Below are 288,358 nucleotides of genomic sequence, written 5' to 3'. Positions count from 1 at the left end.
AAATGTAAATATAGAAAAACGTTGAAACAAGTGTGTCACAGTCATAGTATACTGTGACCGACCAAGCGTTAGCGAAGGTATCTGTTTCAGCTTGGGCAAAAATTCTTTCGACGAAACGAGTAAGTATATATTCCTACTTATGTAAAAATTGCCTATTTTATTACATTAGCACCCTGTATAGGGCGTGTTCTGTTTAACCTGTACTCATAAAATTATACAAAATAACCGATCGCCGAAATTATAAAATGGAACCGTTGGATTGAACGCGCACATTATAAGTTATATTATAACTGTAAGTATAAGAATTTAATATCCTTTATCTTTTCGGTAGCCATTTTTCGGAAGCCATTTAAAAAAACCGGGCAAGTGCGAGTTGGACTCGCGCACGAAGGGTTCCGTACCATAATGCAAAAAAGGCAAAGAAAAAAACGGTCACCCATCCAAGTACTGACCCCGCCCGACGTTGCTTAACTTCGGTCAAAATTCACGTTTGTTGTACGGGAGCCCCACTTAAATCTTCATTTTATTCTGTTTTTAGTATTTGTTGTTATAGCGGCAACAGAAATACATCATCTGTGAAAATTTCAACTGTCTAGCTATCACGGTTCGTGAGATACAGCCTGGTGACAGACGGACGGACGGACGGACGGACAGCAGAGTCTTAGTAATAGGGTCCCGTTTTACCCTTTGGGTACGGAACCCTAAAAATACATATTTGGTTCCGTAGGTTATTTTAAACTTTAAGAAATATCTTCACCTTCCTTAGTTTTGATTAATGACACTGTTGTTTCTTTATTTAATACTAGCGACCCGCCCCGGCTTCGCACGGGTTAACAAATTATACACAAACCTTCCACAAGAATCACTCTATTGATAGGTGAAAACCGCATGAAAATCCGTCCAGTAGTTTCCCCAGGCATACTTAAGTTAAGTACCTACTCATTCTAATTTAATTTTCTCCCTTCAGTGCATTTTTTTAACTAAATAAAACTAATATTATTACTACAAGTTATAAAGCTTCCTGCGATCGTGTACTTTTAATACGTTATACGCCCTTATCGATATGTGTCGTTCCACGGGTAAAGGTGCCTCATGGCGGTTGGCACTAGTTTACGCTATTAAGGGGCCCACTGATTAACCGGCCACCGGACGGTATCGGTCTGTCAGTTAGAACAAAATTTTGACAGTTCCGAACAACTGACAGGCCGATACCGTCTGGCGGACTGTTAATCAGTGGGCCCCTTTAATAACGACGCTCAAATACTATCGGGATGCTACGTGACGTAAGCGTCGACCGCCCTAAGGTACCTTTTTCCGTAGAACGTCACATATAACATCAGCGACTATTTTAGACCAAAAAATACAAAATACAAGAAAATTATTATTTTACACTTATACTTTTACTCCAAGCGGTACCCTAACCGCGAACTTGCGATATCTGGGTTACGGCCACTTACGGCATTACACGCCTTACGTAACAACCAGTTCGGATGTCCAGAAGGGTGACCATGGACACGGTGCAATGAAAGGATATCCCTTTTTTGTCCTGTTTGATTTTTTACTTATTACTATAAAAAAAATCACTTTAAAGTAAAGATGCCACGAATATTCGGCAACTATTCGGTATTCGGCCTATTCGGCCACTTTGCCGAATATTCGGTATTCGGCCGAATGTTGCCTACTATTCGACCGAATACCGAATATCTGTTGCACCTACCTAAAAAGAAAAAAATCACAAAACGTGTTTTTAGTATTTGTTGTTATAGCGACCACAGAAATACATCGTCTGTGAAAATTTCAACTGTCTAGCTATCACGGTTCGTGAGATACAGCCTGGTGACAGACGGACAGGCGGACGGACGGACGGACGGACAGCAGAGTCTTAGTAATAGGGTCCCGTTTTACCTTTGGGTACGGAACCCTAAAAAACAATTATGGCGGGAAAAGTGAAAGCGCGCTGAACAAACTGAACAATTACTGAACGAAACAAAAGATGGCCGCCTAATTACTTTGAAAACTGAGTTAACCAATAATGGACCTTATGTTAATGTACTAAGGTTGTGACTTGTCAGTTGACAGTGCGGACGATGGTACAAAGTGCACAAACTTATTTATGCGGCCAACTGAAAGGCTATCGTTCATGATTATGTGCCAATGAATGTGTTCAATAATTGTACAAAAAACAATAAGGGCCCCCCCACATCTGGCGTCTTTCGAGCGTCGGCGTCTACAATTCTATGGCCGACGTCGACGTAACGTCGACGCGGCGTCGACGCAACTGCGCAGCGACGTCATTTTCCATAGCGCTGGACCGACGCCGACAGACGCCGACGCTCGAAAGACGCCAGATGTGGGGGGGCCCTAAGGTGTCCTTTTTGTGGTATTAACGTATGAAAAATCAAGTATAATTATTAATAACTATACATAATATTATAGAGGAATTGTAGCGTAAACCCTGAAAGCCAATTTGTTGGTAGTGTCAGTGGGGAGACACTCCTGACTTCGGGCAAACTCGGCTCCATTCGGCTCAGCATTGCTCCGAGCAATTATTAGGGTTGGCACCACTTGACGTCCATTTATGTCATGTGTCATGTCAAACTTCGGTTTTGTAGGAAGTGTCCTGTACAGTCATAGACATAATACCTATATATATAGACGGTGTCTCAGCGAGCTGTCACTGTTGCCACTTTTGTTTAGTGTACGATTAACAATGAGGCCCACGTTGCTGTAGCCATGTCGATAAAGTCATATCGATAAACTATGACATTTCTTGCAATTTTAATTTTACTTCAAAGGCTTAACGATACCTAAAATGACCAAAAACGCTTTTATTCTTTATTGTGGTTATCAGATCACAATTTTATAGTCACGCCCCAGCAGGGAACCAAGGGAAAGTTCAGATATTTAATTAAAATACATAAATACCTCCTAAAATAGGTGTTCCGCAATAATTGAATTATATTATTATATTATAATATATTCATTATCCATTAGCATTTCAATTATGTTTATGTTTAACGAAGATATTGAAGCTTCAATTAATCGCTTTTTCGTTCCGCTGTGTAGCGTTTATCGATATATAACATGATTAAAATCGACTTTTCACATCCCTAAAAGAGCACACATATACGCTTTTACGCAAACATACACAGCCTGGGCGCATCAAGAAAGGCAACACTTGATTTGAAGTCCACCTTGTCAGCAGTATGGTTGTCCTTTTTTGACAAACGGCATTTTAAAAGAGCGAGGAGAGAGAAATGATACTAGTTGCTGCGTCGTGAAAGAGAACAGAAAAGGTTGGGCCCTTGTGTACAGTAGTACTATTATTTATTCTGTGGTAGGGCCCCCCCACATCTGGCGTCTTTCGAGCGTCGGCGTCTGTCGGCGTCTGGTCAGCGCTATGGAAAATGACGTCGCTGCGCAGTAGCGTCGACGTTGCGTCGAGCAGCGGCCATAGAATTGTAGACGCCGACGCTCGAAAGACGCCAGATGTGGGGGGGCCCGTAGAGTTGCAAATTTCAAGCGCCAACAAGGCGCCGATTATAATTTTCGCGTCTTTTGTACTGACATATTGGTTTGGCATTTTCTCCGATTGCAATTAGCCCTACTTTCATCCTTCCTTAATTTGAATAGGGTATTTATGATTTTCCAAATATACACCGTGTTTTTATTGAATTCCGTTAACTTCGGGGTATGGTTAAGTACGTTTAAGAGTACTAAATGACATAGTTAATTTAAAAAAAAAAAATTTTTTTTCGATTTTTTGAAAATAAAATTAAGTTTAAAAAGTAATTAAATGTAGCATATAGCGTTGTTGTAACACGGGCATTACATTTAACTCAACCAAACAATTGAAATCTGTGACATATCAATGTCATTTCGAACATCGATCGACCGAGATTGTACTTAAGTTTAGTAGCAAATGCATGAACTCATTCTAAACACTAATCAATATGTAAACGGCCCTTAGGCAAGTGTACACGCACGAAAAAAATAAATTGATTATCTCCGAAATGGAGTTAATTAGAATATCGGTGTCTTTGAGAAAGTTACTTGATTTAAGCTCAGAAATGCACCCCTGAAATTAACGGAAATCAAAAAAAAACACGGTGTATTATGTAATAGTGTCAAAATATCACAATAATAATGAATAAAATTGTGCATTGTAATATTTTCTTGCACGCAAAGCTAACTTTGTATTGCTAATTTTAGCACTCTTTTGTTAAATCCGTGTGCTTTGCGTGTTGCCATAACAATTATGTAATTGTTTTTGTTGTGCTTAATTATTTGTTTGTGGTTACGCAAATTGGATACTTTGTATGTATACCCGGGTGTGGCCTGTAACACGAACAAATACTTAAAACATAGATTGTACGAGTACTCCTCAAATGGTGACACTTTTGTTCAACAACTTTTAAAATTTATGAAGTATTTAGACTCTCTATTTTTCATACAAAATAAATATTATCTTCAATGGACGCCATCGCCACGCCATATCATTGTGATTGACGTTGCTTGTCACTTCTTAAACATAACAAAATTTGCGATACTTACATTGCGTCTTAGAATAAACTTTAAAGTGTATAAAAAATCAAACCATAAGTTATTTTTAAAATTCGCTGAACAAATGTTGGTCAGTATGAGGAGTACAGCCTACAGTTCAATTTTTTGCTCATATTACAGGCCACACCACACGTTGTCCAAATAAAAAAAACTTACAACCGAATTGATAACCTCCTTCTTTGAGATTTGGAAGTCGGTTAAAAATAAGTGCATTCCCGTTGCCAGGGAGGTTTTGGGATTATACTGAGCAACTTTTACTTTGGGACCAACCACGATATCCCGAAAAAAATTTGGCTTTTTCATTTTCCATAGAAAGTTTAATTTTTTTTTTCGCGATTTCGGGGTTGGTCCCATAGTAAAAGTTACTAATAATTCCTAAAAGTTCCTATTAGCTAATCCTGATCAAGCAAATCTTGCCTATAGAAAAGGCGCGAAATTAAAATTTTCTATGAGACGATATCCCTTTGCGCCTACATTTTTCAAAGCCGCCTTTTTCTACTGACAAGATCTACTTGACCAAGTATAATTACCAATGTAAAAATATTTTCCATAATGTAAAAATAAGGACTAACTTACTACTTACTTACTTTGAATGAAGAAGTACGCCTTTGTTTCCCCGTTTTACTCATTTGGCTGAATGCGCCAGGAGCGCGATGCCATTAAAAAAAAAAGTACGCCTTTCCTCTTAAATCAACATTATGTCATTCTTTTTTTTTTTTTTTTTTCTCTCTTTATTTTTAGAGCTTGTCACCGAGGTGAACATGTCGCTCCATAAAAAACCACAAATTAATATATTCTTACAACTAACTTATTCTACATACTAAAGCTTTTCGCACAAGCTGCAATAGCGCCATGGCGGCGTCCGACAGAGGAGCAGCCAGGACGCTATTGCAGCCCCCAACATCAAACATATTATTATGGCTTGAAAAAGCCAGTTGTATCCGAGCAGCTTCATTCCGGACACATTCCATTATAACATGGTACACGTCTTCTAATACATCACATTCATCACAATTAGGAGAAGGAACTTTCTTCATTAAATAACCGAATTTATTCAATGGGATATGTCCAGAACGTAGTCTCATCATCAATACAATGTCACGTCTATTAAGCAAACAATCAATCCACGGTGTCATTAAAGGATGAGGTTGGATCGTCTTGTACCAAATACCCTTCTCTGTTGATCTCTTATCAAAGTATTCTTTCCATAAAGTATAGGTTCTCTGTTTGGCTAAAATTATACAATCCGTATAAAAAGGCAAGGTATTACATTCTACTCCACCATGACAAGCCAGCCTGGCTATGGAATCCACTACTTCATTACCGGCTATACCTACATGAGATGGAATCCATTGCAGAATTATGGTCTTATCTTGCGATTGTAATTTATCAATGATATTTAAAATGGAATAGGCAACCGGGAGACATCGATTTTTCGTGGTACACCGAGCAATATGCTGCAGAGCACTTTTAGAATCTGACAGAATGACTATATGATTGCAATCTAGGGATTGAATGTAGTATAAGGCCTCAGCAATGGCAACCAACTCGGCGTGCATTATTGACATATCATATTTTATATGTAATTTAACCGATACTTTCGATTGAGGGTCATAAATCGCAGCACCTAATGAGTTTTTTTCCTTAGAACCGTCGGTATATATGCAATAAAATCCAGAGTAATTGGTACGTAAAAAATTGTTAACAAAAGTTCTTAGGGAAATTGTGTCATACTCGCGCTTAGATTTGTTAATAGAAGTAATGTTTAACTTAATAGATATAGAAATATCTATATGATTTACCCATTGGTCCAAAGTAAACATTTCTAATACCTTACTGGAATACATATGTAGTTGTTAACTTATACATATTATGAATGCTAAGAAGAAGAGGTTTTTTATTTCGCAAAGTGTCTCGAACTTGTAAGTCATTATTTAATCCATCTAAGAGTTTGATAGTTGTGTTATCTTCAAAAGATCTAGATTTTAGCCAAAACTTGGATGCCAAATAGATGCGACGAATGTACAACGGCTGTACACACAATTCGCATTCCATTGCGTGTATAGGAGTAGACTTAATAAAACCGCCGATAGTCCTCAATGACTGATTTTGAATTTTATCGAGTTTGTACAAATGAGAATCGCAACTATCGTCGTAAAGAAAAGACGCATAATCTATTCGACTACGAATTACAGCAAAGTATAATCTTCGGAGATGTTTTGGATGGACACCCCATCCCGGTCCAACTAGAACTTTTAAAACATTGGAATATTTCTGAATCTTTTGAGCTAATTCGTTAATATGTTTTTCCCACCTAAGAGATCGATCCAACCACATTCCTAGATACTTAACACACTCGACTAACTCTATTTTTTATCATTAATTTTGATGCTTACAGGTTTTCAATTAATACCTTTTTTAAATACACATAACTTAGTTTTAGATATAGATATTTCAAGACCGAGATTATTCAGACATTTGTTAAAAATATTAAGGGACTTTTGTAATACATCCTCGGCCTCCTCTATAGATTTCTTTGTAACATATAAAATATAATCATCTGCATACTGTGAAAAGTAAACATTTGAAATTGATTTTTGAATATGCAAAGTATAAACATTAAAAAGCAATGGCGAAGTAGGATCTCCCTGAGCCAACCCGCGACCAGTTGATCTTCTTAACATAGATGCATCAGTTTGTATTGTGAGGTATCTTTCCTTTAAGAAATTCCATAGATATCGACAAATATGATGTCCGACTCGTAGCCTGTCAAGTATTTCAATTAAAATGGGAACACTTACATTATTATATGCATTCTCAATATCTATGAAACACCCCAAAGTGATCATATTTTTTGAAAATCCGGTCTGAATCCGACTAACTAAGCTACTTAAATTATCCAAAGATGATCGACACTTTCTAAAACCAACAGTTTCTTCGGCAAACATACATCTTTTTTCTATGAACCATTCCACCCTCCTATTTATCATAGAATGAAATATTTTACACACACATGAAATTAAAGAGATTGGTCGAAGAGCAGAGTCAGAGGAGGGGTCTCTTCCGGGTTTAGGTATCGGGACTACACTAATTTCTCTCCATTGAGTAGGGACAAAACCTATGGAGTAGAAATTATTGTACAATGATAATAGTAAGAGTTTTCCTTTCTCAGGAAGATTTTTAATCATAGAAAAAGCTATCCCATCAAGACCCGGAGCAGTATCCTTTGGTTTAATGCAAGAATCTAGTTCATGTAATGTAAATGGTTCGTCTATAACCGTGCCACCCGACTCAATCACTGGCGTCGGCGGTGTTACATAATCTGGCGTGAGAGAACAAAGAAGATTATGAGCTTTTTCTGCACTAACATGAGGCCGAGAAGACCTATAGCCCTTTACCCATTTCATCCGAGACCAAACTTCAGAGGCTGATGAGGACTCGCTTATGGAGTTGCAAAATTGTTGCCAACTTTCATTTCTACGCGTTCTAATAAGTCTCTGAGTGTCTCTTATCTTAGCCTGAAGTTCCTCAAGATTTTGTGGTGTAGGATTTCGTCTGAACAATGAGAGAGCTAAACGTCTTTCGGCAACGGCTTTGGATAAATCCTGGTTCCAGTATGGTTTTGGTTGGAATTTTTTTGCTGGATTATTGTTAATTTTAATATATGGTATGAAAAGATCAGCAGCTTTATTTATAATACTTAAAAAACAATTATATGATTCTTGAGGAGCTTCAGGCAAAGACAAATCAGCAAACTTATTTTCTAAATACATTCTGTACTCATTCCATTGAGCCTCTTTATAGTTTCTCTTTGGTACAGCAGAGTTAACACAAGAATTTAAATATGTAGAAATCTTTATAATTAGGTGATCGCTTCCTAGTGATTCTTTCATAACGTTCCAATTAAATGCAAAATAAAGATCAGTAGATACTATAGAAATATCTGGAGACGACTCCTGTAACATTCCATTCACTAGGCGCACTCTTGTGTGGCTGTGATCATTAAGAGAAACTAAATTACAGTCCACAAGAGAATCATATATTTGAGTGCCGCGAGTATCCGTTTTATATGACCAGTTGGTGTGATGGCCATTAAAGTCACCCATGATAATCACGTTATGTTGCACGATTGAAAAAATAAAATCCCAATCACTCTGCTGAGTCACTACAGAAGACGGACAGTAAACTGAAATCACGTTTTTAATTTGATCACAATTAAACACTTTAACGTAAACAACTTCTACACCAGGATTAGGGTGTTGAACACGACAATGCTCAGACTTAATCGATTTATGCGTAAGGATTGCAACACCACCATATCCATCCGATCTGTCCGCCCTATATATATTATAATTACTAATGCGAAAATAACAGTCGGAATCTAACCATGTTTCACTAAGTGCCGCTATATGGATCTTCTCCAGAATAAGTAGATTTTCAAACGATACTAACTTTGGTCTAATACTTTGTGCGTTCCATTGCATTATGTCATTCTTACCTGCCAAGGAAAAGCTCCATACGGCGTTTCAGTACCACCAACAATTTTCGCCATTCTTCTGGGATTAAAATCTACAGTCCTAGTACCACACTGCACCTTATTCACCTTACTAGGCCTTTGCAACAAATTCTGATTAAAATAACTATTGGAAAAACTAGAAAACGCCTTCGAAGGCCGCGTCCTATTCTTATAAAACTCCATGTGATTAACACTATTCGAAAAATAATCCGCATTCGAAATACTAGCGTAAATTAAAAAAAATACTACTGGCAACATTTTCACTGTTTAAAATTTTTTAATTTAAAAGTAAAGTTTTGGCGCGCTTTGGAGATGTTTACATTCTTATTTTCGAACGTGCGCGCCTCGCGACTTTCAAATTCGGAATGAAGGATGATTTAATCAAACTCTATAGCTTTTTTTACAGATCTGTGTCACTGGTGCGGCCATTGTGTGATTTAAAAAAAACTATTGTCAACGCTAACGATCTAATTTGAAACGATGGTTCTGAAAAAGGAATCCGATTTCTTTTTATCTGTGTCGTGTCATTGGATAAATAAAGTAAGAGTTGGAAAGTGGATGTAAACATTGAACTTTTGAGTTAGATAAAGAAAATAGGTTAAAAAAGCGGCCAAGTGCGAGTCGGACTCGCCCATGAAGGGTTCCGTAGCAGCAAGTGACATAATAAAATTGTGGTTTACGATTTATGACGTATTAAAAAAAACTACTTACTAGATCTCGTTCAAACCAATTTTCGGTGGAAGTTTGCATGGTAATGTACATCATATATTTTTTTTAGTTTTATCATTCTCGTATTTTAGAAGTTACACACATTTTACCACTTTGGAAGTGTCTCTCGCGCAAACTATTCAGTTTAGAAAAAAAAATATGTTAGAAACCTCAATATCATTTTTGAAGAGCTATATATCCATAGATACCCCACACGTATGGGTTTGATGAAAAAAAAATTTGAGTTTCAGTTCTAAGTATGGGGAACCCCCAAAATTTATTGTTTTTTTTTCTATTTTTGTGTGAATATCTTAATACAGTTCACCGAATACATCTACTTACCAAATTTCAACAGTATAGTTCTTATAGTTTCGGAAAAAAGTGGCTGTGACATACACGGACAGACAGACTGTCTGTCTGACAGACGGACAGACATGACGAATCCATAAGGGTTCCGTTTTTTGCCATTTGGCTACGGAACCCTAAAAACTTGTGCATACGTCTGAACTACAGTAATTATAAATTTTACTGTAAATAATTTTATCTACAAATAAATAATAATGAGAGTTTCATTTTCAAACTAAGGTCTGGCAAATCAATTTATCAGGTAGAAAATTTCGATAAGATATAGATGTTCAAGCGAACCTTGTCAGTAGAAAAGGGCGCGAAATTCAAATTTTCTATGAGACGATATCCCGTCGCGCCTACATTTTTGAAATTTGCCGCCGTTTTCTACTGACAAGATCTGCTTGACCAACTTATCGAAATATATATGTCGTAGTCAGATCGTATAATCCGCCGTATTACATTACGGCTAGCCGTTTTCAAAAACAGGGGCGTTTTGAAATGCGGCGGTACGACGATTAGCCGGATTGTCACTGCGATACGTTCTTCAATAAGGCGGCCCACGTTTAGCCGCATCGTACATTGTAGAGTGACCAGTTCTTTCGGTCGCCTACGTAACCGGAGTTTGACAATGTTTGCAATTTAATTTATTTCTACCATGGTCCCACCGCACTACATGTGTTTCTTTTCCAAAACATTTCCTTCACAACTTAAATAGACGGAGCCCCGCAAGCGGGGCTCCTATTTCTGGGCGGTTTGCCCTTCGGGCATCTGAAGTTACCTAACGAACCTAACCTAATTACCTACCTACGCTTTTTTCCCCAAAGTGTAATGTTTTCACGGACGTCTCACTTAATCAATAGGTAGGTAGGTTAGGTTCGTTAGGTAGCTTCAGATGCCCGAAGGGCAAACCGCTCAGAAATAGGAGCCCCGCGAAGCGGGGCTCCGTCTAGTTAAGTTGCGAAGGAATTTTTTTTTTGAAAAGATACAGTCCGACAAACTCAATTTGATGGACACCCCAGCGTTTGTCAGGCAGCGCCACGAGTGTTAAAAATGGGAACTAAAAACTGTCAAAGCGGCGGCTAATGACTCGCTGTATTACATTACGGCTAGCCGTGTTGAAGAACGTATGGCGCCGAATACATTCCGGCGGATTCTCATTCAGCCGCATTCAATACGGCTAATCGTTAAACCGCCGCATTTCAAAACGCCCCTGTTTTTGAAAACGGCTAGCCGTAATGTAATACGGCGGATTATACGATCCGACTGCGACATATATATATCTATATTTAATTTTATCGAAATTTTGAATTTTGCGCCTATTCCTAATGACAGATTTGTTTGTCAGACTATAGTACCTATATTTAAAGCATTTTTTTTTATTTCGATGCAGGAAGTATTATTTTTGCCATCATGAAGAAAATCAGTGTAGGTTTTTTTTTCTTGAAATTTTTCCAAAATAGGTAAATCATCGAAATGAATGATACCAATTTCGTTATATTTAAACAACCTTGGATGTACTTTTCATTTAAATTCATGTCACGTACCATTGAAAATTTCCATACATACAATTATAAACAATACAATAGGCGCATCAAATGGGCCTTAACATTATAAATACGTTCAATTTCGTTGAACAATGAGTGTGAAAGTGTTATTTTTTTGCTGAAAGGTCATCTAGTTAGATCCTTATGTTTTTGACTATTTCGAGGGTCCTACTGATTTGTTAGAATTGTTAGCAAACGAAAATTTAGTGTTTTAAAAATTAATATAATTATAGTTATGCCGGCATTTTGCCACGGTTAGTAATAGAAAAAGGCGGGAAATTGAAAAATTTTGGCGCGAAGGGATATCCTGTCATAGAAAATTTGAATTTCGCGCCTTTTTCTACTGACAAGATTTGCTTGACCATCTATCTATACTTATAATTTTAATAAAACTAGTTCCTACGTCAATTCTTGAGATTAGTTGTCAAGCGGAGCCTAAGCTCCCGTGAGCCGTGGCAAAATGCCGGGATAACGTGAGGAAGAAGAAGGTAAGATGATGATGATGATGAGGTGATGATGATGATGATGATGAGGTGGGTGTCAAGATAGCTGTACCGTTATTAGAAATAAATAATTAATTAATAAATGATATTCATACCTAATCTTATCACACATAGCTAATTGGGGACTCTGTTCCCAATTAAAACATTTTTATAAGGTCCGCCATATTTTTTTTGCGGGAAAGGGGCCTTTCCATAAATTACGTCATCGGCAATTTGACCTCCCCCCACTAAAATCATCCAAAAAATCATGCTTCGAATGACCCCGTTTCCTCCTACGTCATGCTACCATTATCCTATGTCCAGACCCCCCCCCCCCCTAATTTTAAATGACGTAATTTATGAATAGCCCCAAAGACCGTCCAAACGCAAGGTTTAAAGGCGACCAAAGAGCATGATGTAGACGGTCTTCTCCATATTGACCTTAGTTTTTTTTTTAATTAGAATAATATTGTAAAGATAAAAGGTCACTGCATTTAATTTAATTAATTAAAAATTCAATTGGCAATATTTCCGAAAGTATTCCTTTTTGTATTTTCTGAAAATATTGCCTAATAAATATTAAATATTTTTGAAAACAACTAGTTTCCTAATAGTATTGAATGTTTTGATCAATCAAAGTTGTATCTTTGTAGTGTTTGTTGGAACAACCTTAGAGCTACCTCACCCCTTACCTTAACCTTAACCTTAACTTAACTTTAACCTTAACTTGAACCTTAGGGCTTAGAGCTTAGAGCTTTTGTTTGGGGCTGTTTGGCCCCAAACAGCCCTAGCCATAGGGCCACCCATAGTCCCATAGTCTAATAAAACATGGTCTTCTCCTCCCAGAGTGACACAAGCCTACGTCACAATAACATGGCCGCTATATATAGCGCTATCGCATATTATCATATAGCGCTGTCGCATGATGACGTAGGCTTGTGTCAGTCAGGTGACCTAGAAAAGACGGGAATAGAGTACCAGGCGGTGTATATTGTTATACCATAGGGCCACCTTACCTAACAACCATAGGGCTAACCTAACAAGGGTTTAATTTTTCAAAAGCTTTCTAACCTAAATAATCTTCAAATTGCATCATCTGACGTATTTTCAAGGAAAAAGAAACAGAATTATCTAGATATCTGTAAATTTATCACTAGAATGGAATATTTGAGATTAAGGCAACATAAACATATCACGAGGCGTTAGCTATTTTGCATAGATATGTCGCATTGATTTTTAGAGTTACGTAGGGGTATTACTAGAGTCAGACCGTAAAAAGTCCGCAGCGATTTTGATAGCCCACGCAGTGCAAGTGTCATTTTAAACGTCAAACTTCTGTGAATTTATGACGTATACATAACACTTACACTGCGTAGGCTATCAAATCCGCTGCAGACTTTTATTGGTGCGACTATACAATGTGACCGCCAGACTGCAGCACTAGGTACCGCCTAAGATAGTAAACCATAGAGTAACTTACACATACGGTGCCCTAAACTGTTTTATGACAAGTTTTCACAGACTATAAAATATGACATTGATGCATCAAGGCTGTTTGTTTACAAAGGGCCTACCGGGAAACACGAAAAGCGAAATTTAGTTATCTGCCTCTTTATCGCACGAATGGGCAAGAGTGATAGAGAGGATAGATAACGAAATTTCGATTTTCTTGTTTCGCAGTAGACCCCCAGATTGTGATGGATTGTGGTAGTGGCGCCTCCTACGCAGAGTTTCGCGTAATATTCCCTATTTTGTGATACTGCATGCTTAGATAGGCTAGTAAGTAAAAATAATGTTATTAAATTTCTATACAGAACCACGTTTATAACTTGCAATTATTTTTAACACTTCTAATTCCTTCATAACTCATATCCTTCTTATTAAGGGCAATAACGTAAAATCCTCCGCTATGGAAATATTGCCAAGTTTGCCGATAATTAACACAAAACATCCAAACTACGCCCCCATTGTCATAACTACTTAATCAAGTGTTTCTGCGCATTTGTGAAATCCAGTTCAATCCAGTCTCATTACCTAAAAACTATGGGTATCATTTGGATTTACATATTATTCCGCGTGCGGGCCCTGATTTTTTTATGTTTAGGAAATCGATATTTATTTATTTTTTAAATATTCTGTTCCCTACAGTAAGCTCAATAAGGGTTGTGTTGTGGATACTAGACAAATAGAAAAAAAAAAGATCATAATTTTATAGATGTTAAATAAAGATAATTGATAATAGATAACGATATATTTAATAGATAGATGTAGATAAATACTTAAATATTTACATAGAAAACATCCATAACGTAAACCAAATAAATGCCTGTACGAGTATCTGAACCCGGGACCTCCTGCTTCGTAGGCAGGATCACTACCGACTAGGCTAGGAAACCATTAAATAAAATATTTTTAAACTATTTTTACAGTTGAACCTAAGACAATAGTGTATGTAACTATTAAAAAAATATCTAAAGTTTGTCATTACGTCTATAACATAAAAATCATAATATATACAATGCTGATACATGATATACATACAAACAAATATATAAATATAGTATTAAAACAGCTAGGAATCGATGCCCGCTTAAGCCTGCCCCAGTTTTGTTGCCATATTTACAGCATTAGCATAATAATCTACACGTAACTTTGACCCACAATATAGAGGCCATGTAAGTACCATCTGCAAAACAATTGTATTGTATACCATGTCTAAATAATAATTTAAATTACGGAACTATTTTACACTTCTTAGAACGTCTAATTTAGTATTTTCATTTGAGTAATATTCTTATTTATTTTTTATTGTTCTTTTAATAAATTGACGAGTGTATAGTTTAGGTTGCATTCGTTGTAGGTGTTTGTGTTTATTTATTTTTATGTTTTTGACATGTACGTTTACACCATAATGAATTATCTGAATCTTTTACTTCAATATTCCCATTCCCGGAAATATTGCCATTTTTTCAATGAAATAGGTAAAGTATTTTATCTTGAATTTTTCTTTCTGGATAATCAGCTGTATATCCCGCTTTTGCCTCGGGGGTTGAAAAACGGCATATCCTTTCCGTTCTAAACATGAGACTTTCAATTAAGAATTTTAACACCTCACAGTTATAAAAATACCCAAATGCCGGGTGCGCTTTAGCCCATGAAATAAAATTGATGTAATAAAAAATATTACTCATACTTTGAGTGTAATGCGCTAACAGGGGTTACTGAAACTATAAAAAGTAAACAAGTGCACAATAACGGCTTTTATTTTGGGTTCCGTAAGAAATAAGCACAAAAAGAATTCATTGATGTGAATCTTAACTATTTGCGATAATGATTTAAATTTTGAAATACTTAGTCATAAAAAAAGGCTAAAATAAATAAATTAGTAGTCGCCATCAGATATATCGGAGCGGCCAAGGTGTTCACAATATCTGAACACGCGCTCTAACGCCCTGACAATAGAGGCGTGTTCAGATATTTGTGAGCACCTTGGCCGCTCCGATATATCTGATGGCGACTGTACAAAAGAAAACTTATCCCTTTAAAGGATCTCTTCCAGTTAACTTTTAACTAACTTTAACTTTATCAGTCACTATCTATGCTATTTTCCTCACCCTACAAACAAATATGGCTTAGAATGAAAATTTGTTAATAATGGTGTTATTAGTTTCCCGCAACAGATATTTTATAGTACTTATAGAACTATAGATTATTTTCTGCGCAGCCCATCGACACCCCATACTTTGATAAATTAAGAACGTACTTGTTACCAACATTGAGGTATAGAAATAATCTTATCGAATTAAAATTACTGCTGTTGCATTTTGGTGGCACATACCATACTTGCTTTTAACATAGACGTATTATACTTACTTTTTTTTAGGTGGGTATGATTGGTAGTAAAACGTCAAACGTCATTTGAACTGTCGTGAACGTGGAAATACGTGGTTATTTTTTATTGTAATTGGAAAAATAACTTTAGCTGTTATTTAAATGGGGGCCAAATCTTTAAGGAAATGTGAAGTTTGTAGTGGGTGTGTAAGAAGACTAACTACTGACGCTTTTTGGCCAAATTTCCACTTGATCCGAACGTCGGTAAACTGAGGTTTGTATGCAATATTTTCATTTTTTACTTTGAGTCGTTAACAGTTACTAATTTAATTAGTTTTAGTCGTGTACAATCCATGATTAAAACGAAAATATTTTGTGAATAAAGTATTTTTAAGTAAAAAACTAAGTAACCTATGACACGAATAGTGTACGACCAATTTATCGATAATCTCTTTATTTCAGATGTCGATTATGGGCAAAGCTGAGGAAAAGGAAATGAGGATTTGGCGTATTTATTTACCTATTCAAAAACTGAATGGAAACAAGTTCATTTGTGGAAATCATCAAATCGCGCGAATTCAGCTTATTGTAATATGCCTACTTGAATAATAAACTATGTTATTTTTATCATGTAAAATAAAATTGTTTATATACATAATGTTCTTTTATTTTATTAATCCACGTGATTCTCAAAATGTACTGTTACAGTAGTACAGTAGGTAAATACAACAGCACGTATCGCACATTTATCGATATCGATAAACAGTAGGTACTGGAAGTGTCGAGCCCTAGCGTTGTTTTTTTTTGTGTTGGTAGTATTGTGTGTGATTTTTTTTTTAACAATTATGGCCTGGATGCGAGATCTTTAAGCCTGTATTTGGTGTGTTGGGATATGTACGTTCATAATTCGGTTCGAGGATTGTTCGAGAGTGCCGACTCTTAAAACGTAGTGATTATATGCTCTTTGTTTCTGCGCAGTAACATTGCTCAGAGCTAAGGTGCAAAAGGAAAAAAATATGTTAAGAGTCACACGATTTCTTCGACTTACTAATCAAACAATTACTTCTCCGTGTCAAGAACTAAATCTGTAGTCAAGGTTACTACCCTTATGTTCTATTAATAAATTACTATGTATTTGCAAGGTTGTGGCGCCATTCATCCATTATTTACCAATTTTCTACTTACCTACCCTCTATATAATCTAAAACAATATTGATTTTGTTTGGAAGACTGGTAAATACAGTTTAAGTAGATATGGCTCATAATTTCAATTTTATTTTTCTTTCTGCGGTTATTATGTATGTTAACATTATATACCTACTCATTAATGAACCTCCAGGTCTGTTTCTTAAGTATGTTAAGTACACTACATTGTACTAAAATCCATTTGTATTATGTGACTGTTTGTGTTCTAAATAAAAAAATATATATATTTCCATTCATGCGATTCATCAAATCAAAAAAGGCCCTATTTTTATTTTATTTGTTTATGGTATTTGTTCCATACAAAAATACCGATATAATTAATTCTTTTTCGTTATTTGATTTATTATTTCATTTTTAATTGGACAATCTTAGAATGTAAAGTCGTTAGTCAAATATATGATTCAGTCTTACGTAATGCGCATAAAAAAATCAAAATATTGGACTATTCCGGAGTTTTATACAAATACCGGTTCCGAGCCTTGGCGCCTGGCATTCGTCCGCATAGCTCGTTGGGTGAACGATATTCAGAAGATCGCGGAGCACTTCTGGATGAGACTAGCCTAGGACCTGGATAAGTGGCGTATACGAAAAGAGGCCTATGCTCTGCAAAGGGTCACAGGGGGCGAAAAGGATGATGAATTTTGACCCTATTTGTGACTACACACTGAAAAGGGTCACATAAACACAAACTGGAATGCGTCGACACACTTTCTTACTGATTCATACGAAGTGACATTTAGTGGGTGTAACTGTACTGAGATCGCATCTCGTTGCATACAATACTACAGCGGCAGGGGTTGGCAACTGGTGTCATTAAAAAAAAGATACGAATAATATTAGAGTCAACCCGAGATAAGTCTTTATCATTTATTTATTAGGTATATTTGATTACTTCTTTTGTTATGCTTTTTTTGACAATAAGATTTTATTCTAGAAATTGTAGACTAGTATATTTTTTTTTATGTTTGACGATCTTCTTGTGAAATTCTTAGTGTTAAATTTGATCTGTATAATAATCCAATGTTATTATGGAATAATATTAACATCAATAAATTGATCTGACAATTAGATTAAGATAACTTATAACTATTCGTAAGTGCTTGTTCCTCGGCCTCATGAATAAAGTATATTTTATTTTAACTTTGACTTAATACATAATTATATATTAAGTCACCACGATATTTATTGCTATATCAGGTGCAATCGCGGCTAAAACTCACTATCATATTTAATTGCTAAGAATAGGGTGACAATATCCGAATAATAAATAAATATAATATGGTATCGGTTAGAAAAAGGTGGTGAATTTTAAAATGTAGGTGCAAGGGGTTGTCTTCCCATAGAAAATTTAAATTTCGCGCCTTTTTCCACTGACAAACTGGGTTTATATTTGAACTTTTGAACATATACCCATTAAAAGGTTGTCAACCTCTGATCGGAGCAGTTTTCCTGCCAGCTTCATTACTTATTTTTTATGTAACCGATCCGAATCAAACGATTGGCCCGACTCGATTCTCGGAACTGTCCGATCATTGTCAGAATTTGGTGCAATGCTTGTAACTTCTTATCATCACCATCAGAATAATGAATAAATATGTCACAAATGTCACAATTCACATGCCTCCTAATATTTGGAACGATGGCAAAATTTTAAAGTGAATTGCATTATTTTGTAATACTGGAAATATTGCCACGTATAATTTTAAGTCTTTAGGTAGTTTATCCCTAGGTACCTCTTAATATTGGGAACAATGGCAACATTATAAAACAAATTGCAATTTTGAATACTGGAAATATTGCCAATTATATTCTTAAGTATTCTTGGAATAGGGGAAATATTGCTTAAATACATATCCGAAATAATTGGGGAATCTTGAAAATATTGCCGGGAATATACCGGTATATAATATAAATTTAAATTGAAAATCTTTATTTTAATTCTGTCAGCCCATATTCTGTTAGTATACCTACCTACACTGTACTTAAAATATGTTAGTTGAGTACCTTCATAAATTGTAAAATCAATAAATTAAATTACATTAAAAACTATAAATCAATTAATACGTTCGCGGACGCTCAGTCACACCAGTTGGACACCTAAATTTTGTATGGAAATATTGGGACTGTTATAGCATTCCTGTCACTACAAATATATCTTTTAGGTTTGTATATGACGCGTAATGCTATGCAAGGCGAATGCTATGCAATCCGCGTCAATATGAAGTATATTTTTTATACGCTATGTGACAACAAATGCTATACAATTCGGATGCATAAGCATGTCTGTCACATGACGTAGTCAAGATGGGATTTTATATGACATCGCATGTTATAGCATTCATACATCGTGCTCGATGGACTTGATGGCTGAGACTTCTGACTTCCTAAGGGCGCAATTTTTGCTCTAAAGACTCATTTGCTGACCTCTTCAAACAATTTTCTTCTTCTGTTTTGTTCCCTCTTTGCTTATCATTGTAATATTGAGTCCATCTCATACATGCCCCATGCCAAGCACGTTCGCTGTTCATTCGACCTCAAATTATGTGATACTACCTACAAATTATGCGTTGGAGACCGGCTCTAATCTAAAGGCCCAGTCATGGGTCTCATAGCATGTTGTAGAGAGCCGAGTTGCAATGTTGAGCTCTCTTAACACGTTCGCGGACGCGGATTGCATAGCATCCGTTTTTGTACTCCTCCTGGTGACGCGCCTGCTATTGCATCCGTTATTCTTTTTAAATTTCTTCGTTGAAATGCTTATCAATCCGCTTAACCACAGTATAATATTATTCATCAACTTTTCCTCTACCAGTCACCAGAGTCAAATAATGCGTACTGCCATATTACATAGTTTTATCGAAGTTAAAAATTATCCTGTGACGTCTCCAAATTGGCCCCCCTTTCTGTGACGCGGATGCTATAGCATTCGTCTTTGTATGGCAGCTCCCTTAGTAGCCCGGCAGGTGCGTCTGGGAGTGGACACATGTAATTTGGGTCAATTTCGTGCGCGATAGCGATTTTCACGTATTTTTATAAAATCGTAATTAATGTTTTTCTTACAATTTCTTTAAGTTTTTCATTGTGTTTTAATAAACAAACGTGTTTACTTGCTGTTAATTATACTACAGTAAAATTTTGATAACGATTAATGTGAAAAAGTGAGGCATGAATGTGTATACCTATTATTGAAATAATTACGTTACTAGTCATAGTTTTGGTCATATAATTGTGAATTATAGCCTGTTGGCGCTCGATGATCACCTCCCACAAGGTAAGCACCTTATGACACGCATTTGTGGTATCATTCTGTGTATATTTCATGCCTTGTATTTGGTTCAGATGCATCCGAAAAAGAATATAAAGTCGGGTGAATCATCGCTTGGCAGGAAAAGTGGTGGACGCTTTACGTCCAGAACTTAACGCGGCGGTGCGTTACAGGGAACTGAAAAAGTGTAATGCGGTACATATTGACACTTTTGAGAAGTAGTGTTGGCGTAAAATGCTGCGTATACCTTGGACAGCTAGAAGAACAAACCTCTCATTTTAAGAGAGCTCAACATTGCAACTCGGCTCTCTACAACATGCTATGAGACCCATGACTGGGCCTTTAGATTAGAGCCGGTCTCCAACGCATAATTTGTAGGTAGTATCACATAATTTGAGGTCGAATGAACAGCGAACGTGCTTGGCATGGGGCATGTATGAGATGGACTCAATATTACAATGATAAGCAAAGAGGGAACAAAACAGAAGAAGAAAATTGTTTGAAGAGGTCAGCAAATGAGTCTTTAGAGCAAAAATCGCGCCCTTAGGAAGTCAGAAGTCTCAGCCATCAAGTCCATCGAGCACGATGTATGAATGCTATAACATGCGATGTCATATAAAATCCCATCTTGACTACGTCATGTGACAGACATGCTTATGCATCCGAATTGTATAGCATTTGTTGTCACATAGCGTATAAAAAATATACTTCATATTGACGCGGATTGCATAGCATTCGCCTTGCATAGCATTACGCGTCATATACAAACCTAAAAGATATATTTGTAGTGACAGGAATGCTATAACAGTCCCAATATTTCCATACAAAATTTAGGTGTCCAACTGGTGTGACTGAGCGTCCGCGAACGTGTTAAAATGAGAGGTTTGTTCTTCTAGCTGTCCAAGGTATACGCAGCATTTTACGCCAACACTACTTCTCAAAAGTGTCAATATGTACCGCATTACACTTTTTCAGTTCCCTGTAACGCACCGCCGCGTTAAGTTCTGGACGTAAAGCGTCCACCACTTTTCCTGCCAAGCGATGATTCACCCAACTTTATATTCTTTTTCGGATGCATCTGCACCAAATACAAGGCATGAAATATACACAGAATGATACCACAAATGCGTGTCATAAGGTGCTTACCTTGTGGGAGGTGATCACCGAGCGCCAACAGGCTATAATTCACAATTATATGACCAAAACTATGACTAGTAACGTAATTATTTCAATAATAGGTATACACATTCATGCCTCACTTTTTCACATTAATCGTTATCAAAATTTTACTGTAGTGTAATTAACAGCAAGTAAACACGTTTGTTTATTAAAACACAACGAAAAACTTAAAGAAATTGTAAGAAAAACATTAATTACGATTTTATAAAAATACGTCAAAATCGCTATCGCGCACGAAATTGACCCAAATTACATGTGTCCACTCCCAGACGCACCTGCCGGGCTACTAAGGGAGCTGCCATACAAAGACGAATGCTATAGCATCTGCGTCACAGAAAGGGGGACCAATTTGGAGACGTCACAGGATAATTTTTAACTTCGATAAAACTATGTAATATGGCAGTACGCATTATTTGACTCTGGTGACTGGTAGAGGAAAAGTTGATGAATAATATTATACTGTGGTTAAGCGGATTGATAAGCATTTCAACGAAGAAATTTAAAAAGAATAACGGATGCAATAGCAGGCGCGTCACCAGGAGGAGTACAAAAACGGATGCTATGCAATCCGCGTCCGCGAACGTGATCCCTAGGTACCTCTTAATATTGGGAACAATGGCAACATTATAAAACGCATTGCAATTTTGAATACTGGAAATATTGCCAATTATATTCTTAAGTATTCTTGGAATAGGGGAAATATTGCTTAAATACATATCAGAAATAATCGGGGAATCTTGAAAATATTGCCGGGAATATACCGGTATATAATATAAATTTAAATTTAAAATCTTTATTTTAATTCTGTCGGCCCATATTCTGTTAGTATACCTACCTGTACCTGTACTTAAAATATGTTAGTTGAGTACCTTCATAAATTGTAAAATCAATAAATTAAATTACATTAAAAACTATAAATCAATTAATTTCAATTATAATATATTTAAAAATATAAAATAATAACACAAATCATTTTACTTGACATATTGCCAAACCGATTTGACTTACCCAACCCAGTAATTTTGAATTGGACAGTCGAATCTGCCTGCAATCAATTTCAGGATGCTGTTGTGACTATTTCTTATACCATCTTTCTTATGTCAATAGCGGGCATTTTTCTCTGTCACTCTACTTACGTCTCATTGAGAGTAAAAGAGAAAGATCCCCGCAATTCGCGAATTTCGGTTTTCGCGGTAGGCCCCCGGGACACTCCCTAACCTTAAATCTAACGTCGGATCGTTCCAAATCTTGATGAATCATGTCAACACAATCATCATTGTACGATAGGAAATGTCAGTGGGTTAGTAATATCAGTCACAAACTCACGAGACAATTTTTTTCAGGGTTCCGTGACGTAAGACGAAACTATAGTCTGTATCTTTTAACAAAATCTACCCTCTATCACCCTCTTCATCTACCCTCAACTGGCTTAAGGAGCCATTTGAGGGTAGATGGAAACATTACACAATCAAATAATGCAGGTTAAAGTAGCGAGAGCGCGAATCTTATGTCTGTAGGTTAAAGTCAGGTCGTTCAGTGACAGATCCAGGCGGTTTAGTATTTGGTTGGTTAATGACACATTTATGTCTCGCCAGGCGTGGCTCACTCCGCGATTTCGTCGCGTTGCTACAGGTATTAGCCACCAATTTTGGTGGCTAGCCATAAGCCGCGCTGTCGCCACCTAGTGGCCGTATCTGTCCTGATCGTAACAGACGCATTTTGTTAGAGAGTGAGTCTTCTGTACCTACCTAGTACTATTATTTATTCTGTGGTCTCACGCCAAAAATCTAACGGCTCTTATGCTACCCCCTATAGTTCATGCATGGGGCCTATACAGAACCCTTGTTAGCAAGTTTACGTTCCAATAACAGGCGGCCATATTGAAATGTCTTAAGTGCCATCGGTCAATGGTACTACGGTTTGCGTGGGCGCAGTGTAACACATGTTTATTTTGGTACTTGCAACAATAGGTGTTATGGTGTCACTTAGGGTTGCCAGATGGTCGGGATTTGGCGGGATTCTCCCGATTTTTAGCATGTGTTCCCGATTCCCGACAAAATGAAAACTGTCCCGAAAAACAGCTTCACGTTCGTTATAAAACAATAACTTCAAGTTCCGAAATGTCGTCGAGCGAGCGAGCGATCCACGTCGAGCGTAGTGCCAATAATGTAGACATCGTTGTTTTTATATAATTACTTTAATTTGAATATTTATTTTTTCCCGACTTAAGTCCTAAAATCCCGAAAAAATGATATTTTTTCCTGATAATAGCGCCTTTCGATCTGGCAACCCTCGTGTCACTCGATCGATCACCAAGTATCGGCTTACAAATTGTCTATGGGAAGACAAGTACCTAAGTACATTGTCAGGGCTTTGCGTAAAAATATATTTCATTAGAAAAATATATAACGTAAAACCACAGAATAAATAATAGTACTAAGTAAAGACTCACTCTCTAACAAAACGCGTCTGTCACGATCAGCACAGATATGGCCGCTAGGTGGCGACAGCGCCACGCGCGGCTTATGGCAAAATCCAAAATTGGGGCCGAACGGATGTACTTTTAGCTACCTGTAGCAAAGCGACGAAATCGCGGAGTGAGCCACGCCTGGTAAAACGTAAAATAACGTATAAATTACACTTGCACTGCGTTTGCTAGCAAAATCGTTGCAGACTTTTCTTGGTCTAACTCTACAGAAGTTGTGGTGGCTGAGTGGTTCTGACGTCCTACTTTCAATCCGGAGGTCGTGGGTTCAAATCCCGGCTCGTACCAATGAGTTTTTCAGAACTTATTTACGGAATATCATCTGATATTTGCTGATGTATACCATTAGTTTTTCGGTGAAGAAAAACATCGTGTGGAAACCTACTGCATACGTCCGCGAAGAAATTCAAAGGTGTATGTGAAGTCCCCAACCCGCATTGGGCTAGCGTGGATACTATAGCCTAAACCCTCTTGTGCTTGAGAGGCCTGTGCCCAGCAGTGGGACGTATATAGGCTGAATTATTTATTTTATTTTAACTGTACATTTACTGCCGCTAGCGAGATTCACGGGCGTATGATAACGAAAAAACATCGTTTTGACAAATTAATTAAATGTTCGAATAGACCGCCAAGCACACCAACTAAACCAAACCAAAAAAAAAAACCGGGCAAGTGCGAGTCGGACTCGCGCACGAAGGGTTCCGTGCCATAATGCAAAAAAAGGCAAAAAAAACGGTCACCCATCCAAGTACTGACCCCACCCGACGTTGCTTAACTTCGGTCAAAAATCAAGTTTGTTGTATGGGAGCCCCATTTAAATCTTTATTTTATTCTGTTTTTTTGCTTTATGGTACGGAACCCTTCGTGCGCGAGTCCGACTCGCACTTGCCCGGTTTTTTAGTATTTGTTGTTATAGCGGCAACAGAAATACATCATCTGTGAAAATTCCAACTGTCTTAGCTATCATGGTTCGTGAGATACAGCCTGGTGACAGACGGACGGACGGACGGACGGACGGACGGATGGACGGATGGACGGACGGACAGCGAAGTCTTAGTAATAGGGTCCCGTTTTACCCTTTGGGTACGGAACCCTAAAAACAACCAAAGTAGGTAGGTACCAAAAGGGTACCTACTTCTTTTGATTGAAATTTCACAATAATTCGTCCAAAACTAGGTTATAAAGCAACACGTCGGTAAATCAGCATCATTTGTCATTAAATGATAATCTATTTACATAAGCGCGATCATACAGCGATGATCATGTTAATGTCATTAGTGATTGATCTATCAATTCGGCCAACGGTAATAAAGATGTTGATGCAGATTAATGAAATGGTGACGAAATTTAATGATAACTGACACAATCTGCATTTTAGACCATCGTCTGTATTTGCCCCCCACTGAGTAAAGCAGGCCACTGACGAGCCTTCCAAATGGATGCCGTTACAATGGATTCATCCAAATGGACGGCATCCTAATATTAAATTGTACGTTTTTGACATTCACGGACCGATTTTGGATTACAGCCACGCTATTTGGACTGTTGGAAGGCTCGTCAGTGGCCACCGGCCATTAATTGTGCCCCAACAGTTTTTATAGACCTATAAAGGGGCCCACTGATTAACAGTCCGCCGGACGGTATCGGCCTGTCAGTTAGAACAAAGTTTTGACAGTTCCGAACTAATGACAGGCCGATACCGTCCGGCGGACTATTAAGGGCTTGTGCACAAATCACGCGAGGTTCGATGGGGGGAGGGGGGTCACGAAAAACTCACGGTAGATCACGTTGGGGGTGGGGGGTATAAGAAAACCTCACGTGTATTTTTCTACAGTAAACGAAACTAAGAAAATAAAACCTACCACATGAGTAGATACTTTTTCTCAGTTTCGTTAAACATAAATTTCTGCACTTCAAAATAGCAAGTCTATTTAACGAAAATAGAAAAATAAACAACATTTTCTATACCTCGTTTTTTTTAGCATTAGAAATAAGGTAAACAATCTTGATGTGTCTTTTAATTGGAAAACACATTTTAAAAATATGTTACGGCAAATATGTAACAATTATGAATCTAATACGATCATTTATATTCTTCTGCTTTCATAAGTAATAGTTTTTGGTTTTTAAAAAGCGTTTTTCAATTAAAAGACATGTCAAGATCGCTTACCTTCTTGCAAGTTCTTTCTTATGCTAAAAAAAACGAACTATAAATACAACACTATTTATCTTAAAATTAGGTCGAATGAAAAAAACCGGGCAAGTGCGAGTCGGACTCGCGCACGAAGGGTTCCGTACCATAATGCAAAAAAAAAAACAAAAAAAAAAGCAAAAAGAAACGGTCACCCATCCAAGTACTGACCACTCCCGACGTTGCTTAACTTTGGTCAAAAATCACGTCCCTGCAATTACCGACCAATCGCCATTACCTCCATGCTCTGTAAAGTCATGGAAAGGGTACTTAACGGCAAACTGCTGGCATACCTCGAAGCAAATGATCTGCTCAGTGACCGTCAATATGGCTTTCGCATAGGTCGGTCTACTGGGGATCTTTTAGCGTATGTCACGCACTACTGCGGCGAGGCCATCGAGAGGAACGGTGAAGCGCTTGCTGTTTCACTGGACATCTCGAAGGCCTTTGACAGGGTTTGGCACGCAAGTCTCCTTAGCAAGCTTCCTGCTTACGGCATCCCTGCTGATTTTTGTAGCTGGCTATCTGATTTCTTGAGTGAACGGTCGATCAGAGTAGTTATTGATGGCTGCTCTTCGGACCTCATGGCCATTGACGCCGGTGTTCCTCAGGGGTCTGTTCTCTCCGCAACCCTTTTCCTGCTCCACATTAACGACATGCTGCAACCCAGCATTGTAGGTTATGCAGATGACAGTACGGTTGTTGAGAGATATTTGGCTAGTGCAGGGGACAGCAGGGAGGATATACGTTCACAGAGAGAGGCCATGGTTGAGCGAATGAACTTGACCCTTAGTCTCGTTTCCCAGTGGGGTGATGACAATCTGGTCACGTTCAATGCCTCCAAAACGCAGGCGTGTCTATTTTCCGCTAAACGGAGTCCATTCGACCTGACTCCTTCTTTCCGGGGTGCATCTGTACCTATTGCCGACAGCCTGGAACTCCTCGGCATGGAGCTGAGTTCAGTCCTCGGCTTCGGCAGCTTCATTGAGTCTAAAGCACAAACTGCGGCCAGAAAGCTGGGCGTCCTAAATAAGGTGAAGCGATACTTCACACCTGGACAGCTTCTAACACTTTACAAAGCTCAAGTCCGGTCGTGTATGGAGTATTGCAGCCACCTGTGGGATGGCTCAGCTAAATACCAACTCGCTGCTTTGGACTCAGTGGAGCGCAGAGCCAGGAGGATGATTGGCGATAAGAAGCTAACGGCTAAGCTTCAGACTTTGGCCCATCGGCGGAAAGTCGCCAGCCTGTCGGTATTCTACAGGTTGCACTTCGGGGAGTGTGCCCAAGAGCTACACGAGCTCATTCCACCGTCCCCATTCTACCATCGGACTTTTAGACGCACGGCCGGTTTCCATCCTTACTTGGTAGATATTCCGCCAATTCGCACTAAGCGCTTTGCTTCTACTTTCCTTATGCGCACTGCCAAGGAATGGAATTCCTTGCCGGCGTCTATATTTCCGTGCTCTTATAACCCGGCAACCTTCAAATCAAGAGTGAACAGGCACCTTCTGGGCGAGCTCGCACCATCGTAGGCCACGTCTACGCCTCGGCTAGTCTGTGGCCATGAGTAAACCCATGCATAATAAAAAAAAAAAAAAAAAAAAAACGTTTGTTGTATGGGAGCCCCATTTAAATCTTAATTTTATTCTGTTTTTAGTATTTGTTGTTATAGCGGCAACAGAAATACATTATCTGTGAAAATTTCAACTGTCTAGCTATCACGGTTCGTGAGATACAGCCTGGTGACAGACAGACGGACAGACGGACGGACAGCGAAGTCTTAGTAATAGGGTCCCGTTTTACCCGTTGGGTACGGAACCCTAAAAATACACGTGAGGTTGCGTGGGGGGAGGTGGGTAGCCAAAAACCTCACCAGATATCACCAAGGGGGAGGGGGGGTCAAACAGTAGCCGAAAATACCCTTAAACGGCACAATCTACAACACTTGGTAAACTTGTATGTATATATTTCGAGGATCTCGGAAACTTCTGTTGTTCCAATAAATAAAGTAAATCTACATTTTAGACCACTGTAAAATCGCAGAAAACCTCGGGTAGGCCTTAACAAATTATAAACTTGAAACTCCTCAAGTATATTCCCTTTGGGTTGTGCACAAATCACGCGAGGTGTTTTCGGCTATTTTTTGCCCCAATCCCTTGGCTATATTTGTACATTGTGCAACATGGGGTGTAAGTTAAATATTGCAAACGAGAGTAAGTTAAATCGCGACGGCTTGGCTTGCATTTATAGACTCGAGTTTGCAATATTATTACGCCCCGAGTTACACACAATGTGTTTCATCACACTTGCGATACAAAAAATAAGTTTAAAGACAAAGAACTGTTTATTATGGCATTAAAAACTTCATAATTCCCTAGGGAAAACGATTTTTCTATAACTCCCGCTACGCCCGCGTGCAATTCCACATTTACTGAGCGAGTGTGATGAAAAAAATTTAAAGGACCACATGTACTGTAAAACGTTGTACAATACACGTGCGAAAAGGTAATTCGCAACTCGTGTCGATTTAAAACACTCCGGTCGTGTTTCAATTTATCGGCACTCGTTGCGAATTTCCTACTTTTCTCACTTGTATCGTAATGTTACTATTGTAGTAGAATAAGTATGCTTTGCCGTTATATCTCTCGCTAATATAAGTACATGTAGTACTGAGAACCACCCACGGATTATTGTAACAATGCTGTGGAGACGATTATGATGTAGATTTACATTACAAAAAACTATGGAGACGACTTACTTATTTTTTTTTATAAGGCACATAGACAACATTCAAACATGATTACCAGAGGGAGTTCTTGTTTATCGACTTCCGATTTATATGTACATATATAGATAAATACAGAATACAATATGTAAAATATGATTACGAGCATTCCGGGCTCTGAATATTACAATAAGATAAAAGTGGTAAAGCCTATTTTTAGGGTTCCGTACCCAAAGGGTAAAACGGGACCCTATTACTAAGACTTCGCTGTCCGTCCGTCCGTCCGTCCGTCCGTCCGTCCGTCCGTCTGTCACCAGGCTGTATCTCACGAACCGTGATAGCTAGACAGTTGAAATTTACACAGATGATGTATTTCTGTTGCCGCTATAACAACAAATACTAAAAACAGAATAAAATAAAGATTTAAATGGGGCTCCCATACAACAAACGTGATTTTTGACCAAAGTTAAGCAACGTCGGGAGTGGTCAGTACTTGGATGGGTGACCGTTGTTTTTTTTTGCATTATGGTACGGAACCCTTCGTGCGCGAGTCTGACTCGCACTTGCCCGGTTTTTTTATTCGGTAGACTAAAATGACATTTCATACTATGAAATGACATTGTATGTTCATACTAGGAAATGTTATTTTAGTCTACGGAATAAAAAAATAGACTTTAGGCTTTATACAGGGTGGCTAAAAAATAACTGCATTCCCGTTGCCAGGACGGTTTGTGATTATACTGAGCAACTTTTACTGCTCACGGATCAACCCCGAAAAGGCAAACAAAAAAAGTTCTAGCTTTCCAAATATATATCATTAGAGATGCTGACTGTAGGTAAAATAAATTATTTGCAATACGATATTTTTTACATCTAAAAACAGAAGATATATCAGGCGGCAGTTCTCTGTCTCAAGCATACTGTCCTATACTACACGGACAGGAAAACTCCCGTTTACGGGTGTTTTCTTGATCTAAGCAAGGCCTTCGATTTGGTGTCCTATGAAAAGTTATGGCAAACACTGCATAAGGACACAACATTGCCCAGTCAGCTGATTGAAATGTTCAAGTACTGGTATGGTCATCAATATAATGTTGTCAAGTGGGCAGATTCATTGTCTGATGCTTACAGGTTGGAGTGCGGGGTGAGGCAGGGGGGGCTCACGTCACCTAAGCTCTTCAGCTTGTATATAGATCGCCTGATTGGTGAGCTCAGCAATGCCATGGTCGGATGCTCAGTGGGCGGTAAATTTATAAATAACATAAGCTACGCAGACGACATGGTGTTGCTGAGTCCATCAATCAGTGGCATACAAGACCTGTTGACGATATGTGAGCGGTATGCGGATTCTCATGGCCTCAGGTACAATGCCTCGAAGAGTGAGTTGTTAGTTTTTAAAGCGGGTACTAAGAGCTACCCGCGTACCCCTCAGGTTAAACTTGGCAACACTCCTCTCAAGATAGTCGAAGAATTTAAATACCTGGGGCACTGGGTTACGTCATCCCTCACAGACAACAAGGACATCGAAAGGGAACGCAGGGCGCTGGCGGTGAGGAGTAACATGTTGATCCGTAGATTTGCTAGGTGTAACAGAAACGTTAAAATTACCCTATTTAGGGCATACTGTCAGTCATTTTACACCTGCAGTCTATGGATCAACTATACTCAAAAAACCTACAACGCCCTGCGCGTCCAATATAACAACGCTTTCAGGATGCTGTTGGGGCTCCCGCGGCATTGCAGTGCGTCAGGCATGTTCGTGGAGGCGCGCACGGATGGCTTTCACGCGATAATGCGAAAACGTGTCGCGTCCCTGCTGAGACGTATCGCCGGGAGCCCCAACAGTCTCCTGGAAACAGTGGCAGGACGGGAAGATAGTCCCTTCCATTACTCCTGGAACAAGATGCACATGTTGTCCACCTAGTTTTTAAGTGTAGTTTGTAAATGTATATAGAGTTTAAGTTTTTTTTTTTAATTGTACTTATATGGAATAATTTAATTCTGAAATAAATGATATATTATATATTATTATTATATTATATCAAATAAAAAAAAACGAAAAAATAGTTTTTTTTTTCAATCCTACTAAATAATTAGCAGGAAAATGTGTTAAGCATTGTATTTTCCAATCTGAGTGCAAAAAAAGATTTACAGACGCAACTCCACAGATTTCGGTGTCTCGTAGAGACTGTATGGCACAGTGACCAATATATGCCGGTCGATGGATTACTAACCAATACAATATTACCATACCACGATGATTCGTCACTAATAAATGTGTCAGATACTGTTGTTTATAGTGTGTACTGCCCTTTGGCACAGAATAAATAATAGTACTAGGACTACTAGGTACAGAAGACTCACTCTCTAACAAAACACGTATGTTACGATCAGCACAGATATGGCCGCTAGGTGGCGACAGCGCCACGCGCGGCTTATGGCATTCCCCAAAACTGGGGTCGAACGGATGTACTTTTAGCTACCTGTAGCAAAGCGACGAAATCGCGGAGTGAGCCACGCCTGCCTTTGGGCAGAATATTCTAGCCAAATTTCACTTCCAAAAAAACTTATCGTAGTAGTTTCATTTCCCAAAAAAAATTAAAAGCCGCTCGCGTAATTAATGGACGGCCCCTTATTATACACTGTATCTTTAGGTATTTAAATAAAAGTAAACAAAATCTACCCTCGAATGGCTCCTTAAGTCAGTTGAGGGTAGATGAAAACATTACACGATCAAATAATCAGCTCGATTCGGAAAATGAATTAGAGACTCACTAGATATGAAATAGTAAAGCTATGTGACGTTCCACGGAAAAAGGTACCTTATGGCGGCTAGCGCTTACGTCGCATAGCGCCGCAATAATATTGGAGCGACGTTAATAATAGCGTAAGCGCCAACCGCCATAGGTACCTTTACCCCTGGGACATCACATATCTTTACTATATCGTATCTAGTAAAGTTAATCTCTAATTCATTTCCCGAATGGCGCCGAATGGAGGTTAAAGTCAGATCGTTCAGTGACTGATCCAGGCGGTTTTGTAATTGGAATTTGGTTGGTTAAACAATAAATTTTATAACTACCCGAAAATATACAAATTGTTTGTTTACTTTTATTTAAATACCTTTATATACAGACTATACAGTGTAGGTAGGTACTGCCGTCGGGGTAAAATTATTTTCGCTAAATTTCACTTTAAATAAATCTTGCTTCATTTTCCAAAAAATCCCCAAAACCCCTCGCTTAAATATTTTTTTTTTTATTATTATGAATGGGCTAACTCATGGCCACAGACTAGCCGAGGCGCAGACGCCCCCAATAATGACGATGAATGATGTAGAGAATAATGGACGCCCCCTTACTATAGTTCGTTTTTTTTAGCATCAGAAAGAATTTCAAAGAAGGTAAGCGATCTTGGCATGTCTTTTAATTGAAAAACGCTTTTTAAAAATCAATAACTATTACTTATGAAAGCAGGAGAATATAAATGATCGTATTAGATTCATTATTGTTACGTATTTGTCGTAACTTATTTTTAAAATGTGTTTTTCAATTAAAAGACACATCAAGATTGTTTGCCTAATTTCTAATGCTAAAAAAACGAAGTATAGAGATGGGTCTCAAGGTTGCTATTTGACAGACAGACGGACAGACAAACAGACAGACAGACGTACAGTGGAGTTTTAGTGATAGGGTCCCAGTGTAGTGATGTCCAAATTGTCCAACGGTTTTTACCTTTCGGGTACGGAACCATAATAAAATAATAAGATTCATTAGTAATATTTTTTATTAACAATAAATAAGCACAACCAGTTGACTATAACATTTGTAGTTAAAAATAAAAATATACAAAATTGAATCGTTCCAGTGTACTAAGCAATTATTTACATTTCAAAATTTTTTATAAAAAATTTTTGTACATAGAAAAAAAGGTAAAATTTTGTCATATACCTGAGTTATTATAATGTACTTTAATGTGTTGTACATTAATCATCTTTTACACAATAAATAACTGATTACTAATTAAAAAAATAAATTTAAAAAAATCATGTCATATTAGCCATGGACATATATATTACTTCGTAAGGACGCGGCTAACGAGCACTAAAAAGGGGGCCGCTACATGGGTGTGATATTTGCATTTATCACACCCCGGCGCTCAGTCGTGTGGCGAATTGCGCAGTAGAAAGTTGTCACGCAGCATAACACAAAAATGCCTTATTGCGTTGTAAAAGGGTGCAAAAACCATTATAGGAAGTATAAGAAAAAAAATGGGATCTCATATCATCGGTAAGTAATTTCCAATTAGGTTTATTTATTGCTTAAAACCAATTTTAAACGATAATTTTATTTCATTCTCACGAGCAACTAATGTTCGCTCGTACGTCATAGCGCTAATGCATTAACCTTGTAAGGACGTCATTTCTCTTTGGAAGTTATTATGAAGTAGAAATGCATACTGCGTGATTTGTATAGGTAAATTTACTTAAATATGATTAGTTGATTACCTACCGGATATAATTACCGAAATTAAAGTACCTATTGTCTGTCTTACAGAGTTTGTTCCCGTTTCTTTTACATAATTATTAAAAACATTCGAAATAACAAGATCAAGTATTTGTTATTGTTTTATTCGTTGACTTAGGTACCTAGTATATTAATTCTTGTCAGGTTAAAGTTTTTAATTAACTGTAGGTAAAACTCAAAAAAAATTAACAGGTGAGCGCTAGAAACAAAGCGCGCATTTTCAAACACCGATTAATTCACATCGCTGTATTTAATACTTTCCATTACCTACTTATATTTTTGCATCATATTTGTGGACAGGTGGCACGCTCTCGTTTCGGAGGCCAAGATTCTCTTTGGATCACTGAGCCAAAATAGTTAGTTTGTATTGCTGTTTCCTTCTTTTTTACTCTACCTGTTTTGCAAGCAAGAAACTAACAGAAATAGTTGTTCGCCGCATTTTACTCGCGAAAGCTCGGGAGGTACTTATCGAACTGTACTGCTGTAGCTAGTAGCTCGGCCAACTTGTCGACCTTGACAGAGCCGGCTTACACAGGGCGGCACACCGCACTGCGCGAATGTTTAAAATATTGCATTGCCACCTGAGACGATAATGACATCACGAAATAACGTAGAAGAACGGAAACTTATAAGGATAAGTTCGCCCATTTTAATACAATAAATATGTTAACTAAAGCATTTATTACGAGAATCATAAGTAATACATAGGCAAAGGGTTAGGTTAAGACATATGTAGGTAGGGTAGAAAAGGGGTTTCAGTCGATGTGTGGAAGGGCGGCACCGTCGTCGAACCCAAGCCACCAGGCGGGGGACTTAAACCGGTGGCGTGTGCCTCGGATGCACATGGTGGTGGCACGTATAACGGCGTTACTGATCCTGCATCTCAGCCAGCCCAGTACAGTACTTAGAGATCGGTTCCAACGTTGAGATATGGTTTCTGCCATATGTTTTATAACGGAGGACATTTGGGGTGCATAGACGCTGTCAACAGATGTTACAAGTGGTGTGAAAGTTGCATGTCGCATTTCACAGGCCGTGGAATATTTTCTCTGTTTTTCGTCTTCAGCTGATTTTAGTACAGATGTCACGGGTCTTGAGAGGTAAGAAGGAGCGTCAGTGTCGACGACACGGATATCAAACAACGCCAACAAATACAACAAATAATTTTGATTAACCATAAACTTAATCGACGCTCTTCTGATATAAACCGCGAATAAACTTAACAAGCCTTGTACGCCCGTACAAAGTTATCGCGAGAGTCGAGCTCATGTAGTTGTACGCAGTGTGTAACAGATGGCGCTTTTTTGCTGATATGAAGATCGCAACGGGCAATTCATATGCATGCGCTCATCCATAGTTTATATCTATGATATTAGCTATGTGCGTGACGATGACGGCTTGTCTTGTGTCAGTTTGACAGTTGACAAGTGTCATTTGACACCCCCACCACATAGCCAATAGACTCCGTCTAAGCTAACTCTGCACCGATTTTGACAGAAGTACAAGTTGCTGAGTTTCCATGTAATGTGCTTATTATAACACAGGGTGTCGTAATGGAGCACCAGATGTACTGTAAAATCATTTTTTAGCCTATTAGTGGGAGACACACCTCTCAGACCACTCAGGCCTCAAAATAAATTAATAAATAATAAATATGGGGTCACTTCCAAGTCTGTACAGAGTTAGCTTCATCATCATCATCATTTACTTGACAACTTTAAACAGGGCCTTGGCGATGGTACCAGCCCTCATGTCGTCCAGGGCCTTCTGGTACTCAGACAGCTTATAGGTCTTGATGCCAAGGTTCTCGTAGTTCAAGTATCTGAAAAGAAGAAAACGTTTTAAACTCTCGCGTTTTCCACACATTGTAATTGTAATTTATTGTAATTGTAATTGTAATTTATTGTGTAATAGATTAAAGCTAAGTATGTACAGCACATTAAGTTCATTAATAACTTATATAACTAAAATCTTACCTTTTCAGGCATTTACACATTACATAAAACTAATACTAACAAAACAATTAATCCCATTCAAATAAACAGTGCTATTACATATTATTAGTATATACTACAAAATCCAATGAATTTAATAAAAATAAATTAATAATAATTAGGTAAGTCGAAGTACATTTCATAGTCATGCATATCATCAAAAATTTATTAGAGTTCATTTATTTCACACACATACACATACATTACACACACATACACATCACATACATTTAAATACACCAACGAGTCTACCGCGATAAATTTTTCATTGATTCTACCTTGAATTTGAAACACAAATGCCAGTTTTGTGACGCATTTTCACGTGTACCTACATTTTGTGTGGACCGTCACAAAACTGACACCCAAAATTTGTATAAAAACTGATGGGGGTACTTTTTTTCTTTGTCTCATTCAATGGTACTCGTGATTCTGAGTCTAAATAACACAAAAGTTGATGTATGTCGAAATATGTAAAAGGTAACATTTTTTTTAAAACCCTACCACGGAATAAATAATAGTACTAGGTACAGAAGACTCACTCTCTAACAAAATGCGTCTGTCACGATCAACACAGCTATGGCTGCTAGGTGGCGACAGCGCCACGCGCCGCTTATGGCAAACCCCAACATTGGTGTCGAACGGATGTACTTTTAGCTACCTGTAGCAAAGCGACGAAATCGCGGAGTGAGCCACGCATGACCCTACTATGCGTTAGTAATAATAGTCCAAATGTTAGCTTACCTGTCTCCCATGGCCCTGAGCCACCCAATGGTCTTAGGGAAGGTGTACGGGTTAATCTTAATGCCAACAACGGTGATTTCCTTCCTGTAGATCTCGAACGGGTTAATCCTGAGGAAAAACAATGAATTGATCAATCAAGTCGGTAAGGTTCATGTATAATTTGTTGGGGTCATCCATTAATTACATCACATGTTTAGGGGGCGGGAGGGGGTCAAGAAAATGTGACATATTGTGACATGGGGGAGGGGGGAGACACAAACTTTGTGACGTCACTTTAACTTCATCAGTAACCGAAAATTTATTTAAATTATTTTATTCGCTGTACATTTAAATGACAAGGTTTTAAAACTATAATCATTTTTATTCGTTTAATTTTCTTTCCTAAGCAGTTTTAGGTTATAAAATTACTAATATTTATATCGTCAAAAATATTTTGATAAAATATTAATAATACTTAGGTACTTACTTAATTCGATTTGGCGATTTCGGTGAAAAAATGTGACGTCACACTAGGGGGGAGGCGTTTGCCAAATGTGACCAAGTGTGACAAGGAGGGGGGGAGGGATCAAAAAACCTAAAAATTCGTGTGACGTAATTAATGGACCCCTAACCCGTGCAAAGCCGGGGCGGGTCACTAGTAAAAATATAATTTAAGTGCATAACTCACGTGGCAGTGTGTGTGGGGGGACAGCAACCGAAAAGCACGTATTTACCACCATGGTTCAGATAGTTGAAGTTTATTTCCATCACTTTGCCGACACCTGTGGACATTTTACGTTAATAATACACTGCCGTATTCGAACTTCAAGATATTCACAAGAGCAGTGGCGGATTTGCCCTAAGGCACAGTAGGCCCGGGCCTAGGGCGGCAAGATATTTAGGGGCGGCAAATTGTGACAAAAAATCCGCTGATGGTAACAAGAAATAACTCAAAATGTAGTAAATATTATGGGTGCCTTGAAAGGGGCGGCTACAGGGCCTGGGGCCTATAGTTCGTTTTTTTTAGCATTAGAAAGAACTTGGAAGAAGGTAAGCGATTTTGGCATGTCTTTTAATTGAAAAACGCTTATTAAAAATCAGTAACTATCATTTATTAAAGCAGAAGAATGTAAATGATTGTATTAGATTCATAATTGTTACATATTTGCCGTAACTGATTTTTTAAAATATGTTTTTCAATTAAAAGACACATCAAGATTGTTTACCTTATTTCTAATGCTAAAAAAAAACTAACTATAGACCCCAGGCCCTGTAGCTGCCCTTTTATCAGCACCCATCATATTTACTAAATTTTGAGTTATTTCTTGTTATCATCAGCGACTTTTATGTCACAATTTGCGCCCCGAAAAACTTGCCGCTCTAGGCAAATCCGTCACTGAGCATGACTAACACGAGTAAGAACGTCTCCGAAAAAATACGATGGAAAACAATTAGGTATGCAGTACATCTGTAACTATTATTACTTATTATTAGGGGCCCGATTCGGATTATGAAATAGACATCTATTAGACATCTTTTAGACATCACCTAGATACGATAACGATATGTTTAAGATCTAAGCTGTCAAATTTGACATTTGCGCGATTCGATTCTGGAGATACTCTTGAACGATTTCCACAGGATATGACTTAGAGATCTAATTCATATCTAATAGATATCTTACTCTATTTAACGTAAAAGTGACATTGGTTGCCCGAATTGCACTGCAAAAGAGAACTAGTTGATAATGGATCTAGTACGTCTCATCTCTTGTGAACATCTTGAAATTCGAATACGGCAGTAGGTAGAACGTTACCTGTGCAATCAACGATGATGTCATACAGTTTGTCTTCTTTAGCGAGCACATCAGGGGAGATCAGCCGGAATCCAGTGTCTGAAAATATAAAAAAAACCTCCTGGTGAATTGCTTCAAAATCGATATTAAACTCTCGTGTGACATATTTTAAACCGTTTAAGCAGGCCACTGACGACCCTTCCAAATGGATGCCGTTACAATGGATTCATCCAAATGGACGGCATCCTAATATTAAACATTGTACGTTTTTGACATTCACGGACCGATGTTGGATTGCAGCCACGCTATTTGGACTGTTGGAAGGCTCGTCAGTGGCCCAGCCATACAAATGAAAAATCCCGAATTCGCCACTGAAATTTGAACCTTTAGTGCAGGGAATAGAGTTAAGATTTTGATTTTGTTTGAGAATTGAACGAAACAAAACAAATGCGACTTTGTTCCAATGGAATATGATTGAAATTTCATCGAACTGAATAAAGGCACAGAATAAATAATAGTACTAGGTACAGAAGACTCACTCTCTAACAAAACGCGTCTGTCACGATCAGCACAGATATGGCCGCTAGGTGGCGACAGCGTCACGCGCGGCTTATAGCAAACCCCAAAATTGGGGTCGAACGGATGTACTTTTAGCTACCTGTAGCAAAGCGACGAAATCACGGAGTGAGACACGCCTGCTATGGGTAGGACCTTTGAATATGATTAAAATTTCATCGAACTGAATAAGTATCTTTTGGTCCGACATACATCAGTGCCTCAAGACGAAAGTCTTTAATCAATGTGTGTTGCCAGTGATGACTTACGGCTCCGAAACGTGGTCTTTCATCACTATCGGCCTCATCTCAAAATTCAAAGTCGCTCAACGAGCTATGGAGAGGGCTATGCTCGGAGTTTCTCTGCGTGATCGAATCAGAAATGAGGAGATCCGTAGACGAACTAAAGTCACCGACATAGCCCACTGGATTAGCAAGCTGAAGTGGCAATGGGCAGGCCACATTGCGCGCAGAGAAGATGGCCGATGCGGTCGAAAAGTGCTCGAGTGGAGACCACGGACTAGCAAACGCAGCGTAGGACGTCCACCCACAAGATGGACGGACGACCTTGTTAGGGGCGCCGGAAGACGCTAGATGCGGATCGCTTTCAACCGGTACGAGTGGAGGTCCAAGGGGGAGGCCTATGTTCAGCAGTGGACGTCTTATGGCTGAGATGATGATGATGATGATGAATAAGTAGGTACTATAGGTAGGACCTCGGGCCTTAGTAGGAATATGTAAGTATACATACTCAGTTTCTTGACGATATCCAGCCTGGTTTGGTTCATCTCTGAGACTGTGACCTCCCGGTGACCCTGATGATGGAGCGCAGCCACCCACAAGTTGCCTGGAATACATTATACAGGTGTCATAATCGAATTTAACCGATTCGTTGCGTGTTCCATTTTCGAAAACTTGTGGCGCGGAACAATCATTTCATGACACGGCAGCCATGCCATGCGCCATAGAATATGATGACACGCCTGCCGTAAAAAACATTGATGACACGGCAGGCGTGTCATCAGCACCGAATCGGTTAAACTGCCGTAAGCTTCGAGTGGCCTAGCGGCACAGAATAAATAATAGTACTAGGTACAGAAGATTCACTGTCTAACGCGTCTGTTACGATCAGAACAGATATGGCCGCTAGGTGGCGACATTGCCACGCGGGACTTATGGCTAGCCACCGAAATTGGTGTGTACTTTTAGCTACCTGTTGCAAAGCGACGAAATCGCGAAGTGAGCTACGCCTGGCAATACACTTTGTGTCAGTCGCGACACACATGACATCTAGTGTCGAGTAGCAGTACTGGCCGCGTAGCCAACATGCCAATCGCTTACGCTCCGTAGCGATCGAAACGCAAGTATCCCTGTCGCACTATTAATAGACAAGAGTGAAAGAGAGGAAAAGCGTTTCGTTGTCGTAGCGATAGCGATTGTCACCTTGGCTAGGCCGGCAGATATTTCCGCTACTTGACGCTAGATGTCGACTACAAAAATAATAGACGTTTTGGTAACAAAACTAATGTATGCAGTGAGCACTCTATGCTTATTTATTTCTCTGTTGTTGTTGTTGTGTATTGTTGTTGTTGTCGTTGTTGTTTATTGTTGTTGTTGTGTCTTGTTGTTGTATTGTTATTTGTTTCTCTATTGTTGTTGTTATTGTGTATTGTTGTTGTTGTCGTTGTTGTTGTTGTGTGTTGTTGTTGTATTGTTATTTGTTTCCCTATTGTTGTTGTTATTGTGTATTGTTGTCGTTGTTGTTGTTGTGTGTTGTTGTTGTATTGTTATTTGTTTCCCTATTGTTGTTGTTATTGTGTATTGTTGTTGTCGTTGTTGTTTGTTGCTGTTGTTGTTATTGTTGTTGTTATATTTGTTGTTGTGTTAGTATAATTACCAATGATGCCAGCTCCGACTACCAGTATCTTTTCGCCAATCTGCAGAGGGGCCGCTCGGTCAAATCCATGGGCGACGCATGAGTAGGGCTCGCAAAGACCTCCTGAAAATAAAAATAAAATAATGTGTTATTACTTTTTCGAAGACAAATGTAACTCCGTATAAGATGAATAAAGTGTAAGGAAAAAACGTGTCTCGGAAATCAAGAAAACGTCATTGTAGGATAGATGGCGCCACACCTTTGGCCTATACTCGGCTAGATGGCGTTGACACCGTTTGATATTAAACAAAACACATTGAAAGATCATGGGCCAAAATCATATAAAAATGCATATATCATTTTTATATTATGAAAAAAAGAAGTAACTTCTAAGTATTGGGATTATATCTTTAATTTGTAAACGTAGATCAAGTGAGTGCTTTTAATCTGGATGGAATTATATTAGTTTAGTTTCCTTTAAATTAATAATTAAATTTATTACAGTAAAACAACATTAGAATTAAGTAATTTTAAATTAAATAAAGTAGTACCCATACCATAGTCTGTATCTTAAGGTATTTAAATAAAAGTAAACAAAATCTACCCTTAAATGGCTCCTTAAACCAGTTGAGGGTAGATAAAAATATTACATGATTAAATAATATAGGTTAAAATCATCGTTCAGTGACAGATCCAGGTTTTGTATTTGGTTGATTAACCAAACACAAAACCTGTGTATGTATGTACCTATGTATGTGTGTGTTTGTTATAAGTACCCTAAAATATACAAATTATTTGGTTTACTTTTATTTAAAGACCTAAAGATACAGAGTTATAATAATACAATATAAAAGTAGTAATTAAATTATGAACATTGTCATAACATTGTGATCAGAAAGCCAATCAATTAATTAATGCATGTGTGTCTTATCTGTGCTTGTTATTGCAGAGATAAACTGTATTTATGACTAGTTTTTAAAGAGATAAGGTAAGTAAGAACATTCCTTCTGTTATCTTGAGTGTATTATGTAATACTTATATTAATGTTATTTGTTAAATCCAATAATATTTGATAAGACATATGTGGCAAAGAAAATAATTTTATATCATGATATTAAGGTGTATTTAAGTAAAACTGAAAAGAAATCACCAAGGGCGCCAAGGGCGATTTTTTAGTATTTGTTGTTATAGCGGCAACGGAAATACATCATCTGTGAAAATTTCAACTAGCTATCACGGTTCATGAGATACAGCCTTGTGACAGACAGACGGACGGACAGTGGAGTCTTAATAATAGGGTCCCGTTTTTTACCCTTTGGGTACGGAGCCCTAAAAAAACACTAAGAAAGTGGCATATTAGTCAGAAAAGGGACTCTTACTACAACGGAATATGAGTGGATATTGATTGAAGTGGTTTTTGTCTGAAATGATTTCCGGGATTACCCAAATTTCCGAAATTACCCGAAGACCTTACCTTACATAACATTGATAAACGAATACCTAGTTAAGTACAATGTAATACAAAAAGTCAGCCCGAATTTTACTATATGACTAAGCTAATATTTTATTGCAAAATTGTAGTATTAGTCATTTTCATGTCTAAATTATCTATTTAAAATTACTGTCTTGGGTGAGACTCGAAACTTGAGGTCAAGAGGCTGTGAGTTCAAGTCTCACCCACGACAGTAATTATTCCACTTTTAAATTTATTCTAAGCTTAATACGTGGGCCATACTTGAAGTTTCTGCACGGCTACCATCTTTGGCATTGACATAAACGCTATCGTGAACGTAATTTACTTTCGATAGGTAATTTACCGTTTACTCGTACTAATTAAATAATAATTCTTGATCTTTTTTTTAATATAGTTAGAAAGGGACAGTATCGTTTGGAGTGGAGTGAATTTAGGAAATAATATACTAAACGCGTCGGTGTTATTGTCAATTTCCATAGTAAAATGAACAGTAGTGCAGCTGTCGTTGGAAATGGACTGTCAATTAATAGAGAGTTGTACGGAGGCCGATTTTAATAACATTTTGTTATTGTTTTGACTTTGATATGATACGACCTTGTCGAGGCTCGCAGTGCATCGAACGCGTACGATAAAGTAACATCAAAACAGTAGGGATGTAAGATGGGATTTTACTAGAAATAGAAATATAAATATTTATAATTGCGTAAAAAAACTAGTGCCTATGCCAATTCAAGCTTGGGATTAGTTGTCAAGCGGCTGTGGCTCCCATGAGCTGTGGCAAAATGCCGGGAAACGCGAGCAAGAAGAAGATGGTAATTGCGTACAGATGTCAAAAGTCAAATTAATTTAGTAAGTATCACATGTTTAGCTTAGCCAAAATATGACATGCAAACTATCTATGGCATATTTAAATTTTAATACCGTTACATATTTCACTATTATAACTACCATGAGTACCGTAAACTCGGGTTACTTTGACCCAATGGAGGGTAACTTTGGCCCACGTGAAAATCTCATTTAAAAGGGTCTTATAGAAACAAAAAAAATGTCATAGGTTAGGCAAAATCAACCTGGCATCCATAGTTACCCTCCAGTGCTAAAGTAATTTGCTTTAAAATTTGTGCCTGATTGATTAAAATACCATGTCAGTTACCAACCTGATGGATTAGACTACTTATTTACTTTTAACCTCCTGAGTCCCAGTGACAGTTGTTTCTTTTTTTTAATTTGGAACCCTGAGTATTACACAATAATAGAACGGGAATATAGAATAGGATAAGGTACAAAAGGGTCTGGCCGCAATCCTATAGTGAAACTGCCCCTGGCTGAAGTGTATACCTTTCTTAGACGCGTTTCTTGGATGTAATATCGTTTTACCAAATTCCAAGCCTAGAATCCTTCTCTTAGTTATTTAATGTAGAATATAATATGGGAAAATTGTAAACTCTAGCAAGAAGGAGCGACATATTATTATCTAAAGCCACTCACATCCCTATAGACAATAAGCCAATTGAGAGACATAAAAAAGACTGACATCACAAAGCTACAAATAGTCTACGTAAACATGCGCACTATCATACTGTGTGCGCTCGCGCTGCGCCTTGCGAGCGCCTGTCACGGACCGGGGGTGACCATCTCTGGAACCGCAGGTGACAATCAAAGTAAATTACAAGATGTAGAAGGTGACAATTTCAATTCCCTTAATGCTAAATATGGGGATGATGTGACCATATTATGTAGTGGAATCGACTCCAAAAACTTAAACATCAAATTTGAAGCTACTGGAAAGAAAGAAAGCGTAGAGTCGACAGAAATAGTTAACGATACTACGATAAAGCTGACAACGAAGAAGCCTAATATAGATGTCTTTTACATGTACAAATGCGTAGATGTGAAAACTAATTGTACAGCGAAGCTATCAGTGAGTGTAATACCAGCAATAACTATAACATCAGCTAATTTACGTCATAAACAGACTGAGAATAAAGTCACATATTTTGTGCCGATTGGCGAAGATTATGAAGTAATATGCTCGGGAAATGCTAAACTTAACATGTATAAAACAACATACAGCGTACAAACTATACAGCTAAATGAAAATACTATTGTTTATAAAGATAACGAAAAAACTACTTCTTCTTTTTATTATATATGCAAACATGAGCCTGAGTTTGGACAAGCTAGTTTAGATGTTTATATCGACCATTCTCCGGCTGCTAATGATTTCTGGTGCATTCAAGACGATCTTCAAATCAATTGCTATTGGGACGTGCTGAGTAAGTATACAAATTTCACGATGTACTACGTAGACCCAGATCAGAAATCAATACGTATCTATGAGGATCGTATTGTGGATAAGAAAAATAGAAGCAGTGAATGGAATATAACCGAAATATGGTACAAATTGCCGTTAAATGTTACCTTCGTGATGCAGTCTTGCAATTTCATATATTGTTCAAATGAGACTTATTATATCAACAGAGATCATATTACGAAAACTAGGTCCCCCGATAATTTGAAATTTGTCAGAGAAAACTCGCAAAGCGTTGTTTTATTGGCTTGGAAAGAACTTGACACTAGAACTAGAAGCAGTTCGTTGCTGCCGTCTTTTGTGTATAAAGTGACATATCAGCTGCCAGGAATGCCTCATCGAGACCTGAACCATTCATCTTTACGAGTGACTTGTATGGACAGCCTTAGAGCTGGTTATGGATATTGCAAAGGGCTGATTCAATTTCCCTGCCCCAATAAACATTACGAAATTAAACTTTACAGTAAATCTAAACTTACCCCTAATAGAAGCGAATACTGGTCAGAACCTGCCAGTATTACTTTACGTACCCAGCCAGCTAACAGCACATCGCCAGACCCTGATTGCGAAGATACCAAAGTAGACCAAATTCGAAAAGAACTGGAATCTATAGAGCGCAAAGTTAACTTTATTTGGAAAACGTGTCGAGAAGAAAAGCTAGACATTTGTGACATGTTGTCAACAATTTGTTATTCAAACAAAAATTTTGGAGATTTCGAAAGAAGCTGGTTGCATGGCAAAGAATGGCTACGTTTGTTTCATCTTGCGCTACGGCATCATGAATTGGGGAAAGTTAATAAAGAAGAAGGCGAAGGAGAAGGCAAAATCAGAGGAAATATATCTGAGGAAAATGCGAAGAAACTTTCAAAGTCAATGAAATAACGACAAAATATTAATCGTACCCTCAATTTCTTAAGAAAAGTCTATAACCGAGGTCTATAAGGAAAAATATCTGTAAATTTTGTCATCAGTTCACTTATTTAGTTATTTTGCTTGAGTTTTGTATAATAAAGTTGATAAAGTAAATATTCGTTTCCTGTTGTTGTTATTGGCGGTGTTGTTGGTGTTGTGGATTGTACAAGCTTTGCTTAGTCGAGGGCTAGGTTGATGTCCCTTAATATTTATTTATTCAGTTTATTCATTAACTGCCAGGCTCAAATGGGCCTGGGCCGACCACATCTTTCGCATGTATCCGGGTAGGTGAACTAACATAGCCTACAAGTGGATGCCGATAGAAAAGCGTGGGCAGAGTAGGCCCAGAAGGAGATGGCGAGACGACCTTGACACCTTCCTTTACAACTGGGGCCTATTTCTCGAAAGATATTAGTCTAATATTTTTGTGTTGTCATGCCAACCCATACGATTTGACTGTTCGTGGACTATATTAGTCTAATATCGTTCGTATCGGAGCAAGCACAAGATTGGGAGTTATGGAGAACCAGGGGAGAGGCCTTTGCACTCAAATAGGCTAATAAATCTTTCTCTCTTTGGTCGGTCCCTTATGTCCGAGGATCGTGGTCAGTATCAGGGTTGCATCTGGAGCGGATGATCTGCCTCCACCTGCCTGAGGCTAATAAATAAAATAAGTTTATTCATACCTTGTTCAGTAGTGATTTCGTCCGGGAGCGCGTAGACGTTAGTGTCCGGGCAACGCACGTACTCAGCCCAGCCGCCATCTCGCCAGATTCCGATGGTGTTGTTGATACCGGCGGTCAGGCAGTAGTGGTAGTTGCCTGTGCGGCAGAAATCGCACCTGTTGCAAGCGCTGTAACAAAAGTTATTTGTTTCACAATCATCATCATCATCATCTCAGCCATAAGACGTCCACTGCTGAACATAGGCCTCCCCCTTGGACCTCCATTCGTACCGGTTGGAAGCCACCCGCATCCAGCGTCTTCCGGCGGCTTTAACAAGGTCGTCCGTCCATCTTGTGGGTGGACGTCCTACGCTGCGTTTGCTAGTCCGTGGTCTCCACTCGAGCACTTTTCGACCTCATCGGCCATCTTCTCTGCGCGCAATGTGGCCTGCCCATTGCCACTTCAGCTTGCTAATCCGGTGAGCTATGTCGGTGACTTTAGTTCGTCTAGTTGGATTCGGCGGTTGACCTCCTTCTCGAAGTTGGACCTACCTAATTGGACTACTTGTCCTAGGTAGATGTACGAGTCAACAACTTCGAGTACCGAGTTCCCAACAGAGACTGGGATGGGCACAACATTGGCATTTGACATAAGTTTCGTCTTGTCCATGTTCATTTTCAAGCCCACCCGTTGTGAAACTCGGTTGAGGTCATCGAGCATCATGCTGAGTTTCTACATCGACTTTGCCATGACTACGATATCGTCGGCAAACCGAAGGTGAGTGATGTATTCGCCGTTGATGTTGATGCCAAGTCCTTGCCATTCCAGGAGCTTGAAGGTGTCTTCCATTACGGCAGTAAACAGTTTCGGAGAGATAACGTCTCCCTGCCTTACGCCTCTTTGCAATGGAATCGCCTTCGTGCTCTGCTCCTGTACTCGGACCGACATGGTGGCGTTACTATACAAACACTTCAACACTTCGATGTACCGATAGTCAATATGGCATCGCTGAAGAGACTCAAGCACCGCCCATGTTTCCACCGAATCGAAGGCTTTCTCATAGTCCACAAACGCTAAGCGTAAGTTATACTCTTCGGTCTTCTGTATAACTTGCCGCAGCGTATGGATGTGGTCTATGGTACTATAGCCTTTTCGAAACCCGGCTTGTTCGGGAGGCTGGAAGTCATCAAGTCTGTGTTCGAGACGGTTCGTGATGACCCTTGAAAACAGCTTATAGACATGGCTCAGAAGCGTGATGGGTCTGTAGTTTTTCAATAGGCTGTTATCACCTTTTTTGAAAAACAGCACCACCTCGCCTCTATTCCATGTTTCAGGCGTTTTTCCCTCGCACAAGACGGAATTAAAGAGCTTCTGGAGGACTTTAAGTACCGGTGTTCCACCCGCTCTCAGAATCTCTGAAGTGATTCCGTCTTTGCCCGGCGCCTTGTTGTTCTTAAGCTGCTTCAGGGCCATCCTAATCTCGTACAGACTGATTTCCGGGATATCTTCGGTATAATGTCGGGACAGCTTGGCTCTTGGATCTCCTACCAAGCTGTCGACGGGCTTTGCGATCGAAGTGTATAACTGTCCATAGAACCTCTCGATCTCGCCTAAAACCTCCGCTTTGCTCGACGCTATGCTGCCATCTTCCCGTTTCAGCTTCGTCAGCTGGCTTTGCCCAATAGACTTGTCCTTTGCGAACACTTTGGAGCCTTGGTTTCGCTCAATAGTCTCTTTAATACGGTTAGTAGCCTATATGACTTCGCGTCATCGGGAGACTGCAACTGTAGCGAGCGTCGTTCAGCCATGAGGTTTAAGGTTTGCTCGGTCAATTTCTGAGGTCTATCTTTACGGCGGGGTCTAAAAAACTTAGACCCTACTGTGTGGACAGTTTCCACTAGCCCGTCGTTGATTTCGTCCACTGAAGCCAAGTTCTCTAGGCAAGCAAAGCGGTTAGAGAGCTCGAGTTGAAAGCTTTCGTGGTTTTGAACATGGGCTCGAGTAGGTCGGAGCGTAGACTTCATCAGGCTGGACCTTTCAAGTTTAATATTGATATTCAGTGAGCCTCTTACGATTCGGTGATCACTACCGGTCTTTACCCTGTTGATCACAGAGACATCGCTGAATATCCGTTTCTTGTCGGTCATGATGAAGTCTATCTCGTTTCTCGTGGAACCGTCAGGACTCATCCAGGTCCATTTCCTGTGAGGCGGCTTCTGGAAGAAAGAGTTCATCACGAAGAGTTCCTCTCTCTCCAGAAAGTCGGCCAGCCTCTGACCCCTAGGGTTCCGTTGCCCATACCCAAATTGCCCCACTCTCAACTCATCACCGCTTCTCTTGCCCAACTTTGCGTTGAAGTCCCCCATAACAACAGTAAAGTAGGTTTTAGAAGTATGTATGGCCCTAGTTACGTCCTCATACATAGCCTCTACTGCATCATCGGAGTGTGACGAGGTCGGTGCGTATACCTGAATGACCTTCAGCGAATATCTTTTGGATATTCTGAGTATTAGGTATACGACCCTGCTCGACACACTGTCGATGGTTATTATGTTGTTTATGAGGGACTTGTGAACGAGAAACCCGACACCACCTTGGGACTGTTGGTCGCCCTCCCGGTGGTACAAGCGCGAGCGTCCGTTTTGTAGCGGTGCGCGGCAACCTTTACTGCTAGACAGAAAATTTGGTGTGGGCCGCATGTACTTATAGCGACAAAACGAAATCGTGGAGTGAGCCACGCCTGTAGTGGGCAAAGTTTTTGTGTATAAAATACGGTAAGCAAGCGAAATATTCTATAATGGGTTCGAAAAGTGGAATCATGAGCATTGAAATGAAAGAAATGACCGCTTTACGGCTCGACCGCTACATTACGCGACTGACGACGGCGACAGCGACAACCATAGGTTCGAACAAAAGGTCCGATCACTGTGACTCGCCAACATATGGTTATCGCTGCCGCAGTAGCAAGTCGCTGAATATCGTGGCCGAGTGCTTAGAGCCACCCCACACTAGCGACTTTTAAACGTCGGCGTCTAGTCAGCACCAAGAAAAATGGCGTCGCTACGCAGTCAAGCAGCAGCCATAGAGTTGAATAGACGCTGACACTCTAGAGACGCTAGCGTGGGATGGCCCTTAAGGGGCCCACTGATTACCAGTCCGCCGAACGATATCGGCCTGTCAGTTAAACGCAAAATTTGACAGCTGCGAACAACTGACAGGCTGATATTAAAGTTTCTTTCGCTAATGAAGGTGGATGAATTTCCAACGACAGCTGCATTACTGTTCATTTTACTATGGAAATTGACAATGACAGCGACGCGTTCAGTACCGGTAGTGCAGCTGCGGTTAGAAATGGAATGTTACCATGATGCTGAACTCAGGTTCGCGGGAGGTCCTTGGGACGAACTAAGCCCGAAGGTTACCTGTTAGGGTCCACGACGACCTTCTGGCCCACTTTAAAGTTGGCACTGGCAGCCTTTCCGACCTCCGTGACAACGCCGCTGAACTCATGACCCATGGCCACGGGATAGTCCTTACGTGCGGGGAACTCGCCCTGGAAAAGAAATAATTTGGCTACCTACTCATATTCAATTAAAACTGCAAGCCATGCGCTTGCGCTTGGCGGGGAATAGAGCCCTATGGAGGAACCTGGTCTTCAACAGAAGGATATGATATCACATATGATAGCATTTTTCCCCATCACAAAAAGAGCACAGCGCCGCTAAAGAAGTGTTCACTTCAAAAAATTATTATAATTTGACCATTCACCTTGATAATGTGCAGATCAGTACCGCATATTCCCGCGTAATGCACCTTCACGATGACATCAGTGTCCTCGATGACCTTGGGGACCGGGTACTTGGTCTCATACTTTAAGGTGAGGTTGGCACCGTTGAATACTACAGCTTCCATTTTTAAAGCTGCAACAAATTATGTCAAAATAAGTAGAGGTAGCGTAAACTCGGGTTACTGTGACCCACATGAAAATCTCGTTTTAATCACACTCGCTCAGTAAATGTGGAATTGCGCGCAGGCTTAGCGGGAGTAATAGAAAGTGTTTTCCCTAGGCAGTAATAAAGTTTCTAGTACCATAATTAATAGTTTTTTGTCTTTATACTTCATTTTAGTATCGCAAGTGTGATGAAAAACATTGTGTGTAAATCGAGGCGTAATAATTATTGCAAACTCGAGTCTATAAAATCGCTCCGGCAAGCCATCGCGATTTAACTTACTCTCGTTTGCAATATTTAACTTGCATGTTGCACAATGTACTATTAAAAGGGTCTAAAGGGTTAGCTAAGCCAACCTCATAGCATAATTTCCATAATCACAGTGCAATAATATAACCATGGCCAAAGTTACCCTCCAGGGCTAAAGTAACCCGACTAGTACCTAATCAAAAGAAAGTAATTTTTGAGGGATAATATAAATATATCATTACGCATAGATCAGGCCAGCACACTGATAAGATAACCACACGAATACAAACGAATCATGTAGTCCAAAGTTCAAATATACTTTATTCATGTAGGCCCAGCAACAAGCATTTATGAATAGTAAGCAAGTAGGTATTATTACATAATATATTATCTTAAGCTAATTATCAGAATAATTTATTAATGTTAATATTATTCCGCGCGCGTGATGCCAATCAACCAATCGCGTCGAGGCATTCCACTGGTGCTTGTCAAACGAGTATGTTTGGTTCGAATTAAGAATGACTCACGCTAAACCGGGCCGTGACCGGGCCGAGGCGTCCACGTCATTTTCTATGACGGCTGATCGGTGATCACGTGGTGCTTTCCATAGAAAACGAAGCTCCGGCCCGACCCTGGCCCGGTCCAAGGTTAATCATCCTTTATAAGGTTAATGATCCTTCTTCACTTTTGAAATTATTACTCTCTGTAATACCTACTGTATAGTCGGATGGTTTTAAAATGTCGGGATCGGGATCCACTTGAGAAACAATGCAAACAAAATCAACTTTATTCTGTAAATTTAGGTTTTTATTTGATCGTTCTTATGGCATTATATATGTGGGTATTGTGGGTATAGTCCTACGGTATTAAAATGTCGGTATAATCGTACGGTTTTAAAATGTCTGTATAGTAGAGATGCCACGAATATTCGGCAACTATTCGGTATTCGGCCTATTCGGCCACTTTGCTGAATATTCGGTATTCGGCCGAATATTGCGTACTGTTCGGCCGAATACCGAATATCTGTTGCACCTACCTAAAAAGATAAATTACACCAAAAAATAAACAAAAACAAGGTATATTTAAAATTTTAAATGTATTCTTGAAAAGTAGTTAAATACGAAGGCACGTTTTTGAGCATTTGTTGATTACATTGACTCTAACTACATTCTTTAATTCTGTTCAACATAAAAATATATTTTAACAAACGTTAGTAGTAGTAGTAGTAAACACTTTATTGCACAAAACAAGTACATAACACAGAGAGAATACAATAAATGTGTACAAAGGCGAACTTATCCCGTTAAGGGATAACCAGCTAACCTTTAAGTAACTGAGAGATACATATGAAATGCTTGAAACGTTGTGCTTTGTTGGCGAACAGTTTTCATAATAATTATGACTCAAAATGTTTGCATGTCATGCCGAATACTCGGTCGCCTAATATTCGGTATTCGGCCGAGAGAGGGGCCGAATATTCGTTATTCGGTATTCGGCCAAATTCACTATTAGGGGCATCTCTACTGTATAGTCGGATGGTTTTAAAATGTCGGGATCCACTTGGGAGACTACCTGACGATGAATAGCATTGTTATCTTTTGTTAAACCAAACCGCTAATTACCTGTGCAAAATGAAATGCAATAACAAAAAAAAATCTAAACTGCAGATAACATCTTTACCACCTAAGGAGTTAAATTACAATAGCAAGTACTCGATATAGAACCTTTAGGAAATTAAACATAATAAACATAAACTAACACTAAATTAAATTAAACTAAATTCCAAAAAGGTCCTAAGGTATCGAATACCTGCTATTGTAATTCTAACTCTATTTTTTAAGGTGTAAAGTTGTTATCTGTATGGAATCTTTTGTTGTTATTCCTTTTTATTTTGCACACGTTATGCCATTCACCGGCAGGTAATCCCTCAAGTGGATTCCGACATTTTAAAACCGTACGACTATACCGACATTTTAAAACCGTACGACTATACCAACATTTTAAAACCGTAGGTACGACTATACCGATATTTTAAAACCGTACGAGTATACCTAAATATAATAATATGCCATCGGAACGATCACATAAAAATCTAAATCAGAAATAAGTAGATTTAGAATGCAGTTTTTTTACCAACACGCAAATTAAAGAACCACGATAAAAAAAATTTTGTAAAAAGTATAATTTCCAAATTTTATAGCATAGCGGTGTATTCTTTTTTATCTGCTTACGAGTATTCAGTTAATTTAATTAATAAAGTAAGTAGTGTGGTGGTAATCTTATTAATTATCTCCATGTACTGTCGTCTTATCTAATCTGTAAATTTCCTCCCAATGGAATATTACTAAATGATTTATTTTTTTACAAATAACTTACCTTCGGTCGTCTGTTGCGCTCGCGAACGAAATAACAACTGTCAGATATCGTACACAAAGTAATCTTATATAGCTGTTGATATACAGAGTGTTATGTAAATAAATACCTATACCTATACCTATTATAGGACATTCTTACACAAATTGACAAAGTCCCACAGTAAGCTCAAGAAGGCTTGTGTTGTGGGTACTCAGACAACGATATATATAATATACAAATACTTAAATACATAGAAAACACCCATGACTCAGGAACAAATATCTGTAAAATGTAATCTTAAATTATTGTCATACAGAGTGTTATGTAAATTGTATAAACATAAACAAATGAGGAGCGTAGGGAAGGCCGGGTTATCACGAACGCTGGGCACAGAATAAATAATAGTACTAGGTACAGAAGACTCACTCTCTAACAAAACGCGTCTGTCACGATCAGCACAGATATGGCCGCTAGGTGGCGACAGCGCCACGCGCGGCTTATGGCAAACCCCAAAATTGGGGTCGAAAGGATGTACTTTTAGCTACCTGTAGCAAAGCGACGAAATTGCGCAGTGAGACACGCCTGCGCTGGGTAATAAGCTGAGGGCGTACCGCGAAACACGTCCGACGTGTTGCCTCCCTGTCACACTTACGTACGAAATTACAAGTGCGACAGAGAGACAACACGTCGAACATGGTTCGCGGTAGACCCTCTGTTTCAGTATGATGTTAGAGAGATAACATGTCGCTCATCGCCATTTTAGAAATCACTCCATCGCTATTTGAAATACTATTTTAAAGAAAATTTGAAATAGAGGCATCGTCAAAATAAATTATGTAGCCACAGTAAATACCGGGTGTGGCCTGTAATATGAGCAAAAAATTAAACTGTAGGCTTTACTCCTAATACTAACCAACATTTGTTCAGCGACTTTTAAAAATAACTTGTGGTTTGATTTTTAATACACTTTAAAGTTTATTCTAAGTCGCAATGTATTGCGAATTTTGTTATGCTTAAGGCGTGACAAGCAACGTCAATCGCAATGATATGACGTGGTGATGGCGTCCATTGAAGATAATATTTATTTTGTGTGAAAAATAGGGAGTCTAAATAATTCATAATTTTTAAAAGTTGTTGAGCAAAAGTGTCACCGTTTGAGGAGTACAATCTATGTTTTAATTGTTTGCTTGTGTTACAGGCCACACCCGGTATACTCCCATTTTTCGACAGAAGATTAAAACTGTTAGAACGCCATTTGAATCTGATCCTTATATTTCACTGATATGTGTTAAATATTGACGCCATATACTCGACACTAGGCCAAAGGTATGGTACCTACAATCTTTTCGAGCGATGGCGCCATAACCTTCAGCCTACTGTCGAGTAGATGGCGTTAATTTTAATATTTAACAAATTAACACATATCAGTGAAAGAATAAGGAGCAAAGTCAAATGGCGTTCTAACAGTTTTAATCCTCTGTCGAACGATGGCAGTAAATGTACTGTGGCTACATTATTTACCATGACTGTCAACTCTCTTTACACTCTATTATCTCTGATATTGCCAAGTGACTAGCAGAGTGCTACAGGTGCACACAGGAATCACAGGATTCAAGTTAATACTGGAATGCTTCTTAATAATGGACCTAATGGAAAAGCTTCTTAATACCCGACTGTTAGGCTTCTTAAATAAATATAACCTACTATCAGGTGCTCAATTCGGTTTCAGGCGCGGTATGTCCACGGAAGACGCAATAACTGCCCTCACATCTCTTGTAGTTGAAAACTTGGATAGGCAAAATAAGTCCTTAGCCGTCTTTCTGGATCTGAAAAAAGCCTTCGACACTGTCTCTATTCCTATTCTCTTATGCAAACTTCAGAAAATCGGTGTTAGGGGAACGCCACTCTCTTTGTTCAAAAACTATCTAACAGAAAGGAAGCAGCGGGTAAAACTCACACAACACACCAGTGAGGAAGAGGAAGTCTCTTACGGTGTGCCGCAGGGAAGCGTTTTGGGTCCTACGTTATTCCTGGTCTATATTAATGACCTATGTAACATGAGTATCCCTAATGCAAATCTGTTCTCTTATGCTGATGATACTGCGATTGTCTTCACAGGTAGTTCGTGGGAGCATGTCAGAAACAGCACCGAACTTGGAATGGCTGATATCTCGAAATGGTTACAAATGAACCTACTGACGCTTAACACCAGTAAAACTAAATTTATGTGTTTTAGTATCACGAGTTGTACTCAACCCACTGGTAATATGGACTTAAAAATACACGATTCTCAACCTTGTGATATAACTCATTGTGTTTGCCCATCTATTGAAAAAACTTCCCAAATAAAGTACCTAGGAGTTCAATTAGATGAGCATTTAAATTGGTACTCACATATTGATCGGGTCATCAGTAGAATTCGAAAGCTGCTCTGGATATTTAGGACACTGAGACACATTGTGCCAAGGACGATAATAACAACACAAACAAAGTCTCGTAATATACTCAATGAAATATATACATCTCTGGCACAGTCTGTCTTAGTGTACTGCATATCCGTTTGGGGAGGTGCAGCAAAAAGCCGTTTTATAGACTTAGAACGAGCACAAAGGGCATTAGTTAAAGTAATGTATTTTAAAAAGATTACTTTTCCTACTGATTTACTGTACCAAATCAGTGGACTTATGTCGGTCCGGAAACTATATATTCTGCATACAACCTTAAAAAAGCACAAGATTCTGCCATATAACCCGAACTATAAAAAAAAAAGAAGACTAATACCGAACATAGCCATGCTACCTAAAACTATTAGAACCAAATTTGCTAGCTCACAATACCAGATACAAGCCTCACATCTCTATAATAAAATAAATAAACTACTAGATATTCACTCAAAACCACATCATGAGTGTAAAAAGCTCATAATAAACTGGCTAAAAACAAAAACATACGATGAGACAGAGAATGTAATTCGGTGATCCTTCAGACACACGCGTGATCAGACACACACACACACACACACACACACACACACACACACACACACACACACACACACACACGCACACACACGTACACACACACACACACACACACACACACACAGATACAGACAGAATATCTCTAAGGTGGTTCTTTGTTAGTAGAGTAAGGCACTTTGTTTATTTATTTATGCCGAAAAGGTATTATCGCTTACTTTAGTTAGTTAAGTTTAGTTGAATAGTTTACCATGTAGTTGTAGTTAGTTACCTATGTAAGGAAGAGCGGTGTCTCCCAACACAAGCATTTATTTTGCTTACAGGGAGGCTCCATCCCTTTGATCATTTGTACATGTTTTTATCGAATAAAAAGAATTTTGAATTTTGAATTTTGAATACTAAGTAATTCAAATATTTGCTTACTTTCGTTGCAATTTTCCCATAAATAAAACACATTGTAACTTTTAAAGTAATAATAGTCTTAACACGACATTCATTTGCATAAATAATTAGTAGTCGAGAATTTAAATTAAACATAAACTAAAATTACAAATGTTTTTTGTTTTCGGCTGAGAAATGGCGGCGCAAGCATACAGGATTTAGGGCCACCAGCTAGAGAATGCTCCCGGTACTGAGTTTGTATGGCGAGAACCGGGAATTCCCGGTTCCGGTACTGTATTTGTATCGAAAACCAGTACCGGGAGCACTCCCCACCACACTCGTCTTTTGAGCGTCGTCATCCAGTCAGCGCTATGGTAAATGGTGTCGCTGCGCAGTGGCGCCACCGTTGCGTCGAGCAGCAGCCATAGCGTTAACCTTAGACACCAACGCTCGGCAGACGCTATAGTTCGTTTCTTTAGCATTAGAAAGAAGGTATTACATATTGAATGAAATTTATTAAAACAGATATTAAATAACAAAATAAATAAATCATAAATCTAGCCCTAAATTAGTCTGAGGCATTGTTCCCAGGACGCTGGCCGCGTTCCCCCTCTGCACAGCGAGGCTGAGTTTTTGTGCAAAAAAGGGGCCGCTCGTAGGTCGCCAGACACCCAGACTAGTTTGGTAGAAATTTCTTTTACTAGTTTTTTGGTGTCTGACGACCAAGGACCGAGAGTTTCAATTGCAAGTGCCGCAAATACATAATTCGTCATTACATATTTCCATTAAAAGACACATCAAGATGGTTTACGAAAACGGAAAACGAACTAGTGTGGGGGAGCCCTAAGGCTCTCCTAATGATTAATCACTGAATCATCAACGCAGAGCCGAAATTATAAATAATAGACAGTAGGTATGCAAATAGTTGGGATTTTTCACCACTCTGTATACAGATAAGAATGTTATTGTCGTATAATATACTCCAATGATAACCCAGGTTTACATAATCATAGGTACTTATAGATTACAATTATACAGCAGTATTGGGGGCCGCAAGAATCGCCACCTACGTTATTTTGTTACCTACCTACTGAGATAAGTTTGTTTCCCAATAAAATATAATTAAAAAACCGGGCAAGTGCGAGTCGGACTCGCGCACGAAGGGTTCCGTACCATAATGCAAAAAAAAACAAAAAAAAAATAAAAAAAAAAACGGTCACCCATCCAAGTACTGACCACTCCCGACGTTGCTTAACTTTGGTCAAAAATCACGTTTGTTGTATGGGAGCCCCATTTAAATCTTTATTTTATTCTGTTTTTACTATTTGTTGTTATAGCGGCAACAGAAATACATCATCTGTGAAAATTTCAACTGTCTAGCTATCACGGTTCGTGAGATACAGCCTGGTGACAGACGGACGGACGGACGGACGGACGGACGGACGGACGGACGGACGGACGGACGGACGGACAGCGAAGTCTTAGTAATAGGGTCCCGTTTTACCCTTTGGGTACGGAACCCTAAAAACACACATTCAATTAAAAACCGGACAAGTGCGAGTCGGACTCGCGCACCGAGGGCTCCGTAGGTATTGAAAAGTACCTGCATTTGTTGTTGCAGCGGCAACGATAATACTGAATCTATGAAGATTTCAACTGTCTAGCTATCAGCGGTTCATGAGATACAGCCTGGTGACAGACAGACAGATGGACAGTGGTCTTAGTAATAGCATATAGGGTCCCGTTTTTACCCTTTGGGTACGGAGCCCTAAAAAGCGGCAAATTAAAAAGAATCCCATAGAAGAAGTCCCATAGAAACTTTGTATTTATTTCACGCCTTTTTCTACTGACAAAGTTGTTTGTCCGGCTAATATTTCAATTAATAATCTATATTTTTTATTTTACTTTATTAGGAACACTAAACAGATATCGTATAATATCATGGGTAACATACAATTGCACATTATGGCTTAAATCTAGCACGAGATCCAGAACAAGTGTAGGTACACAGCATGCACCATCACGGTTCAACAGATACAGCTTGGTGACAGACAAACAGACGGACAGTGGAGTCTTAGTAATAGCATATAGGGTTCCGTTTTTACCCTTTGGGTACGGAACCCTAATAAATGTTCTTCCCCACGAGTCCGTCATGTACGAGATCGCGCTGCCAACTGCCGCTAGACTAATCTACTTACTCGAGAAACTAAAAACGGTGGAATATAGAGATACTACAGCTAAAAATACGTGTGATAGGTACCTGATTAGATTCGTCATGATGCCTAGACAAATGTATTCGAAGCGTACAAAGAATATCAAAAGCTATAAACAAAAAAGGGGGAAAAGTAGATATTTTTTATTTCCCCAATATCTCAAAAAGTATTAATATTTATGAAACCAAAATTAATATTGTAAAAGAGGAGGATATTTCCAATAAAACATTCCGTACGTACAGTTCTCGTGCGTGCATTGCTATACATGCAGCTGTATCTCCATTATTTATACTTTTTATTCAACGCTGAACACAGCCCTCCGCGCCTCATTCTCGGGAAGTTTTCACCTCACCTTTTCAGTTTCTCGACTAGTCCACAGCGCTCCCGTCGCCGTAGCCGATTCAAGTGCGGGAAATAGTTAGGAAACTCGTAAAAGTTTTAATATTAATTTAAAACACCACCGTATGCTGTAAATTGACACGAGTTGCGAATTACCTATTCGCACTTGTATCGTACGTTTCACAGTACAAATTGGCCCTTTAAATTTTCAACATAGTTACGTAATCTTCTAATTACCGCTCTAGTAAAGTAGCACCATAAGTAGGTACTGTAATAATACCTACATTTTGATACAAATGCGCTACATTGGTCATTAAACACGTGGCGATATTGTGCGCGCGATCTGCAAGCAAGATATTAATGATATCATTAATTACCTAACAAAGTGATATAATATAATGACAAAGCACGCGTGTTTCATATCTAGGATTATGAGCCTAAATATTATAAGTAGTGTAGTGAATGAAGCAAGTTGTTGTATGGAGACCCATGCATTAATTTCTCAGTCGATGAAATTTTGCTTGGTTATTGTATAGATATTTTTTTTTATATTTCATATATTGTTGCAATACGTTACATGAATATGTCCGGAGAAAAAAGTTTAAACGGAACATTTTTCCGTAAAAAGATATTAACGATTTAAGACTTTAGGTATTTACTTAAATCCTATTTTGGAATTCACGGGCCTACAAATCCCGGTCTTTTGATAGGCTTGCGTGGGGATATAGATCCAACACGTAGAGGCCCCTTGGAGAGCTTTAATGTCATGTAGAACGCCTGCTGGAACCCGTTCACAGGCGCAACAATAAACACCCATGAACCGGTCGCAGCAGGCATTGGGACTATTGCAGAAAAAGTGAATAGTATACCGGTCTATGGATTGAAGTTTGGATGGACAATGAGACTGGGCTATGGTAGAGAAGTCCGGACACCTGCCATAACAATGCTAAAACACGTTATCGAGGCAGGTGGTGACTCGCCGCTGACTAGATGGGCCCCTGAAACTGCCGTCGCGAAGACGACCAAATCCTATTATTATTATTCTTTCGAAATTTATAAAATACCTTTTATTTATTGATACTTTATCATACTGTAAAGTTTTTTCTGGCTGAGGAATTACTGCGGGGTCCACTACCTAATTAGCCGGGTTGGTGGGCTAGTATAGCCACCAAGTGGATGCCGCAAAATAAGCGCGGACGTGACAGGCCCAGACGGAGATGGCGGGACGACTTAGGCCCACTTGCACCATTCCACTAACCCGGGGTTAAGCGGTTAAACCGCAAATCCAGTGTCAAATTGTACTGGTAACCAATGGCAACTCCAGGTTTAACCGGTTAACCCCGGGTTTGTAGAATGGTGCAAGTGGGCCTTAGAGTACTTAGACACCTTCATAAATAACTGGCCGGAAAAAGCTCAACAACGGGAGTCATGGAAATCAAGCGGAGAGGCCCAGCAGTGGGACACTATAACAGGGTATTTAAAAAACCGGGCAAGTGCGAGTCGGACTCACGCACGAAGGGTTCCGTACCATAATGCAAAAAAAAACAAAAAAAAATAAAAAAAAAAACGGTCACCCATCCAAGTACTGACCACTCCCGACGTTGCTTAACTTTGGTCAAAAATCACGTTTGTTGTATGGGAGCCCCATTTAAATCTTTATTTTATTCTGTTTTTACTATTTGTTGTTATAGCGGCAACAGAAATACATCATCTGTGAAAATTTCAACTGTCTAGCTATCACGGTTCGTGAGATACAGCCTGGTGACAGACGGACGGACGGACGGACGGACGGACGGACGGACGGACAGCGAAGTCTTAGTAATAGGGTCCCGTTTTACCCTTTGGGTACGGAACCCTAAAAACACACATTCAATTAAAAACCGGACAAGTGCGAGTCGGACTCGCGCACCGAGGGCTCCGTAGGTATTGAAAAGTACCTGCATTTGTTGTTGCAGCGGCAACGATAATACTGAATCTATGAAGATTTCAACTGTCTAGCTATCAGCGGTTCATGAGATACAGCCTGGTGACAGACAGACAGATGGACAGTGGTCTTAGTAATAGCATATAGGGTCCCGTTTTTACCCTTTGGGTACGGAGCCCTAAAAAGCGGCAAATTAAAAAGAATCCCATAGAAGAAGTCCCATAGAAACTTTGTATTTATTTCACGCCTTTTTCTACTGACAAAGTTGTTTGTCCGGCTAATATTTCAATTAATAATCTATATTTTTTATTTTACTTTATTAGGAACACTAAACAGATATCGTATAATATCATGGGTAACATACAATTGCACATTATGGCTTAAATCTAGCACGAGATCCAGAACAAGTGTAGGTACACAGCATGCACCATCACGGTTCAACAGATACAGCTTGGTGACAGACAAACAGACGGACAGTGGAGTCTTAGTAATAGCATATAGGGTTCCGTTTTTACCCTTTGGGTACGGAACCCTAATAAATGTTCTTCCCCACGAGTCCGTCATGTACGAGATCGCGCTGCCAACTGCCGCTAGACTAATCTACTTACTCGAGAAACTAAAAACGGTGGAATATAGAGATACTACAGCTAAAAATACGTGTGATAGGTACCTGATTAGATTCGTCATGATGCCTAGACAAATGTATTCGAAGCGTACAAAGAATATCAAAAGCTATAAACAAAAAAGGGGGAAAAGTAGATATTTTTTATTTCCCCAATATCTCAAAAAGTATTAATATTTATGAAACCAAAATTAATATTGTAAAAGAGGAGGATATTTCCAATAAAACATTCCGTACGTACAGTTCTCGTGCGTGCATTGCTATACATGCAGCTGTATCTCCATTATTTATACTTTTTATTCAACGCTGAACACAGCCCTCCGCGCCTCATTCTCGGGAAGTTTTCACCTCACCTTTTCAGTTTCTCGACTAGTCCACAGCGCTCCCGTCGCCGTAGCCGATTCAAGTGCGGGAAATAGTTAGGAAACTCGTAAAAGTTTTAATATTAATTTAAAACACCACCGTATGCTGTAAATTGACACGAGTTGCGAATTACCTATTCGCACTTGTATCGTACGTTTCACAGTACAAATTGGCCCTTTAAATTTTCAACATAGTTACGTAATCTTCTAATTACCGCTCTAGTAAAGTAGCACCATAAGTAGGTACTGTAATAATACCTACATTTTGATACAAATGCGCTACATTGGTCATTAAACACGTGGCGATATTGTGCGCGCGATCTGCAAGCAAGATATTAATGATATCATTAATTACCTAACAAAGTGATATAATATAATGACAAAGCACGCGTGTTTCATATCTAGGATTATGAGCCTAAATATTATAAGTAGTGTAGTGAATGAAGCAAGTTGTTGTATGGAGACCCATGCATTAATTTCTCAGTCGATGAAATTTTGCTTGGTTATTGTATAGATATTTTTTTTTATATTTCATATATTGTTGCAATACGTTACATGAATATGTCCGGAGAAAAAAGTTTAAACGGAACATTTTTCCGTAAAAAGATATTAACGATTTAAGACTTTAGGTATTTACTTAAATCCTATTTTGGAATTCACGGGCCTACAAATCCCGGTCTTTTGATAGGCTTGCGTGGGGATATAGATCCAACACGTAGAGGCCCCTTGGAGAGCTTTAATGTCATGTAGAACGCCTGCTGGAACCCGTTCACAGGCGCAACAATAAACACCCATGAACCGGTCGCAGCAGGCATTGGGACTATTGCAGAAAAAGTGAATAGTATACCGGTCTATGGATTGAAGTTTGGATGGACAATGAGACTGGGCTATGGTAGAGAAGTCCGGACACCTGCCATAACAATGCTAAAACACGTTATCGAGGCAGGTGGTGACTCGCCGCTGACTAGATGGGCCCCTGAAACTGCCGTCGCGAAGACGACCAAATCCTATTATTATTATTCTTTCGAAATTTATAAAATACCTTTTATTTATTGATACTTTATCATACTGTAAAGTTTTTTCTGGCTGAGGAATTACTGCGGGGTCCACTACCTAATTAGCCGGGTTGGTGGGCTAGTATAGCCACCAAGTGGATGCCGCAAAATAAGCGCGGACGTGACAGGCCCAGACGGAGATGGCGGGACGACTTAGGCCCACTTGCACCATTCCACTAACCCGGGGTTAAGCGGTTAAACCGCAAATCCAGTGTCAAATTGTACTGGTAACCAATGGCAACTCCAGGTTTAACCGGTTAACCCCGGGTTTGTAGAATGGTGCAAGTGGGCCTTAGAGTACTTAGACACCTTCATAAATAACTGGCCGGAAAAAGCTCAACAACGGGAGTCATGGAAATCAAGCGGAGAGGCCCAGCAGTGGGACACTATAACAGGGTATTTAAAAAACCGGGCAAGTGCGAGTCGGACTCACGCACGAAGGGTTCCGTACCATAATGCAAAAAAAAAAACAAAAAAAAGCAAAAAAAACGGTCACCCATCCAAGTACTGACCACTCCCGACGTTGCTTAACTTTGGTCAAAAATCACGTTTGTTGTATGGGAGCCCCATTTAAATCTTTATTTTATTCTGTTTTTAGTATTTGTTGTTATAGCGGCAACAGAAATACATCATCTGTGAAAATTCGTGAGATACAGCCTGGTGACAGACAGACGGACGGACGGACGGACGGACGGACGGACGGACGGACAGACGGACGGACGGACAGCGAGGTCTTAGTAATAGGGTCCTGTTTTACCCTTTGGGTACGGAACCCTAAAAAAATGAGTTTAAAAGCGGTTCAATAACTTCCACGTTACGAGCAAGTGTGTTGAAAAATGTATTAGGTCAATCAAATTAGATTATTTCTAAGAATTAATTCCCAGTAAGCTGGAAAAGCGTCGTTTCTAGCGCAGAATCAGCGCTATCTATGTCAGCGACACATATACCTAATATCAAATCGGGCCCTTGATTTTTAGGGTTCCGTACCCAAAGGGTAAACGGGCCCCTTTTACTAAGACTTCGCTGTCCGTCCGTCCGTCCGTCCGTCTGTCACCAGGCTGTATCTCACGAACCGTGATAGCTAATATAGACAGTTGAAATTTTCACAGATGATGTACCTATTTCTGTTGCCGCTATAACAACAAATACTAAAAAATAAGTTCAAAAACTAAAACCCGACTACTGCAAATCGCGCTCTAAAAAGTATGAAACAAGATAGAATTCTTATCTAAAAATTATCGAACAGGGAATATTATAAATGTTACCATTTTTTCAATAAAAAAATACAACCTAATATAATTTACTATTTTTTATATATTTACAGAGATTCAGAGGATCGCCGTGGTCGTATGCCACGATTATAAACTTTAAGGTAAAGTGGCATACGACCACGGCTATCCTCTGAATCTCTGTAAATACATATATAAAAAAAAATAGTAAATTATATTACGTTGTATTTTTTTATTTAAAAAATGGTAACATTTATAATATTCCCTGTTCGATAATTTTTAGATAAGAATTCTATCTTGTTTCATACTTTTTAGAGCGCGATTTGCAGTAGTCGGGTTTTAGTTTTTGAACTTATTTTTTATTTAATTAATTTTGGGGTCATGATTTCGTTACTAACTATTTGAAGTCACTTGATATTGCTTTTGCGAGGGCGTCCGCAGTACAGAAATGCATGCAGAGAGCCGCATATATCGGGCTACGCACGACTCCTTTGGTATGAGGGCGCCGAAGGCTCCCGTCTTTGGAACGCGTACGTCGGGCTACGCCCGACTATTTTAGTATGAGGGCGCCGTCGGCGCCCTGCTTTGGAACGAGTACAGCGAGCCTAGTATGTCGAGCTGCGCCCGACATTTTTAGTATGAGGGTGCCTTCGGCGCCCGGCTTTGGAACGCGTACGTCGGGCTACGCCCGACTCTTTTAGTATGAGGGCGCCAAAGGCGCCCGCCTTTGGAACGCGTACAGCGAGCCTCGTACGTCGGGCTGCGCCCGACTGTTTTAGTATGAGGGCGCTTTCGGCGCCCGGCTCTGGAACGCGTACGTCGGGCTACGCCCGACTCTTTTAGTGTCAGGGCGCCGAAGGCGCCCGGCTTTGGAACGCGTACGTCGGGCTACGCCCGACTCTTTTAGTATGGGGGCGCCTTCGGCGCCCGACTTTTGAACGCGTACGTCGGGCTACGCCCGACTCTTTTAGTATGAGGGCGCCCGGGGCGCCCGGCTTTAGAACGCGTACAGCGAACCTCGTACGTCGGGCTGCGCCCGACTCTTTTAGTGTGAGGGCGCCTTTGGCGCCCGGCTTTGGAACGCGTTCGTCGGGCTACGCCCGACTCTCAGTATGAGGGTGCCAAAGGCGCCCGGAATTGGAACGCGTACGTCGGGCTGCGCCCAACTCTTTTAGTATTAATTGGGTAATACGCGGATAGAATTCAGAGCGCTTATAGATTCGTAGTTCGAATTACCTACCCGATAAATTAATGTTTTATCGGGTTCATGTAAGCAAAGCCGGGTGCAAAAGCTAACAATATGTATATATTTGAAATGTGCTAATTGAGCTCTTTCAAATGATATACAACACGCCATCATTACTTATTTTTATTTTTTTGGTTCGTGCCTTTATGACCTCTAGAGGGCGCCGTGTTCCTTTTTTTGTGACGTCATATAGCCTATAACCAGCGGACGCTTAAGACGATTCGAATGACATATCGTTTGTCAAATTATAATGCGTACTTTAGGAGTTCTGAGGGAACAAATGAACATACATACATACATACCCACATACATACCGGTCAAAATCATAACCCTCCTTTTGCGTTGCCGTAGTCGGGTAAAAACAGAATAAAATAAAGATTTAACTGGGGCTCCCATACAACAAACGTGATTATTGACCAAAGTTAAGCAACGTCGGGAGTGGTCAGTACTTGGATGGGTGACCGTTTTTTTTGCTTTGTTTTTTTGTTTTTATAGAATTTCTAACGCTCGATCTCGTGTAATAGGCATTTCGTTCAGCACTATCTCCACTACTAGGCATTATATAAATTTTTACTAATAGAATTGAAAACGAGTGGTCAATACCACTAGATTACCAATTTCTGTCGCTCGTATTTCAAAATAGGATTTCGCCGTTTTCCACAGATTTTCGAGTGACGAAATCGAGCGCTCGATATTCAAAAATCGAACCGAGTTCAGAGTAATGGCTATCTTTCCTCTATACCTGATATCAAAACTCTATACACATACGAGTAGGTGTTATAGTTACAGAGATATAAGCCACCGCGCCACAGCACTTTTCGTTACCTACACCATCCTACACATACCTACTTATCTAGTTTTTGATCAGACCTTCCGACCCCCTCTACGTGTTTTTAGGGTTCCGTACCCAAAGGGTAAAACGGGACCCTATTACTAAGACTTCGCTGTCCGTCCGTCCGTCCGTCCGTCCGTCCGTCTGTCACCAGGCTGTATCTCACGAACCGTGATAGCTAAACAGTTGAAATTTTTACAGATGATGTATTTCTGTTGCCGCTATAACAACAAATACTAAGAACAGAATAAAATAAAGATTTAAATGGGGCTCCCATACAACAAACGTGATTTTTGACCAAAGTTAAGCAACGTCGGGAGTGGTCAGTACCTACTTGGATGGGTGACAGTTTTTTTTTTGCTTTTTTTTTGTTTTTTTTGCATTATGGTACGGAACCCTTCGTGCGCTTCGTTTTTTGTTTACGTTAAAAGTATACGTTAAATGCCCACTTAAATATTGTTTTTACATATTATTATTATCTTAAAAGGGTTCAGCGGCAAAACGTCAGAGATAACGTGTTAATAATCGTGTGATAGTCGATATCAGATGTTAATATTTTGCAATGAATAATACTAATAATGGATAATAATGTACCTTAACATTAGCATTATTGAAACAACCCGTTAATAATCGACCAGTGTGGCTACCAAATCTATGGATACCACTGTAGTTCGTTTCTTTTTAGCATTAGAAAGAACTTGCAAGAAGGTAAGCGACCTTGACATGTCTTTGCCTTTTTAAAATCAGTAACTATTACTTACTTATGAAAGAAGAATATAAAATGATCGTATTAGATTCATAATTGTTACATATTTGCCGTAACTTATTTTTAAAATGTGTTTTTCAATTAAAAGACACAGCAAAATTGTTTACAAGTGAATCTAGGATGATTGAGACTTCGATGGTGGCGTGAGCGTATGTGTATTTCCGTCTCATCGAATACCACCCTAACACATGCACCATTCGCTAGGTGGATGGGTCACGGATGGTCACGGTCAATTGATAAATTTACTATACCTACTGCAACGCCCCATTCTTGTGTTTAACGCAATCTAGTAGTGAATAGAGGAACTAACACATTTAAACTTAGCGCCATCTACCGTTGAATAGGGAACTAATAATAAACGAATGAAAGAATGCATCTGCTTTACCCACAGAGCATTTGTGAATGATTCTCAGGATTTGATAGCCGAATGTTGCTAGTTATAATCATGAATCCGAAATTCTGGAAATAATATAAAGTAAGTAATACAATTATCAATTAACTAACATGGTTATGGTTATGTATGTAGGTATAGTCAGGCGTGTCTCACTCCGCGATTTCATCGCTTTGCTACAGGTAGCTAAAAGTACATCCGTTCCGCCCAAATTTTGGGGTTTGCCATAAGCCGCGCGTGGCGCTGTCGCCACTTAGCGGCCATATCTGTGTTGACCGTAACAGACGCGTTTTGTTAGAGAGTGAGTCTTCTGTACTTAGTACTATTATTTATTCTGTGGTATAGTTGGTAACATAACCAGTAGGTTACTTACTTTTTTAAATTTTGAAAATATACTTGGTCAAGCAGATCTTGTCAGTAGAAAAAGGCGGCAAATTTGAAAAATGTAGGCGCGAAGGGTTATCGTCTCATATTTAATTTGAATTTCGCGCCTTTTTCTACTGACAAGATTTGCTTGACCGTCTATATATATCAGACGGAACCTATTTGAAATATTCTTGGACAATTTTTGTTAAATGTAATACGGTTATAATTGAGAAAGCTAAAATAAATCAAATATTACATCAGTGCAGACGTTAAGAGTGCTATTACATTTCGGGGTTGAGCGAGTTTAGGTATTTTACGCGCTGCGGCAGGCCGTGCGAGCTCAGTATTCCGATCCCTTCTACCACACTCGCACTACAATGATGGATTAAACATTCTTGATCCTTCGCGAAGCATATTGAAATCAACCATAACAACACTAACTGTACTTAACTTATAAAGTCCTAAAACTGTTATTTGGTAAGTACGAAAATACTAAATGCAGTGCAAATGTACATAGGGGCTGTTCATAAATTACGTCATCTATTTTTGACCCCCCCATCCCTCAAATCATCCAAAAATCATGCTTCGGATGACTCTGTTTCCTCCTACGTCATGCTACCATCATCCGATGTCCAGACCCCCCCCCCCCCTCCTCCCATTTGAAACGACGTAATTTATGAATAGCCCCATACTCGTACTTATGAACGTATATTACTCGAAAGAAATTATAGGTACTCGCTTATTTACAAGAAACAAGTTACAAGAAACTGAAGATACACAGGGTCTGATGATGGAGCTGGAAGGTGGCCACGGGTACCAGTCTATCATGTAACTAAACCACTTCGTGTTTGGGCTCGTTTGATTCGTCTCAACAAGATCTTTGACACTGAAGATACACAGGGTCTGATGATGGAGCTGGAAGGAGGCCACGGGTACCAGTCTCTCATGTAACTAGGCAATTTCGTGTTTGGGCTCGTTTGATTCGTCTCAACAAGATCTTAGACACAAGACAGTACTCAGGGTCTGTTGTTGGTTGATTGGTAATGGTGACCACCTTCCAGCTCCATCATCAGACCCTGAGTACTATCTTAAGTCAAAGATCTTGTTGAGCCGAATCAAACGTGCCCAAACACGAAGTGGTTTAGTTGCATGGTTGATTGGTACCGGTGACCACCTTCCGGCTCCATCATCAGACCCTGAGTACTATCTTGTGTCAAAGATCTTGTTAAGACGAATAAAACGAGCCTAAACACGAAGTGGTTTAGTTGCATGGTTGATTGGTACCGGTGACCACCTTCCGGCTCCATCATCAGACCCTGAGTACTATCTTGTGTCAAAGATCTTGTTGAGACGAATCAAACGAGCCCAAACACGAAGTAGTTTAGTTGCATGGTTGATTGGTACCGGTGACCACCTTCCGGCTCCATCATCAGACCCTGAGTACTATCTTGTGTCAAAGATCTTGTTGAGACGAATAAAACGAGCCTAAACACGAAGTGGTTTAGTTGCATGGTTGACTGGTACTGGTGACCACCTTCCGGCTCCATCATCAGACCCTGAGTACTATCTTAAGTCAAAGATCTTGTTGAGCCGAATCAAACGTGCCCAAACACGAAGTGGTTTAGTTGCATGGTTGATTGGTACCGGTGACCACCTTCCGGCTCCATCATCAGACCCTGAGTACTATCTTGTGTCAAAGATCTTGTTGAGATGAATAAAACGAGCCTAAACACGAAGTGGTTTAGTTGCATGGTTGATTGGTACCGGTGACCACCTTCCGGCTCCATCATCAGACCCTGAGTACTATCTTGAGTCAAATAAATACATATAGAATGTCAGGTCGTTTCAGATATTTTTAATCCTGTCCGGTAGTTTATTAAACTGTACCATTATAAATTATAATACTATAAAAACAGTGCTAGGATCAAAGTCTCTCGTTGCGGTTTACACGCACACAGTATAGCGTTTTACACGGCGCCCGCCGCACACAATGATAAAAAACCTCGTCGTCGCCGTTGAAAATGTGCGCAGCCGACCGACACACGTCCTACCTGTACAAGCTCTGCCGCGGCACTGAGCTGGCGAGCGCGCGTCATCGGTAATATAGAGTAGTTTTCAAAAAATTGCCAAAAAATTATAGTAGAATTTCATAAACACTAATGTATACCAACAGTATAAGCAAACGTTGCAGATTGCTTGAGTATGAAAATTACTTCGATATTAAGTAGATTTTCGTAGAAATTGACACTTGTTTCGGAGAGAAAATTGAGTTCGTTTTACTTTGATTTTCTCTTTCTCAAAGGTATGTAGGAAAAATATCGTTTGATATGCCTAAAGTACAGGGTATTAGTAATACAAAATAGCCAGGTTTAGCAGAGTAAACTTCTCAACATTTCCAAATAAGAGCTTGCCGTTCAGTGCTTCACGGGGTTTTTCGGAAACGACCATCAGAAAAAAATTCATTACTAATTTAATAAGTCCTTTTTCTAATATTTACAACGATATTTAAAAAGATAAGAAGACGCTTTTACTGGAACAAGTACTCATTGTTTCTAATAATGAGCACAAAGTCCTGAATTTCGTCGACTAGAATCATCAATTTTGCATTATTTCGACTTTTCTTGTAAGAGCGCTCTTAACATCAGACCGGAAAGAGGTTGGGGATAATATGGAAGTATTGTGTCAATTTTGTTACGTCTTTTTGGTGTATCGAGATGATTTTTGAGGACCTACTAGTCAACATCTTCAATCGTCCGTTGGTTAGTTGCCACTTTATTTCTTAATTTATACAAAAGGCCCGTGTTCTGCGTAGAACTTTTTACGTTTTAATGGTAAGACTATTATTTTAAAACATAACCAACCATTCCTTTTGGTTTTGCTATATTTCCCGGGAATTTCATTCTTTAAACTAGCAACCCCAGCGTACGCCACTTACTTCCATTCGTTCACGTGATCCATTCATTTGAATTTCGTTCGTTTTAACGTAGCAGGGAGCGGAGCGGCATAACGCCTATAGCGGCTAAGAAAGTTTTGGTTGTGCGGTGTGGTGTAACGTTCAGTGAAATGGCATCTTATGAATTTATTACGTTATTACTGTGTTTAACAACGAAAGGTAAGTTAAAACTACAATGAAACATATCTAAAAGTATGCATTTAATGTTAAAAAACAGTCTTAAAACCGGTATGTAATTGTATCGTACACAAAGGTGTTCGCGTACTCAATTGTTTTGGTTCCATGCACGTAATACGTTTACAGACACACCCTTTTAGCACGTTTCTTAAGAAAACACCATGTAAACAACCTAATTTATGCTTAAAAAGTTACGAAATTAATAAAATCAAGTTAGAATTCACATTATATTAACTTATGAATCATCTACGTACAGTTGATACATCGTATAACGGACTTTTCGAACGTTAAAACTCTTTAATCTAGTTACGAATTAAATTTAGGGCCTAATAATAGGTTTACCACTCAAAATTGATGTTGTAAATAGCGTTTTTGGATCGCGACCGGCCACCCTTCGTCTATCGATTAATTTTGCCGCTCCATTGGGTAAAAACAGGATACTAGGGGTGATCCGAAGCGCGATAAAGGGTGTAATAAATTAGGAGTTGTAAGCTTTTAAATCAACCATTTGTTAAATAATAGTGACAATTAGGGTGTCAATGCTTTAGTGATTTTTTGATGGTATCACTGGAGCTTTTATTCAATTATCCTTTGTTGAAATATTTTTTTTAATGAAAAAATGTGTGCAACTTGTGTAAGATGTCCTTTTTCACATGCCTTTACCTTATTTAACAGTTTTAGGCAAATTTACCTTATTGTTGGAAGATAGTGTTGAAAAAATTTGTTGTTAAAGTTGAGTTCCAATTCAAAACAAAGTAATAGAGTCAGACCAAGAAAAGTCTGCGCGGATTTGACAGCCCATGCAGTGCGAGTGTTATTTTAAACATCAAACTTCTATGAAATTATGACATATAAATCCATACACGGCGGGAAGAAGTTGATATCTGGCGGGAAAAAATTGAAGAAATTTGAACCTTATGTCATTTCATTTTACGAGGGTAGTCCCAGAAGTGACCGACCTGACAAAGAAAACAAAAGAAAATCTAAACTTTTTTTTATTATTTTTCTACATAATCTCCTTTTAGTTCCATGCACTTAGCCCAGCGATGTTCGAGAGCTTCAACACCTTGTTTGTAGTGAGATTTGTCGAGGTCTTCAAAATACCCATCAACCGCAGCCTCCACTTCATCATTGCTGGCAAATCTTTTACCACCAAGCCATTTTTTAAAATTAGGAAACAAAAAATAATCGGAAGGGGCCAAATCAGGCGAATAGGGTGCATGAGGAAGTAATTCGAACTTTAACTCGCGGATTTTGGTCATGGCCTTGGCACACGTGTGTACTGGTGCATTGTCTTGGTGAAACAAAATTTTTTTTTTCGCCAGATGTGGTCGTTTTTGACAGATTTTTTCACTCAATTGATGCAAAAGGTTGGCATAATACTCGCCATTGATAGTCTTTCCTTTCTGAAGATAATCTATGAAGATTATCCCACGGCAATCCCAAAAAACGGAGGCCATGACCTTTCCTGCTGATGGAACTGTTTTAGCCTTCTTTGGGGCCGGTTCTCCTCTTCGAGTCCATTGCTTCGACTGTTCTTTCGTCTCTGGTGTGAAATAATGCACCCACGTTTCATCCATAGTAATATAACGCCGCAAAAACTCCGCTTTATTGTTGTGAAATTTTGCCAAACACTCGGTCGAAATATCTTCGCGATGTATTTTTTGTTCGTCTGTGAGCAATCGCGGCACCCACCTTGCGCACATCTTTTTCATATCCAAATTTTCAGTTAATATGCGATGTACAGCACTTTTTGAAATACCTGCCATGTCTGCTAGCTCGCGTACTTTCAATCGACGGTCATCTAATACCATTTTCTGGATTTTTTTTACAGTTTCTGGCGTAGTCACTTCATTTGGTCGACCACATCGATGTTCATCTTCACAACTAGAGCGACCTCGTTTAAACTCTGCCACCCAATATTTTACTGTTGTAAACGATGGAGCAGACTCCCCCAAAGTAGAATCTAGCTCCGTTTTAATACTAGTTGGACTAAAACCTTTCAAATGAAAGTATTGTATCACATAACGATGGCCAATTTTCTCCATGTCGGAAAATTTGTTCACAGCGTTCACTATTGATGGCTACTAAACAAAAGACAAACGACGCTATGTGTTCGGATTTCAAATTTAAACTTTATAAAGAGGTATTCTGTTTTAAAAAAGTATTTACTCAAAATAAAAACCTCTTTAAGTGTGTCAGGTCGGTCACTTCTGGGACCACCCTCGTAAGTTCAAATTCCTGCAGTAAAATATCTCGAGTTATCATGTGAATATTTCGGAACTTAAGTATGATAATCAACTGGCGCTTTTTGTGATGGAAAACATAGTGAGGAAACCGACTAATCCCAATAAGTCCTTGCATCCCCTTTTAATACAGTCATTATATGTTTTCAGACAAACAAATTAATATAGTTTTCAAACCTGTGTGACGTGATACGTCTAGGTGTACTGTTTAAAATGCACCACTCTCCCCCCCCCCCTCCACCTGACGCTCGACCCCCCCCCCACCTTGAAATGTGTCCCCGTTGGTAGTTTTTTGGCATTCTCACGAAAACTATAATAGATATCAAAAAAGTGTCAAGGACAGAATTAATCCTCATTAAATTTAGAACAAAAATGGTCTTATGTGTTTTATTATAAGTTGGACGGTATTCAAGCTATAAGTACTTGTATAACCTTAAAATAACAAAATAACCATACTAGTATGACGAAATGCAGAATATCTTCAAAACGGCTAGACCGATTTTAATAAAATATACCTAAAAAATCACCGCAGTGAAGCCAGCTATCAAACAAAAGAAACTACATCAAAATCGGTTCATCCGTTTCGGCGTTACGAAGTCACAGGTAAACACAGAAATACAAATTTTTTTCAACTGCACCCAATAATTTTGTAAACCGATTAATTTTGATCAATTATTTTAATGGGATCATGTCCCTTGAAGTTTTAGCTTTACGAAAAGTTAAAAAACATGGAAAACGGCCCAGTATTTTTCAAATTATCGGCATTTTCCCGATTTGTGAGTGGTTTCGTGTTATCACGCGCACGAGTTGCCCTTGACCCCTATAAAACGGGGGGTAGGGGAGGGGTTGTTATCAGTCACTTATCAGAAATTGACCGGTACACATTTCTGCATATTTTCCCGTAAAGAAGACCTGTGAAAAATGGAAACCACTGAAGCTGAAGTCCGCCAAGTCGTCCAGCTCAGCTCCTGCAAGAGGGGCGTAGCCAACGTTCAGTAGCTGCCACGCTGAATTTAAGTCAATCTACAGTTTGCAGAGTTTACCAGAGGTTCCAACGGACTGGATCCTTTACTTCAAGACCAAGAAGCGGCCGCAAAAAGTGTACATCAGAGAGGGACGACCGCTTCATTGTCACAACATCTCTCCGAGATCGACACCTGACAAGCGTTGCCATCCAGCAGCGTCTGCGTGAGATACGAGGAGTGGCTGCCAGTGAGTGGACAATAAGAAGACTTAAGAAAGCGAACTTGACACCCAGGAGGCCTGCAACGGGGCCCAGATTGCTGGCGCGACACCGTACAGCCCGAAGAGAGTTTGCAGAAAATCATATGGACTGGACCATTGAGCAATGGACCCCAGTTCTCTTCTCGGACGTGTGCAGAATATGCTTGAATGGATGTGACCGAAGAGGAAGAGTCTACAGAAGGCCAGAAGAACGGTTCGCCCAATGTTGCTTCTCCGAAAGGGTCGCCTATGGCGGTGGATCCGTGATGTTCTGGGACGACGTTTCCTACGACGCGCGAACAGAGCTGGTTTTCGTGCCTGGCGGGGGCCGTGGCGCGACCCTCCTGGGTGTCAAGTTCGCTTTCTTAAGTCTTCTTCTTATTGTCCACTCACTGGCAGCCACTCCTCGTATCTCACGCAGACGCTGCTGGATGGCAACGCTTGTCAGGTGTCGATCTCGGAGAGATGTTGTGACAATGAAGCGGTCGTCCCTCTCTGATGTACACTTTTTGCGGCCGCTTCTTGGTCTTGAAGTAAAGGATCCAGTCCGTTGGAACCTCTGGTAAACTCTGCAAACTGTAGATTGACTTAAATTCAGCGTGGCAGCTACTGAACTTTGGCTACGCCCCTCTTGCAGGAGCTGAGCTGGACGACTTGGCGGACTTCAGCTTCAGTGGTTTCCATTTTTCACAGGTCTTCTTTACGGGAAAATATGCGGATATGTGTACCGGTCAACTTCTGATAAGTGACTGATAACAACCCCTCCCCTACCCCCCGTTTTATAGGGGTCAAGGGCAACTCGTGCGCGTGATAACACGAAACCACTCACAAATCGGGAAAATGCCGATAATTTGAAAAATACTGGGCCGTTTTCCATGTTTTTTAACTTTTCGTAAAGCTAAAACTTCAAGGGACATGATCCCATTAAAATAATTGATCAAAATTAATCGGTTTACAAAATTATTGGGTGCAGTTGAAAAAAATTTGTATTTCTGTGTTTACCTGTGACTTCGTAACGCCGAAACGGATGAACCGATTTTGATGTAGTTTCTTTTGTTTGATAGCTGGCTTCACTGCGGTGATTTTTTAGGTATATTTTATTAAAATCGGTCTAGCCGTTTTGAAGATATTCTGCATTTCGTCATACTAGTATGGTTATTTTGTTATTTTAAGGTTATACAAGTACTTATAGCTTGAATACCGTCCAACTTATAATAAAACACATAAGACCATTTTTGTTCTAAATTTAATGAGGATTAATTCTGTCCTTGACACTTTTTTGATATCTATTATAGTTTTCGTGAGAATGCCAAAAAACTACCAACGGGGACACATTTCAAGGTGGGGGGGGGTCGAGCGTCAGGTGGAGGGGGGGGAGAGTGGTGAATTTTAAACAGTACACCTAGATGTATCACGTCACACAGGTTTGAAAACTATATTAATTTGTTTCATTTTCCCATACATTGATTACATAGAATGACTCAATTATTTGGGTTAGAAGGTCAGATGGCAGTTGCTTTTCGTAAAAACGACTAGTTTGACCCATCTGATGCCAATTCTCAGAATATGCTACAAATTTGTAATTTCACTTGAACACCCTACAATGAAAGAATTATTGTAGTTGTAATTTTTTTTCAGCATGGGGTCAACGGACACCGACAATCTCTCACATAACTCAAGAGCAAATCAGAGACATCGGCAGCCAGGTGGAGTTAGAATGTTCCGTTCACTACGCACAAGAATATCCAGTGCTATGGGTAAGATTCAAACTAGATCTAACTAACTATAGACGACCAGCCTGGCCCAGTGCTGCCCTCCTAAGCTAAAAAGCGGTATTTGAATAAAATTTTCATTGAAAATACGTCCTTTTAAACCGTCTTTTCAATAAAAATGTTATGCAAATACCGCTTTTTAGCTTAGAAGGGCAGAGTGGGTAGCAACCCTGCCTATGAAGCCGATGGTTCTAGGTTCGAATCTCGGTATGGGCATTTATTTGTGTGTTTATCATGAATAATTTGTTCCTGAGTTGTAGATGTTATACATAATTATATGTAGGTATATGAGTATGTAATTAGAATAGAATAAAATATTATTATTCGTAAATACACAGACAATAGACATAAATAAAGAACCGGGCAAGTGCGAGTCGGACTCGCGCACGAAGGGTTCCGTACCATAATGCAAAAAAAAACACAAAAAAAAAGCAAAAAAAAACGGTCACCCATCCAATTACTGACCACTCCCGACGTTGCTTAACTTTGGTCAAAAATCACGTTTGTTGTATGGGAGCCCCATTTAAATCTTTATTTTATTCTGTTTTTAGTATTTGTTGTTATAGCGGCAACAGAAATACATCACCTGTGAAAATTTCAACTGTCTAGCTATCACGGTTCGTGAGATACAGCCTGGTGACAGACGGACGGACGGACAGCGAAGTCTTAGTAATAGGGTCCCGTTTTACCCTTTGGGTACGGAACCCTAAAAAGAACAGAGTTAAAATAAAGTGTCACGAAATGGCCCCATCTCAGCATGTTGCTGGTTGCTGACGACTTCCAGCGCTGATCTTCAGATGAGACCATCTTATAAGTACAGTCAGCAGCAGAAGTTGCTAAGCGGGCGAGGTGTTCAAAATTACCTTGACACGCTCTTGTTCTCTTAACAATAAAGTCGCGTCGAGATCATTTTGAACACCTGACTCGCTTAGCAACTTCTGCTGCTGACTGTATGTATATCATCGCATAGTCTACTACCCTTAGTACAGATGTAGTGCATAATTGTTTTCCATCGTATTTTCTCGGAAACGTTCGTATTTGTCATGCTACGTCAGTCAACCTCAGTACTTTTTGTATAGAGACTGACTGACATAGCAAGACGCGTTTGCACATTTCCGTGAAAATACGAAAGAAAAAAGATGCCCTTAGGGCCCCCCCACATCTAGCGTCTTTCGAGCGTCGGCGTCTACACTACAACTCTATGGCCGCTGCTCGACGCAACGTCGACGCAACTGCGCAGCGACGTCATTTTCCATAGCGCTGACCAGACGCCGACGCTCGAAAGACGCTAGATGTGGGGGGGGGGGGGGGGCTAACATTTTAAACTCTCGCGTTTTGTACACATATTTAATTACACAAATGGGTCTACCGCGATATAACTTCATTGTTGCTGTTTCGTTGCTGTTGTTTGCTGAAAAGTCGGAATTAAAGGTAAAAACAATGAAATTATATCGCGGTAGACCCGTTTGTGTAGTTAAATATTTCTGTAAGATTGTCCCCAAATATTTATTATTCACTAGTCTAGACACATAAACTGATTGCAATATCTCTAAATGACGTTTGTTATTTGGACTGTGTGTTTATTATTATATACAAAGGTCAAACAACAAAGTCGGTCAATTATTAAGGGTTATCTCATCCGTGTTCCGAAATCCTTGTTTATTTTGTGGTAAGATAAAGAGAGGCGTAATAGAGAATACTCTCTCCAGGCGTTATGCCTGGGGACCGAAGTCCACCAAGAGTTAGAAGCAGTAGCGGATTTGCAGTCTGCCGCCCTAGGCCCCAGGCCCTGTAGCCGCCCCTTTCAAGGCACCCATAATATTGACTGCATTTTGAGTTATTTCTTGTTACCATCAGCGGATTTTTTGTCACAATTTGCCGCCCCTAAATATCTTGCCGCCCTAGGCCCGGGCCTCCTGTGCCTCAGGGCAAATTCGCCCCTGCCGGGCTAGCACATGATTGGCGCGACAGTATCTCGCGGCGACATAGACTACCCGTCCCTCTTTTGTTAACATAGTTTGTAAAAGACGGGTAGTCTATGTCGCCGCGAGATACTGTCGCGCCAATCATGTGCTTGGGGTGCTGGTTAAAAGAATAGATACAATGTTTTAATCTTTGGATTTCATTAAGCTGCACCATAGAGAAATATAAGTAAAGAAAGAGTGGTAACACCATACATCAGTTTTCTTGCCAAAACGCGAGTTGTTTCGTAGTGGACATCTAGCGTCAAGAAGTGGAATTTTCAGTACCGCTAGTTGACACCGATGTCACAAGTGACTGGCGAAACATGTACCTACTGCCAAAGACATATGTAACTTCGTATAAGACGAATAAAGTCTAAGGAAAAAACGTGCCTCGGAATTCAAGAAATAGTCATTCTCGAATAGATGCCGCACACACCTTTAGCCTATACTCGGCTAGATGGCGTGACGACACCGATTCATAATTAACAATTTTAACACATAGATATCAGTGAATGATCATGGATCAAAATGATATAAAAATAATAAAATACTAAATAAAATAGATATATAAATATAAAAATAATAAATTTTATACTTATCATTTTTTGTTTTTGCATTATGGTACGGAACCCTTCATGCGCGAGTCCGAGTCGCACTTGCCCGGTTTTTTTTCTCTATGGCTGTAGGTACATTCTAACGTACTGAACTCCTCCATTAAAACACACTTAAGTCACTCCTTAACGTACCCCCATGCTCAATTCGAAGACAAGCACACAATCAAGAATTTATTGTATCTCAAACATTGTCAATGACTAGGGTCACAGTCAACGCATGACTGCTTTGTATAGGGGGCCACATCCACCATTCAATTTTGATCATACCCCCCTTAGTACCACAAGGTCTTATGTGTGAAGAATTGGTACGCATTTGGGACCTTTTCTATGGAAAGGAAGTAGTGGTATTTTTATTACGTTACGCTTGAATTGTGATATTAAAATGACATTTGGTTGGGCTTTTAATACTTTTAATAGACAGTATTTTATCACAGTACAAGAACAGTAGTGAATCTTCATATAAATGTGCCGCTGCCGGCTTGAATGTGTGCGTGCGCGCCGGACGCCGTGTACGCACGCGCTGCCACGCACACATTAGCATAAAATACGGGGGAATACGGTGGCGGCAGTGTGGGCTGTACCGCGACTTTGATCGCGTGCATTCGAGTACGCTGCCACCCGCTCGCATTTGTCTGCTCTCGGTAGGCCTCAGTACAGCTCGCCGCGGTCTTATTGTATTGTAGGAACAATTGCATCATAAGTCAGAAACGCACATGTGACACCCTTAATTTAGGAACATCCATTGCCTACGAATACCGCTTAGCGTTACTTATTAGTCTCCATAGGCTACGGAGGCTAAAATCGAGAAAAAAACTCTTTAAAAATTGAATTTAGCGCTACACAAGTACCAGGGCCTCATGAGTTACGAGAAGGTGTCGTTGACCAACCCGCCGCGGGGCGCGGGCGCGGCGGCGGGGTCGGGTATCAGTATGAAGGTACAATAAAAGTGACAACCCTAAGCGCCAACGCAAGAGTAGGCAAATAACTTGCCGAGCGGCCTTAGATTCACTACTGTTCTTAGTGTAGTGTGCTTTTATGAAGGACGTCGGTTAAACTAAACAGAATAACGATTCATCCAAAATCAAGTGAGAAGTTTAGACGAAGCTAAGTTGGCAGCGATTTAGATAGTCCAGGTGCAAGTGTTATTTTAAACTACTTACCTTAATTCGGTTTTTATTTACTATTAGTTTATTTACAAAAAAAAAATGACGAAGCCTGTTGCGGATATCATCATTGGTTTGTTTTGGACGAAGCATGTTGCGGATTTGCATTTGTAGCCACCTGACGAAGCCTGCGTTGTGGATATCCTAATTAAAAATTTGATCATAATATGTGACGTTATCTATGAAAAGGGACATTATTGTCGATGGCGCTTAAGCCATTATTAACGATGCTCCGATATAAATACAATGCCGCGCGACGCTGTGCGGCGTAAGCGCCATTGACAATAAGGTCCCTTTTCATAGATAATGCCCCATATTATAGATGTTAAATAAAGATGATTTTCTTAGTTTATTTACGTATTGGATATATATAGAGATATTACAGTAACTGTCTAAATACTAAACTAAATAAATAACTAGCTTAAATCTAAAAGGGGTCATTCTATTTGCATTGTTTTGATTTGTTATGTGTTATGTACTAATTTTATTTTATTTTATATTTTGATGTTCGATTCTAATTCTTATTATTATTCTAAAAAAACGATCATCATACGACAAGTAGTACAAGCTGAAATGTATGTATATTTTACCTGTATGAAAATTGTATATTGTGATAAATAAACTAAACTAAACATTAACCTTTTAACCGCCATAGAATATTTCATCGAGCATGCTCGTGTCGACGGCGGAACGAAGTTTGTCTTATTTTCTTATTTATCAGACCGCGGCGAAAAGAGTCCAATTTTGTTTGTCTTATACCGGGTGTGGCCTGTAACACGAGCAAATAATTAAAACATAGATTGAACTCCTCAAACGGTGACACTTTTGTTCAACGACTTTTTAAAATGATTAAGTATTTAGACTCCCTATTTTTCATACAAAATAAATATTATCTTCAATGGACGCCATCGCCACGCCATATCATTGTGATTGACGTTGCTTGTCACGCCTTAAACATAACAAAATTCGCAATATATTGCGTTTCAGAATAAACTTTAAAGTGTATTAAAAATCAAACCACAACTTATTTTTAAAAGTCGCTGAACTAATGTGGGTCAGTATGAGGAGTACAGCCTACAGTAAAAATTTTTGCTGATATTACAAGCCACATCCGGTATATCAGTCTAAGGCGGTTAAAAGGTTGATTATGTCACACGAATTTCTAGGTATTTTGATCCCTCCTTGTCACATTTGCCTTGCAATACCCCAACCCCCTGGTGTGACGTCACATTTTTAGCAATTTTGTTTCCAACGAAATCGGCAATTCGAATTAGGTATTATTAATATTTTTCTCCAAATATTGTAATTTAGTTTAGTATTTGTGTTGTAGTACAGTCGAGTGCATAAATATGTATACATTTCTTCACCTTAATCCATTGCAATGAGGTGAAAAAATGTATAAATATTTATGCACTCGACTGTACCTCTGTATATTTAATTATGTAAATAAATAGTTTTACTCACCTTAAACTTTATTGTTTCCAGTTAAGATTCGACCGGATAAAGACCACCGAAGCTCTGCCCCTGTCATACAACTCTGGTCTCATCATACGAGACTCTAGGTTCTCGCTACGGTATGACGCGGCCTCCGCCACTTACACACTGTCGGTACGTATCAGATCACTTACAAGATGGAGACCTTATTACAAAAGGCATAAGGTCCACCGATGTACAGTAAATAGTTTTGACAGTTTTAAAAAAGAAGCCGATTTGACTAGTAGGAAAGTAGTCCAATATTTGGTTTTTAGGGTTCTGTACCCAAAGGGTAAAAACGGGACCCTATTACTAAGACTCCACTGTCTTGTATGTCATGAACCGTGATAGCTAGACTGTTGAAATTTACACATATGATGTATTTCTGTTGCCACAACAACAAATACTAAAAAGCACGCAACCCCCGGTGGGCGAGTCCCACTCGCACTTGTCCGGTTTTTTCGTAACCAATTTGCCATGTTTCGTCAGGTCAAAGATATCCAGGAGACGGACGCCGGCTGGTACCAATGCCAGGTCATCATATCAGCCTCGAACAAGATCACGGCGGAAGTGGAGCTGCAGGTCCGCACACCGCCCATCATATCTGATAACTCCACGAGGAATCTCGTCGCTAGCGAAGGAGAAAGTAAGTACAACCATAGAGTAATATATGTAAAGAAAGTGTGGTATAGTGTGTAGCTTTCAAACAGAGCTCGATGGCTAATCCCATTGTCCACTAGTTTTTACGAAAGCGACTGCCATCTGAGCTTCCAACCCAGAGGGTAAACTATGCCTTATTGGGATTAGTCCGGTTTCCTCACGATGTTTTCCTTCACCGAAAAGCGACTGGTAAATATCAAATGATATTTCGTACATAAGATCCGAAAAACTCATTGGTACGAGCCAGGGTTTGAACCCGCGGCCTCCAGATTGCAAGTCGCACGCTCTTACCGCTAGGCCACCAGCGCTTTTCAATTAAAAGGCACATTAAGATTGTTTACCTTATTGAATTCTAAAAAAACGAACTTATAGATTGTGCCTGACTGTGGTGGTGGCGCCCCCTACGCAGAGTTTCACGTAATATTCCCTATTAATTAAATTATATTATTCAAGGCGCTGTGATGGAATGTTACGCGGGTGGCTTCCCGCCGGCGAAGATCTCGTGGCGTCGCGAGAACAACGCCATCTTGCCGACTGGAGGATCCATTTACAGGTAAATAAATAAATTATTAGAGATGCCACGAATATTCGGCAACTATTCGGTATTCGGCACAGCTATTAAGGCACAGTATGTGTTAATCTATGAATTTACTGAGTCGGTAGTGCTGCACTCTGGCGGCAGAACATTGCAGTAATATCCTATTATTATTTTAGTTTATAATTTGTATGTTTAATCTATTGTAATGTAAATGTTTATAATAAATATTGGTATCCCCTATTTAACGTATTATTATTTTCAGGGGCAACACGTTCAAAATCGCCGCCGTGCACAAAGAAGACCGCGGCACTTACTATTGCGTGGCCGAGAATGGCGTCGGAAAAGGGGCTCGGCGTAATATCAACTTGGAGGTCGAGTTCGCGCCCGTCATCACCGTGCCCAGGCCCAGGCTAGGACAGGTTAGTAAGAAGAAATAAGTTTTTGGCAAAAAATTCATTTTTAGTACAAGCTTTTATCGCTGACTGTACTTTTCTTTCAATTCAATTCAATTACTCCTAAAACAGTCGTTAAAAACCCCTAACACAAATAGGTTTCATTGTTTTATCACATAGTACCTATGGAGTTGTACCAATGAGTTTTTCGGAACTTATGTACGAAATATCATTTGATATTCACCACTAGCTTTTCGGTGAAGGACGTTGGAAGGAAACGTTGTGAGGAAACCTGCATACATCCGCGAAGAAATTTAAAAGTGTATGTGAAGTCCCCAATCCGCACTGGGCCAGCGTGGGGACTATAGCCTAAACCCTCTCATATTTGAGAGGCCTGTGCCCAGCAGTGGGACGTATATAGGCTGAATTATTGTTACTGAAGTGAAAACTTCTTTAGCGGCGCTGTGCACTTTTTGAGGTGGGGAAAAAATGTTAAACTCGAGACAGCGTAACGCGTAAGGCGCTTGCGTGACGTCATGTCAATGTTTTTGATTTAAATGCCATCTAGTGAGTTTCCCTCAAACTGGTATTAATATAACTGTAGTAAGTCATGTAAGTCATACATAGTGCTGCAGATATTTTGTACTAGATGGCGCTGTTATTAATATTTTGAGTTACAATGTCGTTGAGTTTTCACTTCTGCCGGCCTCCATTGTTATTATTATTGCCAAATATTTATTCAGTGGTACCATATTCCAGGCGCTGCAATACGACATGGACCTGGAGTGTCACGTGGAGGCGTACCCTCCCCCAGCCATCGTCTGGCTCAAGGGCGAGTTCCAGCTGGCCAACAACCAGCACTACAGGTATACAGGGTGGCCCATTTATACAGTGGTACCATATTCCAGGCGCTGCAATACGACATGGACCTGGAGTGTCACGTGAAGGCGTATCCTCCCCCAGCCATCGTCTGGCTCAAGGGCGAGTTCCAGCTGGCCAACAAGCAGCACTACAGGTATACAGGGTGGCCCGTTTATACAGTGGTACCATATTCCAGGCCCTGCAATACGACATGGACCTGGAGTGTCACGTGAAGGCGTATCCTCCCCCCGCCATCGTCTGGCTCAAGGGCGAGTTCCAGCTGGCCAACAACAAGCACTACAGGTATACAGGGTGGCCCATTTATACAGTGGTACCATATTCCAGGCGCTGCAATACGACATGGACCTGGAGTGCCACGTGGAGGCGTACCCTCCCCCAGCCATCGTCTGGCTCAAGGGCGAGTTCCAGCTGGCCAACAAGCAGCACTACAGGTATACAGGGTGGCCCGTTTATACAGTGGTACCATATTCCAGGCCCTGCAATACGACATGGACCTGGAGTGTCACGTGAAGGCGTATCCTCCCCCCGCCATCGTCTGGCTCAAGGGCGAGTTCCAGCTGGCCAACAACCAGCACTACAGGTATACAGGGTGGCCCGTTTATACAGTGGTACCATATTCCAGGCGCTGCAATACGACATGGACCTGGAGTGTCACGTGAAGGCGTATCTTCCCCCCGCCATCGTCTGGCTCAAGGGCGAGTTCCAGCTGGCCAACAACCAGCACTACAGGTATACAGGGTGGCCCGTTTATACAGTGGTACCATATTCCAGGCCCTGCAATACGACATGGACCTGGAGTGGGACGTGACACGCAGCATATTTAAACCTACTTGGTTCGTATGAATTAGTGACACAATTAAAAAAAGCTATAACTCACTATAAGAATGACTCACGTTAGACCGGGCCGTGTCCGAGCCGGAGCTTCCGGCGCTTCGTTTTCTATGGAAAGCCCCACGTGATCACCGATCAGTATAAGTATAAGTATTTATTTGCAAAGAATAAGTAGGTACAATAGTGTCTTTGGTGGTAAGTGACAATTGGTTTCTTATTCTGCTATTTGTACTATACAAGTTGTACTAGCATGCAAAAATCTTAAAACTACTCCTAATCTGGCTGTATATCTTCAGAGAGGAAATCTTTTACACTGTAATAGCTTTTATCAGTCAATAGCTTCATCAATTTATTTCTAAATCTATGTACAGGTAGTTCTCTTAACGTTTTTGGTAGTTTGTTAAAAAGTTTCATGCACATAACAAAACAGTGATTAGAATATAGTGCTGTCCTGGGAACACAGTTATGAACCAGCCTTCCAGGATCCCGTTGATTTCTAGTAGAGGCGCTTTCAGCTGTTGTAAATAAATACATATGCTTTTTTACAAACATGCAGATTTCCAAAATGTATAAACATGGCAGCGGTAAGATTCCAAGTTTTTTGAAGGATGGTTTGCATGTTTTGAATGGGGCTATATTACAAATAGCACGTACACATTTTTTCTGTGCTACGAATGGAATATTAAAATTCGTGCAATTTCCCCACAAAATAAGCCCATATCTTAACACTGAACTAATATATCCATGATACGCTGCTAACGCTGTATGTAGGCCTGATGAGCGTCTTAACTTACGTAGTACATATACAAATCTATTTAGTTTACAACGAATATTTCCTATTTGTGCTTGCCAATCCAAATGTTTATCTAAAATTAGTCCTTAAAAACTTACACTTTCCATTTCTTGAATTGTCTCATTTCCGTAATGTATATTAATCTTAACATCTTCGCCAAGTTTGGAGTTAAATTGTATATAATTGGTTTTACTAATATTAATTTGCAAATTATGTATTTCCAGCCATTTTATAACATTACTTAAGGTCTCATTAACTTTACATTCATGTTCTTCAATATTTTCATTCTTTTTTGATGTAACAATAAAGGATACGTCATCAGCAAACATAACAGATTTATATGGAATTATATCTGGTAATTCGTTTATATAGGCAATAAATAATAAAGGTCCAAGTACACTACCTTGCGGTACACCAAAATCGTTACATTTGAGCTCCGATCTGAAGCCGGTTTCTACATTAAGATCGTTGAGTTTTACAATTTCTACACATTGTTTCCGATTTTTTAAATAGGTTCTTAACCAGTTGAGTGCAAGACCTCTTATACCATAACTTTCTACTTTGTCTAAAAGTAACGAATGGTCTACAAAGTCAAAAGCTTTTGACATGTCTAGAAAAATAGCTGTAGCATGTTGTTTTTCGTCTAAGCATTTGACGATGTGGTGAATTAGGTTGAAACCAGCAAGTGTCGTTGATTTATGTTTTTGAAAGCCATTTTGCTCTAGTTTTATTATGTCAAATTTATTAAAGAAGCTACTTAATCTTTTGTGCATGCACTTTTCAAAAATTTTTGCAAATATTGGTATAAGAGTAATGGGCCGGTAGTTTCCCATATCCTTTTTTTCTTTTTTTTTAAACAGGGGCTTTACTATTGACAATTTGAGTAATTCTGGAAATGTGCCGCTTTCGAATGAAAAATTAACTAAATGTGTGATAATTGCACTAAGTTGAGATTTACATTGTTTAATGACATTTGTACAAATACCGTCAAATCCTACCGCATGCGAATTATTTAATGAAGTAATGATACTCATTATTTCTTTTTCTGTATATGGAATTAAAAACATACTATTATGGTTATAATTTGAATTTTTAGGAGACTCTCTATTCCTTTGGCTATCTAGTTTTTTGTCTTTAACGTCCGATAATCCAATAAAATAGTTATTAAAACAAGATGCTATTTCTTGAGGTTCCATAATTTCTTTATCGCTTAGACATATTTTTTCTATATACTGCTGAATGTTTTTGTTTTCCGTTTCTCTTTTTATTATATCCCAAGAGGCTTTACATTTATTTTTACTATTAGCTATGTACTTACTGTTACTAATCTTTTGCGCCTTATTTATACATTTCTTCAGCAGTTTTGTGTATGTGTAATATTCACTTTTCTTTTGCTCAGTTTTTCCCTCTTTATAATATTGGTATCTAAGTGACCTTTTAGTTTTACAACTTATTTTGATACCATTTGTTATCCATCTTGGTTTCTTAAGAAGTCCACACGTGACTTTTAGGCGTTGAAACGGAAAACAAAGATTATAAAAGAGTAAAAATCAGCCGTCATAGATAATGACATCTCGGACGCCTCGGCCCGGGCACGGCCCGGTCTAGCGTGACTCATCCCTTAAGGCTTGGCCACACACAGAGCGCGACGCAGCGCCGCGTCCGCGCCGCGTGATGCCGACGCGAAGCCTGGTCAAACAGGGCGCGCGCCGATCGCGCCGGCCTCACGCTCTCAACACGCCCTCAAGGCGCGCGTGAACGCGGCGCGGCCGCGCGGGAACGCGGCGCACCGCTCGCTGCCTAACGTCCGATCCTACTGATGTGACCTTGCGCGACGCGGCGGGCCGCCGCGTTCGCTCGGCGCAGCGCTGCGCACGCGCCGCGCGGACGCAAGGAGCCGCGCGGCGCGGGGCGCGACAGAAGCGGGGCGTGATACCGGCGGGACGCAGTCTGTTTGACGTCGGTAACCTGTTAGCATGTGCCGCGGTCGCGCGGCGTGGACGCGGCGCGGACGCGGCGCTGCGTCGCGCTCTGTATGTGGCCAAGCCTTTATGTTATAATTTTTATTTTCAGAATTCAGAACTCAAGCGGGAACAATATAGGCCTTTTTTAGGGTTCCGTACCCAAAGGGTAAAACGGGACCCTATTACTAAGACTTCGCTGTCCGTCCGTCCGTCTGTCACCAGGCTGTATCTCACGAACCGTGATAGCTAGACATTTGAAATTTTCACAGATGATGTATTTCTGTTGCCGCTATAACAACAAATACTAAAAACAGAATAAAATAAAGATTTAAATGGGGCTCCCATACAACAAACGTGATTTTTGACCAAAGTTAAGCAACGTCGGGAGTGGTCAGTACTTGGATGGGTGACCGTTTTTTTTTGCTTTTTTTTTTCGTTTTTTTTTTCAGTATGGTACGGAACCCTTCGTGCGCGAGTCCGACTCGCACTTGCCCGGTTTTCATTTAATACACCTGCATGAAATAAGTTGTGTGATGAGTAAACATTCCGTTTGATGATTGATCTTCCTTCCAGCATCTCCCACTTCGCAACGGCCGACGAGTTCACCGACACGACACTCCGCGTCATCACCATAGAGAAGCGGCAGTACGGGCTGTTCACCTGCAAGGCCACCAACAAGCTGGGGACTGACGAGGGCCACGTGGAATTATTCGGTGTGTATTCTATAGAATATATAAAATATACGCTTCTGAGTTCACCGACACGACACTCCGCGTCATCACCATAGAGAAGCGACAGTACGGGATGTTCACCTGCAAGGCCACCAACAAGCTGGGGACTGACGAGGGCCACGTGGAATTATTCGGTGTGTATTACATAGAATATATATAATATACGCAATATTCTGAGTTCACCGACACGACACTCCGCGTCATCACCATAGAGAAGCGGCAGTACGGGATGTTCACCTGCAAGGCCACCAACAAGCTGGGGACTGACGAGGGCCACGTGGAATTATTCGGTGTGTATTCTATAGAATATATATAATATACTAAAAATTCTGAGTTCACCGACACGACACTCTGCGTCATCACCATAGATAAGCGACAGTACGGGATGTTCACCTGCAAGGCCACCAACAAGCTGGGGACTGACGAGGGCCACGTCGAATTATTCGGTGTGTATTCTATAGAATATATATAATATACGCAAAATTCTGAGTTTACCGACACGACACTCCACACACAACACAACAACAACCACAGAAAACAACACAGCTCAACAGCAGCAGCAGCTCAGCAACAGGTGGTGAACAGGGCTCTGCAAACCCCGGCCCGCCGACAGCGTTCCAATCCGGTTCACACGATATGCCTAGGAATTTCTTGATCTGGCGGATTTTACGATCGGTCGCCGACATGTACTCATAACTACCCTGGGGTAGTTTTTTTTTTTTCAAATGCGATGTATCAATGCTTGTGATGTAAACCCGTGATTTCATTATGAACTTCCCTTTGTACAGTCGCCGTCAGATATATCGGAGCGGCCAAGGTGTTCACAATATCTGAGCACGCGCTCTAACTCCCTGACAATAGAGGCGTGTTCAGATATTTGTGAGCACCTTGGCCGCTCCGATATATCTGGTGGCGACTGTAGGTCTGGACCTATCCTCATATTTTTGTTCGGATTCAGTACTTAGACTAGTCAATACAGCTTTTATTCTATTTTATTTTTTGATTAGGTATTTAATGTTGCTAGAGTTAGACCAAGGAAAGTCTGCAGCGATGCTAGCCCACGCACTGCAAGTGTCATTTTGAACGTCAAACGTCTATGAAATGATGACGTATAAATAACACTTGCACTGCGTGTTACTTATACGTGCACAGCAGTCAAAATCGCTGCAGACTTTTTTTGGTCTAACTTGCTTATGAAAATGAAACCATATTTCTTTGTCATTTCTTTTAAATGCGATGTGTCAATGCTTGTGATGTAAACCCGAGATTTCATTATGAACTTCCCTTTGTTTTGAAGTATATTAAGACACTAGATAGAGTCGGACTAAGAAAAGTCTGCAGCGGATTTGATAGCCCACGCAAGTGTTATTAATACGTCATTATTTCATAGAAGTTTGACGTTTAAAATAACACTTGCCCTGCGTGGGCTATCAAATCCGCTGCAGACTTTTCTTGGTCCGACTCCATTTTACAGACATTTCTGCTTCGTAATGTTCCAATATAACAGTGTTATTTTAGCATGTTTTTTGTCAGCCGACTTCCAAAAGTTCTCTTTTGACTTTGTATTTAACGTGTTTATTATTTTATCCTCCTAAGGCCCAAGGTCCTACCTATAGTACAAATTCAGTGCAATAAAATTTAAATCATATTCGATTGGAACAGAGTTGATTTTGCTTTGTTTCGTTCATTTTTTGATCAACGCAATATCAACTCTATTTCCTACAGTAAAGGTTCAAGTTTCTGTGGCAAATATTGCATTTTTCATTTGTATGGCTGGGCCTTAGGAGGATATTACTGAGGCTCATTGAGTCATAATAATATGTGATGTTATCTATGAAAAGGGACCTTATTGTCGATGGCGCTTACGCCATTATTAACGATGCTCCGATATAAATGCAATGCCGCGCGACGCTGTGCGGCGTAAGCGCCATCGATAATAAGGTCCCTTTTCATAGATAATGCCCCATATGTAGTACCAATATCTATGTATGTATACTGCAAAACGTAATTCAAGACCCAAAAAAGTAAGAAAATGTTGCCACTTTTTACCAGCGCGTCTTGTATTTATATAAAAATAAGTAAATAAAAGTACCTAGGTACTTTTTTAAATCGTAGGAGTAAAATTACTAATCCCAATCCCAATAAGGCCTAGTTTCCCCTCTGGGTTGGAAGGTCAGATGGCAGTCGCTTTCGTAAAAACTAGCGCCTACGTCAAATCATGGGATTAGTTGTCGAGCGGACCCCAGGCTCCTATGTGAGCCGTGGCAAAATGCCGGGATAACGCGAGGAAGAAGAAGAGGAGTAAAATTACTAATAAATAAATTATCTTAGCGTGATTATTTATCAATATGAATTTACTATTTTACAAACAAATTATTGCAGTGGCAACATTATCTTAATTTTTTTGGTCTTAAATTACGTTTTGAAGTTTAAGTGCACGCAGTGCAAGTGTTATTTTAAACACCAAACTTCTACGAAATTATGACGTATAAATAACACTAGCACTGCGTGGGCTATCAAAATCGCTGCAGACTTTTGTTGGTCTAACTTTAACACCTTTTTAATTATGCATTTTGGAAGTCGGTTGTATTTTTTTTTACAAGCTTTTATTTAGTTTCATCTGACCGTTGTCTGTAATCAAATCTTGCAAGTTAAATTTGATCCACTTCCCGGTTTCCGATTGAGCGAAATTTTGCATACATACGTATGTCGGGTGACAATGCGATATTATGGTGTCATCGAGCTGATCTGATGATGCAGACCAGAGGTGGCCATAGGAACTATGTGATAAAACAACCAAACTTAATTCTGTTTGGGGTTTTCATAATTGTCTCGATGAGTATTAATTGCCTGTGGAAAGAAAAGTACAGTCGGCGATAAAAGCTTGTACCAAAAATGAAATTTTTGCCAAAAACTTGTTTGCCCTCAGTAGCCATTTTGAGTATTTTGACAGTAGTTATTGTGGCATGTTTGTAGAAACCATAATCCCGGTGTGTCCGCCGGCCTGCGGCCAGACGCGGTACGCTGGTGGCGCCACCTCGGTCGCTCCTTCAGCCCTGCTCATGTGTGGGTTATACGCTACACACGTTCTAAGGAGGTATGTGTAGTTATTATGTGTGTTAATGTGTTGACATGTAAAATACTTATATTTTATCAATAAAAGTTTGATCGGGCTTTTCGGGTCGGGAATGATTTACACTAGCCAAATAACAGGTAAAAAACCGGCCAAGTGCCAGTCGGACTCGCGTTCCAAGGGTTCCGTATATTACACAATTTTTAATAATGTATTTTTTATGTGAAACGTGAGTGAAATCTCTTTAAAAAATCCGTAGGGGTCGGAACAAAAACTGTAATTAAGTCCGACTCACGCTTGACTGTACATTTTTAATAGGTTTTTCTGTCATCTATAGGTATAGACCTATTTTATGTATTTTTTTTCAAAATTTTAGACCTAGTAGTTTCGGAGATAAAGGGGGGGAATGGTCATTTTTTGCCTATTTTCTTGAATAACTTCTAAACTATTTATTCGAAAATTGTAAAAAAAATATATTTGAGATCCTTACAATAAGCTCTTTCATTTGATATGTAATATGATATAGTTTGAAAATTTTTATTTTTTAATTTTTTCATTTACCCCCCAAAAGTGGCCTCCATGTTTAAAATTCATTTGTTTACGTTACATGTCCGTATTTGGGTCACAAACTTACATATGTGTACCAAATTTCAACTTGATTGGTCCAGTAGTTCCGGAGAAAATCGGCTGTGACAGACGGACAGACAGACAGAGGCACGAGTGATCCTATAAGGGTACCGTTTTTTCCTTTTGAGGTACGGAACCCTAAAAAACTGTAAAAAACGTTACTAATTTAACATTTCTAAGCACATTTGGACCTTACTACCTACGTTTAATTCATAGTTTTGGTAATTATTTTACAATAAACAAAGTTATAAATACACGAAGTCATTCCCGACCCGAAAATCCCGATGTATGTTTTTGATTATATAGCACTGATGTTCATAGCACGATTTTTGACTACGAACGTTTAGTTTTGTGGATTATGGTGGGCGGAATGTTACCTGACTTCGTTTTATTAGATCTGTGGACTTTGGTGGGCGGAATGTTCACTTAATTCGTTCGCGGAGAAGGTATGTATATTTAATATGGATCAAGTCATCAACAGACGACATACATGGTTATACATAATATTTACTATAGTAGTCACCCTTACCATGTAGAAATTGAAGATTTACACGTATCAGTAAAATTTAGTGTTTGCATGTTTTGGAATTTGTTTTATTGGTAATTATACTTCGTTTCTTTTTAGCATTAGAAAGAACTTGCAAGAAGGTAAGCGACATCTTGACATGACTTTTAATTGAGAAACGCCTTTTAAAAATCAAAAACTATTACATACTTATGAAAGCAGAAGAATATAAATGATCGTATTAGATTCATAATTGTTACATATTTGCCGTAACTTATTTTTAAAATGTGTTTTTCAATTAAAAGACACATCAAGATTGTTTACCTTATTTCTAATGCTAAAAAACCGAACTATAGACTCTATTATCATATTTAAATACACCCGACGTTTTTTCGTTTTTTTGTGATAGCGAGTTTAAGCCAAGACTCCTATAAAGAAAAGTATAGTCTGCAATAAACTTTACTTACTTACTAGAAGCACCGCCCACAATCTCTGCTTTGTCTTAAGGTTGACTGGTAGAGAATGTTTTTAGGCATTAAGTCCGCCTTTTGTACCATAAGTTTGCTTTTGATTTTTGGTATTTATTTAAATACTTTTTTTTTCTTCAGAATCGCCAATCCCAGATATTAACTATCCGGGCCTGCGTCCGGATCCGCTCTACTACGGCAGATACAGCGGAGCGACGGACAAACACACAAACATACACATATCGTTAGTACTGTTCCACTTGTTTAAAATGGCGGCTAAGTTTATACTTTAATAACTGTATTAGACACAAAAATCACCAATCGGCTCGTACAAATGAGTTTTTCGGATGTACGAAATATCATTTGATATTCACCAGTCGCTTTTCCTTGAAGGAAAACATCGTGAGGAAACCGGACTAATACCAATAAGGCCTAGTTTACGCTCTGGGTCGGAAGGTCAGATGGCAGTCGCTTTCGTTAAAACTAGTGCCTACGCCAATTCTTGGGATTAGTTGCCAAGCGGACCCCAGGCTCCCGTGAGCCGTGGCAAAATGCCGGGACAAAGCGAGACAAATGATAACATTAAATCTTGTGTGTGACCCAATTCTTAAGGCCGGTACAGACTGACAGTTTTTTCCATACAAGCTGCAGTCGGGTTGCAGTCCATCTGTATCGGAACTTAGTCCCTAAAGCAGCGGTCGGCAAAAAGCAGCCCGCGGGCCACATGCGGCCCGCGAACCTCCCTGGCTATTTTGTATGTAATATTGATTAACAGAAATGTCTGATTAAGTCATAAATATTAACAAAGTGCGGCCCGCGTCAACTTCGGTAACTACTATTTGGCCCTTGGCTGCTAAAAGGTTGCCGACCGCTGCCCTAAAGTGTAGGAATGTAGTGATATTAATTATTTTCTTATAGAATCTCAAATGCAATATGAATCGCTATATTATTAAGAATAACGATACATCACAATTGGTAGCTAATTTAAATTTAATAATAAACTCATTATCTATTCATAAATTGCGTCATTTCAAATTGGGAGGGGGGGGGGTCGGATGATGGTAACATGACTTAGGAGGAAACGGGGTCATTCGAAGCATGATTTTTGGATGATTTTAGGAGGGGGGTCAAAAATCATCAAAAATAGAAGACGTAATTTATGAACAGCCCTTTATCGTAAAAAAAAAACAAAATAATATACCAAATGCAAATAGGTTTTATCTATGGACCATGTACAGTCTGCAATAAATATTCTAACCGGCCGAGGTGGTCAAAATAATCTTAGCAGACCTTTCTTAAGAGAAAAACCGTGTGGAGATCTTTTCGGACACCTCGTCTCACTTAAATCGTTTTTAAAAGTGGCATTTGCAAATTTTTTACTGACGATTTCAGTGTCATAACTGGGTTGTCATTTTGACAAATGTCAAATGTCGTTTTAAGTGTCTTATGTGTGCACATAAACACCAATAACTGTGCCATTTACAGAGAAATTAATATACAAATTATTAAATCTGCTTTCTATTCTATGGCAAAAACTAGAGAATAAATCTTAAGCTTTTCTGGAAAAAGATATAATTTTTTTTTACTACTTGCAAAGTGGGGTGGGCCAAAAGTTTTTGCACTTTTGATTATTAAGAGAAATAAAACTATACAAGATTTTGTTAAAAATACAACGATAATTTGTTAAAAAATAAATAACATTGAATTGTTGTTAGGCAAAAAAAAATTAAAAAGAGAATAACAATTACAGTATTATTTTTAATGAATTTTTAAAAAGTGCAAATATTTACTGCCCACCTGTTTAAGAACCAGTAGTTAAAAAAAATACGTAAACCAGAATTTATATACGATTTGTATTTTTTTTTATTGCACCATATACAAGTCTAGATGTAATAATGGTTGTGTATTTTGTATTTGAACAGTGATCACAAATTTATGAAATTAATAAATTTAAACCTCAGTTATAAGTTGTGCACTAATCACGCGAGGTTCGATGGGGGGAGGGGGTCACAAAAAATCACGATAGATCACGTTGGGGGAGGGGGGTAGAAGGAAACCTCGCGTGTATTTTCCTACAGTGAACGAAACTAAGAAAAATAAACCTACCACATGAGTAGGTTTATTTTCTGTTTCGTTAAATATAAATCTTCACTCTGCACTTCAAAATAGGCAGTCTTTTTAACGAAAATAGAAAAAACAAGATTTTCTATATACAATACTATTTATCTTAAAATTAGGTCGAATGAAAAAAACCGGGCAAGTGCGAGTCGGACTCGCGCACGAAGGGTTCCGTACCATAATGCAATAAAAAAAAAAGCAAAAAGAAAACGGTCACCCATCCAAGTACTGACCCCTCCCGACGTTGCTTAACTTCGGTCAAAAATCACGTTTGTTGTATGGGAGCCCCATTTAAATCTTTATTTTATTCTGTTTTTAGTATTTGTTGTTATAGCGGCAACAGAAATACTGTGAAATCTGTGAAAATTTCAACTGTCTAGCTATCACGGTTCGTGAGATACAGCCTGGTGACAGACGGACGGACGGACGGACGGACGGACAGCGAAGTCTTAGTAATAGGGTCCCGTTTTACCCTTTGGGTACGGAACCCTAAAAAATAAAAAAAAATACATGTGAGGTAGGGGGGGTAGCCAAAAACCTAACCAAATATCACCAAGGGGGAAGGGGGGGGGGGTCAAAAAGTAGCTGAAAACACATCGCGTGATTTGTGCACAACCCCTAATGTCATTAGACACAATTTGGTTTTATGTTTGTACTATTATAGTTCGTTTTTTTAGCATTAGAAAGAATTCCACAGAAGCAAGCGTGCAGTTTTTATCAGGCTCTTTAATTGTTAATAATTATTGAATTATCTAATGTAGCATGGTCAATACATATAATTTACTTCAAATTATTACCGCTAAAACTGCCGGATTTGGAACCACAAGCTTACTTCTGCGAAGTTCTTTCTAATGCTAAAAAAAACGAACTATAAGTCTAGTTGACTTGCCTATAGCATTTGACTTACATGTAGTATACACGCATTTATATACAAGCTTATAATAGATACATATACCTCTAACGTTTAGTATAGTCCGACCAAGCTAACTCTGCACCAGTGACGTGACCGAGTGTGGCAGTGTTACCATAAGGTCATGTGGGGTAACACTAACAGTTTATTTTGCTCGGGACAAGACAAAAACTCAGTTGCAGAGGCTTCAGAATGCCTGTGCCAGATTCTGTTTTCCGATTCCACCAAGAACACATGTAACACCGTTTTTAAATAGTGGCAATATGCTTAAGATGGAGGCCCGTAGAAAATTACATTTTGCTTCACTCTTGTTCGGGATTATGCTGACCAAACAACCAACTTACCTCTACGAAAGACTAACGTTCTCCCGTAAACACATAAGGCAAGCCCCCCGCCTCATCTGTCCAAGGCACAGGTCGGCTAGTTTCCGTGGCAGCTTCCGGTACGCAGCCACGCGGTGCTGGAACAATCTCCCACCACCAATAAGAAATGCCAGCTCACTATACGTGTTTAAATCCAAACTGAAACTGCACCTACTCAAGGAACAAACGATCTCCACCTAGCCGACCTATACCTACACCCACCTGTATTTGTACCGACTACTGTGCTATAGAGTCTATATATTTATTTATGTATTATGTAAGCATTTATAACATGTCTCAGTTTTCTTATATTGTGAATAAATTACCGTGTCAATCGCACATTCTGTTGTATTCTGCTTCGGTTTTGTTTTTATGTTCTGTGTTGTTTTGTGTTTGTTTTACGTGTCAATGGGTACACTGAAAATCAGCGTCGTAACACTACTCATGTGCTGCGACACATGCTGAGTGTTATCCTTTTTGGAACCTCTCGCAACACTGTAACTTCAAATTTACCTAGATTTAAGCCTATTTTAATGTTGTTGTGTATGTGTGTTTCCAATAAAAGTATCATTCATTCATTCATTCATTCAAATAGTATGAGGATTCCTTACAAATGTTTGTTTTACCCCATCTCACTTTAAATACGAAATTTCTATGAAAAATTACGCTATACCACAGAATACATAATAGTACTACCGTACAGAAAGGACACTTCCTATACCTCGTTTTTTTTAGCATTAGAAAAAAGGTAAACAATCTTGATGTGTCTTTTAATTGAAAAACACATTTTAAAAATAAGTTACGACAAATATGTAACAATTATGAATTTAATACGATCATTTATATTCTTCTGCTTTCATAAGTAATAGTTTTTGATTTTTAAATAGCGTTTTTCAATTAAAAAACATGTCAAGATTGCTTACCTTCTTGCAAGTTCTTTCTAATGCTAAAAAAAACGAACTATAGTTCCTACAAAACCGAAGTTTGACAGCGATTCGGGGACGAATCATACTATCCTTTTCCAATGTACGGCACTATCCCTTTCGGCTATTTCAGGTTATCAAAATTCAAGTCATTATCTAATCTGTGGTCGTGCACGCAAAAGAACGTCAAGTGGTGCCAACCCTAAAAATTGCTCGGAGCAATGCTGAGCCGAACGGAGCCGAGAATGCCCGGAAGGAGGAGTGTCTCCCCACTGGCTATACTGACAACCCCTGACTTACCTTATACACGGGCAGGCGTGGCTCACTCCGCGATTTCGTGGCGTCGCTACAAGTACATGCGGCCCACACCAATTTTGGTGTCTAGCTGTAGTGGTTGCCGCGCACCGCTACGGAACGGACGCCTGCTCGCGCTTGCGCCACCTGGCGGTCATATCTGTCGTAATAGACGCGTTTTGTTAGAGAGTGAACCTTCTGTGTTACTATTATTCATTCTGTGTTATAGTGACAATCCAGACTTGCCTTACACCAACAGATGTAGCTAAGTCGGGCTCTGAAAAACTTTGTTTTTATTTCAAAATGAAAGTAAAATAATATGATAGGTATAATGACGGCTTTAAGTACTATTTTTATACTATGACATGATGGTAAAAATGTAATGTCGTGTGTCAATGTAGTAATAGTTATTTACGATACAAGTGGTGAAAAATTTCCTATTCGCACGTGTATTGTACAACGGTTTACAGTACATATACAGTACTTGGTGTGACGTGTATAAATGTATTTTCTTTTCTTACATATGGCCCTTTAAATCGATGTAGTTACGTAATATGCTTATTATAGCACCCGGTATCGAAATGTAGCACCAGATGTACTGTAAATTTTACTGGATATTTTTTTGTAGTCGTGTTAATTTCCTATTTTTCGCACTTGTATCGTACATAACTAATCACAAATCACCTTCGTTTTTTAATAATTTAAAAGTCAGTTTTAAAATCGTTATACTTACCGCACGACGGATAAAATGATTTTTCTTATGGCACTATTATAGTATAAAAAGAATTTTAGGCAAGAACACGATGTACTAGGAATAATTAATAATTCTATACTCTGTATCTTAAGGTATTTAAATAAAAGTAAAGAAACAATTTGTAAATTTTCGGGTAGTTATAACATTTATTGGTTAACCGACCAAATACAAAACCGCCTGGATCTGTCACTGAACGACCTGACTTTAACCTACATTATTTGATCGTGTAATGTTTTCATCTACCCTCAACTGGCTTAAGGAGCCATTTGAGGGTAGATTTTGTTTACTTTTATTTAAATACCTAAAGATACAGAATATAAAGAAGAATATTCTCTGAAATTATTAATTATACTTATAGATTTAGTATAAGTAATAAGTGAATAGTAGTTTTTTGTACAACGGAGTGAAATATTCAATTATTGTTCAGTAAGAATGTATGTGATTTTTGTACTACCAAAATTATTTTAGTAACTTGTATTTAATATTTTTTGCCACTAATATTTTGCGTATACACGTTGGCTAAAAAATAACTGCATTCCCTTTGCCAGGAAGGTTTTGTAATACTGAGCAACTTTTACTATGAGACCAATCACGAAAGCTCGAAAAAAAAATTACCCTCCCATAGAAAATGGACTAGCCAAAATGTATGAAACAGGCAATTTTTAAGGTTCCGGGACCCTATTACTAAGACTCTGCTGTCCGTCTGTCTGTCTGTCACCAGGCTGTATCGCACGAACCGTGTTAGCTAGACAGTTGAAATTTTCACAGATGATGTATTTCTGTTGCCGCTATAACAACAAATACTAAAAACCGGGCAAGTGCGAGTCGGACTCGCGCATGAAGGGTTCCGTACCATAAAGCAAAAAAAAAACGGAAAAAATGCAAAAAGAAAACGGTCACCCATCCAAGTACTGACCACGCCCGACGTTGCTTAACTTTGGCCAAAAATCACGTTTGCTGTATGGGAGCCCCTCTTCAATTTTTATTTTATTCTGTTTTTAGTATTTGTTGTTATAGCGGCAACAGAAATACATCATCTGTGAAAATTTCAACTGTCTAGCTATCACGGTTCGTGAGATACAGCCTGGTGACAGACGGACGGACGGACGGACAGCGAAGTCTTAGTAATAGGGTCCCGTTTTACCCTTTGGGTACGGAACCCTAAAAAGTACGGAACCCTCGGTGGGCGAGTCCGACTTGCACTTGTCCGGTTTTTTTTTTTGCTGTTACGGGGTTGGTCCCATAGTAAAAGTTGCTCAATATAATCCCAAAACCTCCCTGGCAACGGGAATGCAGTTATTTATTAGCTATCCTGTAGATAATTATCTTATCGTAGATATGAAATATGTACCGATTCTTCCAAAATATCATTCCTGTTTTGATTTATAAAATGAATACAAACATTGTTCTTTATATATTGTATATTTCGTAACTTAGTTATTTAGATGAGGGAGATTCTCGATTTTGTATTATTTTTATAAAATATGTGGCTTTAGATTTACATATTTTTGACTGTATTTTGATTGATTCCATCCAATAAAAAGACTTTTTATGGCAAACAGAGAAAAATACATCTTTATATTATATTGAGCGACGACTTTGCATTATGACTAGATTTTTTAAAGAAAATGTGTAATTTGTGTTAAGCCGAAAAAAAGAAAGTGAAAGTGAAAAGTGGAAGAATTGACTGTCTTGGGTGAGACTCGAACTCACCACACTGGATCGAGACTTCACTCGATGACAGCGAATATTTCCACGATACCACTAATTTGCGCCTTAGGGAGGCCTATCGAATCCAGAGTCCCGAGTTCGTGTCTTGCCAGTCAGTTACATTTGGATAATTTCCAAATTTTACTGCATCAAAGGAATAGAGTGGGGCCAAGCCAAGCCAAGTCTGCACAGACTTTACCACGACGTTTTGAGATAATTTGAGAGTCTCAAAACATAATTGAGAGCTACGATTGTCTGTGGCATCAACATGACATGACATGACATATACAGGGTGTCCCAGAATTCGACGTCAAGCCGTAAACGGATGATAGACCAAGTCATAACAGTTATCATAAAAATACAAAAAAAAATCCAACTCATGTTCTTTAAAAATTATGGCCACTTTAAAAATTCACGAAAAAATCCACACCCTGTAATTATTCAAGATTACACAATAATAAAAAAATTAGAATAAATTATGGAATTTGTAGTAACAAGATTTAAAGAACCATTACAAGGTGTGGATTTTTTAGTGAATTTTTAAAGTGACCATAATTTTTTAAAAACATGAGCTGGATTTTTTTTTTTATGATAACTGTTATGACTTGGTCTATCATCCGTTTACGGCTTGACGTCGAATTCTGGGACACCCTGTATAACACCCCTCTTTGCGTCGGGGGTTAAAAATTAACCATAGCCGCCCAGAGACCTATAAAAAGGTCTCCGGTTCCATTCCAATTTGAACTTTGAGTTGACAAGATAAAATTTCATTTTGCTTGGCAAGGTTTAACGTATGGGCGGCTAGAGATTAAGAATATTAAGATGACTTTTCTCTATTTGTCAAATGTTAGTTTTAGTTTTTTAACGACGTTTTTAAGACTTTTGTAAGTATTTCAGTAACATTAATGAATCTCTATAGTCTGGTATTATAATTATACTTATCTTGCATAGTTTTGACAACTTTTGTGGAGTCTCATATGCACATAGATTTTTCTACGCTTCTTTCGAGTGATTTACGCTTTATATAATTAAAATTATAGTCTGACAAAAAAGAGTAGAAATTAAAAAGTGGCAATACTGTAGTGTAGTCCCTTTCAAATCAATCTAAGAAAACGGGACGACACTACAGTATTGCCATCTTTAATATCTACTTTTTTTTTGTCAGGCTGTAGCTATTTTTTTTTTTCATTATTGTTTTAAGTGAATATATTTTTGTAGCAGTTTCTCACAATTTTGTAAGTTTTTGTAACTAATTTATTATCTATCTGTGTATTTTGTATCGATTCTAAATGTATTTTCAGCCTTGTATGTTTAGTGAAAATTTTTGTTTTTTAATAAAAAAAATGTATCACAATATCGTGTTTTATTTTCACTTAATTATTTTCTACTACTATAGTCTGTATCTTTAGGTATTTAAATAAAAGTAAACGAACAATTTGTACATTTTCGGGTAGTTATAACATTTATTGGTTAACCGACCAAATACAAACCCGCCTGGATCAGTCACTGAACGACTTGACAATAACCTACATTATTTGATCGTGTAATGTTTTCATCTACCCTCAACTGGCTTAAGGAGCCATTTAAGCCAGCCAGCCAAAACTGAAATTGAACCTTACGCATATGCACGTAGGTCTATGTTGGTCTTTGACAGATTAAGAGCCAACAGGAGTGGTCATTTCTCCATACAAACGTACTCGACTGTTACCTCCGTGGATTTTGATGCTAGAGTAATGATTTTTTCAACACAGATTAATATTGTCAATATCTGTGTCGGACCGTTTTGCTTTTTTTTGATATTTTTGTTTTTTAAGGCGATATAGCCCTTTTAAAATGGCCTAATTGACTATGCCGCAATGAGAGGCGTAGTATTCAAAACTGATATCAATTAGCTAAAAAAAGCAAAAGGTCCGACACATAATTTCATAATCATTTAGATTTCCTAGTTTGGTTAGGATTGGTTAAGTTTTGGAGGAGGAAACAGTCGAGTACGAAACCTCGATTTTTGAGATTTTTACGCAGGATTTTTCGCCTTGTCCTTATCGCACTATATTTAGGAGCCGCTTCCGTTAGCGAGACGGGTATGTTTACCTAAAATATTTAAAACTCAGCTCCTGTTGCGTCTTAATTCGTCTTTGGCGTGGACCTGATGTTCGGATATATCCGTCGTTGGCGTCGAATAGGTTGAATAATAAATCATTCCAGCGGTTAAACAAAAAACACATTTTGGCATTAACAAGTTTATTTATATATTTAACCCTTTATATTATATGTATATTTTAATTGTAACTTAATCAAATACTGTATTTTATAAAATAATAAAAACATATCTTCACTACTTTGAAAAAATCTTGTATCTCGCACTGCTACTCAAAGTTAAAACGCAGTAACTCTGTATGCATCCCATACATAGTTACCACATTTTTATTTTTATTGACAGAATAAGTTACGAGTTTTTTTCAAAGTAGTCACGATATGTACCTCCTACCTACTCTTAACTATATTTACAAAATCGGACTTTATATCAGCTGCTATAAAATTTAAAATTGCTTGACTTAATCACATTTTTTATCTAAATAGCTTTAACATTAGGTACAAAATAATAACTAATATACTTATTAAAATAATCTATACAATTTTCATAAAATAATTTTTTTTTTGATACAAATATTGTCTCTGTACATGTGCCTAGTAATATTTTCTTTATTTCTATAGAGTCTATCAATAGTCAAAGTATAAAGTTTGAGAAAAAATGTACCCGTATTCGACAGCTGAAGTAGATGGCGCTGTATGGCGTAAGAAAAATGTATGGGGAAAACCTTAATATTTACTTTGGCTGTCAAACTCGGGGCCACAATATTTTCTCACACTACATCATTACTAAAGTAAGGACGCCAAGCACCAGGAATTTCGTACATTGACCCGCTTATTCCCATCTCTATCGCACGCGCGTAATTATATAGCTGTCCTGCTCGCACTGTGGTATTAACCACCGGCGCGTCGAGACAGCAATATAAATTATGTGAGTGCGATAGGAACAGGCGGTTCAAATTATTAGTACTTAGAGCCACCCCGCACTAGCGTCTTCCGAGCGTCCTCCAGACTGAGCATAGTCGCGCTACCCCCTCTGCCACGCATACGGTAATTTTACTCCATGTTCGAGTCGAAAGTGTCTTTGCGTGACGTCCGTGTCTTTGAACGGACCAATCACGGCACGGGAGTTCGCTCACCTCACCTCGTCCCGCGCACCCCCGCGTTTTTGCCATAATCGGTTGCATGAAATAATTGCTCTAAACTCGGTCTAGAGGATTCCTAGTCAATGGCGTCTAGTTAACTCTATGCCTGCTGCTCGACGTTACCTACTGCGGAGCGACGCCATTTTCCATAGCGCTCACTAAACGCCGACGCTCAAAAGACGCTAGTCCCTAGTGGCCCTTATGCTCTGGCTTCCTAGGATAGCGGTGCCGTCACATAGCGGCCGTCTCCATACAAATACTAAAGATCGGTTTTCCTAAGATAGCGGTGCCGTCATATAGCGGCCGTCTCCATACTAAATAATACGGCTAAATATTGATGTCGCAGTATTTGTATGGAGACGGCCGCTATATGACGGCACCGCTAACCTAGGAAACTAGAGCATAAGACATCCATATTTGTGACGTCCCACGGGTAAAGGTACCTTATGGCGGTTGGCGCTTACGCTATGATGAACGCCGCTCCAATATTATTGCGGCACTATGCGACCTGCCGCCATAAGGTACCTTTTGCCGTAGAAAGTCACATTTAGCCTTATTATTTAGTATGGAGACGGCCGCTATATGACGGCACCGCTATCCTAGGAAAAGCGAGCTTTAGCGTCCTTAATTTGAAAAACAACAACTCTTTGGTTCTAAAATAGTGTAGTTAATATGGACCATAGAGCGTAGAGGGCTAAAGCGGAGAAGATTAGCCTTACTAACTGGTGTAGGTAGTATAGTCTGAAAAAAACGAAAAACAGTATTACAATAATGTTTGGTATATAGATCTCCTAGTGAGTATTATATTCTTTGATATAGATGGTCAAGCAAATCTTGTCAATAGAAAAAGGCGCGAAATTCAAATTTTCTATGAGACGATATCCCTTCGCGTCGACATGTTTCAAATTTGCCGCCTTTTTCTACTGACAAGATCTGCTTGACCAACTATATCTAATTTCTGTTCTAAAAAGTTGAGATTTTCACAGATGAATTCTGTTGCCGCTATAACAACAAATACTAAAAACAATAAAAGAAATATTTAAGTGGGGCTCCCATACAACAAACGTGTTGTTTTTGAAGTGAAAACTTCTTTAGCGGCGCTGTGCACTTTTTGTGATGGGGAAAAAATGTTAAACTCGCGACAGCGTAAGAGGTAAGACGCCTTGGTACGAGGGACACGTGACCTGATCGAAAAACTGTTACAATGTCATTCAGTTTTCACTTCTGCCGGCACTCCCGGAGTGCAACTTCTTTCTATTTTTTTTAATTTTTTGCGTAATGGTACAGAACCCTTCGTGCGCGAGTCCGATTCTCACTTGTCCGGTTTTTTTTATTAATACACTACTACAGTCAATTTCAGTACAAAAAGATCGCAAGTTCGAGTGCCCTCTGGGCCTGATCAATGTATTTTTAATCATATTTCATATTATATTATTATTTTATATCATATTTTAGGTTTCCGTACCTTAAAAGGAAAAAATGGATCCCTTATAGGATCACTCGTGCGTCTGTCTGTCCGTCCGACCATCCCCCCCCCCTTTATCTCCGAAACTACTGGGTCTAAAATTTTGAAAAAAATACACAAAATAGTTCGTTACCTATTATGACAGGAAAACCTATTAGAAATGTGCAGTCAAGCGTGAGTCGAAGCTTGAAACGCGAGTCCGACTCGCACTTGGCCGGTTTTTTTAGAACTGATTAAATATACCTTCTCCACTTGATCCTCGCTTGCGGCAACGTATCATCGCTCTCCTTAAACAAGTATCGCCTGATTCCGATGAGGTACTGCTGGAAATACTCCTCCCAGCTCACTTCAGTCATACTGAATGGGAATAACTGAAAAAAAAAATCAAAATATTAACATTATTTAAGCACTTGCAAAGGGGCAGACGGAAGGGGGCCCTAAACTAATATAAATATACACCCCCCCCCCCTTTCCATGCGAGGAAGGATCAAAGTGGTACTTTTCTGTTAAATATTAGGACACATTTTTTTCTTCACAATCTACTTTTTTAGGGTTCCGTAGCCAAATGGCAAGAAAGGGAACCCTTATAGATTCGTCATGTCTATCTGTCTGTCTGTCCGTCCGTATGTCACAGGCACTTTTTTCCGAAACTATAAGAACTATACTGTTGAAACTTGGTAAATAGATGTATTCTGTGAACCGCATTAAGATTTTCACACAAAAATAGAAAAAAAATTTTTTGGGGGTCCCCCATACTTAGAACTGAAGGGCATTTCTCAGGAGGGCCATTTTTACGTGTCCGGGGCAATAAATGATTGAATTTACTGTTCAATAAATCTGAATTAATTTAGGCATGATCTTCAGCCTATATTCTGTCTGGGACTATCAAATTATTTATTTATTATTTATATAATACAAGAAAAAAAAATTTAAATGCCGAAAATGATGTTCGGTGGACGTGTCCCGCACCCAGATTTTATGAAACAAAAAATTATTACTCAAGATGGGGCATTAGATCGGAGTTATTATGGGTATTCACGCATAAGGTATTAGTTAGCTTATCATATTCTTTATATCAAAATAATGTGTCTGCTCAACACATTGAATAATCCCAAATTTACGATGTGTCCCGGGCTAGTGACTGATATCGGTGTAATTTGCAAAACATGTCGGTACTCCTTCAAAGTTATAGACCAGGAACTCAGTGTCTCAAACATAGTATGATTTAGTTGTGCCTTAACCGTTGAATAACGTAGAGGTACAGTCACAGTAGAATAAAGTAATTTTTTAAACGTTTCTCCGTCCTTCGGTGGGTTTGGTCCTATGTTTTTTTGAGATCGGTGGTGCAATTTACTCCGAAAGTTTTAGTGCAATTATCGTTATGCAAGTGATTAAGAAATCCTCGGAAGTACGTAAATCCATCATTATTACATCTCCTCTGCATCATTCATGCTATTTCTGTAATTGTTAAAAAACGATTAAATTTGATATCGCTGGTGTTGATTTCCTTGGTTTCGGTGGATTTTTTGACCACTGATATCAATAAAGTGATCACTGAATTCAAATCCTGCTTTGTTAACTAGTTTGTTGTACTAATTTATCACATCTAAAAAGTGAAATATACGTTGTATAAACATAAAATTATGGTTGTAAGTAAATTAAGTCATAGTAGATACACAAAATCACTAGTTTACTATGAGTAGTTTTTTTAAACCAGACGTGTAGACCCATCCCACCCAGACAGCAGGTCAGTTTTTCTTCGGGTGACCCCTCGTGTTCTGCTGAGGCTGTTGCGGATGTGATTCGGCAGGGAATGGAATATTTCATTCCGTTCTCCGACCTATCGCTCGATCACAAGAATCCGAATTGTACCATGCTCGGGTACAATTCGAACTGTGCTCGAGCCGAGGCCCTTAAGCAGTCTGCATACCAGGCTTGGGTATTAGCCCGCGATACCAAAGCTGGAGCACAGGGGGTTCGCGCGAGGAAAAAAGCCTTTAACTCAGCTGCCAAGTCCTGCAAACGGGTGCTTCGAAAGGCTCGATTCGACCACGTCAGTCGAATAGGGGCCAAACTCGCCTCCTACCCTCCTGGTAGCAAGCGGTTCTGGTCCCTGTCGAAAGCGGTCGAATCCAACTTCTGCCGACCCACATTGCCACCTCTGCAGAAACCTGATGGGACACTGGCCCACTCCGCGACAGAGAAAGCTAACTTGTTTGCTTCTCTGTTTGCAAGCAATTCACGTCTAGACGCAGGCTCAAAACTTCCACCTACGCTACCTCAATGCAGTTCCTCTATGCAGAGAATTGCTATTCATCAAAAAGAGGTACGCCGAGCTCTGCAGAATCTTGACGTGAATAAGGCCAATGGACCAGACGGTATACCTGCACGTGTACTAAAGCAGTGTGCGCCTGAGTTGTCTTCTGTACTGACACGCCTGTACCGCCTCTCTCTCCAAACAAGAACGGTGCCGAAATCCTGGAAGCTTGCAAACGTGCAGCCAGTACCCAAGAAGGGTAATTGTGCTGATCCCTGCAATTACCGACCAATCGCCATTACCTCCATGCTCTGTAAAGTCATGGAAAGGGTACTTAACGGCAAGCTGCTGGCATACCTCGAAGCAAATGATTTGCGCAGTGACCGTCAATATGGCTTTCGCCGAGGTCGGTCTACTGGGGATCTTTTAGCGTATGTTACGCACTGCTGCGGCGAGGCCATCGAGAGGAACGGTGAAGCGCTTGCTGTTTCACTGGACATCTCGAAGGCCTTTGACAGGGTTTGGCACGCAAGTCTCCTTAGCAAGCTTCCTGCATACGGCATCCCTGCTGACTTTTGTAGCTGGCTATCTGATTTCTTGAGTGAACGGTCGATCAGAGTAGTTATTGATGGCTGCTCTTCGGATCTCATGGCCATTGACGCCGGTGTTCCTCAGGGGTCTGTTCTCTCCGCAACCCTTTTCCTGCTCCACATTAACGACATGCTGCAACCCAGCATTGTAGGTTATGCAGATGACAGTACGGTTGTTGAGAGATATTTGGCTAGTGCAAGGGACAGCAGGGAGGATATACGTTCACAGAGAGAGGCCATGGTTGAGCGAATGAACTTGACCCTTAGTCTCGTTTCCCAGTGGGATGATGACAATCTGGTCACGTTCAATGCCTCCAAAACGCAGACGTGTCTATTTTCCGCAAAACGGAGTCCATTCGACCTGACTCCTTCTTTCCGGGGTGCATCTGTACCTATTACCGATAGCCTGGAGCTCCTCGGCATGGAGCTGAGTTCAGTCCTCGGCTTCGGCAGCTTCATTGAGTCTAAAGCACAAACTGCGGCCAGAAAGCTGGGCGTCCTAAATAAGGTGAAGCGATACTTCACACCTGGACAGCTTCTAACACTTTACAAAGCTCAAGTCCGGTCGTGTATGGAGTATTGCAGCCACCTATGGGATGGCTCAGCTAAATACCAACTCGCCGCTTTGGACTCAGTGGAGCGCAGAGCCAGGAGGATGATTGGCGACAAGAAGCTAACGGCTAAGCTTCAGTCTTTGGCCCATCGGCGGAAAGTCGCCAGCCTGTCGGTATTCTACAGGTTGCACTTCGGGGAGTGTGCCCAAGAGCTACACCATCGGACTTTTAGACGCACGGCCGGTTTCCATCCTTACTTGGTAGATATTCCACCAATTCGCACGAAGCGCTTTGCTTCTACTTTCCTTATGCGCGCTGCCAAGGAATGGAATTCCTTGCCGGCGTCTATATTTCCGTGTTCTTATAACCCGGCAACCTTCAAATCAAGAGTGAACAGGCACCTTCTGGGCGAGCTCGCTCCATCGTAGGCCACGTCTACGCCTCGGCTAGTCTGTGGCCATGAGTAAGCCCATTCATAATAATAATAAAAAATACTTGTTTTCCGTATTGCATCACATTGCTTTATAAGTAGTTAAGTACACTAAATATTTTTTGAGCATTGAATACCACTCAAAAGTGTATTGTTTATCGGGTGCAGGTAACATAAGTTTCTTTTTGATGCGTGTGCGGTCGGATTGCGTGAAACAAACATCTTCTCCTTCATGGCTATAATAATGCAATGAATATTTGATTATAATGTGCGAATTTGTGGTCGACATGTCTGAAACTCGTTCCAGGACCATACATCACCCTGTTATATCTGGACAGTCATATAGTGTGGGATATCTTCTAGACATGTTAATTTACAAGCCGTAATTTGGTTATTTTAAAATCTTAAGTCTATATCTAGTGAATTTATGTAAGCTTTCGAGATCATTAGCCTTGTTACATCGCTTATCATCGAATAGGAGTGAAAAATATGATTAAAATGTAATATAATTGAGATATAAAATTGAAATGTGATTTTTGTGTAAGCATTATTGAATTCGGTGACGTAAATTGATTTCAGTGCCTGCACATGATTTCGGTGTTTTTCAAATCTCAAATATCTTAAAAACTATAAGGTTCTAATGGTGGCCTCCACTACCAATATTTTTTATATTAAGGGTAGATTTTAGGAAATAAAGTCGCATATCATATAAGTTTAAAAAAAAATTTGGCACCTAAGTCAGGCACCGAAGGTCATCTCTGAGAATCGCCCTGAAACTAAATTTTTTTTTTAATCGTCATAAATCGTAAACCGCAATTTTATTATGTTACTTGCTGTTACGGAACCCTTCATGGGCGAGTCCGACTCGCACTTGGCCGCTTTTTTTACCTGTTTATCGTCGTCTGGCGTGCTGTTCCACATATTCCTTATATTCCGGTTGCAGAAATGTATCTCCCGCGTACAGAAGTAGGAGAGAACAGAAGAGAACTTGTGGATCTTGCGGTACACTTTCAACATCCTGCAAGAAAAATAAGTTCGTTTATCTCGCACACCGAGGGTTCCGTACATTCATAATGCTCTTCAATTTTCAGCTAATATTATAACCTGATTAACTGGAAGACTATTTTCAACTCTCTGCTTATAATATAGTTGTAAATTGTTTTAGTAGAGTCGGGCCAAAAAGAGTCTGCAGCGGATTTGATAGCCCACGCAGTACAAGAGTCATTCATACGTCATAATTTCATAGAAGTTTGACGTTTAAAGTAACAATTTCACTGCGTGGGCTATCAAATCCGCTGCAGACTATTCTTGGTCTGACTTTAGTACATTTTTGGTCAGTAGCGACACTTGTGACATCTGGTGTCATGTAGCGGTACTGATAGTTCCACTACTTGACGTTAGATGTCGACCACGAAATAACTCGCGTTTTGATAAGGAAACTGATGTCCATACATACATAGCCTCCTAAGGCCTAGCCATACAAATGAAAAATTCAGAATTTGCCACTGAAATTTAAACCTTTAGTGCAGGGAATAGAGTTGATTTTGGTTTTGTTTGAAAATTGAACGAAACAAAACAAATGCGACTCTATTCCAATTGAATATGATTAAAATTTCATCGAATTGAATAAGTACTATAGGAAGGACCTTGGGCCTTAGGAGGATAGAGAAATATAGTAAGACAAGAGTGCTCTCTCCATACATCAGTTTTGTTTTTCGTACTAAAAAGACCATTATTGTCATAGTCAACATCCAGCATCGAGTGATAATAGATGTAGCACCGACCGGAAAGTGTAATGTTCAACAACATAAGACTTTCCAGTCGGTGCTACATCTATTGTCACTTGACAGTACTACTACGATAATTCCGCTACTCGATGCTAGATGTCGACTATGAAATAAATAGTCTTTTTCGTACCAAAACTGATGTATGGAGTGAGCAATCTATGTATTTTTTTCGGGATCCTATCTCATCGCATAATAATTGATTGTCATAATGTAATGTTACGCATAAATATTTTTTCTCCAGCTGAAAATGAAAGTATTATCTAAAATATTTTGCATAGGTTGTGTAGAATAGGGTAGGTTAGGTTAGGTTTGTGTTATAATTTTTCAGAAATGTTAATATTTCCAGCACAATAACAATTATGCGAAATGAGTTTTATGCGTAACATTACATTAGGACAATCAATTATTATGCAATCCCATTTTTTTCTCTATGTCCACCGATAAAACATAAATGTGTAGTACAAAGGCGATATTTTAGTGCCTCACTTTGGTTTCCTTCCAAGACACACAGCCAACATATAGTTTGTATATTTAGGTATTTAAATAAAAGTAAACAAAATCTACCCTCAAATGGCTCCTTAAGTAAGTTGAGGGTAGATGAAAACATTACATGATCAAATAAAGTAGGTTAAAGTCAGTGTCGTTCTGTGACAGATCCAGACGGTTTTGTATTTGGTTGGTTAACCAATAAATGTTATAACTACCCGAAAATGTACAACTTATTGTTTACTTTTATTTAAATAGCTAAAGATACAGAGTATAGGGTTAGGTACTGTAGGTACATATACAATTTGTAGTATAGAGTATAGGTAGCTATAGTTTGTAGGTTTCTAATAGCGCCCGACGGCTAATCGTATTGTCTATTGTTAAGTAAAACCGCTCGTGCACGTGCCACATCAGCCACCTGCATAAAAAATACGTACTTCAGTTACTCAGTGCCGGCGAGTCGAACGCTACAGAACCAGTCTAAAATGTGTCATCGAGATGCGTAACAAAGGCGCGATATCGGAGAGCGCACCTACACTGGTTTTTTGAGCGTTGGACTAGCCCGCGCCCAGTGCCAAATAGAATAATTAAGTAGCCGTCGGGCTCTATTAGAAACCTACAAACTATACCTACATAGTAGTGACTTACTTTGGTTTCCTTCCAAGGCACACAGCCAACGCGTCGACCAGCGCTCCTGGCAGCAGATGCAAGAAGATAATATACAGCTGGTTCACGAACGCGGACCGGTGCAGCGTGAGCGACACGTACCTAGAAATTAAGATTAATTATTCTTCTTCTTCTTCTTCCTGGCGTTATCCCGTCATTTTGCCACGGCTCATGGGAGCCTGGGGTCCGCTTGACAACTAATCCCATGATTTGACGTAGGCACTAGTTTTTACGAAAGCGACTGCCATCTGACCTTCCAACCCAGAGGGGAAACTAGGCCTTATTGGGATTAGTCCGGTTTTCTCACGATGTTTTCCTTCACCGAAAAGCGACTGGCAAATATCAAATGATATTTCGTACATAAGTTCCGAAAAACTCATTGGTACGAGCCGGGGTTTGAACCCGCGACCTCCGGATTGAAAGTCGCACGCTCTTACCGCTAGGCCACCAGCGCTTAAATTAAGATTAATTATTATGGAGTTCTATTTTAACAGTCTAGAGCATGGTTCTAGAGATGCAACGGATAGTTGTTTGGCCGGATACTGGATATTCGGCCTAAACATCGGCGGGATATCCGGTATCCGGCCGCCGTATATTCGGCCAGCGGAACTATACCTACACTTCGGTTTTACAGGTGCGCATTCTGCAGGTTTGACCTGTTTCTTAGGGTTCCCCTAGATATGTCGACGCGGAATCGGCAAAATACGATAGGAAAAAGCTTTATGTCCGCGCAATAAGAGCGAAAAAGTCGTCGTTTGGCTCGGCTCGCGACGGCCGACGACGCCGGACGCGTCGACCGGTTTTTCGTTCTTATTGCGCAAAGCTTTTTCCTATCGGCTTTTGCCGAATGCGCGTCGATATATTTGGGGAGACCCTTAGTGAACGTTCGCGCGGACTCATTTCTAGGTTCGAAATGAGTGCGCGTGCAAGTCAGTGGAATAATTAAATTGTTTTAAAATAATAAACAAGTATACGATTATGACCGTGTCTGTTTCTTAAATCCAATTTGTTTATTCCGAAATCAAGCAATGTTATTATCCGGCTTCTGGGCGGATAGTAAGACACTATCCAGTATCCGGTGGGATAGTAAAATAATGGCCGGATAGGCCGGATACCGGATAGTAACCGGATATTCGGTGCATCTCTAGTGCATCTTACCACACAGCGTTTGAGAAGGGGTTCTTGTCTATGTATATGCTTGAGGTTGTAGGTCATGAACTCGCCCCACTGAAGTTTCCAGTTTTATGTCATAAATGATGAGAAGGGGTTCTTGTCTAGGTATATGCTTGTGGTCGTGCGTCATAAACTCGCTCCACGTATGTTCTCCACTGAGTTTTCATTTGTAGGTCATAAATGATGTTATTATTTTATTATCTTATCTTATTACGTTTTTTATCATCTTATTTCTTGTTCTTATCCTATTATTATCTTATCTTATGTTATTATCTTACCACACAGCGTTCGAGAAGGGGTTCTTGTCTATATGCTTGAGGTTGTGCGTCATAAACTCGCCCCAGGTGATCCGGTTCTCCACGGAGCTGACGTAGTTGAAGATCGGGGGCTCGGGGGGCGGTGACCTGGACAAGAATTAATGAATTAGACATTTATTTATTTAAATAAAAAATTAGGTACTCTATTAACGAAATGGCTAAAATGTAGAAGTTACCATGATATTGAAAAATTAATTCATAATATTATTGAAATCTAAACACATACATACACACACACACACACACACACACACACACATGCACACACGGACTGATAAGTTCATTCTCTTTTTAATTTAAGTTTAAAATAACTGTTCTAGTTATTATCTTACCAACTTTGTTATTTCATTGAGACGTTAATTTTATTTCTTTTTATTCTATTTAATATTGTAACAAATTATTTTTGTTTGGTTCTATTACTGACTAAGGAAGAGCGGTGCCTCTTAATACAGGTATTTGATACTTAAAAAGAGGCACCAACTTTGTACAATGTAAACGAATGCTTAAAATGAATAAACAATCTATTTACTAAGTACACCACTGGTGCTGCCCTCATTTTGTGGGCGGCCCGTCTCTCACGAGACTACTCCCAAGCGATTTGTGTTTCGTACGCGTATCCTACGCGTCGCTTAGTACCCGCCATATTTATCTTACTCACCATATAAAAAAAATATACATATAATAAATAAATATAATAAATATATTTTTATATAAAAAATGAGTTTGTGGTGAAATGACAAAACACGTCCCCATTCTTTATTCATGTTCTCCAACATATAACGAAACCAGTAATTAATTATCAATTTTTTTTTAAAAAGCTTTTCATACAAATTAGAAGGTTTGGTCAATTTTCAGTACTTTGAAGGCCATTTTCTCCTAACAGGTTGAGTTTGGGCAGCTAAAAAAAATACGTGTCCGTTATTTTAGACTACTCTATAACATATTATATCAAAATAAATCAAATCGGAGTCGGACAGTTGGGTACCCTTCTTTGTTAGTCTGACTCTAGATACCTTTTGTAAGTTTTGTGTACGTTAGCAGCGGCCACCATGAGACAGTTGACAGTCATGTCGACTGGCACGATGTCCGCTGTGACTTTCTCGTCGCATTGCAGGGTTCGGAGGATACCCGTTACTGAAACAAGATAAGATAATCCAGTAACTTACTGTTAGCAGTGGGGAGTCACTCCTGACTTCGGTTGAACTCGGCTCCGTCAGGCGTGGCTCACTCCGCGATTTCGTCGCTTTGCTACAGGTAGCTAAAAGTACATCCGTACGACCCCAATTTTGGGGTTTGCCATAAGCCGCGCGTGGCGCTGCCGCCACCTAGCGGTCATATCTGTGCTGATCGTGACAGACGCGTTTTGTTAGAGAGTGAGTCTTCTGTACCTAGTACTATTATTTATTCTGTGGCTCCGCTCGGCTCAGCATTGCTCCGAGCAATTATTAGAGTTGGCACCACTTGACTTCCTTTTGCGTGCACGACCACAGATACGATAATCACTTGAATTTTGACAACCCTAAATAGCCGAAAGGGATAGTGCCATATAGTAGAAAGGGATAGCATGATTCGACCCTGAACCGCTATCAAACTTCGGATTTGTAGGAAGTGTCCTTTCTGTACGTTAAGTCAGGTCTTCAGTGACAGATTCAGGTGGTTTTGTATTTGGTTGGTTAGCCGTCAAATGTTATAACTACCCGAAAATTTACAAATCATTTGTTTACTTTTATTTAAATACCTAAAGATACAGAGTATAGGTACCTACGGAACCCTAATAAAAGGAGTGATCTGATACTCACCAGTGCCGATGGCGACTCCCGTGGGCCCGTACATGTTGTCCAGCCAGCATACTAGCGGCTCTTTCGCAGTTGATGTCACTGTAAAATATAATAAACATAAATAAATAAATATTATAGGACATTTTTGCACAAATTGCCCTAAGCCCCACGGTAAGCTCAAGAAGGCTTGTGTTGTGGGTACTCAGACAACGATATATATAATATATAAATACTTACATTTGTATATAGAAAACACCCATGACTCGGGAACAAATATCTGTATCATCATACAAATAAATGCCCTTACCAGGATTCGAACCCGGGACCATCGGCTTCAAAGGCAGGTTCACTAGCCTTTAGGCCAGACTGCAAGCCTATTCAGGGATGCCAACTTAGTGGTTTTACCACTAGATTTAGGGGGAAATAAACCAGCTAGGGGTTTTTTAGGGGCTAAATATTTTTAGTGGTTTTTTTAGGGTAGAAAAAGGCGACAAATTTGAAAGATGTAGGCGCGAAGGGATATCGTCTCATAGAAAATTTGAATTTCGCGCCTTTTTCTACTGACAAAATTTGCTTGACCATCTATAACGATCGTATGTATGTATAATCAGAAAAATGTCGAACCGGTTGAAAATCATAATAATGTACTGAATTCTGGAAAATGTATAAATAAAGAATTGATTACACGTGTAATTTCTTTTATTTTTTATTTAGTGGGTTTTCCAAAATCTTCCTTCTTTACTAAATCACAGCAACACCTTATTACCTACAAAAGTGGAGGAAACCATACACAAATAGATTTCATCTTGACCAATCGCTCTTGCCTTAAAAGGTGTAGAGACTGCAAGGTAATCCCCGGGGAACCCTTGACCACACAGCACCGAATCCTAGTCGCAGAATTTGTCATGCTAAAGTCTGTGAAAGTAAAGAAGGACAAGACATCAAGAATTCGCTGGCACAGATTATACCGTCAGGAGGGAACACAACTGTGCAATGACATCATAAGCCACTGCCGAGAAATGAAGACCGATGGCAATTCTAACACCATATGGCAACAGTTCCATACCTTTTGCGACCAAAAAGCCACCACGCTACTCGGAATATCAAAAGGACCACTATGTGGAGACAAAGACCCGAAATGGTGGCAGGAGGACGTAAAAGAGAAAGTAGAACACAAAAAACTCCTTTTCAAGCTGTGGCAGCAAACAAATGATGATGGGGACAAAACAGCCTACAAAGAGGCGAAGAAAGACGCAAAGAGAACGGTGGCACAAGCAAAGGCCAGCTCGGAAAACAACATCTACGCCAAACTCGAAGCAGCCAAAAACGACCGAGAAATCTTCAAAATAGCAAAATGCAGAAACAATAACACCAAAGATGTAAAGACCATAAAGTACATCAAAAATGAAAGCGGCCAACTACTCACAGATAACAAGCAAATCCAGGATAGATGGAGGGAATATTACTCACAGTTGCTTAATGAAACATATCCTAGCTTAGACCCCCCCAAACCGCCGTTACCGATCGCGGGACCAATACCCTGTATAACACCAGAAGAGACACAAATCGCTATTCGAGCAATGGCTAATAACAAAGCGACCGGTCCAGACAGTATACCCACTGAATTATGGAAGAAATTGGGGGCGGATGGAGTAGTATTCCTGACAAACCTCTTCAACAAAATTCTGACTGATGGAATGCCGGACGAATGGAGGAACAGTCTTTTGGTTCCATTCTATAAAAATAAAGGGGATGTTAGACTCTGTGGAAACTACAGGGCAATAAAACTAATCCCACATACCCTGAAGATATGGGAACGCATCATATGTAATCGATTACTCCAACTGGCAGAAGTAACAGAAAACCAGTGTGGCTTCGTCGCAGGTAAATCGACCACCGACGCCATCCACACAGTCAGAATTTTAATGGAACAGTATAGGGACAACAAGACTGACCTACATATGGTTTTCATCGATCTGGAAAAGGCGTTCGACCGAGTTCCACGGAAGTTAATTTGGCAAGCCATGCAAGCGCACAACATACCAGAGCATTACGTGAATGTTGTGAGAGACATGTACTTAAACGTCAAAACAAAAGTGCGCTGCGCAGCCGGAACGAGCGAAGAATTTGAAGTCCAGGTCGGCGTTCATCAAGGCTCAGTATTGAGTCCCTTCTTGTTTAACCTGGTTATGAACCATCTAACAGCCAGCTTGCAGCAAGCACCGCCGTGGAACCTACTATACGCAGACGACATCGTTTTGATCAGCGAAAACGCAAACAACCTAGAAGTAATTCTAAAAAATTGGAGGACAGCACTGGAATCAGCTGGGCTACGTATCAGTAGACCAAAGACTGAATACCTTCACTGTAACTTTAGCGGCGTTAGTAGCCTTGACACCATTAAACTACAGCACACCCCACTAAAAAAGGTAGACAGCTTTAAATATCTTGGCTCAGTTATTAGCAGCGATGGATCTATAGATGCTGACATAACCCACCGAATAAACACAGGATGGATGAAGTGGAAGGAGCTGTCGGGTGTGCTGTGTGACAAAAGAATGCCGGTGCACATCAAGGGTAAAGTGTACAAGGCTGCAGTGCGTCCAGCTATGTTATATGGGGCGGAGTGTTGGCCTTTAAAGAAACAACAGGAAAATAAGCTGCACACTGCGGAAATGAGAATGCTGCGTTGGGCAGGTGGTGTGACATTACTGGATCGCGTACGAAACTTACACATACGAGGCAGTTTCAGAGTAAAACCTATCCCTGACAAACTGGAAGAAACTCGACTCAGATGGTATGGTCACGTCATGCGGCGACCACCTGACCACATGACACAGAAAGTGCTGCACATTTACCCACCGCCGTCGACGAGGCGAGGAAGACCCCGACAAACATGGATGGTCACTATAAATAGGGACTTAAATAAATCAAAAATACCAGCCCAGACGACCCGGGACAGACAGTCCTGGCGAAGAATTACTAGGAGAGCCGACCCCAAATGATGGGATTAAGGCTAGGAAGAAGAAGAAGAAGTGGGTTTTCCAAAATAATAGTACAGTTTTAGGGGTTTTTAAGTTGAGCTCTAGGGGTAAAAAAAAATTGGAGTTGGCAACCCTGAGCCTATTATGGATCGCTTTATCCACATTTATCCACGTGATAAAACAACTGTCACTTTTTAACTCTGCGGGATAGAAAGGGACGGACATTGTTTTATCACGCTGTCACGTAGACAAATACGACCATCATATCCGTACTGCGGGCGCAGCACGGTTCCATTTTTTACCCGACTACGGCAACGCAAAAGGAGGGTTATGATTTTGACCGGTATGTATGTGGGTATGTATGTATGTATGTATGTATGTATGTATGTTCATCTGTTCCCTCATAACTTCTAAAGTACTTATTATAATTTAACAAACGATATGTCATTCGAATCGTCTTAATCGTCCGCTGGTTATAGGCTGTATGGCGTCACAAAAAAATTAACACTGCGCCCTCTAGAGGTCATAAAGTCACGAACCAAAAAACTAAAATTAAGTAATGATGATGTGTTATACATCATTGGAAAGAGCTCGATTAGCACATTTCAAATATATAAATATTGTTAGCTTTTGCACCCGGCTTTGCTTGCATACGCCAGATAAAACATTAATTTATCGGTTAGGTGATTCGAACTATGAATCTACAAACGCTCTGGATTATATCCGCGTGTTACGCGACTACGGCGATACAAGAAGGTTTTTGCAAAAGAAATTTGTTTGGCCGCTATACATGGTGTTTTTTTAATGACCTGCAATATTTTATTTATAACGTGAATAGGTATAGAAGTCTAGATCAGCTAAAAGGTATGAAACAGCCATACAAGAGACGGACGAGGCACGCTGTCCGTACGAAGCTGGCTGTACGCGTTCCAAAGCCGGGCGCCTTCGGCGCCCTCATATTAAAAAAGTCGGGCGGAGCCCGACGTACGCGTTACGAAGCCGGGCGCCTTCGGCGCCCTCATACTAAAAGTATCGGGCGTAGCCCGACGTACGCGTTCCAAATCCGGGCGTCTTCGGCGTCCTCATACTGAACGAGTCGGGCGTAGCCCGACGTACGCGTTCCAAAGACGGCCGCCATCGGCGCCCTCATACTAAAAGAGTCAGGCGGAGCCCGACGTACGCGTTCCAAAGCCGGGCGCCTTCGGCGCCCTCATACTAAAAGTGTCGGGTGTAGCCCGACGTACGCGTTCCAAAGCCGGGCGCCTTCGGCGCCCTCATACTAAAAGAGTCGGGCGGAGTCCGAGGTACGAGTTCCAAAGCCGGGCGCCTTCGGCGCCCTCATACTAAAAGAGTCGGGCGTAGCCCGACGTACCTACGCGTTCGAAAGCCGGGCGCCTTCGGCGCCCTCATACTAAAAGAGTCGGGCGTAGCCCGGCATACGCGTTCCAAAGCCGGGCGCCTTCGGCGCCCTCATACTAAAAGTGTCGGGCGTAGCCCGATGTACGCGTTCCAAAGCCGGGCGCCTTTGGCGCCTTCATACTAAAAGAGTCGGGCGGAGCCCGACGTACGCGTTGCAAAGCCGGGCGCCTTCGGCGCCCTCATACTAAAAGAGACGGGCGTAGCCCGACGTACGCGTTCGAAAGCCGGGCGCCTTCGGGGCCCTCATACTAAAAAAGTCGGGCGTAGCTCGACGTACGCGTTCGAAAGCCGGGCGCCTTCGGCGCCCTCATACTAAAAGTGTCGGGTGTAGCCCGACGTACGCGTTCCAAAGCCGGGCGCCTTCGGTGCCCTCATACTAAAAGAGTCGGGCGGAGCCCGACGTACGCGTTGCAAAGCCGGGCGCCTTCGGCGCCCTCATACTAAAAGAGACGGGCGTAGCCCGACGTACGCGTTCGAAAGCCGGGCGCCTTCGGGGCCCTCATACTAAAAAAGTCGGGCGTAGCTCGACGTACGCGTTCGAAAGCCGGGCGCCTTCGGCGGCCTCATACTAAAAGTGTCGGGTGTAGCCCGACGTACGCGTTCCAAAGCCGGGCGCCTTCGGCGCCCTCATACTAAAAGAGTCGGGCGTAGCCCGACGTACCTACGCGTTCGAAAGCCGGGCGCCTTCGGCGCCCTCATACTAAAAGAGTCGGGCGTAGCCCGGCATACGCGTTCCAAAGCCGGGCGCCTTCGGCGCCCTCATACTAAAAGTGTCGGGCGTAGCCCGATGTACGCGTTCCAAAGCCGGGCGCCTTTGGCGCCTTCATACTAAAAGAGTCGGGCGGAGCCCGACGTACGCGTTGCAAAGCCGGGCGCCTTCGGCGCCCTCATACTAAAAGAGACGGGCGTAGCCCGACGTACGCGTTCGAAAGCCGGGCGCCTTCGGGGCCCTCATACTAAAAAAGTCGGGCGTAGCTCGACGTACGCGTTCGAAAGCCGGGCGCCTTCGGCGCCCTCATACTAAAAGTGTCGGGTGTAGCCCGACGTACGCGTTCCAAAGCCGGGCGCCTTCGGCGCCCTCATACTAAAAGAGTCGGGCGGAGTCCGAGGTACGCGTTCCAAAGCCGGGCGCCTTCGGCGCCCTCATACTAAAAGAGTCGGGTGTAGCCCGACATACGCGTTGCAAAGCCGGGCGCCTTCGGCGCCCTCATACTAAAAGTGTCGGGCGTAGCCCGACGTACCTACGCGTTCGAAAGCCGGGCGCCTTCGGCGCCCTCATACTAGAAGAGTCGGGCGTAGCCCGACATACGCGTTCCAAAGCCGGGCGCCTTCGGCGCCCTCATACTAAAAGTGTCGGGCGTAGCCCGATGTACGCGTTCCAAAGCCGGGCGCCTTTGGCGCCTTCATACTAAAAGAGTCGGGCGGAGCCCGACGTACGCGTTCGAAAGCCGGGCGCCTTCGGCGCCCTCATACTAAAAGTGTCGGGCGTAGCCCGACGTACGCGTTCGAAAGCCTCATACTAAAAGAGACGGGCGTAGCCCGACGTACGCGTTCGAAAGCCGGGCGCCTTCGGGGCCCTCATACTAAAAAAGTCGGGCGTAGCCCGACGTACGCGTTCGAAAGCCGGGCGCCTTCGGCGCCCTCATACTAAACTTGTCGAGCGTAACCCGACGTACGCGTTCCAAAGCCAGGGCGCCGAATCGGTGCCCTCATACTAAAAGAGTCGGGCGTAGCCCGACGTACGCGTTCCAAAACCGGGCGCCTTCGGCGCCCTCATACTAAAAGTGTCGAGCGTAACCCGACGTACGCGTTCCAAAGACGGCCGCCATCGGCGCCCTCATACTCACTAAAGGAGTCGGGCGTAGCCCGATATAGGCGGCGCTCTGCGTGCATTTCTGTACTGAGAACGCCCTCGCAAAAGTAATATAAAGTGACTTCAAAAAGTTAGTAACGAAATCATGACCCCAAAATTAATAATAAAAATACAACGTAATAATAATTTACTGAATTTTTTATATATTTACAGAGATTCAGAGGATCGCCGTGGTCGTATGCCACATTACTTTTAAGTTTATAATCGTGGCATACGACCACGGCGATCCTCTGAATCTCTGTAAATATATAAAAAATTCAGTAAATTATTATTACGTTGTATTTTTATATAAAAAAAAATGGTAACATTTATAATACTTCCTGCTTGATAATTTTAGATAAGAATTCTATCTTGTTTCATACTTTTTAGAGCGCGATTTGCAGTAGTCGGGTTTTAGTTTTTGAACTTATTTTTTATCAACTATCACTATGCGCACCTTTCGCACTTACTTGTTAGAACGTGACAGGCATGGTGACAAGGGATAAAAACGCGACCGTGCTAGGCCGCCTGGTCGTCAAAATATAAATATACAGTCAGGTCATATGGCAGTCATTTTCGTAAAAACTAGTGCCTACGCTAATTCTTGGGAATAGTTGCCAAGCGGACCCCGGGCCATGAGGCCTGGACAACGCGAGGAAGATAATAAATATATACCACAATATAAAGTAAATAGTACGGTAATTAATGTGCCTACTTTGCCCTAAAATTCAATTTTTTTTTAAATTATTATACCGTGGTAGGTATGTTGATATAAGTAGACCATCACTACTATAGTCTGTTCGGTAAGCGAAGAGTCCTGGAATGTAATAGCCCACATTACATTTCACGACCTTTTTTCTATGGTTTAAACATTTTTTGGTATTAGCATGGAGACAACCGACACCATAGAAAAAAAATTGCTTAATAGTTATTTGTTTTACAAGGGGGCAAAGTTGTTGATTAACCGCTCATGCTTATATTGATACCCGAGCAAGCGAAAGATTCCAAAATTGAACCACGAGCGTAGCGAGTGGTTCGAAAAATGGAATCTTGAGCGTTGCGAGGGTTTCAAAGCATGAGGGTTAAACAAAATTTGCCCCCGAGTGAAACACAACATTTTTCACCACACCAACCCGAAGTAAATATTAAATGTAAAATATCAAACAAACTCAAACCAAATCAAATCCAAATAAATGTTATTAAATATTTATCATCCAAAATCATCATTTAAAAGTCAATTCTACCAGCAAACATAAGAAAACAACTCAAAATTTGCATTTGATTACTTTGCCTCACATGTGAATAAAATGCAACTTTGCTATCAGTTTTTGAAGTGCAAAGTAAGCCTTTCCGAGCTGGTGTGGTGAAAAAAATATGTGTTTCTCCCTGTATAAAGGATGACACGCTAGACCGAGCCGGGGCGTCCGACATTTCATTTTCTATGACGGCTGACCGGTGATCTCCTGGTGCTTTCCATAGAAAACGAAGCTCCGGTAGCTCCGTGCCGGCCACGGCCCGGTCTAACGTGAGTCATCCTTAACCTCCTAAGGCCCAGCCATACAAATGAAAAATTCAGGATTTGCCACTGAAATTTGAACCATTAGTGCAGAGAATAGAGTTGATTTTGATTTTGTTTGAAAATTGAACGAACCAAAACAAATATGACTCTGTTCCAATTGAATATATGATTTAAATTTCATTGAACTTAATAAGTACTATAGGTAGGACCTTGGGCCTTTGGAAGTTAATCCTGCTACTCACCTATGGCCGGCCTGAAGATACCCAGGGGAAGGTCTCCAGCGTTTTTCCTCAACTCTTTCTCAGCTAGTGCTTTGGTGAATGTGTAGGTATTCGGCCACGGACCTAGGATGCTGGAATATTATTAGAATATGTTAATATGTAGTAGGTATTATGTAGGTATATATTGTTAAGACGAAGGGTACAACTGCTTAAGCTACGATATTATCATTTAACCTTACAAGTTGGTAAAGACTATCACCGTCTCCAGGCCGCAGCTGGCCTCGCAGGGGTAGAACCTCTCCTCAACCGCTTCCAGGTGGGAGTTGATAAAGAGGAGGTGCGAGGACTTACATGGGCAGCATCTGGTCGATCTGTTCATCTGTCAGTTTGTCTATCACCGTCTCCAGGTCGCAGCTGGCTCCTCAAGGGTAGAACCTCTCCTCAACCGCTATCAGGTGGGAGTTGATAAAGAGGAGGAGGGAGGAGGAGACTTACGTGGGCAGCATCTGGTCGATCTGTTCATCTGTCAGTTTGTCTATCACCGTCTCCAGATGGTCGCAGCTGGCCGCGCAAGGGTAGAACCACTCCTCAACCGCTGTCAGATGGGAGTTGATAAAGAGGAGGAGGAAAGGACTTACGTGGGTAACATCTGGTCGATCTGTTCATCTGTCAGTTTGTCTATCACCGTCTCCAGGTGGTCACAGCTGGCTGCGCAGGGGTAGAACCTCTCCTCAACCGCTACCAGATGGGGTTGGTCTATCACCGCCTCCAGGTGGTCACAGCTGGCTCCGCAAGGGTAGAACCTCTCCTGAACCGCTTCCAGGTGGGAGTTGATAAAGAGGAGGAGGGATGAGAGGACTTACGTGGGCAGCATCTGGTTGATCTGTTCGTCTGTCAGTTTGTCTATCACCCGAGCGTACTCCCATCTTAAAGGCCGGCAACGCGCGTCCATGGGCGGCGGTAATCGCTTACCATCAGGTGATCCCTCTGCTCGTTTGCCTCCTATATCATAAAAAAAAACTGTCTTCAGATGGTCGCAGCTGACCTCGCAGGGGTAGAACCTCTCCTCAACCGCTATCAGGTGGGAGTTAATAAAGAGGAGGAGAGAGGACTTACGTGGGCAGCATCTGGTCGATCTGCTCATCTGTCAGTTTGTCTATCACCGCCTCCAGGTGGTCACAGCTGGCTGCGCAAGGGTAGAACTACCTCTCCTCAACCGCTATCAGGTGGGAGTTGATAAAGAGGAGGAGAGAGGACTTACGTGGGCAGCATCTGGTCGATCTGCTCATCTGTCAGTTTGTCTATCACCGCCTCCAGGTGGTCACAGCTGGCTGCGCAAGGGTAGAACCTCTCCTCAACCGCTATCAGGTGGGAGTTGATAAAGAGGAGGAGGGGAGGACTTACGTGGGCAGCATCTGGTCGATCTGTTCATCTGTCAGTTTGTCTATCACCGTCTCCAGGTGGTCACAGCTGGCTGCGCAAGGGTAGAACCTCTCCTCAACCGCTATCAGGTGGGAGTTGATAAAGAGGAGGAGGGGAGGACTTACGTGGGCAGCATCTGGTCGATCTGCTCATCTGTCAGTTTGTCTATCACCGCCTCCAGGTGGTCACAGCTGGCTGCGCAAGGGTAGAACCTCTCCTCAACCGCTATCAGGTGGGAGTTGATAAAGAGGAGGAGGGGAGGACTTACGTGGGCAGCATCTGGTCGATCTGCTCATCTGTCAGTTTGTCTATCACCGTCTCCAGGTGGTCACAGCTGGCTGCGCAAGGGTAGAACCTCTCCTCAACCGCTATCAGGTGGGAGTTGATAAAGAGGAGGAGGGGAGGACTTACGTGGGCAGCATCTGGTCGATCTGCTCATCTGTCAGTTTGTCTATCACCGCCTCCAGGTGGTCACAGCTGGCTGCGCAAGGGTAGAACCTCTCCTCAACCGCTATCAGGTGGGAGTTGATAAAGAGAAGGAGGGGAGGACTTACGTGGGCAGCATCTGGTCGATCTGTTCATCTGTCAGTTTGTCTATCACCGTCTCCAGGTCGCAGCTGGCTCCTCAAGGGTAGAACCTTTCCTCAACCGCTATCAGGTGGGAGTTGATAAAGAGGAGGAGGGAGGACTTACGTGGGCAGCATCTGGTCGATCTGTTCGTCTGTCAGTGTGTCTATCACCGTCTCCAGGTGTTCGCAGCTGGCTGCGCAGGGGTAGAACCTCTCCTGAACCGCTATCAGATAGGGTTGGTAAAGAGGAGAAGGGAGAGGAGAGGACTTACGTGGGCAGCATCTGGTCGATCTGCTCATCTGTCAGTTTGTCTATCACCGTCTCCAGGTGGTCGCAGCTGGCTCCGCAAGGGTAGAACCTCTCCTGAACCGCCTCCAGGTGGGAGTTGGAGTATGCTGTTGAAACGTGCATGAAGACCTGGAAATTATTAATTAAGAATTACAGTTATATATTGCTTGGTTATTCATATATTGTTGCGCTTAATCTTTAACCTTAATGCGTAATCTTTTTCTTCCTCGCGTTATCCCGGCATTTTGCGACGGATCATGGGAGCTTGGGGTCCGCTTGACAACTAATCCCATGATTTGACGTAGGCACTAGTTTTTACGAAAGCGACTGCCATCTGACCTTCCAACCCAAAGGGCGAAACTAGACCTTATGGGGATTAGTCCGGTTTCCTCACGATGTTTTCCTTCATCATAAAAGCAACTGGTAAATAAATATTAAATGATTATTTCGTACATAAGTTCCGAAAAACTCATTGGTACGAGCTGGAGTTTGAACCGGCGACCTCCGGATTGAAAGTCGCACGCTCTTACCGCTAGGCCACCAGCGCTATTGCAATACTTAATAAAGAATAGAAAAAATGAAAAATAGTTGTTTAAAAAAAATGTCATAAACTTACGCTTAAGTCTTTCATATCTCTGGCGAGTCTGAGTAGGTGTAGTGGCGCGCGAACATTCGTGGCGAGCGCCGCTCGGAGGTGCTCGCCACTTCACCGTGACTTCATAAATATACTCACGCTCAAGTCTTTCATATCTCTGGCGAGTCTGAGCAGGTGTAGTGGCGCGAACATTCGTGGCGAGCGCCGCTCGGAGGTTATCGCCACTTCACCGTGACTTCATAAATATACTCACGCTCAAGTCTTTCATATCTCTGGCGAGTCTGAGCAGGTGTAGTGGCGCGCGAACATTCGTGGCGAGCGCCGCTCGGAGGTTATCGCCACTTCACCGTGACTTCATAAATATACTCACGCTCAAGTCTTTCATATCTCTGGCGAGTCTGAGTAGGTGTAGTGGCGCGCAAACATTCGTGGCGAGCGCCGCTCGGAGGTGCTCGTCACTTCACCGTGACTTCATAAAATATACTCACACTCAAGTCTTTCATATCTCTGGCGAGTCTGAGTAGGTGTAGTGGCGCGCGAACATTCGTGGCGAGCGCCGCTCGGAGGTGCTCGCCACTTCACCGTGACTTCATAAAATATACTCACACTCAAGTCTTTCATATCTCTGGCGAGTCTGAGTAGGTGTAGTGGTGCGCGAACATTCGTGGCGAGCGCCGCTCGGAGGTGCTCGCCACTTCACCGTGACTTCATAAATATACTCACGCTCAAGTCTTTCATATCTCTGGCGAGTCTGAGTAGGTGTAGTGGCGCGCGAACATTCGTGGCGAGCGCCGCTCGGAGGTGCTTGCCACTTCACCGTGACTTCATAAAATATACTCACACTCAAGTCTTTCATATCTCTGGCGAGTCTGAGTAGGTGTAGTGGCACGCGAACATTCGTGGCGAGCGCCGCTCGGAGGTGCTCGCCACTTCACCGTGACTTCATAAAATATACTCACACTCAAGTCTTTCATATCTCTGGCGAGTCTGAGTAGGTGTAGTGGCACGCGAACATTCGTGGCGAGCGCCGCTCGGAGGTGCTCGCCACTTCACCGTGACTTCATAAATATACTCACGCTCAAGTCTTTCATATCTCTGGCGAGTCTGAGCAGGTGTAGTGGCGCGAACATTCGTGGCGAGCGCCGCTCGGAGGTTATCGCCACTTCACCGTGACTTCATAAATATACTCACACTCAAGTCTTTCATATCTCTGGCGAGTCTGAGTAGGTGTAGTGGCGCGCGAACATTCGTGGCGAGCGCCGCTCGGAGGTGCTCGCCACTTCACCGTGACTTCATAAAATATACTCACACTCAAGTCTTTCATATCTCTGGCGAGTCTGAGTAGGTGTAGTGGCGCGCGAACATTCGTGGCGAGCGCCGCTCGGAGGTGCTCGCCACTTCACCGTGACTTCATAAATATACTCACGCTCAAGTCTTTCATATCTCTGGCGAGTCTGAGTAGGTGTAGTGGCGCGCGAACATTCGTGGCGAACGCCGCTCGGAGGTGCTTGCCACTTCACCGTGACTTCATAAAATATACTCACACTCAAGTCTTTCATATCTCTGGCGAGTCTGAGTAGGTGTAGTGGCGCGCGAACATTCGTGGCGAGCGCCGCTCGGAGGTGCTCGCCACTTCACCGTGACTTCATAAAATATACTCACACTCAAGTCTTTCATATCTCTGGCGAGTCTGAGTAGGTGTAGTGGCGCGCGAACATTCGTGGCGAGCGCCGCTCGGAGGTGCTCGCCACTTCACCGTGACTTCATAAATATACTCACGCTCAAGTCTTTCATATCTCTGGCGAGTCTGAGTAGGTGTAGTGGCGCGCGAACATTCGTGGCGAGCGCCGCTCGGAGGTGCTCGCCACTTCACCGTGACTTCATAAATATACTCACGCTCAAGTCTTTCATATCTCTGGCTAGTCTGAGTAGGTGTAGTGGCGCGCGAACATTCGTGGCGAGCGCCGCTCGGAGGTGCTCGCCACTTCACCGTGACTTCATAAAATATACTCACACTCAAGTCTTTCATATCTCTGGCGAGTCTGAGTAGGTGTAGCGGCGCGCGAACATTCGTGGCGAGCGCCGCTCGGAGGTGCTCGCCACTTCACCGTGACTTCATAAAATATACTCACACTCAAGTCTTTTATATCTCTGGCGAGTCTGAGTAGGTGTAGTGGCGCGCGAACATTCGTGGCGAGCGCCGCTCGGAGGTGCTCGCCACTTCACCGTGACTTCATAAAATATACTCACACTCAAGTCTTTCATATCTCTGGCGAGTCTGAGTAGGTGTAGCGGCGCGCGAACATTCGTGGCGAGCGCCGCTCGGAGGTGCTCGCCACTTCACCGTGACTTCATAATATACTCACGCTCAAGTCTTTCATATCTCTGGCGAGTCTGAGTAGGTGTAGTGGCGCGCGAACATTCGTGGCGAGCGCCGCTCGGAGGTGCTCGCCACTTCACCGTGACTTCATAAATATACTCACGCTCAAGTCTTTCATATCTCTGGCGAGTCTGAGTAGGTGTAGCGGCGCGCGAACATTCGTGGCGAGCGCCGCTCGGAGGTGCTCGTCACTTCACCGTGGCTTCATAAAATATACTCACACTCAAGTCTTTCATATCTCTGGCGAGTCTAAGTAGGTGTAGTGGCGCGCGAACATTCGTGGCGAGCGCCGCTCGGAGGTGCTCGTCACTTCATAAAATATACTCACGCTTAAATCCTTCATATCTCTCGCGAGCCTCAGCAGATGTAGAGGCGCGCGAACATTCGTGGCGAGCGCCGCTCGGAGGTGCTCGTCACTTCATAAAATATACTCACGCTTAAATCCTTCATATCTCTCGCGAGCCTCAGCAGATGTAGAGGCGCGCGAACATTCGTGGCGAGCGCCGCTCGGAGGTGCTCGTCACTTCATAAAATATACTCACGCTTAAATCCTTCATATCTCTGGCGAGTCTGAGTAGGTGTAGTGGCGCGCGAACATTCGTGGCGAGCGCCGCTCGGAGGTGCTCGTCAAACTTCACCGTCGCCGCCGAATGGAACACCACGTTTACCTGGAACAGGGTAGGCAGCGTTAGACCAAGTTAAGTTGGCAGCGATTTTGATAGCCTAGGCTGTGCAAGTGTTATTTAATCATAATTTCATAGATTGATGCCATTCTTCTAAAGCCCCCTCCAGACTATGCGCGTGAATCGCGGGCGAAGCCGCGAACGCAAGTGTGGCGTCGATTTCGCAGATTGTTCACGCCTTCGCGCCTTGTTCTCCGTTTTTTGTCGGTATTTCGGCCCGCGTCAAAGGAGATGCGAAGCGCGAACTTGCAAGGCTCCACATTACACAATATTTTGGCTCCTCTGTGGCAAGATAAATATGAATTATATTATGATTATATTATATTCAATCAATCAAACAATAATCATTTATTTCAAATAACAAAGATTCATAATACATAGTAATACATGGTTAGTAACACAATAAACTTATTATCTAGGTTAGTATTCTTATATTATATTATATTAAGCAGCTATATTTTACGGTTTTACGATAAAACAAAATGGAAAAACAGCTAAATCACGTATGATGCCATAGATAACTAACAGTTAAACTCGATCAGCTGATGCTTTTCCGCCATATTGACGCAAACCAAACTGCGAAATCGCCATGAAGTGTGCGAGTGTGGAGTCATACGTCAACTTCGCGTATGATCGCTCCGCGACGTCGCGCCGCGATTCACGCACATAGTCTGGAGGGGGCTTAATTGATAGCCCATCAAATGAAAACCAAAAACTGCCACATAGGGAAAAATGAGGGAAAACGATTCCTGTAGAGCAGCGGTCGGCAACAGGGGCCTGCGAGTCTCCATGGCTATTTTGTATAATATTGATAAAATAACAATGTGTGTAAGCGTAAATTTTTTGAGTTGACATCTTATTGCAAAATGAATGTGGGTTGACACATTATTGCGTATCAGCATGCAGGATGGTGTTTGGCAAAAAAGTGTCAACCCACATTCATTTTACAATATGTCAACTCAAAAAATTGACGCTTAAAATAGACATTTTATTGCAAAATTAATGTGGGTTTGACACATTTTTGCTAAACACCATTTGTTCTATGCTTTAAACAAAAATCTCACCTTCTCTGTAAGTATTTGTCTGTCAGACAGAGACAGACCGAGCCCCACCGCCTCGCAGTCTCCCGGCATCACCACCACCTTGTGTCGAAACTTTGGCACGTCTTGTTTAAGCCTGTCGAATACCTGGGAACAATCAATCAATCAATCAAAATATTTATTGTTGGTCATGAGTTACAGAGATGTTATTATAATGTACGTACAACGGTCTTCATGTCCTGCCTCTGTGAGGCGTACAATATGGGAACTTAATTCTAAATGAGATCATTTATGTAAATATAGTAACTTATGCTACACGAAATAATGGAATTTTAAAATGAGTGTACATATTGTTTTATATTATTCTGTTAAAAAATCGGAGATGCTGTAAAAACATTTCTCTACAAGCCAGTGAAAAAGTTTTCTTTTAAATTCCATAGGCGTCAACTTCTTTAGATGGATTGGTAGTTTGTTATATATTTTTGGACACATAACCATAACACTCTTTGAGAAAAATGCCGAATTTGACCCAGGATATCCAATATCATAACCATACTTAGATTGAAGACGTGGTCTTGGATTTCTACCTTCAAACATATTCGGATTATTTTTTACAAACAGACTGATTTCAAATATGTAAAGGGCTGGAAAAGTTAGAATTTTATTTTCGAGAAACAGTGGACGACATGACTCAGCTTGATTAAGACCATATATAGCACGGAGGCATCTTTTTTGCAATCTAAAGACTTGGTCTTTATTCCCAACATTACCCCATAAAATAATTCCATAGCGTAGATTTGACATGACATAGGCGTGGAAAGCTAGAAGAGCTGTATTTTCTGTTGATATTTGTCTAAGTCGTTTTAATGCATAGGCAAATCTTCTTAATTTTGACAGTATGTGTTCTGAGTGGTTAAGCCACAATGAACACACTTCAATATTTTCACCACACCTCAGCTCGGAACTCGGAAGCCTTACTTTGCACTTCGAAAACGAATAGCAAAGTTGCATTTTATCCACATGTGAGGCATAATCAAATGTAAATTTTGAGTTGTTTTCTTATGTTTGCTGGTAGAATTGACTTTTAAATGATGATTTTGGATGATAAATATTTAATAACATTCATTTGGATTTGATTTGGTTTGATTTTGTTTGATATATTACATTTAATATTTGCTTCGGGTTGGTGTGGTGAAAAATATTGTGTTTCACTCGGGGGCAAATTTTGTTTAACCCTCATGCTTTGAAACCCTCGCAACGCTCAAGATTCCATTTTTCGAACCACTTGCTACGCTCGTGGTTCAATTTTGGAATCTTTCGCTTGCTCGGGTATCAATATTAGCACGAGCGGTTAAACAACAACTTTGCCCTCGAGTGAAATAATTAACTACCTATTTGCTCTTGAGTTATCGATGTTTATAACTCATGCTAACTCGGGGCACGAATGTATACCGTAAACTCGGGTTACTTTAACCCAATGGAGGGTAACTTTGACCCACTCATTGACCCACATAAAAACCTAATTTAAAAAGGTTAATAAAAAACATAAACAAACAAATGAATTGAAAACGCATAGACTTACAATATATAGAGACGGGGTCTCAGCGAGCTGTCACTGTTGCCACTTTTGTTTAGTGTACGATTAACAATTTAACACCACCTTGCTGTAGCCATGTCGATAAAGTCATATCGATAAACTATCGACATTTCTTACAATTTTAATTTTACTTCAAAGGTTTGACGATATCTAAAACGAACAAAAACGCTTTTATTCTTTATTGTGGTTATCAGATCACAATTTTATCGTCACGCCCCAGCAGGGAACCAAGGGAAAGTTCACATATTTAATTAAAATACATAAACACCTACTAAGATATGTGTTCCGCAATAATTGAAATATTTTATTATATTATTTAATATATTTATTATTCATTAGCATTTCAATTATGTATATGTTTAACGAAGATATTGAAGCTTCAATTAATTGCTATTTCGCTTTCGTTCCACTGTGTAGCATTTATCAATATATAACATGATTAAAATCGACTTTTCACATCCCTAAAAGAGCACACATACACGTTTTTACGCACACATACACAGCCTGGATGCATCAAAAAAGGCAACACTTGATTTGAAGTTCACCTTGTCAACAGTATGGTTGTCCTTTTTTGACAAATGGCATTTTAAAAGAGCGAGGAGAGAGAAATGATACTAGTTGCTGCGCCGTCAAAGAGAACAGAAAAGGTAGGGGCCTTGTGAAAACGTCAAGGTTAAGCCAGGCTGAAACCAACCTCATGGCATATATTTATTATAGTGCAATAATATAACCTGGACCGAGTAAATCTCAATGGCCAAAGTTACCCTCCCGGGCTAAAGTAACCCGACTTTACTGTATGCATTTGCTTATTGCTTAAAAGCGTGTCCAGACGAGGACAATTTTTCGCCAATCTGATTGAATTATCCCATCAAATCAGGCCGTGCGGTCGCCAATGGTATCAGTTTGGTTGACTGTACCTTTTACCTAGAAGGAAAACCCACATTACCTTGACATATTTACTGACACTCAACCTTAAACATGACAACAGCATGTCAAAGAAAACACTTGTGCTTGTGTCAACGTCGTCAAGGGCCCAAAGGTCAAATTGACACATATTGATTCTGTTGGAGTGCAGTAAACTGAGTAAACAAATATGGTCCAATGCCAGTGATGCAAACAGATGCAAATTAAAATATAATAATATTGATGTTGTTCAAGTCGCATTTAAATGACACAAGGTAATGTCCAACATGATATATATTTGACTGTATTGAAAATAAATTATTTTCAAAATCATAATCAAAAAATAAATGTCTTTATTGCAAGATTATGGTACATTTACAGTAGTAAATATGTTACAATGTTTATCAGAACACATAATCTACCCGTCAGAGCATGCAATAGGTTCATCTCCTTCATCTCATCAGTACTGAATAATACCTATAATTAGGGTTCCGTACCCAAAGGGTAAAACGGGACCCTATTACTAAGACTTCGCTGTCCGTCCGTCCGTCCGTCCGTCCGTCCGTCCGTCCGTCCGTCCATCCGTCCATCCGTCCGTCCGTCCGTCTGTCACCAGGCTGTATCTCACGAACCGTGATAGCTAGACAGTTGAAATTTTCACAGATGATGTATTTCTGTTGCCGCTATAACAACAAATACTAAAAACAGAATAAAATGAAGATTTAAATGGGGCTCCCATACAACAAACGTGATTTTTGACCAAAGTTAAGCAACGTCGGGTGTGGTCAGTACTTGGATGGGTGACCGTTTTTTTTTGCTTTTTTTGTTTTTTTTTTGCATTATGGTACGGAACCCTTCGTGCGCGAGTCCGACTCGCACTTGCCCGGTTTTAATATCTAACACCATGCATGAAATAAGGCACCAGAAGATTAATAGAAAAGCGTAGACATCAGTTATATTTATACACAATTTCTATTTTAAAACCCGTATAAAACTATAAAGAGTAGGTAATTTGATTGTGACGTCACACGCTAGTGTTTCATATAAATTCCATAGTAGCAAAATCGTTTTGACAGTTCGAAAAAAGAAACTGACTTGACTAGTAGTCAATTGGCTACTTTCCTACTAGTCAAATCAGTTTCTTTTTTAGAACTGTCAAAACGATTTGCTAATACGAAATTTATATGAAAACGTGTGTAGTGGCGTCACAGACAACTCACCTACTTTTTATACTTCCATCCTATTTATTAAATATAAATTGTGTTTATGAATAACTGCTATCTATGTTTTTCTAATAATGATCAGGGGACCGATTTTTGAAATTCGACCACTCGATTTCGTGTATTTCGTTAAATGATATCTCCGCTACTAGGCGTTTAAATTCTACTAATAGAATTGAAATCGAGTGGTCAATACAACTAGATTCCAAATTTCGATCGCTCGTATTTCAAAAATTTCAATTTCGCCGTTTTCCACTGATTTTCGAATGACGAAATCGAGCGATCGAAATTCAAAAATCGGCCCCCTGGTGCTTTATTTCGTGCACGGTGTGAAATAATTTATTTTAAGTAGAGGAAAGTACCCAATACCCTATTGTTTATTTAATTTATTTTTGGTTTTCTAACACTAATAGTACCCTGCCTGTGCTTCGCTGGGCTCAATATTAAATAATACTTTCAATGTGTCTAGGTTATTGTTGCTTACGATTATTCCCAATTTTGACATCGATAGCTTCAGTAGTTCTCGAGATATTTAGGAATGTGAGAATGTGACAGACAGATGGACGGACGGACAGACTCGCGCCATAAGGATTTCTTATGTACCTTTTTGGGCACGGAACCCTAAAAATATACAAACATTAATGCCGGCCAATATGACGGCAGGTATGAGTAAGTGACCCTGCCTATGAAGCCGATGGTCCTTGGTTCGAAACCTGGTAAGGGCATTTATTTGTGTGTTGAGCACAGATATTTGTTCCTGAGTCATGGGTTTTTTCTATGTGTTTAAGTACCTACATATATGTATATTATAGGTACACTAGCGACCCACCCCGGCTTCGCACTAGTTATTTACTCGAAACCGTAAAAAAATATATATTCACCTAGGCCTTCCTCAAGAATCACTCTATTGATAGGTGAAAACCGCATCAAAATCCATTCAGTAGTTTTTGAGTTTATCGCGAACATACATACACAAATTCTCTCTCGGAAGGGTTTCCACGGAAGACCAGCGTCGAGATCCTTAGGTGGTATCTCGACATTAAGCTGAGTGGAGACCTTTTCATTGACACTTAATGATAAGTTGGTTCTCTATGTCTCATGTAATACTTAAGTTAAATTTAAGCGTTTATGAATAAATTTCTTCTATTATATTCTATTCACAAACAGACAGACGCGGCGGGGATTTTTTTTTATAAGGTGTAGTCATATCGTTGTCTGAGTACCCACAACACAAGCCTTGAGCTTACTGCTGAAGCTAGTCAATTTGTGTAACAATGCCCTATAATATTTGTTATTATTTATTTATAAAAGGTATAGGGTTCAAGCCTCTCTTTACAATAGGTACCTAATCGTTTTGAAGGTAGTCTGAAACACGATTTACCACGATGATTGTGGTAAACCTCACCTCAGATTAAGGGACCTCAAGGTTATGGAAATAGACAGGCTGGCTTTCAAAATCTAGGTTTTCTTGTGGTTACAATTACAGTTCTGATTAATTTATACCTAACTAGTAAAAAAGCACTAAGTGGCCTAGCGGTAAGAGCGTGCAACTTTCAATCCGGAGGTCGCGGATTCAAACCCCGGCTCGTACCAATGAGTTTTTCGGAACTTACCTATGTACGAAATATCATTTCATATTTTACCAGTCGCTTTTTGATAAAGGAATTTTTCACCTCAGCAGCTCGAACAAGGGTACTTTGCTTCTTAAGAACAGTGAGCAAAATGCGATTTTGCTCACTGATTCATTTTGTCACACTCAGTGAGCAAAATCGCATTTTGCTCACTGAGTTAGACAAAATGAGTGAGCAAAATCGCATTTTGCTCACTGAGTGAGACAAAATGTACATAATTCAAGTGACCTTTATAATCAAATGTCATTTCAACATGCGGGGTCTAATACAAGTTCGATATACTTGGGTTCTATTATCTCTGTCCCTCTAGGTATGTTCTCACTGCTTAGGGTGAAAATTTTTGTGTACTACACGAGATCAAAGTTATTTACATCTCGTGCGCTACGCTCGTGAATCTATTATAGAATCTTTCGCATGCACGGGACTCAAAATAGGCACTCGAAGAAATATCAAACTTTGATCTCTTGTTGTACAAATAACTATTATATTGACACGGAACGTTCGCGAATTTTCCACACCTATGATTGAGTATAAATGCAATGCGCCTACACAGTGCATTCGTATGGCCACCACGTACCGTTGTGACATCCGAGCTGCAAGAATATATGAAATGTGTTGCAGGCCCATTCAAAACAAATGAATGAGCAATCGCACAAATGCGCGTTTACATTTAGGCCGTCTTTGCGAAATTTGTAACTTTAATTATAGCCCCCTCTGCAGAGCATGCATGGAGGCAGAGGAGACAGCCGCCCACGTCATTCTCGAATGCCCAGGGGCACAAAATAAATAATAGTACTAAGTACAGAAGACTCACTCTCTAACAAAACGCGTCTGTTACGATCAGCACAGATATGGCCGCTAGGTGGCGACAGCGCCACGCGCGGCTTATGGCAAACCCCAAAATTGGGGCCGACGGATGCACTTTTAGCTACCTGTAGCAAAGCGACGAAATCGCGGAGTGAGCCACGCCTGCCAGGGGTGGCAGAGTACCGGGCACAACATCTCGGCTCACCGGGGTCTCTCCCAGAAGTCGTCGGCAACGTCAAGTGTCTGCTAGGCTTCTTGGTAGAGTTGGGCTGGCAGGAATAGTGTCGCCAACCCCCACTCAAAATTGGCGCAATAATATGAGGTCGAGTTACGGAAACCAAACCCGCGAAAACCTACCTATAGGCCCGTCCAGACGGGACAATTTTCGTCCTATCTGATTAAAAAGGCCCGATCGAATCAGAGGGCGTACCGCGAACCCCGTTCGACGTGTGTTGCCTCCCTGTCACACATACGTACGAATTCGTTCGGATTTGCACTATATCTATTTTTGTATGAGATTTTGAACAGCGCGCCAAGCAGGACGTTGTGGTAACTCAAAATCCCATACAAAATGTCACTTAACGCAAACGCGTACATCGCGTCACGCTATCGAATGAAATTTACACTAGGGGCGTAAAGTCAGGAAATTAGAACGGAAAAAAAATGGCGCGCCGTTCGAGACTGCGAAGGTAGAAGCCTGGAGAGCTCGGAGAAGAATGGAGAAGCTTCTCCACGAGAAAGCCTGGAGAAGGGAGAACTTACAGTATCGTCGAAAATCTCTTCTTTCCTCGTGTAGATGTCCTTCCCCCGTTTCTGCCGCACCAGCAGGTGGATGTTCTCCACGCCGGGGCACGAGCGGAGAAGCTTCTCCACAAGGAAGCCTGGAGAAGAATGGAGAACTTACAGGATCGTCGAAAATCTCTTCTATCCTCGTGTAGATGTCCTTCCCCCGTTTCTGCCGCACCAGCAGGTAAATATTCTCCACGCCGGGGCACGAGCGGAGAAGTTTCTCCATGAGTACTTTGCCGAGGAAGCCTGGAGAAGAATGGAGAAGTTTAGTCAGTGCTGTGGGTATGCGATTATTGTTCGTTTATTTTTTTATATCAGGCCCAGCGAAACTGTAGGGTACCTAATGCCAGCAAACCTACAGTTAAATAAATGTTAATTGGTACAGTTACCACATATTTTGTTACAAAAAAAAACCGGCTATCAAAAACTAAGTAACAAAGTCCGACTCACGTTTTTTTTCCTGTCATCTATAGGTAAAGAACTATCTATTGTGTATTTTTTTTGAGAATTGCGTTTGTGATATCGATCGCATAATCCAAAGAAAGCACCAGAAGATTTATAGAGAAACGTAGACAGCAGTTATTTTTAGACACACTTCAATTTTAAACCCCGTATAAAACTATAAAGAGTAGGTAATTTGATTGTGACGTCACATGCTAGTGTTTCATTTATATTCCATACTAGCATAATCGATTTGACAGTTCGAAAAAAGAAACTGATTTGACTAAGTGGTCAAATATCCTATTCATTATTTGTCTGGGTCCGCTTGGCAATGAATCCCACGAATTGGCATAGGACTAGTTTTTACGAATGCGACTGCCATCTGACCTTCCAACCCAGAGGGGAAACTAGGCTTATTGGAATAAGTCCGATTGTGTTGCAATTATGTAACATTATGATGATCACATCCTGTGATCATATGATCGATTAAACATGATTACATATACAAAGTATCTATTTATATAAAAAAATTGGGACGAGGATAGAGAAAATACAAGAAGGTCGAGTTTCAGTTGTTTTCAATAGTGTCTAGAGTTGGACCAAGATAAGTCTGCAACGATTTTCATAGCACCCGCAGTGCAAGTGTCATTTTAAACGTCAAACTTCTATAAAATTATGTTGTATAAATAACACTGGCACTGCTTGTGTTATCAAAATCGTTGCAGACTTGCCATGGTCTAACTCTAGCTAAACGGCCTGGGGAGTGGGGGCCTACCGCGAAAACTAAAATGCCTAAATTGCGGGGAAAAGAAGTTTGACGTTTAAAATAACACTTGCACTGCGTGGGCTATAAAAATCGTTACAGACTTATTTTGGTCTAACTCTAGTGCTTTATTTTGTAAAACCATCAAACTTATCTTGGTCATATGCTAAACTTTGTAAAACCATCTTCAAATATTTGACAGGCAGGAAAACCCAAAATTTATGTGATTACCACGTCTGGACGCTTGAACTCTCGGCTTGAACTACATACGTACTGCCACAGAATAAATAATAGTACTAGGTACAGAAGACTCGCTCTCTAACAAAACGCGTCTGTCACGATCAGCACTAGGGTTTCTGCTCGAGAATTCCCGAGGCGAGAAATCTCGAGAAATTTGTCCTAAGTCGAGACGGGAAAAAAATATTCAATGCCTCGAGAACTCGAGAAATAAATCTCTTGTGATAAGTAAAAAGAAAACACGCGTATAACACATGATATAATGTCTATAATGTATTTCTTTAGGTAGTTAAATAAATATGAACAATGTTTTTTTTTACAATTTCAGGTAGGAACCAACTTAAAACATTTATTACCAACCAAATAAAAAAACCGGGCAAGTGCGAGTCGGACTCGCGCACGAAGGGTTCGTCACCCATCCAAGTACTGACCCCGCCCGACGTTGCTTAACTTCGGTCAAAAATCACGTTTGTTGTATGGGAGCCCCACTTAAATCTTTATTTTATTCTATTTTTAGTATTTGTTGTTATAGCGGCAACAGAAGTACATCATCTGTGAAAATTTCAACTGTCTAGCTATCACGGTTCGTGAGATACAGCCTGGTGACAGACAGACGGACGGACGGACGGACGGACGGACGGACAGCGAAGTCTTAGTAATAGGGTCCCGTTTTACCCTTTGGGTACGGAACCCTAAAAAAACTACCTTGATCCGTCCCCTATCGTTCTAGCTTTAACCGATTTTCATGTTTTGAAACTTTTGAACTATCATGATTGATGACATTCATGTTGTGTATTTTTATTGAAAAACGCTTTAAATTTTTTTTTATCGAATTATAGGACCATGTAAGAAGTGTAATAACAAATATTACACAATTAAATTACTATTGATAATTCAAATCATCCCGATTATATTCCTATTAGCAAAATATTACAATTTTAGCAGCTTTATTGTTAGGTTGAGTAAGTACGAGTAATTAATATTACGTAGTAAAACTTTTGTAAGTTTTGTCACATCGAGTTAAATTTATTGACTTGATATTGCTGCCTAATATAATACCATATTCTGGTTTGTTTACATTTTGTTGAATACCTAAAGAAATACACTACTTATAGCATAATATGTTATGTTATCGCCGATGCGCACGCCTGCACCTATAGTTTTTTTTGTTATTGTATTTTTGATTATTAAGTGCAATTTATGGTGACTAAAAATGTACCATATGTTTGATTATTGTTCTCACCTACGATTCCTACGAGTCTGATTTGTAAAAATGCAAAAAAAAAAATACATGGTGTTTTTTGGAGCCTTCAAAATTTCTCGAGATACTCGAGAAACTCGAGAAATCTTGGTCGAGAATTCCCGTGCCTCGAGAAATTAAAAACGTCGAGAAACCAGAAACCCTAATCAGCACAGATATGGCCGCTAGGTGGCGACAGCGCCACGCGCGACTTATGGCGAACCCCAAAATTGGGGTCGAAACCTTTAGCAAAGCGACGAAATCGCGGAGTGAGCCACGCCTGGTATTGCGATGAATTATGAAGATTTAAAGTAATGGGGTCGAGGTCACAGACTATATTGAACACGTAGACCACGTTTCGGCTTTTTAAAATTCTATCAATCCTGTCACTATTTAGGGTTCCGTGCCAAAAGGGTAAAAACGGGACCCTATAACTAAGACTCCACTGTTGGTCCATATCCACCGTCAGTCTGTCTCTCACCAGGTTGTATCTCACGAACCGTGATAGCTATACAGTTGAAATTTTCACAGATGATGTATTTCTGTTGCCACTATAACAAAAAATACTAAAAAGTACGGAACCCTCGGCGGGCGAGACCGGTTCGCACTTGTCCAGTTTTTTTAACGACATTGGCCAGTACGTTTCTTTAACATTGGTTCTCAATCAGTGATGAACTAATAGAAATGCATAGAAATGTGTATGCAAAGGTGCTAGGATAATTGTATTGCTGACTGTATAATACCGTATTTGACTGTATTTAAAATAAATTATTTTACACCATGCAAGAAATAAAACACCAGACGATTAATTAGAAAAACGTGGACAGCAGTTATTTTTAGACACAATTTATATTTTAAAACCCGTATAAAACTATAAAGAGTAGGTAATTTGATCGTGACGTCACATGCTAGTGTTTCATATAAATTCCTTAGTAGCAAAATCGTTTTGACAGTTCTAAAAAAGAAACTGATTTGACTAGTAGTCAAATATCCTATAGTGAACATATTAATATACCTACTTATGTTAGTGTTGCAACGAAAACAAATAAGCATATTCTTTGAATACCTGTTAAAAAGTAAAAAAGTTTGTATTTTTTATCGGCTACAGAAACGCTACCTACTTTAATTAAAAAAAAAATATGTGGGTACGTTTTGATTCCGTTGTAGAGTCATATATGTGGAAGCTTGTAATTTGCATATATAGATGGTCAAGCAAATCTTATCAGTAGAAAAAGGCGCGAAATTCAAACTTTCTATGGGACGATATCTTTTCGCGCCTACATTTTTCAAATTTGCCGCCTTTTTCTACTGACAAGATCTGCTTGACCCAGTATAGTAAATAAGTCTATCAACCTATGTAGGTATATTAGGCAGTAAGCATCCCGAATAAAAAAAATAAAACTAAATATTAAGCCGATTTTGACAATAACGGGAAAAAAACATAAGTATCATTTTTTTATCTACATATTTAAAAGAAGCTTTTATCAATGAGACAAGTCGGCTCCGTTGGGCCTCTACATTCAGAGTTTCAATTTCAATTCATAATGTATAAACATTTTATATCAATGATATAAACAAAACGAAAATCATTTATTTACAAACAAGATAGTGTTACTAAAAGAATATACTTATAAATAAAATATCTAAGATCAAAATTAAAAACTAAATTTTATTTCTTGTTGCAGCAGGGATCTGTCTAGATTTAAGCTCTGTACTATGTATTAATAAATAAGTAAATAAATAACAAAACGTTAATAACCTTGAACTTACGAGGTCAAGGTCACCCAATTGGTGTAAGTAAATTTAAAACTTTTTGGCCAAGTTTTTTTTTGTATTCTCTTAATAGTAGGTAGAGAATCCGCTCTATTGATCTGGTTAAAAAAGACTTATATAGGTAGGTATATTTTTATGTGGAATATTGAGTTTTCGGTGCGTCGTATCTACATACAAATAAGTATAAAATGTACCTGTATAGGTACATTCTATACTTATTTGTATATAGGTACATTTTATACTAGTATGAACGTGACGATCCGGAAAATAATATTTTTATAGCTCAAAATTCTGGATTGAAAACGCTAATGAATTTAATTAAAACAAAGATAAATGTAAGATTAGAAAATTCAAAACAGAGGACAAATTGTTGTCATAAAAATATCCTTCTTAGAAAAAACACGGATTCAACTCACCTGTCGCACCGGTGATCATAATATTCTTCCCATCATAAAACTTTTGTATCTCTGTCAATTTCTTCTCATCTTTCCTACACTCCAAACACTCGTCAATCTTTTTACTGCTCAAATTATTTAAAATCTCCAAATTCCTGTTTTCCTGTTCCATGTTTCCATTTATTTCTTGATTCCTGTCGATTTCCTCCAAATTCCTGTTATCCTGTTCCATGTTTCCATTTATTTCTTGATTCCTGTCGATTTCCTCCAAATTCCTATTTTCCTGTTCCATGTTTCCATTTATCTCTTGATTCCTGTCGATTTTGAGTTGAATTAGATTATTCTCCTTCTTATTTCCTGTTTTCACCGTTTGTCTCTCCTGTTTTAAGTTCCTGCTCCTGTCCGCGCTTTCCTGTGCGTTCCTGTTCTCTATTTTCATGTCCAGTGTTTCGATTATGTTACTATTGGTGTCGAGAGTCGCCATTGTGATTTCAGCACATTCTGTGAACAATAAAACGTAGATTTAATTATAAGATTCAAAACGAAAGGGTTATGAAATGATGCCCATTTTAGAGCAAGTTTTGACAACATTTCATAAAAATAATAATACCTAGAAAATACCTAAGTATTTTCATACAGTAAGATATATTTTACTTTATAATAATTAAAATAGGCCCTTGAATCATTGTACCAAGGATGCTGGCGGCATTTCCTCGCTGATTCGCAACGCTGATACGTTGTGCGAGGTAGCCGCCAGCTCTTCGGTCACCAGTTACGTCAACCAGACGCTTCGCGATTTCTGCGAACAACTTGTGCGCGTTGGGACCCCATGGACCTCTAGAGTCTCTAGTCCAGTTTCAACTCCAAAAGGTACAAAATGGTACTCTCTAACCAAGGCTCTTATTTATTTATACTTAACGTTTCAAAATTTCGGTATTTAAAAACAGTATTTTTGAAAAACTTTTACGTACGGACGTTCTAACACAATCTGAAGTTAAATTAGAACTAGGAGAAGTCACGGCAGTGTGAGTTGTTTTTATATGTGCAGTAGCAGTACCTATACTATACCTACTCGTATTTTACTATGTATTTAATATTTATGTATTATGTGCAGACATAGTAAATTTTATAGCATTTTTGGTGGCGCGGAGTGGTGTTAACGGAATAGGTATAGATTTTTCAAACTGAAATGGTTTATGGTTTTAATTAAGGTTAATATTAACGTAATTAACGCTAATTAATTAACGGAGCCGACATGTCTCATGCGCGAGAGGGCTTGGGCTATAGTCCCCACGCTAGCCTAATGCGGATTGGGGACTTCACATACACCTTCGAATTTCTTCGCAGATGTGTCGGCCTAAATCGCAAACCTCGTAACTCCTCCGGGGGAGTTACGAGGTTTGCGAATATAAGTATTGTTGTCCAAGGTAGCAATTACTAATTTCCTTGAAATGGAGTTACGAGGTTTGCGATTTAGGCCGACGGTCTGCAGATTTCCTCACGATGTTTTCCTTCTTTTAAATATGTAGTAAAAAAAACGCTAATTAATCATTAGGGTTGAAATTGTTTAGGTATACCGATTCCTTTAACACCACTCCGCTGCAACCAAAATGCTATAAAATTTATTGTTTGTTTATTTCTGACCATATTTTTAGTGTATAGTTCGTTTTTGACGTGAAACGTAGGTAAACGTCTTTAAAAACCCGTAGAGGGGCTCGGATCAAAAACCGATGTAACGAAAAAGTGTTATGGCGCGGCGGCTTATATCTCCGAAACTATAATACCTATAAACATAGTTTTGATACAGATGTGTAGAAGAAAGTAGCCATTACTCGGAACAGCACGTGCCGCTGACATAGATGGCGCTGATTCTGCGCTAGATACGACGTATTCGGAGCAAAAATGACCCCTATTTTCAGTGTTCATTTAGTAATGACTCATCAGCCCATTAACCGATTTCGGTAAAATTCATGTCATTTGATAGATCTTACTTTATTTTAATGAAATATGAGTAAAATAAAGTACGTGGAATTATAATAAGCTGTTAAAAAATAAAAATGTGACAGTTTTTACAGAATTTTTATCACTGCTCTTGTTTGAGGCCACCGTGTGCGATAAAAAGGGTGCAAAACTGACAAAATATACCTGAAATAGTAAGATAAAGCAATAACGGTTCTTTTAATACCACATTCACCATAGTAATACATGCTCATCTCCTAAAATAATGCATTAGCATCATGGCGGCGCGAGTTACTTTGATAGAACACATATAACGTATGACGGCTGCTTGACAATCCCGAGTTCCTAATGCTAGTAAGTATATAATAATCTTAGTTAGGTACTTTCTGATGTAATGGGTAAAACATAATTTAGAAAAGGTCACTTCTGTGGACAATAGGTACTATAAAAGGTAACGACTGTGGTTCATATATATCCGGTTTGTCTCATTTGAGTCTCAAGTATTGAATGAAATATTCTGCCTGTAAAGGTGCTGCGTAAAAAATTGCTTTTAGATTCCCTTAAATGCGATGGCTACAGGAAAAACACGAACGAGTTTGCTATAAAACGTGTATTACCCGTATAAAATATCTATTCTCGTAATTTTGGTGTGTTATTTACAAAAAAATTGTACCTAATCGTTACATTCATTACTCCAAAATGAATTGATCATTTAATTATTTAAATAAGTGTGACGCTGTAATTAATTATTTTAAAATTACCCATCAAATGCTGTATTCAAGTTCATCTAGATACAGTGAATCATTATGACCCCAAATAATCTTTACAGATAAAATTTAGATATTACTCAAAATTATTATAATACATCACGCATTCGCGAGATGTGCGACTTCGGTATTCAAACACAAAGCAATAGTACAAGAGTCTAACTAAATGCGAAGGTCGAAGGCTGCGCTCTACGTAAGGCCGAAGGCAAGAAGCGTCCAGGATGTCAGTGCTTTAACACAGAACAATATTACAAGTGTCTAAATGCGAAGGCCGAAGGCCGAGCTCCGCGTAGGGCCGAAGGCCCGAAGTGTCCAGTCTGTCAGTTCTGTGTTTAACCACTGACACCCTGGACGCTTCGGCCTTCGCATTCTTCGCAGCGTCTACACTTGTACTATTGTTCTGTGTTATAGCATTTAAATCCTGGACGCTTCGGGCCTTCGGCCCTACGCGGAGCTCGGCCTTCGGCCTTCGCATTTAGACACTTGTACTATTGATCTGTGTTAAAGCACTAACATTCTGGACGCTTCGAGCCTTCGGCCCTACGCGGAGCTCGGCCTTCGGCCTTCGCATTTAGACACTTGTACTATTTTTCTGTGCTAAAACACTGATGTCCTGCACGCTTCGGGCTTTCGGTCCTACGCGGAGCTCGGCCTTCGCATTTAGACACTTGTACTATTGTTCTGTGTTATAGCATTTAAATCCTGGACGCTTCGGGCTTTCGGACCTACGCGGAGCTCGGCCTTCAGCCTTCGCATTTAGACACTTGTACTATTGTTCTGTGTAAAAGCACTAACATCCTGGACGCTTCGGGCCTTCGGCCCTACGCGGAGCTCGGCCTTCGGCCTTAGCATTTAGACACTTGTATTATTGTTCTGTGCTAAAACACTGATGTCCTGGACGCTTCGGGCCTTCGGCCCTACGCGGAGCTCGGCCTTCGGCCTTCGCATTTAGACACTTGTACTATTGTTCTATGTTAAAGCACTAACATTCTGGACGCTTCGGGCCTTCGGCCCTACGCGGAGCTCGGCCTTCGGCCTTCGCATTTAGACACTTTTACTATTTTTCTGTGCTAAAGCACTGACATCTTGGACGCTTCGGGCCTTCGGCCCTACGCGGAGCTCGGCCTTCGGCCTTCGCATTTAGACACTTTTACTATTGTTCTGTGTTATAGCACTTAAATCCTGGACGCTTCGGGCCTTCGGCCCTACGCGGAGCTCGGCCTTCGGCCTTCGCATTTAGACACTTGTACTATTGTTCTGTGTTAAAGCACTAACATTCTGGACGCTTCGGGCCTTCGGCCCTACGCGGAGCTCGGCCTTCGACCTTCGCATTTAGACACTGGTAATATTGTTATGTGTTTAAGCACTGACATCTTGGACGCTTCGGGCCTTCGGCCCTACGCGGAGCTCGGCCTTCGGCCTTCGCATTTAGACACTTGTACTATTGTTCTGTGTTATAGCACTTAAATCCTGGACGCTTCGGGCCTTCGGCCCTACGCGGAGCTCGGCCTTCGCATTTAGACACTTGTACTATTGTTCTGTGTTATAGCACTTAAATCCTGGACGCTTCGGGCCTTCGGCCCTACGCGGAGCTCGGCCTTCGCATTTAGACACTTGTACTATTGTTCTGTGTTATAGCACTTAAATCCTGGACGCTTCGGGCCTTCGGCCCTACGCGGAGCTCGGCCTTCGGCCTTCGCATTTAGACACTTTTACTATTGTTCTATGTTAAAGCACTTAAATCCTGGACGCTTCGGTCCTTCGGCCCTACGCGGAGCTCGCCCTTCGGCCTTCGCATTGGTGGTCCACACCACGTTTCACGTCAGCCATAGCGGCTGTGTCCCTGATACAGCCTCTCTCATTTTTTTGCATTAGAAAGAACTTGAAAGAAGGTAAGCGACCTTCACATGTCTTTTAAATGAAAAACGCTTTTTAAAAATCAATAACTATTACTTATGAAAGCAGAAGAATATGAATGATCGTATTAGATTCATAATTGTTACATATTTGCCGTAACTTATTTTTAAAATGTGTTTATCAATTAAAAGACACATCAAGATTGTTTACCTTATTTCTAATGCTAAAACAACGAACTATAGGTAGGTGTAAAACCTACGATTCTTAACACGTGAGTTAAGTAATGTTATTCTGTACAGTCAGGCGTGGCTCACTCCGCGATTTCGTCGCTTTGCTACAGGTAGCTAAAAGTACATCCGTTCCACCCCAATTTTGGGTTTTGCCATAAGCCGCGCGTGGCGCTGTCGCCACCTAGCGGCCATATCTATGCTGATCGTGATAGACGCGTTTTGTTAGAGAGTGAGTCTTCTGTACCTAGTACTATTATTTATTCTGTGGTACAGTCAAACCGGCCGACAATGTCTATGCCGTTTACGTTTTGCACGTAAACACAAAAACGTGCCTTATTCAGGTCAAGTGCACAACAATGCAAAACATTCAGATGAAGAGATCGAACTGTCAAAATGATTTTGTTACTATGAAATTTATATAAAACACTAGCATGTGACGTCACAATCAAATTACCTACTCTTTATAGTTTTATACGAGTTTAAAAATACAAATTGTGTTAAAATATAACTGATGTCTACGTTTTCTATTAATCTTTTGGTGCTTTATTTCATGCATGGTGTAAAATAATTAATTTTAAATACAGTCAAATATCCTATTAGGGGTCATCCATTAATTACATCACACGTTTAGGGGGAGGGAGGGGTCAAGAAAATGTGACATATTGTGACATGGGGGAGGGGGGAGACACAAACCTTGTGACGTCACTTTAACTTCATCAGTAACCGAAAATTGATTTAAATCATTTTATTCGCTGTAAATTTAAATAACAAGTTTTTAAAACGATAATCGTTTTTATTAGTTTAATTTTCTTTCCTAAGCAGTTTTGGGTTATAAAATTACTAATATTTATATCGTCAAAAATATTAATAATACTCAGGTACTTACTTAATTCGATTTGGCGATTTCGTAGAAAAAATGTAACGTCACACTAGGGGGGAAGGGTTTGCCAAATGTGACCAAGTGTGACAAGGGGGGGAGGGGTCAAAAAACCTAGAAATTGGTGTGACGTAATTAATGGATGACCCCTTAAATTACCTACAAACGCGTTCGTCACATCACGCTATCGAATGAAATTTACGCTAGTATTGTAGATAGCATAGAGAAATAATGGTACCTAGATATATAGATATCTAGTATGGAATTATACTTAGCTGCTTACACCTATGGTGTAACGTTGCGCTTGGCCGCTCGACCGAAAAGATGCTTTAATTATACCGGTATTTAGATGTTGCACTACTTTTCTATTTCTTCACTTTGCTGAATCAGGTTTTCATCATTTACGATACCAGCTGACCAGTGGACGTTCCGTACCCAAAGGGTAATAACGGGACCCTCTTACTAAGACACCGCGGTCCGTCTGTCCGTCTGTCTGTCACCAGGCTGTATCTCATGAACCATGATAGCTAGGCAATTGAAATTTTCACAGATAATGTATTGCTATTGCCGCTATAACAACAAAGTCTATGGACTCATTTTGTGGCGACTGGCGGGAGCATGCACAAAGCCGTGACGAGTGGCGAAAGACAGGGGAGGCCTTTGCCCAGCAGTGGGACACAATATAGGCTATTATTCAATAAAATAGTACTACAATGAACTGTATGTATGTTATACAATGGTAACTGGAGTTCCGTAAGTGAAATTTCGCACACGTCTATTGTGACCTAGTTTTAAGTGACCTTAACTTACTTACTCATCGCTAATCGAATATCTAATTAAATAAAGTTATTTAACATAGGATATAATCGTGATACATATATAGTCGCACCAATAAAAGTCTGCAGCAGATTTGATAGCCCAGCATGCAGCGTAAATATTATTCATAGGTACGTCATAATTTGTCATAAAATGACACTTGCACTGCGTGGGCTATCGAAATCGCTGCAAACTTTTTACGTTCTAACTTCTATTAACAAACAATTAAAAAAACTCTGTCACGTTTCGGAATACAAAAAAAGCGATCAATTAAGAATTTATATGTAAGGTATATTGAGCTTCAAACTTCTATGAAATTATGACGTATAAATAACACTTGCACTGCGTGGGCTATAAAAATCGCCACAAACATTTCTTGGTCTAACTCTAGTACTATAATAATATGTCTATATAGTAATATGTAAGATTAACTCATTTATTGTATAATAAGTGTTATAAAATGAATATAAAACTAAAATTAACTACAATTAAGATAACTAAAGCTAAAAATACCTATCAAAATTTTGCGCCCTTGGTAAGGTGGCTATCACGCAGGCGGCGTTCCCGTTCCCAAATATGTAAGTATTTTCATAAATCTTTTAAGTCCACTTCTTATAAAAAGCTTGAAAGTCGGAACCGCGCTGATGTACCCACATTATATACGCAGGTCACGCAACAAGTTGTGTTATGTCATAAAGTCATATGTAATCCGCCAACGGGCCAAGGTCTCGCCGGTTGGATCTAACAACATTATTATATTGTTACTATCATCGAGATGATATATTATTATACTAGATGAAACTCGTGAAGCAAAGCTCGCCGGGCTTTGCTTCACGAGTTTCATCTACATGGTGTGTCTGAGCATGGGGCTTTAAATCCAGGGATTTTACTCGCTAAACTAAGCTACTTTTACTATGGGACCAACCCTCAAATCGGGGATTTTTTTTTGGCTTTTCCATAGAAAACGTCGACATCTGATCAGCCAAAATGTATAAAAAAGTAAAAAAAAAATCGGGATTTCGGGGTTGGTGCCATAGTAAAAGTAGCTCAGTTTAGCGAGTAGAATCGAGCCCTGGATTTAAAGCCCCATGGTCAGACACCAGTGGCGTAGCTAGAGGATATGGCGCCCGGGGCAGGCACCAAATTTGCGCCCCTCCCCTCCCAAACGAAATGAACTAACAAAAGGGTTACTTTTTTACTTATTAAAGTTTACTTTTAATTGAGACAAATAAGTGTTTTTTTAGTACATCGGTGGCTAACAAGCTTACGACCCACCTGATAGTAAGCGGTCACCGCATCCTATGGACGTCTATATACACTCCAGAGGCGTTACATGCGCATTGCCGACCATTTTAAAACTTATACACTTATTTTTTGGAGATCTCCTTAGACTTAAAGGTTCAATATCGCTTGTGAGTTTGGGATCGTAGACTATTCATAGGTACAGCGCACCTTTGAACTGATTTGAAGGGTCCAAGGTGGCATCCAGATGCTCCTGCCCAAAGGTGACAGCAGTACTCAATAAATGGGATCTGTTTACCCCAGAGTAAAGTATCGCCTCCCTTTATTGAGCACACCGAGTTTTTTGGGATACGAGCGCAGCCTACCCAGGCAAGGTGGCTGCGAAATCATTGGACGTCACTGATGGAGATGTCAAACACCGAGGCTCCCAATACTCCCTGACATGGGAAGGCTTGTGCCTTGAAAAATTAGGTTTTCTTAGCGCTAAACGCGCAAAATTGAGTCTTGGTGGGATTGAATTGGACTAAATTGTCCCGATCCCACACCGAAACTCTGGATATAATGCTCTCAATACCTGACACAGGTTTTTCACGACATTCTAGTATCACAGAACGAGCGATGTTAGCACGGCATGTCTTATACAGGGTGGCCCAAACCTTGACGTTCATAATTTTTTTAAATTTCTCACGCTGTGGGCTATCAGAATAAGTATGTATGTTAGCCGACGTTTCGTAGTTTTCGAATTATGATTTTTATTACTTTTAACTTTTGTTAAGAAATTCCAGGGTGAAAATTTAATCCTCACTTCGCTGAGTTGGGAAAAAAAGACAAACTTTTACGTTCAAGCATGTCAAGCTTAGATATTGCCCTTACCTAAATAAATAAAAAATACAAGCGATTTCAAGGACTTTTTGTTATTTTAGAAACAGCTAGACCCTAAGTTTTTTAAAAGGTCAAAAAAATGATACTTAAATTGTCCAAATTCTTGAGAGTCGCCGGTCAAAGGAACTGAGGTGGAAAGCTTCCAAATTAGTAACTCTTTAAAAAAAGTCCTCTTTGTGGGGTCACTTCCCCATCGCTATTTCATGTTATCAGTGCAAATACCACGAACAATTATTAGAAGACATAAAAGCAAAGCAAAGTTGCACCCAGGAATTTCTTAACAAACTCGTAAACTACGAAAAATCGGCTAACATACATGGGGTATACGGGGTGTCCCAAGACTATGGGACATCAAGGGAAAGTACCTTAAATATCGTAGATAGGATATTTTGCCGAAAGAAGACTTTATTTTAATTTAAAAAACAATTTAAACTGCATGAATCCTTTCGATCGGTATAATAAAACTACAGGCTGATTTCTTTTTCTCGTGTAGCGGGTTCGATTCCCGGTTCAACCATGTAATTATTTAAAAATCTATGAATGCAGTTTAAATTGTTTTTTAAATTAAAATAAAGTCTTCTTTCAGCAAAATATCCTATCTACGATATTTAAAGTACTTTCCCTTGATGTCCTATAGTCTTGGGACGCCCTGTATTCCGATAAACCCACGACGATGATTCTAAAAAAAATTATTGGAGGTCAAGGTTTGGACCAGCCTGTATACAGGTTGGCCAAAAATAACTGCATTTCCGTTGCCAGGGAAAGTCGTGAAAAAAAATTTGGCTGTGTCCTACATTTTGGCTGGTCCATTTTCTATGGGAGGTATTTTGCCCATTTTGGCGCCCCCCCCTTGGACGGCGCCCGGGGCACGTGCCCCCTCCAACCCCCCCCTAGTTACGCCTCTGTCAGACACACACTATATACAAGTATAGACGGTCAAGCAAATCTTGTCAGTAGAAAAAGGCGCGAAATTCAAATTTTCTATGAGATGATATCCCCTCGCGCCTACAATTTTCAAATTTGCCGCCTTTTTCTACTGACAAGATCTGCTTGACCAAGTATATCAGTCTATGTTTTTTTTGCAAAGTCTTAATTTTGTCTTTCATAAGAACCTTCTCCTGGCAATAACAAACACAACAAAAAAACAATAGGGTGTTTGACTACGAGTCAAATCAGCTTCTTTTTAGGGTTCCGTACCCAAAGGGTAAAACGGGACCCTATTACTAAGACTTCGCTGTCCGTCCGTCCGTCCGTCCGTCCGTCTGTCACCAGGCTGTATCTCACGAACCGTGATAGCTAGACAGTTGAAATTTTCACAGATGATGTATTTCTGTTGCCGCTATAACAACAAATACTAAAAACAGAATAAAATAAAGATTTGAATAAAGATTTAAATGGGGCTCCCATACAACAAACGTGATTTTTGACCAAATTTAAGCAACGTCGGGAGTGGTCAGTACTTGGATGGGTGACCGTTTTGTTTGCATTTTTTTGTTTTTTTTTTTTTGCATTATGGTACGGAACCCTTCGTGCGCGAGTCCGACTCGCACTTGCCCGGTTTTTTTTGTAAAAAGTGTCAAAATGATTTTGCTACTATGGAATTTATATGAAACACTAGCATGTGACGTCACTATCAAATTACCTACTCTTTATAGTTTTATACGGGTTTTAAATATAAATTGAGTCTAAAAATAACTGCTGTTTGTGTTTAACTTCTTTATTAATCTTCTGGTGCTTTGTTTCATGCATGGAGTAATTAGTTATTTGTATTACAAGGGGGCAAAGTTATTGTTTAACCGCTCGTGCTAATATTGATACCCGAGCAAGCGAAACATCCTAAAAATGGAATCATGAGCGTTGCGAGGGTTTCAAAGCTCGAGGGTTGAACAAATTTTGCCTGCGAGTGAAACACAAAAATTTTCACCACACCAACCCGAAGAAAATATTAACTGTTAAGATATCAAACAAAATCAAACCAAATCAAATCCAAATGAATGTTATTAAATAGGTATTCATCATTCAAAATCGTACTTTAAAAGTCAATCCAACCAGCAAACATAAGAAAACATCTCAGAATTTGCATTTGATTACTTTGCCTCACACGTGAATAAAATGCAACTTTGCTATCGGTTTTTGAACAATCAAGAGAGCCTTTACCAGTTGGTGTGGTGAAAAATTAATTAATATTTATCATATCATGATTACCCCACTATCTGTGAAGCAATTGTCGTTTCTCGATACGTGATCGAATCAGTGTCGCAACGCGGAGAGCAGAGAATCGGGAAATAACACGTTTTCATGTAGATAGGCACGTTTTTAACCGGCTGGCTAAATATCAATCAAAAGTAGAAAAAAAAATTGGTTTTGTTTAATTTAAATTGTTTTTTTTTTTTATTCATAAGCCATAAATTGTATGTGTACATGTTGATGTTAGGCAATACAGTGAGAATCAATACAATTTTACCCAGTGGGTGTAGCTACATATTTACTTACATACCTACTTATTAACTAACTAATGTACTACTACTTTGCTCCAAAATTGGTCCTAAATTTTGTAATATGATTTAAATATTGAAGTATGTTGTATGTATATTGTATGTATGTTGTTGTACAAGTATGTTGGTATATAATACATACATATATACCTACCTATATGTGCTTAAGTTTTCAAAGAGCTGCAAACAGTGACTCAGTGACAGTTACTCCATAGGCACCCATAGGTATTTATCTATAATAAAAAACCTTATATATATATCTCGGGGATCTCGGAAACGGCTCTAACGATTTCGATGAAATTTGCTATATGGGGGTTTTCGGGGGTGATAAATCGATCTAGCTAGGCTTATCTCTGGAAAAAAGCGCATTTTTAAATTTTTATGTTTCTAGAGCAAAGCTCGGTGTCCCAGACATTATACTCGTAAAAGACTGTACCCCTAGCCTAAATTTCATTCGATAGCGTGACGAGCGTTCACGTTTGAGTTATGTCTATTTTGTATGGGATTTGGAAAAGCGCGCCAAGCGGGACGTTTTGGAAACTCAAAATCCCATGCAAAATCACGCTATCAAATAAAATTTAGTCTAGGGGTACTTGACTAGCCTTATGTCGTATGTTTATTGCTACAGATGTAGTGCATAATTGTTTTCCATCGTATTTTCTCGGAAACGTTCGTATTTGTCATGCTGCTTCAGCCAGCCTCGGGACCTACTACTTCTACCAAGACTGACTGAAATAGCAAGACACGTTCGTACGTTTCCGTGAAAATACGATGGAAAATAATTATGCATTATCATCCCTAGTATTCTACATTTAAAAGAGCCACTATGTTGGTTCAGCGACCGCTGATCAATTTTCATAAGCGGTGTCTTGTGTGTGGTCGTCTATGCAGAATTGACAAAAATGAGGACACCTTTTAGGGTTCCGTACCCCAAGGGTATAAACGGGACCCTATTACAAGACTCCGCTGTCCGTCTGTCCGTCCGTCTGTTTGTTACCAGGCTAGCTGTGATAGCTGCCTAGCAGCTGAAATTTTCACAGATGACATTCTGAATTCTGTTGTAACAAATACTATGACAACAAATACTAAAAACATAATGTAACTACAGTTCGTTTTTTTTAGCATTAGAAAGAACTTGCAAGAAGGTAAGCGATCTTGACGTGTCTTTTAATTGAAAAACGCTTTATAAAAATATAAAACTATTACTTATGAAAGCAGAAGAATATAAATGATCGTATTAGATTCATAATTGTTACATATTTGCCGTAACTTATTTTTAAAATGTGTTTTTCAATTAAAAGACACATCAAGATTGTTTACCTAATTTCTAATGCTAAAAAAAACGAAGTATAATATTGAAGTAGGGCTCCCATACAATAAACGTGATTTTATTGCAGTTTTTTTGCGTAATGATACGACGGAACACTTCGTGCGCGATTCCAACTCGCATTTGGCCGGTTTTATATGATAATATGATAAAGGAGGCAAACGAGCATACGAACGAGCAGACGAATCGCCTGACGGCAGCGATTACCGCCGCCCATGGACACCCGTAACACCAGAGGGCTTGTAAGTGCGTTGCCGGCCTTTAAGATGGGAATACACGCTTTTCTTGTGTTTCTCCTCTTTTGTTATTCTATATCATTTTCTTTTTTTTTTCAATCTAATGTTGGCATTTTATTCTACGCAGAAACAACCCAAAATATTCAAAACTAACGAAAAAATTAAAGCTACAGGTATTTCTAAAACCGTTCTTAGAATCGATTAGGTATTTTCAATCAATCTTTTCATCTTAAATAAGAACGCTATCGATATTTCAAAATAGTTGAATGTCAAAGCAATCAAGACCGCGAAAGCGAGCCGAGAAAAATTGGGCAATATACTATGTAATTTCACGTTACGATATCACAGCATACATACCTACATATGCTTAATAAAAAACGGTGGCACATTTCCGTACCGTTGACTTTCACATACGCAGAAAAAAAAAACACAACCAGGTTAGCCACAACGGCGGGAAACTTACTTTTTATAAAATCCAAAGTCACTGCACTAAAATGTCACTGGCACAAATTCAAATTTCGAACACTGAACTGTCAACGAGAAAGCGCGCGAGCGTGTGCTACCATGGCGACGGACTGATCGCAACCCGCCAAATTATGAGGTCAAAATGATTGTTGCATAACAATTTATTACATCGTATTACATAAAAATGGCCGCTGGGCACTATTATGCAAAGTCAGAATCTCACGGTTTTTCTAGGTTACAACTCCGTTTCGCGCGTTTAATTTTTAAGAGAGGCGGGTATGTTGTGGCGGTTATGATATTACAGATGGCTATTGTGATCTCTTGATGTCCACCCCCCACTTCTGGCGGCGAAAGTGAGGGGGGGGTCATCCGTGGTGGTAAGAATGTAGTATGCATATTAATTTTATTGTTGATGCAATCATTATGATTTGCGTGACTTTGCGACTGCCGATCGGTGAATGACACACTCGAGTTTTCACGTGTGCATTCTGCCAGTATCAGTAAAATAAGCATTTCTTTTATTTTTTGCCAGTTTTATGGGCATTTCACTTAATTGAACACCTTTAACGGCTGGTTAGCAATCGTTACAAAACTGACGGTTAATGTCAAATCCCATACATTCTGTCAGGAATGTAACGGTTAGACGTTACTGAAACACGATTTAAGTCGCGCTTAACTTGTACAAGTTAAATGAAAATGCCCATATAGTGACCTTTTTTGCCACTTTTGTGTTATGTTGTTTCTACTCAGAATCAGGAGCTCTTTCAATCCTAATGGGATAAAAAAATCAAAAAAATGTTTCAGAGTTTGTTTCTTATTGTGTTACCATTTCCCCATATACAGGGTGATTCAGGAGACGTGAGCAAGACTAACACTGCGCATTTTGTAAATTATAAGCAACTGTTTCGTATCAGTATTAGTGAGATTGACGTAAATTTTCTACAAGTGTTGAAAAATTTTTTTTTCAATTTATTTACGACATGCATGGTCGCCCTAAAATTAGAATACTAAACTACAGATATTCTGTGTCAAATTCAATGTCATCACTGTCATCACTGTCATCACGCTCTGGTTACTTTTAAAAACTCATATCTCACTAAGGTTTGACATTTTATTTCCTTCGTAAAAGAGGTTTTATGTTTATTAATTAGGTCTTGTAGGGTGACCATGATTGTAGAGAATTAAAATTGCCCTCACCAAAAAGTTGAAAAATAGGAAAAAGTGTAGTTGTTTTACCTAAATACGACGGAGATCGATCAATTATCAGTTACTGAGTGTGCAGGATTAGTCCTGCTCACGTCTCATGAATCACCCTGTATATACCTACCTACTTTGTATGGCAGTAACAAAAAGGAAAATTTGAAAATTGTATGGAAATTATAGGACACTTTTCTCCGTCTTCTATAAGGATGAAAAGGGCTCGCGATCTTGACTAGAAATAACACAAAAGTGGCAAAAAAGGTCACATTATATTTATTTATTAAAAATGGCAAAAAATGAAATAAACGCTTAAATAATCATCGACAAACCGTCTTATTGGTACGTGGATATCGCAGCCTATGGACGCTTGCAACTCCGACCAATCGTTGCTTTAGCACGTTTTTGGCCTCTCCGGATGACAATACAATTTATAATTGGATGTTTCATACATTTTGCTGGTCTGATGTTGAAATTTCCTATGGGAGAGTAAATTTTTTTTCACCACACCAGCTCGGAAAGGCTAACTTTGCACTTCAAAAACTAATAGCAAAGTTGTAATTTATTCACATGTGAGGCAAAGTAATCAAATGCAAATTTTGAGTTGTTTTCTTATGTTTGCTGGTAGAATTGACTTTTAAATGATGATTTTGGATGATATATATTTAATAACATTCATTTGGATTTGATTTGGTTTGATTTTGTTTGATATTTTACATTTAATATTTGCTTAGGGTTGGTATGGTGAAAAATTTTGTGTTTCACTCGGGGGCAAATTTTGTTTAACCCTCGTGCTTTGAAACCCTCGCAACGCTCAAGATTCCATTTTTCACAATCTTTCGCTTGCTCGGGCACGAGCGGTTATACAACAACTTTGCCCCCTTGTAAAACAAATAACTATTTCCGCGTTTTCGAGGTTGGTCCCATATTAAAAGTGGCTCAGTATGACCTGAACATTAATGGGTCTCTTTCTTTGCCTTTCGTTCTGATACATACGTTACATATATTGAAATGATAAAAAAGACAAATATCAAATCATTTATTTGCAAGAATACACTCAAGTGGATGTTGTCAAGTACATTCTACAATTTTACAAGCCTTCAAATTGTATATAAGTACAAGCTTTTATCGCTGACTGTACTTTTCTTTCCACTGGCAACTAATACTCATCGAGACAATTGGATTACATTTAAGCACCCTTGACGCATTCCTAGTATTACTGCTTTTCGTCTCTTCTACAACCGCCACTCATTTTAACTGTCATATTAACTGTAATTTTAGTTTTATTATATAATATTATAGTCATAATGTGTTCTTTTATAATTTAGACGTAATAGTCCATGGCCCCGACGGAAGACCAGCGCTAGCCTTTAGGCTAGCACCTGCTGAGTCGGGACCATTTCGTGACCATGGTAGTATTACCTGTTGTTTTATCTATAAGTTTTGTCACGAATAAAAACATTCTATTCTATTCTATTCTATTCTAACCACCCCAAACACAATTAGTTTGCGTTGTTTTATCACAGAGTTCCCATGACAACCTCTCTCTCATCAGATCAGCTCCGTGTCATCATAATATTGCATTGTCTTCCCATTTACATGTGTATGCAAAATTTCAGGTCAATCGGAAATCGGCAAGTGGGTCAATTAATTTAGCTTTCAAGCCCACACTAACTTATACTTACCAAAGAGAATTTAGAATATAGCGTATTGTCAAAGTAAATTTTGTAGTCACAGTAAATTTACTGCCATCTTTCGACACAGGATTAAAACGCCATTTTAGAATGCCATTTGACTTTGATCCTTGATCTTATAGTGTCTCCATATCAGTGGATATGTGTTAAATTTGTTAAATATTTTGATATTCGCGGTGTCGCCATCTACACAAGTATAGGCCAAAGGTATGGCGTATACGGCGATACTTACATACTAACAGGGCAAGAAATAAAAGCTTGTAGCGGCCGCTAACGGTCGAAAAGTAACGTTAGCGGACTGGAAAATACGAAACGCTGTGAGGAGATGCAGTGGGAGACTACCTATATCTTGGAATATATATACTGTCACAAAAGCAAATAATTTACGTAATCACATACTCGTATTATTTCTGAATTTAATATTTCCAATGACAATGGTGGTGGTAGGTGACTGCTTACCATCAGGCGGGCCGTATGCTTTTTTGCCACCGACGTGCTATAAAAAATGTTCCAGCGCCGGCGAGATTTTTTGAATAACGCCTTTGGATTATTTTGCTATTCAAAATTATCAGGCGTTAAAAGAAAAGAAACAGCCTAATATACTTACTAGAGTATGGAGTGTAGAAGTAAAGGAGAGCTATCTTTTATGATAAGACGGTTGTAAAAGTGTCCAGCTGTCAGTATAAAGAATAGTTCGAAATCTCTCCGGTGGCGCTAGTAGGTAGCACCGGGAACTAACATGAATTTAGACCTTATTGACTGAGTGAAGTGCGCTGTCAGTTTTTTGAAATTTTATTAAAAATTTTCATAAAGTGATTTATTTAATTTAGGATTTCCTTGTGCAGTAAAACTAGCCGTCCCTGTCTCAGTACGCATCATATAGACTGCCACCTCTGTTATCTAGCCACCTCGGGCCTGGGCTTACCAGGCCTTAAGCCCCACATTCACACTCCTACCTTGTAGGCCGCCTCGTAGTCCGCCTCGTTGGGTAGGATTGTGTATGGGGGTTGCGGACTACGAGCCGTCCTACAAACGGCTAAACGGTAGGACGACTCGTAGTCCGCAACCCCCATACACAATCCTACCCAACGACGTGGACTACGAGGCGGCCTACAAGGTAGGAGTGTGAATGTGGGGCTTTAGGGCAAATCCACCGCTATAGGATATATTTTCTATAGTAAAAATGGGAAAAGTTTGCATCGTAAACAGTTGCCAAAGTGGGCGTAAGAGGAAAAAACAGAAAAATGTTACGAAATCCGTATCTTTTTTCCAACCAACGGTAAGTATGTAATTTTCACTACACCTTATAAAACAAAGTCCCCCGCCGCGACTGTCTGTTCGTGGGTTTGAATGTATCTTTGCGATAAACAAACTACTGGACGGTTTCAGTTCGATTTTCATGTATCAATAGAGTGATTCTTGAGGAAGGTTTACGTATATAATTTGTTGACTATAGTTCGTTTTTTTTAGCATTAGAAAGAACTTGCAAGAAGGTAAGCGATTTTGACATGTCTTTTAATTGAAAAACGCTTTTTAAAATTCAAAAACTATTACTGATGAAAGCAGAAGAATATAAATGATCGTATTAGATTCATAATTGTTACATATTTGCCGTAACTTATTTTTAAAATGTGTTTTTCAATTAAAAGACACATCAAGATTGTTTACCTAATTTCTAATGCTAAAAAAAACGAACTATAGTGCGAAGCCGGTCGCTAGTTATTTAATAAAATATTATATTGTGATTTTTATATTTTTCTTATAAAATTCACAATTTCACTTTAACAATTCTTCATTTTTCTATTAATTCTCAGACTCCGGCACGGTTAGAAAGTTGGAAAAAGTCGTTAGGAATTGCATTAAAAGCAAATGATTATATTTGCCATCTTCATTTTAAAGAAGAAAATATAAATATGTACGAAAAGTTAACTATTAAAGGAGAGCTCAAATATATTCCTACACAAAGAAAAACGCTTAAGGAAGAAGCTGTGCCCACGATTGAGCATCAGTTTATTCCCATTCCCGAACATGAACTCCAAGCCAATACTATTCACATAGAGGAATCTTTCGAACCATACCCCAATCAACCTAAGGACGAGCAGCAACAACAAATCAATGCCGAGCAACAGGAATTATCAGAAGATCAAAATGATTCTAATAATTTAATGGATTATGAAATGATACAACAGGACTTTGCGGAACCATTGTTTAGTCAATATCAGGATACTAATGTAACAATTAATCCAATAGAGAATTTTAAAAGTAAGTTTCGGGCATTTTCGTTGTTGCCGCCTTTTTGGCTACATGCAGAAAATCCTAATGGGCTGGAATTTATGCGAATGGATCCAAAAACTCAGAAGATTAAACATCATATACGTTTAAACGATGATCTAACTGTCACTGTAAGTGTTTATTAATGTAACAATAAAATTCGGTTGGCATGATTTGAATTTGTAACGAAACATAATTGCTATTTAATTGCAGGTAATTTTTCCCAATAATGAACAATTGCCACTAAAGGAGAAAATTAATTCATATGACAACACCTACGATTACTTAAAATCGGTTGAAAGATGGCTTTTGTGCGTTGGTACTCAGATTGACGACAATAAGTAAGTTTTGGTAGATTGTTAACCAAGGGATGAACGCAGTGAGAGTATAGTCCGAGGCTAAAATGATGCCATTCACCCGAGTTAAACACTCTACTTTTCATTTCGAATACGAGGAACCTAGCCCCAAAGCTTGTACTATGGGTGTAGGCGATAATACAACAGTTTGCAGTCGTCTTATGAATATATATACCATAATGTAACAGTTGTATTTAAAATAAAAGGATAACTCGTAAGCCTAATAACTTTGATTTTATTTAACATTTTTGTCATTAAAAATATTGTATGTAACGGTACATTAAATAGGTCTTAATTCTTGAACCTATCCTATTAAAACTCGACTTTTATGTGTATTTTAAGAACCCTTATTATGTAGGTACCTGTAGATTAAAGCACTATTTATACATAAACAATGGTACAGGAGAATAATAAAAGATAAAAACGAATTTATCTAATATATAATTACATCAATTTTCAGATTTTGTAAAGGTGTGATTATTGGTGATGATACTTACGAAAGAAATCAACAGTACCCAAGATGTAAATCTTGTCGAATATTACGAAATCGTTTGCAGAACCGTAATTCCACTTCAACTCTATTACAAAAAATGGCAGAAGCTAAACGGCGCGCTTCAAATCTTGTACATAAATGCAAGCGTCTGAAGAGGACGGTAAGTCTTATGCCGGCTACATACGTAACGATAAATCGTTGCGATAAAACTGTGCAGTCCGACTGTGCAGATAAATCGAACCGTGTGTATGACAAATCGTTACGATAATCGACAATCGGACTGCACAGTTTTATCGCAACGATTTATCGTTACGTATGTAGCCGGCATTAAAGCCGTAACAGACTACCGCACCGCGCCACGACCTTGATGGTGCGGTTAAAATATCTCTTTCACGCTCCAAATTATAGCTACATCCTTAGCCCCCTCCAGACTATGCGCGTGAATCGCGGGCGAAGCCGCGAACGCGAGTGTGGAGTCGATTTCGCAGGTCTGCGTTCTGGACTCCACACTCGCGTTCGCGGCTTCGCCCGCGATTCACGCGCATAGTCTGGAGGGGGCTCTTAACGCACGTACGGCGACCACCTTACGACTATCGATACGTGCGCCGCACCGCACTAAAGTCGCGGTATGGTGCGGTAGTCTGTTACGGCTTTTTATCAAAAACATATTAAATAAATAAATATTAGGGAACATCTAAAGGCCCCTGTACACAATGGGCCAGCGCCGGCCAGGCCAAGGGACGCTGCCATGCGGTAGAATGAGGTAGCAATATCACTTGCTCCCTCTAACGCATAAATGCGTCCCCCAGACTGGCCCACGCTGGCCCATTGTGTACTGGCCTTTACACAGGTCAACCTAGCCCCAAACTAAGCAAAAGTTGTACTATGCGTACTAGGCGACGCTATAATATACTGTATTTGTATAATTGAAGACGTAAAATAATACAAAAAGAAACTTGAGCAAGAAGTTTTCATACATATTTTTCGAAATCATTTCGAAGTCCCTTAAGGCGTATCCAGATTAGTAAATTTTTCGCCAATCTGATTCAATTGCCCGATCGAATCAGGATCGAAGTGCGGATGCAAATACCAATTTGGCTCGCCGAATTCAACCGCCGATAATGACCGATATTACCGATAAAATGAAGTGCAGATGCAAGAATACCAATTTGTGAGGCCAGTCTGGATACCATTTCTGGATTTTTTCAATGTCTCTTTCAAATCTAAAATTAGAGATTGACGCCAATTTCATTTCTGATAAAATCAACCGATTTGATCAGTCCCGTCTGGATACCACTTTACTTAGCTGTTGTTTTTTATTCGCACACCCGCTTATAGACCAACAAGAAATTGTAGAAATTAAAAAGTGGCAACATCGTAGTGTCGTCCCTTTCAAATCAATCTAAGAAAACGGGACGACACTACGATGTTGCCACATTTTAATTACTACAATATCTTGTCGGCTTATAACTTTATACATTGTACCTACTTGAGTAACGAATTTCATATCGACCGTTCATATAATTGCAGAATATCCAATTAAGAGAGAAAATTTCCTTGGCTAAGGCGCAGTGTGCAAAAAGAAATCGGATACCGTAGTACAAGCATCTATTTCAAAACTACCTGAAGAATTTCAAAATGCCGTGAGATCATGTTTTGAAGCCGCGAAAAAAAATAATACAAAAGGTCGTCGATATACGTTAGAATGGATTTATGAGTGCATGTTGATACGTATAAAAAGCAGGAATACGTATGAATTTATACGTAAAAGAAATATTTTACCCCTTCCTTCTGTACAAACTTTAAATAAGTATCTCTGCAAAATCAGCTGTTCTGCATATGGATTCCAATCCTCTACTTTCTTTAGTTTAAAAGAAAGATGTGAGGCGATGAAGAAGGAGGAGAAACGAAACATTAATAACATTACATTTAAATATAATCTACTAAAATTAACAATAAAATTTAAAAATTTACAAATCACATTAAAGAATAATGATATACAATATATACACAAAAACACAACAATACATACAAAACTAACCTACACCTGTCCTTACATGCCTGTTGCAACAGTGCACAATATAAGGACAGTCAAGCCGATCTGCGATCATCGCCAGGACAGTGTTGGCGCTGGCCCGCACGCGCCGCACCAGCGCAGCTGCGCGCACGCGCATGGTGGCGTGGAAACAGGCCGTGTGGGCCCCCGCGAACATGCCCAAAGCGCTACAGTAGCGGGGCAGCCCCAACACCGCCCTGAATGCGTTATTGTACTGGACGCGGAGCGCGTTGTACGCTCTTTGCGTGTAGTCCGCCCACAGGCCACACGTGTACAGCGACGTGCAGTACGCTTTGAAAAGTACGTACTACAACGAGCAAACCTGCGAGCCAACATGTTCGCCCTTACGCACAACGCCCTCCGCTCCCGCTCCATATCCACATCATCCTTGAGGTCCGCAGTAACAATATGCAGTAGGTACTTGAAACTCTGTACTCTGTCTAAGAGAGCTCCGTTAAGCATGACAGGTGGCACATATTTTTTTAGGATACAGTTCCTACCTAGTCCATATACTTAATGTACCCATCAATATATTTCTGCCTGGTGTTTTTGGGTTTAATTCTTTTGAAATGAGGCGTAACTTTGGGCTGTGGACGTTTTTTATCGCTTACCTTCTTTCTAATGCTAAAAAAACGAACATAGCCATACAAATATTAGTACTATTATAAATGCAAAAGTGTGTCTGTTACCTCTTCACGCTTAAACCGCTGAACCAATTTAGATAAAATTATGGAGATAGTTTGAGACCCGAGGTCCTATATTTTTTATTGAATAATAATTTTGACTTGTTTTCAGAGATTTTTCTCCGTCATGAGATATTCGTGTGGAGGAAACGATCACCCTGATCCCAAAATGTTTGCACAAGTTTACCGATTGGCGTCTTGTTTTTCCCTAATACGCCCTCCGAAAGGTTGTAACGTTTCCGGCAAAGATTTGCTGAAGAACTTACTAGGAGCAAAGGATATGGTAACTGGTTCAAACGAGGCTAAGCAAGCATGGCTGGAAAGCCTCGACCATATACTAGATAATGGTGAACCATTGATTGATGGTTATGAAGACCATGACTACAACGAGGCTGTCACCAGTGACGCGGTGCAGTCTTACATTGCTGGGTACATCGTCCGCAAATTGCGAAAAATCGTAAAATGCAATAATTGTTTGAAACTCATACAAATGAGTCCCAATGAGGGAAAAATGTTAATGAGAAACGACGTAATCGATAAAATGGATTTATACGGCGGGTTAATTTATGCTAGTGACGATCTATTCAATCTGACCAAAATGATAGAGAAATGTGTGTTAAGAGCAATAAGCAAAGCTTTAACCAATATGGAGACGATCAGTGAAATTACGCAAGAATTACAAAAAGAAACATTGATAAAAGTTGGATGTGCCGACCATTCCAAACAAGTATCAAAAAAATTATCGATATGTACGTAGTTATGCGAGCCCACTTTCTGGCAAAATATGAAAATAAACGTTACGACGCAGCCAAAACCAAAACTAAAATGAACAGGAAAAATGCCAAGTTATTGTCTTAATTACTAGTAGTTCGCCCCGAACTAAGAACTCGTATTCGCTGAAAACTACTGCGCACACTCAGGTTTTGATTTCCAACTCAATCTCACTAGTGATACCTACTAATACTTTATATACGAGATTACCGCCACGTGGGATGTTGACTCGACGATCATTGTTGCGATAGTCGTCTCGGATTTTTTTCCGTCATGAGATATTCGTGTGGAGGAAACGATCACCCTGATCCCAAAATTTTTGCACAAGTTTACCGATTGGCGTCTCGTTTTTCCCTAATACGCCCGGTTGTAATGTTTCCGGCAAGGATTTGCTGAAGAACTTACTAGGAGCGAAGGATCTGGTAACCATTGATTCATGGTTATGAAGACCATGATTACAACGAGGCTGTAAACCAGTGACGCGGTTTAGTCTTACATTGCTGGGTACATCGTCCGCAAATTGCGAAAAATCGTAAAATGCAATAATTGTTTAAAACTCATACAAATGAGTCCTAATGAGGGAAAACTGTTAGTGAGAAACGACGTAATCGATAAAATGGATTTATACGGCGGGTTAATTTATGCTAGTGACGATCTATTCAATCTGACCAAAATGATAGAGAAATGTATGTTAAGAGTAATAAGCAAAGCTTTAACCAATATGGAGACGATCAGTGAAATTACGCAAGAATGACTAAAAGGAGCATTGATAAAAGTTGGATGTGTCGACCATTTCAAACATATATTAAAAAATGTTATCGATATGTACGTGGTTATGCGAGCCCACTTTCTGGCAAAATATAAAAATAAACGTTACGCCGCAGCCAAAACCAAAACTAAAATGAATAGGAAAAATGTCAAGTTATTGTCTTAATTACTAATAGTTCGCCCCGAACTAAGAACTCGCATTCGCTGAAAACTACCGCGCAGCGCGCACACTCAGGTTTTGATTTCCAACTCAATCTCACTAGTGATACTTAGGTAAGTAATACTTTATATACGAGATTACCGCCATGTGGGATGTTGACTCGACGATCATTGTTGCGATAGTCGTCTCAGCGGACGGTCTCATAGCGAAGAGTCTCGACCAACACCTAGAGACTGGATCAAGGGTCAGATGCAGGCAAATTGTGACAAAACATTCGCTGATGTTAACAAGAAATAACTCAAAATGTAGTCAATATGATGGGTGCTGAGAAAGGGGCGGCTACAGGGCCTGGGGCCTAGGGCGGCAAAGACTGCAAATCCGCCACTACATTATACATATATAAAAATGTGTTCGGGTGTTTTTTTTTTTGTTTTGTAAGTGTTTTTATATTTTACTTTTATATTAATATTAAAAACGAAAAACAAAAAAGAGCCTTTTATTTCTCGCCGGTAAAACAAACACAATATTATAAACTTAAATTTACATTAGGTTTAGTATTACAATAATATTTAATATTCCTCAAATCAATGTTCTATTATGCTTGGTTATGTAATAAGTAGTAAGTAATTATATTTTTTTCTTGTAATTTATTCTGCCACAACCCCTCCTGTGAGGGTGAAGGCCTCCTCCAGTGATGCTGGTCATCACAATTTCTGTTCTCTATCTTTTTCAACTTACATATGTATATCAATATTAATTTATATATTGGTATTAAATACCTACAAATACAAATAATAAAAAGCTAATAAATACTCTTATCGGGATTCGAACCCGGGACCTCCTGCTTCATAAGCGGGGTCACTACCGACAAGGCTAAAAGACCGTCAATAATTGGTTCACGATGCACAGTGGCGCCGCGGCGCGGCCTATTTAATGTTTTTGAGGGACACTTTTTAATACATGAAGATTGTTTTCCTCATCTCTACCTTCCATATACTAGAGTTTGTTCGGAAAGAGAAGAATCGTGGAATGTATGGGCCCCAATACATTCCACGATTCTCCTTATTGGGGCCCATTACACGACACTTCTCTTTCATCTCTCTCATCACATAAAATCCAAAAAAAAACTTGGACTTGGCTCAAAGGTTTCGCAGCCAGGCCATAAAAAAAACAACATACTGTACGCCAAAGTCTAATGTCATAAATGTCCAGTGTTGCCAGATGGTCACAAAAGTCACATTTTTCGTGAATTTTGGGCTTCTCGTGTGACATGTGCGTGACTTTCGATCATGAGGCAATTTTTGTGACTTTTTAAGCTAGTCGAATTTTGGACAAGTTTAATTCTGCAATTCGTATTATTTAGGAACGCAGTGAACGCACCCAAGTTGACACTTGCACTGGCACTTTGACGTTACATCCACCATCACGTTTATTATAATAGTCGTGGCAAAATGAGACTTGTTACCTTGACATGACGGTGTTATTTAGTTTGATAGTATACCTAGTAGTTATCTATACGCCTCTGGAGGCCTCTGATTCGATCGGGCAGTTTAATCAAATGGCGAAAATTTGACTAATCTGAATACGCCTTAAATCGGAGATTGACGCCAATTTTATTTCTGATCAAATCAGTCGATTTGTTCATCCCGTCTGGATACCGCTTAAAGGCTCTCGTGATTGTTCAAAAACTGATAAGAAAGTTGCATTTTATCCACATGTGAGGCAAAGTAATCAAGTGCAAATTTTGCTGGTAGAATTGATTATTTTCAGGAACAAAAATATCAATAGATTTATAGTGATATTAGTATATTAGTACCCCTAAATTGAAAAAATGCCCCAAAAAGAAAATACTGTCGTCACAAATTGGTATTCTTGCGCCCGTACTCCGTTTTATCGGTCATAATCGGCGATTTAATTCGGCGAGCCAAATTGGCGTTTGCGTCCCCACGTCCTGATTCGTTCGGGCAATTTAATCAGATTGGTGAAAAATTGACTAGTCTGGATACGCCTTAAAATTCATGAAATCGATCACAAAATTAAATAGCATTAAGTATGAAAATGTGTGTTTCAAAAAGAAAAATCATATAAAGTTAGTAGATTTTTGTGAAATATATTATTTTCTGAATCTGAAAATCGATTTAAAGTTGGTCAAGCAGATCTTGTCAGTAGAAAAAGGCGTCAAATTAGAAAAATGTAGGCGCAAAGGGATATCGTCTCAGAGAAAATTTGAATTTCGCGGCTTTTTGTACTGACAAGATTTGCTTGACCAGCTATACCTACCCATACAATACAATAATATAAAAATGTGACTTAAGCAGCAAAAACGTGACTTTTAGGGAAACGAAACGTAACTTAGGACTCCAGAGCCCTGGCAACACTGTAAATGTCAATGTCAAACAAAAAGCGAAGCTTTTCGGGAAGCGTTTGCAGCTTGTCGGCTACAGAAATAGTAAAACAATGCACAATTTAAACGTCTAAACCACATGGGAAATGAGCCAAGGCGCGGCCCTGACCCGCAGTCGGGTTAGCAGCGAGCAACTTGAACTCCTACTTTCTTTTATGGAAGAGCACCCCGACTTTGCAGCGAGTAAGCAGTCGGTCTATTCCAGACTTAGTTCGTGCAAGCTTTGGCGTCTGTTGGCTGAACGTCTGAACGCCGTTGCCCAGGATTGTGGTGGAGCGAGAAAATCACCGGACAAGTGGTGTCGTGTAAGTTTTTAAAGTGTTTTGATTTTTAGTGTTCCGTACAAAACTTTGTTTACGGAACACTTATGGGATCACTTCGGTCTTGCAAATCAGTTAAATACGTTTTTCTCAGAGACCGTTTGACATAGATACCTAAAATTTGGAACAGTTATAGCAATTACCACCACTCATATTGTGAATAAGTCAAAACTGCTTATTTCTTATTAAAGGGGGAAATTTAGGGGGTTGAGAGGGGTAGGCTGAAACTTTTTTCATTTGTAAGAATCGTGTGGGGTACCATTAGAAAGCTTGCAAAAAATTGAGTCGATGGACTGATTTTGACTTCATTTTAGACTGCAATAGTTTCGTCAAAAAATGCATTTAAAGTTGCAAGTTTTCATACAAAAAATTTCACCTCTGTCCTGGCGATTTTCGCGAAAACTATAGCTAACAGGCAGCTGACCAGTCAATACCCAACTTAAAGAAGCATGGAGACGGCGGGAAAATTATCAGCTTAACTTTATCTTTATTAGTTTTTCAACTGCAGCTTGACCTTTGGTTGCTTAGGGCTAGCTAACTGATGCTTACACTGGTCAATTCATATTAGGCGAGAAACATCCTTAGTTAAAACTTTGACATTGAAATTTATGACTTATGTCTTTGACACAAAGTTTAATTCTGCTTGCTTATTTTTGTGGGATATTTAATTTTATCTCAATAGCCTACTATAAGTATGAGAGAGATCTACAAAATACGACCTTATTATATTGCAAATAAGTTTCAATTTCGAACGGGCTTTCCAAGCAATGGACTAGGCATCTCAAAAATATAAAAAATTCAAATTAAGAATTCCGTTCTTGACTGTCGTTGTGTTTTTTTTTTCCACAATAGGACACATAGAGTTAGTAAGGCGTATAGAGATAATAAAGTCATTTAATATTTATGAACAGCTTTGGCCTCATGTATAGATTTTATTGAGAGTATCTGATTCGTCGAAACAATATACACAATATTCCTTTTCATTAAGTACCATTACATTTCTGTATTAATTGTATAATTATAATATCTATTAATTATATTCAGTACTTATGTATATTTTTGAACGGATCGGTGAGCAACAAGATTCAGGGCTATAACCGCGAAATAGAGGTTCGCAAATTGCGAGCATTTTTCTCTGTCACTCTAATTACGCTTTCATTGGAGTAAAAGAGAAAGATCCCCGCAAATTGCGAATTTCGGTTTACGCGGTAGCCCCTCAGTCCTGTTACGAGAAAATAATTTTGGAAGACATTAATAGTATATGACAGTTAAATATCACAGTTTTTAGAAACAAAGGTAAAATTTACGAAATATTTAAAGTAAGCCGATCTTGTTTTTTAGCAGTTCTAAATAATATTAAAGTCTATATATATGGCATAGAACTAGAAACAAAATCAAATAAAAAATAATAATGAGTTCTAAATTCAAATTGAAGGAGTATACATTTTAAGGTATTATAGGCCAAGCGCGCACCACGATATTAATTTTTGCGACACGATTTTAGAATCGCGCTGTAATATATCGCAGAAAATTCACTGCGCGCACTGCGATGAAAATGAAAAAGTCGACCAGTCGCTTGTCATGAAACGTGTCTTTAATATGCGATTGCTGTATGACTTTGAGCATTTATAACACAAAGGTGATCCCCGTCTATTTCCATAATTAAATGGTCAACATCTAGCGTCTCATTTTGAGACTCCATTGGAGATGCAGGTGCCGAGATGTTGGGGTTTGGAGAGCGAAATGCCAACTGAGGTCCGGCCGGGGTGCGATTTTATTATCATAGTGCGCGCGGGGCCATACAACTCCGCATGCTGCAATTCACTTTGCGACAATCGCGTCGCGAACAATCGCGGAAAAATGTGACAAATCACAATTTAAAAATCGCTGCGATTTTTTGTCTCATATGCGCGCACTAACATATAAACACATACGTTGCATTTCTGCGACAAAATTATCGCAGGACAAAAAAAAGTGGTGCGCGCTTGGCCTTACTCTAAATTATTATAATACATCAAGCATTCGCGAGATGCTCGACTTCGGTATTCAAACACAAAGCAATAGTACAAGAATCTAACTAAATGCAAAGGCCGAAGGAGCGATTCGAAGATCCGAAGCGTCCGACAGACGCGCGCCTCCCGTAACTTTTCCAAGTATTTTTAAGTACAAGTGTCTAAGTCGCAAGATCCAAAGGCTGAAGTCGCATTGGGCCGAAAGCCCGAAGCATCGAGGAGGTCAGTTCTAAACACAGGTAATTAATACAAGTGTCTAAATGCGAAGGCCGGAGGCCGAGCTCCGCGTAGGGCCGAAGGCCCGACGCCTGCAGGATGTCAGTGGTTAAACACAGAACTGACAGCCTGGACGCTTCGGGCCTTCGGCCCTACGCGGAGCTCGGCCTTCGGCCTTCGCATTTAGATACTTATACTATTGTTCTGTGTTTAAGTACTAACATCCTGGACGCTTCGGGCCTTCGGCCCCACGCGGAGCTCGGCCTTCGGCTTTCGCATTTAGACACTTGTACTATTTTTCTGTGTTAAAGCACTGACATCCTGGACGCTTCGGGCCTTCGGGCTACGCGGAGGTCGGCCTTTGGCCTTCACATTTAGACACTTGTACTATTGCTCTGTGCTAAAGCGATTACATTTTGCTAAAGCTCGGCCTTCGGCCTTCGCACTTAGACACTTTGTACTATTGTTCTAGACCGGGAGATAGTGACACATTTTACTGGGTCATTTGTACCAGTATGGCGGTTCGTCAGGGGTCTAAGTACGTAATGAACGAAATAAAAATGATGGTCATAGCGCTGGTACCGGCGGCCCAATCGCGTGGGCGTTAGTCGAACGTGTCGGATAAAATACGAGTGTCGAACGATTTGTTCCACAAAAATCCTCGTATTTTCCGATAGTCCATAAAAAAGAAGTAGGCGGTAGCGTAATGCCATACTTCTCCGGTGTGACTTACAGCCCGCCATACTGAGGCGAACACATTAATTTAAAAAAAAGAATTCAATCATTTGTACCAAGCTAATTTTTGCACAGGTGATCATCGTCGAGCAGCCATTCATGGACATCACCATGCCATACTTTTTGGATGGTTCCAAATGGCCGCCATACCGCCGCAAGGGAGTACATTTTTTTAAATTTCTAAACGATTTGTACCATCTTGAAATTATTTTTCAAGACTTTCTGTGTGATCATAAATGGAAATCTCATAATGCCATACCTGTAGGAGGTGGCAAATGTGTACAATATATTTTTTTATTTCAAGTATGGTGCCCCTTTTTCCCCCTATTAGAAGTATGGCAAATATAATAATGGTCACATTGCATCATATAATTTCCAAAAATCCAAATGCCATACTGGTACAAATCGTCAAAATTTTTTTGTTTGTTTTAAGTCTTGGCTTAAGTCTCACAGTCGTCCGCCCCGTAGTTATAATCTGGAATATTTTTTTTTAGGTATAATTGTATCCAAACAAACAGAATATGATGATGCCATGCTGTAAAAAAATATTTTTCATATCTCATGCTCTGAAAGTGGGTCGTTGTTGTTCTAAAAGGTGCGCAGAAAGTGATACGTTTATGCTCTAGTGCAGAAAAGTGGTGTACTCCTCTGCGTCCCCGTCCCACGAACAACTGGATAGAAACAAAATGGAATAATAGTGTCTTTTATTTCCTCGCCTGGAACAATTGGTAATTGTTTAATTTTACTAATCCCACGGTGATCCTTTTTTTATAAAAAATGATGTAAGTGAATTGTTAAAAACAAATTATTCTTGATTTCTTTCGTTGAATTCTATTTACTCGATTTCATAAGGCAGGAACCAAAAGGAATACACCAAAAATATTTTTTTAAACCTTACACTTGCATAAATGAGCAAAGGCAGTCTTATACAGCCACAGTTAAACGTTTGTACGATATTAAATTGATTTTTAAAGTTATTTAGCACTATATCCATGAAAATAAAATAAAATACAAGATAAAAATTACTTATGTTATGTAGTATTTAAAATACTTTATTTATGTTATAACATGGTGCGGCGCACCAAGGTCGCGGTGCGGTCCGGTAGTCTGTTGCGGCTTTTAGAACGAAAAAGTATAAAATTAAAAAGTAAGAGGCAATCCCGCTGATTTTCATACTATAATGAACAAATCATTTTAAAATTACTGCAGTTTGTTAAAAAATGTGTGTTTTCGTAAATATTGCAATCTAAATGATTTTCGCTACGGGTTATTAATCTTCACACATGTAAAGTCTCCGATTGCAAGTAAGTCCTAAGGAAAATAAATCATGGCCGTAGATCTATTAGGTACTTCCATTACTGATTTTGCGAAATTGCCTTGTCTTATTTGGTTTCCTCGCATTCGATATGAAAAGTAGAGTGTTTAACTCGGGTGAAAGGCACCATTTCTGACTCGGACTATTGGCGCTCTCACTGCGTTCGAGCGCCAAACTACCTCGACAGAAATGGGTGCCTTTCAACCGTTGGTTAACAATCTACTATTACGTATATAGTCGTATTTTTGAAACGTGTCGATTAAATAAGTTTTTCAAGTATGGCAGCACTTTTTCCCCCTACTATAAGTATGGCAATTATAATAACGGTCACATTTTATCAAATACTTTCCAAAAATTTAAATGCAATACTGGTACAAATCGTTTAGCAAAACAAAAAAAAAAATAACTCCCTTGCGGCGGTATGGCGGCCATTTGGAACCGTCCGAAGAGTATGGCATGGTGATGTCCATGAATGGCTGCTCGACGATGATCACCTGTGCAAAAATTAGCTTGGCACAAATGGTTGAATTGTTTTTTGAAATTGATGTGTTCGCCTCAGTATGGCGGGCTGTAAGTCACACCGGAGAAGTATGGCATTATGCTACCGCCTACTTCTTTTTTATGGACTATCGGAAAATACGAGGATTTTTGTGGAACAAATCGTTTGACACTCGTATTTTATCCGACACGTTCGATTAACGCCCACGCGATTGGGCCGCCGGTACCAGCGCTATGATCATCATTTTTCTTTCCTTCATTACGTACTTAGACCCCTGACGAACCGCCATACTGGTACAAATGATCCAGTAAAATGTGTCACTATCTCCCGGTCTATTCTGTGTGTGTAGTTGAATACGGTATCCTAAAAACAGGCAAACAACCTCTGTAAAATGTAACGATGCGAGCGGTACGGCTACCATCAGTTTGGCATTGACATAAACGCTACCGTGGGCGTGAACGTAATTTACTTTCTATGCATCTCGCTCGTACTGACATATTAGTGCGAAAGAGATATACCTATAGGAAGTAAATTACGTTCACGATATCGTTTATGTCAATGCCAAACTGATGGTAGCCGTACGGAACACTAAATGCCTCGAGCTATCTCGGACTTGGCCAAATTATTTTTTAACAAATGTAGCCTGGATGCGCATCCTTGTTTGTATGATTTTTAGTTGGTGTGAAATCCAGGCAGCTCTAAGATTATTTATAGTCAAAGTTGTTGTTTAACCGCTCATGCTAATATTGATACCCGAGCAAGCGAAAGATTCGAAAATGGAATCTTGAGCGTTGCGAGGGTTTCAAAAGCACGAGGGTTAAACAAAATTTGCCCCTGAGTGAAACACAAAATTTTTCACCACACCAACCCGAAGAAAATATTAACTGTAAGATATCAAACAAAAACAAACTAAATTGAATCCAAATGAATGTCATTAAATATTTATCATTCAAAATCATCATTTAAAAGTCAATTCAACCAGCAAACATATGAAAACAACTCAAAATTGGCATTTGATTACTTTGCCTCACATGTGAATAAAACGTAAATTTGTTATCGGTTTTTGAAGCGCAAAGTAAGCCTTTCCGAGCTGGTGTGGTGAAAATAAAATTTTACTCTAAAGAGTGAGGCCATTGGATTTCACTTATTTCCCTTCTCAGTACTGGGCAGACATCAAATACAAGGCCCGCAAGAAGACGGCGGCCGGCGGAGCCCTAGGAGACCTGTCCAGTGTTGAGGAGCGCTTGGAAAGGCTGCTCGGGAGCAGCGCAGCGTGTAAGTACCAAAATAGACTAATTATTATAGGGTCATTGCATCAGTTCAGGCACTGAACGGTAAACTGACGCAATATATAATTTTACTCCATGTTCGAGTCGAAAATGTCTTTGTGTGACGTCCGTGTCTTTGAACGGACCAATCACGGCACGGGACTTTGCTCACCTCGTCCCGCGCACCCCTGCATATTTGGCATCATGGTTGCATGAAATAATTGCTCTAAACTCGGTCTAGAGGATTCATAGTCTTATGTAGAGACCCAACGGTCCATCCTTCTGCGATCGTCGTTTCATTTCTTTGCAAATGATTGTTATCTTGAGCCAAGATTCTTGACTAGGCCAGGTGTGGTTCACTCCGCGATTTCGTCGCTTTGCTACAGGTAGCTAAAAGTACATCCGTTCCACCCCAATTTTGGGGAAAGCCATAAGCCGCGAGTGGCGCTGTCGCCACCTAGCCGCCATATCTGTGCTGATCGTAACAAACGCGTTTTGTTAGAGAGTGAGTCTTCTGTAAGTTCTGTACCTAGTACTATTATTTATTCTGGGGCTAGGCCCACAAAAAGACCCGGAGCGGCTAAATTTCTGCTACACTATCAAAAACATAATAAATTACTCGCCTATATATAATGTTTGTATTGTTTTTGTGTGATTAATTTTAAGTAGAATCTTATGTGGGTTTTACTGTACACACATGTTTATTTACACATGAGACTTATTTATTCAAACTCATTTATCATACAAAATCCTACTTAATGCAGACAGGTGAAAAAGTACATTTAAAACAAAAGTAAATAGTTTTTATTTTTTAAATTCTACTACATATTTATCGAACGAGCGAGCGAAGCGAAGCGAAGTTCTTACATTCGACTTGGGACACGCGGCCGGCTCGCGGCACGTCCTGGCATTTCGATGTTTTTAAGCTGAACTGTCAGAGGATAGTTTGATACTCAAGAACTTAAGAAAATTTGTCCTAATTTAAATGAAATTGGGTAAACGTGTGGTCGAGAGCATTATATTTTAGTCATTAAATTATGAGCAGGCTCGATCAAGGGATTATTGAGATAGAAGAGCTTAGAAGGCCAAAAAGCTGTTTGTGAGAGGTCTTGCTATTCTGGTCAATTTATTTGCAAAAACATGGTCGAGTTTAGTATCAAATGAAAGTGCTCGGTCTACACTTTTATAATATAGTTTCTAAATTTACCATTTTGAAATAATTAGCAAGATAAAAATAAAATTAAATAAACATAACAGGTATTTGACATTTGACAGGAAATATTTCGGCTTAGCACAGATACAGTTTATTTTAATTTCTATGGTGACTTAAATCCAGGGGAGGGATAGTCGTATATAAAGCCCTTTATTCGAAAAAAATAGCGCCATCTATATTACTTAACGCTATACTTTTTTTTATATGGCTTCACTTTATTTCGTCAAAACGTCTTAAAAGTCTTGTATCCAGGGCATGAAACAAAAAACATCTGATAGAACAGATTATTTATAGATGGTCAAGCAAATCTTGTCAGTAGAAAAAGGCGCGATATTCAAATTTTCTATTAGATGCTATCCCTTCGCGCCTAAATTTTTCAATTTTTTCGCCTTTTTCTATTCACAAGATCTGCTTGACCAAGTATATTATATCCATCGTTGCCATGGAGGCGATTGTCACAAAAAACAACTTAGTCAAATAAAACTCAAAATATTAAAACACCGTATTTATTGTCTGTACTACGACATAATTTAGATAAATAAAAATACTTACGGTTTTACAATGTTAAATGAAACAAAGTTTATATAGTTGCTGAGAACTTTATTACCAGAAAATTAAGAAAAAATAGATAGATTCACAACCTGATGCGTGTAATTTTGTTTCGTGGTCAATAGTATGTTATTCCAGCCGTGTATGATAGGTACCTTATTTACATTTATTATTATTTTTATTTAAACTTTATTGCACAGTAAAAAATATACAGTGACAAAAGGCGGACTTAATGCTACACGGCATTCTCTACCAGTCAACCTTTAGGCCAAACAGAGAAGCATAGTTGGTGCGGGGTATGTAAAAACACTAAAACTTGATGCTTAAAATTAATAGGTACAAATATAAATGTAATACGAAGATAAAATAAATATATATACAACAACGATATATACGTATATGTATACAATAATGATATATAATATATATATATATATATTATATATCATATATATATACATATATATACCTGCTCCTAATTTACTGTGATTTAATTATGAGACTTTTCAAAAAGATACTTGCGCAGCTTGCGCTTGAACGTTAACTTAGTATCGGCTTGTCGTATGCTGAGAGGCAAATCATTCCAGAGACGGATGGCTTGCACGGTGAATGATTTGGACATAGCACTAGAACGGTGATGCGGGACAGCTAAAACAAGTTTACGAGCAGTGCGAAGTTCGCATCCGGGTCGGGCAGTTACAAATTTAAATTCAGATCTCAAGTAATCTGGCGCCACTGGGTCAAATAGAATGGAGAACAGGGTGCATAAACTTTTGAGACTTCTGCGCTCACGAATACGAAGCCAGTTGAGTTTATGGCGAAAGGCGGATACGTGGTCATATTTCCGGAGGCCATAAATGAACCGAATACAGTTGTTCTGTAGTCGGTCGAGCTTGTCCAGTAATTCTTGCGTCACATTAGTGCAGCACACATCACAATAATCAATGACAGGTAACACCAGTGCTTGAATAAGGAGAGTTTTGGTAGAAATCGGTAGAAAATGTTTAAACCTATATAGCGAGCGCAAGGTATACGTAACTCTTCGACACACATCGGACACTTGGGGTTCCCAGGTCAGGCCACAGTCAAACAGCAATCCTAAGTTTTTAACTTTGGTGGAAAAAGGGATGACAATATTTTCGAAGAGAATCGGTGCAACATACGTGAAGTCCTTATTTAATACCAGACGCGGATTCCCGATAATGATAGCCTGACACTTGGAGGGATTCACAGCAATTCCGAAGTCTTTGGACCAAGATGAGATGCGATTGAGGTCATCATTCAATCTCGAGATAGCCTCATCCACGTCCTCAAGCCTCGATTGGGTGTAAAGTTGTAGGTCATCAGCATATAAATGGTAGGAGCACTTAATTTTGGTTGTAATCAAGTTAATAAAAACGGAAAAAAGCAAGGGAGAAAGTATACCACCCTGAGGAACGCCCGAAGTTAGGTCGCACCAGTCGGAAAGCGACTGATCAGCTCGGACGGCCTGGCGGCGTCCCTGTAGGTAGGATGCAAACCACTCTTCCACTGACGACGAGATATTTAGGTGATTAAGTGTAGCGAGGAGGAGATCGTGATTTACTGCGTTGAATGCGTTCGAGAAGTCAATTAGGACCAAGACAGTAACTAGTGAAGATTCAATGCCAAGCCTTACATCTTCAACGACCTTTAGCAGCGCAGTGGTGGTACTGTGACCTGGGCGGAAACCTGACTGTAGCGGTGAGAGGAGATGGTTGGAAAAGATGTGGGCAGACAATTGTTTATGGACAACAGCCTCGAGGACCTTTGATAGGAACGGAAGGATAGAAATTGGGCGGAATTCTTTAAGTAGAGTGGGATTAGGGGTTTTCGGGAGAGGAATAACGAAGGCACTACGCCACGCAGAAGGGAAAATACCCGAGGACAATGAAAAATTTACAATGTAAGTGATGATTGGTACAATGTTTTCTAAGATATTTATTATCATTAACCTACTTATCTCGTCATGTCCGATCGCATTCGACTTTACCGACAATAGCACCTTACGTATCTCGTCGTCAGTAGCCGGGGTGAAAGAGAATGTAGTTATAGAAGGAGATGGCAGAGTACTGATGAAAGATAAACTAAGAGACTTTGTAGTGGGGTCTAAGGAAGAAGTTTTAGAAAAATGATTATTAAAATCGTTTAAAGGGAATGGTAAAGAATTAGAACTACACTGAGAGCTACCCACACCAATAGATTTTAGAAACTTCCATGTGTCAGCAGGCGAAGAAACAATGACATTATCGTGAATATATTTCCTTTTCGCAGCTCGCGCTATCATGTTGCATCGATTCCTTGCAGTTTTATAAGCGGTCCAATTGTCATCACACCTATGCTTTTTAAACTTAGTGAATGCTCGATCGCGTCTAGTCATTGCAATTCGGACCGATCGAGTAATCCAAGCAGCGGGCGGCCGCTTCAGTTTGACGTTACGGACGGGCGCATGAGTGTCAAATAATTTTAATACCGCCGCGTTTAGTGAGTCAACCGCCTCGTCAACCGTCGGTGCTATAAGTGTTGGTGTCCAGTCTATCGCGCAGGCATCACGTTTTAGTGCGTCAGCATCGAGCCTAGCAAAACTACGCAGTTTAATTGAGACTGATTGCATCTTAGGAGGTCGAACCTTGTAACATAGATAGACAAGATCATGGCGTGAGAACCCTGGAGCCGCAAACTGACCTACTTTACCCACGTGGTCACTCGAGGAGGTCAAGATGAGATCTAGCCAAGAGTCCGAAGTGTCAGGATTGTAATGAGTCGGATTTAAAGGCAACACATTAAGGGCCGCAGATTCGATGATGGATAATAGCTTGCGAGAACGGGTATTATTTTTCAAGAGATCGGTGTTAAAATCGCCCATGATTATGTGATGTGTGCCCAATGTTATGAAAGACGCGAGCAGTAGTTCTAGTGATAAAAAATAATCTACTGTAGGTGGACAATAAACTACCCCCAGAACAACCTTTGCCCCCTTAATATTTACTTCGACGACCAAGTGCTCCATGGAGTTAGAAAATTGAGAAGGAGACGACGATAAAATATTGAAGGGGACATCACTGCGCAAGTACATGGCAACACCGCCTCCGCCTTTGCCCGTGCGGTCGTTGCGCAGAAGAATGTACCCAGGGAGCCCATATGAAGTAGATGGAAGATTCGGTTTTAGCCAAGTTTCTGAGATCAGAATTGCATGGGCACAGCAACTGGAAAAGGTATCAAGGAGGTCGTTATGGTGGCTAGGAATGCTCTGGGCATTTAAATGACAAAGGTTAAGAAGTTTATTCGAATTTTGGAATTCACGCGTGATAAGGTCACCAAGGGTTTCCGGCTCAGTCAACGTCGAGTCATTGAGAGAATAGAAAGAAGAGGACAAGTCGCAAGCTGAATAAAATGATACATCATGTGACATAATACACTAGTGCAGGTATGTAAATAAACTATATAATAAATAACAATATTATAAATAAATATAAATAATAACAATTATTGTATATGCTTTATATATGTAAATAACTACAAATATACTATTACACCTAAATGATAGCCAGAGGGCGCTGTTAGAACCACAGTCAAGTTAAAAGTACCAAATCAACATTCAAGTTAACGTTAAAGTAAAAGTTACATCAACAGTCAAGTTAAAAGTACCAAATCTGTTTTCGTGTAGTAATAAATACCCTGAAGCCTTTTTTCAAAGTCGAAGTTTTTTACGTTCGCCATAGATGGTATTTATGCCCCTCCTCCCTGATATTGACGTTGATATTTCTGGTTAAGAATTACAGATGGCGCTTCAAAATGGATGCAAATAAGTTCCACGAGAGGGCTCTTTTTGTCCTATATGTATATTAATTATATTAAACTCTTTGCTTAAATCTATTAGTTAAGCTAGGGCTCCACAGACCTTGCAATAAATCCACGTGATTTTGATCCATTGCCGCCTATAGTAGAAATTAGTATAAAAGGAGCATTCCACGGGCTGTCCCGTACAAACGCATTTTATTTCCTGTGTTGCGACTTTTTTTTGGCATTTAAAGCAATCGATTATTTGTCTGTGCATATTTTTGACTATTTGTCATAAAAAAGAAACTCTTATACCTGTAAATCTTCAGAAAATTCGCGTTTGTACGGGACAAACGGTAGACAATTTCATGGAATGCCCCAAAATAGTAGAAATTAAATATAATAATAAAATGGAACTCAAAAATGTCCATACTAAATTGTTGCCATGCATTTTTCGTCTAAAATGTGACAGTTACGTAGAAAGTGGTGCCCTCATTTATTTTCTACTATTTTATGTCGCACTATTAGTACCTATGTACATAGGCTCAGAGTAAATAACTTTTAAGTAGGTGCAACAATAAACAAAGTCAATCGCTCTATATAATTTTTAGGGTTCCGTACCCAAAGGGTAAAACGGGACCCTATTACTAAGACTTCGCTGTCCGTCCGTCCGTCTGTCTGTCACCAGGCTGTATCTCACGAACCGTGATAGCTAGACAGTTGACATTTTCACAGATGATGTATTTCTGTTGCCGCTATAACAACAAATACTAAAAACAGAATAAAATAAAGATTTAAGTGGGGCTCCCATACAGCAAACGTGATTTTTGACCAAAGTTAAGCAATGTCGGGCGTGGTCAGTACTTGGATGGGTGACCGTTTTCTTTTTGCATTTTTTTCCGTTTTTTTTTTTGCTTTATGATACGGAACCCTTCGTGCGCGAGTCCGACTCGCACTTGCCCGGTTTTTGGTTAACCGCGAGTTCTCAGTTCGGGGCGAACTACTAATTTAGTACCATTAGTAGAATTAGTAGCCCTCAAATTTTGAACTGGATAATCGGGTATTTGATTGTATTTATAATGAATTATTTTACACCATGCCATGCATGAAATAAAGCGCCAGAAGATTAATAGAGAAACGTAGACAGCAGTTATTTTTAGACACAATTTATATTTTAAAACCCGTATAAAAGTATAAAGAGTAGGTATTTGATCGTGACGACACATGCTAGTGTTTCATATAAATACCATAGTAGCAAAATCATTTTGACAGTTCGAAAAAAGAAACTGATTTGACTAGTACCAAATACCCTATAGCAGCGGTCGGCAACAAGCGGCCCACGCCACGGGCCGCATGCGGCCCGCGGACCTCTCCCTTGCGACCCGCGAGCCTCCCTGGCTATTTTGTATGTAATATTGACAAACGTCTAAGTCACAAATATTACCAAAGTTCGGCCCGCGTCAACTTCGTTAACTACTATGTGGCCCTTGGCTGCTAAAAGGTTGCCGACCGCCGCCCTATAGCAATAGCGGTAACAAAGAAACGTCAAATGTGTAGTGAAAACTTTCACTGTTGCTACAAGTTAAACACTTGTTTTTGCTATAGGAATTTCCATAGGAGTTGTAATTCAATAACCGGTTAAAGTCACTGAGTGTCACTGAACCATTTTTTAGGGTTCCGTACCCAAAGGGTTAAACGGGACCCTATTACTAAGACTTCGCTGTCCGTCCGTCCGTCCGTCCGTCCGTCCGTCCGTCCGTCTGTCACCAGGCTGTATCTCACGAACCGTGATAGCTAGACAGTTGAAATTTTCACAGATGATGTATTTCTGTTGCCGCTATAACAACAAATACTAAAAACAGAATAAAATAAAGATTTAAATGGGGCTCCCATACAACAAACGTGATTTTTGACCAAAGTTAAGCAACGGCGGGAGGGGTCAGTACTTGGATGGGTGACCGTTTTTTTTGCTTTTTTTGTTTTTTTTTTTGCTTTATGGTACGGAACCCTTCGTGCGCGAGTCAGACTCGCACTTGCCCGTTTTTTTAGGGTTCCGTACCCAAAGGGTAAAACGGGACCCTATTACTAAGACTTCGCTGTCCGTCCGTCCGTCCGTCCGTCTGTCACCAGGCTGTATCTCACGAACCGTGATAGCTAGACAGTTGAAATTTTCACAGATGATGTATTTCTGTTGCCGCTATAACAACAAATACTAAAAACAGAATAAAATAAAGATTTAAATGGGGCTCCCATACAACAAACGTGATTTTTGACCAAAGTTAAGCAACGTCGGGAGTGGTCAGTACTTGGATGGGTGACCGTTTTTTTTTGCTTTTTTTTTGTTTTTTTTTTGCATTATGTTACGGAACTCTTCGTGCGCGAGTCCGACTCGCACTTGCCCGGTTTTTTACTTAGACTTTACACATCTTATCTATGAGAAACATTTCTAATATATTTATCACATTTGTACGAAAATAATTATAAAAACTGAAACATTAATACGACTCAGTCAGTCCATGAGCCAAATCGCTTGGACTCAGTACATTCGTAAGTCAAACTGCTCAATATCAACATGTATTTTAAATTGTTATATATTATACCGTTGCTTAGCACTGTTACCAGCCATGGTCTTAAATTGCAACAAGTGATCGTTTTATCCAGACATAATATTCGGACTCCGACATACACTAGCATGGAACTATTTTCGCCAAAAACTTGGCCCACATTTACCGAAGAAGCTGGTTATTTGACGGAAAAAGGAAGCGTACTGGAAAAATCTATGGGGAAGTATTTTTCTGATTGGTTGATCGAAGAGAAGTTATTAAAGATTAATTCATTCGAAAATGACGTTTTTGTATACGCAAACAACATGGAAAGGACCATAGAAACTGCGAGAGCTTTCGTTGAAGGTGCAGGTTTCGGTGTAGATGTTTATTATAAGAATATCACAGATGAGGACCCGGTTTTTAAAGTAATACTAAGAAACGATGCGGAGGAGTTTATAGAAGCAGTTACAAGTGCCATGGAAATCAAATTGAATAGCTACAACTTGACAGATGCTTTAATAGAATTAAATGAAATTGTTGATCTTGGAAATTCTACACTTTGCGCATATTACAGTATTTGTGATTTGAGTACATTAGTAGATGGAATTAGTCTAGTGATAGATGAGGTACCGACTACCACTGGTGCTTTAGTCTACGGATATCTTTTTGTGGATTACTTTTTGATGGAATATTATGACGGGAAAACTTTAGACGATGTAGCTTGGGGCGAAATACGAACAACAGAGCAATGGAAGAAATTAACTGCAGTATCAGAAGATTACAAAGATGTGTGCTTCAGAACTAAGCCCTCCGACAAAGATATATCTTCAGAATTACTTGAATATATGACCGGTATATTTGAAAACGGTACAAGGAAATTCTATCTTGTGATGGGACATGACATCAATATAGGTCCGCTGTTGTCTTCTTTAAATTTTACAAAGTACACTCTGATTGGTCAGTATGAGAAGGAGCCTATTGGCGGGAAAGTGGTGTTTGAGAAGTGGTACGAAGAAGAGAATGATAGAGAGCTCCTGCGAGTGCGCTACGTGTATCAGTCCTCGAAGCAGATCAGAGATGGCGTTGAAGCCAGTTTACTGCACCCGCCGCTAGAGGCGCTGCTGCAAATGGATGGTTGTGCTGTTGATGTAAACGGTTTTTGCCTGTGGGACAAGTTCATAACAATATTGAACAATGTATAATTGGATTGGCATATTGATTTGCAAAGATTCGCCATAGCAATCCAGCGCGGGAACGCTGCCTGCGTGATGAGCACCCTACCAACGGCGCAAAATTTTGATAGGTGTTTTAGCCTTAGTTATCTTAATTGTAGTTTTGTATACATTTTATAACACTTTTTATATAATAAATGAGTTTCAACCATGTATAATTTGAAATAAATGTACTTTTTTCACAGCAAAATTAGTAGTATTGTCAAATTATCATTATTTATCCATATTTAGTGTTCCTTGCCCTCATATAAGTACGGCCATTGGCCATAGAAGACGGATTATGACCACCACTACCTTTTTTAGGGTTCCGTACCCAAAACGTAAAAACCTGACCCTATTATTAAGACTCCACTGTCCGTCTGTCTGTCCATCTGTCTGTCACCAGGCTGTATCTCTTATTGTATTTGGGTTTGTTATAATTCTCTCGATGAGTATTAGTTGCCTGTTGAAAAAAAGTACAGTTAGCGATGAAAGATTGTAGACAAAAATGACATTTTTTTAATTAATAATACTTAGAATAACGGTTAACCTAACAGTTCAAAAATGACAATCGAATGCCAGTCTTACTCATCGAAAATAGAACACATGTTTGAAGTGCCGTATGTGAGCAATATATATCCCTTGGGGCCACTTGCACCATCCCACTAACCCAAGGTTAAACGGTTAAACCATTAACTTAGTGGCAAATTGTACTGGTAACCATGGTAACTCCAGGTTTCACCGATTAACGCGGGGTTAGTGGAATGGTGTAAGGCGCTTAGCCAGATAAAGGGTTAAATATCTCTCCTTTGGCAGTCGGGTAAATAAAGATATATTTTGTTGTCAGCCTCAAGCGGACGGCGACAGAGTTCCGACGACGACCGCAAGCCGGGCGTAGACGACGATATGTGTTCCGAGGGTTCCGCCCCGGCCACTGAAGGCAAACTGTCCACTGAGGAACTTCTCGCTGAGGTGAGTCACCATTATACACCAGTGGTGACATAATGGCGTCAAAGATCAGGCGACCGCAAGCCGGGCGCAGACGACATGTGTTCCGAGGGTTCCGCCCCGGCCACTGAAGGCAAACTGTCCACTGAGGAACTTCTCGCTGATGTGAGTCACCATTAGATACCAGTGGCGACAAAATGGCGACAAAGATCAGGTGACCGCAAGTCGGGCGCAGACGACATGTGTCCCGAGGGTTCCGCCTCGGCCACTGAAGGGAAACTGTCCACTGAGGAACTTCTCGCTGAGGTGAGTCACCATTATACACCAGTGGCGACATAATGGCGACAAAGATCAGAGACCGCAAGTCGGGCGCAGACGACATGTGTCCCGAGGGTTCCGCCCCGGCCACTGAAGGGAAACTGTCCACTGAGGAACTTCTCGCTGAGGTGAGTCACCATTATACACCAGTGGCGACATAATGGCGACAAAGATCAGAGACCGCAAGTCGGGCGCAGACGACATGTGTTCCGAGGGTTCCGCCCCGGCCACTGAAGGCAAACTGTCCACTGAGGAACTTCTCGCTGAGGTGAGTCACCATTATACAGTATGTATGAGAACGAAAGGCAAAGAAAGAGACCCATTAACGTTTTAACAGCAACTTTTACTATGGGACCAACCCCGAAAACGCGGAAACAAAATTGGATGTTTCATACATTTTGATGGTCTGATGTTGAAATTTCCTATGGGAGTCAATTTTTTTTCCGCGTTTTCGCGGTTGGTCCCATAGTAAAAGTTGCTCAGTGTGACCTAAACATTTATGGGTCTCTTTCTTTGCCTTTCGTTCTGATACATACTGTATATACCTACCAGTAGCGACCTAATGGCGACAAAGATCGGACGGCCGCGATATATAAACGTGCTCTAAACCTCGTTTATTGCGCTGTAGGGATAGACCAAGCTAGGGTTAACCCTACCCTAGGGTTAAATAAATGTATAGGTTTTTTAAATACTGTTTCGTCCACCAGGCGGCCATGCGCAGCGCCCTAGCGGCCGAGAAGCAAGCGGAGGCCGTAGCCCAAGGAGTGGAACTGCTCAGAGACCTGGTCGCCATACTGAGGGAGAGGCCGCTCGCCGCTCCCACTCTACCGCCAGAACATCTGATGCATCATCATCATCGACTGTGATATGGCTGTTAATATCTTTTTTTATACCACATCGGTGGCAATCAAGCATACGGCCCGCCTGATGGTAAGCAGTCACCGTAGTTACGGTGTTACATGCGCGTTGCCGACCTTTTAAAAACCATCTAAACTGTAGTGCCACAAAAAGACAAAATGTGACGTTTTCATCCAAAAGGATACTTATTGTCAGTTGTCAATAAGGTGCTATTCCCATAAAGTTTAAGCGCATTTTCACGTAACTGTGAACCTTTAAAGGCCGGTTAGCAAATGTCACAAAACTGACGGTCAATGTCAAACCCCATACATTTTGTCAGGAATGTGACGGTTAGACGTTATTGAAAGACGACTTAAGTTGCGCTTTAAAGTACAAGTTAAAGTCTATAAACCCTTAAATTTGAAATCAACCTTAGTTGAAAACGTCACGTTAGAAATTCTACAGTATGTCTCCCACCATGGTGCTTTAAATGCAGGGCTCGATTCTACTCGCTAAATAAAGCGGCTTTTAATATGGGACTAACCCCCAAATCTCGAAAAAATGCTTGGCTTTTCCATAGAAAACATCGACATCTGATCAGCCAAAATGTATAAAAAGCCAATATTTTGTTGGGTTGGTCCCATAAAAAAAGTAGCTCAGTGCAGCGAGTTGAATCGAGCCCTGCATTGAAAATGCCATGTTGGAAAACACCCTGTATAAGAAACATGGTAAGTATCCGTGAAACGCAGAGAATAATTCTTAAAAAAAGAACGGATCACGGATAGGTGTCGTGTGCACTACGTTACGGGATTATAATGTGGGGTAACTCAGTAGTAGCTTTATATGTGATATACGCAATGAGCGACTGTCTCAAAAGACGCAAAGCGTATTACGGATACGTATCGTCTGTGTTATGCTACGGGATTATTATCTGGGGCAACATTGATGTACAGAGTGTATTGAGTAACTGTTTTCTTGCTTTATTTCTCTTGGATGTATTCAGGCATTTCCAAAAACTTATCCAACTTTTTGGAAACTTTTTGTAACTTTCCAATCTGACACAGGAACGAAAATTTCGCTTTGTGGGTGAAAAATGTAATATTATATCACAATATGTTGCGATAACATAATAAAAAAAAACACTAATAGATTGTTAGTTTCTAAGTACGAATTGTAGAATAAGTAATAATCGGCAAATCGCTTTAGCCTTGTGTTTCCAATTACATACAATTTTCATTGCTCAATAGCAACATATATATGTATGAGATATTAGGTATTGTTATATATTACGAACGTATGCCTGTTTGGACAGGTAATAGGTATAGAGCCAGCCCGTAGTTAACCTAGAACACGATGTATTTGCAAACACAAGGCTTAAACGATTCGGTATCGTCTTGGGTCGTCCCATTCGTTTTTCGTCAAGTTCTTAAATTAGTCCTATTCAGCTTTCGTCACTCATTCTACATTCGTCACAATCGTCGGTGGCTTTCAATGTAGAATGAGTGACGAAAGCAGAATAGGACTAATTTAAAAACTTGACGAAAAACGAATGTGACGATCCAAGACGATACCAACGATTCGCATACCGTATAATGTGCCTGCTTTGCTCCAAAATTTGAAAAATAATTAAATTTTTAAATTATATTGTGGTAGGTGTGTTGATAGATATGGCGATTTAAAGTAGACCATCACTTTATTATCATGTTGTAACACTTGAATGAGGTTCTGAGTTAATTTTCATATACAGATTGGCTAAAAAATAACTGCTTTCCCGTTGCCAGGGAGGTTTTGGGATTATACTGAGCATCTTTTACTATGGGACCAACCCCGAAATCGCGAAAAAAAATTTGGCCCGTTCATACGTTTTGGCTGGTCCATTTTCTATGGGAGGGTTCCTTTGTTTTTCGTGATTTCGGGGTTGGTCCCATAGTAAAAGTTGTTCAGTATAATCCCAAAACCTGGCAACGGGAATGCAGTTATTTTTTAGCCACCGTGTATACAAAAACTGTTGGAGCACAATTACCCATTGAGAAGCAACTAGGCACATTTTTCGGTATTTAATATTAGAAGTAGGCGTATTTCTAGAGAAACAAGTGTGAAATACAGACTGCTAATCTGTCTATTTTCAAGTTTATTCGCTACAATACTATGTAGTTAATTTGTGTTTGACTTATTGGTTTAATACATTTGGTTTTGTACCTTCTTTTAATAATCATAAAGGTAATATTACAAGCACCGTACCGATTCTGCGACTGGGTGGCCAGTTGTAAATATTGACTCGATTTTATTTGTGTTAACGCTTTTATAAGGCATAAGGGTGTCCGAAATTATGCGAAATTGAACCCTATCACTTTGTAATAAAGTTCAAAATCAGAAAGAATCATCAAGAATAAAATAAAACTATTTGTCAAGCGAAAACTTACTTTTAAATAGTTGGACGATGATCTAAATCTACGAACTTTTTACTGTATTAGAATTATAAAAATAATATGACTGTTTAGTAGATATTTTATATATTTTAATATTAATTTCACAGCATTTAACGTATCTAATATACCCAAATTAAAAAAATACATTGTCTTTTTATACATTAAATACCTGGGTCGATCAACTATTTTTTGTTGTTATTCTGTCCCATCAGCTAGGAGACAAGAACTGCCATGCCATGTTCTACAAATATGCTTAGTAGATGTCTCATTATGGAAAGCTAAGCTTATAACTGTAAAATAATCAAGTTTGGTTCATTTAAATATAAAGAAACTAAGTGACCCAGGAGACCAACCATGGCAACGAGTGACAAGAATATGTTGAAACACCCACCTACAAGATAACCTGTCGTCTAAAATTATCAAGGAAAAGTATCAAAGTCACTTTGAGAATAAATTTAATCAATCAGAGTCGTAAAATATACATAACACAGAAAAAGCAAACCTGTTTGTTCTATTTGCAAATTTTAAGGAAACTACAGCATAATTTGTGGTAAAAAAGTACTTCGCAGGTTGTTGCAAAAAGTTCTTGGTTCTTATTCTAAAAATAGTTATTTACGATACAGGTGCGTAAAGTAGGAAATTCGCAACTGATAAAATTAAGACACGACCGACGGTAAAACATTGTACAATAAACGTGCGAATAGATATTTTTTTTATATTTTAATTCCTACTTCAGCATTTGTATCGTAAATAACTCTTCTTCTTCCTCGGGTTATCCCGGCATTTTGGCCACGGCTCATGGGAGCCTGGGGTCTGTTTGACAACTAATCACAATATTTGACGTAGGCACTAGTTTTTACGAAAGCGACTGCCATCTGACCTTCCAACCCAGAGGGGTAACTAGGCCTTATTGGGATTAGTCCGGATTCCTCACGATGTTTTCCTTCACCGAAAAAATGATATTGTATCGTAAATAACTATTGTTTAAAGTAGGATAAGTATCTATTTATATCTAAAACGTCTGCAAAATAACAATGATGTGTCAACTCAAATATTATTATTATCTTAAGTACTATTTCTGTCTGTTATCATTATCCATAATGACGTGTTTTAAGATAATAGTAATTTCCCTGTAAATATTATACTAACGATTCAATATCGACTGATGCAAATGACATGTGGATAACTACTTAACTTTATTACGTATTCAGAATAGGTTCATAACATTTACTGTCCATATACTAAATGATTTACGATATACACACTGAATATTATTTTTATCCTGTATTCATAGGTCCTAAGTTAGGTCATTTATAATGTGTAAGGTGCAGCGGAGTAATTTCAACTAATCGAAATAACTTCCATGTTTTACATTATTAACTATAGTCATACTCAACACATCTTTTTCGCTATACCGACATATATAACACTCTAGTTAATAAAGTAAAACATGGAAGATATTTCGATTAGTTGAAATTAACCCGCAGTCGAAATTGCCTCGCGGCACCTTAAGTAAAATACGCATATACAGTTATACACACATTATGAAAAACCTAACATAGGGTGCCGCCAGCAGCGAGACAAGGCCCAAGCTCAGGGCCTCAAGAGAGAAAAACCGACGTACCATACGCGCCGTGTCCAAGATACCCCCTTCTGCATCTGACCCTTGATCCAGCCACCTAGCGAAATCTCTCAAGATGTTGGTCGAGACTCTTCGCTATGAAACCATTCGCTGACACAAGTATCACATGGCGGTTATCTCGTGAGCCAAGTCTACGTACAGTCAGCAGCACCTCGCCCGCTTAGCAACTTCTTGCTGACTCTACTAGCTGGACTTGTCCTTCTCGGATTTCACGAGATTCTCATCATGGGATTCATGGGGGGTGGTTATGTTGACGAGTACGGCCCGGCGCTGCGATCGATCTATCAGCCAGAACGGAGTCGGACTTGGCTACAGTACAGGGTGTGGTGTGATGAGCAGTAGTAGGACCCTCCGTCCGATCGGTCCGAGTCCACCTTAGTATGCCAACGGAGTATGTGAGTAGGGGCATTACCAGGCGTTGAAGGCGCACAATTTGTTTTGCCACCTGACAAGACTGCTTAATACTTTTGTGAGCCTACTAAAGCAACGCTCCTTCACCGACCGTCTGATTAATTACTATTATTGACTAAACTATGTTAAATTTTCTTATAAAATCGTTCCACGGACAGTACCCGTTTTCGTCAACAGCACAATCTTCCATTTGCAGCAGCGCCTCTAGCGGCGGGTGCTGTAAACTGGCTTCAACGCCATCTCTGATCTGCTTCGAGGACTGATACACGTAGCGCACTCGCAGGAGCTCTCTATCATTCTCTTCTTCGTACCACTTCTCAAACACCACTTTCCCGCCAATAGGCGTCTTCTCAAACTGACCATCCAACGAATAATCTTTAAAATTCAAAGCTGACATTAGCGACAATATGTTAGCGTCATGTCCTACAAGTACATAGAACTTTTTACTGCCATTTTGAAACACATCCCCCAAATATTTAAGCAACGTCGAAGCTACATCTTTATCCAAGAGCTTAGTTTGAAAACGGATCTTATGATAAGCTTTGACGATCTTCAAAAATGACTCCCATTCTTGTGCTGTTCGTATTTGTCCCCATGCTACATCGTCTTCTTTCATTCCATCGTAATACGCCATCAAGAAAGCATCCACCAAAGTATTTCCAAGCTGTATCGCCCCAACAACATCTGGTTCCTTATTTACCTCGAAAACTATTTTATTTTTCACCTCACTCAAATCGCAAACATGTTCAGTTTTACAATATTCCGAATCTTTAACATCGACTATTTTATTCAGCCTTAATAGCGCGTCTTTTACGTCGATATTATTCAATTGCGCTTGCATTTCACTTAAAACGACCTCCCTAAACTCTTCCGAATCATTCCTTATAACTGGATTGAAAACTGGATCCATTCCCGTCATGTTTTTATAATAAACTTCGGCGCACTCCCCAAAAGCGCCTTCAGCGAACGATTTTGCGGTTTGTATAGTTCTTTCTCTCGTATTAGAATACACAAACACTTGATTTCTCGAGCACTTGTCCAATAGTAACTTCTCTTCGATAATCCAGTCGGCAAAATACCTCCCCATAGCTTGTTCGAGTTTACGTCCTTTTGGTGTGAGAAACCCCGTTTCTCCGTTCCACTTAGGCCATCGTTTAGGGGTCAATAACTGTAAGTTGGTCGTCAAAGGCGTCCGTATATTGTGCCTGGATAGTATAACCACTTGCTTTAACTGTAAACTGAAACCGGCTCCGATAAATGTGACGATAAAAAGTAATTTCGCAATCATTATGGGATCGATGTTCGCGGAGCGGCTTATCAATGTACACTGAGCGTGTATAACACGATTAGTTGTTCGACTCGTCTTTGGATTCTTACCAACCAGAATGAGGTGGTCTCGAATTCTGTACAAATTTTATCGTAATTATAGACCGCTTGCATGCTGGTTCGAATAGCATTTTAAAATGCAGTTGGCATGGATTTGAATCTTATTATAGCAAGATATTTGACCGTCGATAAGTAATGTCATTGACTAGTAATATTTTCGCTTCGCTTTCCACGTTTCTGTGATGTATTGTTTACTAAACAAAACAATAAAAAGAAATAGATACCTACATACTTATATCTAGTTTCGTAAGTAAAAGAGCGTTGACACCGACTAAGTAGGTAGGTAGGTATTAAAGATATTTTGGAGTAGGTATATTATATGTGTTATAGTCGTATGTACATAATATATACAAGTTAGCGAATATGTCTTTAATTTTGACGCTACGCGATGTCACAAATAAAACTAACTTCTTAACATGCTAACCCTTCTTTTTAGGGTTCTGTACCCAAAGGGTAAAAAATAAAAAAACCGGGCAAGTGCGAGTCGGACTCGCGCACGAAGGGTTCCGTACCATAATGCAAAAAAAAACGGTCACCCATCCAAGTACTGACCACTCCCGACGTTGCTTAACTTTGGTCTAAAATCACGTTTGTTGTATGGGAGCCCCATTTAAATCTTTATTTTATTCTGTTTTTAGTATTTGTTGTTATTGCGGCAACAGAAATACATCATCTGTGAAAATTTCAACTGTCTATCTATCACGGTTCGTGAGATACAGCCTGGTGACAGACGGACGGACGGACGGAAGGACAGCGAAGTCTTAGTAATAGGGTCCCGTTTTACCCTTTGGGTACGGAACCCTAAAAATGGGACCCTATTACTAAGACTCCGCTGTCCGTCTGTCAACAAGCTGTACCTTATGAACCGTGATAGCTAGGCAGTTGAAATTTTCACAGATGACGTATCTCTGTTGCCGCTATAACAATAAATACTAAAAACAAAATATAATAAATATTTAAGTGGGGCTCCCATACAACAAACTTGATTATTTTAGGTTTTTTGCATAATGGTACGGAACCCTTCGTGCGCGAGTCCAACTCGCACTTGTCCGGTTTTTTTTGCTTTACTGTAAAGTAAGCTAGCTGTGTTAAATGTAAAGTAAGAGTTGCTCAGTATAATTCCAAAACCTCCCTGGCAACGGGAATGCAGTTATTTTTTGGCCACCCTGTATAGTTTGTTTTTTTAGCATTAGAAAGAACTTCGCAGAAGTTAAGCTTAAGCTTGTGGTTCCAAATCCGACACTTATAGCGGTAATAATTGGAAGTAAATTATATGTATTGACCATGCTACATTACATAATTCAATAATTATTAACAATTAAACTTTTCGACGCCGTGTCAAACACAAAAGCTGTCACTCGGACGCCACGTCACCGAGATGTCAAAACTGAAATTGAACTTTATGCATATGCACATAGGTCTATGTTGCTCTGTGGTCTGTGACCGATTAATCCGTCTTGGGCGTTGGACCTGCGGTGCGGATATATCGGTCATTGGCGTCCAAAAGGTTAAAGAGCCTGATAAAAACTGCACGCTTGCTTCTGTGGAGTTCTTTCTAATGCTACAAAAAACGAATTATAGATATATGAGCAAACGGTTCTTCGAGGAAAATGGACGTACGATTTCGCGATTATGATAAGCAGTGTTGTGACCTTGTTAGGCCATTCGCAATGTCATCGGACGCCCTTGCGGTGACCTTAACGGTCCGTTAGGTCTGTTGGTGGCCATAAGCTAAGAGCGTTTTCACTCAGTCCAATCTTTGTATGTAACCTTCATGGATGTTTCAATCGTAACTAGTTACGAAACAAAGTTACGAACACCTAAGCGCCACTCACCATACCACTGACCTCGAGTTAACCGGTTAAACCGTTAACCCAGTGTCAAATTTTACTGGTAACCATGGTAACGCCAGGTTAACCGGTTAACCCCGGGTTAGTGGCCCTTACACTTTTTATTAGCGCCACTTGCACCATCCCGCTAACCCAAAGATAACCGGTTAAACCGTTAAGCCAGTGTCAAATTGTACTGGTAACCATGTTAACTCCAGGTTTATCTGGTTAACCCCGGGTTACTGAATGGTGCAAGTGGCCATCACTCACAAAATAAAACAACGATCCATATTTAAAATATTTATTCGCTTTAAATATCACAATGTACCAGTAACCAATATAACATTTTATATGTATTTGATCATTTAAGTACATAACACTATATACACTAATAAGTACATAACATAAGATTGGGATAAAAATGCATAAATAATATACAATTAAAATTAGGGCAAAAATAGTGGAGCCCGAATACTGATAAATTGCACGTTTAATATTATTTCACCTAATAAATTTTCACTTTTACTATTGATAACAATAACACTATTAAATCTAATACTTGCGTTACTTATTCGAATCATTTATTTAAAAAACTATTTAAATAATTGACAACTAAAAAATAGATTATGTGAAACACTTATTAGGTAAAATAATGTTATAACAAAAGACATAATTGGAAATAGCACGTCGTTTACGTAATAAAATAATAGGTAAGGTAATTCGCCAGTAACTGGTCACTCTTAGTAACTGGCCACCCCAAACCAAAAATGAATTATATTCACGTATAAAACAGAATTCATTTTAGTACAAGGTGGCTAGTTATTGAAACCTTATACTAAAATGAATTCTGTTTATACCTAGGTGAATAGAATTCATTTTTTGTTTAAGGTGGCCAGTTATTGGTCGGTGGCCAGTTACTGGCGAATTAACCTAATTGAGAATAGCACATCATTTACGTAATAATAGGTATATCTATAATTTGCTAAATATTTTAAATTAATCATAGTAATAGCACCATGTTTAATAAGGCAAGCTACAGTTTGATTGACATTTACTTTATCAGAAGATATGAGGTCAAGACACTGACCTTAAGGTCTTACACATTTTATAGTACGCTTAACTCGTTCGCGTTTTTCCTGTAGACATCGCAAAGAGAATCAAAATTTTACACTGCACCCTTACAGATGGGACACATGTTTTCACTACTTTAGACTCTTATAAGAAAAATGTGATTTACATGTAGCGTCGTTAACAATGTATTGTCCACAGAAGTGACCTTTTCCTGAAATGTGTTTGACCCTTACATTCCATGCATACGGTAAGGGTACTTGCTTCAGTTAGGAAATGCAAGAACAAGTGAATTTTATTTAGTTATTTTTCTTAGAGGTGTTTTAAGTACCTAAGTAATACTTAAGTTGTGCTAGGTTTCCTTTTGTTACCTAACAGCACCTTTTTTCTAGGGTGAATCTACTTATCTGTCTCCTGGGTCACATATTGAAACTGGCATTTAATTGCATTAGAACTGGGATTTACATTATTATTTTTTTATTTATGGACCTTCTACTATCATGATCATGTTATAAGTTGCTGTTGTCAGGACACAACAGAAAAAAAAATAAGTTGACAATTTATTTTTACTAAAACACCCTATTTTTATTAATTTTACAGTGTCTTATAATTATGATAAGTGTTCTTATAATGCCTTTATTAGCGTCTATGCTAAAATTGATCACAACACACAATTGACAGTAAATGCATTGCATGGGCAAAGTTGCAAATAAGTATACCTGATCACATCTTAAATGTAGCCGGTTATGGTGTATTTTTTCGTAACAAAGTTACGTTAGTCATTACTAGTTATGAAAAAGAACTTTTTTATAATATTTATTTATTAGAACTTTTTTTTTGTTCGTAACTGGTTACGAACAGAGGAATCATTTCCAATGTCAGTTCTTTGTACGAAACTATGTTACGAATTGAGATTTATTTTTTCTTTTCATACATTTCGTAAGTGATGCTTATAGTAATGAAACTAATTTTCACAGGCACTTTTCGTAAGCTCAAAGCGTTATTTGCCAATGAAAAATGACTTAGCCAATTATTGTAAAATTTTGCGTTTTACGCTAGGTATTACATTTTCATATTTTGGTCATAGTTAAAAAGTGGGTATTAGGGTAAATCGTCAATAACTGGCCGCCTTATCTATAGATACTTACATATAGAGATTTTTCAATAACTGGCCATCATTCAAAAACTAGCCACCTTATACTAAAATGAATTCTGTTTATAGGTGAATACAATTCATTTATAGTATAAGGTGGCCAGTTATTGAGAAGCGCTGGTGGCCTAGCGGTGAGAGCGTGCGACTTGCAATCTGGAGGTCGCGGGTTCAAACCCCGGCTCGTACCAATGAGTTTTTCGGAACTTATGTACGAAATATCATTTGATATTTACCAGTCGCTTTTCGGTGAAGGAAAACATCGTGAGGAAACCGGACTAATCCCAATAAGGCCTAGTTTACCCTCTGGGTTGGAAGGTCAGATGGCAGTCGCTTTCGTAAAAACTAGTGCCTACGTCAAATCATGGGATTAGTTGTCAAGCGGACCCCAGGCTCTCATCAGCCGTGGCGAAATGCCGGGATAACGCGAGGAAGAAGAAGAGAAGAGTTATTGACGGATTACCCTATGATGATTTTTAAAATTTGGCCATATTAAACCTGGCTAATACGTGTTCATTATTTAAATGCAAAAGGCACTACTATATAATATTTAAATTAATTAAGTAGAAATGCATAATTTTAATGTGACTTAAATCGCGACCTTGTTTCTTGTCAAATTGTGGGTATTTATCACAAATTTTATATGGTGGATTGGATACAGTACAAATAATATTATGTATTCGAAAAAAATACAGTTTAAATTCGAGACATATAAAAAACGAACAGACGAAAAGACGAAAAGGGACGACGATAGAGGAAAATGGGAACTACTTTTGTATGGAGAAGTGGCCGCCCACTTCCCTCTTAAGTATTGGAAGATTTCTTTACACCTATTATAGTCCTTATTGCAAGGCACTTATAGTATAATTTACGATACAAGTGCGAAAACGAAAAATGGGAAATTCGCAACGAGTGGCGAATTATCTATTCGCACGTGTATCGTATGTTTTACAGTACATATGGCCCTTTAAATTCGACGTGGTTACGTAATGTGCTTATTATAGCACAGGGTGTCGTAATGTAGCAACAGATGTACTGTAATGGTCTTTAATTGATTAATGCACCATATTTTCTTTAATGTAGCGAGTAGGACCGGTTATTCAACTTTGCTCTTCCTTGCCAGCATTTTGTTGTAGCTCTGAAAATAAATAAGAAAAATATCAAACAAGGAGAAAAACATGAGAAAGAGAAACAGCTTATTTTGCTCGAGAAACATTACGTAAGTATTTTTAAGTTAATTTTATTTATGCATTATTTATTTTATAGTTTTATTTTATTAATATCTTTTTCGGAGTTTCTCTGCGTGATCGAATCAGAAATGAGGAGATCCGTAGACGAACTAAAGTCACCGACATAGCCCACCGGATTAGCAAGCTGAAGTGGCAATGGCAGGCCACATTGCACGCAGAGAAGATGGCCGATGGGGTCGAAAAGTGTTCGAGTGGAGACCACTAGCAAGCGCAGCGTAGGACGTCCACCCACAAGATGGACGGACGACCTTGTTAAGGCCGCCGGAAGACGCTGGATGCGGGTCGCTTCCAACCGGCACGTATGGAGATCCAAGGGGGAGGCCTATGTTCAGCAGTGGACGTCTTATGGCTGAGATGATGATGAAGATGATGATGATGAATATCTTTATCGTTTAATTTACTTTTTAATATCTTTAAATATCTCTTTTAATTTAATTACAACTATTTCTCTTGTCCCAGTATTACTCTTACCCTTCCTTATCTTATACAGTTGTAGTGCATAATTATTTGCCATCGTATTGTCACGGAAACGTACGAACGCGTCTTGCTATTTCAGTCAGTCTCGGTACAAAAAGTACTGACGTTGACTGAAGTAGCATGACAAATACGAACGTTCCCGAGAAAATACGATGGAAAATAATTATGCACTGTATCATTGTCCAAAGTGCATTTAATCAAAAAAATTGAGTGACTTCTTCAACAATAAGTATTTGGCAAAAATTTCATTTTTAGTACAAGCTTTTATCGCTGACTGTACTTTTCTTACGACAGACAACTAATACTCATCGAGACAATTCTAAAAACCCCTAACACAATTAGGTTGCGTTGTTTCATCACAGAGTAGCTATGGCCACCTCCTGTCTCCATCATCAGACCAGCTCGATGTACCATAATATTGCATTGTCATCCGATTTATACGTGCATGCAAAATTTCAGCTCAATCGGAAACCGGGAAGTGGACCAAATTTAACTTGCAAGATTTGATTAAAGACAGACAGACAACGGTTAGGTGAAACTAAATAAAAGCTTGTAAAATAGGCCCATTTCACATGTGTATAAGGACCCTTCTCTGATGGAAAGCCACATATATATATATAGTCCTCCTCATCGATTTCGATGACGGCGACCTCAAAAAATTTACGGATTACGCCTGTTATGGGCCCGAATATGGCTGGCCAGGCCGAACTTGGTCTTAAAGACTTTTCTGCAGGTGTTACAATAGACCCTACCCCCTGACCTGAAGAAGGGGACTACATCTACGACCACCGGTAGGGTAGTTAACGGTTGATTCCTGTTATTAAAAGTCTGCATCGATATGGGATAAATTGGCATGTATCGGTGTAGCAAGGTAAAGCCACATATGTTATGCCGGTGATCTCACCTCCTCGGCCATCTGGTATAGCATGGCTGCGGTGTCGCGCCCCGTCTGCTCCACTAGCGTTTTGAAGATGCCTCCGTCCGCGTCGCTCACTTCAGACCTGTTCATACACATACATTAATCGAGTTAGGCCCACTTGCACTATTCCACTAACCCGGGGTTAACCGGTTAAACCTAGGGTTGCCAGATCGAAAGGCGCTATTATCGGGAAACAATATAAATTTTTCGGGATTTTAGGACTCGAGTCGGGAAAAAAAATACATTCAAATTAAAGTAATTGTATTAAATACAAGGATATTTTACATTATTGGCAATACGTCAGCTCGCTCGCTCGACGGCAGTTCGGAACTTGAAATTATTGTTTTATAACGTGAAGCTGTTTTTCGGGACAGTTTACACTTTGTCGGGAATCGGGAACACATGCTAAAAATCGGGAGAATCCCGCCAAATCGCGACCATCTGGCAACCCTAGTTAAACCTGGAGTTACCATGGTTACCAGTACAATTTGACACTAGGTTAATGGTTTAACCGCTTAACCACAGGTTAGTGGGATGGTGCAGGTGGCCCTTAGTAAATTATATTATATTTCTCGCGTCGGATGATGGTCCCTATGTCACTCTTTTGGTTGGGATTACCTAATTTAGGCCCACTTGCACCATTCCACTAACCCGGGGTTAAGCGATTAAACTATTAACCTAGTGTCAAATTGTATGGCTAGCCATGGCAACTCCTGGTTTAACCGGTTAACCCCGGGTTAGTGGAATGGTGCAAGTGGGCCTTAAAAACATATTAATAGTACATTACAATCAATACAAGTGCGAAAAGTAGGAAATTCGCAACGAGTGGCAATAAATTGAAACACGACTGAAGGGAGAGCTTTAAATCGACACGAGTTGCGAACTGCCTTTTCGCACGTGTATTGTACAACGTTTTACAGTACATATTGCTCATTCGCTAACGGAACCTGAGCAGTGGGGAGACACTCCTCCCTTCGTGCGAACTCGGCTCCGTTCGGCTCAGCATTGCTCCGAGCAATTATTAGGGTTGACACAACTTGACGTCCCTTTGCGTGCACGACCACAGACAAGATAATGGCTTGAATTTTGACAACCCTAAATAGTCGAGTGCTATAAGTTAGAAAGGAACAGCATGATTCTTCCCTGAATCGCTGTCAAACTTCGGTTTTGTAGGAAGTGTCCTTTCTGTACGGTAGCACTATTACTAGCCGTGGCTCACTCCGTGATTTCGTCGCTTTGCTACAGGTAGCTAAAACTCCATCCGTTCGACCCCAATTTTGGGGTTTGCCATAAGCCGCGCGTGGCGTTGTCGCCACCTAGCGGCCATATCTGTCCTGATCGTAGCAGACGCATTTTGTTAGAGAGTGAGTCTTCTGTACCTAGTACTATTATTTATTCTGTGGCCTGGGTGAAAAACATTCAACCTTACTTGTTAGAACAACTTACCTGGAGTAAGTCCTCGTCCTGTCGCGCGACATGATCAGCGTTTCTTGTATTCAGCATTCAATAACCCGGAGTTAACCGGTTAAACCTGTAGTTGCCAAGGTTACCAGTACAATTTGACACTGGGTTACCGGTTTCACCGGTTCTCTTCTTCCTCGCGTTGTCCAGGCATTTTGCCACGGCTCATGGGAGCCTGGGGTCCGCTTGGCAACTAACCGGTTAACGGTTTAAGCCTTTATAAGGCAGAGGGAATATATTTCCCACATGATTTTGAACTTTGTTTGAAAAGGATAGAGTTCAATTTTGCACAATTTCTGACACCCTTATGCCTTATAAGGCCCACTTGCACCATTCCACTAACCCGGGGTTAATCGGTTAAACCGTTACCGAAGTGTCAAATTGTACTGGTAACCATAATAACTGCATGGTTTAAACAGTTAACCATGGGTTAGTGAATGGTGCAAGTGGCCCTAAAGGGTTAACCGGTTAACCCCGGGTTAGTGGGGCCACGCCTGGCCTGGTCTGGTAATAGACTTACATGTTGGAGTAAGTCCTCGTCTCGTTTCGTGTCTGCTAATAGACTTAGGGCCACTTGCACCATGCAATAACCCGGAGTTAACCGGTTAAACCTGTAGTTGCCAAGGTTACCAGTACAATTTGACATTTGAGCCTGGGGTCTGCTTGGCAACTAACCGGTTAACGGTTTAAGCCTTTATAAGGCAGAGGGAATATATTTCCCACATGATTTTGCTTTGCTTCTACTTTCCTTACGCGCACTGCCAAGGAATGGAATTCCTTGCCGGCGTCTATATTTCCGTGCTCTTATAACCCGGCAACCTTCAAATCAAGAGTGAACAGGCACCTTCTGGGCGAGCTCGCTCCATCGTAGGCCACGTCTACGCCTCGGCTAGTCTGTGGCCATGAGTAAGCCCATTCATAATAATAATAAAAAAAATGATTTTGTACTTTGTTTGAAAAGGATAGAGTTCAATTTTGCACAATTTCTGACACCCTTATGCCTTATAAAGGGTTAACCGGTTAACCCCGGGTTAGTGGGGCCACGCCTGGCCTGGTCTGGTAATAGACTTACCTGTTGGAGTAAGTCCTCGTCCTGTCGCGCGACACTATCAGGGTTTCGTTCTGGTCGACATCGCGCTCGGCCGACGGGTCGAATGTGAAGTTCTCCGGGATCGCTAACGGGGCCTGGATCAAATACATTACAATGAATAAATATAGTCAATGTGTGTGTAGATTAATAAAAAAAATAAAAAAGTAATTTACTGTCGCAAAGAAAACTTACATAAAGCAACAAATCAAACAAAGAAACCGGGCAAGTGCGAGTCGGACTCGCGCACGAAGGGTTCCGTACCATAATGCAAAAAACGGCAAAAAAAAAAACTGGTCACCCATCCAAGTACTGACCCCGCCCGACGTTGCTTAGCTTTCAAAAATCACGTTTGTTGTATGGGAGCCCCACTTAAATCTTTATTTTATTCTGTTTTTAGTATTTGTTGTTATAGCGGCAACAGAAATACATCATCTGTGAAAATTTCAACTGTCTAGCTATCACGGTTCGTGATAGGGTCCCGTTTTACCCTTTGGGTACGGAACCCTAAAAAAGACACAATAAGCACAAATTAATATTTAATTAATTATTAATGTGGCAAAGAGGAAAAGGTATCCTATCATGTAAACAAACACTTCTCGAAGACATTATCACACTTTTCCCTGGAATTACACAATAATCATCAATCAAAACGTTGTTATACCGGGTGTGGCTTGTAATCATCTTCATCATCATTTCAGCCTATATACGTCCCACTGCTGAGCACAGGCCTCCTCTCATGCGCGAGAGGGCTTGGGCTATAGTCCCCACGCTAGCCCAATGCGGATTGGGGACTTCACATACACCTTTGAATTTCTTCGCAGATGTATGCAGGTTTCCTCACGATGTTTTCCTTCACCGAAAAGCTAGTGGTAAATATCAAATGATATTTCGTACATAAGTTCCGAAAAACTTATTGGTACGAGCCGGGATTTGAACCCGCGACCTCCGGATTGAAAGTCTTTGGATTCTTACTAACCAGAATGAGGTGGTCTCGAATTCTGTACAAATTTTATCGTAATTATAGACCGCTTGCATGCTGGTTCGAATAGCATTTTAAAATGCAGTTGGCATGGATTAGAATCTTATTATAGCAAGATATTTGACCGTCGATAAGTAATGTCATCGACTAGTAACATTTTCGCTTCGCTTTCCACGTTTCTGTGATGTATTATTTACTAAACAATAATAAAAAGAAATAGATACCTACTTATCTAGTTTCGTAAGCAAAAGAGCGTTGACCCCGACTAAGTAGGTATTATTTTGGAGTAGGTATATTATACCATTTATACCGGGTGTGGCTTGTAATATGAGCAAAAAATTTAACTGTAGGCTGTACTCTTCATACTGATCAACATTTGTTCAGCGACTTTTAAAAATAACTTGTAGTTTGGTTTTTAATACACTTTAAAGTTTATTCTAAGACGCAATGTATTGCGAATTTTGTTATGTTTAAGGCGTGACAAGCGACGTCAATCACAATGATATGGCGTCGCGTCGACATTACGATGTTTAGATTGTCTATGGATCGTATTATTTTTTTAATACATAAATAAATATAATAAATAATAAATATTATTATTTCCATCGTAGGCCACGTCTACGCCTCGGCTAGTCTGTGGCCATGAGTAAACCCATGCATAATAAAAAAAAAAAAAAAATTACAGGACATTTTTAAACAAATTGACTATAAGCCCCACGGTAAGCTCAAGAAGGCTTGTGTTGTGGGTACTCAGACAACGATATATATAATATATAAATACTTAAATACATAGAAAACAACCATGACTCAGGAACAAATATCTGTATCATAATACAAATAAATGCCCTTACCAGGATTCGAACCCGGGACCATCCGCTTCATAGGCAGGGTCACTACCCACTAGGCCAGACCGGTCGTCAATTGTTGGAATGACACTGACATCACGTTTGTTTACATGATAAGACACACAAGGATGAATAGGAACCGTGCGTGGAGGGTCTGCCATCTTGTGGCCTGAATCGGAAACATATGTGGACATGTAATTGCCAAAGCAAGTGCTACCATCTACCGTTCTCGTGGGTACGTTTCCTTGTGCATAGTAAGTTCTGCCATCTTGTGGGCTACATCGGAAGCATAAACGACACATTTACGCTCGCGCCAAAAATCTGACGGCTCCTATGCTGCCCCCTATAGTTCATGCCCCCTATATAACAGTGGCGGCGCGTCAAACATATCCATAGGCAAGCCCTAATTGGCTTACATTACATAATTAATTCCTTTACAACTCTGCTCAAACTTCAAAAAACAGGCAAGCCGGTAGAAATCGGCCTTTATGGACGCTCCTTGTTATACCGGGTGTGGCTTGTAATATGAGCAATAAATTAAACTGTAGGCTGTACTCCTCAAACTGACCAACATATGTTCAGCAACTTTTAAAAATAACTCATGGTTTGATTTTTATTACACTTTAAAGTTTATTCTAAGACGCAATGTATTGCAAATTTTGTTATGTTAAAAGCGTGACAAGTAACGTCAAACACACTGATGTCAGCGTACATTGAAGGCAATATTTATTTTGAATGAAAAAGAGGAAGTCTAAAGGATTCATAATTTTTAAAAGTCGCTGAACAAATGTTGGTCAGTTTGAGGAGTACAGCCTTTAGTTTAATTTATTGCTCCTGTTACGGGAAGCACCCTGTATACACTATAGTTACCTGGCTCTTGGACAGCAGCGTGGAGCGGCGCGGCGCGTCGCGGCCCTGCTGGGTCAGCAGCTCGAACGGGTGCCCGGACTCCACCACGCGCCCTCTGCAATATCATCACTTTACGTAAAGTTCAGCCGTGAAACAGTAAAATAGTTATTTACGATACAAGTGCGGAAAAGAGGAAATTAGATACGAGTGGTGATAAAATAAATCACGATTGAAGGGAGTGTTTTAAATCGACACGAGTTGCGAATTACTTATTCGCACGTGTACGTTTTACAGTACATATGACCCTTTAAATTTTTGACATACGCACGAGGGTTAAACAAAATTTGCCCCCGAGTGAAACACAACATTTTTCACCACGCCAACCCGAAGCAAATATTAAATGTAAAATATCAAACAAAATCAAACCAAATCAAATCCAAATTAATCTTATTAAATATTTATCATCCATAATCATCATTTGAAAGTCAATTCTACCAGCAAACATAAGAAAACAACTCAAATTTTGCATTTGATTATTTTGCCTCAAGTGAATAAAATTCAACTTTGTTTTGAAGTGCAAAGTAAGCCTTTCCGAGCTGGTGTGGTGAAAAATATATATTTATAATCTTTTCCAAACTCCATATAATTTTTAACCTAAAAACGCCAAATCCCGCAGAATAGGGAATATTACACAAACCCTGCATAGAGGGCGTCACTAGGCCAATCACATGTCCTACCGTGAAACACGACAGTTGAAAGTTCTGTTTCTACCTCTCTATCACTCTTGCATATTCAATCGATGGAGAGGCAGATAAAGAAATTTAGATTTTAGCGTTACGCGGTAGGCTACATGTAAACAAACCGCCTTGATGCGTCAATGTCATAGTGAAAACTTGTCAAAAAATAATTTGGCCAAGTCCGAGATAGCTCGAGCATAGCACAAAATAGATAAGTACAGAAATCAACCTACATACAAAGCGCGCTCGAGCAACGCACACATAGACACTGCTCACGGACACGATATCTCGGACCAGTTGGGACCAGTGCGAGCGCGAGTGCCATCCGCTTGAGACATGCGTCTGTGAACTTTTTTGTGCAATAATGGAGAAACAAAACAAAAAGTTATTATAACGTACAGTGGACGGTTGTTTAAATTCAACATTAAACGGTGAATTGTCGTTTTTTAAGCTACCAATGGTTTCAGAGAGAATGCGTATGCGAATTTATTACATTGTACATGAGAATGCGAATTTATTACACTTAAAAATATAATAATCGTGTATTTCGCCAATCTCGGAATCATCGCAAGATATTTTCTGTGGCAAATTTGTAATATAACAATGACATTAAAATTAAAATACCTATTTGAGTTATTAATGTTATTATTAATTTATATTTCCATTCTTCCCGTTTCATCCTCAACAATAAATCAAACAACTAAATACTAGATACGATATGATAGATACGAGTGCCACTACCACGATAGTTTTTGTGCATAAGTCATAGTTCGCAACAATCGCAACCCTAGAGCGACCGCCGAGCGTAGGTATGAAAAGTAAAGTACATACATGTGATTGACTTCTGTACTTATCTATTTTGTGGCTCGAGGCATTTAGTGTTCCGTACGGCTACCATCAGTTTGGCATTGACATAAACGATATCGTGAACGTAATTTACTTCCTATAGGTCTCTTTCGCACTAATATGTCAGTACGAGCGAGATGCATAGAAAGTAAATTACGTTCACGCCCACGGTAGCGTTTATGTCAATGCCAAACTGATGGTAGCCGTACCGCTCGCATCGTTACATTTTACAGAGGTTGTTTGCCTGTTTTTAGGATACCGTATTCAACTACACACACAGAACAATAGTACAAAGTGTCTAAGTGCGAAGGCCGAAGGCCGAGCTTTAGCAAAATGTCATCGCTTTAGCACAGAGCAATAGTACAAGTGTCTAAATGTGAAGGCCAAAGGCCGACCTCCGCGTAGCCCGAAGGCCCGAAGCCTCCAGGATGTCAGTGCTTTAACACAGAACAATAGTACAAGTGTCTAAATGCGAAAGCCGAAGGCCGAGCTTCGCGTAGGGCCGAAGGCCCGAAGCGTCCAGGATGTTAGTACTTAAACACAGAACAATAGTATAAGTATCTAAATGCGAAGGCCGAAGGCCGAGCTCCGCGTAGGGCCGAAGGCCCGAAGCGTCCAGGCTGTCAGTTCTGTGTTTAACCACTGACATCTTGCAGGCTTCGGGCCTTCGGCCCTATGCGGAGCTCGGCCTCCGGCCTTCGCATTTAGACACTTGTATTAATTACCTGTGTTTAGAACTGACCTCCTGGATGCTTCGGGCTTTCGGCCCAATGCGACTTCAGCCTTTGGATCTTGCGACTTAGACATTTGTACTTAAAAATACTTGGAAAAGTTACGAGAGGCGCGCGTCTGTCGGACGCTTCGGATCTTCGAATCGCTCCTTCGGCCTTTGCATTTAGTTAGATTCTTGTACTATTGCTTTGTGTTTGAATACCGAAGTCGAGCATCTCGCGAATGCTTGATGTATTATAATAATAATTTAGAGTAAGGCCAAGCGCGCACCACGATTTTTTCTCCTGCGATAATTTTGTTGCAGAAATCGAACGTATGTGTTTATATGTTAGTGCGCACATATGCGACAAAAAAATCGCAGCGATTTTAAAATTGTGATTTGTCACATTTTTCCGCGATTGTTCGCGACGCGATTGTCGCAAAGTGAATTGCAGCATGCGGAGTTGTATGGCCCCGCGCGCACTATGATAATAAAATCGCACACCGGCCGGACCTCAGTCGACATTTCGCTCTCCAAACCCCAACATCTCGGCACCTGCATCTCCAATGGAGTCTCAAAATGAGACGCTAGATGTTGACCATTTAATTATGGAAATAGACGGGGATCACCTTTGTGTTTTATAAATGCTCAAAGTCATACAGCAATCGCATATTAAAGACACGTTTCATGACAAGCGACTGGTACGAAATCCATGTTGAGAATGAACAAATCGTCGACTTTTTCATCGCAGTGCGCGCAGTGAATTTTCTGCGATATATTACAGCGCGATTCTAAAATCGTGTCGCAAAAATTAATATCGTGGTGCGCGCTTGGCCTATAATACCTTAAATGTATACTCCTTCAATTTGAATTTAGAACTCATTATTATTTTTTATTTGATTTTGTTTCTAGTTCTATGCCATATATATAGACTTTAATATTATTTAGAACTGCTAAAAAACAAGATCGGCTTACTTTAAATATTTCGTCAATTTTACCTTTGTTTCTAAAAACTGTGATATTTAACTGTCATATACTATTAATGTCTTCCAAAATTATTTTCTTGTAACAGGACTGAGGGGCTACCGCGAAAACCGAAATTCGCAATTTGCGGGGATCTTTCTCTTTTACTCCAATGAAGGCGTAATTAGAGTGACAGAGAAAAATGCTCGCAATTTGCGAACTTCTATATTCGCGGTTATAGCCCTGAATCTTGTTGCTCACCGATCCGTTAAAAAATATACATAAGTACTGAATATAATTAATAGATATTATAATTATACAATTAATACAGAAATGTAATGGTACTATAAGTACATGAGGCCAAAGCTGTTCATAAATATTAAATGACTTTATTATCTCTATACGCCTTACTAACTCTATGTGTCCTATTGTGGAAAAAAAAACACAACGACAGTCAAGAACGGAATTCTTAATTTGAATTTTTCAGATTTTTGAGATGCCTAGTCCGTTGGTTGGAAAGCCCGTTCGAAATTTAAACTTATTTGCAATATAATAAGGTCGTATTTTGTAGATCTCTCTCAGATTCAGATTCAGATTCATATACCAGATTCAATACTTATAGTAGTAAGTACTCATACTTATAGTAGGCTATTGAGAAAAAATTAAATATCCCACAAAAATAAGCAAGCAGAATTAAACTTTGTGTCAAAGATATGTCATAAATTTCAATGCTAAAGTTTTAACTAAGGATGTTTCTCGCCTAATATGAATTGACCAGTGTAAGCATCAGTTAGCTAGCCCTAAGCAACCAAAGGTCAAGCTGCAGTTGAAAAACTAATAAAGATAAAGTTAAGCTGATAATTTTCCCGCCGTCTCCATGCTTCTTTAAGTTGGGTATTGACTGGTCAGCTGCCTGTTAGCTATAGTTTTCGCGAAAATCGCCAGGACAGAGGTGAAAATTTTATATAGTATAGTTTACTAAACAAATTAGTGCTGCACTCTGGCGGCAGAACATCCCAAGTAGCATTGCAAGCTGTATATAAGCTGTATTGAAGTTTATTTGTATACTATAAGCTGTACAGTTAGGCTGTACAAAGGCTGTATAAGCGCTTATACAGCCCCTATAAGTTAAAAAAGGGCCCAAATTATACAGCCTTTCGCGTTATTAGAGCTGTAGAGTAGCTGTATAAGCAATACATAAGCTGCATAATAGCTGCATTACAGCTATATTTCGGTGTAACAGGAAACCTTAACACTACAGATAATCTCTTATAAGTACGATATAAGAATATGAGTTTTAAATGAGTTTTTAAAAATGATTACAAGAGAATAATAATCATTTAGGAAACTAAAATGTCTTAATCTTGTTCATTCGTAATATAGTAATGGCGACAATAAAGTGTTATAGTGGATGGTAAAAGTAAAAGTAAATATTATAGAGGACTTAAGTGGAATATTATACTATTTGTAAGTGCCGATTATTATTTATTGTGAACCTATGTATCTTTTCTGGCAAAATATTCACGCGTCTGCAAAATAACAAAGAGAAACCATAAGGAAAATACAAAAATCGGGAAAGTTAGTTTGTTTTTAAGGTTAGAATATCAAAAAGTTTTATAAATATTAATTCTAAGGCTAAAGTTAATTTATTTTAGCTGATAATCATAACACGATGTTAGTCTGCTTAATATTTGCAAGTATTTCCTTAATTATATTTACAAATACTTTTTTGTTTCATTGTAAAATGGCGACAATCTTTAAACAGCTTACAGGATAGTTGGAGAGCATTATAATCTTAGTAGCTGTGCTGTGTAATAAATGGAGTGTCATTTACAGCTTTTGGAATTAAAACAGCTTTAGAATAGAAGATTTGTATTCATTTGGCTGTATTTCGGTTCTCCGTACATAAGTTATAAGTCTCTTTAGAGATCCGTATAACAAATAAAAAAACCCTTAGGTCCAAATGTATTTGGTCTATTCTTCGTTCCATTTCATAATTTTCTAAATTATTAATCTTGTTCATTACAATTTTTTATTTTCGTGGTCGAAATTTACGAGTGTAAAATTACGCCGAAATAAGCGACTCTGTCAGTAATACAGAAAAAAGCTGTACTATAGCTGCCATTTATTCGTTTAGTTTTATAATACCCTTACAGACAGAAGTTATACAACTACTATTCTTATAGGAGAGTAAAATTACGCCATAAGAAATAGCTTTAAAACGGGGTTGACAGATACATTTGTACAGCTACAAGTGCCAAGTGATACTACAATACAGCCTGTATACAGCTCTTACCATAAAATTCGCTTGTAGTGTTTCACAACACTTAAAGTTTTAAAACGGAGTTGACAGATACTTTTATACAGCTAAAAGTGCCAAGTGTTACTACAATACAGCCTGTATACAGCTTTTACGATAGAATTAGCTTGTAGTGTTTCACAACACTTTTAGTTTTATAGTAGATTTTCTATATTCTGATAAAGCACCCCATGATTCCGCAGAATCCTTTATAATGATTTTATACAGCTTGAGCTGTATAATGTCGGTAAAATACCTTTTATACAGCTTAAATCTTTTCTGACACTCTTATACGTCTCTTAAATCACTCTAAGTTCTAAATTGGCTGGTATATTGATGTTGCCGACACTTCCATGCTACTTGGGATTGCAGTAACACTCCCTATTGTATTGAAATGACAGGTGTCATCGTACCCTTCGAGTTTTAATAGTTATTTGTTTCACTCGGGGGCAAAGTTGTTGTTTAACCGCTCGTGCTAATATTGATACCCGAGCAAGCGAAAGATTCCAAAATTGAACCACGAGCGTAGCGAGTGGTTCGAGAAATGGAATCTTGAGCGTTGCGAGGGTTTCAAAGCACGAGGGTTAAACAAAATTTGCCCCCGAGTGAAACACAAAATTTTTCACCACACCAACCCGAAGAAAATATTAAATGTAAAATATCAAACAAATACAAACCAAATCAAATCCAAATGAATGTTATTAAATATTTATCATCCATAGTCATCATTTAAAAGTCAATTCTACCAGCAAACATAAGAAAACAACTCAAATTTTGCATTTGATTATTTCGCCTCCCATGTGAATAAAATGCAACTTTGCTATTCGTTTTTGAAGTGCAAAGTAAGCCTTTCCGAGCTGGTGTGGTGAAATAACACTTACCGGTCCATCACGATGACTCTGTCGTAGTCCATGACGGTGTTGAGTCTGTGGGCGATGGTCAGCACGGTGGAGTGCGCGAATTTGCTGCGAATTGTGTTCTGGATATGCTTGTCGGTTCTGGAACAAGCAAATTGCATGAAATGTCGGTCGCTTAATGTAAGTATGTACTAACTGTTATTAATGTATAAAATTTTGTCCGACCTCCGGAGAGCTTCGTCACTTTTTCTTCTTCGATGTCTATTTTAGTTTATAAGTTATAAGCTATAAGTCTGTTGAATAAATGAGTTATATTATGTACCCTCCACATCAATCGCGCCCCAATATGAACCAATACTTTTATGATGCGTATTACTTAAGTATATGTTTTATTACATATCTAATTGTGAGTTCCTGTGATTTGATCTATATATCTATTTAAGATTCTATCGTTATTTAGTTAGCTGTTGGATCTCCTTATGTAAATAAATAAATAAAAATATTATATTGAACTCTATTGGCATCTATTAAAGTTCAAATTGAAACTAATATTTTTTTATGAAATACACTAGAGTTCAGCGAGCTAGCGAGCCAACCCGCGCGAGACAAACCAGATGCCTCTGCCTGACAGAGAAGTTGCCTTGACAGTATGTAAATATGTACACTCACTCAGTATCCACATTGGCAGTCGCCTCATCGAGTACCAGCACTCGACAGCGAGCCAACGCGGCCCGCGCGAGGCAAACCAGTTGCCTCTGCCCCGCGGAGAAGTTGCCTCCGCCGTCCCCCACCATCGTCGACAGACCGGCCGGCATGTTGTTTATCATTTCGGTTAGTTCCACCTGGAAAAATGTTAAATGTAATGTTTTTGCCTCGCAATCACAGGAGGAATTCATTTTCAGTTATCTTAATTGGTGTTATTTTTCTCTCCTCCGTATCTTGACAAACAAAACTATATATGCTAAAAGTATAGGGTTACTAGTAAAATCAGTGTCTTTTTTCGAACTGTCAAAACGATTTTGCTACTATGGAATTTATATGAAACACTAGCATGTGACGTCACAATCAAATTACCTACTCTTTATAGTTTTATACGGGTTTAAAATATAAATTGTGTCTAAAAATAACTGCTGTCTGCGTTTCTCTATTAATCTTATGGTGCTTTATTTCTTGCATGGGGATAAATACTTTATTTTAAATACAGTCAAATACACTAATGCGCCTGATAGATTCATGGCATCATTAACATAAAGTTAAACATTGCTCGGAAATTTTGGCTAACCTCTAGCCGCCCAGAGACCTATAAAAATAAAAAGGTCTCCTGTTCCATTCTAATTTGAACTTTGTGTTGACAAAATAAAATTTCATTTTGCTTGGCAGGGTTTGACGTATGGGCGGCTAGAGGCTAGGCAAAATTTCCTAGCAATGTTTAACTTTATGTTATCTCACCCTGAGAGCATTTAATAACTGGAAACGTCATCGCTGTCATTTTCTTTACGAAACAGTCTGCCGATTTTTGAGCGGGAGGGGCCGTCAAATGTATTGCTATTTCTACATGATTTGTACGTAACGTACAAATAGCCATGTCAGTCCATACAAAAATTTTCACAATTGTGCAAGTTTTTCGGCAGAGGGGTAAGCTCTTAAAGGCGACTCCAGTTATTAAATACTCTAAGATCTCACCTCATTTAGCGCGTTGTATATCTCAGCATCAGTATATATGTGCTGCGGGTCGAGGTTGTCCCGTAGCGGTCTCGCGGAGCCCCGACCACTCGCGGAGCCCCGCCTCCTCGGCCGTCACACCGTCTACCGAGATCTACTAGATTCATGATCTCACCTCATGTAACGCGTTGTATATCTCAGCATCAGTATATATGTGCTGCGGGTCGAGGTTGTCCCGTAGCGGTCCGGCGAACAGCGCGGGGCGCTCCTCGGCCGTCACACCGTCCACAGAGATTTACTAGATTCATGATCTCACCTCATGCAACGCGTTGTATATCTCAGCATCAGTATATATGTGCTGCGGGTCGAGGTTGTCCCGTAGCGGTCCGGCGAACAGCGCGGAGCGCTCCTCGGCCGTCACACCGTCCACAGAGATCTACTAGATTCATGATCTCACATCATGCAACGCGTTGTATATCTCAGCATCAGTATATATGTGCTGCGGGTCGAGGTTGTCCCGTAGCGGTCCGGCGAACAGCGCGGGGCGCTCCTCGGCCGTCACGCCGTCCACAGAGATCTACTAGATTCAGGATCTCACCTCATGTAACGCGTTGTATATCTCAGCATCAGTATATATGTGCTGCGGGTCGAGGTTGTCCCGTAGCGGTCCGGCGAACAGCGCGGGGCGCTGCGGGAGCGCCACGAGGCGCCGGCGCCACTCGCGGAGCCCCGCCTCCTCGGCCGTCACACCGTCCACAGAGATCTACTAGATTCATGATCTCACCTCATGTAACGCGTTGTATATCTCGGCATCAGTATATATGTGCTGCGGGTCGAAGTTGTCCCGTAGCGGTCCGGCGAACAGCGCGGGGCGCTGCGGGAGCGCCACGAGGCGCCGGCGCCACTCGCGGAGCCCCGCCTCCTCGGCCGTCACACCGTCCACAGAGATCTACTAGATTCATGATCTCACATCATGCAACGCGTTGTATATCTCAGCATCAGTATATATGTGCTGCGGGTCGAGGTTGTCCCGTAGCGGTCCGGCGAACAGCGCGGGGCGCTCCTCGGCCGTCACGCCGTCCACAGAGATCTACTAGATTCATGATCTCACCTCATGTAACGCGTTGTATATCTCAGCATCAGTATATATGTGCTGCGGGTCGAGATTGTCCCGTAGCGGTCCGGCGAACAGCGCGAGGCACTCCTCGGCCGTCACACCGTCCACAGAGATCTACTAGATTCATGACCTCACCTCATGTAACGCGTTGTATATCTCGGCATCAGCATATATGTGCTGCGGGTCGAGGTTGTCCCGTAGCGGTCCGGCGAACAGCGCGGGGCGCTGCGGGAGCGCCACGAGGCGCCGGCGCCACTCGCGGAGCCCCGCCTCCTCGGCCGTCACACCGTCTACAGAGATCTTGCCTGACGTTTTACCTAACCTGTAATAAATATCATAGTATCAAGTTTCAGTTCTTTATGTACTGTCTTATCAACTTTTTATATCTTAATATTCAGCGCCTGATAGAAATATCATAGCAACAACTACAGTAAAGAAACATTGCTCTAACATTATATTCAGGCGATTGTATATTTATTATTACCTGAACAAAGCTTGTATGAGTGAACTCTTCCCAGCTCCAGTCCTTCCAACAACAGCTACCTTCTCAGCAGGTCTTACAACGAAACTGACCCCCCTTATAGCATACGTGGGAGGTTCTTTCACTTATACTATCTTGTGTACTTGTATACCTTTAATGTTCAGCGACTGACAGCAATATCACAGCAACAACTACAGTAAAACATTGCTTGAACATTTTGTTCAGGCGCTTGTATTTACAGTATTACCACAGAATAAATTATAGTAGGTACAGAAGGTTAACTCTCTAACAAAACGCGTCTATGACGACAGATATGACCCCTAGCTGGCGCAAACGGGAGTAGGCGTCATGTAACTACTAAGGCTAGACGCCAAAATTGGTGTGAGCCGCATGTACTTGTAGCGACGCGACGAAATCACGGAGTGAGCCACGCCTGGTATTACCTGAATAGGGCCTGTATGAGTGAGCTCTTCCCAGCCCCCGTTCTTCCCACGACGGCCACCTTCTCAGCGGGCCTCACAACGAAACTGACCCCCCTTATAGCATACGCGGGAAGTTCTTTCGCCTCAACCACTTTGGGGGCTTCGATATCTTTGTGCCTTTTGTGGGGCTTTTGAAGCTCCTCCTTTTTTGGGGGTTTCTCGTATTCTAGGGATACGTCCTCGAAGGCGATTTCACCTGCAATTTCATTGTAAGTTAATGGGTATTAAAAAAAATGTCTTATGATTAAGTATATGAATGTATCAATTGGTGCAACTTATCTGCTATGTATTTTAGTACAAAAGCAAGTCGATATTGGGTACTACAGCCGCCATCAGATTTATCGGAACGGTCAAAGTGCTCACTAATATGTGAAGACGCCTCTATGGTCAAGGCGAGTTTAGATATTTGTTCCTTAAGCACCTTAGCCGCTCCTATAATTCTGATGACGACTGTACAGTCAACTGTAAAAATATGGGTGTAGACAACTTACTCAAAAATATGTCCCATAGTTCTTAAGGGGTCCCTTTGTTTCCCATAAAGTTTTAAGTCATAATGTAATTGTCTGTCATTTAGGTTAGGTTTGTTTTATGGCAATCCTGAAAAGTTACGCGTTTCTGAGAAAAACCAATTATGACTAACGAAAATTCGGACAAATAATACAATTAATAATATAATAAATAATGCCGCAGGGCAGCTTGTGGCGAGCTGTTGGGGAGTAACGACCCCACGGACCCGAGTGCTCCCGAGAGTCGGTCAGGGTCTCCGTCTCCGGCGTGTCTTCGTCGGTCGGAGTGGACCCCAAGGGGACCCGCAGGACTCTCAGCTCTGGCTTGCCTTCATTGGCCGTCCAGAGAGGAGTCGTTAGAGCTATATGCTCCAGGGGTGGAAGTGAAAGATGCATAAGACGCGAGTTGGCACAGTGGCTGTTAACAGCCACTGGGTAGAAAGCGGCGCACACCTCTCGACACCCCTGAGCCGCTCACACCGATGTTGCTCCTGGTCGTCTTCGCGACGGCAGTTTCAGGGGCCCATCTAGTCAGCGGCGAGTCACCGCCTGCCTCGATGACGGTGTTAACATTGTTATGGCAGGTGTCCGGACCTCTTTTACAATAGCCCAGTCTCATTGTCCACCCAAACATCAATCCATAGACCGGTATACTATTCACTTTTTCTACAATAGTTCCAATGCCTGCTGGGACCGGTTCATGGGTGTCTATTGTTGCGCCTGTGAGCGGGTTCCAGCAGGCGTTCTACATGACATTAAAGCTCTCCAAGGGGCCTCTACGTGTTGGATCTATATCCCCACGCAAGCCTATCAAAAGACCGGGATTTATAGGCCCGTGAAATCCAAAAGGAGACACAAAATAATAAATAATAAATTGGCCCCCAGGGCAGCTTGTGGCGAGCTGAATGGGAAGTGACGTCCCTTGGGTCCCATACCCCCGAGAGTCGGTCAGGCCCCTCTCTCCAGCTTGCCTTCACTGGCCGGCTGGAGTGAACACTGAGCAGGGGCCGCAGGACTCACCTCTGGCTTGCCTTAACCGGCCGTCCAGAGTGGGGTGTCAGAGCTATATGCTCGCAGGGCGGAAGTGAAACATGCCTAAGACGCGAGTTGGCACAGTGGCTGCTTACAGCCACTGGGTAGAAAGCGGTGCACACCTCTCCACGCCCTGAGCCGCTCACGTGATGTTGTCCCCTTGTCGCTCCGTGCGAGCGGCCGTTTTCGGGGACCCATATTGTGAGTTGGCGAGTCACCACCTGGCCCATTTTTTCATGTTTTTTAACATATGAACAGGGCAGGTGCCATAGTCTCCTCCATAGTCCCGGTTACTAGCCCACTAGCAACTCAACGCAATAGCCCGGTTTCTTTTTGTACCTTTTCTTACAATAGTCCTACACTAACCGGGGCTTGTCCTTGGGTGCACTACTATAGCGCAAACAGGGATAATCGTCGGTTGGTGTCACATTATTACATTTAGAGTAAATTGTCTTATTACAAGGGGCCTCTACGTGCTGGCTTCGGCCCCACGTACGCCTTCCAAATGCCCGGGACCCCATGGTCCCGAGAATTTGTAAAAGACAGACATAATAAATAATAAATAAATATTATAGGACATTCTTACACAGATTGACTAAGTCCCACAGTAAGCTCAAGAAGGCTTGTGTTGTGAGTACTCAGACAACGATATATATAATATACAAATACTTAAATACATAGAAAACAACCATGACTCAGGAACAAATATCTGTATCATCATACAAATAAATGCCCTTACTGGGATTCGAACCCAGGACCATCGGCTTCGCAGGCAGGGTCACTACCCACTAGGCCAGACCGGTCGTCAAAATATGACTTGAAAACTATTTGGGAAACAATGGAGACCCAGTGCTTAATTCACTGACATAAGAGTTATGGGATATATTTTTGAGATGATTTGTACACCCATATTTTTACAGTTGACTGATACATTGGCGAATAGAACTATCATTATTGAATGTAGAATATTTAAAAAAAAACGGTCAAGTGCGAGTCGGTCTCGCGTTCCAAGGGTTCCGTACATAAGTTCGACTGCACATTTCTAATAGGTTTTCCTGTCGTCTATAGGTAAAGTACTGTTTTGTGTATTATTGTCAAAATTTTAGGCCCAGTAGTTTCAGAGATAAAGGGGGGGGGGGGAATGGTCGGACAGACATACAGACGCACGAGTGATCCTATAAGGGTTCCGTTAATTTCCTTTTGAGGTACGGAACCCTAAAAACGACCTTTAAAAGTTTAAACGGAACAGAACTTTCTGAACAAAAATGTACAAATTGAAAAGTTTACCTTTCTCTGGCCATTGCTCGAAGTTTAAGGTCGGGTGGTTGGACCTCAGAGCTTTCGTGTCCACCTCCACCGGCTTCTCGGGCTGTAGGTTTGTGTATTCTAACATTCTTTCCACCTGCAAGCGAATAATTCATGATATTACTAGGTCATTACTACCCTAAGGTTGTCTGAAATAAATCTTTAGCGATAAGACCGCCTTTTGACTACCATAGTTTAAGCAATCTTTTCGAGCGATGGTGCCATACCTTTAGTTAGCCTTTTACTCGTGTAGATGGCGACACTTTTTGATATTTAACAAATTTAAGACATATCATCATATCAGTGAAAGAATAAGGATCAAAGTCTCAATCATCTGTCGAAAGATGGCAGTAAATTTACGTTGACTACAAAAATAAAAAACCGGGCAAGTGCGAGTTGGACTCGCGCAAGAACCCCTCTTCCCTATCTCTGAAACTAGGCGAATGTCAAAAAAGTTTATAGGACATTTTTGTCTCTAAATATGATCAGGAATACGCTGTTAAAATTATTCGGTTTCCTCATGTTACACCGTGTAGTATATCTTAGCAAACGTTGTGCTTTGTTTGCGAACAGTTTTCATAATAATTGTGACTCAAAATGTACGAACGAATATTAGGTATTCGGCCGAGAGAGGGGCCGAATATTCGGTATTCGGCCAAATTCACTATACGGGGCATCTCTATTAAATACAGTCAAATACCCTATAAGTTAGTTAAGGGAACTTACGGATGTCATTTGATTCTCCACTTCAGCTGTCTGCCGCATTCCGTACTGACACATACCCACTAACCCTATAACCTGTGTTATGGCCAGCCCGACGTTGCCCCCGATCGTATCTACAAAACAAATAATATATATAGTTATATACTCTGTATCTGTAGCTATTTAAATCAGGGATGTTGCGGACATTCGCATCCGCATCCGCGGAACATCCGCATTATTTTCAACATCCGCATCTGCATCCGCATCCGCATAAAATTGATGCGGAGCATCCGCATGATGCGGATGTCGACCAAGTCGGTAACAGGAACGTATTAGCGGCGGCGCCGGCGGCGTAAGTGCTAGGTAATTTCGTCATTATATATAACGAAATCGTCTAGATCCCGAAAAATAAAACTCACCTATATTCTTGCTCAACTACTAAACGTTTCGTTTTGTTTTAATAAAAAATGCTAAAAATATAATATTTGACGTTTTTTAAGTACAAAAACTTGACATCATCACATCTTGACATCATCCGCGATGTGAGGCTTTAAATATCCGCATCCGCATCCGCGGATGTCAAAAAATCTGCATCCGCAACATCCCTGATTTAAATAAAAGTAAACAAGATCTACCCTCAAATGGCTCCTTTTGCCAGTTGAGGGTAGATGAAAACATTACACGATCAAATAATTTAGGTTAAAGTCAGGACGGGCCTCGAAAAATCAAGACAAAATATGTACTTAAGTATTTATATATTATACAGGTTGGCTAAAAAACAACTGCATCCCCGTTGCCCCCCGTTGTTTTGGTATTATACTGAGCAACTTTTAAAGAGACCAACCCCGAAATGCAAAAAAAAATACCCTTCCATAGAAAATGGACCAGCCAAAATATATGAACCAGCCAAATTTTTTTTCGCGTCCGAGGTTAGTCCCATAGTAAAAGATGCTCAGTATAATCCCAAAACCTCCCTGGCAGCGGGAATGTAGTTATTTTTTTAGCCAACCTTTATACATCGTGTTTTTTTCATTTCCGTTAATTTCAAGGGTGCATTCCTGAGCTTAACACATTCATTACCACTAAGTGCTACGGGTTACGCTCGTAGCGCGTAGCCACGGTTTCGCCGTATGTAGCGCGTAGTCGCTACGAATAGTGTACCCGACAGTCGGGTTCTTAGTGTTGAATGTGTTAAATCAAGTAACTTTCTCAAAGACACCGATATTCTAATTAACTCCATTTCAGAGATAATCTACATTTTATTTTTTTCCTATAAGGCCTCTACAAGCGTGTACACTTGCCTTAGGGCCGGTTTACATATTGATTAGTGTTTAGAATGAGTTCAATACATTTGCTACTAAACTTAAGTACAATCTCGGTCGATCGATGTTCGAAATGACATTGATATGTCACAGATTTCAATTGTTTGCTTGAGTTAAATGTAATGCCCGTGTTACAACAACGCTACATGCTACATATAATTACATTTTAAACCTATTTTTTTTAAATAAAATAGCAAAAAAAATTTTTTTTTTTTAATTAACTATGCCATTTTGTTCTCTTAAACGTACTTAACCATACCTTTAAGTAAACGGAATTCTATAAAAACACGGTGTATATAGTTGTCTGAGTACCCACAACACAAGATTGATTGATTGATTGATTGACAAGCCTTCTTGAGCTTACCGTGGCTTAGTTAATTTGTTTAAAAATGTCCGTATATTATATATTTATTTACCTTCGCTGAAGAGAAAGAAGCTGAAAGTAACGAAGGCGAGGTAGAGACAGCAGACCATGTCCATCCAGAAACCGAAGGCCCTGTTTGTGTTGAGGACCAGGGTCCATGAGGAACTGTGAAGGTCCTGTGGAGAAAGTTGAGATACATATTTTTCATTAATCTCTGAAAGTGGTTCGTTGTTGTTCTATGAAGTGTGCAGAAAGTAATACGTTTCTGCTCTAGGGCATTTTACTTTGATAGTACGTTTTTTTTCTTTTCTGATAATCAGTTAAGAGCCCATCAACGTGCACACTAGCGCCACTGCTAAATAATCGTGATTATTTAAATTTAACGACAGTTATTTAAAAAGGGGGCCACTACGTACCTACTGTATTGTGTATTATGAAACTACACAACGGGACTTAATCGCGTATTTAAGTTTTAAGATTTACCTCCGACGTTTCGAGGACGGCGTTGTCCCCGTTAAATAATCATGAAAGTTTAAATCAGTGTTTTGTATTGTGTATTTCAGTACCCTTTGAACTGGATTATGTATTATATATATTGAATTAAACACATATTTCGCACTGGTTCTTTATTTTTATATAAAATACGTGTTCTGTTCATGGTACAAATCGAATACGAAAAGTCATCTTCTAGATGTATGTCATTTTTAAAATATAGAAAATCAATAAAATAAGGTTTTAATACCGAACACCCTTTGAATACATCAAACTAGTTTTTATGTTGCTGGATTCGTCGAACTAGGAACTCAAAACCAAAACGGCCGTTTTAACTTTGAACGCATAGATTGACGAATCCAGCAACATAAAAACTAGTTTGATGTATTCAAAGGGTACTGAAATACACAATACAGTACGTAGCGGCCCCCTTTTTAGGGTTCCGTACCCAAAGGGTAAAACGGGACCCTATTACTAAGACTTCGCTGTCCGTCCGTCCGTCCGTCTGTCACCAGGCTGTATCTCACGAACCGTGATAGCTAGATAGTTGAAATTTTCACAGATGATGTATTTCAGCAATCGTACGATTTCACAGGACAATAAAATTCGACCCTCGGTCAGAAATTGGAAGACGAAAATATAGAGTTGTCCCTGTACCCAGTAATAAATCAGCTTATGCTAGGAGACAGTATGAGGTACAATCCGCGATCTTATACAATAAAATAAATAGGGAACTAAATATTTACTCGAAAAATGTATACGAATGTAAACAAATAGTTTGTAACTGGTTACACAAACTAGACTACAGTAAGACTGAAAATTTGATTCATAAATAACTAATATTTATAAAGGAGGATCTTAATTCATGTAATTAAGGATAAAACCTCTATCATCTAATAATTTACACTAGCACTGAAATATTTACACTAGCACTGAAATATATATATATATATATAATACCCCAACTACTAAAGTGAGCACACACACACGCACATGCACACGCACACACACACACACAAACACACACACACACATACACATACACACACGCATAGATTGTAACTTAGTTCTATAGTTTTAGTTCTTAAGATACTTAATGTAACATAGTTATACTAATTTTCATATTACAATGTATTACAATGTTCTAATTAGTTACCAATTAACAATATGGAAGAGCGAGGCTTTCTGATACAGGTACACTATACCTACTAGAAGGTCTCGACCCCTTGTATTATGTATTACTTTAGGTTGAATGAAAATAAAAAAAAAAAATTATATTATATTTCTGTTGCCGCTATAACAACAAATACTAAAAACAGAATAAAATAAATATTTAAATGGGGCTCCCATACAACAAACGTGATTTTTGACCAAAGTTAAGCAACGTCGGGAGTGGTCAGTACTTGGATGGGTGACCGTTTTTTTTGCATTTTTTCAGTTTTTTTTTGCATTATGGTACGGAACCCTTCGTGCGCGAGTCCGACTCGCACTTGCCCGGTTTTTAAATATATGTCGTTAAATTTAGATAATCACGATTATTTAGCAGTGGCGCTAGTGTGCACGTTGATGGGCTCTTAAATTATTTTGCAACTTCTCCGTGATAATTCTGGTATCGTCTTGGGTTGTCCCATTCGTTTTTCGTCAAGTTCTTAAATTAGTCCTATTCTGCTTTCGTCACCCATTCTACATTCATCACAATCGTCGGTGGCTTTCAATGTAGAATGCGTGACGAAAGCAGAATAGGACTAATTTAACAACTTGGCGAAAAACGAATAGGACGACCCAAGACGATACCATAATTCTTACGAATATGTATTATAAGATTTTTATAAATACCTGTAACTTGTCGAATTCTCTCGCTAGGGTGACCTGGGTTTCCTTCGTCGATCTGATGGTGGCCAGGCCACCGACGGTGGCCGTCGTGTGGTTCAGCGATTGACTGCGAGCTGAAATAAAACGGTGGCATTAAATTAAAATTAAAAATAGTAGCGCTGGTGGCCTAGCGGTAAGAGCGTGCGACTTGCAATCTGGAGGTCGCGGGTTCAAACCCCGGCTCGTACCAATGAGTTTTTCGGAACTACGAAATATCATTTGATATTTACTAGTCGCTTTTCGGTGAAGGAAAACATTGCGAGGAAACCGGACTAATCCCAATAAGGCCTAGTTTCCCCTCTGGGTCGGAAAGTCAGATAGATAGTGAATACGTCTATTCTTGGGATTAGTTGTCAAGCGGACCCCAGACTCCCATGAGCCGTGGCAAAATGCCGGGATAACGTGAGGAAGAAGATTAACTAAAATCGGACAAGTGCGAGCCGGACTCGCCCACCGAGGGTTCCGTACTTTTTAGTATTTGTTGTTATAGCGGCAACAGAAATACATCATCTGTGAAAATTTCAACTAACTAGCTATCACGGTTCATGAGACATACGGACTAGGCCTAGGGACTAGGCTTGGTGACAGACGGACAGACAGACGAACAGCGGAGTCTTAGTAATAGGGTCCCGTTTTTACCCTTTGGGCACGGAACCCTAAACACTATGGACACGGATTATATAGCGTATAAACAATTTAAAACACATCCCGACGTTTCGAACCTTTAACAGCATTTGTGTTCCATTGACAACGAAATGAACGAACGAAACAAAATGAACGAAATGAACGATATGAATGAAATGGATGTAAAGATGACTCACCGATATCCTCTTGAGCTACCTGCTGGTGCTGAGGAACAGGCTGGATTGATGGACGGTTGGTTGGATAGATGGGCTGATGGATTCATGGACTGATTATTTGATGGATTGATCATTTGACAGAATGATTGATTTATTAATGGATTGACGATAGAAAAAGGTTTTAGGATTGACGAAAGAATGAAATGTTTATTGATTGATCGATGAATGGATAGATGAATGAATTAATGAATGAATGAACTAACAAATGTTTAAAGGATTAATTCATAAATGAAGGAATGGATGATTGATTGATGGAATGATTTGTGGGTTGAAGAAGGAATGATATGATATGAATGAATAACTCACCTATAGCCGCTATCATATTGAGCTCCCGGCTGGTGCTGAGGAACAGGCTGGATGGATGGAGGGTTAGTTGGATGGACTGATGGATTGATTGATTGATAATTTGACAGAATGATTGATTTTTAATGGATTGACGATAGATTAAATATTGATGGATTGATGAATGAATGAAAGATTTATTGATTGATGGATGAATGGATGGATGAATGAATGAATAAATATTTGAAGGATTAAGCGTCGCTCATCAGACGGGTTAGGGGAAGCCCCAACAGTCTCCTACAGGTCGTGGCCGGGAGGCAGGACAGCGCCGTGCTCGGCAGGTTTAACGAGCTGCATGCTCCGATTGTGCGTGCGCCTCGGTGAACCGCTCGCACGGCTGTCATGCGGGGCTTTTAGTTTTAGATTTTTTGTTATTAAATTAAGTAATACTAACTCATTTTAGTTGTAATACCTATTAGTTTAGTATTAATAATATTAGTTTTTAATTTTAAGTTGTAATTTTAGTTTTTAGTTTATATTTGTTATTTTAAGTACGTACTAACAATACTATGGACCTCGTTGTCTGAAAATAAACGCATTTTATTTTTATTTTTTTATTTTATTTATTTAATTCATAAACTAAGGAATGGATGATTGATTGATTGATTGATGGAGGGATGGATGAATGAAAGACTAAATGATTGATGGATGAATGGATGGATGAATGAATGAATAAATGAATGAATAAATGTTTGAAGGATTAATTGATAAGTGGAGGAATGGATGATTGATTGGTAGATGGTGACTTGGATGGAGGGATGAATGACTGAATGAACGACTCACCTATAGCCTCTATCCTCTTGAGCTCCCGACTGGTGCTGAGGAATAGGCTCCGCAGCAGGAACAGAAGGGCAGCCACCACGCCCGTGGGCAGTAGCAGCCACCAGTTCACCAAACATACCACCACAAGGATGGAGACTACTTCTAGGAAGAACTGAAACAATATTATTTAAAAAATTATTTAGATAATAACTAGCGATCTGCCCCGGCTTCGCACACACACCACACACACACACACACACACACACACACACACACACACACACACACCCACACACAACCTTACACACACAACCTTAATTACACAAAACCTTAATTTATGAACATAAGCATAAAAATATGTTTGGAAAAAAATATTTTATGTATCTTGAAATCAGGTGCCCAAAATATTTCAAACAAAATACAATATGTTTTTTAAATGTATTTAATTACAAAATACGTACATATTTTGTATTTGCATTATAAGTTAAAATATTTCAAATTAGTCACAATTCTGGTAAAAAGTGTTACAACTCACCCCAAGGCAGTCGACCAAAGCGACCGGCAGCAGTGTATCGACTTGCCCCATATCTTTCGAGAACCGATTCAGGATGCGCCCGGAGGGGTTATGGTGGAAGAACCACATCGGTGCATTGGTTACTCCCCTGAAAACACGAAAACATTAAATTAAACGAAAAGGGTAAACTTATGCGTAAGTAAGAGGGAGTGTAGTGTGCGCTACGTACGCAAGTTGTATCATTGGCGCCACACCTTACATGGCGACGCTGCGCTTGACAGTCAAGGATGTGTTAATAATCAAAATTTTAATTGAAAAACTATATTAAACAGACTTATATCGGACATGTGTAATTAATCTCTAGTAAAGTGAATTTAAGTGAAGCGAAGAGACTAAAATTGTACGTATATCCACTAAACACATAAATGGACAGTTTAATTGCCAGGACTTGTATTATTTAGAGTGAAGTAAAAACTTTATACACAGTGAAAATGTCTAAATGAAACGACGAGCAGTGGCAGTCATAAATATAACAAAGGACACCCCATAAGTAAGTGATTTTGAAATGAACTCACAGAATCATCAACGAATAAATCATGGATGTACAGGAGTCTATTTCCAAATAATGGGGTAAGAAAGAGAGAAACATACCTGAACATAGTGTCGTGTAGTGTGATGGACGCGCGTATACAAGTGTTGTAGAACAGAACCAGCTTATTCCAAGTAAAGAATATGCAGATTCCGATGAGGCTCGCGTACACGTACACACATTGGTTGCGGGTTAGGTGGAACACGTTACCGGATACTTCGGTGAAGTCTGAAATAAAAGTTTTTGGCAAAAAATAATTTTTTGATACAAGCTTTTATCGCTGACTGGACTTTTCTTTCCACATGCAACTAATGCTCATCGAGACAATTCTAAAAACCCCAAACACAATTAGGTTTCGTTGTTTTATCACAGTCCTATGGCCACCTCTGGTCTCCATCGTCAGATCAGCTCGATGACACCATAATATTACATTGGCACCCGACTTACGTACGTATGCAAAATTTCAGCTTAATCGGAAACCGGCAAGCGGATCAAATTTAACTTGCAAGATTTGATTACACACAGACTACGGTCAGGTGAAACGTGAAACTAAATAAAAGCTTGTAAAAAATATTAAAGAAAGGACGCATAAACGAGGAATTTTGGCACATTGACCGGCCAGTTCCCGTCTCTGTTGCACGCACGTAATTAAATTGCTGTCCCGCTCGCACAGTGTCATTGACCGCCTGTATCAGGGGCGGGACAGCAATATCATTACGCGCGTGCGATAGAGATAGGAACAGGCGGGTCAGTGTACGAAATTCCTCGTAGAAAGCGTCCTTTCTTTACTCTACAATGGAATAATCTAGAATTTTTCCTGACAATATAAAACATGTATGATATGATAGCAGACGAATCGCCTGATGGTAAGCGATAACCGTCGCCCATGGAGACCCGCAACACCAGAGGGGTTGTAAGAGGGTTCCAAGAAATTAAAAAGGTGTATGTGAAGTCCCCAATCCGCATTGGGCCGGCGTGGAAGCACAAGCCGTCCCACGCATCTGAGCCTGTGCCCAGCAGTGGGACATATACGAGTCGCTTAACTTCAAACTTGGTTAAATACTTCTGTCAGATTATGCAATTTTGGTATTAAGAAAACGTAATAGTGTAGATGGGCATTTTCACTTAACTGTGCACCTTTAACGGCCGGTTAGCAATCGTTACAAAACTGACGGTCAATGTCGAATCCCATACATTTTGTCAGGAATGTAACGGTTAGACATTACTGAAACACGACTTAAGTCGCGCTTTAAAGTACAAGTTAAATGAAAATGCCCACATATTTGCTGAGAAGGTCGAATGGATTTACCCGAGTTTGATCTTAAGCGGCACATATAGGCTGTTTTTTATGTGTGATTATTAGTTTAGTTATCTTTACCTGGGGTAGGTAACGACGGTGTTTGGTTCTTGGCGGCCCGTACCGCTGCGCTGTTGGCCTCCTCCATATTTACCCTGTAAATAATATAGGTCAGGGAATGAATGCTCAAAAAACGTTGTAGAGGGAAATGCTAGGAACACAATTTTTGACTCCGTAACTTTGTTTAGACTAGTTAGGAGGTAAACATATTCCTAGCATTTCCCTCTATAACTTCTTATTTCTTGGCCTAATATCCATCGTTAATAAATATAAATAAATAATATATGTACAACATAATAATAATCATCATCATCATCATCATCCTAGCCTTCAGTCGCCCACTGCTGAGCATAGGCCTCTCTTCGTGTACGCCACTTATCCCGGTCCTGAACTATAAGTAGTTCGTTTTTTTTAGCATTAGAAAGAACTTGCAAGAAGGTAAGCGATCTTGACAGGTCTTTTAATTGAAAAACGCTTTTTAAAAATCAAAAACTAAAAATTAAAAACGAAATTAGAAGGATATAAATGATCGTATTAGATTCATAGTTGTTACATATTTGCCGTAACTTATTTTTAAAATGTGTTTTTCAATTAAAAGACACATCAAGATTGTTTACCTTATTTCTAATGGTAAAAAAAACGAACTATAGTCTCATCCAAAAGTGTCCCGCGATTTTCCGAATGTCTTCCACCCAACGAGCCAAAGGACGCCAGGCGCTTCTTTCATCCGAAAGCGGCCACCAATCCGTCAACATTTAGTAGAACATAAATGATTGAATTTCTTGATTACTTGACCAAATAGCCGCAGATAATAAATAAATAAATAATAGAAGTCGTTTATTTCAGATCATTGATCCATAACAAACAATAATAAATAAACTTATGTTCTGTTGAATAAAATTAGCTTTACGTGCAATGTGTACTAAATTAGTGATGACATGATTGATTGATTAATTGAATAACTAATAAAACTAACCATCTCTAATTTTAATGACATCTTCCATAAACATAATTTGAGCTTATTGAATAAATAAATGAAATAGTGAACTAAATACAAAATTATTTGTTAAAATCGATGAATAAATGATTGACCGAATAATGAAATTACTGACCATTCCTTAAATCATAGTCTTAGAACAATTGGCCCAATTGTTCAACCTAATTGAATTGGGTCAGTAAATAACACGTGGACATTATGTCATGGACCATTTGCCGCCACTCTTTATGTGTTGAATGAATTATTGAATGAATAAAACTAACCATTCCTTAAGCCATATGTCAGTAGACGAGTAGAACACTTGGGCGAGTAGGAAACATGTGAACATCAATGTCATTGACCATTTGGTGCCTCCGCTCTTTGTGTTGAATGAATGATTGAATGTAAAACAAACCATTCCTTAAGCTATATGTCAGTAGACGAGTAGAACACTTGGGCGAGTAGGAAACATGTGAACATCAAGGTCATGGACCATTAGCGGCATAAGTCAATGAATAAATGATTGAATGAATAAAACTAACCATTCTTTAAGCCATATGTCAGTAGACGAGTAGAACACTTGGGCGAGTAGGAAACATGTGAACATCAAGGTCATGGACCATTTGCGGAATAAGTCAATGAATAAATGATTGAATGAATGAAACTAACCATTCCTTAAGCTATATGTCAGTAGACGAGTAGAACACTTGGGCGAGTAGGAAACATGTGAACATCAAGGTCGTGGACCATTTGCGGCATAAGTCAATGAATAAATGATTGAATGAATAAAACTAACCATTCTTTAAGCCATATGTCAGTAGACGAGTAGAACACTTGGGCGAGTAGGAAACATGTGAACATCAAGGTCATGGACCATTTGCGGAATAAGTCAATGAATAAATGATTGAATGAATGAAACTAACCATTCCTTAAGCCATATGTCAGTAGATGAGTAGAACACTTGGGCGAGTAGGAAACATGTGAACATCAAGGTCATTGACCATTTGGTGCCTCCGCTCTTTATGTAAGCTATGTAGACGCTGTTATCCACAGAGCCTTTATGCTGGGTTTCTCCTGAAAAAAGGAAAAATATAAATAAAACTTTCTCGCCTGATAAAAAAAAAAAACAATTTTAAAGTACATAAGTACTTTACCGCACTAGTGCGGTAATTAGCACTTTACGTGTCTGTGTCGGACATTTAAAGGTCTATATGTACTATAAAACGTTGTACGATTCACGTGTGAATTTCCTACTTTTCTCGCTTGTATCGTAATGTACAGCGCTCAAGCAATAGCAGTGCGATATAATCCGTTTAAATTGTATTATTTCATGAATAAAAACTACTCACTATGTACTCGCAATAAAAAATATTGATTGATTGATTGATTGAATAACTGTCGGGGTAATGGAACAAATATAAATGTCCCTCCAAAAGCTTTTTAATGCATTTTTTTGTGTACTCAACATAAAAAATATATATTATTTAATTATTTTATAGGGAATATAGTCAGCAGCAGAAATAAGCGAGCGAATTATTCATTATATGCCAAAAATGCATCATTTTGGAAAAGAGCTGATACTCTTCAAACTGTTGGGTCGATTTTAATTAAACACGACGACCAGTCTGGCCTAGTGGGTAATGACCCTGCCTATGAAGCCGATGGTCCCGGGTTCGAATCCTGGTAAGGGCATTTATTTGTATGATGATACAGATATTTGTTCCCGAGTCATGCTTGTTTTCTATGTATATAAGTATTTATATGTTATATATATATCGTTGTCTGAGTACCCACAACACAAGCCTTCTTGAGCTTACCGTGGGGCTTAGTCAATTTGTGTAAAAAAATGTCCTATAATATTTATTTATTTATATATTTATAAACATAGAACCACCGCAAGGAAACCCGCTTACGTGTAAAAAACCGCATCGAATACGGTCCATCCGTTGGAGAGCTATAATGCCACAGACAGACATAAATTGGCGTCAAACATAAGTATTATAATACTCCTCTTTTTGCGTCGGGGGTTATAAATCGGAGTGAGATAGAAATAAGAGTCGGACTCACCCACCGAGAGTTCCGTACTTTTTAGTATTTGTTGTTACAGAGGCATCAGAAATACATAATCTGTGAAAATTCAAATGTTACCACGGTTCATCAGCTACAGCCTGGTGAATGACAGACGGACAGACAGACGGACGGACAGCGGAGTCTCAGTAATAGGGTCCCGTTTTTACCCTTTGGGTACGGAACAATAAAATGACCAGCCGACTAACCTTCATAAGTCGGATCCAAGTTGCTCTCCAAGTCGAGGTTGAAAGACAACTGAGACGCCTCCGACATGGACCGTTGGGATCGCAGCTTGTGACTGTGTTCCTGTTAAATAATCATCAAACATTTATTCAGCAAATAGGCCACAGGGGCACTTTTACATGTCAAATTTTTGTAAACAATAAAAAGTACAACCTCCCAACTATGGTCCAAACCAGGGCTCTCCAAACCCCGGCCCGCGGGCCAAATCCCGCGAAGCGTTCCAATCCGGCCCGCCGACAGCGTCCCAATCCGGCAGTTCAAAAGGAAATTAAGACCTATGTTCCTCTTGGTTTACTCAGAGTTTTTTTCTTCCATTTATAAACCTACCTACCTACCTTACCTTAAAACCCCTACCTACCTTGTCTTAAAACTAGAAAAAATACAGTAATAAGTTTTTGGCAAAAATTAAATTTTTGGTACAAGCTTTTATCGCTGACTGTACTTTTCTTTCCACAGGCAACTAATGCTGATCGAGACAATTCTAAAAACCCCAAACACAATTAGGTTTCGTTGTTTTATCACATAGTTCCTATGGCCACCTCCGGTCTCCATCATCAGATCAGCTCGATGACACCATAATATTGCATTGTCACCCGACTTACGTACGTATGCAAAATTTCTGCTCAATCGGAAACCAAGGAAGTGAATCAAATTTAACTTGCAAGATTTGATTACACACAGACAGACAGACAGACAGAGAGACAACGGTCAAGTGAAACTAAATAAAAGCTTGATAAATACACAACTGAACGAAAAAAAACCCAGTTAATTTTGGACTATAGTTGGGAGGTTTCACGGTAACCAAAAATTACAACATACAATTATAAATATTGAATCAATGTAATATTTTATACTACAAAACGTAATTCAAGACCAAAAAAAGTTAAAAATGTTGCCACTTTTTTACTTGTATTTATGTAAAAATAAGTAAATAAATGTACTTTTTTCAATCGTAGGAGTAAAATTACTAATGAATAAATTATCTTAGCGTGATTATTTATCAAAATGAATTTACTATTTAACAAACAAATTATTGCAGTGGCAACATTGTCTTACTTTTTTTGGTCTTGAATTACGTTTTGCAGTTTAGATACTTTATTAGAGTTATATTTACAGTCGCTACTCGCTAAATGTCGACTTACACAAAAAAACTATAATGAATAAATATAAACAACAGACAAATAATAAAATTCTTTACAGTTGTAAAAGTTTCTTAGTGTCAGAGATAATATATCATTATTATACGATAAAAAATTAAGTGTCACTTAAATTAATTATAAGTAATTCAAATACATACTAGCGTCCAAAAATATAATACTGAATACGTGTAAGATTAAAAGTAGCTATCACAAGTGTAAAAAAATTAAATACTGATCCAAATCACACTCAATTAAGATGGCAAAGCTAAAATTGTGTTTTTTATTCTAAATTGTTTACTCAATGTTAGAGCTTGACCATTACAATTCTAAACTAATTGACACTAGGGAATGCAAATCGGTTATAACCGTAACCGTAATATTCGGTTATAACCGAATTTTCATAACCGAATATTGGAAACTCGAATAACCGGTGACGGTTATTTTCAGTTATTTATTTATGACTTAAATTCTATGTTTTTATCATATAATGTCTACAAAATCCTGCCTTTTTGCCTGTGACGCCTGCGACTATTATTTTTGTCATTTGTGTACTTTAATAATAAATAGTGTCCGACCGAAGGTTCGGTTTCGGTTTCGGTTTCGGTCAGTTTCGGCCAAAAATCATGTTTCGGCTGTAGTTTCGGTTTCGGCCAAAAAATGGCCGAACCTTTCGGCCGGGCCGAAACTTACGAAATGGTACTTCGTACTATGAAACTAAACATGTGACAAAGATCTAAAGTTGGGGAACAAGTAGGACAACAATATTAATATACTGATTTATGTATACATACATAAATTAATTGATTTATTATAAAATACAATTCCCCTAATCAAGGCGTCACTGGACGGGCGACGCAGTCTTAATGTGTATAACTAGTGGAGTGGCCAAGTTGAAGAATAGCAACTTTCGTAGGACTAAAAAGGTTTATACCGACAAGTGGTATTGTTGGAATCAGCATGGTCTACTGATTATCAAAATGCATGTTGTCGCTTCATAAAGTGGTAGAATGTGTTTCTATGACGTTATAAAGTCGACAGTACAAAATTGTAAACTATTTTCTTTTCAACATACCATGTGGGGTACCAAATGTAAGGGTTTTGTGAGTAAATTACAAATGTAATAACATAGTCTAACAAGTACCTAATTCTCTTATTTTTTAATATTTCTGGCTAATTATTTTTGAACATTATACAGGGTGATTCACGAGACGTGAGCAGGACTAATCCTGCACACTCAGTAACTGATAATTGATCGATCACGATCGTATTTAGGTGACACAACCACACTTTTTCCTATTTTTTAACTTTTTGGCGAGGGCAAATTTAATTCTCTACAATCATGGTCACCCTACAAGACCTAACTAATAAACATAAAACCTCTTTAACCGTAATGACAGCATTATGATTACGAAGAAAATAAACTGTCAAACTTGAGTGAGATAAGAGTTTTCGAAAGTAACCAGACCGTGATGACATTTAATTTGACACAGAATATCGGTAGTTTAGTATTCTAATTGTAGGGTGACCATGCATGTCGTAAATAAATTAAAAACTTTTTTTTTCAACACGACTAGAAAATTAACGTTAACCTCACTAATGCTGATACGAAACAGTTGCTTATAATTTCCGAAATGCGCAGTGTTAGTCCTGCTCACGTCTCCTGAATCACCCTGTATAGAGGATATTCACAGTCACTTGGTATGTATTTTAGGGCCGGCCTAAAGCAAACGGGGTGCACAAAAAAACAGAATTTTTTGAGCAAAACTGCAAAATATATAGGAATCGTAAAAGACAGAAAAAAATCAATCAAAACGCTAAAATAAGCATGTTTCGTAGGAAAAACTTTTCTCTAAAATCGAAAATGGCCAAGATATTTGACCCGAAAGTTGGGTAAAATCTAGAACAGTACAAATTTCCATGAATGTTGTGTCATTATAACATCTATTTTTTATTGTGTTATCGTAGAGAATACGCTAAAATAAGCATGTATTGTATGAATAACTTTTCTCTAAAATAAAAAATGGTGCTTGCTGATGCTTATTTTAGCGTATTCTCTAGGATAACATCATGAAAAATAGGTATCATAATAACATCACTCTGATGATTTTTTTTCTAAGTGCTGAAACCCCTTTGCTTTAGTCCAACCCGGTATAATCCTTTTCGGTCCTACGAAAATTGTAAATAAGGTAATTTCTACGAAATGGCCTCTCCTCTAAAAAGCGGTTTTGTGACATATTTTCAACGGTTTTCACAAGTCAACAAAAGGTTCGGTTTCGGTTTCGGCCGAAACTGGGGCCAAAGCCGAACATTCGGTTTCGGTTTCGGTAAAAAAACATGTTTCGGTCGGACACTAATAATAAAGTATTACTTCCCTTATATGAAATATTTTTATTGAATATTGTATCACGTCCAAGGTCATATTTTAATTTTACTGCATTTTGTGAGTTTTATTAAAAAACGAAGACTTATACTCGCATTCCCTAATACTGTACCTTTGTTTTCGTAATGTTATAATGACTTCATTGTAATTTTATCATTTTTGTCGAAAATAACCGTAACCGATTATAACCGATATTCGGTTATTTTTCGGGCATAACCGTAACCGAAACCGGTTATGAAGTTTGGCTGGTTATTGCATTCCCTAATACACACATACATAAATCTAACATACAATTATACGTGAATCTATGATTTACCACAAACATGAAAAAAAAAACAGTTTTATATAAGGTTGCCTCCAGAAACTCGCGAACTAAATTGACAGGTCAATGTGCACAAATGATACCACAGTTTGGCCAGTGCTGTTCATATCGATATTTTCAAAAAGTTTGGATTAGAGAATATCGCGAGAATTCACAGCTAGCGGCGCTACTGTTGCGCGGTCAGTTAAAAAGTATCTTTAAGTAATTTAAATTATTTTACAAATGTTACTTGGTATTTCGATAATTGTGCAATCTTATAGTAATAGATACAAGGATATTGGATAAACATATTGTAGTTAATTATATAAATATTTAATTTTATTTATTTTATTTTATTTGTTAGGAAAAATTACAGCTAGAGTAACAAGTTGTAGGTGATAACATAAAAACCGTGATCTTGGCTCAAAATACAAATAGCCTTATTTATATATTCGCCCAGACGGCGAAATAAGATAAGATTCCTCATTTATTTTGTGTGGTGTGGACGTAAAAATTAAAACGTTAGGGACGTTGGAAACTGGACATTCAAGTTGACAATTAGGTCAGAATTTAAATACAATTAGACAAAAAAAAGTCTGCAGCGATTTTAATAGCCCACGCAGTGCAAGTATTATTTTAAACGTCAAAATTCTATGCAATTATGAGGTATAAATAACAGTTGCACTGCGTGGGCTATCAAAATCGCTGCAGACTTTTCTTGCTCTAACTTTAATTATCGTTCAATCTCATCTACCGGTCACATTGTATAAAATTAAATCACCAATTTTAGATTTATGGCTACAACCGCGAGCTCTTGATATAAACAACTTGCCCCCAAACCTGCATATTAAGAGCCAACTGGAGTGGCCTTCTCCATACAAACGTACTCGACTGTTTTCTCCGTGGGTTTTGATGCTAGAGCAATGATTTTTTCAACACAGATTAATATTGTCAATATCTATCGGACCGTTTTGCTTTTTTGATATTTTTGTTTTTTTTAAGGCGCTAGAGCCTTTCAAAAATGGCCAAAATGGGCTCCTTGACTATGCCGCAATGAGAGGCGTAGTATTCAAAACTGATATCAATTAGCCAAAAAAGCAAAACGGTCCGGCACAGATAATTTCATAATCATTTAGATTTCCAAATTTGGTTATGACTGGTTAAGTTTTGGAGGAAACAGTCGAGTACGAAACCTCGATTTTTGAGATTTTTACGCAGGATTTTTCGCCTTGTCCTTATCGCACTAGTTTAGGAGCCGTTTCCGTTAGCGAGATGGGTATATTTACCTAAAATATTTAAAACTCAGGTCCTGTTTCGTCTTAACATTGAAATTTGTTAGTTTCACATCCGCACCTCTTGATTTGATTGGTAACGTCACAATCTTACAATCGAATCAACCACTTTTCTCGTCACATTCATACAAATCGAAATCGTTTGTGACCCCTTTATAATTATCACATGGGTAGTAGGTGCATCTTACTTATCGATATCATTTTATCGACAAATACCCCTGACTATTTTTTCTTTGCTATTCCTGGTATCATTTTATTTGTCAAACTCATGTCAATTTAGTTCGCGAGTTTCTGGAGGCAACTGTAACGTACACTCCTTTTGCATTCTGCCCTCAAGTTTTCAGCGCCAAGTACACAGCTGTATACCTTTGAAATTATACGAATTTTATTTGTACATGAAATGTACCATACTTTTTAGGGTTCCTTACCTCAAAAGGAAAAAACGGAACCCTTATAGGATCACTCGTACGTCTGTCTATCTGTCCGTCTGTCACAACCTATTTTCTCGGAAACTACTGGACCAATTAAGTTGAAATTTGGTACACATATGTAAATTAGTGACCCAAAGATGGACATGTTTTTTTTTATAATTTTAAAAACAAAGGTTCGAAGTTATTTAAGAAAATAGCCAAAAAATGACCACTATTCCCTCCTCCCCCAACTTATCTCCGAAACTACCGGGTCTAAAATTTTGAAAAAAATACACGGAATAGTTCTTTGCCTATAGATGACAGGAAAACCTATTGGAAATGTGCAGTCAAGCGTGAGTCGGACTTATGTACGGAACCCTAGAAACGCGAGTCCGTCTCGCACTTGGACGGTTTAAAAAAAAAAAACATGAGACAGCAACATACCACACTGTCCTGGTTTTCGTAGACTGTCTTCTCTTTCTGTTTCTTCTCTTCTATCTTCTCTCCCATCTCGATGAGGGCATTGAACTCTTGAACACCGTTTTGGAGTTCGTGGTACGTGCCTTGTGCCACAATCTGGATGATAGAAAGTTAATGAAATATATCAATATTAAAATATAATGCGAAGAACATTTTAAGATCATGTAGAATTATTTAATTATTCTTTAACTATGGAGGCAAAAGTTCAATCATTTTAATCATACATTTTTATTCCTTATGTTATTCAATGATATGATTAATTGAATTGAATAACATAAGGAATAAAAAAGTATGATTGAAATGATTGAACTTTAATTTAATTGACATTTATATAATGGCATTCATATTTTGGTAATTTAACTTATTAGTTTTATTTATTAGTTTATTGACCGAAGCGAAGCGAAGGTCTACGTTTCGACTGGAGCATTTTGCTTTTGTATGTCCGGATGTTCTCCTCTACAGGTCGCAATTCTTAACCGATTCTCGTGAAATTTTGTAACCAAATTCAATGAACCGATAATTTTTTTTTGTCAAGCCATTTTTAAAAAATTTTTCAAAATGGAAAAGTTGTGATAGCTCGCGCTTATCCAAATAGTCGTATCGGTATTACTTATAAGAAAGTATTATTTTTGAGACATGTTTACAGATTAAATGTCTAAAAATTCAGAAAATTTATTTCGCTGGTTTTGGGGGTATTCAGATATTTAGTTTTGTATGTCCGGATGTTCTCCTCTACAGGTCGCAATTCTTAACCGATTCTCGTGAATTTTTGTAACCGAATTCTATGATTCAATAATTTTTTTTTGTCGAGCCGGTTTTTGGAATTTTTTCAAAATGGAAGAGTTGTAATAGCTCGCGCTTAAACAAATAGTCGTATCGGTATCATAAGAGTGTATTCTTTTTAAAACATGTTTACAGATTAAATGGCCAAAAATTCAGAAATTTTATTTCGCTTGTTTTGGAGGTATTAAGATATTTAGTGTTTACTTGAGAATGAGTAGCTAAATTTCGTCACGTCATGTACGAACTATCATGGTATATTTTACAAACGTTCGCTTTTTTTGTTTGCACGGAAGGTCTGGGTTCGATCCCCAGTAATTATATGCTGGGATATAACTTTTTGTATTTTTTTACACTTAAATTACATATCAATTGTTGTTTTTTATTTTATTTTTTTATTTAATTTACTCAGTTTAAGCTCTGCTCGCGAGGTCTACAGCTCACAGAGCCACTAGTTTTCCTAAAGATATTTTAAATTGTATCTCAATAGTTCACAAATTTCGTCAGTAAAAACAAGCTTACACATGATACACTTATGGGAAACGTATAAAAATATTTTTAACCTTTTGTATGACTGATTTTACTTGTTAGGAAAGAAGCCTATTTTTGTGAGAAAACTACCAGACGTCGGATACGTCAGTATAGTGTGTGGCTTTCAAATAGAGCTCGACGGCTAATCCTATGTCTATTTTTAAGTAAAACCGCACGTGCTACTTACCTGCAAAAAAGGGTCTTGGGTCTTCATTATTCTATTTGGCACCTGAGCGCGGGCTAGTCCGACGCTCAAAAAACCAGTGTAGGTGCGCTCTCCGATAACGCGCGTTTGTTACGCATCTCGATGACACATTTTAGACTGGTTCTGTAGTGTTCGACTCGCCGGCACTCGGTAACCGAAGTACGTATTTTAATGCAGGTGGTTGTGGCACGTGGCACGAACGATTTTACTTAAAAATAGATAAGATAAGATAAAAGATAAAAAATAGTTCATTCAAGTAGGCATATTACAATGCGCTTATGAACGTCAAATAAACCTTTACCGGCTCCAACCGTACACCTCTGCCCCGAGAAGATTTAAATCCCCCCTCAATTGGAGGAGGGTATCCCAATATGGGACCGGCAACAAACTCGGCGGGACACATCTTTTCAAAACATTATTACATCTTATAATTAACATGCATTACGAGTAATTAAGAAAAATACAATTTAAATTACTATAGACAATAGGATTAGCCGTCGAGCTCTATTTGAAAGCTACACACTATACCAAATTTAAATGGAGCTGGGCGGGACATGTTGCCAGGCACAGTGATGGCAGGTGGACCAAAATGTTAACGGTATGGTGGCCGCTTACAGACGATAGGAGTGCCTGGCGTCCGTTGGCTCGTTGGGTGGACGACAATCAGAAGATTGCGGGTCACTTCTGGATGAGATTGGCTCGGGACCGGGATAAGTGGCGTCAAAGAGAGGCCTATGCCAGGGGTGCGAAACTCCTGACTTCGCAAACTCGGCTCCGCTCGGCTCAGCATTGCTCCGAGAAATTATTAGGGTTGGCACCACTTGACTTCCTTTTGCGTGCATGGCCAAAGATAAGATAATCACTTGATTTTTGACAACCCTAAATAGCCGAAAGGGATAGTGCCATATATTAGAAAGAGACAGCATGATTCCACCCTGAACCGCTGTCAAACTTCGTTTTTGTAGGAAGTTTTCTTTCTGTACGGTAGTACTATTAATTATTCTGTGCCTATGCTCAGCAGTGGGCGATAAAAGGCTGATATGATGATTACTTTTATTGTGTTGTGCAGTAAAGAATATTTTTAGTAAGTATTACCTTTCCAGAGCACATGACGCAAACGTTGTCCGCGTGGCGCGCGTAGTGCGCGTGGTGTGTGACCAGCACTACTGCAGAGTGCTTCAGGAACCCACGAATGCATTCCTCGTTTTGTATGTTTTCTGAGCAAAGCTCGGTCTCCCTGATATTTTCCTATTTGGACGTGATTCCATGTATGTATGAATGTATGTGTAGTTAGTGTTACCTTTCCAGAGCGCATGACGCAAACGTTGTCCGCGTGGCGCGCGTAGTGCGCGTGGTGTGTGACCAGCACTACTGCGGAGTGCTTCAGGAACCCACGAATGCATTCCTCGTACATAGCCTGCGCTACCTGTGGAAAACATAACGGATTATTTAATCCTTTATACGTTAGAGGGAATATATTTCCCACCTAATTTTGAACTTTATTTCAAAGGGATAGGGTTCAATTTTGCATAATTTCTGACTCTCTTATGCTTTATAAAGGGTTAAAATTCAACGCGGTAACGCAGCGAGTGTGATGGGCACCTTTGCGCTGGGGGTAGCGCGAGGAGGCCTCTTTGAGTAGTTTTTATATTCCTTGTTTTATTTTAGATATGTTTAGGGTTGTTAGTTTTAATTTAGTATTATTTATAGATGTATTTAGTTCATAAGTTATTTATTTGTCTCTCTACTGTCTTTTTCCTATGAAATAAAGTTGTATCTTTAAAATTCAAAACCTTAGGGTCTCCCTAGATATGTCGCTCTTATTGCGCAGACATAAAATTTTTTCCTATCGGCTTTTGCCGAATGCGCATCATTCCAGGCCAATTCGAACGTGCAGATTAAACGGATATTAGAATGATAGTTAATTTTGCCTTCTTATCCGCCAGGAGCACAGAATAAATAATAGTACTAGGTACAGAAGACTCACTCTCTAACAAAACGCGTCTGTTACAATCAGCGCAGATATGGCCGCTAGGTGGCGACAGCGCCACGCGCGGCTTATGGCTTTCCCCAAAATTGGTTTTGAACGGATGTACTTTTAGCTACCTGTAGCAAAGCGACGAAATCGCGGAGTGAGCCACGCCTGCCACGAGACGCCTGCGCGAATGATTGCCAACTGATATGATTCCAATATCATTCTAATACCGGTTTGATATCAGGTGCACGTTTAAATTGGTCTGTTAGTTGTAGGTATCGGTAAATGCGTAAAAAACGGAATGAATAAATGATTAAATGAATGAATGACCTTAGCATCAACAACTGCTAGCGGGTCGTCCAGTAGTTACACGTCGGCGTGTTGGTACAGTCAGCAGCAGAAGTTGCTAAGCGGGTTAGGTGTTCAAAATGATCTTGACGCGTCTTTAATTGTTAGGATAATAACAGCGTGTCAAGGTAATTTTGAACACCTCACCCGCTTAGCAACTTCTGCTGCTGACTGTACACACATCTCGCCAGCGATATGCTAGCTCGCTGCCCACCGGATAGTGAACAAATACACAATGAATGAATGATTGAATGAATGACCTTAGCATCGACAGCGGCTAGTGGGTCGTCCAGTAGGTACACGTCGGCGTGTTGGTACACACATCTCGCCAACGATATGCTAGCTCGCTGCCCGCCGGATAGTGAACAAATACATAATGAATGAATGATTGAATGACCTTAGCATCGACAGCGGCTAGCGGGTCGTCCAGTAGTTTCACGTCGGCGTGTTGGTACACACATCTCGCCAGCGATATGGTAGCTCGCTGTCCGCCGGATAGTGAACATATACATAATGAATGAATGATTGAATGACCTTAGCATCGACAGCGGCTAGCGGGTCGTCCAGTAGTTTCACGTCGGCGTGTTGGTACACACATCTCGCCAGCGATATGCTAGCTCGCTGTCCGCCGGATAGTGAACATATACATAATGAATGAATGATTGAATGACATACTTTAGCGTCGACAGCGGCTAACGAGTCATCCAGTAGGTACACGTCGGCGTGTTGGTACACACATCTCGCCAACGATATGCGAGCTCACTGCCCGCCGGATAGTGAACAAATACACAATGAATGAATGATTGAATGAATGACCTTAGCATCGACAGCGGCTAGCGGGTCGTCCAGTAGGTACACGTCGGCGTGTTGGTACACACATCTCGCCAGAGATATGCGAGCTCGCTGTCCGCCGGACAGTGAAGCGCCTGTAACAATCAAATAGGTTCATCACACTTGCTTCTAAAAGGTGCTATAAGGGGCGTGCATGAACTATAGGGGGCAGCATAGGAGTCGTCAGATTTTTGGCGCGAGGCGTAAATGTGACGTTTATGCTTCCGACGTATCCCACAAGATGGCAGAACCTACTATGCACAAGGAAACGTATCTACGAGAACGGCAATGTACATGTGCACATATGTTTCCGATTCAGGCCACAAGATGGCAGACCAACGCGCACGGTCCCTATTACACGTAGGCGATGCGATTCGTAGATTTGAAATTTCGACTAGATAGTAGTAGACAAATTTGAAGTAGATAGGTTTTAGATAAGTCAGGATTTCAGGAACTCACAATTTTTTTGTCTATACAAAAGTGAACCACCCTAATGTAGGTTTATACCTCCAAGGCTCGGATGTAGTGTGCGCCAAGCGCATGGCCTAGTATTATATAAACGCTAGCACTTAGGAACATTATCCAGAATAAAGACATACTTATAACCAACAAGTTGTCTCAATTAACGCCACACCTCACATGGCGATCCTGCCAGGATCGTTTTCATGAAAGTTCGGAGGAAAAACCGAAATAAACCGGTAAATACCGGTATTTTATAAACCGGTTCCGAGCCTTTATTACCTCTTTCCCCTACGATGGTCTTGTCGCCGTGCGACAGTATTTCCAGATCGCTCTTCAACTGGCAACACTTGATGACCTGCTTGTACCTCCTGAGGTCCATCTCTTGACCGAACAGGATATTCTGACGGACCTGAAACAAAAGCAAACTATACAGTATGTATCAGAACGAAAGGCAAAGGAAGAGACCCATTAATGTTTAGGTCATACTGGGCAGCTTTTACTATGGGACCAACCCCAAAAAAATTGATTCTCCCATAGGAAATTTCAACATCAGACCAGCAAAATGTATGAATCATCCAATTTTTTTTCGCGTTTTCCAGGTTGGTCCCATAGTAAAAGTTGCTCACTTCATTCACTCATTCATTTATTCGTTCATTAATCATTCTGGCAAAATTCAATCAACCGATCTGGCATAACCTTCATACCATGACCCTTCGTTAATTCATTCAGTCATTCATTTATTCGTTCATTAATTATTCAGTCAATCGTTCTGAAATTAACCTTCATACCATTTTTTTCTAGTTACAGAAACTTGACAGAGACACGATTAGAGAGGGAGAAAATGTGTGTGTGAGTGTGTGTGTCTGAGTGAGTGAGTGAGTGAGTGAGCGAGCGAGCGAGTGAGTGAGTGAGTGAGTGAGTGTGTGTGTGTGTGTGTGTGTGTGTGTGTGTGTGTGTGTGTGTGTGTGTGTGTGTGAGAGAGAGAGAGAGAGAAAGAGAGAGAGATAGAAAGAAAGAGTGTGTGATATAGAGAGGTAAGTATATACTCACAGAGGCCTCAAACAGCCAAGGGTCCTGCGCGGCGTAAGCGACCGTCCCCGTGACCTCCAAGTGCCCTTGACTGGGCTGCAGCTCGCGCAGGATGGCTTGCAGTATCGTGGACTTGCCGGAGCCGACTGTACCCACTATGGTGGTGAGGGTTTCGGGTTTTATCTGAAAAGAACAATCTAGCTAGAAGCAGGGGTGCGAAACCTGACTTAGGCCAAACTCGGCTCCGCTCGGCTCAGCATTGCTCCGAATTTTTAGGGTTGGCACCACTTGGCTTCATTTTGCGTGCACGACCACAGATAAGATAATCACTTGAATTTTGACAACCCTAAATAGCCAAAAAGGATAGTGCCATATGTTAGAAAGGGATAGCATTGTTCGACCCTGAACCGCTGTCAAACTTCGGTTTTGTAGGAAGTTTCCTTTCTATACGGTAGTACTATCATTATCGGCTTTTGAACTTTAGTCATAGACTAGGAATCCTCTAGACCGAGTTTAGAGCAATTATTTCATGCAACCGATGATGCCAAAAATGCGGGGGTGCGCGGTACGAAGTGCGCGAAGTCCCGTGCCGTGATTGGTCCGTTCAAAGACACGGACGTCACACAAAGACACTTTCGACTCCAACATGGAGTAAAATTACCGTATGCGTGGCGGAGCGCGACTATGCTCAGTCTGGAGGATGTTTTGTCTGTGATGTCTACATAAATAGGTATGACACAGTAAAATATGAATACCAAGAAATAAGGGTTTAAAGAGTTGTCCAGGGGAACGAACACAAAAAGATTCACCCATGTATATTTAATATTTTCTTTTAATATGTCTTAAATAAATAAATTAAGGCCTTTGCCCAGCAGTGGGACACTCTAGGCTCATATAAATAGCGTCAGACCATGAATAGTCTGCAGCGGATTTGATAGCCCACGCAGTGAAAGTATTATTTTAAACGTCAAACTTCTATGAAAATATGACGTATAAATGACGCACTGCGTGGGCTAAGACGTCCACTGCTGAACATAGGCCTCCCCCTTTTTTGGGGGGTCAATGCCATAATCGCCACGCTTGGCAGGCGGGTTGGCGATCGCAGTCGAGTACACCGAATTTGAGGGACGCTGCTGCCCGTCCACCGGTGGTCTTGGACGTGGTTTAAGGACATACCCGGGTCCTGGACGTAGTTTAAGGGCATACCCGGGTCCCCGGGTCGGGTAAATAAATACATATAAATAAATGTACTTACAACTAGATTGATATCGCTGAGCGCCAGCGTTTTTCTGTCCATATTATCCCCGCTGTCGCCCGACTCGGCGTTTTTCCAATAAGCCGTGTAGTTCTTCATGGTCACAAGGACCTGTGGCTTCGCTAGCTTCTCGAGGTTCGTGTCCGATTTTATGTAGGCCTGTTGCCTGTGGACATATAAATTATAGATAATCTTATTTTGCTATAAGCTCACAGACTCCGTTGGTTGGGCCACCTTGAGAGAATGGATGAAGATCGGAAAGTGAAAAGAGCATACCTGGCCGCGTAGCCAAGATGCCGATCGCTTACGCTCCGTAGCGATCGAAACTCAACTGTCACTGTCGCACTAATATGGAAGTGAGATAGAGAGACATAATGGTTTTCGTTGTCGAAGCGATAGCGATTGTGACCTTGGCTAGGCCGCCTGGGCCGTCCGTATTGAATAAGACGTCCTATCGGACGCCCCAGATATCGCTGGTGCGACATGGTGGAGGCGGACCTGCGCGAACTTCGAGTCAGCAATTGGCGAGAGGTCGCACAGGACCGAGAAAAGTGGCGCTGCCTTGTCGGAGGCCAAGTCTCATTTTGGGTCGCTGAGCCAACGGAGTAGTGAGAGTATTTTGCTATGATTGCGTCTCCTGGGTTACCCTTTAAGCTATCTTTAGCCGTTTTTGTAAACACTGTCGCATTTTGGAACGTAATAAAAAGAATAGCGCTGAAGGTCGAAATAGTTTGAACTTAAATTTAGATTGAAATAGACTTATACAAATGATTTTCAATTGTTTCTTTTGACGCCGAAGATATCTGCGAGCGGTATTAGACTTATAAACTGAAATAAATGTCATATACTTAGAAAAAGTGACCAAGGCCTCTAGTGCCCCAGGCTGGAATCGAACCAGCGTCCTCTGCTATCGCGACAGGTGACTAAGCCACTCGGCCACCGGGACGGGATAGGTCGAATTTTTCCAAGTATATGCACTTCTTACTGAAGGCTGGCGCCCGTGGCCATCCCTAAGGTAGAACAGTATGGTTCGGACCTTCTAACTGAATCACTCATGTGATACCGAGTTAGCGAGAGAGATGGCGCTGCCAATCAATACTATTAGAAGTATTTGAACAAATTAAATTATTTTCTGAAAAATAATTTAATTTGTTCAAATACTTCTAATGGTATCAGACTTGTCTTTATAAGCTTATAAGCACTTTCCAAAGAGACATCTCCTAGGCTCTTAGTTAGTTATTTATGATATAATATTTTTTCAACAAAAACAAGCTGACAGATCAGAATGTCAACAAGGATTTTTTTTATTATTATTGCAGATTTTTAGAATAAATCACCAGTCTGTAATTTTAGGTAAGGTAATAAGATTGTATCTGGGACTCTGTTTAGGATATAATAATTAGTTTTTGGCAAAAATTTCATTTTTGGTACAAGCTTTTATCGCCGACTGTACTTTTTTTCCACAGGCAACTAATACTCATCGAGACAATTCTAAAAACCCCAAACACAATTGGGTTTCGTTGTTTTACCTCTGGTCTCCATCATCAGATCAGCTCGATGACACCATAATATTGCATTGTCACCCGACTTACGTATGTGTGCAAAATTTCAGCTCAATCGGAAACCGGTAAGTGGATCAAATTTAACTTGCAAGATTTGATTACACACAGACCGACAGACAGACAGACAGACAACGGTCAGGTGAAACTAAATAAAAGCTTGTAAAAACAAATAAAATAAGAATACTAACCCATTACCAATCTTCTCAAAAACCCCATTAACCTTGACCTTCTCATCAATCATCATCAGATCCACCCCATCCTTATTATCCACCTCCGGCAGCAGCAGAAACTCCTGCATCCTCTTCACACTCACGTACGCCTCGAGAGTGAAAGTGATGGCAAGAGGGAGGAAATCCACTAATGTATACTTTAGTATCTCGTAGTACGAGAATATGACGAACACTTTAGCGGCGGTCAACTCGTTGTCAAAAGAAAGGAATGAGATTATGGAGAGAAATATGGCGACTTTCGTGTTCAGTTTGACACAGGATATCATTACTGCGCGCAGCCAGGACATCTTTTTTATTATGTTCATCTCTTTTCTGGAATAAAAAGAATGAAGGGCTGATTTAGACGATGCGAGAACTCGCATGCGAGTTTCATTACATTTTTTTATTTATTTTATTTATTTGAGGCATCAACAGCAATACAAAACCGGGCAAGTGCGAGTCGGACTCGCGCACGAAGGGTTCCGTACCATAATGCAAAAAAAAAAGCAAAAAAAAACGGTCACCCATCCAAGTACTGACCACTCCCGACGTTGCTTAACTTTGGTCAAAAATCACGTTTGTTGTATGGGAGCCCCATTTAAATCATTATTTTATTCTGTTTTTAGTATTTGTTGTTATAGCGGCAACAGAAATACATCATCTGTGAAAATTTCAACTGTCTAGCTAACGGTTCGTGAGATACAGCCTGGTGACAGACGGACGGACGGACGGACGGACGGACGGACGGACAGCGAAGTCTTAGTAATAGGGTCCCGTTTTACCCTTTGGGTACGGAACCCTAAAAAGTACATGATACATAGGACAGTGAGCAAAAAACAAAGCCAATAACAGATGTCCACAATAATACAGTACAGTATAGTATTGCGGGTTTTGATCGGTCGGTTGGATTGGACGTAACCAACAGTCCGCAATGTGACTAAAATCGCACGGGTTCGCGCGCCGTCTAAACCAGCCCTATTAGTTCCAAATTAAATTCTCTTACTTCTCTTCTTGCACCATTTTTATTACATCTCTGTTTAGTCCTATGGTTGACTGGTTGAATCCTTTTAGGCATTAAGTCCGCCATTTGAACATTGATTTTGTATTTTGTGCAATAAGGAATACAAGAAAAAATGTTGAACAGGAAAATAAAAGGTAAAGTGAAAAATTTGATAAGGTATTGGGTTAGTCAAATCAACAATTGTGTCCACTGAGTTACTGCCACTGCAGTACCGTAAAATGGGGTGAGTAGGATCAAAACTGAAATTCAAACCTCGATAACATTTTATTTTTACATATAAAAACTGAATGGTGTATATAATAAGTGTTCCGGACGTTTGTATTTTAGGTTTTATTTTATTTTGGGTAGTTCCATTTCATAACTTTGACGATAAAGAGGAAAACCCACCTCACCCCGTAGTGACCTCCCGTAGTGACACCCCACCTCACCTCACCACCTCGTATTTTGGGGTGAGGGGGTTTTCATACAAAGGTGACTTTTGAAAGATTGTTGGATCAATTTTTTTTTATTATGCGTATTACTATAGCTCCATTTTAAATTGGAATACATTATTTTTGTAGCAGTAGCCTTAAAATCCCTTCTCACCCCTCTCTCAAAGCTTCTCTCCCCATTCATAACCCACCTCTCCCCGCGAAACCTACTCACCCCGTTTTACGGTATATACTTACTTCCTAGCCTCTCCTATGATCCTAGCGAACGCGTTCTCCCAAGCATACATCTTAATAGCTTCTATACTTTGAATAACTTCGTTCATTAGTCTGATTCTGTTGTCGGTTCGCATGGCTGTTTTCCGACGTAGTTTACTCGATATTTTGCCCAGGTAACCTGAAAACAGAAAAGGTAAGATATACCTATTCGAAATGAAGCGTGTCATCTTCCTCGCGCTGTCCCAGCTTTTGCTATAGCTCATGGAAGCGTGGGGTCCGCTTGGCAACTAATCCCGAGAATTGGCGTAGGCACTAGTTTTTAAGAATGCGACTGCCATCTGACCGTCCAACCCAGAGGATAAACTAGACCTTAGGGGTCATCCATTAATTACGTCACACGAATTTCTAGGTTTTTTGACCCCTCCCCCCCTCCTTGTCACACTTGGTCACATTTGGCAAACCCCTCCCCCCCTAGTGTGACGTCACATTTTTTCTACGAAATCGCCAAATCGAATTAAGTAAGTACCTAAGTATTATTAATATTTTATCAAAAAATTACTAATATTTATAGTAATTTTATAACCCAAAACTGCTTAGGAAAGAAAATTAAACGAATAAAAACGATTATCGTTTTAAAAACTTGTTATTTAAATTTACAGCGAATAAAATAATTTAAATAAATTTTCGGTTACTGATGAAGTTAAAGTGACGTCACAAAGTTTGTGTCTCCCCCCTCCCCCATGTCACAATATGTCACATTTTCTTGACCCCCTCCCTCCCCCTAAACGTGTGATGTAATTAATGGATGACCCCTTATTGGGATTAGACCGGGTCTTTTCCTTCACCGAAAAGCGACTAGTAAATATCAAATTCACCGTTAGGACACCAGCGCTTCTACTAAATTGGACACTTGTTTCTTTTGGTAACCCAAGAGACAAAAAAATATCCAAATGTTGATTGATGTGTTAAGTACTCACCTTGTAGAGGAATAAACATCAGCAGAAAAGCTACCCCAACTAATGTAGCCACACCAATTTGCCTATACATTAAATATACAATCAGCAAGCTCTCTATTGGTGTTCGAACTAGATCCACCATGAACAGGCAGGCCATGTAGAATCGTGGCGCGTCGGCGGTTAGAAGTAACTCTTGTTTGGTAACACAGGAGACAAAAAATGGTCCAAAACTTGATTTGAGAATGTACTAACCTTGTAGAGGAATAAACATGAGCAGAAACGCCACTCCAACTAATGTAGCTACACCAATTTGCCTGTACATTAAATATACAATCAGCAAGCTCTCTATTGGTGTTCGAACTAAATCTACCATGAACAGGCAGGCCATGTCGAAACGTGGCGCGTCGGCGGTTAGAAGTAACTCTTTTGTTCGGTAACCCAGGAGACAAAAAATGCTCCAAAGCTTGATTTGAGAATGTAACTAACCTTGTAGAGGAATAAACATCAGCAGAAACGCCACTCCAACTAATGTAGCCACACCGATCTGCCTGTACTAAGTACACAATAAGCAAGCTTTCTATTGGTGTTCGAACTAGATCCACAATGAACAGACAGGCCATGTCGAAAAGTGGCGCGTCGGCGGTTAGAAGTAACCCTTTTGTTCGGTAACCCAGGAGACAAAAAAATGGTCCAAAACTTGATTTGTAACTAACCTTGTAGAGGAATTAACATCAGCAGAAAAGCTGCTCCAACTAATGTAGCTACACCAATTTGCCTAAGTATACATTAAGTACACAATCAGCATGCTTTATATTGGTGTTCGAACTAGATCCACCATGAACAGGCACAGGCCATGTCGAACCGTGGCGCGTCGGCGTTTAGAAGTAACTCTTTTGTTCGGTAACCCAGGAGACAAAAAATGGTTCAAAACTTGATTTGAGAATGTACTAACCTTGTAGAGGAATAAAGATGAGCAGAAACGCCACTCCAACTAACGTAGCCACACCGATCTGCCTGTACTTTAAGTACATATTTAGCAGGCTTTCTATTGGTGTTCGAACTAGATCCACCATGAACAGGCAGGCCATATCAAATCGTGGCGCGTCGGCGGTTAGAAGTAACTCTTTTGTTCGGTAACCCAGGAGACAAAAAAATGGTCCAAAACTTGATTTGTAACTAACCTTGTAGAGGAATAAACATGAGCAGAAACGCCACTCCAACTAATGTAGCCACACCGATCTGCCTGTACATTAAGTATACAATCAGCAAGCTTTCTATTGGTGTTCGAACTAGATCCACCATGAACAGGCAGGCCATGTCGAAACGTGGCGCGTCGGCGGTTAGAAGTAACTCTTTTGTTCGGTAACCCAGGAGACAAAAAAAATGGTCCAAAACTTGATTTGTAACTAACCTTGTAGAGGAATAAACATCAGCAGAAACGCCACTCCAACTAATGTAGCTACACCAATTTGCCTATACATTAAATATACAATCAGCAAGCGCTCTATTGGTGTTCGAACTAGATCCACCATGAACAGGCAGGCAATCTCGAAACGTGGCGCGTCGGCGGTTAGAAGTAACTCTTTTGTTCGGTAACCCAGGAGACAAAAAAAATGGTCCAAAACTTGATTTGTAACTAACCTTGTAGAGGAATAAACATCAGCAGAAACGCCACTCCAACTAATGTAGCCACACCAATTTGCCTATACATTAAGTATACAATGAGCAAGCTTTCTATTGGTGTTCAAACTAGATCCACCATGAACAGGCAGGCCATGTCGAACCGTGGCGCGTCGGCGGTTAGAAGTAACTCTTTTGTTCGGTAACCCAGGAGACAAAAAATGGTCCAAAACTTGATTTGAGAATGTACTAACCTTGTAGAGGAATAAACATAAGCAGAAATGCCACTCCAACTAATGTAGCTACACCAATTTGCCTATACATTAAATATACAATCAGCAAGCTCTCTATTGGTGTTCGAACTAGATCCACCATGAACAGGCAGGCCATGTCGAAACGTGGCGCGTCGGCGGTCAGGAGAGTTAGCACTCGGCCGGAGAGACCGCTCTCGCTGGTTTCTAGTCTTAGGAGCTGAAACAAAAAATGCGTATAAAACAATGTTTTCACATCACAAAATCGAAAAAGGACTTTTTCATCACAATCGCTCAGTAAATGTGGAATTGCACGCAGGTTTGGCAGGAGTTATAGAAAAAGCGTTCTTCCTAGGGAGTTATGAAGTTTCTAGTGCCATAATTAATAGTTTTTTTGTCTTTATACTTAAGTTTTATATCGCAAGTGTGATGAAAAACATTGTGTGTAACTCGGGGCGTAATAATATTGCACTTACGCCCCATGTTGCACAATGTACTATTTCTTTACTGCTAGAAGGCATCAAAGTGGCACTTTTCTTCCCTGCTAGGAGGATCTAAGTATCTACTACAACTATTGTTACATTTTTATGCCCATAATTTTTTTTAGTTTAAATAATAAATTTAAACATTATAACTACCTCATATCATAGGTGATGTGAAAAGGAGTATGTGTCACATGGTAGCAAAATTAATTCCACCTTGGGCGTAACACACTTGAATACCTCACTACGCTCAAGATTCTACTACTCTCCAGTGGCGGCGCGTCAACCATATCAATAGGCAAGCCGGGGCTAATTTGGCTTACATATTTCCTTTACAACTCTACTCAAACGTCCAAAAACAGGCAAGCCGGTGGGAATCGGCTTTTATGGACGCGCTGCCACTGCTACTCTCGGATATTTTATTAGTAGTAGTAAACTCTTTATTGTACAAAAAGACATATTAAAATTAACATACAATTAGTGAGAAATACAAAGGGGAAGTTATTTCTTTGAGGAATCACTTCCTTACCTTTGAGTACATGAAAGGAGAGAGTGAAAAGAGTAGGCGTAGTGAGTAGATTCTATTATATTACTATATTATTCTTTTTTATTATAGAATCCTTTGCTTCGTTTAGGATTCAGAGTACGCCCTCGCCGTATAAATATATCATTTTGCTCCCGTGTGACACAATCTACTGTACAAACTTGACTGTACTTTTCTTTCAACGATAAGATGAGAAGGGGTACTCTATTATACATATATTCTAATGCATGCATACCTTCCTGTAGATAAGGGAACAGCAAGCGACCCTTATTTTCATAGCCATGTCCAACAGCCACAGCAGCATAGGATGCATCATACTTGCATTTATCGCCATAAAACTGTAACGTAAAAATCCGGTCAAGTGCGAATCGGACTCGCTCGGGAAGGGTACCGTACCATTACGCAAAAAAACGGCAAAAAAATCACGTTTTTTGTATGGGAGTCCCTTTTAAATATTTATTTTATTTTTATTATTTGTTGTTATAGCGGCAACAGAAATACATCTGTGAAAATTTCAACTGCCTAGCTATCACGGTTCTTGAGATACAGCATGTTGACATACATACAGACGGACGGACAGCGGAGCCTTAGTAATAGGGTCCCGTTTTTACCCTATGGGTATGGAACCCTAAAAACAAGTTGAAATAAGGTTTAAGACCGATAACTCCGCATAAAATATAATTTATAATTAATATTCTGACTTGACGACTAAAACATTTCAAACACAATTTACCAAGTGATTTAAGCTACAAAACGTGACAAAGTCTCTACTCTACTACTAATTATAAACAAACGCAAAGTAGGTTTCTGAAACATAGCAAACAAACAGGTGACTTGTGAATCCATAGGATTTATATTGAATTATTTTTCACGTATTTTCAATCATGTAAACTTACATAAGCGAGTACCGAGTGAAAAAGATGTTTTAGTCACACAAGTCATACTGAGCAAATAGGCCAATATTTACTATGTATAGTATATAATTATATATTAGGTTATTGAGACATAATTAATTATGATCAAATAGTTATTGATTGTTATAGAGAGGTTAAGTCTTAAAAATGTGCCCCTCATCGCCTATGGCGTAGTACTTCACCATATGTTTTGTGATCACTAAATTTTCAAACGTCAACTTTTGACAGTCAAAGGTGCCTTATTATCAATAGGTTTTTTGTTATTATGATATAACATACTTACCCCACTACGCCCGCTGCATAAAAGTACGCCAGAGTGGTGCTGACGCCAGCGTGGTTTGGTGAAAAATAGTTTATTAAGCCCTCGAGGCACATTGGAATGGATAGCCTGAAATAAAACACAATTATTAGGTACGTAATACGTACTAATAACTCAAGTTTATAAAAAACCGGGCAAGTGCGAGTCGGACTCGCGCACGAAGGGTTCCGTACCATAATGCAAAAAAAAACGGTCACCCATCCAAGTACTGACCACTCCCGACGTTGCTTAACTTTGGTCAAAAATCACGTTTGTTGTATGGGAGCCCCATTTAAATCTTTATTTTATTCTGTTTTTAGTATTTGTTGTTATAGCGGCGACAGAAATACATCATCTGTGAAAATTTCAACTGTCTAGCTATCACGGTTCGTGAGATACAGCCTGGTGACAGACGGACGGACGGACGGACGGACAGCGAAGTCTTAGTAATAGAGTCCCGTTTTACCCTTTGGGTACGGAATCCTAAAAACATCTTTTTTTTTTCATTGTCCGTGATATCGTAAATCTTCTGAGCCTTAAGAAGACAGTGGACGACATACAAACGCAATCCCATTTTCCTCTCTGGATATTGTCAAGATATAAAGCCAAGGGACATGGCTGTATATCAATCACAGCCATGCACCTTGACTGTGGTTGATATTTTCAATAATGTAAATATGAGATAGAAATCTGGATGAAAGGAAAATGGGAACCACGTTTGTATGGAAAGGCGATTTCGGGGCCGTCGTCCACTTTCATCTTAACAACTTTAAGTTACTTTTAGGTTGGTTATAAATTATTTTGTCTCCTGTGTTACCGGGCAAATTACAAATATCTCAATAAAAAAAGAGAATTAAAACTTTACCTACCTTATGCTAGCGTCGACAATGGCGAACAATATATTTCCTATGATAAACTTAAGACCGTATATCTTAATAATAGCACGCAGTAGGGACGGTTTCTTGCCTTTTTCTGAAACATAACGAACATACAATTTAGATATACCTAGAATATGTCATACAACATTTGGGTGACTCAACTTTTTGACCGGCTGTTTTGAGTGTCACATACGTTACTCAAAATGTCTCTGGAGTTACCAAGAAATCGGGCTGTTTCACCCATTTATAAGCTACCTACTTTAATGAAAGGTACTCGCTGAGTTCCTTAAGAAAACAAAATTAAAAGTTAATTACCTAAATATTATTTTACTATATTATGATAGTTTGTATTTTTGCGTATTTTGAGACGAAATAAATTTTATCTTGTCTTTTTATTCTTACCCCGGTTATCCAGTTCTTGTTTCCATTTCTCGGCCAGCGCGTCTCCCCGAGGCGCCGCCCTGTGTCCTGGAGTACATCTGAAAAAAGAATAATAAATAAATAAATAAATATTTGGGGACAATCTTACACAGATCAACCTATTTAGACTTAAACCATGGACTAGGAATCCTCTAGGCCGAGTTTAGAGCAATTATTTCATGCAACCGATGATGCCAAAAATGCGGGGGTGCGCGGGACGAGGTGAGCGAAGTCCCGTGCCGTGATTGGTCAGTTCAAAGACACGGACATCACACAAAGATACTTTCGACTTGAACATGGAGTAAATATACCGTACAAACCAAAATCTGATAAAATTTGTTTTTGTCTTAGTAGTCATGTCGTTAAGACGCAAAGTTTCTAAGATATCAATGAAAAACCGAAAAATTCGACCTTCTTACCCCCCTCCACCCCCCAGCACCGGGGCTACAGCCGGGGACTTTTGATATGTTCACCTCCTAACTAGTCCAAACAAAGTTATGGAGTCAAAAATTGTGTTCCTAGCTAGCATTTCCCTCTACAACGTTTTTGGAGCATTAATTTTCTGATCTATACGCGATTAAGTCCCGTTGTGCAATTGAATAATGTTTATAAACCGTGAAAGTTCAAATAAACTATAAATACTCGTAAATACGCACCTGTATACATCTGATATGCTCAGTTGACCTTTCCGACCTTTCACGAACAGCGGCCTCGTGTACCTGGGAGATTAAATTAAGGTCATCGGTCAAAGACATAGTCTAATAAAACATGGTCTTCTCTTCCCAGAGTGACACAAGCCTACGTCACAATAACACGGCCGCTATATATAGCGCTATCGCATATTATCATATAGCGCTGTCGCATGATGACGTAGGCTTGTGTCAGTCACGTGACCTAGAAAAGACGGGAAGAGAGTACCAGGCGGAGTATATTATTATACCATGGTCAAAGATAAAAGAAAACAAAGTGAGAGTCGGACTCGCGTTCAAAGGTTCCGTAACATCACACAATTTTTAACATTTTTTTAAATAGGGGTTCATCCATTATAGTATAGTATCTTTAGGTAGCTATTTAAATAAAAACAAATAAACAATTTGTATATTTTCGGGCATTTATAACATTTATTGGCTAACCAACCAATTCCAAAACCGCCTGGATCAGTCACTGAACGACCTGACTTACCAACATTATTTGATCGTGTAATGTTTTCATCTACCCTCAACTGGCTTAAGTAGCCATTTGGTAGATTTTGTTTACTTTTATTTAAATACCTAAAGATACAGAGTATCAGTGGCGGCGCGTCCATAAAAGCCGATTCCCACCGGCTTGCCTGTTTTTGGATGTTGGGGTAAAGTTGTATAGAAAATATGTAAGCCAAATTAGCCCCCGGCTTGCCTATGAATATGTTCGAGGCGCCGCCACTGCAGAGTATAGTAACAATGTGCCAAAGTATGGGTTACTTACCAAAAGCATGATTTCGATATGAGATTGGCCGTCTCCCTCGGATTCTGCTTCCTGTCTATATCGAAGTACCCTGGGTCCATGTTAAAACTTATTTAAGTACGAATGTAAGTAACACTTATTTGTATATTGGCACTATTGGTTACGGCATTGTGTCTGTAACAAAAGAAAAGGTTATATTAGTTGCGTTGTAATGTACCAATCCTTATGAGAGACGGCACACCGCTGGCGTGACGTGCGTGCGCGGCACTAATATTTTAGTCTGCCCAGGCGTGTCTCACTCCGCGATTTCGTCGCTTTACTACAGGGGGCCGATTTTTGAATTTCGATCGCTCGATTTCGTCACTCGAAAATCGGTGGAAAACGGAGAAATGCTAATTTTTGAAATACGAGCGATCGAAATTTGGAATCTAGTTGTATTGGCCACTCGATTTCAATTCTATTAGTAGAATTTAAACGCCTAGTAGTGGAGATCGGGGGGCACGGCAGTGCCCCCGCCAAGTCGAGCGCGAAGCAAACACTGCCGTACCATCCTTTACTGGAACCATTTCGCCGCATTTTCAGGCCCCTATTTGAGAACCTCTGGATAAGACCAGAACGCAGAAATTTTGGTCATCCAGTAAGCTATAATCACATACTTAAAATCCAAAATTTCAAGTCTGTAGGTCATTTAGTTCCGAAGTTAAGCGAAAGCAAAGTTTCGCATTTATGAAACTCACTCATGATCATCAGAATAGAACTAGTACTTCCCATAAACTCAGAGAGCTGAAATTTGGTACAGAGTTAGGGTTTAATGGCCACATAAAGGGAAAACCTAAAAATATTGCAATATCAGTCACGTTTTAAAGATCTAAGAACTGCATAAGTAAGTTTGTAATCCCATATAAATATATGATATTACAAAGTTACTGTTGCAGTTCCTACAAATAGTAGGTAAAGTAAAGGTACACTACGATGTACGATGTGAGTATGAATGAAGATATGTTTAGTTATGATATGTGTATACATAGTATGGGTATCCGATCTTTCAGAAATTAAACCGTCTAAACCGTCTAAAAGAATAAATAATGAACGCGAATGGGCAATACGAAAAACTGTTGCTACTGTACAAGAATCAGAACCGGAAAAAAAGAAAAGAAAGATTTGTAATAATAAAAAAACTACTCCTAAAAAGAAAAGAATGTGTTAAATAAGAAAATCTAATAAAATAAATCAATATGCCCACGTTTCTACAAAAAGAAGTGAAATCCCACCAAAAACATTCTGTAAAAAACTAGCCAAGTCTCGATGGAGCTGCTTGTTTATCTCTAAAAAGTAATGAAATCTAGACAAAGTCGTGCCAAGTCTAAGGTTCCTTACTGCGATTTCTTTATTATTATAGTTAATGTTGTGTGACTTGGCCGTGCCAATGGTGTCATGGAGCACCTGGTTTTGTACCCTTGTGTACCCTTCAACGGCCAAGTCACACAACATTAACTATAATAATAAAGAAATCGCAGTAAGGAACCTTAGACTTGGCACGACTTTGTCTAGATTTCATTACTTTTTAGAGATAAACAAGCAGCTCCATCGAGACTTGGCTAGTTTTTTACAGAATGTTTTTGGTGGGATATCATTTAACGAAAATACACGAAATCGAGTGGTCAAATTTCAAAAATCGGCCCCCAGGTAGCTAAAAGTACATCCATTCGACCCCAATTTTGGGGTTTGCCATAAACCGCGCGTGGCGGTGTCGCCACCTAGCGGCCATATCTGTGCTGATCGTGACAGACGCGTTTTGTTAAGGGGCCCACTGATTAACAGTCCGCCGGACGGTATCGGCCTGTCAGTTAGAACAAAATTTTGACAGTTCCGAACAACTGACAGGCCGATACCGTCCGGCGGACTGTTAATCAGTGGGTCCCTTTAGAGAGTGAGTCTTCTGTACCTAGTACTATTATTTATTCTGTGGTCTGACACGATATTATTTGTTGAGTCATAAGAGCGTGTCACATATTATTGCGGCCTTTGAAGAGTAACATATTATTGCAGGTGGCTTTGCAATATCTAAAAATCTAAAATAACACTTAATAGCTTCGATATTAGCTATATTTCTCTTGGCATTGATCATTTTTAAAGAAGATGAGTCATGGACGGCAATAATTGTAAAGTAAATACTTTAAAGTTTAAATTATTCATATTTCTCACTTGACGACGGCAAGGTTATGATTATAACAGTTTATTTATGTGGTTATATTATGTCATTACTTACTTCAACACAATGGGACTACTTAATTGACTACAAAAAAATTGACGTCTAGGTAGGTACAGTCAACTGTAAAAATATATGTGCATGGTGCATACAACTTACTCAAAAATATGTCCTATACTACTTAGGGGTCATCCATTAATTACATCACACGTTTAGGGGGAGGGAGGGGGTCAAGATAATGTGACATATTGTGACATGGGGGAGGTGGGAGACACAAACTTTGTGACGTCACTTTAACTTCATCAGTAACCGAAAATTTATTTAAATTATTTTATTCGCTGTACATTTACATAACAAGTTTTTAAAACGATAATCGTTTTTATTCGTTTAATTTTCTTTCCTAAGCAGTTTCGCGTTTTAAATTACTAATATTTATATCGTCAAAAATATTTTGATAAAATATTAATAATACTTAGGTACTAACTTAATTTGATTTGGCGATTTCGTAGAAAAAATGTGACGTCACACTAGGGGGAAGGGGTTTGCCAAATGTGACCAAGTGTGACAAGGAGGGGGGGAGGGGTCAAAAAACCTAGAAATTCGCTGACGTAAGAGCTATGGGACATATTTCTGAATATGATGTGTGTAAGGTACACATATTTTTACACTTAAGTGTACCCATTGTGGTTATGGATCACGAGATACCGGGTGCTGAACGACGGTGTTTTAAAAGACACGTTTTTTGTATGGGAACCATCCATTATTTTTTGTCAATAAAAATTCAAAAGATCCCTTATACGTATATAATGGACATAGCCCCTTAAGGCCTGTGTACTCTGGCTGCGTGTGCGTGACGTGCACGTGCGCGTGCGGCGTTGTAGTATACAGATCCCTATGAGAGATGGCACACCGCTTGCGTGACGTGTGCGTGTGCGGCTCCAACATTTTAACGCACGCACACGCGCACGTCACGCACACGCAAGCTCGGCTAGGGTTTGCAATCCGGATCCGAAATGTATGAAATTATCTGGATCCGGATCCGCGGATCTTCCCATACATTTCGGATCCGTCGTGCAAACCCTAGGCTCGGCCTTTAAAGACAAGGCAATAAAGTGTAGAGTTGAACGACCCGCATACATGATTGTACGAGTGTATACGCCACGTGTTTTTGAGGTCACTATGCTGCCGTGCTAACAACATATGCAGTAATCGCGGTTGAAAAGTTATTCAATTGTCTACCTTGTTCTCTTTGAATAAGTTCTTTATTTAAACGATGATTTTCATGCAAGTACTGCAAATACAATAAGCAGGGCAGTATGTTAACCGCCTGTTTTTGCATAACACCGCTCACGGAGCGATTTGATGATGGCCCCGTGATCTTAGGGCTTTAGACGGGGATATACTAGCCCCTTGCACCATTCACTAACCCGGGGTTAACCGGTTAAGCCGGTTACCTTGGTTACCAGCGCAATTTGACACTGGGTCAACGGTTTAACCGGGTCAGGCGTGGCTCACTCCGCGATTTCGTCGCTTTGCTACAGGTAGCTAAAAGTACATCCGTTCGGCCCCAATTTTGGGGTTTGCCATAAGCCGCGCGTGACGCTGTCGCCACCTAGCGGCCATATCTGTGCTGATCGTAACAGACGCGTTTTGTCAGAGAGTGAGTCTTCTGTACTTAGTACTATTATTTATTCTGTGACCGGGTTAGTGGGATGGTGCAACTAAGCATATCAACTTTTTAACCGACAGTCGTATCTCTTGCGTTACTCAAAATGTCTCTGGAGTTACCAAGAAATAGTTAACCGGTTAACCCCGGGTTAGTGGGATGGTGCAAGTGGCGCTAAGCGAATCAACTTTTTGACCTACAGTCGTGTCTCTTGCGTTACTCAAAATGTCTCTGGAGTTACCAAGAAATCTGCCTTCTAATATACATAGTTTCTGTTTATTAGGGTTGGGTTTTTAAATGTGTATCTGGTCCGAATATTTGGTCGCCGAATATTCGGCGCTTCGGTCGAGAGAGGGGCCGAATATTCGGTATTCGGGGCATCTCTAGTAGAGATGCACCGGATATTCGGTTACTATCCGGTATCCGGCCTATGCGGCCACGATTTTAATATCACGCTGAAATACCGGATAGTGACCTACTATCCGGCCGGACACCGGATAGTAAAATAGCTTGATTTCGGAGTAAACTAATTGGATTTGAGAAACAAGGAATGGAATTCCTTGCCGGCGTCTATATTTCCGTGCTCTTATAACCCGGCAACCTTCAAATCAAGAGTGAACAGGCACCTTCTGGGCGAGCTCGCTCCATCGTAGGCCACGTCTACGCCTCGGCTAGTCTGTGGCCATGAGTAAACCCATGCATAATAAAAAAAAAAAAAAAAAAACAGTCTTGATCATAATCGTACTTGTTTATTATTTTAAAAACAATTAAAACATTTCACTGACATGCACGCGCACTCACGCGAACCTAAAAATGTGTCCGCGCGAACGTTCACTATTAGGAAACAGGTCAAACCTGCAGAATGCGCACCTGTAAAACTGAAACGTAGGTATAGTTCCGCTGGCCGAATATTCGGCGGCCGGATACCGGATATTCGGCCGAATACCCGGTATCCGGTATCCGGCCAAACAACTATCCGTTGCATCTCTAATCTCTAGTATTTATCCAAAACTGGAGCATGTAACTAGAATAACCAGACCTTGTGATCATGATAACTTATCTCATGTAATGTCGGCAATAGATACCAAGTATTAGTACTTATTTGTATTGCTATTGCCCGATAACGTGATTGATTGCCTATTAACTTATCTTTTTAGGGTTCCATACCCAAAGGGTAAAAACGGGACCCTATTACTGAGACTCCACTGTCCGTCTGTCAACAGGCTGTATCTCATGAACCGTAACAGCTAGACAGTTGAAATTTTCACAGATGATGTATTTCTGTTGCCGCTATAACAACAAATACTAAAAAGTATACGGAACCCTTGGTGGGCGAGTCCGAAGCGCACTTGTCCGGTTTTAATGATTTCCTAAAAACTAGTCATCGATTGCCAGTTACCAACATATTACTATTTTTCGTTATCCCGATATAAGTCAACATAATATGCATTTACAAAAGGTAGCGGTCTTGGAACCATTGCGAAGTAAATCCTCACATAATGCCCATATCTAAATCGCATCGACCATTCCGGCTACAAATCACAATGGCCGACCTCACCCATTAAATCACGGCGACCTTGACACCGTGACCTTTCCGACCACCATTAGTTTCTGACGCACGCTAAACTATAACATGGTGAATTTTAGGGTAAATGCCGTTCTGTAATCTGCGTTTATATAGTCGTAATAGTAAGTATTGATTTTCGACAATTATGACTCCCACCAGAAATATTTTCATGTAAAATGTTGCCATGTGTGTGTAAGTCGGGTGACAATGCAATATTATGGTACCATCGAGCTGATCTGATGATGGAGACAGGAATTGGCCATAGGAACTCTGTGATAAAACTATAAAACCTAATTATGTTTCTCGATGAGTATTATTAGTTGCCTGTCGAAAAAAAGTAAAATCAGCGATAAAAGCCTGTACCAAAAACATATTTTTTGACAATAACTTATATATAAGTATTTGATATTGTAAGTATATTTTTGACGTAGCATGTATCGATAAATATTGACCTTCATGCAACGTCGTGTGCCTCATAATTTCTTATCTTTTTATTATGTTTACTTATTAATGTTTACATTTTATCTTTGTATAGGTACCAATCAAATTGGGTGAATCAACTTTTCAGTGTCCACATGCTGAAATTATGGATTTTTTTTCTTATTGCCCATATTTATATATTTCATTTAAAAGTTAATTTCGTCTTGTTTATGATTATGTATAAAGCAGAGCTGTTTCTTTAAGAATTTAGTGAATTTGACGAAAGATTCACCAGCCCAAATCTGCCGTGTCCCCTGGACCTCTATCTAAAAGCATTTTTAAACAAACTAGACATCAATTATTGTTTAAACAATTATTTTACTTACATTAATTAAACACTGCAGTATATTTTTTTATCTTTATATGGCATATACTCACGAAAAATCATATTATTTCCCTAAAAATTGTCCCCTGGACAACTCTTAGTTTACATAATCGGAACTTTTTAATTAAAACGCGAAATGCTCCTGCTACTTTGTTTTATATCTTCGTGCCGCCCACCATACAAAATTATAGCCAAGGAAGTTAGAATCTTGTTGTATTTTCAATTGGGTTGAATTTCATTTGTTCGATAATTTTACGAGACAAATGAAATGCTACCTACTTTGTTTTTAAATAAGATTGACATTGCATCGATATTGCATTGTCATCCGATTTATACATGCATGCAAAATTTCAGCTCAATCGGAAACCGGGAAGTGGATCAAATTTAACTTGCAAGATTTGATTACAGACAGACAAACAGACAACGGTCAGGTGAAAGTAAATAAAAGCTTGTAAAAATGAACTCTGATATACACGGTGTAACATGAGTAAACCGAATAATTTTAACCACGCATTTCTGAGGTTAAAAGAAGTAAAAAATGTAATATGAGTTTAGGTCAATTTCGCCAAAAAAAATTTTTTTTTTGTTTTGTTTTTTTCAGTTTTTGTCAGTACATGTATCTGATGGCGTACTGTACACCTAAAAAAAATGGCCTAGCCATAGGTCTCACAAGTACAGTTAATAACAGTTACACAACCAGTGAAATGAGACGTCAAAAATTAATTATTCACAGAGACACGCCACGAATTATTCTGTGTCTTAAAATAAACACGTTAAGGTTGATAATTGCGTGGACGATTGTGACATTCACTCCTTTTTTTTAGTTGCACAACCTTGTGGTGATTGACCCTCGAAGGCTGGGAATTATTTTCGGAAAGTCAATGAAACTAATTAGTTAACGTTTGTCAGTTAGGAACGTTCACGCTTCGAGCAACACCGGCTTCCGATACGTCGGAACTCGGAAGGGAGGAGTCCAAGCGATATCATAGGGTGGTCCTCCTGTCCAATTTCTTGTCCAATGTCAATGACTGTCTCACCTCGCCTCACTCTCTCAATACAAATAGGACAATGATATTGGACAAATAAAATCCGCAGTCTTAAAATGCGGAATGCATCGCAGCCATGTGTGTTTTTAACCGGCTTCAAAAAAAGGAGGTTCTCAGTTTGACCCGTATGTTTGTATGTATGTTTGTCCGCGATAATCTTGCGTTTGGCTGAAAATTTTTGATGCGGTTAACAGTAGTGTTTGTTTAATGGGGTTGGCCGGTGGAAGTTTTTAGCAGATGGCGCCATCATAGCTTGCTCTGTCAATCCCTAGAATAATGTAAAATTTTTGTTTTTTTAATACCCTGGATGCCAGCCCTTTAAGGCTAAAATCTCATAGAAAAAGGGGCAAGCTATGATGGCGCCATCTATGCAAACCTTTGACAGTTGCCAACCCCATTTTTAAGATACATTTCATATGTATGCTACTTTTATAGTATTTTATGCAACAGTTTTATAAGAGGGGTCAAAAAATGTGAGTGGCGTGGGTAACAATGTGAGCCGAAGGCGAACATTGTTAATAAATACGCCATGAGCATTTTTTGACTACTTATACAACGTTGCATACAATGCTTTTTCTATGAGTAGGCAATATTAAATAAAATACAAAAAAATATAAACAAAATTTTATTTATGACAATGTCAATGTAAATTTTGGATAGTAGGTATTATACTATATGTATGTAGCTCTTGTATGCGACAAGCACCCATAATACCAAATATTACTGCAACCTGTAACAAGAAAAAGGAGAATTAAATAATATTCAGTTTCAATGCAAAAATATAAAATTGTACATAAATATAGCTCGTTGTACTGTGTACCCTAAAAATGTGTATCAAAAAATTTTATAACATATACCAACCTTGCTTAAAAGATAGATCTGATCCGGTGCTTCCAATTAGTCTTTGAAAATACACCAAAGACGTTTTCAGAGAATGACGAAGTTTTGTGCTCCAATCTCCACGCCATGCACTTCTCATAAGATTTGTCGTATAGGTGCTGAGATTTAGTACTTAGGCAACAAATTTTCGGTCGCTGCTTGTGCTGCAGCGGATATTTCTTCAGGTGTAGACACAATGTAATCCTCTTTGTCCATTTTCAACACTTTTTATGAACGCAAAACAAATAGTAACGCAAAGTACTCAAAGAACAAGAAATTACCGGGAAAGGCGGGAAACGAGAAACAAACGAGTAATGTCTATGGTTATGTTTTTTTTTAAAGCCGTTACACACTACCGCACCGCACCAGGGTCGTGATGCTGTAGGGTATAAAAGTATTTTTTATTATGTTGGTAGCAATGAACTCAGTACAAATTTGTTTCTTTTTTAATAAAAACCGTATGCATTCAATCGTTTGTCACGTTGGGAGCAATGTACCGGTATGTGGCAGCTGCTACCCTGCACTAGCTTACCGTATCGTAATGTCTCTAAAACGACACAAGTGCTTTTTTGGGCAATAGACTATAGACTTTTAAGGAGTATGAATAATTTATGCCCTTATATGTTCGTTCGTGACTATGTAAATGACAGATAAAAGTACTCGAGTAGAAAAAATTATTTATCTATTATCTAAGTGTACCTATTGCCATACGATAAATAAATATGGGCCAATACACTGAGAGAAAAATCATCACCAGGAATTAAAAAACAGTTCCGTACTGGGGGAAAAAATGAAGTTTTAGTAATAATTATGGACTTTTCACTATTTCTGTAAAGTTTATTTATTTCTACAAACAGCTCAGTAATCCCAAATATAATTTCAACAAACAGATAATAGAAATTGCAAGAACTAATAGAAATTGCAAAAGTCAATTTGTTCCTATTAGTTAACTCTCCTTGTCCCAGGATTAAGTTTATTTTTGTAATTCTAAGTGTATTTTTGTTGTACTTTTCTCTCAGTGAGTGGCCTGAAAATAAATATAAACATTTTAACTTCATTAATAGTCGATTGTCGACCATTTCGGTCCGGTCGGCGGTATAGCGTTTTGTTATGAAAACGATTCAGACATACGAGTAATGCTTTGAAAACTGTTCAATAGTGAGAACTGTTGTTTGAAACCTGTAAGTCACACCTGGTTATGGTTATGAGAAATCAAACACATTATGTATTAACAGTTTTTTTGTCAAAAATATAATTTTTGATACCAGCTTTTATCGCTGACTGTACTTTTTTTTTCAACAGGCAACCCATCGAGACATTTTTAACAAACCCAAACACAATTAGTTTGCGTCGTTTCATTACAGAGTTCCTATGGCCACCTCCTGTCTCCAATCATCAGATCAGCTCGATGGTACCATCATAATATTGCATTGTCACCCAACTTACATACATTATGTATATGAAGTTTCGCGGATTACTGTGTCACCTATTCTTGGACTTTTCTTATAAATTTATGTGACGTTCCACAGGCAAAGGTGCCTTATGGCGGCTGGCACTTACGCTATTACCTATAAATGATGCACATACTATACGGTGTTACGCGACGTAATGGCCAACTGCCATACCCAGTCCCTGTGTAAACTTTTTTGTACATATTCCAAAATCTACTTTGAACTTTTATTGTGTAAAAAACCGGGCAAGTGCGAGTCGGACTCGCGCACGAAGGGTTCCGTACCATAATGCAAAAAAACAAAAAAAAAAGGTCACCCATCCAAGTACTGACCACTCCCGACGTTGCTTAACTTTGGTCAAAAATCACGTTTGTTGTATGGGAGCCCCATTTAAGTCTTTATTTTATTCTGTTTTTAGTATTTGTTGCTATCACGGTTCGTGAGATACAGCCTGGTGACAGACGGACGGACGGACGGACGGACGGACGGACAGCGAAGTCTTAGTAATAGGGTCCCGTTTTACCCTTTGGGTACGGAACCCTAAAAAGGGTTCCAATTTCAAAAACAAAACAATTGCCTCTGGGACTCAGGAGGATAAGGTACCTTCACACGTAAAACGTCACATTTATCAAATTTGCGTGAAGGTGACATCATGACATGTTTGTTTCGTGTACGTCCCAAACATGCAGCAAATTAGTATCAGCATTATTGTTATGTATTCTTGCTATTCTTAGGAAATGTCCTTGAAAACAAATATAGATATACATTTTATTTTCAGTCAGTGTTGTCATGTGTCACCCCACACTATGGTTCGTTGTTTTTAGCATTAAAAAGAACTTGAAAGAAGATAAGCGATCTTGACATGTCTTTTAATTGAAAAACACTTTTTTAAAATCAATAACTATTACTTATGAAAGCAGAAGACTATAAATGATCGTATTAGATTCATAATTGTTACTTACCGTAACTTATATTTAAAATGTGTTTTTCAATTAAAAGACATCAAGATTGTTTACCTTATTTGTAATGCTGAAAAAACGAACTATAGTCCAAACAAATTATAGTCACACCAATAAAAGTCTGCAGCGGATTTGATAGCCCACGCAGTGTAACTGTTATTAATACGTCATAATTTCATAGAAGTTTGACGTTTAATCTGACACTTGCACTGCGTGGGCTATCAAAATCGCTGCAGACTTTTTACGGTCTAACTATATATGAACCGTGAAACAACTCTCAAGTAAGTATAATAATAATAATTCAGCCTATATGCGTCCCACTGCTGGGCACAGGCCTCCTCTCGAGCGCGAGAGGGCTTGGGCTATAGTCCCCACGCTAGCCCAATGCGGATTGGGGACTTCACATACACCTTTGAATTTCTTCGCAGATGTATGCAGGTTTCCTCACGATGTTTTCCTTCACCGAAAAGCGACTGGTAAATATCAAATGATATGATATTTACCAAGTAAGTATAAATAAGTCTAGTGAAACTAACCGTGAATCATTCAAAACTGTTATCATCCGCAATGTTTGCTAAAGATAACCTCGTGCCGCCCACCATATAAAATTATAGCCAAGGAATTTAGAATCTTGTTGTATTCTCAATTAGGTTGAATTTAATTTGTTCGAAAAGTTTACGGGACAAATGAAATGCTACCTATTTTGTCTATAATTAAGGTTGACATTCCATCGAATCTGAATGTACATCCTATTGTACATTGGGCGGCAGGAGGATAAAACAGTAGACACTGACTACTATTTACCTCAGAAACAAAGAGATATTATTAAGACTTTACAAACAAAATGTGTACATTTTCTCTGTCATTTACTTAACATGGTGCAAGCTTAGTTTACATTTAGGTCAAAAACAAGCCTCTCTTACATAGGGTTGCCATATGAAAAACCCGGACAAGTGCGTGTTGGAAACACCCACCGACGGGTTCCCTACAAATATAACTTATTTTTTTATTTTCAACAAATTTATAGATATCCGATTTTTCCCTGTACATACTTGTAGTGTAAGACTATATTACTTGCCAAATTTCATAGTTCTAGCACAGAACAAATAATAGTACTAGGTACAGAAGACTCACTCTCTAACAAAACGCGTCTGTCACAATCAGCACAGATATGGCCGCTAGGTGGCGACAGCGCCACGCGCGGCTTATGGCAAACCCCAAATTTGGGGTCGAACGGATGGATTTAGCTACCTGTAGCAAAGCGACGAAATCGCGGAGTGAGCCACGCCTGGTAATAGGTCGACGGGAAGTACTTAACCTACGCTATAACGTTGCGTCGAGCAGCAGCCATAGAGTTGACTAGACCAGCCGGCCTAGCCAAGGTTACAATCGCTATCGCTTCGACAACGAAAACCATTATGTCTCTCTGTCACACTTCCATATTAGTGCGACAGTGACAGTTGCGTTTCGATCGCTACGGAGCGTAAGCGATCGGCATCTTGGCTACGCGGCCTGGGATCGGCAAACTTTTGAGAACAGCGTAATCAGTGGATATCACCAGTGCCGTGTGGTGCCGGCACCAGAAAAGAATAGCACCACCCCATCTGTGGGTGTCGTATAAGGCGACTAAGGGAAAACTGGCGACAGATATGCATATGAGCAAGGCTCGCCCGTATCCTTAGCGGGGTCCTTGCTCACTAGAACTGTGCGCGCGCCACAACGAAAAAAAAAAAATGGATATCACCAGTTTTAGGATTCTTAAAGAGACGTACCTAAATGTTGTTTACAGGGGTCCGAGAATTGAAATGTAAATTTTTGGGTGACTTGAAGAGCCGCAATGGGGTTGGCCGGTCGAAGTTTTTAGCAGATGGCGCCATCATAGCTTGCCCTGTCAATCCCTAGAATTGTGTCAAATTGTGCATTTATTAATACCCTGGATGCCAGCTCTTTAAGCCAAATCTCATAGAAAAAGGGGCAAGCTATGATGGCGCCATCTATGCAAACCTTTGACATTTGCCAACCCTATTGGACTGATAAATATCTAGACTAAACAACTGTTTGTAATTTTATAGGTGTTTACTTTAAATCGTGATAAAAGTGAGATTCTCAATGTTGTTACTGACGCATACAAAGAGTAAATAAGACGTTTTAGGCAAACTGCACACACTGTCTGCGTGGTACAATACAATTACAGTATTGTATATATGGCTAAAAAATAACTGCATTTCCGTTGCCAGGGACATTTTGGGATTATACTGAGCAACTTTTACTATGGGACCAACGACAAAATCGCGAAAAAAAATATTACCTTTCCATATAAAATAGACCAGCCAAAATGTATGAAACAGCCAATTTTCTTTCGCGAATTCGAGGTTGATACCATAGTAAAAGTTGCTCAGTATAATCCCAAAACCTCCCTGGCAACGGGAATGCAGTTATTTTTTAGCCACCATGTATTTTCCAATTTACTATAGGTACCTACATATTTCTCAGGTATTGTAACTATTGTAAGTATGCAGGTGACCTATGTTACATCCGCGTGTTTACCTTCGCCGATAAAAAATACTTGAGAAGCACGTTTTCTAATAAAATGTATAAATAATCATCAGTACAATCGCCATCATATACATCGGAGCGATCAAGGTGTCACCAGATATCTGAACAAAGCCTCTACCAGGCGTGACTCACTCCGTGATTTCGTCGCTTTGCTACAGGTAGCTAAAAGTACATCCGTTCGACCCCAATTTTGGGGTTTGCCATAAGCCGCGCGTGGCGCTGTCGCCACCTAGCGGCCATATCTGTGCTGATCGTGACACGCGTTTTGTTAGAGAGTGAGTCTTCTGTACCTAGTACTATTATTTATTCTGTGCCTCTACATATTATCAAGACGTTAAAGTACATACATGCTCAGATATTTTGAGCACCTTGGCCGCTCCGATATATCCTTTGGCAAGTATACAGTGTACAGTCAGCTGTAAAATTGTATAAATTGTCCAAATTGATATTTTAAAAGTTAATACCTGGGAAACTGAGCTTTGCTCGGAAAAAGTATTAAAACCGGGCAAGTGCGAGTCGGACTGGCGCACGAAGGGTTCCGTACCATAATGCAAAAAAAAAAACCAAGCCAACCCCAACCCATCCAAGTACTGACCACGCCCGACGTTGCTTAACTTTGGTCAATCACGTTTGTTGTATGGGAGCCCCACTTAAATCTTTATTTTATTCTGTTTTTAGTATTTGTTGTTATAGCGGCAACAGAAATACATCATCTGTGAAAATTTCAACTGTCTAGCTGTCCCTAAAAAGTAAAAAAATGCCCGTTTTCCCAGAGATAAGACGAAACGAGAGTTTTCCTAAATGACCTAAGAGATCATTTTATCGCCCCCGAAAACCCCCATATAGCAAACTTTATCGAACTCGTTAGAGCCGTTATCGAGATCCCCGAAATATATATATATATATATATATAAATAAACAAGAATTTCTCGTTTAAAGGTAGGTAACTATTAGATAGATAGATTTGCCACTCTATCACACAAATAAATGTGAATCTGAACTGAATCATACCATCTCCCACACCGTTAAAGTTACTCACAGTTCGTAAACCTTATTACAAAAGGCATAAGGTCCACCGATGGACAGTTAAGAAGAGGAATTGTTGTTTGTGCACTTGCTATGCAAATTGACATTTATCATGTTACACAATCTTATTCTATGTAGCGAATACTTTCTATACGTAGTTTCTATACCGGTTTGCGTACGGCTGACGGGGACGCTCACTTTTCGACCTTAAACATGGCTGATTTTAGTACTTGTATCCTGTCACTTTGACTATATTCTGTGTCTTTAGGTATTTAAATAAAAGTAAACAAAATCTACCCTCAAATGGCTCGTTATGCCTAGCGAATAACGAAAACACGGAAGAAAGAATGATCGCGCCGAACGAAAATAATTATGACTAAGAGTGACATTCCATTTCCAACTGCAGCTGCAATACTGTTCATTTTGCTATGGAAACGCGTCGCTGTCATTGTCAATTTCCATAGTAAAATTAACAGTATTGCAGCTGCAGTTGGAAATGGAATGTCACTCTAAGGGGCCCACTGACGCCGGACGGTATCGGCCTATCAGTTAGACCAATATGTATTTTGACAGTTCCGAACAACTGACAAGCCGATACCGTATATACGGGCAACAATATCCCCTACTACTACTACTATACTATATACTGGAAGAGATCCCTTAAAGGGATAAGTTCGCCTTTGTACTAATGACGAATGTTATTTTTCCTGTTTTGTTTTGTTTTTTGTACAATAAAGTGTTTTACTACTACTACTACAATATGTACCTACATTATGACTTAAAACTTTTTGGGAAACAATAGAGACCCAAACACACAAATAAATGCCCCCACCAGGATTCGAACCCGGGACCTCCTGCTCCACAGGCAGACTACCAACTAGGCTAGAAGGCCGTTAACCAAGTTATTTATAGACGCGAGAACCGTTTTCCATACCCAATGTCAATGTCCTTAGGACATAGCGGTTGTGAGGAACTAATTATGCAATGGATCGACTTTTTTCTGTTGTTTCTGGGCGCGTAGCCAACGTGCCAATTGTTAAGTTCATCTCTATAGTTCGTTTTTTTAGCATTAGAAATAAGGTAAACAATCTTGGTGTCTTTTAATTGAAAAACTCATTTTATAAATAAGTTACGGCAAATATGTAACAATTATGAATCTAATACGATCATTTATATTCTTCTGCTTTCATAAGTAATAGTTTTTGATTTTTAAAAAGCGTTTTTCAATTAAAAGACATGTCAAGATCGCTTACCTTCTTGCAAGTTCTTTCTAATGCTAAAAAACCGGGCAAGTGCGAGTCGGACTCGCGCACGAAGGGTTCTGTACCATAAAGCAAAAACAAAAACGGAAAAAAATTCAAAAAGAAAACGGTCACCCATCCAAGTACTGACCACGCCCGACGTTGCTTAACTTTGGTCAAAAATCACGTTTGCTGTGTGGGAGCCACATTTAAATCTTTATTTTATTCTGTTTTTAGTATTTGTTGTTATAGCGGCAACAGAAATACATCATCTGTGAAAATTTCAACTGTCTAGCTATCACGGTTCGTGAGCTACAGCCTGGTGACAGACAGACGGACGGACGGACGGACGGACGGATGGACAGCGAAGTCTTAGTAATAGGGTCCCGTTTTACCCTTTGGGTACGGAACCCTAATAAAACGCTCACGCACCGCCCGGAAAACGCGCCTGTGTGACGGAACCTTTAGAATTTTATTTTAATCTCTACATATGTAAACTTAAATAAAGATCCTAGAGATAGTTATTAGTTATGACTATGTATTAAGAGTATAAGTGTTTTGGCATATCTAGAGCTGTAAACTTATACTTGTATTTATTTAAAGAATTATTTATTCGTTAACGATTGCACGTTGGCTACGCACTCCGTCCAGAGTGTCCAGTCAGCCAGGCGACAATAGTATCGTAGTTAGGCTGCATTCCCACCAGGGATGTGCGAGGTAGTTTCAGCGGTACGAGGACGCGTAGCGAGGTCTTCTCTCTGGTGGAAACGCAGGCACAGAATAAATAATAGTACTAGGTACAGAAGACTCACTCTCTAACAAAACGCGTCTGTCACGATCAGCACAGATATGGCCGCTAGGTGGCGACAGCGCCACGCGCGGCTTATGGCAAACCCCAAAATTGGGGTGCTCCGGATGTACTTTTAGCTACCTGTAGCAAAGCGACGAAATCGCGCAGTGAGCCACGCCTAACGCAGGCCGCATATTAAATACAATAAAAATAAAATACAGTTACCCTCGGACTTTACCTACGATCGTATCAGAATCAGAAATGCGGAATATCGCAGTATCAAGGTGGTCGACATGACTAGCTGCACGATTCAAACTTTAATACATCAATTAATAGATCTAGAAACGATATGGATAAGATGTGCCAGTGTCAAATGTGACGTTTCTTCAAACAAAAACGTCACCCTTGACACTGGCACATCTAATCCATATCGTTTATAAAGTCTATTTCAATAGAACTTGCTAAATATGTAAACAAACAACGTAACTTTGTTTTATCACTGATTCTCTTTGAATTTTCACACCACCTCATCAAATACCATTGAAACCATACACATATACACTATTGAAACGGTCCGTTCCGTAAAATACATAAATGTATAACTGTATCTTGGATATTTAATTAAAAGTTTAAAATGGTTTCATAAGTTAGGTTATTAGGACCTGATGGAATGACGGTTTTGTTTCTTTTAAATTCTACAATTGTCTATGATGGGTAGTGTTGTGACCTTGTGACTAAAGTTTGTGATATAAACCCGCTACACACTACCCAACCCACGCTCTGTACCTACCGACGCGGTTATAAAATACATCAATACATCATTCTTAAGTATTAATTTGTCTTCTAATCGTGATTAAACAAATTAAAAATACGTAACTACCTGTTTTTTACTTTTGGTATTTTATTATTCGATATGGTTTGACATTAGTAAAGTAGTAAGTTGGAGTCTTGCCCATCACTAATAAATTCATCATGCAGAGACAATTTCAATATGGCGGTTTGTTTACATAGTTAGCAAGTTCTATTGAAATATACTTGACGAAGATAATTCGTCTGAATTGAACAACTGTACGAGTTTAGATTAGTTCAATCACTCTGATACCAGCATGTCAATTGATTTTAATTTATTTTTCGTCACAGAATAAACAATAATACTACCGTACAGAAAGGACACTTCGTACAAAACCGAAGTTTGACTGCGATTCAGGGTCGAATCATGATATCCGTTTCTAACTTATGGCTCTATCTCTTTCGGCTATTTAGGGTTGTCAAAATTCAAGTCATTATCTTATCTGTGGACGTGCACGCAAAAGGACATCAAGTGGTGCCAACCCTAATAATTGCTCGGAGCAATGCTGAGCCGAACGAAGCCGAGTTTGCCCGAAGTCAGGAGTGTCTCGCCACTGATGGCGGGTCAATTTACGAAATTCTTTGTACAGTAAACTGTAAAAATATGTTTGCATAAATCATCTCAAAAATATATGTATCTTAGACTAGTATTATACATTACATAGTCTCACAATATCACACATGAAATTTAATTCACAAAAACACTGAAAAACAAGGTCAAATGTTTTTGCACCTGCAATGAATTTAAATTAGGAGGAAAACAGTCACAATATTGGTGCAGGCCCCTGTTTCACATCGGTGACAGGTGCGACGAATTGTAAAATCACTGTTGCTGACGTCACAGGCATCCATGGGCTACGGTTACCACTTACCATAGGGCGGGCCATATTCCTGTTTGCCACCATCATTGTATTATTAAAAAAAACTTTATGATATCGAAAACAGATATTTCTCTTGCAAAGTTTATGACAATTGTCACAAGAAACACTACAATTGTCACGAAATTCCGACATATAACTCATTACCTGTCAAGAATTACCTACAATTCTTCTAAATCTTTCACAATTGTCAGAAACTTCGCAGGAGAAATATCTGTTTTTTTTCGATATAATAAGGTTTTTTTTAATAATACAATGATGGTGGCAAACAGGAATACGGCCCGCCCTATGGTAAGTGGTAATCGTAGCCCATGGATGCCTGTGACGTCAGCAACAGTGATTTTACAATTCGTCGCACCTGTCACCGATGTGAAATTGGGGCCTGGTGGTAACAGTTGTAATTTGGTGACTTCACATGAAACCATTGAGGTATATGTAAATTTACATAAACCTCAATGCACGAAACATCTCTACTTGCTCTATAGTGTTGGTGTTTCATAGATGTATTTTATAAATCTTTAGGTATTTAAATAAAAGTAAACAAAATCTTGCTATATTGCTTGCATATAGCAAGAAAGACCGACTCGTGGAGTAAACGACTACTTGAGTGGCGACCATGGGGGGAGGAGCGTCCCCAAAGTAGACCCAAGATGCGTTTGGACGACGACATCAAAAGGACTGCGGGGAAGAAGTGGCTCGAGGTTGCAAAAGACCGTGACAAATGGCGTAAAATGAAGGAGGCCTACACCCGAAGGGTAGAAAAAGGTTAGAGAGAGAGAGAGAGAGAAACAAAATCTACCCTCAAATGGCTCCTTAAGCCGGCTGAGGGTAGATGAAAACATTACATGATCAAATAATGTATACTGCAAACATGGACATATATATTACTTCGTAAGGACGCGGCTAACGAGCACTAAAAAGGGGGCCGTTACATGGGTGTGATATTTGCATTTATCACACCCCGGCGCTCAGTCGTGTGGCGAATTGCGCAGTAGAAAGTTGTCATGCAGCATAACACAAAAATGCCTTATTGCGTTGTAAAAGGGTGCAAAAACCATTATAGGAAGTATAAGAAAAAAAATGGGATCTCATATCATCGGTAAGTAATTTCCAATTAGGTTTATTTATTGCTTAAAACCAATTTTAAACGATAATTTTATTTCATTCTCACGAGCAACTGATGTTCGCTCGTACGTCATAGCGCTAATGCATTAACCTTGTAAGGACGTCATTTCTCTTTGGAAGTTATTATGAAGTAGAAATGCATACTGCGTGATTTGTATAGGTAAATTTACTTAAATATGATTAGTTGATTACCTACCGGATATAATTACCGAAATTAAAGTACCTATTGTCTGTCTTACAGAGTTTGTTCCCGTTTCTTTTACATAATTATTAAAAACATTCAAAATAACAAGATCAAGTATTTGTTATTGTTTTATTCGTTGACTTAGGTACCTAGTATATTAATTCTTGTCAGGTACCTATAAGTTTTTAATTAACTGTAGGTAAAACTCAAAAAAAATTAACAGGTGAGCGCTAGAAACAAAGCGCGCATTTTCAAACACCGATTAATTCACATCGCTGTATTTAATACTTTCCATTACCTACTTATATTTTTGCATCATGTTTGTGGACAGGTGGCACGCTCTCATTTCGGAGGCCAAGATTCTCTTTGGATCACTGAGCCAAAATAGTTAGTTAGTTTGTATTGCTGTTTCCTTCTTTTTTACTCTACCTGTTTTGCAAACAAGAAACTAACAGAAATAGTTGTTCGCCCCATTTTACTCGCGAAAGCTCGGGAGGTACTTATCAAACTGTACTGCTGTAGCTAGTAGCTCCCCCAACTTGTCGACCTTGACAGAGCCGGCTTACACAGGGCGGCACACCGCACGGCGCGAATGTTTAAAATATTGCATTGCCGCCTGAGACGATAATGACATCACGAAATAACGTAGAAGAACGGAAACTTATAAGGATAAGTTCGCCCATTTTAATACAATACATATGTTAACTAAAGCATTTATTACGAGAATCATAAGTAATACATAGGCAAAGGGTTAGGTTAAGACATATGTAGGTAGGGTAGAAAATTGGTTTCAGTCGATGTGTGGAAGGGCGGCACCGTCGTCGAACCCAAGCCACCTGGCGGGGGACTTAAACCGGTGGTGTGTGCCTCGGATGCACATGCAGGTGGCACATATAACGGCGTTACTGATCCTGCATCTCAGCCAGCTCAGTATGGTACTTAGAGAACGGTTCCAACGTTGATATATGGTTTCTGCCATATGTTTTATAACGGAGGACATTTGGGGTGCATAGACGCTGTCAACAGATGTTACAAGTGGTGTGAAAGTTGCATGTCGCATTTCACAGGCCGTGGAATATTTTCTCTGGTTTTCGTCTTCAGCTGATTTTAGTACAGATGTCACGGGTCGTGAGAGGTAAGAAGGAGCGTCAGTGTCGACGACACGGATATCAAACAACGCCAACAAATACAACAAATAATTTTGATTAACCATAAACTTAATCGACGCTCTTCTGATATAAACCGCGAATAAACTTAACAAGCCTTGTACGCCCGTACAAAGTTATCGCGAGAGTCGAGTTCACGTAGTTGTACGCAGTGTGTAACAGATGGCGCTTTTTTGCTGACATGAAGATCGCAACGGGCAATTCGTATGCATGCGCTCATCCATAGTTTATATCTATGACTGCAAAACGTAATTCAAGATCAAAAAAAGTTGAAAATGTTGCCTAACTTACTAGAACTTATTTACTAGCATGTCTTGTATTTATGTAAAAATAAGTAAATAAAAGTACTTTTTTGAATTCTAGGAGTAAAATTACTAATAAATAAATTATCTTAGTGTGATTACCTATTTATCAATATGAATTTACTATTTAACAAACAAATTATTGCAGTGGCAACATTGTGTTACTTTTTTTGGTCTTGAATTACGTTTTGCAGTTTACTCAGTTTAGGTTAAAGTCAGGCAGTTCAGTGAGAGGTCTTTAGACCGATTTTGCTTAATGCGAGAGTAGGGTTTGCAATCCGGATCCGAAATGTATGAAATTATCCGGATCTGGATCCGGATCCGCGGATCTTCCAATACATTTCGGATCCGTCGTGCAAACCCTATGCGAGAGTAAGACGCAATGTACATTGGACAGATGGAATACCACCCATTCAAAATATAAAGGCACATATGCTTTTTTGTATTTCAGTTGGTACAGAGACAAAGTACAATATGTTATTACAACATCATTGTTCTCATGGTGACGAATCATACGGAGATAATGTAGCACAATTAATAATTATTGACATAGTTGTTACTCGTACTTCATTGCAATAATGTTGATTTTAATACCTTTTCTAACAAGGTTAAGTGTAGTATTAGAAGTATTCTTCTTCTTCTTCTTTATTAGGGGCTATTATAAGGCTCCAAAGCCTATGTATCACTGCAACCATTCCTGATCTATTGTGATCGCCCCCTACTACAACTCTCGATCCTACCCTGCAACTTCAAATAGCTGCAGGATCTTTTTGGTCTCGAGAGACTTTACCTCCTCCGGGCGTAATATGTGTCCGCCCAAGATTAGGTCACGAGTACGCATTAGGCAAGGGCACTCTGTGAGGATGTGTAAGGGCGTCTCCTCTGCCTCCATGCAGAGTCTGCACCGCCCTATGTCACGTTTCCCCATGGTGTGCATGTGCTTATTTAGGCCGCAGTGCCCGGTAAGCACCCTTACCAAGTTGCGCAATTGGTTCCTAGACAGCACTAAGGCGTTCGAGGATGCCTTTTTGCTGAAGGCCTTGATAAGCGCTTTGGAATGGTTCAAACCTGTTGTTTCTCTCCAGAGTTGAATGGTTTTGTAGTGACAGTAGGTCTTTAGGGTGAGAAGATTATAAGTATTAGAACAAATCAAATTATTTTCAGAAAATAATTAATTTTCAGGGGGCGTCATAAGCCTTCAGTAAGAAGTGCATATACTTGGAAAAATTCGACCTATACTGCTGTGGCTGAATGGCACAGGCACCTACCGCAATAGTAGAGGATGCTGGTTCAATTCCAGCCTGGGGTACTTGAGGCCTTGGTCATTTTTTCTTCGTATGTGACATTTATTTCAGTTTATAAGTCTAAATGTATTATAAGATAATTACAACTTTTGTAATAGGTACTTAAGTAATGATTGCAACTTTCTCTCTATTTGCCGCAAAGTAGAATTCAACGTTCAATTTATAAGAAACCTTACGCCTATTTTGCATTAAGTACTGAAAATATGATGAAATATTTATTCAGTGACTAATAAAAGCAGGTTTCATAATATTATTTAGCTCAGGTAATTTAAGACAAAAATATATATTCGGAGAATACGTGGTTAGTTACAAAACTATTTTTAAACATAAATTTAAATAACTTTTATCTTTTAAGCTACCTATTTTACTTTCGCGACATTTTAACACCGAATAACGCACTTTTCTGCTATAAGCACAACAAAGGAAGTGGAATACTGTAGTGCAAGAATTATAATCAGGATTAAATAAATTAAATTGTCGGGTATTAAAAAAAAACATACCCCAAATGGAAAAATATCGGATGTCAGCTGATTCCGAGAACACAATCAAACGATACACGTGACGCACAAAAACAATATATCACCAGCACTGCGAAACGAAAACTAGAACAGTTTATTTTAACACCAAAAATAAAATATTCACGATGTAAATAAAATTATATGTAGGAACAAAAACGCACAGCCGAAGCAAAAGCAATTTTTCAAATAATGCAACTTGTCAATGTCACTGTCAGTTCTAGAATGAACGAACTATGAACGAACGGTATTGGTATTCGTTATGGTATTCGTCGTCGGATGAGTGAATGACTTGAACCTTGAACAAGGTCATTTACGTTCGGAAATGTGGTTCAAATTTTCCATAGATGGTAGGATCCAATAGACGTGCTAGTGCAAAGAATATAATGCTAGTGTGCTAAAGTCTGGATAACCATGGCCGCATACGCACGTTACGCACGGATTTTTCATTCGGTTTCTGTTTAACGAAATGACAGGTGGGAACGGGACGTCGCTCTACACATGCATAGACATGCATGACATGGGTCGGCTTAGGAGCAGTACCAACAGCATTCTGGATGTCATTGCAGAAAGGCCTGAGAATCCTATACTGGCGCATTGGATTCGCCAAGTTATAGGCTTTCTTAAATTTAGAAAATAGATTAGGTTATAGTTTAATGTATGTACATATACTAGGTGTAAAAATTAACATTAGTTCCTAAGTTATACTAACAAATATGGATGCAAATCTGAAATAAATATTTTCAATTCAATTCAATTCAATAGCGCTGTCTTGCTTGCACACGTCATTCTGTACGGAAAATTCCGTGTATCTGCGGCCCTAGGAAAATTCCTAATGCAAATAATCTAGAGTCAGACCAAGAAAAGTCTGCAACGGATTTGATAGCCACGAAACTTCTATGAATTTATGACGTATAAACAACACTTGCTGTGGGTGGGCTATCAAATCCGCTGCAGACTCTTCTTGGTCCGACTCTAATATGTGCGCTATGCTTACGGAATTCCTAATCTATATTCCCAATTCGTATTCCTGACCAGGATTACAGAATTTCTGTTACCGTTCAAGAAACGGCCAAGCCATACTTTTTTAAAGATGTTGGCTTTATACAGTTAGAGCCAGCCCATCGACACCCCATACTATGATAAATTATGAACGTATATTACTTGTAAAACGTAGTGATTTAATACTCTTTGGTTAGAGCTTAGAAAATTAGGACTTACAGATTTAGAATAGAATAGAATAGAAATAATTTTATTCGTAAGCACAAACACAAAATAAAAACTTATACTAAACAGAGAAACATAAAAAAGAGAAAGTGCCACGAAATGGTCTCACCTCAGCATGTTGCTGGCGACTTTCAGCGCTGATCTTCCGATAAGACCATCCGGTGAAACAATCACGACAGGTAACATGAATAACAAGAGAATTAACAACAAAATTAATACATACACAAGACAAAGATAGTAATAAGAATACAAAAGACAAAGATAGCAATTAGTCAAGAATACATTACAATAAATTACTATGTATAGTTTTACTACGTACAAAACAGCTGTTACATTATCTAGTCAAACTCATCTTGGCCGTACATTACGCCTGACATTACATCTAGCGCCATGCGGCAGCTGCGCAAACTAAACTAAAATGACAAATAAAACAGGTCGATTTGTTACGAACAAAAGCAGTTTAAGCAATATTTTATCGATCTTACAGATTTAACTACATATAGAGAGTCACAAGAGGGCGAGAATAACATTTAGTGTTGGTACCTACTACGGGATCTGATAACTTTTTAGTGTAAGCTTTATGCGCCTAGTCTTAGCAACACTATACATGAAATGTTTTTGGCGGATATTATTTATTCTTTGCTCCAGGCTAGAATGTGGACGCCCGGGACATGTTTTATTTAGTATGGGTCCATATTGAGTTGCATAATAATTGATTGTCCTAATGTAATGTTACTCATAAAACTCATTTCGCATAATTGTTATTATGCTGGAAATATTAACATTTCTGAAAAATTATAACACAAACCTAACCTAACCTACCCTATTCTATACAACCAGATACAACCTATGCATAATATTTTCGAAAATACTTTCTGTTTCAGCTGGAGAAAAAATATGCGAAAAGAGTTTTATGCGTAACTAACATTACATTATGACAATAAATTATTATGCGACGCTTTGTCGGAAGCCGGTGTTGCTCGAAGATGCGACGAGATAGGATCCCATTTAGTATGAATTGATGACATAAAAGCCACTAAAATTTCAATAAAACAACCATCAACAAAATACTTTCATTTATTGTCATTTATAATTTTTATAAAACGTAAATGAGAAATTGAACATAATATTACTTTTTCAAATCTTAGAAAAATCTAAATAAAGCAGGGAAGTAATATAATTAAAAGCTAAAAGAAATAAAACAGTACAGTCAGCAGCAGAAGTTGCTAAGCGGGCGAGATGTTCAAAATTACCTTGACACGCTCTTATTCTCATAACAATAAAGTCGCGTCAAGATCATTTTGAACACCTGGCCCGCTTAGCAACTTCTGTTGCTGACTGTACCATTTCTTGGAAACAAAGTACCTAGAGTAAAGTGTAGATGATGTAACATTATAATACGAGAGGCACTATTTAAGTTTAGTAGGTATATAGTATATACTAACAGCCGTATTCATAAAAAATCCTTAAATGAGGAATGATCAGCTTATTAGCTAATCCACTGTTTAGGCTTAATAAGCCGTTGATAAGAACCATGATTTATAAACGTTTATTAGGGGTTTCTTAACTAATAAGCAGATTAGACCCGTTATGTTGGCATCTTGGCACATCATAGACAAAAATATGGCTGAACATTAATTTAAAAAAAAAGTTTGACAGCAGCACTAGCGGTAAATCATAAAATCCTGAACAATACGATGCACAATTTTGACCAGTTTTCTGGGTTATTATATATTAAAATAGCCTCTGCATCACAAAAACAAATAAATAATATTGCACGGCCGGAAGTTTTACGAAACTCGGTAAGCAACCACCTATATCATAGTCTGATAATCAGATATGTTACGAGTAAAGTTCATTGCAAGATTTGCAAGCAATATTGATAAAACTATGTGTTATTGCTTATAGTTTCAATATATTGTGGAATGAGGGAAAGAGGGCAGTTGCACATCTCAAGTCAAGAATTCTGCCTGCGCGCCATCGCCACCGTAATACCACGGATTCCAACACATTTTGTTCTGGTGGCGAAACACAAACGATATTGACACTATTCATATCAAATGATCGGTGAAGATAAATCAGGTGAGCAAGATTTGGTTATTCATTTCTTAACGTAAAATGTTGTAGTATTTTTATGAACATACCTCGACACCCAAAAAATTATGGCCTCTTCATTTTTAATTTGACGTACTATCGGTGTTTTTTAGAAGAGCAGAGCTAACTAAGCTAGTTAGGAGCTGTTTATAATTAGAATTAGTGAATAACATACTTAACCAACCACACGATGGAACCAATTTATCAGTGAAGTGGTGATTTATCTTAAAAACCTTTTTTGTTCGCCTAGGGCGCAGAGTTAAAGATAAGCGCTTATATATGCAACTTGACAATGACAATGTTTGCAGTGAAACATCTCAGCCAATAGCCGCATTAAAAGGCAAACTGCACAATTCATAATGAGGCAGAAATGTTCATTATTCACAGGAGTGTCGCTGTTGGTAGGTTATATAATTTTAAATCAACAAAGATATCAATATGATTTTTACATAAGGTACTTATCAATCATAACACACCATTGTAGGTTAATTATTTGTTTAAAAGTATATTAGCGTTTCAATTCATAACTTTATTATTGTATAATTTCATTTTATCAAACTACAATTACCGGTAAGAAACAGTGTCTGTAGGTACGCTAGGTAGAAGTATGTATGAACAAAACAGACATGTATGTAATTCTTTAATTTTGCTGTGAGATAGCTATGGTATTGACAAACAACAACAGAATCTCTGCCTGGATGGAGATCCATTATTCCATATAGTTTCCACAACAATATGGAAATTATTCCATATTGCCATATCCATTAGGATGTTATACTTAAGCTTAAAATAAAAGATGATATAGGTTGATTCAATGAGTATATTAATTGAAACTGTGTTCTTTTCAGGTTGTGAGTATTCCATCATCAGCTATTTGTCCGGAGCTGGCTACACAATCCGGAGGCCACACTCTTCTGGCATCTAACCGGCCTGCACACCGCCATCAAATGAAGTTGGTTGTACTGAAATAAAGAAAAAATATTAACTAGTTTAATGATTGTCAAATGTAATAAAATTGTTTTATTTAAGTGGGTTGTTTGATTTCCCTAAATTAACACATGAAATATGTTGATATGTTATAATAAAAATCTCAGTTAAAAACTCATGAACTTGTTTTATTTATCTATCACAATGTAAAAAATTAACTCTGCTCAGTGTGGACTTCAACACAGAACTCAAGTATGCTAGCATTAATACCAATTAACCGAGTACACCCTTCTTTCATAGCAAATAGCACCACACAGCATTCAGTGCAGCGGCAGCATTAACAGTTCCTAGAAATCCAACCAAAGTAGGCCAACCACAGTTTATGTTTTTTATAGTGATAATGATAATACACCTACAAATTGGAATATGATATGTCCCACAACAAAGGTACCTATATACCTGCCCATATTATTCAATTAAGTATCTTCAGTATTGCTGTGCCCTTACAGGTTGCTATGTAATATGTGCGCAATTAATACTTTTTAGTTAGAGCTTGAGAATACCGTGATCTTATAATAAATCAACGTTTTATGGCAGGTAATGAGTATGAAACAAAAGTAGGTATACTCACTTCTTTGCGCTGTAGGAGTTCCGGGAGTAGTTTTCATTCTTTTATGATAGGTATATAGGTTGGTGAGGTGCTTTATCCGACGCCGGTGCCCCAGTCGTAGAAGTCTAGTCTTATGGTATAACAGTTCGTATCGCATAAATTGCTTGCATCTTGATGAATGCGACATACAATCGTGCAAACAACTCCTAGCAAAGGCACAATATCTAGGTTTCCCGCTATTTGCGCACTATATCTAGGTATGTAATGGTTTATCTCCTTATTTACACATATTAAACCACTCATTTATTAAATTTAGACGTTTTTTAAACAAAAAGAACACCCAAATCACTAAATTACGATACAAGTCTCATCGACGTTTGCACTAATTTGTGAAATGCTGTCTTGTCAAAATCAGCTGTTTTGTGACCGCCATCTTGTATTTTAGGGATAATAAACAGATAAAGAAGGGTCCACGGCTCCATAACTTTCCGAGGATTTAATAAAGAGATGATCAACTGTTTAGCGCTAAAAAGTGTTTATGAATCACGTTTTGTGACATCCGGTTATCAGCAACTGATGATCAATGCTCTAACTGTTTATGAATACGGCTGTAATAGTATATAACGAATATTATACATGTGTATAATATTTATTATATGAATTATATCAAGCAGTCATAATAAATGAAACTCACTGTATTTTTGGTTTGTATACAATCTAAAAAAACTTAATCTAAAATACATTAACATAATTATTATTGGCAATTCAATTGCGTTTAAATAGCAAAAAAGCATGAAGAGCTTACGTCAAGGAATCTAAAGCTTTTAGGGCATCATTATTTACCCAATAACTTTGACCTTTTGACCGCCACGACTGTTAATGACATACAATAGTAAACTTTATTACAATGTATTACGGTTCATTTTATATTGTAGCATGTGTCGGCGAAGGCCGACTGGCGGTTAAAGGGTTAAACAGACTTGAACTACACTTTAACAGGGTGTTTGGTACATCGTTTGCCAAATTAAAACGGCAGATAGGTTGAGCCATTTGCTATCTTCTCAGGCCTAGAAATGTTTAATTTGGTAATTTTTTTTTTTCATTTTTATGACAGTTTTTCGTAAATTTCAAATTTTTACTTGCGTAGTAGTATAAAAAACCATGGCCAATTTTGTTTTTCTAGGCATGAGAAGATAGCAAATGACTCAACCTATCTGCCGTTTTAATTTGGCAGACGATGTACCAAACACCCTGTATATCGAAGCATTTATACAATATTCTTCTCAGTCAAATAGAAAATATGGACATTTCCTCCATTTGACATCATAAATAGTATACAAGATTCCAGAGAAACATCAAAATACTTGGCGTAAAGCATATATAAGTAAAGATAGAGGGGTAACTCCATACATCAGTTTTTTACCAAAACGCGCGTTATTTCTTGGTCGACATCTAACGTCAAGTAGTGGAACTATCAGTACCGCTACTTGACACCAGATGGCACAAGTGTCGCTACTGACGAAAAATGTGCTGCTAAAACAATTTACAACTAATATTAAAAGCAGACGGAGTTGAAAATAGAGTTTCTAGTAATCCGGTTATAATATTAGCTGAAAAGTGTTGTGCATTAACCTCTAGCCGCCCAGAGTCCTATAAAAAGGTCTCCTGTTCCATTCTACTTTGTGTTGACAAAATAAAATTTCATTTTGCTTGGCAAGGTTTGACGTATGGGCGGCTAGAGGTTAGAGTACTGATATATTCCACTACTTGACGCTAGAGTGTATGATGAGGTGACATGTATGGAGTTACCACTCTTTATTTACTTATACACGTCGGCGGCCGATCGTAAGATCAGGCAGATCGTAATGTTCCTGTGTAATATTTTGACGATAGTCACATTAAACCAATTTATAGGCAGGATAGGTTCGTTAGGTTGCTTCAGATGCCCGAAGGGCAAACTGCCCAGAAATAGGAGCCCCGCGGGACTCCGTCGACTCAGGGAACGAGTCAAAGATTTTCACGTTTCACGATATGCCTAGGAATTTCACGATATGCCTGATCTTACGATCGGCCGCCGACATACATATTACTTTATGGCGTGAAGCAGATTATTTTTGAACACAAATTGTCGTGTAGGTATAGCCGACGGTGGCGTCCAAGCGTCATAGCGTTAAGGAGTGTTACACAAAGTGGTATTAGGTACAAACAGCACCTTTTCCCCTATGAGTCCGGCTTGTCTGATCGAAGAACATATCTGTATAGGGGTTTTGGGTATTTTTGGATGTCGTGTATAGAAGACGATGGCGTCCAAGCGTCATAGTGTTAAGGAGTGTTACACAAAGTGGTATTAGGTACAAATACTACCTTATTCCCTATAAGTCCAGCTTGACTGACTGAGGAGCATATCTGTAGTAGCGTTTTTGGATGTCGTGTATAGCAGACGATGGCGTCCAAGCGTCATAGTGTTAAGGAGTGTTACACAAAGTGGTATTAGGATTAGGTACAAACAGCACCTTTTCCCCTATAAGTCCGGCTTGTCTGATCGAGGAACATATTTGTAGAGGGATTTTTAGATGTCGTGTATAGCAGACAATGGCGTCCAAGCGTCATAGTGTTAAGGAGTGTTACACAAAGTGGTATTAGGTACGAACAGCACCTTTTCCCCTATAAGTCCGGCTTGTCTGATCGAGGAACATATCTGTAGAGGCGTTTTTAGATGTGGTGTATAGCAGACAATGGCGTCCAAGCGTCATAGCGTTAAGGAGTGTTACACAAAGTGGTATTCGGTACAAACAGCACCTTTTCCCCTATAAGTCCGGCTTGTCTGATCGAAGAACATATCTGCAGAGGGGTCTTGGGTGTTTTCTGGTAGCGGGGTGTTTTTTGAATCTTAGCGCTCCAGTGGCTGCTGAGGCGGGCGCTGCGCCGGACGGGGGTCATGATGTGCGTGGGTTGGTCGGCCTGGTTGGACTGCCGTCTGTAAAGTTACAAATAATATACAGTCGCCACCATATATATCGGAGTGGCCAAGGTGTTCACAAATATCTGAGCACGCCTCTATTGTCAGGGCGTTAGAGAGCTTGTTCAGATATTGTGAACACCTTGGCCGCTCAGATATATCTGATGGCGGCTGTACATAAATAAATATTATAGCCTCCTAAGGCCCAGCCGTACATAAAAAGCCAAAATTTTCTAAAGTTTGAACCTATGGTACACGAAATAGAGTTGATTTTTATTTGCTTGGAAATTTTTGAAACAAAAGAAATGCCACTCTGTTCCAATTTCATGTGGTTTAAATTTCATCGAACTGAAGAAATACATTGAAATATAGGCCCCGTGCATGAACTATAGGGGGCAGCAGGGGCCGTCAGATTTTTGGCGCGAGGCGTAAATATGTCGTTTATGCTTCCGGTGTAGCCCACAAGATGGCAGAACCTACTATGCACAAGGAAACGTACCTACGAGAAGTAGATGGTGCTTTCGCAATGTACTTATGCACATAATATGTTTTCGATTCAGGCCACAAGATGGCAGTCCCTCCAACGCGCACGGTCCCTATAGTAAAATGCCGGGATGATGATGATGATGATACTCACAATTTAGCCTGCTGCACGGCGAACCTGATGATGGTGCTCTTGAAGACGTTCTTCACGTCCACCAGCTTGGGGTCCACGCGGCCCCGCTGCCCACTGTTGGGACTGATCTTGAGCTGCATGAATTTGTCTAGAAGTTGGTCCAGGTTAGCGTCCACTACCGAGTGCTGGAAATTAAGTAAGTAATTTATTGTAATTAAATCATTACATGTTATCATTTTAGGTGATGACTTACAGTCTGTATCTTTAGGTATTTAAATAAAAGTAAACAAAATCTACCCTCAAATGGCTCCTTAAGCCGCGCAGAACGAAAACATTACATGATCAAATAATGTAGGTTAAAGTCAAGTCATTCAGTGACAGATCCAGGCAGTTTTGTATTTGGTCGATTAACCAATAGATGTTACAACTACCCGAAAATTCACAAATACCAGACTATAGCACAGAATAAATAATAGTACTAGGTACAGAAGACTCACTCTCTAATAAAACGCGTCTGTCACGATTAGCACAGATATGGCCGCTAGGTGGCGACAGCGCCACGCGCGGCATATGGCATATGGCAAACCCCAAAATTGGGTCGAACGGATGGACTTTTAGCTACCTGTAGCAATGCGACGAAATCGCGGAGTGAGCCACGCCTGAGTATAGTAAGATATTACCTGTGTTCCCTTAGCTATAGCTTCCTCCCAGCACTGCACAGAGGCGGGTAAGTCCCCGCGCGTCTCTTCCAGCGCGGCGCGGCACTCCCAGTAGGCGGCGAGGGACGGCGCGTGCGGGAAGCGGGTGCGGAGAGCGCGCAACCAGCGCGCGCATTGCTCCCAGTCGAAGCCCTGATATTTGATAATTATTTATTGTTATATGTGACGATCCAGGGCAAAAGGTACCTTATGGCGGCTGGCACTTACGTCGCATAGCGCCGCAATAATATGGAGGGGCCAACCGCCATAAGGTACCTTACCCGTGGGACGTCACATATTGTTTAATACACTAGCAGCTGAAAGCTGATGCGTGTAAGTATATCATACTGATACTGCACTTGTTTTTTTTTAACGATTAATGTTCATTTTGTAAGTTTTAGGTGTTTGTCAAATCTTCATCAGTGATTATCATTTAGGCCAACTAGATCCAATAATAGCGTTTTGAGCAAACTGGAAAACGTAAACTGCTAAGCGCTGGTGGCCTAGTAGTAGTATTTGTTGTTATACATCATCTGTGCAAAATTTCAACTGTCTAGCTATAGTTCACGGTTCATGAGACAGACATACAGCCGGGTGACAGACAAATGGACAGCTGAGTCTTAGTAATAGGGTCCCGTATTTGCCCTTTGGGTACAGAACCCTAAAAATCATAAAAAATCCAGGGATAATTTTTTTTTTGGGTTTAGGGTAATCCGGGTTAAAAAGTAGATATATAAGACTTACCTCACGCAGTAACTCCGTAAGATCATTCAGCGCTCCCAACAGGACATCCACCGGAGCCTCTTCCGAATTCAATGTAGTATCATGATCGCTATCATTCATACAAACACTATCACTCACATAGCTAACTCTACCTCTCCATTTAGTTTTATTATCATCATTAATTTCGTTCATACAGTCAGTGTAAGAATCATTATCGCTATCATGCTCCAATTCTATGTTTTCCTTATTCTCATCATCAAAATCTTCCTTTTCCTGATCAAATTCCTTTTCTTCATTAAGTTCAGTTTTAATGAACAGCGGTTTGATAGGTTTCTCAGCCAAATGATGTATCCCGAAGCACTGTAGGTGTTGGTAGGAGTGTATGGATTTTCCCCGGGATTGCAGCCATTTTTGCAGTCGTTTTTGCATTTCCTCCGGTCGCGGGGTGAATGTGGGTGTTTGGAGGCGGACTCGCTTGCGTTCGCTCTTGATGGCTGATTGTACGGTGTCTTGTGTCACTTTGTCGTCTTCGTTTGTGGTGGTTAAGTCGATTTCATTCAGTTTTTCGCCTGCAAGATGTTTTGAATAAAACTTTGTTCTGATTACGGTTTAACATTGTCTAAAAAAACACTTTTTTCGCATCTGGTTTGCTGTGAAGGATCTTACATGTACGAAATCTACAGGATATATTTGGGTTCGTCTTGGACGTCTCGAAAAATATGTTTAGGGTTTTAATTTTAAACTAATTAACACAAAAGTTATGCCCAGAAAACCAGTTATTTAGCCTAAAATTGTTCAACTTTGATGACAAATATCTCGAAGACAATGAACTATTGAAGTAAATATGGGATACTATATTGATCAAAGATGCTATATTGCTTAAAGCTTGCTCTTAATATGATAAGCTACAAAAAACATTACAAAACTAAGGGATTCAGATCAAAGATCACTGGCGTGGGGTAGCCCCTTAAGCTGTTTACCAAGCCAGGTCCTATAGAAAATTATAAGAAAATGAATATCTCACCAATAGATGACCACTTCTGGAAGCAGTTCCCCAGCTCCTTCTTGCTGATCCGCTTCAGATGGACGGCGGAGATGGACCTGCGCACCGGGGCCTTTGTCACAGGCTTGGCGAAGTTCTGGCCGAATATTGTGTGCCGTTTGCTGGCAATCAGGCTTCCTTGCTGCAGAACCTAGAATAGTATGTTTCTTAGCAATTGCACCATTCCACCAACCCGGGGTTAATCAGCTAACAAAACCATTAACAGTGTGTCAAATCATACTGGTAACCATGGTAACTCCAGGTTTAACCAGTTAACCTTGGGTTAGTGAATGATACAAGTGGCCCTATGAGGAACAGGCCTAGTTTAATAGTACCTCTGAAGATTATATGAAGCTTAATCTGGGTCTAATTTCCATAGGTTGGCTTAAAAATTTAACAGTCTCAAACCAAAACTTGTTAGAAAGCAATCTTTGAAAGATTTTCAGTAGGTACCTATAGGCCCGGTGTATGAACTAAAGGGGGCAGCATAAGAGCTGTCAGGTTTTTGGTGTGAGGCGTAAATGTGTCGTTTCAAGCTTCCGATGTAGCCCACAAGATGGCAGAACCTACTATGCACAAGGAAACATACCAACGAGAATGGTACATTACATGGTAGCTAACATATAGGGATCGTGCGCCTTGGAGGGCCTGCCATCTTATGGCCTGAATTGGAAACATATGTGCCATAGACTTGCTATGGCAATGTACATGTGCACATATGTTTCCGATTCAGGCCACAAGATGGCAGGCCCTCCAAAGCACATGATCCCTATATGTTAGTGCAGCAGAGGAAAATTGTAAAGGATTGGTATCTTTGCAAAGGAAAATTTACGTTACCTTTTGTAAAAATATTGGGTCTTGTTGAAGTCTATCAGCGTCACTCAATTCAGTCTTCTGAACCGTTTTAGGCTTGTACAGACGATCGAACACAGATTCTCTATTCTTCGTCACACTGAGTGGCCGCATCGGTATCATACTCTTTCTAGACAACTCCACAGGTTTCTCGAATATTTTGGACTGGTTTACGGGCGCCATACTTTTTCTGGCAGTTATCTTTGGCTTTTCAAATGGCTGATTTGGTAGCATGGTCTTTCTAGTAGCTTCTTTAGCTTTCTCAGACATTTTTGACTGATTTTCAGACAATTTCAATTGGTTAGCTATCTTGATAGGGGCCAAAGTTTTCCTACCAACATTAGGGACATGTTTAACACCATTAACAGGCAGTTTAACACTATTAACCGGCAGTTTAACAGAATTGGCAATAATTTTATTACTGTTAATAAAATCTTTTTTTACAGTATTTTTAACAATTGTACTTTTTGTCACCATTTTTGAGTCCTTAACTTCAGTTACTTTCGGAGCAGCGCTTTTCATAACTGGCTTAATTTCTGCAGTTGGCTTCTTTAGCATTGGGGCCGTAAGAGGCCTTTTATCATTGCTAAAATTATTCTTAGCCTCTCTAATTGTAGTTGGACATTTAAGATTGCTCTTTGATAAGTCCGTTTTGGGTTTAATGGTACTATTGAGTGTTTTATTAGCAAGGGAAGCGGTCGACGGCGCTCTAGAAAGACCCTGGGACTCATTTTTACTGTATTTCTTGAGATTCATCTCCCGTAACTGAAAGTAGGATAATAATGGAATAGTAATAATAATTTTGCAATTACTCAGTAGATTAATTACTTACAATAATGTTAATTGGGTGTTCTCAATTAGAATTTCTGGATTAAAAACAAATTTAACAAAATGGAATACCTTATCGATTCTCGCTTTTTCTCTAGCAATGCGCTCTTGACGAGCTTTATTCAAGCGTTCTTCCACGGATTCCATTATTAAAAATACAAATACAACACAAGAAAACACTTATTCCACCAGCAAATCCAGTTTACAAATGGGAACCAAACCAAACAATACAACACAACCGCTTTTCAACATTTGACGGTTAACCGCCCATATTCGAAAAACTTTGAATTTTTTGGTAGGGTTGTTTGAGCAGCTGTTTTAAGCGCGTCAAAAGGCTTCATACGTTAACTGTAGCCACAAAATACATGCATTGATCATCTACTAAACAGTAAACATGTGTAGTTTAGTAGATGTTAGCGTGACTTGTTCATTTTATTGTACATAGTGTAAATTAAATAGTAAAAGTAGATATTCTGTTTTAAAGATTAAGAAAAATAAAATAAAAAATGACTTCTAAAAGAGAAGAGCTTCTCAAAAGATTTAAAGAAGAAAGAATTGCAAGGGAAAAAGCCAGAATACAAATGGTAAGTTAAAAACGGTTCCCTCGTAAAATCATCGTATACATTGTCATACCTACTTGTATTTGTAACAAAATAAACATTTGATTTATTTACAGTTACATGATATGAATCGAAGAAAATACAATAAAAATGATGAGAACGCTTGGAAATATTCTAAATCGAATACATCTTTAAATACATCAAATGAGAAATCACCGGTTAAGAATGCAGCTTACAAAAAC

At 39.7% G+C, this 288,358-nt stretch overlaps 9 protein-coding genes and 2 long non-coding RNA genes across 11 annotated transcripts in view; 4 read left to right on the top strand and 7 right to left on the bottom strand.

Annotated features, from left to right (window-relative positions):
- Window positions 1-9,337, bottom strand: part of LOC134677854 (serine protease 27-like) — a 16,957-nt gene extending 7,620 nt beyond the window's left edge. Inside the window, exon 1 of the mRNA XM_063536274.1 lies at window positions 9,062-9,337. Within this exon, the coding sequence (XP_063392344.1) occupies window positions 9,062-9,337 (276 nt within the window). The remainder of the gene's footprint in view (window positions 1-9,061) is intronic.
- A 25,920-nt stretch (window positions 9,338-35,257) lies between these two features.
- LOC134677837 (uncharacterized) lies at window positions 35,258-52,526 on the bottom strand. Its single transcript, XM_063536262.1, has 10 exons — window positions 52,449-52,526; window positions 49,642-49,793; window positions 49,296-49,426; window positions 45,895-46,061; window positions 40,533-40,634; window positions 39,387-39,482; window positions 38,103-38,180; window positions 36,975-37,068; window positions 36,308-36,415; window positions 35,258-35,394 (listed from the first exon to the last, which is right to left on the bottom strand). Exons 2-10 carry the CDS (start codon window positions 49,783-49,785, stop codon window positions 35,277-35,279), a joined length of 1,038 nt encoding a protein of 345 aa, XP_063392332.1. The 5' UTR covers window positions 49,786-49,793; window positions 52,449-52,526; the 3' UTR covers window positions 35,258-35,276.
- Window positions 52,527-70,090: 17,564 nt separating this feature from the next.
- On the top strand, window positions 70,091-92,412 carry LOC134677930 (lachesin). The gene is made up of 10 exons (XM_063536376.1): window positions 70,091-70,243; window positions 75,370-75,488; window positions 80,730-80,852; window positions 81,207-81,363; window positions 81,831-81,930; window positions 82,178-82,334; window positions 83,067-83,173; window positions 87,351-87,490; window positions 90,485-90,605; window positions 92,322-92,412. The coding sequence occupies exons 1-10, from the start codon at window positions 70,195-70,197 to the stop codon at window positions 92,341-92,343; spliced, it is 1,095 nt and encodes a 364-aa protein (XP_063392446.1). The 5' UTR covers window positions 70,091-70,194; the 3' UTR covers window positions 92,344-92,412.
- A 10,508-nt stretch (window positions 92,413-102,920) lies between these two features.
- LOC134677927 (fatty acyl-CoA reductase wat-like) lies at window positions 102,921-154,155 on the bottom strand. Its single transcript, XM_063536373.1, has 14 exons — window positions 153,911-154,155; window positions 140,781-141,260; window positions 136,026-136,156; window positions 128,988-129,110; window positions 127,783-127,908; window positions 124,249-124,394; window positions 122,007-122,116; window positions 114,012-114,089; window positions 113,226-113,346; window positions 112,174-112,299; window positions 110,705-110,824; window positions 108,672-108,801; window positions 104,196-104,323; window positions 102,921-103,228 (listed from the first exon to the last, which is right to left on the bottom strand). The coding sequence occupies exons 2-14, from the start codon at window positions 141,241-141,243 to the stop codon at window positions 103,141-103,143; spliced, it is 1,890 nt and encodes a 629-aa protein (XP_063392443.1). The 5' UTR covers window positions 141,244-141,260; window positions 153,911-154,155; the 3' UTR covers window positions 102,921-103,140.
- On the bottom strand, window positions 134,217-275,198 carry LOC134677909 (probable multidrug resistance-associated protein lethal(2)03659). Its single transcript, XM_063536355.1, has 35 exons — window positions 274,966-275,198; window positions 252,484-252,636; window positions 251,676-251,738; window positions 251,002-251,078; window positions 250,591-250,693; window positions 249,707-249,811; window positions 248,745-248,847; window positions 247,487-247,703; window positions 244,678-244,834; window positions 242,968-243,321; window positions 241,218-241,383; window positions 239,984-240,145; window positions 239,213-239,342; window positions 238,457-238,566; window positions 236,618-236,743; window positions 233,766-233,897; window positions 227,763-227,862; window positions 226,410-226,560; window positions 224,532-224,605; window positions 223,216-223,381; window positions 222,586-222,712; window positions 222,072-222,222; window positions 220,051-220,160; window positions 217,775-217,898; window positions 216,061-216,170; window positions 215,317-215,431; window positions 212,453-212,687; window positions 211,664-211,850; window positions 209,419-209,591; window positions 208,774-208,890; window positions 202,357-202,450; window positions 199,645-199,757; window positions 197,097-197,193; window positions 194,673-195,603; window positions 134,217-134,296 (listed from the first exon to the last, which is right to left on the bottom strand). Exons 2-34 carry the CDS (start codon window positions 252,561-252,563, stop codon window positions 195,562-195,564), a joined length of 4,371 nt encoding a protein of 1,456 aa, XP_063392425.1. The 5' UTR covers window positions 252,564-252,636; window positions 274,966-275,198; the 3' UTR covers window positions 134,217-134,296; window positions 194,673-195,561.
- LOC134678014 (uncharacterized) lies at window positions 157,952-160,190 on the top strand. Its single transcript, XM_063536453.1, has 2 exons — window positions 157,952-159,205; window positions 159,288-160,190. The coding sequence occupies exons 1-2, from the start codon at window positions 158,717-158,719 to the stop codon at window positions 159,417-159,419; spliced, it is 621 nt and encodes a 206-aa protein (XP_063392523.1). The 5' UTR covers window positions 157,952-158,716; the 3' UTR covers window positions 159,420-160,190.
- LOC134677898 (uncharacterized) lies at window positions 166,753-187,161 on the top strand. The gene is made up of 4 exons (XM_063536343.1): window positions 166,753-167,070; window positions 173,023-173,137; window positions 183,295-183,419; window positions 184,421-187,161. The coding sequence occupies exons 1-4, from the start codon at window positions 166,852-166,854 to the stop codon at window positions 184,577-184,579; spliced, it is 618 nt and encodes a 205-aa protein (XP_063392413.1). The 5' UTR covers window positions 166,753-166,851; the 3' UTR covers window positions 184,580-187,161.
- On the bottom strand, window positions 185,017-190,353 carry LOC134677884 (glucose-1-phosphatase-like). Its single transcript, XM_063536325.1, has one exon. The coding sequence runs from the start codon at window positions 190,318-190,320 to the stop codon at window positions 189,148-189,150; it is 1,173 nt and encodes a 390-aa protein (XP_063392395.1). The 5' UTR covers window positions 190,321-190,353; the 3' UTR covers window positions 185,017-189,147.
- Window positions 275,199-277,625: 2,427 nt separating the features above from the next.
- Window positions 277,626-279,264, top strand: LOC134677853 (uncharacterized). The gene is made up of 3 exons (XR_010100118.1): window positions 277,626-278,009; window positions 278,116-278,702; window positions 279,150-279,264. It is a non-coding gene; the product is annotated as an uncharacterized LOC134677853 (long non-coding RNA).
- On the bottom strand, window positions 279,108-281,043 carry LOC134677852 (uncharacterized). The gene is made up of 2 exons (XR_010100117.1): window positions 279,860-281,043; window positions 279,108-279,263 (listed from the first exon to the last, which is right to left on the bottom strand). It is a non-coding gene; the product is annotated as an uncharacterized LOC134677852 (long non-coding RNA).
- A 972-nt stretch (window positions 281,044-282,015) lies between these two features.
- LOC134677865 (uncharacterized) lies at window positions 282,016-287,703 on the bottom strand. The gene is made up of 7 exons (XM_063536289.1): window positions 287,629-287,703; window positions 286,714-287,493; window positions 285,859-286,027; window positions 284,856-285,403; window positions 284,094-284,264; window positions 283,435-283,598; window positions 282,016-282,815 (listed from the first exon to the last, which is right to left on the bottom strand). Exons 1-7 carry the CDS (start codon window positions 287,701-287,703, stop codon window positions 282,596-282,598), a joined length of 2,127 nt encoding a protein of 708 aa, XP_063392359.1. The 3' UTR covers window positions 282,016-282,595.
- Between the last annotated feature and the right edge of the window lie 655 nt (window positions 287,704-288,358).

The sequence above is a fragment of the Cydia fagiglandana genome, chromosome 27 (genome assembly GCF_963556715.1).
Source record: "Cydia fagiglandana chromosome 27, ilCydFagi1.1, whole genome shotgun sequence".
NCBI classification, from domain to species: Eukaryota; Metazoa; Arthropoda; class Insecta; order Lepidoptera; family Tortricidae; genus Cydia; species Cydia fagiglandana.
Note: the sequence above shows the minus strand (reverse complement) of the source record. Positions and strands in the feature narration are given on the sequence as shown.

Coding starts and splice junctions, on each gene's coding strand:
- LOC134677884 (XM_063536325.1), bottom strand. CDS start 190,320: ATGATTGCGAAATTACTTTTTATCGTCACATTTATCGGAGCCGGTTTC.
- LOC134678014 (XM_063536453.1), top strand. CDS start 158,717: ATGTACGAAAAGTTAACTATTAAAGGAGAGCTCAAATATATTCCTACA. Junction 159,206..159,287: donor ACGATGATCTAACTGTCACT/GTAAGTGTTTAT, acceptor ATTTAATTGCAG/GTAATTTTTCCCAATAATGA.
- LOC134677927 (XM_063536373.1), bottom strand. CDS start 141,243: ATGGCGACTCTCGACACCAATAGTAACATAATCGAAACACTGGACATG. Junction 112,300..113,225: donor GTACACAAAACTTACAAAAG/GTATCTAGAGTC, acceptor ATTCTTGTCCAG/GTCACCGCCCCCCGAGCCCC. Junction 104,324..108,671: donor CGCCAGACGACGATAAACAG/GTAAAAAAAGCG, acceptor TTTTTTTTTCAG/TTATTCCCATTCAGTATGAC.
- LOC134677930 (XM_063536376.1), top strand. CDS start 70,195: ATGGCATCTTATGAATTTATTACGTTATTACTGTGTTTAACAACGAAA. Junction 81,364..81,830: donor CGTCGCTAGCGAAGGAGAAA/GTAAGTACAACC, acceptor ATATTATTCAAG/GCGCTGTGATGGAATGTTAC. Junction 83,174..87,350: donor GCCAACAACCAGCACTACAG/GTATACAGGGTG, acceptor TCTTCCTTCCAG/CATCTCCCACTTCGCAACGG.
- LOC134677909 (XM_063536355.1), bottom strand. CDS start 252,563: ATGGACCCAGGGTACTTCGATATAGACAGGAAGCAGAATCCGAGGGAG. Junction 243,322..244,677: donor ATCATAGGAGAGGCTAGGAA/GTAAGTATATAC, acceptor TTTTTATTCCAG/AAAAGAGATGAACATAATAA. Junction 222,223..222,585: donor CTTTGGTCGACTGCCTTGGG/GTGAGTTGTAAC, acceptor ATATTGTTTCAG/TTCTTCCTAGAAGTAGTCTC.
- LOC134677865 (XM_063536289.1), bottom strand. CDS start 287,703: ATGGAATCCGTGGAAGAACGCTTGAATAAAGCTCGTCAAGAGCGCATT. Junction 286,028..286,713: donor ACCCAATATTTTTACAAAAG/GTAACGTAAATT, acceptor ATACTATTCTAG/GTTCTGCAGCAAGGAAGCCT. Junction 285,404..285,858: donor CCAGAAGTGGTCATCTATTG/GTGAGATATTCA, acceptor AACATCTTGCAG/GCGAAAAACTGAATGAAATC.
- LOC134677837 (XM_063536262.1), bottom strand. CDS start 49,785: ATGGAAGCTGTAGTATTCAACGGTGCCAACCTCACCTTAAAGTATGAG. Junction 36,416..36,974: donor CCCCCCACACACACTGCCAC/GTGAGTTATGCA, acceptor GTTTTTCCTCAG/GATTAACCCGTTCGAGATCT. Junction 35,395..36,307: donor CTCAGGGCCATGGGAGACAG/GTAAGCTAACAT, acceptor TCTTCTTTTCAG/ATACTTGAACTACGAGAACC.
- LOC134677898 (XM_063536343.1), top strand. CDS start 166,852: ATGAGCCAAGGCGCGGCCCTGACCCGCAGTCGGGTTAGCAGCGAGCAA. Junction 167,071..173,022: donor CACCGGACAAGTGGTGTCGT/GTAAGTTTTTAA, acceptor TTCCCTTCTCAG/TACTGGGCAGACATCAAATA. Junction 183,420..184,420: donor CTGAGGAACTTCTCGCTGAG/GTGAGTCACCAT, acceptor TTCGTCCACCAG/GCGGCCATGCGCAGCGCCCT.